This window comes from Bombyx mandarina, chromosome 15 (assembly GCF_030267445.1).
Source record: "Bombyx mandarina strain Sakado chromosome 15, ASM3026744v2".
NCBI classification, from domain to species: Eukaryota; Metazoa; Arthropoda; class Insecta; order Lepidoptera; family Bombycidae; genus Bombyx; species Bombyx mandarina.
In genome coordinates, this window is record NC_143221.1 from 3,057,948 (window position 1) to 3,325,413 (window position 267,466).

The window sequence follows — 267,466 nt, forward strand, 5'->3', positions numbered from 1 at the left end:
CTTCTTCTCTATATTCTCTATAAGTGTGGAAAATTTCATACTCCTCCGTCCGCGCAATTTTCGTAAAAAGGGATACCAAGCTTTTGCTTCACGTATTAATATATAGATGTAACAGTAAATTTAAGATATAAAGAAAAAAGATCAGTATTCCAAAATTATTTACTGTTTAGTTGTAACTCAAATCAAGAGTTTTCGTTTTTGAATGTTCATTAATTTTGTTTCTCTAAGCTACAAAAGCTACAGTCGGAAGTTTGGCTTCATCCACCGTACTCACTAGACATTACAAAAGAACTTTACTTTTTTCAAAGTTTGGACAACTTCTTGGTAAGGAAAAAATTCAATACCCGAGAGAGAGAAAGATAGAGAGAGAGTAGAAAATGCCTTTCAAAATTTGGTTAGCTCCCTGAATTATTTAAGACGAACATGGGAAAATTACCACTGCCCTAGTAATATATGTATTTGAAAAAAATACTTTATATCTTTATATACAAACTAATCGGCAATTTCGTAGGTGAAGATCTAATATCACTACAGTTTATTGTTTTATTAATATTATTATTTTTAGGGCCTCTAAAGGCAAACGGATTTGAAATCACATCATCATTCACAAAAAAAGAAACGATCCTTTTACATTCAGTACTGATCCGGTGATGCCAACACAATTACAACGATCGATTTTATGACTAATATCAAGCATTTAATTTATTTCATTAACAATATTTTCATGTTATCCTTTAATTTTACTTATAACGAGGGAAAAGGCTAGGCAACTTAGATAATGCACCATATTCTATGATGGCGGTATAGCGTTACAAAAACACGGACCCTTAGATATCATGGAATCATGGACATCGCACAGCCAGCGATGGAGCGTTCTATGCTTGGCATCAATCTGTCAGATCGGGTCTATAATACCGTGATTAGACGCCAAAGATGTTGATAAGAGAGTAGTAGATCTGAAATGGAGTAGGACTGGACATTTAACAAAACGAAATAACAATAGCCGGTGTAAGACGATGACGGATGGTAGCGGTAATTTGGTTATAGAGGTGCTGGAGGACCTATGGCACGATGACATAGCAGGGACGGCGTGGCAGACGCGGACGAGAATGGCGATCTAACATCTATATATATAAAATAAAGTCGTGTTAGTTACACTATTTATAACTCAAGAACGGCTGAACTGATTTGGCTGAAAATTGGTGGAGAGGTAGCTTAGGATCAGGAGAAGGACATAGGATACTTTTTATCACGTTTCTGTGGGATGTGACATAAAATGTGGTATAAGAAAACGCAACAGATATGGAATAACAAAACGCAACTGACAGCTAAACGTAATGTAGTTTATGGTTAATTATAGTACAACTTTTAAGTTGACCGGTTGATGTGTTTATTTCGAGTTTCGATTAGCTTATTGTGCCGAGATAGGTAATCATTAGCTAAACAAGCAAAACAAAAAAGATCTATGTGGATTTCAAACGATACATGGGAATTGATTGAACGCAGAAAGAACTTACAAGGATCAGATAAAATTGAAAACTACAGTGCACTCAGTAAAGACATAAAACAACGCTGCCGACGTGACAAGAATATTTTCATTGAAAATATTTGTAAAGAAATTGAGTCGCACTCCCTAAAGTTACAATCCTCTGATTTATTTAAGAAAGTTCGTCTGCTGTCGAAGAAATTCAAAGCAAAGACCTGGGTTATCGGCGACGAGCATGGCGACCCCATCACTGACCTTCAGCTGATCACAGAAAGATGGCGCCGTTATTGTGAAAGCCTTTACAAGAACCCCACTAATGACACCACTTGTAGTCCGGATTTTGTTTGGGCTGATATAGTTCAAGAACCATCCATATTGCATTCGGAAATTAAGGCGGCCTTGACAAAACTAAAGGATAATAAAGCGCCAGGACATGATAACATCACAGCAGAGACTCTTAAAGCACTCAGCGACGCAGGAATAGATGTACTGCATAAAATCTGCAATCATATCTGGCAGAATGGTGAGTGGCCGGATGACTGGAGGAGCTCCATAATACTGCCTCTACACAAAAAAGGATCCACGAAAGACTGTAACAACTATCGGACCCTTGCTCTTATCTCACATTCAAGTAAAATCCTGCTGCATATTATCAATTCCAGAATCCGACACTTTCTGGATTGGCAAATCCCTCAGGAACAGGCTGGTTTTGTCAAAGGCAGAGGTACTCGTGAGCAGATCCTAAACATCCGACAATTAATAGAAAGATGCTACGAATTCGATACACCTGTTATCCTGTGCTTCGTTGACTACAGCAAGGCGTTTGACTGCGTTGGCTGGAGCTGCTTATGGCGGGTTCTTCAGGAACTCGGAGTACCCATGCACCTCATAGCTCTTCTCCAATCCCTTTACTATGGCAGTCAGGGCACTGTAAGGGTCGACAACACTACGTCAAACCCGTTTAATTTCAGAAGAGGAGTTCGCCAGGGGTGTATTCTGTCACCCATTCTATTTAATATATACGGCGAATACATCATGCGCAAGACCCTAGAAAACTGGGATGGAGGCATAACCATAGGTGGTGTCAAAGTGACGAACCTGCGCTACGCAGATGACACCACTCTGCTTGCCACAACAGAAGCAGAGATGACAGAGCTTCTGAACAGGATGGAGCAGATAGGGTTGGAGATGGGACTCGCCATCAACAGATCCAAAACTAAGATCATGGTCGTTGATCGCACAAAAAAGTTGGAGCTTAGTGGAACACTAAACCTTGAGCTTGTTGACAACTTTATTTACCTAGGCTCCAACATTAACAACACTGGATCCAGCGAACTTGAAGTACGACGGCGTATTGGAATGGCAAAGGGAGCCATGACCCAGCTCGGAAAAATCTGGAAGGACCATAACATTACCCAGAAAACAAAGACAAAACTGGTGCTCACTCTGGTCTTTTCCATTTTTATATACGGAGCGGAGACCTGGACCCTTAAAGCAGCTGATCGCAAACGCGTGGATGCTTTTGAGATGTGGTGCTGGAGAAGAATGCTCCGGATACCTTGGACAGCGAAGAGAAGCAATCAGTCTATCTTAGATCAACTGCAGATCAAGACTAGACTGTCCACACTCTGCCTTCGCCGCGCACTCGAGTACTTCGGTCATATTGCTCGGAAAACACCGGATAGCTTAGAAAGACTATTCGTGACAGGGAAGATCGAGGGAAAGAGACCGCGCGGGCGCAGTCCGACAAGGTGGTTCGACCAAATCCGCACCACACTAGAGATCCCATTCCACGACGCCCTTCATGCGGCCAATGATCGGAGGCGCTGGCGGGACATCACAAGGAGTAAAATCATGTCGAATTATAATGGTCACGACCCTCAGCAGTGAGGAAACGACGCGAGGAGGAGGTAATCATTATGAAAGCCATGCCGCGACCAACCCGATCAAATCTTTCCCGACGAAACCGTAATGCAACTAGGATTCGAAACATTGCGAGTGAACGGACTGAAGATAATAATAACAACAAATATACATGGCAAATAAAGAAACATTAAAACGCTTGCTTTTTTTAATTTACATCAATTATCCAAATAAAAAATTGACCTCGATAAAATCAAAGCTTATTTATTGCCTCTAAGGCGGAACAAAGTTCGCCGGGTCAGCTAGTTATGACATAAAAAAGGATCAGCTAGTTATGACATAAAAAAGGAATGTCCTATGATCGGCAGTGGGCACCAGAGCAACAAAAATAATCATGACGATAATGGTACAACGGATTGTGAGCCCCCACTGATATTCTTTTTTTTTGCTTAGATGGGTGGACGAGCTCACAGCCCACCTTGTCTTAAGTGGTTACTGCAGCCCATGGACATCAACAACGTAAATGCGCCACCCACCTTGAGATATTAAATTCTAAGGTCTCAGTATAGTTACAACGGCTGCCCCACCCTTCAAACCGAAACGCATCACTGCTTCACGGCAGAAATAGGCGAGGTGGTGGTACCTACCTGTGCGGACTCACAAGAGGTCCTACCACCAGTTTAATAAATATTAGGTAGCAATCATGTATTCCGTTAGAAGGTCGAGATTCTAAAAATACTATTGAAACTTTGACTTTATATTCCAAAGTGGGTGGCGACATTTAACTACCTAAATAATAATTGGGGAAAAGCTGTAATACAGTTTGATTGACATCAAGGCCTCTCCCGTTGTGTCCCAATTATCAATTGTGTATTGACAAAAGCGGTGTAACATTACCTTCTACGTATTAAACAATAGAATATTATGTTCGCGTCCTTGGCCCCTTTGGACCTTGGACCATTCATTGTGATGTCAATGCAAGGTGCAAATAAATAGATACTATTATAATTACATATCCCCGGACTTAAAGAGCAGAGACCGTAGTACAATTTCAGCGTAAGTATTTACATGTTTACATAGTTGTCCGTGTTTAGTGAAACTGTATTGTATATTTGATACGTCCAAAATAATATAATGACAGTAAAAAAACGATAGATTAAACCTTAAAAGTAGTAATACATCTTTAACAAAAGTTATTAAATTTCAAATAGAACTCTACCATCAGGTCCAAGAACATAGCAAAAACGTGCTTATTTTTACACGCTTTATATTAGCTTCACTTGTATGTATGTTTGTAACTAACTCCTTTAGGCGCGATTTTGACTCACTTTAAACGGCTAGATTTCATTCAAACTTTGTAGATTTATCGAGGACCGATGACAATAAACTAGTTTGATAAGATTATTCCATTATTCAATTTGCAAAATAAGATTTTTACCAATTTATAATATATAATTTTTATCTATAGTCGATAAGGCAGGAATTGATGTTAAATTACTTAATAGTTAAAAAATACGCTTTTATAGAAAATTTTACTAATAAATGAAAATAAATGGGGGGGGTGGTGCTTTTTAAGATATTATTGAATTAATAATTATTCTACTCATATCTGTCAGAAAAATATTTATAACTAATAACACCATGCACCCCACGCTTTTTTTACAATAAAAGATTTTTTTTTTTTACAATATTTTCAATTTAAATTTATTAAAATTTATATTCTATGTTTTAGTTGAATTTTATATAAAGCGTGTTTTAAACTATTATTTATTTTTCTATTAATAGATATGTTACATTCATGTTCTATTAGGGCCTATTTAAAGAGAATTTATAAAAATATTTTTTCGATGATGATTAGATTTTTACTTCAACTGCTTTTCAATTTTAGATAGACATAAAGAATTAACTTCCGGGACATTGTTAGAAACACTAGCTTTATAGCTGTAGACCACGTAGTCGACATTGTTGCGGTGGTTGGATATTTCTGCTGGGTTAGGAGGAAATTACCGGAATTCTCCCTACGCCTTGCTAGGGATGGTCAGCGTCGCACGTCGGAGTTGAACTGACTAAAAGGATGTCTCGAACTACCTTGGGTAAATCAAATTAAATCAAATCAAACTTTATCAGCTACTAGCGACCCGCTCCGGCTCCGCTCGGGTCTTTAACAAAAATTTCAACGATATTTTACGTTGTTTTATTTTTTTAAATAAAAGAACACTTATTGCGGCATAACTATAATATGCTGTCGCGACACTTTTTCTAAATAATAATGTGTTCTACAAAGTCGTAGTACATTATTTTATTCTATTATGAATAGTTTTCGCAGGGCACGCGATGTCGGTACCGTATGTCTGGTGTAGCCGGTGTGGTGGAGCTCGATGGGGTTTAGTCGGTAGTCGTTCTGCGGGGCAAGTGCTTCGCGCGCCTTTTTCAAGGCGTAGTCTCTTGCGAGGAATTCGGGGAGGTGGAGGACCTTCTCGTCCCCCTCTTCCTCTCAGGAGGCGCCGGAGTCCGACATAACCCGGTTCGTTACCCCCCCGGACCGGGTATCCGTAAATGGATTCCACAGCGTTAAAAAAAAAAAAAAAAATAAAAAGGGCACGCGATGTAAAGAATATTTTAGGTAATTTTTTTACACCTTGGGTTACATTATTAGAGTTTTAGTATGGATCCCTAATATTTTTCAAAAAAGATTATAGTCTATGTCACTCGGAAATAGTGTAGCTTCCAAACAGTGAAAGAATTTTTCAAATCGGTTCTGTAGTTTCGGAGCCTATTCAATACAAACAACTATTAGTATAGAAAACACGGCTTACAAAGTTGTTGATAGTTATTTTATAGAACAGCGTGTTTCTACCAAGTCGGCGTGCAAATATTATTCAAAATTATTTACATTAAGTGCAGTCAGTAAATATATTAATTGATTATTACAAAATATCAGACAATAAAATAAATTAATTGAATAAGAATTCGTTAGTTATGTCATAAAACGAAAACAAAGAACAGAAAGAAGCGAATTTAAAATTAACATCATGATTTATCATTTAAAAAATCGTAAGTTAGGAGATTTGCAACCAAGATCCTCTGCAGCAACAAGCCGTTCCCGATTTGTGCGATAAGGACACGGCTACGCCTTTGATACCTTCCTGCGAGATTTCAACACCGGCACAGTCGCATCGTTCAATACGATTGCACCGAGCGTCTTATCTTTTTTTCTTACCTATTCTAGTAACCTCAAGGGGTTATTCTAGATTCACCGAGCTAGTAGGTGAATTCACAGGGCTCAAACCTGATGTTGTTGTTAACACGTATTCTAGCAAGAGCCGTGCCTCGCAGAATCTACCACTGGATCGGAAACGCGACAAATTGAGAAGATCCGGCGAAAAACTCGATGGGCTGTGTCTGTGGGTTAATTTACTCGCCGAGCCCTTCGTCGCAAGCTACGGATTCCACGAGAACTATGACCGGCGTCTTATCCTTGAAGCCACAATGACTTCAAATGCATATTGTTCAAAAACCATTTCCAACACTTGTAATGTATCATGTAATTATTTTTTCTTGTCTACTGCTAGTGACGTTGGGGGTAGTGACGTGGGGTTGTACTGGCTTGACCGGACGTGTAGGCGACCTCACGAGGCTCAGCCTGGGACACTGCTAGCATCTGCTGTATTGTGCAATGATATAGCTAATGCACTGAGATTGCAAACTACGCCTTTTCTGAGAATACAGCGGACACCGTCCGATTATGATCGAGGTGAATTTTATTTTAGAATTTCTCTAATTATTTGACGATGAAACCGAAATTTTACCCAGAACGCGTCACGTAAGGCCAGATTTGTGGTTGCGACGAACTAAACGAACGAAAATTTTTAAAATATCGCCTATACAAAAATAATAAAAAAATCATTTTAAACTGTAACTCGAACAAAATTAAAACTTGTTAATTTTCGTATATATGGGTAAAAGAGCGAAGTGTTAAGTGGTTTCCGGAGCCCATAGATACATAAAACGTAAATGCCACCACCCGTCTTGCAACGTGAGGACTAAGGTCTCAGTTTTTACAGTACAACTAGAAATAGGCGGAGTGGTGGTACCTACCCGGATGGACTCACAAGATAACCTACCACCAATAACTACGCAAATGATACTTGATTAAGATATTATCATACTACTTATTATTATGCTACTTTTATGAGTCCTTGATACGCGCACAACTTTTCATGTCAAAGCTTTAACGCTAGTGAATCCGTTTAGGGATACCTAGTTGACGGAGGTAACAGAACGGGTTATGTCGGACTCCAGGCCTCCAGATAAGAAGAGGGAGAACAGAAAGAGCGAGGACCTCCCCCTCTTCTAATTCCTTCCAGGAGACTATGGCTTGAAAAAGGTGCGCGAAATTCCTTTGCCCTAAATACGGTTAAATCATATAAAAAACAAAAAAATTATAATTAAGTTATTCTATCAGGTATCGTTTAAAAAAACACACAAAATTCAGATCACACAAAACACTTTATTCCTAAAATACAGTTTTACAAATAAACACTTAAAATACAAATGTGTAAATTATATCAGTCTAATATAAAACATGTTTTAATATATTATATTCTCTATACGTTTTATATAAATAATTCTCTTTAACGAAATAGGTACTTAAAGGACCCTACGTTCGGAACGAAAAGAAAAAAAAGTAAAGAAAAAAGTTACAAATAAAGCTGATAGAAAGAAACAGAATAGAATTTTATTGAAAAGGAATATATTTTTATGTACTCAATTATAAATTATAATAGTTTTGTTTTATTAATTCAAAGTTTTGGGATAAATCGGTAGGATCATATTACGTTTGGACCTTTTAAAATTGATTTCAACATGTTTTTTAAAAGCTAAACTCACAAATCATAGATAACTAATAATTGTTTTCTCTTTTATAAGCAAACGTATTTTTATACATGATTCCTATAAACTATGAAATGTGAATGAAGCTTTTAAATTAATAATTTAACACAATGTCTAAATGCGAGAAAAATTTTTTTAGTGTCAAACACATTACAAACGAATAAAACACGTTTTTTTTTTAGTTTAGTTAATTTGGTACGAAATTACATTTTATTTTTTTTAATTAATTTGTTAATCGAAAATTACAAATTTAAGTCGGCCTTATTAACTTATAGCGATCGAGATCGTTATCGCCTTCGTGGCACGTTAGGAATGAAGGCGCGAACGAAGCGCGATCGGACTTTTTTTTTGTTTTAATAAAATTTAAACTACATTGCACAAATCCGATATATTACAATCTACATTTTTAACGGATTTTATACATTACAGCCAAGCAATTAATTTATATTATTATTATTATTTTTTAAAGGTGCCTCTTGTAACCTTACGACTACTCATGAAGTGAATAAGTTTCATAAATCCATTGGTTGATTGTTAATTAAAAAAAAAAAAAAAACCAAAACTAATCACAACACGAGTCTACACTAAAATTCTTAAATTAAAAATTTAAATTTCGAAAAAAAAATGTAATAAAAATAAATAACGAACATAATTAGTTTAATGTTGCCATAAGACCATTTTTTGTCTATAAGTGAGATCAATCGAGGCACCTCCATTACAAATTAATTATTAATTACAAATTAAAAGGACTAAGTTAATATATATTTAGCACTTCCCTTATACACAGTACTAAATGCGTTTTATTATTAGGATTTCCTAGAAAAAAAAAATAACCTCCGAATTATCAAATGCAGCCGTTCAAGGTATAATTCAATTTAAGTGAATTTCAAAATTTATTAAAAATAAGTATTGTTAGTAATAAAAATAAATTCGTCGATAAACAAACGCAAAGAGCGAACTGCATTGAAAATTTTGAAGACATTTGAAAAACAAACAAAAAAAAGTATATTAACCTAAATATATTTATACAAACCTGAAAAGAACTTGATTCTTCCGTCTGGTCCGTTGGAACACTAATGATTTACATAAACCCATCTCCTGGTGAATAAAAGAATAAATTATCGCCCGTTTCTTTTTTTGGAAAATTTAATTTCACCCATTTCTATTATAGATTTTGTAATCTCTGAGAAAGTGACAGTAAGACATTGGGAAATTAGCAAGCAGATCAATTTATACTGGGCATGTACGTATATTCCTTGTAGACCAGACTTCACTGAACCGTTTTGAAATTGACAAAGATTTTGTTTTTATTTTTGTTCTGCGTTCAGTTAGATCGGTCTAAAGGACATTCAAGCAACATGAAGTAACAAAAATCGATAGCTTTGGCTGTGTCTTTTCATTTGAAATTAATTCCAAGAATCATAGCTGATGATAGATAATACATCTGTTTTTTTTTTAGCGAATACGAAAAAGACCCATGTAAACTCCAATCTCCGGACTATGACTTTCTCAACGATAAAAAAAAACTAGATTAAATATTTCTGAAACAGAAAAAAAAAACGTTATATTAATGATTAGTCAAAAACATTATAGTCAAAATCGAGATTACTACAAAAAACTATATATTTTTTGTCGCAATAAATACAGAATCGAATATAGATCAAAATATAAATATACACACAATATGGTCCACTATAAAGTCAAGAACTGTGTTGAAACAAATTAAATAAATTAATAACATCTTAATTTCGAATGAAAGAGTATTTAAACATTAATATTGCAGTGTTTCTATATAAATTTATGATTGTGGCAACACCTTTGCATTTATACTCTGTGTATTAGTTTAGTTAATTAAGCAATTAAAACACATTTTATCCCAACTAAATTTTAAGATAAATGCATGTTTTTCAGATGTCGAGTTTATAGTAAACCAATATTATAAATTTATATGTAAGGAGTTTAACTGTACCTCAAAATTAAAATCATAGCTTCAATATTGATGATTTACTTTATATCTTATTATGTATATATTAGTATGCCTATATTCTACACCGTCTAAGCTCCGTGTGCTTAGAAAGCACTGCGGCATTCTGTGCTATTTCATATTTAAGTTATATATTTTTTACTCTGTAACCTACACTCAAATTAGCCCCCGATTTGTCACAATCGTTTGCTATTAAAATAATCATAATGATGCCTATAAATCGGATATATTGAACGTAATTCATAAAGTCAATTTAATTTTGTGCCCTTGTTTCGTGTTTACAAAGCAACTTAAGAATTATTCTTCTAAAATTTGTTATATTTTCCGAAATCCATCATTTTCTTTCCTGGACTTTGCTTTTTCAAATTCGGACCAATTGAGAATAGGTTTGAAAATTACGATCTAGATTTTATCAATAACAAGATGTTACCAGTACAAAAAAAAATCAAATCTATAAATTTTAAATTAGTATTGACGACCAGAGTTCTCAATAACAGTACAGTTGACTCTATTGTTAACATAGATAAAGTGAAAAGGAACCTGTAGTTAAACTCCTAACATACAGTAAAATACATATCAATTTTATAAATACGATAACACAAAATGTATACGTGGATACACAAACTAGTGTACATTTTACAAAATCAATGATAATTATTTATTGTGTGAGCGTTAGGTAATTTGACTGACTTTACATTTGTTAGCAGCCTTTAAGGTATTTTTCATGGAATAATCATCTGTGCCTTTTGTCGTAAATGAAAAAAAAAAACGTAACGTCCTTTCGATAAATTTCTTCAAAGTGACTAACATTTTTGAGCACGCAATTTAGGAACTTACCACAAGAGTTTTAAGCGTTAAAATCCCATGCGTGTTCTAATCTAATACAAAAACGAGCCAGACAAATTACCGTAACCACGCCTCACTAAAGAACGCCACTCGGACGTAAAATATAAATTACAAATATGAACATAATATTTCTCTAGTAAAAACTATTACAAATATAAAGAGTTTTATTTCGCTCATTGACAAAATTCATTCGCCTTATTTTGTTTTTATCTTTGCAGTTGTCTTGAGAACGCGACAAAACCCTCGAAAATTCTGTTGCCATGGCAACGCAATAAATAACCTCTATTATATACATAATAATAATATAGAAATCGAGACCACGTTTCGTCATAGCGAAAACGTCTTTAAACCAAACTAATATAGGTTCGAATTTCGTTTATCTGAGTGCGGTGTATAGATTTAGGACGCTCTTGTTCTCCTTGTGCGAGGGCGTTTTGGAGAAAACATTCCAGAACCGAAGCGTTTCGTCACCGGCTCCCGTGACGATGGCCTCGCCGTCCGGTGATAGAGCCAAGTACAGAACTCGATAGGAATGGCCGGTCAGTTTTGCAACCTGTTAGAAAAAAAAACAAAAAAAAATACAATTATACCCACGTCCTTTGTATTTTATGAGAAATTTAGTACAAGATTAGAATCTGAGTGAAGCAGTAGTAATTATCACATGCCTAATGGTTCAGTCGACTGCGTAAGACAAAAGATCCTATAACGATTGTATATCTGAATTAGTCTGTGGTCGATTTCGTAAGCATAATATGTGGCGTCAAGTCATCGTTCGTTGGAGATTTGTCATTTTTGGTGAGAAAACAAGCTGTGGGAATTGTTCTATATAATAATTGTATTACAATGGTCGCTTCTTAGCCGTTTAGCGGCTGTGAAAGCGCACAAGTGTGGATTAATAAAACAAAATTACTGATCATCTTAGATTCATTTTAAAAGTATATTAAACTTAAGAATTAGGATTTTAAAGAAATTTTTAATTAGTGTTATTTCATCTTATCTCATTTAATTTCAGATTAAACTCATTTAATTACAGTTTCCATTTTCATAAAACAAAAATTACTCAGAGATTTCATTACCAAAGATTTGTCTCTATGTGCTACGTTCCCTTTGCCGATCCAACAAACGAATTAAATAAAACATAGCTCTAATATAAGGTTAATGCCCTGCTGAACGAATGAATATTCAAAATAGCATTCCTCACCTGCGTCAACGACGGATATTTCCAAACCAATATCTGGTTCTGTGAGTAGCCGTGAGTCGAGACCAATTCGCTGGAGTGTTTCGACCAAGCCAAGTTGCACACTTGAGATCCTGTTTACGAAATAAATAATGAAATCTAGTTGACTTTTTCATTTATTTTGTCAAAGGAATTTTACAGAACCAAAACTTATTTTATTTTTATTATTTTTAATTTTTCTATTACTTAGGTTGGTGAACGAGCTCGCGGCCCATCTGATGTTACCTCCGGTAACCACTTACAATCAGCTGGGCTGTGATCTTGTTTACAAATCTAATCACAATTACTTTCGTATTTATTTCAAATTTGATATGGATGAATACTGCTTGAAACGAGAATTTATCTTATAGCCATTGTAGCTGGTGTTGATTTTGAGAGAATTGGAGTAAAAAAAAGTGGAGTCAGCATAATGCATCCACAAGTTGTATGACACAACTGAAGTGGAAGTACCCATTGTATGCCCCCCTCCCCCGTTCCCCCTCCCCTCCCACACTCCCTGTACCCCTCCCTCCCTCTTCGAGGGTGCAAGCTCAGTCCCGAGTATCGGTGTTGTCGTACCGGTATCGACGCACTGCATCGGCTGCGAGGTGAGCGTGTTCCAGAAGCGTATGCAGCGGTCCGCCGTGCCGCCGCCGGACGCGAGCAGCCCGTGCTGGTGCGGCGACCACGCGATCGCCTTCACGGCCGCCACGTGCGCGGAGTACGTCTGCACCGGCGACGTCGAGTGCTGCAGGACGAAGGAACAACAACATATATAAGATTACGATTTTTTTTTAATACGCTTTTATTAGCTTCACACGTATATATGTATGATATTGACGCCCTTCAAAACGTCGGATTAACGAAATTTGGTATACTTATTAAGGACCGATGACAAATCAATACTTAGAAATAAAAAAATAAAATTCAACTATAAAATAAAAAATTAATAATAATTAAAAAAAACTGTGTGTAAGAAAAAAATATTTTATTGTAAAAAAGCGTGGGGTGCATGGTATCAGTAATTATGAACAGATATGAGTAGAAATGTTATTTTGATAATATCCTGAAAAACACCCCACGCTTTTTTACAATAAAATTATTTTTTCTTACACTATTTTTAATTCAAATTTATTAGAATTTATTTTCTATTTTTTAGTTGGGTTTTCTATAAAAGCGTATTTTGTTAGTTTTTTTTAAACTATTTTTTCATTTCTTTTTCTGCTACACATATACAAAGTGTTACAAAATACCCCGTAAAAATATAAGTAATTATCAAACCCAAAAATTTTTTGTCAACCCTAGTAAGCAGCCATGTCAGGGAACCAGATTATTTAACAGAAAGGCCTACGTACCTATTTTACCTAATAATTGTCTACTTTAATAGTTTTTCTATTTTTCATTCATAAATGTTTGCTACCTCAATACAAGGATGTCATTATACTCAAGTACTTGTCGTACTTATCAACATTTTTGTCATTCCGCGAATAAGGTAGAAATGTACAGGTACATTCTGCGTAGTTTACTCTTAATTGTACTAAAATAGGGTTTGCACGTCAGTGAAAATTTTTTTTTTTTTTTGTAGTGTCTTACTACGTTACTACGGTTCTTAAATATTGTGAATGGACTCGTTATAAGGTCCCACTTTACCCCCTTTCGGCTTTAAGAGTAGTTTTGTAACACCCTGTATAAGAGGTGAACGAATCAAATTTTAGTGTGCTTATAATAATCAACAATTTGTCGTCTGGGTACACCAGAGTGAGGTCGTGAGCATAGTTATCACACTGTATCATACACGTGAGCATAGTTATCACACGTTGTAGTTCTGTTTAGGTAACAATATGTTATACACGTTAAGTTTACCAAAGAAAATATGTAAATAAACAAATATACTATGAAACAAAGAAAAATTGTATTTATTTACGTATGTATGTATATCTTCGAAATTATAATTTGGTCGTCTTGGGTTGAATTATAATGTCTTTTCAAACACGAAAGGGCACAACGAAAGTTTTTATTTAAGACGAACACAAATATAAAGAAAGAAGGAGAAAGTAACAAGAAATAGATAGTCCAAGCAACACAAGCAGGTACACGAAACAAAAAGCAAAAATTATAAAAGGCGTAGAACAGAAAAGATAATACGGGATGCGCGCTCGCAAGTCAGATTTCGACTGGTGGCGGTGGATCGGTAAAAATGCGACCGATGTACTAGCGAAATATATCGCCGCCGCTATACTTCAGTTATCGCCTGACTTTGCTTGTGAATTTTATTTTGTTCAGTGTAAATAATGTTTTGTATGATTGTGTGATAAATGAATGTGTTGAAATAAAATAAAGATGTATGTGTTGTTGTGTAGTGTAATTATAATAAAATATTATAATATAAATAAATACATGTGAGTCACCCACAATAATATTTGAGTAATAATTTTTAGTTAAAAAACACGCAATAAGCACACTGAAGATACTCGTAGTGGTTAGGGCTCGGAAGTCAACCTTCCCACGATAAACAACGCGTTTTTTTTGGGTTTTTTTTTCAACTGCCCTCATTACGCAATCATAACCGCGGACGGAAAACGACTTTGGTTTTTTTTTTCTCGAAAAAAGATAAGGGACCCGATTTAATTTAAACATATTATGAGCCGTTCTAATGTCGAACGATTATAAACGTTAATGCGATTCCGTTAAAGACCATTATGCTTTAATTGTATTGCAGTCAGAATTGCTGTGCACTTTTTTTCGAACTATCATTTTAAACCATATTCAATAAACACAAGTTTTAAAACAATTTTAACCAAGTTAAAAAACACAAATTAATACACACAAATACACACACACACACATATATATATTATCCTTTTGTTTTAGGTTAATATTATCCATTAACCTAAAACAGAGAATCGACAATTAAATGTTTAAATGTTAAAATTAAATGTTCTTTCTTTGTCCCAGTTTTGCCTCCCTCTTGTCGTTGAATGCTAAACTAATACATGACATACCCAAATGTTAATGTTTCTGTCAATGTCAGCATCAACATCATCACAAAGGTTACATACATATTATATTCTTTTAACCTTGTGTTGATACGTGTGCTCAAGTTGAACGAGCCATTTGAAGTTTTAGAAAATTACATCACATAGATAGATCTTACTGGTGGTAGGACCTCTTGTGAGTCCGCACGGGTAGGTGCTACTACCCCTACCTAATTCTGCCGTGAAGCAGTAATGCGTTTCGGTTTGAAGGGCGGGGCAGCCGTTGTAACTATACTGAGATCTTAGAACTTATCAATCAATCTCAAGGTGGGTGGCGCATTTACACTGTAAATGTCTATTGGCTCCAGTAACCATTTAAATCTAAGTGGGCCGTGAGCTCGTCCATCTACACAATAAAAAAAAAAAATGTCTATGGGCTCCGGTAACCACTCACCACCGGGTAGGCTGACCTTAGTACTCATATCTCAAGGTGGGTGGCCCATTTACGCTGTAAATGTCTATTGGCTCCAGTAACCATTTAAATCTAAGTGGGCCATGAGCTCGTCCATCTACACAAAAAAAAAAAAAATATGTCTATGGGCTCCGGTAACCACTCACCACCGGGTAGGCTGACCTTAGTACTCATATCTCAAGGTGGGTGGCCCATTTACGCTGTAAATGTCTATTGGCTCCAGTAACCATTTAACACTAGGTGGGCTGTGAGCTCGTCCACCTACAGCTACACAATAAAAAAATTAAAAAATATGTCTATGAGCTCCGGTAACAACTCAACACTGGGTAGGCTGTAAGCTCGTCCACCTACCTAGGCAATAAATAAATTAATAAAAAAAGATAAAGAGAGACTCACCATCGACCAAACGAAGAGCTTGTTGTCGTTGCCTCCTGAAGCCAACGACTGACCGTCGGGCGACCACTTCAGGCCGCAGACCTCTTGTCTGTGACCTTGGAGAACTCGGGAGAGTTGTATCGCTGGAACGAATCACATTCAATTATGATAATAATAATTTGCGTAATTACTGATGGTAGGACATCTTGTGAGTCCGCATAGATAGGTACGTAACCGCTTTAACGAACACGGTCACACTTTGAGAGAGCTTTAAAGCGTATATAAAATTCAAGGTGTAGCGGTGTTTCGTTAAATTTTAAATTTTTACTTTTACGCTATCGATAACGTTAAAAAACTCGCACTAAGCACAGAGGCTGTGAAATGGATACAGCACTTACGTGGCGTTCTCGTGTCCCGCTGGCGGATGTGTCGGTCCCTGGACCCTGAGCTGAGTATGTCACCGTTCCAGGCGAGGGCTCCCACGCGCGCTATGTGACCTTGGAGCTTCGTCACCTGCCACGCGACGTTACGACGCGATTATTACATCATCGTCTATACTTAATATATAAATCTACAGTGGTTTTTACGGATGTTCCGTGATAACTTTTTTTTTCCTACCTAAGCTGAGAGCCTTGAGAGGCGATATCAGCGTAGCCTTAACTAGTAGGTGAGCTCACGGGGCTCAAACCTGACGACGTTGCTAACACGAACCCTAGCAAGAGCCGTGCTTCTCAGAATCTACCACCGGATCGGAAGCGCGACCCACTGAGAAGATCCGGCGAGAAACTCAGTGGGCTGTGTCTGTGGATTAATTTACTCGTCGAGCCCTTCGTCGTAAGCGACGGGTTCGACGAGGACGGTGACCCGTGCTTGAGGTACTTAAATGACGTGTTTGGGCGACGTCGACTGCTTTCCATTCTGTCCGCAAGATCGGGAATGTAGTTACCGGCGGCCACGATGAGAGGGTTCTCGTGTCGTGCCGCTTTATCGAAGTGGGGTCATTATAACTACTGAACCATGCATCCGATTGACTTGAAACTTGGTATCCATGTAGAAAATACATGTACTTAATGGATAGGCTAATATTGATATGAGTGTTGGACTCCCTAATAATAATGACAATAAATAATAATGTTAATTTTAAATCCCCAGCGAAGCGGGCGAGTATGGCTAGTTATAATAATTATATGTCGGAAACGGTTATTAGTTTGGTAGCGAAACGAAACATTGGAACGTTTGCTTACGTTTGCCGCTAGGGGCGCTGTTCCATCTGCGTACAAATTTGAGTTAACTTTTACGTTATCGAGAACGTTAAAAAACTCGCACTAAGCACACTAGTGTCGTAAAGTCAAATTACGAGGAAAACAGTCGCAATATAATAATAGGCGAAACGCTATTTGGTTTGAACGAGATTCTTGCAACTTTACAGGAGAGCCATTTAAAGTTTAAAATTTGGAAAAAATATCATAAGAAAAAAAACTTCTTCCGCTATTTAAATGGAATAGACTTAATTGAAGTTCAATTAAAAAACAACGAACTGGTGATGCTGGTGGAGTCCGTGAGCTCACCTACCGGTCCGCGCGAAGTTGGAATGGCCCCTAGCCTACCAATGATCAGGTAGGGAAAGTCACTTAAACCAAATACACTTTCAGCCCTCGATATCATCTATGTTTTTTTTATTGCCCTTGTAGGCAGACGATTATACGGCCCACCTGATGGTGAGTGATTACCGTCGCCCATGGACTTCAGCAATGCCAGGGGCAGAGCCAAGCCGCTGTCTATTTATGGTATCTTCGAAGAGCTGTTTAACAATACCGACCTCCTTGTTGACGGCGACGTCCCACACGCTGATGTGCCCCTTCTGCGTCCCGACGGCGACGAGGTGGCCGCGTTCGCTCCACGCCACCGAAGTCACCGCGTTACCTTCCGTTGACAGGTCACATAGCCGCGTCACCTGCGGAGTTACGGAAATCTAAGTCGCCTCTTCATAATACGTACGTACCTATATAAGTCGTAATACACAGAAATAGAAATAGATTAAGAAAGGGAAGGAGAGGATCTCTATCCTCTCTAGAGGAGAGAAAGAGAGACGAAGTACAGAGGTCGTATTATATGGTTTATACAAATAGAAAACAAATATTATAATTAAATCGTTTATTATATTATAATTTTTCCCAGAAGACCGACGTACGACTTATCATCATCATTCTTATAACGCGGATCATTTGGGTGTCTTTGGGTCTACGGGGTCTTTGCTCTCTCAGGAAGTGTTCTATGATTATTATTATTATTTTTGCTTAGATGTGTGGACGAGCTCACAACCCACCTGGTGTTAAGTGGTTACTGGAGCCCATAGACATCTACAACGTAAATGCGCCACCCATCTTGAGACATAAGTTCTAAGGTCTCGAGTATAGTTACAACGGCTGCCCCACCCTTCAAACCGAAACGCATTACTGCTTCACGGCAGAAATAGGCAGGGTGGTGGTACCTATCCGCGCGGCCTCACAAGAGGTCCTACCACCAGTAATTACGCAAATTATAATTTTGCGGGTTTCATTTTTATTACACGATGTTATTCCTTCACCGTGGAAGTCAATCGTGAACATTTGTCGATTACGTATTTCATTAGAAAAATTGGTACCCGCCTGAGATTCGAACACCGGTGCATCGCTCAACACGAATGCGCCAGACGTCTTATCCGTTAGGCCACGACGACTTCAAGTGCTTCACCTAGTTTCCTTCGACGCCTTACCTGACTGGTGCAGGCGCTCCACAAGTAAACGCAGCTCCCGAGGCCGACGCTGAGCACGTTCTGGGCGGACCAGTCGACCAGGTTCAGGTAGAAGTCGTCCTGCAACTCCGGCGCGTCCAGAACCTTGAATGGGATCCGCGATATCTTGCGGGTCGCCTTCCTCGGGGACCGGAGAAGCTTCTCGGATTTAGCCGAGATCGGGGACAGGCTGTACGGCGAAGGATCAATGTTTTCCTGTAAACAATCAGTATTCTTTCTTTACTAGTGGTAAGGACGTCTTGTGAGACCGCACGGGGGGGTACCACCACCCTGCCTATTGCTACCCTGGAAGCAGTAATGAATTTTGGTTTGCTGTTAAAAGTGAGACCTTACAAATCATGTCTCAACGAGGGTGGCGGCATTTACGTTGCAAATATCTATGGGCTCCGGTAACCACTTCACATCAGGTGGACCGTGAGGTCGTCCACCCATCTAAGCAATAAAAAACTTGAACGTATGCTTTTGAGTCAATTACCCCATAGTAATTACTCAATTGAGTCAACACCTCAAAGCGGCGAGTTCTCATTCACGTCGTGGTCTATAGACTCGGATGACCACAAACATTCATGCATTGACTGTTTACAATTATTTTGTGTTGAAACACGAGATATAATAGCGAACGACGAGATATAATATTCAACTAACTTAAAGTCTAGTCTAGTCTAGTCAAGACAGGTTCGGTAGTACACTTTAAGACCTCAAGATTTGGACCGTTTATTTTGAAAGTGGTGTAGGTCCATTTACAGCACATAAATATGTGTTATCGTAGTCTAGTTAGCCAAAAACAAATTTATATAAAACAATGAAATGTTGATAAAACAATAGAAGCAATGCCAGACCTCATATGATTTGCCTGTACATATTTTTAAATCAACAAATATAGTAAGTAACCTTTAATTTTCTCGAAACAAAAGAAAATGGACTTACGCCACTTTCAAAATAAACGGTACATTTCATTATTGTTCCAAGTTCACTGTCCGTATATAAATAGATAAACAATTTAAAACATTCGATAAGTCAACAATATGATGGACGCATAAAACGTAACGTAAGTACCTACTCGTAAAACAATCATAAGCACCGTTGAAATTTAACAGATGCATGACTAATTGCGAACCGAATTACGAACGAACAAAATAAGTTTAAATCTCTCTAGCTTGACTCACTTGCAATCAGCCAGTACAGAGACATTACGACATCAAAACGGAAACATGAAGGTGGATAATGTTTTGTAATAGGTACTTTCTCGATTCAATAAAACGACAATATACACAGGCAACATTAAATCGATTTCTTTAAAACAAACATAGTATAGTTTTTATTTACAAACCCGCCCTAGCTTCGCTTCGGAAACATTAAATTTTATTATTAATAACTGAGTCCCGCGATGTTACCCGCGGTTATTGTCGTACCGCAGGTGACGCCGTGGGGCGAAGCTAGTCTAAAAAAATTTGCCTAAGTTATTCCTTATATCATCAGCTACCTATCAGTGAAAGTCCCGCCAAAATCGGTCCAGCCATTCCAGAGATTAGCCGGAACAAACAGACAGACAGACAGACAAAAATTGTAAAAAATGTTATTTTTTAATTTAATTTTATTTATATGTATAGAAAATGCAGTTGACCTCTGATAGAGAGAGTACCCTGAACTCGATATAAAAAATAAAAAAAAACGACTCTTACAAACGAATCCGATCTACAGAGTTTTCTTTGCTTTTGTATCTCGTGTCGTCCCAACTACAAGATACATTAACCTTTAGTGCAACGTTCGACACAAAAATAGAATAAACTCCCTCCGGAGTACACGGGCGCTTCGAGCATTATTATCATTTCTTCCCATTTCTCTGGGCTATTTCCCGTGTGTTATCTCTCGATACGAAAATAAAACCACGCTATCAACACAATCGACAAAAAAAAGGTCATGAAAATCTAAATCTAAATCTAAAAGTCTTTGCCCCTCAGCGCGAACGAAACGAAAAAAAAAATTAATTTGCATACGGTCGCGCACTTGCAAGTAAATGAGCACTTATAGATTCAGAGACCTGTTTGATTTAGGAATCTACTACAAACAAGCCTTTTGCACTCCAGACGGACGCGCTTTCCTGTATTATTATTATTGAATTCCGATCGTAACTGTATTTAACAATTCTATAAAATAAAAAATAAAAAACTTTCAAACTATTGAAACAACAAAACCAGTCGACGTCATTAAAAAAAACATTTTATTAACTTATAGCAGAAAGAGTCACTATGCATCTCAGAGTTGAAATGTCCGCTGTTTGTGAAACCAACGCAATATCCGAAATTTAACCTTATCCTTAGTGGCGGTAGGACCTCTAGTGAGTCCGCTCGGGTGGGTATCACCACCCTGCCTATTTCTGCCGTGAAGCAGTAATGCGTTTCGGTTTGAAGGGTGGGGCAGCCGTTGTAACTATACTTGAGACCTTAGAACTTATATATCTAAAGGTGGGTGGCGCATTTACGTTGTGGATGTCTATGGGCTCCAGTAACCACTTAACACCAGGTGGGCTGTGAGCTCGTCCACTCACCTAGCAACAAAAAATAAAAAGTAACGCGAACGCGCATTACATTCGAATATATAGCAAAACATTCGCAGTGCTATAAAGACAAAACTGATCCTACAGCAGTGATTAGATACACTTCACAATAATTACAAAGCATATAAGTATTACGACTAATATACAATACAAATGATGATGATGCAAAAACTATAGACAAATTGAAACTCCCAATTTCGACACCGCATACTGTTGCGTTTGAATATAATAATATTTTGATGATTGTTCATCACGGAGAAAAAAAAACAACTTGATAGACAACAATAAAACGCAATCGAAACAATCGTATGGCAAAAGCTCACTTAATCATCGACGGCGAAGCCCACAAAAAAGCTCTCTGACCTAAAACACATAAAAAATAATATCCACATTTTTATTGAAGCTTGCAAAAATCTTGGAAAACGTCTAGACTAGGAATATAAAAATATTCAAATGAGCTCGATGCAAAACTTGTAGGCTAGTAGGTACTATCTAAAGAATATATTATATGTATATGCAAATACAAGTAAATATTATATACTCAAATGTTTGGCTCACGTTTGTACTCGCAAATCTTCACAACGCATGAACTTTATTGCAACAGATTTTTTTTTTCAGCAATGTGAATATGCTCGAATCAGGATTTAAGTTTTGTATATAATATAATACATATTTATCACATTCTTCGAATTGCAAGAGCCGTAATAACAATTTAGAAGTGCTTTTACGGTGTAATTTCGCGTTTATTATTCTAATGATATTATTCTCATTTTGAACACTTCACAATTTTCGTGGTCGCGCGGACGGTTAATAAACAAACAGACTGGTGGTAGGACCTCTTGTGAGTCCGCACGGGTAGGTACCATCACCCTGCCTATTTCTGCCGTGAAGCAGTAATGCATTTCGGTTGGAAGGGTGGGACAGCCATTGTAACTATACTGAGACCTTAGAACTTATATCTCAAGGTGAGTGGCGCAATAATGTTGTAGATGTCTATGGGCTCGAGTAACTACTTAAGACCAGGTAGGCTGTGAAGTCGTCCACCCATCTAAGCAACAAAAAAAAAAAAGACCGTCAATTTAAGCTGACAAATCCCAGCGATCTCTTGCTTACGGATCAATTCTCGTACACAAACAAAACAGTTGACGAACCGAATGGAGTGCCTAAGAGGGAAACAAATTACAATCTCCTGAAGCGAAACAAACTAGGCCTTGAAAGTTCGGCTACCCGAGCTCTTTTGTGCGAAACGAATGGAAAAAAGGTGCTGAAGAAACATCACTACCGTGAGTTTGATAGCGCTTCGATTTATCAAGCAGCCATTTTTTTTTTCTTCAACCAAACATTTTTTTTAATTAACCATCGGTATTATTTGAGTGTTGCGCGTTCTTAATGTTCTCATGTCACTGGGAAGAATCTGATAATAAGAGCGGTCTTCCAAAGCCTCATGCTCATGCATAAGCGAAACGCCGGTAACCGTGTCTCATTTGCGAATATTTTTTCAGGGGAAAAAATGTCACCACTCGACCATATTTACAGTTACACTAATAAGGCGGGTCCAGAGCAATCCGTCAGAAACGCTTAAGAAGAACAATTATTTACACGGGGAGACATAAAAACTGTGTATGTTTTGTTTATTGCCGTCAAAACGGCTTGGGTTGTTTAAATTTTTTAATGTTAATTTTCGCACCGACAAAGTAGCGTAAGAATTCTTAGTAATTTAATGCAAAAACTGCAGATTCTGGCAAAATCTCTCGGCAATTCTGGGTTCGTGAACCTCGCTTTTATTATATTTTATTAAAAGACCCTAAGCAATCTAGATGAATAAGACCAGCTTCCCATAAGGCGACTCAGAGTTGACGTAAAATGAAACGTGGGTTCGCCATTACTATTTTTGGTCTCGGTATTCCTTTTAATATTACGCCATAGAGTTTGGCAGCGTGGGTGCAATATCTGTTGTCTCGTAGCGAGAAACGAGCCATATTTAAAGGAAACACTAACAAAAGGACAAAGCCATATCTCGTGCGGGTGTGCGTTTTATTTTAATTCAGCAACAAACAGAACTGGGTTGTGCCTTTAGACGCCCACGTAACTACGAAACGTACAGACGCAACCACGAATGTTTCGGTCGATCACAATACAGAATAAGTTTTGATAAAATAATGTTTGACGCGTCCACGCGACGATATAGTACGTACATATGTGTACGAGACCATATGTCCGTTCCGATTTAGCGCATTTCACTCGCGCCAACGAAATGAAGAGTCTGCGCAAAAAATCTGTTCAGATTCTTTCACGATCGGCTAACTTATGAATGAAACGAGATAACGGAATCGCCTGGATAAGATTGAAAGTGCATACACACATGCAAGGCGATTAATTCACGACCGCCACTTTAGGAGATATTGACTTAGCAGAGATGCCCCGCCTCCGGTTGGCCGGTTGGCCGCGATGACCTTGACTCCACGAGCCGAATGCATATTATTCAAATTACGTAATACGAAATTAGCCTGCAGCAAGTTGCAACCAGTTTAGCTGTATGCGTCAGCCGGAGAACGGTATGATAAAGCAGAAAACGAGAGAAATAGTATATTCCACGATACACATTCCACGATTCACGCTCACCGCCGGCATGGGAAAGGTGATTTTATTTTTAGTGAGTCTACTTGTTGACATCATGATTTCGTCTAGACTGCACGCAGATACCCATCGCGTTTCAACGACCCCGCCATCAACGCATTAAACATATACAAACTAGTTTACAGAGTTCGATGCATTTGTCAAACGATCCTAATATTATATTCAAATTAGAATATAAATACGACCAAGTGATATAAGCGGAACGATATGACCTATGGAAACGGACGATCAGAGATCAGAAACACGTTAAAATATTCTAATGGTCTTTTTTTCTGCGTTTCATTATTTTATTTATTTAATAATTATGTATATTCCGATCGTCTTTAGTGCACTACAAGATGAACAATTCTATCGTTACATTATACGAACGTAATATTTTGAAAAGAAATAATAGCGTGTCCAAATAACGCTCTGAACATTAAAAACAGATTACATTACACAAATTCAATCTTGTAGAATTCGTTTTACTAATGCAGATTTGATTACGCGAATTACGTTGGGTTTTTTTTTTTAATTCTTTACGCAGCGATAAAAATCGTAATTGATGTCTAGCAATTTTTCAAGTTACGTCATATTATAATGACTGGACATTTACCTGGAAGCGCTCAATCTAGTTGCAGAGATTATTTAGACAACAATATAAAAATTAGGTTTGTTCAATACGAGCGGAATTCATTCCAGCAATCTGAAGTGGAATAAAAATTTGCTATAAACGTTTTTTTTATTAGGAATCAAATAAAAAAAAAACATCAAATTGCCCACTTCCTCTAACGCACAATTGGCTTATTCAAAATAAATAACCCAAAAAAACACCTCACAATAGAGCACAAATCGACAATGGACACAGTCTAGACTACAAAGGATGGCAAGTATGTATGTATGTATGATTTGTAATATTCGTACAACAAAAAATGAAGATCAAACTACAGTTGAAATATTACGTTAACGCATACAAAAACTTAGCAAAAATACAAAGTGTACACTACATTTTGTATGAACGTAATATGTAATGGAAAATTTAAAAAAAAATTAGGAAAAATTTAATCCAATCTCAAAACCACAAATGATGTAAGATGAATGAGCAATCAGAATAAAAGGTCATTAACCTCGGACGGCAGACGCATAAAAAGCTAGAAATCTAACAGGTAGTGACTAGATCGGAGATAGTAGATTGATTAGTACGATGAAACGACAGATCTAGTGACCCGGCCAGTTCCGTATGCGGGTCACGTATTCAATTGCAATAGGTAAAACATATAAACCGATGCAAAATCACGAATTTTTTTTTTAGTCCAATATGTGAAGAGAATACTAAATTTTGGTCGAAATTCGGAGTTATCTCTTAACAGAACGCATAAATTTGACCATAAAACTGCATCGTGTCCCGATATTTTAACGCCAACAATTCACTCAACGTTTTTACCATACTTACGTAATCTTAACGAGGTTTTTTTTTAATTTTATTTTATTTATTTCGATACTGCCGGAATGTATTTGAAAAAACTACAGAGCGAACTTACAACAAGTCAGTTCCGTCATTTCACGGTCGCTTTGCTTCTGAACATTGACACCTTCGCTCGATTACGGTAATGGAAGAGAAAGTTTCACCGTTCCATTTATATCAAAGATCGGGAAAATGTTTCACTGAACACTAAATCAACTGTGGTCTTAGCTTGACACAAACATTGAGAGCATAATATAATCATTGCTAAAAATGGTTCAGTCAACACATTATCCCAATTGGGCCTCGAAGCAAAAAGCCTCTATAGACACTTGACTTGCACAAACAATAATCTTCAAATAGATGCCAAATTCCCTCGCGTACCAGTAGACTCGGTTGATTCGCCAAACAAACCAGTGAATGTACACGGATGAGCACTTTTGCTGACCGGTTCAATGGCTGGTGATACCACGGCAGCCACTTCTACGCGCATTAACCAGAATTCTTAACTGGTCCTAAAATAATGCAAAACGTGTTTAGAACACATAAACGTCTCAAGAGTTCTGTTTTTTTGCAGTTGTAAAACATTCAAATTGGGAAGGTTATTAAATTTTTATTTATTTTCGTCGAGTACTGCAGCGCAAGCGATATCCATCTAAACTTATTTTTTCTGAACTCTTTTAATAACAATGGCCGCGAAACGCCATGGACATCGTAGTTAAAATGTCAAAAGCCATTCTTAGGATGCACAATACAATACCTAGACGACAAAATAGAATGACACAGACACATTCTATTGTGATGAATCCGCGAACCAGTCGATCGAACGATGTGTCAGTCATCGATAATTTCATGTTTTGCGATGCTCTATTCCGTATCAGATAACAATATGGACATCTGCATTATGATCTCCGAGTTGTTACTGTCAATCAGTGCTTTCGTACTGGCGGTCACAAAAAAAAAACAGGCACGTAGGTGTGATTAAAATTCAAGGTTGCCAGTATCTATATCTTAAAACAGATATACCTACAAAAAAAACTAACTAATTATTAACAAGAAGTTCTTATCGTGACGTCTTAGAAATTAAATGAGTACCTGCACAATGAATTCGGAACGTGACTTTGCAGCAATACATGGGACAATCTAAGACATGATCTAGATTACAACAACAGCACGGCAGCCGGCTGACGTGTGCCCAAAAACAACTACAAAGAAATAGATTTCATGCAGCCAGATAAAACAATATTCGGACACAGTCAAACGTCTGGCGAAACTTACGAATCATCCCCTGCCAATGACCCAAGTCTAGACTTTTTTAATCTAACTTTTAATGTATCTTAGAAAAAAATTATGATTGTTGATGAGTAAATGCGCTCGCCGTAACTAACTTGTTCTTACTTATAAAAGTTTTTTATATCCTTGATCATTTCGGGTTATTACCGTGCAGAAGCTAGAAGCTCTAAAGTGTCTGGGCGTTTTAAAATAATTAGATGGTTGCAGCGATCATTAGGTCCGGGCTAATTGATCTAGCATTAGTTTTTATTACTACATAATTGTGACGAATGGCTTCCAGATTGGAGCCGGTCGTGTTTCTATTACAGAAATCTTTCGTGACCACGTGCTATTAACATTTTATTATACGACTACGGCAAATCGCGGTCCACCGAACCGATATCCGACAAGCCCGGCGTGAACGCATTAAGATTTAGGAGTCATTTCTAATTTTTATATCGGCTAACATCATAGAAAAAAATTAGCATCAAAATACAATTTGGACCGCAACTGCTTTTTGCATCGGTGCAAAAATACGATGGGTACGTACGTACGCTTCGTGCGTTGAAAATTTTGATCACGGACGAGTCCCGGTGACGGTGCGGATGGTAAGAAAAAAAAAACACCGGCTATCGTGATACGATCGGACCGATGAACCCGGGCGATCGCACGCATCATTGAAATGCGCAAGCGCAAAATTCGTAAATTGCAAAGCTCTAAGCATCTAGACTTTTAACGTTCAAGGACTCCGGTGTTTAGATGAAGCCGCGTGACTGTCGGATTGGACGCGCCTGCTCATCGTTGTAACACCGACCGCGGCTCGACCACTTCGTATAATTTGCACATGACAACGAAACAGGCGCAATGTAATGTTCTATTCACCGTTTTAAATTTTTTTCCTACATATTCTAGTAACCTCGAGGGGTTATTCTAGATTCACCGAGCTAGTAGGTGAGCTCACGGGGTTCAAGCCAAGGGTGTTGCTATCACTGGCCTTAGCAAGAGCAGTGCTTCGCAGGATCTATCACCAGATCGGAAAAGGGACCTACTGAGAAGATTCGGTTAGACGAGGACGGTGACCTGGCGTTTTAATGGGATTTTCTATTCACCTTAACATTATTAGGAACATGTACGTATTTTATTACAGTACTCTTGATATATAATTAGTTTTACTAATGAGCTTCTCGGCTTTCATCTATGATAGTTTTTGCATTACGATCTTCAACAGTCTATTCGTTATTGACTTTTTCTTTCTCTACAATACACCTTTCATTTATAGTCAACAATTTTATTTTTCACATCGCGAACTAATAATAAAAATCTCACGCTTCGCCGAGACAATCGGAGATCTAATCGAAAACAATATTAAGCAAATTAAGTCCTGAAGCGTAGACGTAACAATTAAATCGCAAACTATTTTTGAATTATTCATACTCGGGGAATTTAAAGGATAACGCAATAATTCTGAATCGATTTAGCGAAACGCAATATTGAAAATACGATGAAACGAAATCGATATTTCACATACAACTAGACATATTCAGTATAATATACTATATAATATATTATACATATGTATTTATACACTGAACTAAAAAAATATATTTATATCGATACGCATCTGGAATCGTAACACGAGTGCAACATTTTCGATAAATTTTTGTTTGTTTGATCATTTCATTTATCATGATCTTAAATCGCAAAAATTTGTATTCAATGCATAATGCAGGCCGTAATCCAGTGGGTGGTGCCGCCGTCAAAACACGATTTAGAATTTCGTGAATGATTTTATGAGTTTCGCTGTCTGCATTCTATGTGTCTATTTGCCAACGAGACTTGGTGTTTTAATGTGGGAGACGTTTTTTTTTCTTTTCTTTTTCCGTTGTCTCTTTTTTCAATTGCGCCGAGCTGTCGGCCCGTCGATGCGCGTGTTTGACTCGTAAGCGCGTCGTGAATGGCCGTCATCGCTCCTGAGAAACTGACAACCGGCTAATGCACGCAAATGGTGGCCAGTTTGATGAGAATTAAAAAAAGAACGTTCGGCTATTCTAGGAAGGTAATGGTTTCGTGAAAATTAAAAAAAAAATCTTTTAATTAAATACGTGATCACAACGCGATAGGTTGGTGAGTAATTCCGTACATCAAACGAATTCAAAGTATGTATAATTATGGAACTTTTATTTTTATTTTTTTATTGCTTAGATGGGTAGATGAGCTCACCTGATGTTAAGTGGTTACTGGAGCCCATAGACATCTACAATGTAAATGCGCCACCCACCTTGAGATATAAGTTCTTAGGTCTCAGTATAGTTACAACGGCTGCCCCACCCTTCAAACCGAAACACATTACTGCTTCACGGCAGAAATAGGCAGGGCGGTGCTACCTACCCGTGCGGACTCACAAGATAGGATCCTAGATCCCTGATAGGATTTGACTGAAAATTTATTTAAATTGGCTTTAATAACCAAAACAGTTAAGACTGCAATCTCGTGTTTTACACTATCTAATAATAACAGGCTATCCTGCCATTAATCGGAAGTCACGAGTCTAAAAACCTAGTTTTCTTGCTTATTTGGTAACCCGTAATCTATCCGTAGTAGTAAATCTGCAGGAATTACTCCTGTACTTCTTGTCCAGAGTACTCGTGACACTCTTTACTCCCACCACGAGACGACTATGCGGTTGGATCAGAATAACCGCCGCAGAAACAAATGTAGCGCCAATAGCACAATATTTTATTCAAAATTATTTTACTATTTGCTAAGTTTCACACCGTGAAATCGACATTTCATAAAATCAATAAACAAACCACATAATTCCACAAAATACCGAAAAAAAAAAGTCAAAATCAAAAGAAAACATAGAGAACAAGTTTAATTTATTAATGTTATGCTATCCGACACCATTTTACAACCTCAATTATTATTCTTCAATCATTCTTAGATAAGAAACTTAGAATTGCACATCTCTATATTATATAAAAATGAATTGCTGTTCGTTAGTCTCGCTAAAACTCGAGAACGGCTGAACTGATTTGGTTAATTTTGGTCTTGAATTATTTGTGGAAGTCCAGAGAAGGTTTAAAAGGTAGATAACTATGAAAATGCTCGGAATTAAATAATAATAACAATTTTGTTTTTCCTTTGATGTGTCGTCGGACCGATTTTTTGTTTGTTTTAAGTTTATTTTATACAAAAGTTTAGGTCTTTTATTTATCGATTGAGGCACTACGAAATCTGCCGGGTCAGCTAGTTAGTTAATAAATATACAAAGGAAAGAAATAGAAAAAAAAAAGCTGCAGAGTCCATGAAAATTCAATGAATTATTATTTCTATTGAGGTCGTTGTCGCGTCCGTTCGTGTGATGTCAGTCGTGTGGACATATGACTCGCTGAATGTTGCACGATGCAAAAAAAGGAGACATTACCAAGCTATTGTTGTGATCGAATCAGAATATATGCATACTGACAAATAATGATAATTATATTCATTTGGACTTTAAACAAACGTTAAGGACTGTTCGAATTTTGATAACAAAGGCGTTTGTTAATGCGCCATGTTGTGACTTCGAATCTGGTTCGGGGATCCGATTGTGGATGAAGGAGAGTACCCGTTTTAATCAATTTATTTGTGACAAACCAGCAATTTGAGCAAAGGAATTCGCATTGCGATCTACATCGGCTCCGGTAAGAGCTCAACCCAAGATCGCTGAAGCCAGAATGCTACCAACTAATATTGGTTTATCAACCAACAATTTTAAGAAATCGTAAACCGGCCGTGATTATACACATCTCTAGTCGGCAAACTTAACAGTGTAGGTATACGTGCAAAAAACCCATCTCTATCCACTCGAGAGTGCCAAACTGATTAGCACATCCTCATTGTCGTGTGCGCGTTAACAGTTCCGCGGGCGATAATTGACATACAAAACAATTCGTAACCTTTTTTTTTTCGGGCCGGGCACCGAACCTCCTACGAGGTCTCCGCGCCTAGGGGGCGCGCGGGGTATGTGCGACTCGACCATCTGCAAGGTGTTGGGAGCAGACCACATGGCCCAGGGAATTTTAGGGCCCACCCACTAAACGACTCCCCTGCACTCTTACACCCGACGTCCGACCTCCGTCCGTGATCAAAACCCGGTCAGAGTAGGGGGGTTCCCGCGGTCAACTACAACCAGACACGCAGCTTATCGCGACTAACGTTTAACGCGGTACCATGCGAATTGGGAAACAGTAAAGGGAAGATTTTCGACCAAGCGGGTAACATTCCTCGGTGGACAGACAGTCCAAATTTTGCTGTTCAAAACGTGTTTATATTATGCAAGCTTCTATCATAAATATCGTTGGGGCGATTCAGGTTTTTTGCCAGATGTCTATTATATGATAGCTACCGCCACATGTGCAGCAGCAAGTGCGACAGACGTTGTACCAGACCAATGAGACTTCGACATTCACAATGTTTTTTTTTATTGCTTAGATGGGTGGACGAGCTCACAGCCCACCTGCTGTTAAGTGGTTACTGGAGCCCATAGACATCTACAACGTAAATGCGCCACCCACCTTGAGATATAAGTTCTAAGGTCTCAGTATAGTTACAACGGCTGCCCCACCTTTCAAACGTAGGCAAACGTTCCAACTCCATACAAATGGAGTACATCTCCATACACATCTCCAGAAAAGAGCACTCGATGGAGAGAATGGTAGTCCAGGGCCGGGTGGAAGGCAGAAGATCACGCGGCCGCTCACCGACCCGCTGGACTGACCTAATAAAGAAGGCAACTGAGTCCACTATGGTCGAATGTACTCGAAACGCTTCGAACCGCCGGACCTGGAAGCGCATTGCCTGGAGGGCGGTCGTTGGGAGCATGGGTGACCTAAAGGGTCCTTCTGCACATACAGCGTCAGCGCAACCACGACCACTCTGACAAGAGTGTCCGACTGAGAAGAAGAAGAAGGTACGAAGGTTTCAGAGCAACGTCGCCGATATACATATATTTTATCTTCTTCACCTTACATTGCGCGTAAAGAAATTGCGAATAATTAAACGACATGTTATCATGCTTTAGTTTTAATGTTTTCCGTTCACGGTACATAATTTAATGGATTACGCTCGTTTCGGCTAATGACCAAAATTTTGTAAATGCGAAATCTGTACTCGGTCGGTCTAAATAAAAATGTGATTTTATGTAATTCCGTCACGCACAGAGACGGACACTTTGCTTATTTTGTGCTGAGGCCAAACCTATAGTCATATAAAAATAAACAGTCTCCCGTACAAATTGATCTAATTCAACTACACACCAATAGTAGTTTTTGTATTTTCTTCTCAATATCGAAGCCTAGTAATAGTCAAGTGGTCGTCAAATTGGAGATACAAGATTAGGCAAGTTTTAATGTTGATTCGATTCACTTAATTCTTTGAAGTCAAAGGTGAAATTAAATATATTTTTGGCTCAGAATTAGTAAACTGTTGGCATAAGTGGTTCGCCTTACGGGAACTATATTATTTTAACCTTCAAGTTCTTAAACTAAGGAGAGTTACTATTGAAATCACAAAAAGCTGTTACAAAGCACGTCATCATTTCTTGTATAATTTATTTTTATTGTATAATTAAACATAAATTTAGACAACATTAATTAATTTATGTACCTACGGATGATAAATTTTCGATAATAATTTTCATAAGATCTGCAATGAATGTATGCTTGTAACTATATGTAACTTAATGATTATACTTTTTCGTACTTACGGATTTAGTTGTCTAATTAAAATAGTATATATAACGCACTCAGAACTCACCATTTAACAAAAACATTAGCCACTAACATTAGCCAAAACTCAGACGAAGTAGTCGTGGCAGAATTACTGGTGGTAGGACCTCTTGTGAGTCTGCACGGGTAGGTACCACCACCACCCACCCTGTAGTGCGTTTCGGTTTGAAGGGTAGGGCAACCGTTGTAACTATACTGAGACCTTAGAACTTATATCTCAAGGTGGGTGGCCCATTTACGTTGTAGATGTCTATGGGCTCCAGTAACCACTTAACATTAGGTGGGCTGTGAGCTCGTCCAGCCAACTAACCATAAAAAAATGTGACAGCATGTTTTCCTTTTTCCTTTTGAAAAATTGCTGCCACATGTAGGATCTTAAATGCCTCTAATTATAAACACCACAACGTTCGCTCTTTAGGCCGTAGTTACTACTTAGGCCACAACCACTTATATCCGAATCAATGTGAAATCAACCACCTGGATTAAAATAAAGCAAATTAGGCCAGATTTTTTTTTGTTATTGCTTAGATGGGTGGACGAGCTCACAGCCCAGGTGTTTGTGGATACTCGAGCCCATAGACATCTATAACGTAAATGCGCCACACACCTTGAGTCATGAGTTCTAAGGTCTCAGTATAGTTACAACGGCTACCCCACCCTTCAAACCGAAACACATTACTGCTTCACGGCAGAACTGGACAGGGTACTTACCCGCGCGGACTCACAAGAGGTCCTACCAGCTAAACTCATCCAAACATTATATATATTAATAAGCCGTTTTACTCTAGATCGTGTTCTAAATTACTAACAATCGTCGAAAACTCAATACCAATCGTCTTCGATTATATGCAAACATTGTAAACCTTTTTACACGTCCACAACATAACGTGTCATCCGATATCAGATATATCAAACGGTACCGCCCCGATTCAGCGCGTTTTCGCGTGACGTTGTTACGAACAATGATACGTCGAAAAATGAACACGAAAACGATTCATTATTACATTTCACAATTTACAATTATACAATAAATCAATCGTTTTAAAATTGAATCGTAGCGGATCGCGGGTAAGTGGAGCGATCTCCGGTAAAATTTATAGTTTCAAAAACGCACAACATATTTTTTTTTTATTGCTTAGATGGATGGACGAGCTCACAGCCCACCTGATGTAAGTGGTTACTGGAGCCCATGGACATCTACAACGTAAATGCGCCACCCACCTCGAGATATAAGTTCTAAAGTCTCAGTATAGTTAAAACGGCTACCCCACCCTTCGAACCGAAACGCATTACTGCTTCACGGCGGAAATAGGCGGAGTGGTGGTACCTACCCGTGCGGACTCCCAAGAGGTCCTACCACCAGTACGCCCAGTCTAGTTGATATTTTAGTTCTAGGGTTTTTATTTTAATATGTATATACCTACAAATCAATAATTATTGAAAATTTGAAATACTTTGAAGCCGCAGTTATGTAATTATTCTAGACTAGCCATACTCGCCCGCTTCGCTGCCCATTTCAAATTAACATTATTATTTATTGTCATTATGATTAGGAAGTCCAACACTCATATAAATATTAGCCTATCCATTAAGTACGTGTATTTTCTACACGGATACCAAGTTTCAAGTCAATCGGATGCATGGTTCAGTAGTTATAACGGAACATCCGTAAAAACCACTGTAGATTTATATATTAGGATAGATATAGATAGTATAGATTAGTTTTTATTCAATGCATTTATTCGTTTTCTCTTCTACTATTATCACTGCACTTTGTTCTCGATTGTCTAATTTCGTCATGTAGATCTAGACAATTTAAAACACTACATTATGTTGATTTCGCACCACCGGAGTATCATCGCACCGCCCGCCACCGGAGTAGAGTTGATCCATACTACCTGGAGCCACTGCGTTCATCCATAGTGCGCTTCCAGAGATCTTTTTTGCCACGTACCATCCGGCTTTGGAATGAGCTCTCTCTCCTCCACGGTGTTTCCCGAACGCTATGACATAACCTTCTTCAAACGAAGCTTGTGGATAGTACTTAACAGTAGGCAGTGGCTTGGCTCTGCCCCTGGCATTGCTGAAGTCCATGGGCGACGGTAACCACTCACCATCATGTGAGCTGTATGCACGTCTGCATACACGGACAATTTTTTTTTAATGATTAAACAAACTTCGGTCATTTGCTGAGCTAAATTATGATCTTGCTGATGCTTCTTTTGTAGTCGTTTTTCATCAACATGTTTTCAAGCAATAAGAATGGCATTTCGTCAACTAGAAATTCACTAGGTTGCATTTAGTATAATAATTACAGCTGCTTATAATCGTGTTTACTCTCACTTCAAAGAGTCCAGATGCAAATTGATAGTTGTGCAATTGCTTTTATTGACTTAAATGAGCAGATTGGGTCACCGTAGTGAATAGATAGTAAACTACCATTATAATCCGGTTTAAAGTGGTCTATCTAATCTTACTTATTCACTGATAACCTAAGGGACTATTCTACACACTGGCTAGTAGGTGAGCTCACCGAATCAACCTGAGGGAGTTCCTAACACTAGCCCTAGCAAGAACAGTGCTTCGAATTCGTCGACTCTGCGTGCAAACTAGCTCATAGACACAACCCACTGAGTTTCTCGTCGGATTTTCTCAGTGGGGCGCGATTCCAATCCGCTAGTAGATTCAGCGAAGCACTGCTCTTGCTAGGGCTAGTGTTAGCAATTCTCTCAGGTTGAGCCCGTGAGCTCACCTACCAGTTGGAATAGCCCCTTAGGCTACCAGCGACTAGGTAGGGGAAAAAAGCAGAATCTATCACCGGATCGGAATCCCGTCCCACTGAGAAGACCCGACGAGAAACTCAGCGGGTTGTGTCTATGGGCTATTTATTACTCGTCGATTACATCAAAGAGTTCGAGGTGGACGGTGATCGGTGCTTGAAGAGCCTAAAAGCAGCGAGAGCGGATCCTGAGGCCTTACGTTGCCTCGTAGCCTAGGTTAGGTTTGTGCTTAGCGGAGGCCACGATAAGAGGGTTTATAGTATCGCAACGCTTTTTCAAAGTAAATCTTATGTCGAAAGGTTTTCGTCTTGAAACTATAATCCTTTTCTCTATTGCTTGTATCATTTTCGTGACACTTTTGCAAAATTGAATCTTATAGGCATGTAGGGAGTAATGGATAACCAGCCCTTTATATCTATTATTCGATTGTTCACGAATCACACAAGTACAGACAGTAAAGACATTTCGATTAAGCTTTGTTTTGAGATTCTTAATCAAATGCTTTAAATCACTACGATAACTCACGCCTGAGATACAATTAGAAAACAAAAAAAAACAATCAAGTGCAAGTAATGTTGTTTTTTATTGCCCTCGTAGGCAGACAAGCATAAGGCCCACCTGATGGTGAGTGGTTACTGGACTTCAGCAATACCATGGGCAGAGCCAAGCCGCTGCCTACCACTTAATACTCTCCACAAACCTCGCTTGAAGAAAGATAGCGCTCGGGAAACACCGTGGAGGGAAGCTCATTCCATAGCCGGATGGTACGTGGCAAAAAAACCTCTGGAAACGCACTGTCGATGAACGCAGCGGTTCCAGATAATATGGATGAACTCTGCTCCGATGGCGGGAGGTGCGATGATAAAAAGGAGATGAGGGATCATCTCAAACAATTCCTCAGAGCACTCCCCGTGGAACATACGGTACAAAATACAGAGGGGCAAAATACAGTAAGGACAAGTCGCTTATTACAAGGCGGCGATAGGGCTGCACAACATAATATTATGACAATATTTCGATGCCTCCAATGAACACTACTCTAACTAAAAATTTTGAAATTTCCGTTTTTCACGCAAATCGCTTCACTATGTTAAAAGTATTACAATTAATCATTATTGATGGGGTTCGAAGCAAGATTAAATCAGTTAGTTACACAAAAAAAACATAAATATATCTGCAATAATAAAACTTTTTTCGTTTAAACGCTCCCCCTGTAAATCTACGAATTTGGAGTTAGCGTAGTGTTCATTGGAGGCATCGATTTTAAAATAAATTTATGAAGCAATACACAATGTAGTAATACAAGCGAACGTATAAAATGATCTCGTCATAAATTAATATAAAAGTGTTTTGATTACGTTTTAAGACCGAAAATGCAACGATAATTAGCAAATTTTTATCACCCTCTGGCTGTAAAATGAATCAATGAATCGAAACTCCAGTTTGCTTTTAATTACTCGAGAAATAAACTTTATATGATGTCGATAGAATTAATGCAAATTAACGAATTCAGGTAAGTTTTTTTTTATAATTTTTTTTATAACCTAAAGATTGTAATTGTTGATTGAATACTTAAATTAAATCTTGTAATGTGTTTTCTGTTCACACCGACTCTTATGATATGATTCGTTTTATTTTATTTTATTAATATGTTGTTTTAAGTGACTTTCAGAGTGCCGCGTGTAATTAAGGGGCATAATACCATGATGCCCCTTCTCTCGATTTTTTCGATTCTCTTGATTGTGAATCTTTCAGATATTTAGAATAACATAGTGGTATTATATGGTGGTGATATATTCCGGAAAACATACGCGCTTGCGGGCTATGAAAAATTTATTGTATTTTTTTTCTTTTTTTTATTGCTTGGACGGGTGGACGAGCTCACAGCCTACCTGATGTTAAGTGGTTACTGGAGCCCATAGACATCAACAACATAAATGCGCCACCCATCTTAAGATATAAGTTCTAATGTTTCAGTATAGTTACAACGGCTGCCCTACCCTTCAAACTGAAACGCATTACCTACTGCTTCACGGCAGAAATAGACCGGATGGGGACACCTACCCGTGCGGACTCAAAAGAGGTCCTACCACCAGATGAAAATTGTAAACTGTATGTCGGTAATATCGTCTATGTAAGAAATCATGACGTTTGCAATCAGCATCGACGAGCTTGATGGCGGAGACATCGAATATAATGGCATAAAAAAGAAGAGGCCCATGCCCAGAATTGGGTATCAAAGGATTGAATATACAACAACAACAACAGCACATATGTATAATATGCCAGACAGCATATAATCGTATGTAGTATATATTGATTTAATCTCTTTCCGTTGCAAAATGATCTCGTAAATATTTTTGAACGTTCAAAAATAATTTGACTGTGTTTGTCTTTGACGCCAAAACATATTTAAATGGATGTTGCAGTAAAAAAAAGCGTTCGTGACGTGCGCTTTTTACTGGTCGATGAATTATTTGAACGGTCCTCGTATTGGCTTATTGTCGAGATGCGTTTTTTGCGAAAGAAGATATAAAAAAAAACCACACATCTTCAAATTGATGATGTATTTTTATTAGTTCCTTTTATGTTGGAAGACCTTTTCGATTGAGTTTTACGATGGTGAAACATTAAAAATCCTTCTGGTGGCCTGTCAATCTGTCAAGACGTTTTTTTTTTTTTTTTTCTTTGAATGGAAATTTTTACAAAACTATTATATCGGATTCAAATAATGAGGCGCAATTCTACTTGTATAACAGTAATCGTGCATCGGTTTTGAGATGCATAAATTAACAGTTATTATATTAAACTTCAATCGTTGCGTTGTCTACAGAAAGCCAAGTTAAAAGCGATAATTACTACAGTACCTACTTTATATATTCAAATTACAATTTTATGATTTCATTAATTTTCGTCCTATTAGAATTTCAATTATATTAATATAATTAGTCTTTAAGGACAAAAGATTTTAATATATATATATACATGGATTAAGATACCAACTGTGTGCAGACTCCAGTCTAAACTGTACTATGGGCGTCGGTAACTATTTAGCACCAGATGGGAAGTTAGCTCGTTCACCCATCAAAGCGATAAAAAGGATGATACGTATATTCATCTTTATTGATGGCGCTCTAACTATGGAAGGTAAAAGTATGGATCGCCATCTTAGTGTATTAAGAAGTGTCCACTGAAAGGAAGCCAATTAAGGTGGCGCCATTAGCAAATTGATCACCTCATCTCCTTTTTATCATCGCACCTCCCACCATCGGAGCAGAGTTCATCCATATTATCTGGAACCCCTGCGTTCATCGACAGTGCGTTTCCAGAGGTCTTTTTTGCCACGTACCATCCGGCTATGGAATGAGCTCCCCTCCACGGTGTTTCCCGAGCGCTATGACATGTCCTTCTTCAAAAGAGGCTTGTGGAGAGTATTAAGCGGTAGGCAGCGGCTTGGCTCTGCCCCTGGCATTGCTGAAGTTCATGGGCGACGGTAAGCACTCACCATCAGGTGGGCCGTGTGCTCGTCTGCCTACAGGGGCAATAAAAAAAAATTGATTTTTTTTAAAACAATGCCATAAGTTACCTCACTTCGCTTCAATTCAGCACACTTGACTCTGTTTAAAGCTGAAAGCTGCTATATTTATATCATTTCCACTTCCTACATTAGAGCTTGCACCCTATTTCGGGGTTTACCTACCTGTTCCAACAATAACTTGCTGTTTACAGGTGGATAGTTTTTTTTTTAAACTTGTCCCCTATACACCATGCTGCTTCTTAACCTTTACCCTCCATAACTCTAACAAAGGTTTCTGTCATACTGTCATCAAATTCAACAGGTAGCTTTTGTAACAATTTTTTTTTTCTGTTGACACTAATCATGCCAACACTTACTGGTAAGTATTTCTACCATAGCGAGTAGATAACAGTATACGACAAGGTTATTACTCAAAATAAATGTTCTTTCGGAGCTGTCCGATTGCGCTGAGCTAATATAAAGTGAAATAGATGTTTTTTCTAATTGTCTCAAAAACATACAAGAAAAATCTGTCGCGGATCATTTCCCAATTAAATATAAACTAATCTTATGCAATCAATCAAATGTATGTAATCAAATCTTAGTTATATATTTTTTTATTTTTAATGTTAATGCACTGGCGATTGCACCTATAATTGAGGTGACATCTGCCATGAACTTTTGTCAGTTTATCAATGTTTTGTATTGATGATCACTTTGTTGGTGCAACTTAATAAATAAACAAGACAAAACAAAAAAAAATAGTATGATAACTGTAGATTAATTAGTAAGAAAAGTCATGAAGTCAAATGTGCAAACTTAATAAGATGATACGTGCAATCTCGATGCAAAAATTCAAAATGGGTCATTTGATACGTTATGGTATGTTTAGTTAATCAACTTTAGTGATAGCGGAGTATACCCGGATTTTACTACTAGTATTGTTAGGTTTGTTGTAAAATTATTATAATATAAAAAAAAATTACATGTTAAAATCAACACAATTTTCGGACTGCCGTGTGGCAATACTATTGGTGAGAGCGATGACGGTAGTGGGTAGGAGGCATATTAAATACTGCGGTGAACGAAGTAAAGGGGGTAGCTGAATAAAAAACGTGTAAAGCTGTGTACATTGCGGTGATCACGTACACATGCCAAAAAAATTGTAAAAGTGGAATTACAATTAATTAAGTACAGAATTAAGTAAATTAGGACAGTCTGTGAACTATCGCTAGTACAGTCTGTATTTTTTTTTCTTTAACGAGCTCTTTTCCCGTCTGTTACTAAATGGTTACCGGTTGGACGTGTAGTATTTGAGTCGACTATTATCAAAGCCGGCAATGTGACTTTTGGACAATTATTGGTAAATCAGAAAAACGTATTATTGACTTTGTATTCCATTGGCAGTCACAAAACTCTTCTGAACGACATCTTAGATAAATAACAGGTTAAGTTAATACTTTATTTAATGCAGGTTTTGAACCGTATTCTTTGAAGGAGACGATTATATTCAAATCAATCTGTATTGACATATCAATAACATTTTTTTGTCCAAATGCACAGATTGCCACCTTTGATAATAGAGGACTCATTTAGTATTAATATTTTATCAAACTTAATAGTACGCCCGTTTCGTTTTTTTTTCCTACCCTCAAGATCTTATACGTATGAGCGATATCTAAAGCAATTTGCGAGCCCGCATTCACATGAATGATTCATGAATCGTTTTCATCAATACTATTGCTTTGATTGTGTATTCTCGTCATTATGCTTATGGGACCCAATAACCGTGAATTCATCTGCCCGTCCCGGATAGGAACACATATAGAAACAACAATTGCACACATAAAAAAAGAATATTTGCTAAACATAAAAAAAACGCGACAGTACACATGCACACAATGTAATCTCGCCACGATAATAAAATCGATAATAATGTTTGACCCGGTCTGATGATAGTACCTACTCGATTTTAGCAAATTGAATTTGTCGATATCGAACTATAATTTACACGTTTAATGCGTTCGGAATTTTGTTTTGACAGATAACAAGGTATGTAAAAATTTAAAAAAACAAAAAAAAAAAAACAAAAAAAAAAGTGAAAACAATTTGAGCGGAATCGATTTTTGTTGTTCGGTCGCGGAATGGTGCTAAAACATCCGATCGAATGACGGTTTCGTATCGTTTTTGTTGCAGAAAAAAAAAACAAATAAATGTCAAGCAGCTTTACGATACTTAGAAAATCATATATGACATTTCAAAAGAATAAAAATAAAACTTAGGCGTGACGAATAAACATAGAACAAAAACATACAGCCTATATATAAATAGTGCATTTGTAATGTGTTATGTTTTTGTTTCTAATACAAAAAAAAACAGTTGACATCTTTGATGATAACTTTTCCAAGAAAAACTGCAAAAAATCATACACTTAGCTATGAATATATTGATATCTTGTGACTTACATAGACCGAGAGCTCGCCTATGCAAGTACTCCAAATCAAACACAACAGATCGCTTCGTTGTCAGGCTGTTTGTTTCTAGAATAGTTCTGATGCAGCACTCACCAATTATGGTAGCTTCGAAACGATTGGGCAACATTAATAGTAACTTTATTAATGTTTCGTATTTAAGTAGAAGAGGCAAAGAAATTGCCAAGAAATGGAAAAATGGTTGGTGAAAATCGGTCGCACTGGTGGAATAATACGAGAGATGTAAAAAAATAAGCCTCAACATTCGATTATAATATGCCGATGGTTTGAATGGCTACAATAAAACTGAAGACTAAGAGAAAAGACGACAATGTGACGTGCAGAAAATATTCTGACAATAGTACGAGCATATCATTTACTTTTACATTTTAGTGCTCTTCAAAGTTGCGTGTCCCATAGCTCTCATATAAGTATATAGCTGTCGAATATTGCAATAAGAAATAATACCGAATCAACGAAATAATACCAATCAACGCAATCACTAGAAGGGAACAAATAACTGTAGGTATAAATCTGTTGACGTCACCCAATAGAATTGAGGTTGCACAGTACGACTGCAAATGTGTTTGTCTGGTATTTATTTACGCGTGTTACGTATTATTAAAACTAGCAGCACACTGTAAATTTAACACACATTGGAAAGTTACACTCAGAGGTATGACCTAATTTTAAAATTGAACGTCCTACAGTAATTTTATCGATGCGTACATAATAATATTACCTATGCTACACTTCGACTACGAATTCCGTATAATTCAACAAGAAAACGCACCTAAAGTCCTTTTTTTTATAACTCCCTTTTATGAAGCAAAGATATAGATATTAAGTGTTACAATTTGCGGTCTTATCGCTAAATAACCAATAATCGATATTAAATAGAATAGCCCAATGCACCAATACAATCTAAGACTCGAATGACAGCAACGAGACAAATTCTTAGTATCGGGAACACTATGCGAATCAACATTAATACACAACGAAGAGATATTCTATTTCTGGATGTTTTGCAATCGGACACGTTTCGCAATGAAAGATTCAAATCAACAGAAATACAACTTACTAAAAATTTATTTAGAATCTAAAATACGTAATTGATAAAGAATTTTCTTATAGCATAGCACTGTAACATGTTTTAGTATCTCTTTTAAAATCGCATCGTCGAGTATCTCCTCGTTGTCCAAAACCACATCTAAATTCCACCTACTAACAACGTGCATATGAAAATGAGATGCATACATTTAATTTTATTAAAATTTATTGGACAAGAAGAATCTTTGACCTAACGACATAAAATGGACACCTTAAAATTGTTATTGGTTTTGAATGTTTATTTTTTTTTTGTAATTTTTCAATAACCAGAATTCGGCAATTTCGATGAGCAAAAATTAAACTAATTAGCAATTAGTAAACTAATGTGCAACGACCACCCAAATGGATATGCGGTTTGCCGATTATGTTTTGCGTCAAAATCCAGTTTTATGCACTCCTCAACCGCCGAGTGTAGCTATAGCAACAATTACAATTATTGTAATGCTTGCATTGAGGTTTGAGGAACCAAGCTTTTTTTTCCCTACCTATGCTGATAGCCTTGAGAGTCTATATCAGCGTTACCCTAGCGTGTAGGTGAGCTCTCGGAGCTCAAACCATTGAGATTCATCAAACCAAGATTGGCCCTAGCAAGAGCAGTGCTTCGCAGAATCTACCACCGGATCGGAAACGCGACCCACTGAGAAGATCTGGCGAGAAACTCAGGGGGCTATGTCTGATGCAAATCAACTGTTGTACTCAGCAATAACACCTCAGATCGTGATAGTGAAATTTAGTGTTGAAATCTCAGAAAAACATCATAGCACAGTTACTACGTTATCAGAAAACCAGCAATCGTAACATGTGATTAACATAGCACTCACCTCTGCTCTGTGAATTGGCGCTTTGAATCTGAAGACTGGTTGGTAAGCCTGCGACGATCTGCCAGGCGTCTGAACGGTGCCGATAGTCTTGTTGCCATCCGGGCACGTCGCCGATGGATTCCTGACTTCCTCTATCTGTGCACCGAGGAGTTCGTTCTGTAGGAGGCAGCTGTAAGCGAGCTGGTCTCGACCGCCACTCGCTCCGTCGCTGCCACCGCCATCGTTTCGCGCCTTCTTTGCTGGTTGATTTTCCGTTCCTCTCCTTAATGCTGTTGGAAAAAAGAAATACAACTTCAATCCAACTTTAACAGATATTTGAAAATGATGATCGCCCTTCCTCGGTATTTCCCAAATTTCTGATATGTCCCTCTTCAAACGATGCTTAAGAAAAAGGTATTATCGATTTGAACGAACCATTAGTAGCCATTGATCACAAGGTATGCCATATTATAGCCATCTTACTTCGAAATTGTATAATTCGCTGTTTCGTTTGGCAAAACCATGCTCAATAAAGGAAACGTCAATGAGAGGAAAACAAAGATATCTGGAATGGCATTCGGGATGAATACAGTGACTCCTAATTATAGAACTTATATTTACTCTACTCTGGTAGTGAGTCGTGCGGTGACACGACGGACTAGACGAGATCATCATAAAATCTTAATAGCATGCATTGAACTAAGGCCAAAAGAGTCTTTCTTTAAACTCATGAAACTATTCGTTTTCTTCAGTATATATCCGTACATATAAATTCCCAATGTTTATTTAATGTAGTTACAATGTTTAAAAGCCTTATTTATTCAAAATAACAAAACGCAAAATGTAAACACTATGTATCAAAACCGCAGTCAAATAACACTGTTTGAGGTAAACTGAAACAATTAAATCAAGTATTATCATAAAAATAATAACTTTAATATTCGTTACTAATTCGAGCATGTGTCACATACACAGATACAACAAATAACACCTTCAAAAATGAACCTTGAACCTGTTCGAATAAGTTAGAAAATCTTAACAACAATAACCTGTCCAACTTAATGGGTATGCGTCTTAGCCTTCTTGGCTTACTGTTACTTCCCAATCATCCTTGTAATATGGTCCTACTTAAATTATCGACTATTTTTTCATAGATCAGATGGGTGAACGAACAGCACAACTGATGTTAAACGTTTACCAGAGCCAATAGACATCATAAAGTGATTACCACCACCTTAAGACTTCAAGGACTATGTCTGAATTGTAAAGCAATTACTTACAATTCTAATATTAGCGTTATTAGCGTTATATATTTAGTAGATATCGAACGTTTTAGGTGTGCATTTTTCTAGAAAATTTAAATCTAACTGCAGCATTTGAGCCCTGACATTGTCGCATCTCTTGCAACTAGTGCATCGGGCGTATAATCATTTAGGCCATAATCTTTTTTTTATACCCGCTTTCGCTCAAGCTTTCTACTCATAATGACTACAAAGCTCCAAAATAATAAAGCAAAACAAGAACAAATATTTAAGTAACCTTAATTATTTCCTATCGGTCTTTTTTAATTTAGTGTCTTCGGCAGCATGTGTCGGCCGGCGGGCATCGATCGGCACGTGCCATACAAAAGTGAGTCACGCATTCAAAAAATATATATCAGATTATCTGATTTGACATTGTATTTTACAATCATTACTTATCGTGCGAATTGATTTTTAAAAGCAATTTTTTTTGTCGGTTTATTATGGCCCTATTAATTATATGGGCGAAAGTTTTTGCAATTTAGAATGACATAATTGACGTAAAGCCATGACAAAGTATAAAAAAAAACGAATCCTTATTTAAAGTCATTGACTGAAGATATTAATGACAAGAATATACATTACTGGTACTCATCCAAGTTACGAAGAAGAAACAATAGAACGCTCCTAAAAGATAATCCCGGTGACGAAACAAAGCATAAGTAACGTGTTTAATGACCAGATTACCTTGGCTAATGACCCGGCGGAACGGCGCATTTGAACACGTGGCTTTACATTTCTGCGACAACCTGGGAGATATTGCCGAAAATACACAAGGCCCACATCAATCAAACAAGACTAAACGCTATGCGGATGATTCATGCAGAAACTTTAAAATTAAATGCACTCCGAGAACACATCAAGTATGTATTGTGATTCACAAAATCTATGGAAGTGTATGTGCGAAATTTAACCGCAATCACGTGTTCGATTTTTCCATATTCCGACGAAAATACGAGATGCGACAAGAATAATAAATGCAGTTGAAGGTCGAAATAGCAGATAAATCGGGGCAGATAGCGTACGTTGAAAAAATTGCTTTGTTTTTTATTCGAAGAAAAAGTATCAAAACAAAAATCCGAAATATTCATAATAATATTTGGAGACATTACTTTTCCTGTAGAAACAATACATATGGGTTTATATAAAGAAGATTAGTAACACCTGTAACTGATTTTTTATAATATAACAATTTTGTCAATACTACTCGTATAAAAACAAAAATCGTCAAAATACATCATGCAGTATCCTCGGCTTTTCCTATCCAAGGTTACACGGAAACTTCTATACCAAATAGGTAACGCCATTTCAATGTGTCCAAAACCCGTATCAGTTGATAGACTCGGTACTATCATCCACCCACTTTCAGTACCGAGAAACAATCACGATGAGTATAATAGTTGCCTTTATAATAGTTTGCGGTATCACCGGAACTTCGTTAAGTTTTACTGAGCGATACGAGATGGTTGTATTCTATAGAATTAGGAGACCAAACGACTTCTCATCAGGTAGGCTGCGATTTTCATTTAGTCATTCAAACAAAACAAGCCCAAACGTAATTATCTTTCATCTCAGGTTCTAAAATTTCCCATGTTTAAGGTCAATGCACTTCCCTTATGTCGGAAAGACCGTCGGAAGTATGATTCCAAATTGCATTTCAATTTCGTGATGAATAAATAAATCCATTCCAATTGTTCCTGAGCATCTAAGTCGGTATCGAGTTCAGTCACACCTCTTCCTTCCTGAGCCCGGACCGTACATGGTGTGGGCAAAGTTATACTTGCAACTATATTTGGTAAGCTACGTGACAAACCATCGGTGGGTTACCGAGACATAATTAATTCAAAGCATCGCCAAATTCGTAGACATCCTGACGGATGCGAATCCGTGCTGAATGTTAAAAGTGTTAGGGTCTATTTTGCTAAAATACGTAACGAAAACTAATTGTCCAAGTCTAACCGACTTTTGCAAGGCCTCCTCCTACGTTTTATCAGCCCACATTCAATTCTCTGGATACACAATTGGCCTGATTTTTTCATCAGCATCCGTAGATACTTCAACATTAATCGATTCATTGACTTCGTTAATTGCAGCCGTTTACGTCAAATATCATTCTTTCATTTTTCGAAAAGTGTATCATGTACATTAAACCTTATGCACAAACCAAAATAGCAAAGGTTTTTTTTTTAAACGAAATGTATAATTAATCATGAGTGGGTATGTTCTTTTTTTAACTGGTTATTTGTTTGACTCACAGCAATTGTTAAAAACTTTTCATGAATAACATATCTTATCTTTAAACCATACTTTTTTTGAGGTTACGCAACCACATTCTGATCATTATCATTATTTCGTACATGTGGCACAGGAATTCAGAAGTCATTTTGGTTAACAAAAGGTTCAAAATTAGTTCTGCCTCCCGAATGAGTAACACGGCGGCGCAATCACACCGTAACTAACGGCTAATTACGATAGCGACATGGTGATATTATTGACTCCGAAGTAGGAAGTGGCAGGTGCAGTAACATAAATCGATAGCATGACCTAGATTATAACACAAGAGCCGTAACTAGCAACACACCAATGAAACGCGAGCGCGAATTAATTATTTTGTTAAGCTAGACCTATAGGTTAGGTTAGAACTATACTTTTTTTTTATTGCTTAGATGGGTGGACGATATTTTAAGGTGAGTGGCGCATTTACGTCGTAGATGTCTACGGGCTCCAGTAATCATTTAACATCAGTTGGGCTGTGAGTTCGTCCACCCAACTAAGCAATAAAAAATAAATAAAAAACTTGGTTAATTTGAATGTAAACTTTGAAAAATAAAAATTAAAAACTATACTGTTTTTCTTTCACCTTCACAATATAATAATTAATTTTTTGACATTTATTAGAGGAACTCGCATATTTCGCTGATAACGGAGCAATCTATAGTCGCACGGGAAACGTCTAGACCCCGACAATAGTCTAAGTACCGCCAATAACGGTACTCAACGCAACAATCGCATCGCAAACGACTCTAATGCATCTCCGAGGGCAACGTGCATTCACAAACAGATAGCTGCAAGTTCCTTAACCTTTGAGACTTTATCGCAGAGTCATTACTTCGACTTAAATAAAAGTGGCCATTGAATGTTTATCGGTAGGCGCTTGTGCCTTCATAATGCACCGGTTATCGAATTCTTTCTGCCTTATCGTTTGACCTGGCCAATTGTTTCATCTATGTTATGGCATTCCATGGGTGTGCAACACCTTTTAAAGCAGCATACCCGCCGGGGCTGACTCACGCGGAACTTACGATAAAGAATACACTAAAACTAAAAATGTTAAGTGATTTTTGGAAAAAAGAACAATTTGTAAAACGTTATCCTTGTGTCGAACAAATTCAGGGGAATTTACATTTAAATAGGATTGTCAGCGGCTTAGGCGTCGTTAAATTTGCTGTTGTAAAATAGCTCACTTTCATTAAAACTAAAATATAACTACTTACTCCCCATAAACTACCTATTGGTTTAAAAATATAGAGAACTAGCGGGCCGCTCCAGCTTCCCTCGGGTCTTTAATAAAAAATCCAAATTAACAATCATAATACACACACATCAAACCTTCTATTTGCGTCAGCTTACTAAAAAAAGAAAATTATAAAGATAATTTTGAATAATCTTGGGTTACATTAAGTATTGGAGTTTTAGCAAGAATCCCAATATTAAAAAAAAAAAGAATATAGCCTATGTCACTCGGGGATAGTGTAGGATACAAATAGTGAAAGAATTTTTCAAATCGGTTCAGTAGTTTCGGAGCCTATTCAATACAAACTAACACACAAATCTTTCTTCTTTATAATATTATATAAGTAATAAGTATAAGTATAGATAATTTGCGCCGTTTTTCCGTGACAATTCACGCGTTCATATTTTTAATATTGTTGCGAATTATAACTAAAACAACGGCAATGAGAATGCGGTTTCTACTATCTCAATTGCAAGTGGTCTCTATCAGCTCCACCTACGCTGTATACGACGAATTCATTTACTTGCCGAAGAGATTCAGGTGGGTGTTTAATTTATATTACCTTGTAAAACATGCAAATGTGAAATATGTATATGACATTTTGCCCCGGGTATGAATTGAACGCCGGTAAGAAAATGGAATGTGGTCGAGAATACGGATAGAGGACTTATATTTCATTTTTAAGATTTAAACTATGCGTTGCAAATTACGTGCTTCGTACAGCGTACTGTCGCAATCTTATCTAGGACACTTCGCTCGAACTAACAGGACCTAAGTGCATAGACCTTCTATTACTGCAGTGGGAGGAAATCGTAGGCCCCCTCCCGATTTGTCCTCGACAAAGATATCGAGTTACACACGCCGCAATGCACCAGCATTTACATACAAGAGACAAATAAATGTTATCGTCTGAAATTTACGACATAAACAGTGCCCTTTTCGCAAATCCTTCTTGACGAACCGATTTCACTTCTCATTTTAAATCAATACGCAAGGACAAAACGAAAATAATTTTAGCTCCGATAATATTTAATCAACTAGAATGCGGATTTTTTATGAGCGAAAATGTGGCTTATGCGATATGAAGTTAGTACTAGTGGTCATAAACACTACTATGAGATTTTAGTTGGAGCTTAAATTTTAATTAAAATAAAACTATCCTACCTTTCAAACTGAACGCATCATTGCTTGAAAGAGGCAGGAGGCTTAACTGTTCGAGCTCATTACACGCTTACAACAACCAACAATCACAATAACAAAAGAGAACAATAACAATATCGCTCGACCAGTATCTAACAACAAGAAAGTTATGGAATATTGTTACAAACCAAACTATAAAATTAATTCATTTGCGAAAAATAAATACACAGAATCCCTCTGTAAAGAACATTAATGTTTAAATAAAATCAAATTGTACGCGCACCACCCGGAGGCAACGTGAAAAACGGAAAAATAAGAGACCTGAATACGGTGCATTGAACCGTACGCAATTGTATGCCTTAGCTAACAAAACGACTCGAGCTATCTTAGGCGACCATAGATCTCTTGTAGCACTTGTAAATTTAAATACAACGAAGGATACTTACTAGACGAGTACCTGGACCCCATAAAACATATCGATTTGAAATTTTACGAGCAGTATTTCAAATGTCTCATAATTCAGATTTTAATATCGTGGTTCACGATGCAGTACGAGTTCATACATATAATACAGTCGTTACTGTTTTATATATTCAGTAAAATGAGGATTCGTGAGTGCATTGAACCAAAAAAACGTGGATCATTACTTAGCACATAGCTCTAGGGTCGTGAGCGAACCGCTGCTTTTTGCAAAAGCCATTTTTTTGTTCAATTTTTACTTTATACGAATAGAATGCGTTGACGTTTGTTTTTTGCCCATCACTTACCGAGCGCGAATTATAATGAAGCAGAAAAATCAATATTTACTTTTAACATAGAATAAAAAAAACTTCAAGCATTTATATTTCGACTTCGAACTTTTGTTGAAGTGTAGAAAAAAAAAAATGCGAAGGATTCTTGAATACTTTGGCCACATCGCAAGGAAAGACAGTGACAACTTAGAGAAATTGATGGTCACTGGAAAGGTCGAGGGCAAGCGACTAAGAGGCAGGAACCCGACCCGTTGGACGGACCAGATTCGTGCAGCCCTGGATACCACAGTGCACGATGCTCTGCACTCAGCTGCAGATAGGAACAGCTGGCGGTGCACTATAAAAAACAATCTTTTTCAAGGCCATGACCACGACCCTCAGTAATGAGGAAACCGACGCAAGGAGGAGGAGAAAAAAAACCATTCAATACGTCAAAAAACCACGACCACTGGCAAGCGACGGTGATGTCAGACCGTGATTCCTATAGACGTCTATTGATTGCCCAACAATATTCTGAATCAACCTAATTCGAAGTTTGACAACTGATTTATGTTACGTCTCAGGTGTCACGAATGGAGATAGTACAAAAAACTGTAGCAATTACGCACAGAGAAACAACAATGAGAACGTGTACAACATTAGTCATATATTCGTAGGCTTTACGTGGTACCATACGACAACGGAGAGCCTTAAACATCAACACAGACAGATCCATCACGAATATATTATATGCACAAAATAAATCGTTGTTATATCGCGTGATATGTTACGAAGAGGAAAAAAAGCGACGTGCCTCACAATATTTGTTAGATATATCATTTGGTATTGGCGTGTGTCGCTTCGGCCATGTGATTATCCAGTCATCGTACCTTGTTGCCTGCTTAATTTGGCTACTGTTCGGTTTTTTCGTCCAATTAGTTTTGCTAGACACAACACAACGTCAAGTAGTCAAGCTACCGCCTTTAAGCACCTCAATGAGGCCAGCGGTATTAGTATAGGCCGAGCAAACAAAGTAACACACATTGTTTGCTTTCGTAACTGGTCACACACATGTGTAATACCTTTTAGAGTAGTTGTCACCAGGAACTCATAAAGACCACTTCGAAAAGAGCCTTTATTAAACCACCGCTAAACATAACGAAGGAAGCACGTATAATTGTGGTTCAGAAGATATTGCACGGGTCGTAAACTAGCAACGTACACTATACTCTGTAATATACACGCTTCAGAGGCTTTTCTAAATACAGCCGCTCAACCTACTTTTACTTTGCTTGTGAATGAATGCAAACGAATTTATCTACGAAACGCTACAGGGAAAGCTGAGTCGCTAACCAAAAAAAAGCTAACAGCCAACGATAATTACTATTGCGAGAAAAAAATCGACTGAATTTTAATAAAAATATGAACAAAAAATCTACATGTAAATATTCATGATTCAAAATCAAACAACTAATGACTTAAACAATCGGCTAAGTGCTATTAATTCATCGTCAAAAAACTAAAGAAATTCCTAGATGAATTTAGGCGTTGCGTTGAAATGAATATACATATTATTATATTTGAGGCATGCAAAAAAAAAACTAAATCCCCTATCGTCGTTGACGTGAATGATGAATGTTAGACAATACTTTATGTCGAATTAGTTGATATGATTAAACCAGATGATCAATAAATATGAGATGGACGAGAATTAAAACCAACCAAACCACAAAACTTGTCTAGACTTGTCAATAAGCTATTTAATTATTAACGCATAGTTTTAACTGCACATTATGAGATTTAGAACAGCGACACGGTACTACAGTGTACAAAAAGCAGCATACCATTATTAAATAAAATTATATTTGAAATCGAACTGATTCAACAATTTTTTTTCTTCTAAAATTCAGCTACTGTTTTCGTCGCACTACTTCGGACGGCGATATAAGTTTTACGATTTTAAAAAACGAAATTTATATTCAATATTTTTATATTTAGCTTTGAAGCAATCAATTATTTTATAGAATCGGATACAAGAAAATACGTCAGTGAATTTAATGTGAATCACGAAATGCAAACGAAGCTCAGTAAAAATGCGGTTCTCGGCTTAACAAATATTTCCTTAATACGCTCGCGTGAGTTTGAGTAAAATAATGGACACATTTGCAACTTTGTACGGAGATTACATTGGTGGCGAAAAGAAATGAAACAAAATGACCAGTTGACTCAGCTGATCGGTACAATGAACTTCCAAGAAATACTAATATATTCGCAATTCTGAAAGCCCATACTATGCGAGTACTACCGCTGAATCACACAGTCAGCTGTGCCTGGAGCCGAGAGCGTCAGCCGCAACGCAATCGAGATAAAATGAGTTTGACAGAACCCAGCAACCGGAATATGTCGAGAAATCAAGTTTAACCTCGCCGCCTGAGCAGTAGGTATGCGCTGAACAAATATTAAATAATAGACGAGGTGATATCATCATCGCAGCTGATCGGAGGTTGAAGGCTGGTCATCCGAGTCAATTGCAGTGTAGGTGTACGGAACCATATTGCCAGACGTGCACACCCTTCGTAATGGCATCATCGGACAATAATGCCAGACTCAATAAAACGACTGGACAGAGTATAAAATCAATCACACATCGAATTATGCACGGCACACACTGCGACAACGTAACAAAAAATATTTGAACAGGAACCCACTAACAACGATACGGGTCAATGAAACCACAGTGCAATAAAGTAAATCTTAAATTAGCTTCCATCATAAAATATACATTAGATATACAACAGTAAAAACTTAAAAACGTTTAAGCAAAAAGAAAAAGTCGGAATTACGAATCAATAGTGGCCGGCGCGTTTCATGATAAATATGGAAAATATATCACTTGCACTCGTCTTGATTTCGCCGAGAGTGCTAACACGTCTGTTTCCATGCAAACATGCATTCGCCCACCCAAAATTAACAGAATTGTGTAATGTTTATACAGCTGCATGAATGATCTCTTTCGAGACAAATGCAGCTGTTTACATTAAAAATATATTTTGAACGCTGTTCTTTAATGCAGTTAGACTAGTTGCTTGCTAATTGAAAAACGACCCAATTTAAGTATTTTCACATAGAGACAAAAGTGGAATTAAATTTCGTCAAATATTAAGTGCGAACAAGTTAAAGGCGATGAACATACGAATACGTGCACACACAATCTGTTCTGATATCGATAACTTATCAAAAGCAAAATAATTTGTTCTGGATGTTAGTAGGACATCGGTTCGAACATACAACACATGCTTTATCACATTATCCGAGCATACAGGTTGGAGAAGCTATCGCAAATTGCATTTCATTATATATTTACTCGTTGATAACGCTAAAAACGATGCTCTTTCCGAAAAATACTACACCAAATTACATCAATTTTATCTTTATACAGGTCAGGGATACAAATATAATTGGGTACGTAGAATTTTTAGCGAACGAAACCTGCCGAAATCGATTATCACAAGAATTCGGATTAGATATTCGATGGCGCACTCTCTAACCGAGGTGTGTAACATATGCACATACAATTTATGCATTAAATTGCAAATACGTACATTTTGAATATAATGAAAATAAAATGACGAATGTACGAAGACTGAATATGGAATCAAAGTTTTGAGAAACGACCTTTTCATCGTGTATCTCCTTTGGAATTGAATTCATTTTAAAACGGCTAGAGGTTTTACATTTTCTTTCGCTAATATTTTAATACAACGCCACTTGCCCAGTTTCAACGTCCTATAGGTTATAATGCGGCAAATTGAAGAGCAAATATCGGTTTGAATGCAAACACTCGCAGACCCGAGTGCCATTTGACCTAAGCCAATCCCGACATTAGTATAATGGAAGACTAATTAACATTAAAAACGGATACGGTTACGACATCCGTTTTTGTTGTATCCGTGATTTTGGAAGTCATAACTCGCTACACGGATAGGACACATGAATAGCCGTTTACAAATCATTTGAAACAAAAACAAAATATCTAATAAAACTGGACAATAAAGGAAATTACTGCAATCCGATAATAACTCGATTTGTGAACAGACTATAAAATTAATTGCATAATTCTCTAAATTACCCATCGATTGACGGTCGAATAACGATAATAATTATTCGAATAAATTCTCTAGTCGCAAATCACAATACAAGTGTGACGAGTGAAATTATTCGGAATGTGAAAAAAATATTATGATATAAACGTAATGTAGGTACATTATTATTACTTTATTTTCAACGCTGCGTTGTATCTGAGCGAGAACGGGGCAGAGAGCGGGATCCGTCGCGGATGAGAAACCATCAAACTAGATATAGGCATTTATAGTTTACACCAGAGGGCATCGTCCCTTCTATATTTATCATTCACGGTCCAGAGATTTTTAGTATCCATTGAATGTAGAAACATGCAAAATGATACACTAAAAGGGCTAATTAATGAAGATAAATTTCCCTTCACATATCAGACGTGTACACAATAAGCACGAAGCCAGCTTGGTGCTAAATACATACGTAGATACAAATTTTAATTTTTGGTGAAAGAAAAATTAAACATTATTGTAGCCGAGAACACATTACGAATGTTAAAGCAAAAACATGTTAGGAACATAAAAAATTTTAGTTACAAGCGATAATAAAATTTTTGAACATACCGAAAATATAAAATGGCAATATCAATAAAACATCTATCGAATTTATATACCGGATTCGATGGCTTAGCGTGAATTGCATCATAGTTTCAGACCAGTGATTTTAATGCATATTAATGGATGCTAATGCCCCATCCGAGGCGCAGGTGTGAACGCCCTCTCCTAAGTGATCCCTAAGGCACGCGATTGCTGCAATCGCCTCATGTAAACTTCACGGTTCGACTACTGGCTCACTCATTGGATCATATTGCACAAAGATAATTAAACAAAAAATAAAGCTAGCTTGAACCTTAAAGGAATACTAATGACGTTATAATTAGCGTAGGGCTTTTTACCTATTCACTGCTATGTATATCAATAAAACATAAATCACATTTAAAAGTCTTAATATATATTTTTGTTTCAAGATGCAGGACAAAAATTTACCAAAATATTGCATTCACTATATCACGAAATAGATCTAGAGTTTAAAGGTACCAAAATGAATGCGAAAATTTCAAAAATTCTACATACGTCATCGGGTTCATTAAATTTCGGAATTATCAAAGAAGGAACGCGCCTGGTAAATTTAAAATCGGAACTAACGAATCTTGGTAGGATCTTAAAATACCGAATCTTTAAAAAGCAGAGACCAATTTAAATAACATTATGCACGTTGCTTGACAAGGTAAATAGGTAAGCTAAAATAGCGAAGACACCAAAGACCGAAAAGATTAATCGTCGTCTTATAAAGGAATCGGAACAACATTTTAATCTTATTAAGACATCTTTAGAAAATCCCGGGATTGTTGTAAATCATGAACACGAGTAAACAAAACACGTGACGTGAACCTATCATTAATCCATTATATTCCTGTAGGCACGTGCAGGACGCGCATCGGTTAGCAGCCGCGGCCTTTCCAAGGACGATTTTCTGCCCATATGGACAATTGTGACAAAAACGAGCGATCATATACGCGCGTACGTATTCATCACTCGGGTTAAGGAGTATAAGGAGTTATACGCTTTGTCTAACCAAAATAACTGGCCGATCCGTGTGGATACAATTTCGATATAGTTCTATTTAATGATTTACATATCAGATGGCAATCTTGCGCTAAGCGGTTTCCGGAGTCAGTAGACCAGACAAATCGTGATTATCCACTGCCATCCTGAGATATGAGACCGAAATTGCAATTACCTAGCAGATACCTGTAAATCAGATGCCTAATTTCATTTAATTTTCCTTTGCAATTTAAAATATACTTTTATTAAAGCTTACTAAAACAAAGGCCATAACTTATAAGCATAACGTCTAGAAAACTAACTGCTTTTAGTTCTTATTATAAAATTATACAGCCTTATTTGACGGCACTGGTTTAATGGTTAGTAATTTCGCTAGAATATCATTCTTTTAGTCGAGCGAGCAACAACTTTTTACCTTGAAAATTAATTAGGCCTCCGCTCGGAAAAATATAATTAGTTGGCTTTAACGTTGTAATAAATACACTGAATAATGAATTGAACGTTTCCCTTTAAACGTAAATCTCTGCTTATGACTTGAAATACACGTACATTACAAAAGATAAGAGTTGAAAAAAAGTTAATGAACATTATCTATACTAATATTATAAAGAGGAAAGATTTGTTTGTTTGTTTGTATTGAATAGGCTCCGAAACTACTGAACGGATTGGAAAAATTCTTTCACTGTTTGGAAGCTACACTATTCCCGAGTGACAGACACTATAATCTTTTTTGAAAAAAATTAGGGATCCTTACCAAAACTCCAATAATGCAACTCAAGGTGTAAAAAAATTACCTAAAATATTCTTTACATCGCGTGCCCTGCGAAAACTATTGATGATAGAATAAAATCATGTACGACTTTGTAGAACACATTATTATTTACAAAAAGTGTCGCGACAGCATATGTCTGAGTATTATAGTTATGCCGCAATAAGTGTTCTTTTATTTAAAAAAATAAAACGTCAAATATCGTTGAAATTTTTGTTTTAAAGACCCGGGCGGAGCCGGAGCGGACCGCTATATATGTATCTTCGTAAGTGCTTAAAAGAAAATTAACAATACATTTAAGTTCTTCGACTATTAAAAGTGCGGCCAAAGAAAAAGGAAAAATGCATTCCGAGAAGCTGCATAGATTTAGATGCGGCGAGAGCAACGTTGGCGAAATGAACCCTTCTAGTACACTTACTTCCCGTTATGTGGTATCATTACGCAATTTCTGTCAGCCGTCTCTATCGTTCAATAGCAAATAACGTACGTAAGACAGGGACGAAGGGAGTTCTCGTTCTCGAGACACCGTTTCGATGCACTTAGCTTACTAGAAAGTTAGTGCACTCAACTTTACTTTCATATAACTATCTAATATAAGTATTGTATAAACAGAATCTAGGGAGTTCCGAGACTTATTCCTAGTTGACTGAGAGCGCAAAACCTTTTGTTCGATCTTCCTGTGCCTTTTCATGCTATTATAGACCTTGGAAGTCGGAGATATTGAACTCTAGCTTAGTTCATATCAGATAAATAGAACCAGTATTTTTATTTTATTCGGTGCATCAGATTCAGCCTTTGCATGAGCATTGCTCACTTTTATTAACTTGTGAAGTTCAGTGGCACGTTTTATAACTTCACATCAATTAAATTAAATGTATAATATAGTATAAGTAGTCATATCTGTATTACTTATTTCACAATCATTAATCAGACGTTCATAAGTGAGTAAACATAATAATTCTTCAATATTAATTATCTGTAAAATTTTCAAAAAAAATTAATGCTGTTTTTATTTATTTACTTGAATGTATGGAATCGGTGCCTAGGCAAAAAAAAATCAGGTACTAAAGAATAGCTTACATTTGGGATCAGCGACCCACCGCACGGAACGTCAGTCATCGTTCTGTTCAAGGTCCCTTTTCGTGAGCCTTTAATCATCGACAAAACGTAATCTTGCTAATTTAAAACGAACCATAACCTAGCTGCATTGTATTGCGTTGCTAAATTTGAAAAGGATAAAATAAATAGACAAACGCTTCATACAGAAGCGAGAACTAACATTCGTGGAGAGTTCTAGAAAAGTACTCATTATGACAACAATGCCTTCGCTGGTAGGCGACGATGAATCTGTGTCGAACGTTACAACCTATTATTACGTTGCAAGTACGAGATTTACTTATAATCACTATCATTACGATCTATTAGGCGGTAGCGAACAAAATAGACAATAAGTTTAGAATATTAACTTTTGATTGCGTTACAGAACATTAATGGATTTTTTTTGTCTGTTCAACATTATTGACTTCCACGGTGAAGGAATAACATCGTGTAATAAAAATCAAAGCCGCAAAATTATAATTTGCGTAATTACTGGTTGTAGGACCTCTTGTGAGTCCGCACGGGTAAGGTACCACCACACCGCCTATTTCTGCCGTGAAGCAGTAATGCGTTTCGGTTTGAAGGGTGGGGTAGCCGTTGTAACTAAACTTGAGACCTTAGAGCTTATATCTCAAGGTGGGTGGCGCATTTACATTGTAGATGTCTATGGGCTCCAGTAACCTCTTAACACCACGTGGGCTGTGAGCTCGTCCACCCATCTTAACAATAAAAAAAATATTGTTGATATTACGTATTAATGCTACGTAGTATTTCTTCAGAGTTCGAATGAGACGCGCTGTGGTGGCTCATGTTCCTTTTGTTAGTGGCGACCTGGAGCCACTTGGAGCTATTTTGGTCCGGCGGATTAGAAGCGCAACAAAAGCGTATCCTATCTGCACTGCATTCAATGCTGGCTTATAAATAATGCCGTACACTGCTATTTATGTGGAATCGAAAACGTGAATAATGTAAGAACATTTTTGCTAACAGCCTGGATTATTCTATATGTTATATTTTAATGGAATGTGGTATTTTATTTCTACGAAACATTTCAAGTATTCCATATTGATTAGAACGAGCCTGGGTCTTAGGCTTTTGTTTATTGCTGAAGAGGAACAGACAAACTGATAACCTCCTAGTATAGTGATTATCGGAGTCCATAGATATGTCAATGCCGAAAAGTCTTAAACTATTGAGGACAATATTAATTCTTTCGGTTTTCGCAGGTCGTAGATATAATTAAAGCTTTTGTTCACAAAGATTTTCATTTTCACTAGTAAAAATAAATCATACTGCCACACTATTAGACCCTTCTTTGAGAAAAGAAATATTTTATATAGAAAAAATGACGGTAGGCACGATATACAATTGTTCAATGACACTTTATAAATTAAAAAGTAAAAATTAAAGGCGATATTAAACCGTTTAAGTAATTAAAATTACATTAAGGAACGTTCTCATTAAGCTTCTGAATACTTAATTCAGCTCTTATCGTTGCTTTATTAGCCGTAAATGCCTATATAATATGCCGTGTGCATGTATGTATGAGACTGTCACCTAGAGCGATAGGCAACTGCCAAATTTCTTTTCAAACACACTTACAATTGTGGTTCGAAGACAATTTAAGTCTCGTGACAGATGACGCCAATCACATTATGGTATCAATGAGTTCCACCAACCACTTAACACCAGGATTTGAGCTCATATAATATACCAGGTATACTAAATTTTATAGCTAATGTAGTCATTTTTTTTTTATTGCTTAGATGGGTGGACGCGTTCACAGCCCACCTGGTGTTAAGTGGTTACTGGAGCCAATAGACATCTACAACGTAAATGCGCCGCTCACCTTGAGATATAAGTTCTAAGGTCTCAAGTATAGTTACAACGGCTGCCCCACCCTTCAAACCGAAACGCATTACTGCTTCACGGCAGAAATAGGCAGGGCGGTGGTACCTACCAGCGCGGATTGACAAGAGGTCCTACCACCAGTAAGATAATTGTTTCAACATTGTGCCAATTTATTAGGTCTCTGATTTTGCATGACAGCATACTATTAATAACTACAGGGTGGCCCATAAGTCCTTTGATATGAAAAAAAATTATTAAAATAAAACTAATTACATTATGAATTAAATTTTTATTTACATAAAAAGCTTAAAAAACGGGAATTATTTTTTGAAAATAACATCTCCTAAATGTAATCCGTTGCGATCACGGCACTCTTGCAAACGACGTCTAAAATTGTCGATGACTGCGCGGCACGTCACTGCTGAAATGCTTGTCATTTCTCTGCGGATGTTTTCTTTTAGGGCCTCAATTGACCGCGGGTTTGTGTCGTATACTTTAGCCTTAAGGTAGCCCCACAAAAAAAATCCATCGGGGTCAGATCTGGACTACGTGGAGGCCAAGAAATGTCTCCTCTCTTAGAGATAACTTTGCCAGGAAAAAGTTGACGGATAACGGGCATAGCAGTGTTAGAGGTGTGAGAAGTGGCCCCATCCTGTTGAAACCACGTCCTGGCATTAAAGCCTGAAAAGTTTTGCAATTCTGGTATGAAAAACTCTTCGATCATAGCCACATATCGCTTACGAGTTGACTGTGTCGGATTTTCGCGAATAGACTGTGTCACTGTGTCTATGTTTTGTTCCGTACGTGACGTCCTTGGGCGACCCAACCGCGGTTTATCTAACGTCGAACCGGTCTCCTCGAACTTAGCAACCCAGTTCTTAATCGTTTGAAGAGTTGAAGTGTCGTCAAAGTTGTGTAAACCTTTGTGTTCTCGAAATTTACGCCGCGCAACGGTTGCCGAATTGTCGTTTTTATAAAACTCGCGCACACAAAACGCACGGTCCGCTCCGGTAAAACGCTCCATCGCGACTAAATTCCCAGAAACCGAAGTTACTCCCCACGCTTCCCCTGCACCGCTCACGCGCGCCCTGTTCGTTTTATTCAAATTTTACTTTTCAAAGGACTTATGGGCCACCCTGTACAAACAGGTAGTTTGTACCAAATTTGTTTATATCAACTTACAAATTTTAATAATAATTTACCCTAATTTTATAGACATTAAAATTAGTAAAAATTATCCCTCTTTTTCTACTATCAAACAGTCACTGAAATTGGGCACCATTATATAACACAACTGAAATTCCAAGCTCTTTGGATACATGGCTAACTTCATGAGAGGGGAACATGAACTTGTCAATTGATCTAAGGTACTTTAAAATTTTTTTCAATTTGTTTATTAGACTGTTCTAGGAGGAAATTTACTTGTATATTTGTGTTTTTATTATGCACTATAGTTCCTAATGATGATAGGTTATTGCAAATGAGACATAATTAGATTTGGTGTATATAATTTTTAAATATCTCATTACAAATTTTTTAATTACAAATTTAAAAAAGTTATCTTAAGGGTATAAAAATAAATCTGGTAAATCAAAATTCCAAACTTAAATATATAAAAAAAAAACCTAAAACATTTGTTTAACAGTTAAAATTACATGACTTAAACTTTAACTCATGTAATTTTTGTTTTTAATTTCAAAATTTTTGGCAGTGACAGAAGCAACATAGCTTTGCAAAAACTATATTTCAATATTATGTGTCAAATGTTTCACAATACGCCTGGCTGCTCACAATGGCATCGTATTGTGGGAAGCATAACCAGTCAACTGGCGTACATAAGGAAATCCTTGAACCGTGACTGATCTGGTTTGTGAGCAAAATCTGTGTCTCTACATTGTGTACCCATCAAATAATATTTTTTTAATGAAATACTGAATTATGTATAATAAACCTACATACATAATAGTAAATTAACAGGAACGGCACTCATGATTTTTTTATTTACTTAAAAAATTAATGGACATACACTCCTCAGGTTAAGTGGTTTATGTAGTTACCAAACTTCAGACACTGTGATGTCAATGATTACCATACCACATACATAACCTAAAGGGCCAAAGTCTAAATTCTAATTCAATAAATACCATTGTCTTAATGAACCTATATGATTTATTTGCAGATAGGCAACCAGAAAATATGTTTGAAAGTTAGACCAAGCAATCTTTTTGATACATCAAAGGGCTGCAATTTATGTAGATATTTGAAAATAGCCATTAATAATTTTAGTTTCATGGAAATAAAACCAATTTACCTGTATTGATGAAAAAGCAAAGTCCAAATCTATTTCTGTGTCATATTTATGTTAAAAAAAATGTTTTGTTGCTTTACATAAAATGTAACATTGCTGTATGGAGAAAGACATGCTTTAAAAAAAATTTTTTTGTTTATTTTAGAAAAACTAAGGTTTTCTAAAATAAACAAAAAATAATATTAGATTTGACATAAGAGATTTCTGAGTTCATATATAAAAATGAAACCCGTTTTCCGTTGTCACGACATAACATGAAAACGGCTTGACCGATTTGGCTAATTTTGGTCTTGAATTATTTGTGGAAGTCCAGAGAAGGTTTAAAAGGTATAAAAATATGAAAATTCTCGGAATTAAATAAAAATAACAATTTTGTTTTCCCTTTGACGTGTCCCCCGTCGGACGGATTCCTTTTGTTTGTTTTAAGTTTATTCTATATAAAAGTTTAGGTCTTTTATTTATCGATTGAGGCACTACGAAGTCTGCCGGGTCAGCTAGTATAAAATAATAAAGAAAAACATCTATACTAATATTATAAAGAGGAAAGATTTGTTTGTTTGTTTGTTTCGAATAGGCTCCGAAACTACTGGACCGATTTGAAAAAATCTTTTTCCATTAGAAGCCGACATTGTCCCTGATGAACATAGGCTACTTTTTTTAATTTTTTTTTTGGTTTCATGTGTGTTTTAATGTTTCCGAAGCGAAGCGAGGGCGGGTCGCTAGTACTTAATAATTAAGCTGGGTAAGGATATTATTTCAAAATTTTAACCAGAACAACGAATAAGATGAAAAGTTATAAAAGACCAACTTCATAAAATTTAGGTGTTGATTTATAATAAAATTATTGATTTATTTTTGTCCCTATTCTATTTTATAAAATTTTCATAAAATGCACATGCTGTACTTAAATTTGTGGTATTCCTTTGTTATGTCCGACAAGATCTAAAATATCATATCTACCAAGCCACTTAAGATCACTGAAGGGGCTTAAGAAATTGACACCTATGCACTTAGCAACTTATATTCCAGAGCATACTGGTAACATTTAGCAAATATCAAGACTCAATGCAAAATCAGGTTTTTATGCACTAGTAATATTACTAGTTATAAAATTTACAGTGCTAATCGTCAGTATATACATGTAAATTTCCTAAAATGTACAGACACATTTAAAGTGATCACAAATCTGTTCATAATGATGTTCCAAAGACACAAATTTAAGATATTTAGGATAATGTAACTAAAGATTACCTTTAGTTCTCTATGAAATGAGTGTTAAAGTTCTACTGAATAAATAAGATAGATTGAAGAGATTATGTAGAGGAATTTTTATTGTTCAATTATGTAACTTTAGGATTGAATTGGGTCAATGTCACTTTATCTATACTCTAAGCACGTAGCATGTAATTATTTATTGCGTAAATAAAATATCTAAATAGGAAACAATTTTATTGTCAATACATACAATTTTTTGTTGATAATAAACTTTTTTTTTCTTACTTATCTACAATGTTTGTTGGTAAAATTTAATGTGTAAAATCAAATGATATTCATTTTAAATATATCTCTAGTTTGACAATATCTGATCAGAGCCCATAGAAATCACAATGTAAATTACACAAGACATGAGGTTATAATCTTAATTGCATTTTATAATTTTGCTACTTTAATAGCACTAAAACTCTTAACATTAAATTTAATTAAATAAGAAATATGTGATTCTTTAGAATTGAAACCAGAGTGAAAAATATTACTGATATTATGTTACAATTTAGGTATTCAAAAAAATTAGTAAAATTTACATTCAATTAGGAAGATCCTAGAAATACAGTTTCATAAAATTTTATATTTAATATTGACTGCCCATTATTCCCAAAATATGTAATTTAGCAACTTCGAAGAAGATTATAGATATTATGAACATTTTACCTTGAAAAGCTGTCTGCCAATTGTTTCCAGCTCTGCAGGGTGTGAACCTGTCACCATTGTTAAACTCAGCCTGGACCAGTACAGACTGTTTCCTTGCCACAGGACTGCACTGCTGTAGTAACCGAGTCTCATAATGTTTACTGAACATCTTCACGTCTTCAGTTCGAACACACAAACGAAATTGTCCGCAAATATAAATACGAGGGTAAATGGAAGTATATTATAGACTAGAATTATTTGTTGTTAAGCGGTAGTTTCTCTATCAAACATTGTCTTTTATATTGACACACTGCGTGCACTTGTGTTCACGTTTAAGGTGCACATCGAGGAGTGGAGCGTACTCAACGAGCGCTAAGATCCATTTGACAACATTCGCTATGCTTTATAAACCATAACATTATTCACGATCATCATTAGGTCGGACTCCACTAATTACAACTACATATTTTCAAAAGACCAAATTCTTTAAATAGTCGACAGATGATTAAGGTAACGATAGAAAAATTACTGAACGTTTTAAATATTAAATCACAGGTAAAAGAAATTTTATCTAAAATTAAAAATTTTGACTTATCAGTTATGGCGTAAATATAGGTGTTGCCACTTGTAAAATAATATTGTTTTTGAATACAACGGTTGGATAAAATCGATAATGGTATTTATGTTGCCAATCTATGAATAGTTAATTTTTGAAATTCCCGAACTTTTTGAATGTTCTGCGATTGTAAATAAATTATTATAGTTAATAATATTACAAATCAGTTAATTGATCCTGTTCGCTCAGTGTTATTTACTCAATGGACGAGGAGTTATCATAGAAAGTAAAAAAATTAAGAAAAAAAATGTAATTTTGAGACGTTTGCAAAGTCTTAAGACATGTTTTGAATTCATTCAGTTTAAGTTTCCCAAACCATTTCCTTCCCGACTAGATAAAAAAATTACGGGTCATTTTTCTGCGTACGTGCAAATTTAGATTTCGTTTTTTTATAACTAAACATATTATGTCTATTAACACATCTTGCGGTAAGTCTTATATTTTTTTCTCAAATAGCAGTAATCGTTTTAAAACAATACCAATGTGTATTATATTTGACTTCAAAGCGCAAAGAAATGAAGTTACAGTTAGAACGGACCTGTCAACTTAGAAAGCGACAAAATTTTTTTTGGGAAAGTAGCGCCATCTTTATTTCATATCTTTTGGGTATTACACTTAATAGGATCGGATAATACAATATTTAAAATATAGAGAGACTAAGCTAGAACAGTCGTTGTATAAATTTAACTGAGAGGAAACATATGTTTTATGTGTGGTTGGGATTAGCCAAAAAATTGTGTTATTTTTATTTATGGAGGGTATATGTAAGGAGAACCGTCTCTGTGTGTAAAGTGTCCGATTAAATCTGCTAAATAAGGGTGGCGCCACAGTAGCGACCGGGTAAATTTAAAAAAAGGTGCTGAATGTTATTAGATTATGATTGAGAAATAAAAAAGGACGAAAGAGCTATAAGCACTACAAAATCACAAAAAGTATCTTATTTAAAGCTGATAAGAAAATGCCATCGAGTCTCCACGTTTTACCACAGCAATAATTTTAGGTTTTATTGACGAAATTAGTTTCAACTATGTAAACATGTGAGGTCTTGTATATTACACTGTCACTAAGTATAGTCATTAAACATATTAAATTTCCTAACTCTGCACACTTCAATCAGTTAACAACTGCTCAATTCATATCATACCCTGTGCCTATGCTAGCGCCATTCTGGAGGATTTTTGAACTGTTATTTAGTGCTGAAAGTAGGACACCTTTTCAAGCTTCTTCCACATGAGACCGTTTTCCTTACCTCTACCCTCCATGTTTTCATTTAAAATAATCTTGCCTCATGGAGGGTAATGTTATGAGTACACTCTCTATTTACGAAGTGTCCGTCGAAAAGCAACCAATTAGGGTGGCGCCGCTGTAGGTGGTATCAAAGATAAGCCAAAAGTGAATTAAAGTGATAATAAATATTGTTCAACTCGTAATACCCCTCTCCGTTTACAATTGCTACATTAATTTTACACCACTTGCTACGCTAACGTTGTTTTGGTAGATTTTTGCAGTTGCTTATAGTTGAACACTTTTTCGATCTATCCCCTTTAAAAGATACTTCTCCTTCCCTGTACCTTCCAAAATTTAAATAAAGCGACATTTATGCATAATTTTTTTTGGCAGGGAAAACACGAATGTGTATGTCCACAGCTAGGACGGTTTTCTCTACCATGCTATCACCACGCTGCGTATTTTATTATGAGATCCATTTCGAAACGGCGAGGCCAACAGCTAGTAAACTAAAAAATTCCAACTTCAACGTTATGTTTCAAGATATACGGCATTATCGATTTTCCGGTAAATCTATGATGACTGCTTTAAGTCAGGCTGTTCCAGAGTTCGCGTTCTTATTTCAATCAATAAAGAAATAAACGATTAAAAAGATCAACCACTTCATGTAGGTATGGACTATCTATATATATTTAATTAATCTAGTGGTTTTTACGGATGTTCCATTATAACTACTGAACAATGCATCCGATTGACTTGGTATCCATGTAGAAAATAATGTACTTAATGGATAGGCTAATATTTTTATGAGTGTTGGACTCCCTAATAATAATGACAATAAATAATAATGCTAATTTTAAATTCCCAGCGAAGCGAGCGAGTACAGCTAGTAATTTTATAAGTTCAAAGAGGTAGGTACATAAAATACCGATAATTCAATAATTGAATTTAACTTTACCCTTTATGGTATATGTAAACTAATTTCCTTTTTATATTGCCATAGATAGATACATAATTCTCATAGCCGACTGTCATCAATTTATATTAGCTGAACACGTTTTACTACAAAGAAACAAAAAAACGGCAGTATTCATCTTAGAGCGAGATAGGATACAATTATTTAAGGGTTTCAAACACCTAGTCTATGTAGGTACTTGCCTCTTTCGTGTAGCTACGTGGGATACATAAAATTAAAATAATAGGAATGCAAATATTGTACAGGAAAATTAACACCATCACCGGTGAAAATAAATAAAACATCGTTATTAATCAAAAGATTTATTTTAAAATGATAATGAACTACAACCACGTTTCGATTATTGCTTACACAGCCTTGTAACTAAAATAATAATTGACTTAATAATAGAACAGCCTTCGTACAGACTGAGGTTCAAATGAATGCTTAATTTTTAAGCTATTGCATAGATTTTATCGCGGGCTTTGAGCGCGGCGACTGAATTAAGAAATTCCGTAACGAAAATAACCGGACACCCCCACTACGCCTCCTATGTAGCTCGCGTTCAACACATTCACACGTTGCGCTTGTGTAGTGTTTGTGAATAAGCGCGCGACCTGACGTCACAGTGCATGCGTATCATGAAAAGTCTGCCCATCTCTCTCTCGCGCGGTCTAGCTGATGAGTGTGAAGGGGACAGTTAATGTTTTGCTTTTATTAATGTTTAATATAGCGTTTTATTATTGTTTTAATCATAAATTATCATTTGCTAATTATAATTGCATAAGTTGATAAAAAATGCTATGCAATAGCTTTACCGCGGCAGTTCCCGAGTGCCACGCGTTGTTTTTTCTAAAACCGTAAAATTTATTTCACTAATCTGTAAATTAATAAAACAGTTTTTATAAAACTCGAATCGTCTCTGTATTACCTGATATGTAAGCTTTTATGTACATCTTCTAAAAAATTCAAAAAAACATTGTGTTGTTTGTGAGTTTTGCGAGGATGCATTCCAATGGATTAGTCTGACCAGGTCCTCGTCACCCTCGAATCTATGGTCTACTAAGCTCCCAGGGTAGCCGAAAACAGGACGAGTTGGCACAACGTTTTGAGGTCGAAACTCATTGATAAGGAGGTCTCGACCCTTACACATAAGGAGCACGACTGAAGGAGGAGAGAGTAGTCACTGGTCCATTAACGTCGTCTCAATAAATGATCGTGTTTATATTTATTAATGTTTGCCTCCTCTCGACTTTTTCTGAGAAGAGCGAATTGACTAAAACTGCCCGTACACATTTGCCATTGCAAAACTAATGACAATTAAAAGTTGTCTATTATAGGAGTTTCCTTAAAATTATTTCTAGTGCTATTCAGTATTTTGTATTTGTATCTGTCAATTCGAAGCTATGCGAGAAAGGGATAGAGCATTATTCGTCGTCATTAACTCCCAATTTAAATTTAATTCTTTAACACACGTACATTTGTACATTGAATTATATTTTTAGTTGAGCTCATTAAAAACCTGACGGTCAAATGATTATTAATATTGAACCAATTATTCAATACACTTAATGAAGGTACCTAGAGCTCTCCACAAATACTGAACGATCAACATTCAATCCGCCTCCGCCATGGCTTGTTGAAGCAAAGGCACCAATTGTTCTCTGTAGAGAGGATGCGATTCTCCGTGAGTTGTCTTTATGATTTTCTCAGCGAGTTTCAGTTGAGCAACGGCCTTTTCCAAATCCATCTTGTACAGCAGGATCTTACCGTACTTCAGATATAACAGGCCCAATAGAGGATTCTTGTCGCCGTGATAAAACCTGTAATGTTTAGGTATCGTTAACTACAGTCGTTTGTATGTTGACTTAGAGGCCGTCTGGGCAATTTTAACACTAATACAGTAGATTGGGGGAAATAGGAACTTGAGGTAGAATAGGGACAAATCTGTGATGCCACAATACTTTTGATGAGTTGTTAGATTTACTGGTGGTAGGACCTCTTGTGAGTCCGCACGAGTAGGTACCTCCGCCCTGCCTATTTCTGCCGTGAAGCAGTAATGCGTTTCGGTTTGAAGGGTGGGGCAGCCGTTGTAACTATACTGAGATCTTAGAACTTATATCTCAAGGTGGGTGGCGCATTTACGTTGTAGATGTCCATGGGCTTCAGTAACCACTTAAGATCAGGTGGGCTGTGAGCTCATCCACCCAGTTCGCGAACAATGGAGAACATCTATCAAGGCTTTAATAAACAAGGATTCCACATGACCACGACTGCTCTGTCAAGAGTAGTCGGACTATAATCATGAGTAAAGCTTTTTTTAATTGCTTAGATGTGAGGACGAGCTCACAGCCCACCTGGTGCTAAGCGGTTACTGGAGCCCATAGAAATCTACAACGTAAATGCGCCACCCACGTTGAGATTTAAGTTCTAAGGTCTCAGTATAGTTACAACGGCTACCTCACCCTTCAAACCGAAACGCATTACTGCTTCACGGCAGAAATAGGCAGGGCGGTGGTACCTACCCGCGCGGACTCACAAGAGGTCCTACCGCTAGTAATCTATACTAATATTATAAAGAGGAAAGATTTGTTTGTTTGTTTGTATTGAATAGGCTCCGAAATTACTCAACCGATTTGAAAAATTATTTCACTGTTTGGAAGCTATATTATTCCCGAGAGACATAGGGTATAATCTTTTTTGAAAAAAAATAGGGATCCTTACTAAAACTCAAATAATATAACCCAAGGTGTAAAAAAAAATACCTAAAATATTCTTTACATCGCGTGCTCTGTGAAAAACTATTGATGATAGAATAAAATAATGTACTACGACTTTGTAGAACACATTATTATTTACAAAGAGTGTCGCGACAGCATATGTCTAACTATTATTATAATTATGCCGCAATAAGAGTTCTATTATTTAAAAAAAAAGCAATGTCGTTGAAATTTTTGCTAAAGACCCGAGTGGCGCCGGAGCGGGCCGCTAGTCTATAATCAGTAATCTGACGTAAAAAGACTGACCTGAAACACGGAATGAGTCGTTCGGCGTATACGCACGCCTTCTCCCACAGCTGCATCTGTATATGAGCCTCGAAGGCGTGGTCCAGAGTCTGAGCGTGCATCACGTTCAAGGGATGCAGCACGCCCTCGTGACGGTCCAGGCAGTAGTTGCAAACGTCCACGTCTATAGTCGAGCAGCTAAGGAACATATTGTTACGGTGGTAAGAGTAACGCCATCTATCGCCGAATAGTCGAACGAATATCGAAACAACGCCATCTATTGACAGATAGCGGAAACTGCGACTAGAGATGTGTGGAACGTTCTCGATAATTCTAGGGATGAGGTATCGGCTATAAAAGCGTTGTAGGGATGGCACGCGGTCGGTCAGTAATCGGAAATACTCGAAGCGAAACAGCGAACGGATCACTCGAAGCGAAACAGCGAACGGATCACCCGAAGCGAAGCGGAACAAGCGAATTGAGAGTTTTAAGGTGTTGAATACAGTTTTAGTTGTACTTTGGTGAAATTTTATTTATCCCGAACCCCAGCGCGTAACAATATTGAAACAATTTCGTAGTATGGTGTAGTAACAAGGTATTGACTGGAGAGTGGGAAGCGAGGTAGTCCCGGTATGCATTTTATTTATTTATTCCTTAATGGCTTTGGGTGGACGAGCTCACAGCTCACCTGGTGTGATTACCGGAGTCCATAGACATCTACAACGTGAATGCTGGAACCCCCCTTGAGATATGAGTTCGAAGGTCTCAGTATAGTTACAACGGCTGCCTCACGCTTCAAACTGAAACGCATTACTTCTTCACGTCAGAAATAGGCAGATGTTAGAAAGATCTCTGGGATTGAGCCGCGTGAGCTACATTCTGAGAAGCTAGAATAACAGCTTGAGGTCACTAGTTGTAGGTAGAAAAAAAAGTAGCTCCGATACTAAGGTAAAGTATTTAAAAGTTCCAATTTGAAGAGTGCATCAGCCGCTACACAATTGTGACTACGACCTCATGTCTCAAGGTGGGTGGCAGCGTACAGGTTGTGATGTCCATCCTATGACTACTCCTGCGAGTTGAATTTACACATTGTTCGTCGCGGTCATTGAAGTAATGACTTGTCTTATTAAAATTATAAAAGTCATTGTAGGTATTCTTAAGGTAGAAAAATAGACGTATATACAGAAGCAATGCGTTTTGGAAGTAGCATTATAAATTGCACAGTTGATTTAACAAAATGTTCAATTTTATTTTTCAAAGGATACATGCCACAGAACTACCCTCCATATTCTTTAAATGTTGTTTGGTGAATTCCATGATTTTAATGAAAGCTTCCACGTGTTTCTCCGTATATTTAGTTCCACATTCTTTGCAATGAACGAATTCGTCGTTATCAATTTCCTCCTTGTCGCATCCGCCATTTTGTTTTTGAAAGTCGCCATTTTGTATACCGTTCGATTCGCTATTTTGCGTTGACCCCTCAGTCACGGGTCGTAAGACGAGCTGACAGTTTTCATTCCAGGTAATCTTTACGGGAGCTCCACAGTTTTCGTTTAAGCATTTGGCGGCGTGAACATATTTAACTTGATTTCCATCTGAAAGCCAACAGCATAATAATATTATACTTTAATAGCCAATTAGGGTGATGGGGTTCGGCTACCCTGCGAATTGTGCTGGAAGCCTTTTATAGTAATAAAAAACAGAAAATAATTCGGCAGAAACAGATTTTTTTTATTATCTAGGTGAATGAATGAGTTCTTGGCTCAGTTTTTGTTTGTGATTACGGGTAAGTGATTACGGGAGCCCATAGACAACACATAAATGCCGCCACTCAGCTTGAGACATGAGGTTAGGCAGACAAAGCCCTATGGTGAAACTTAAATACGTTACGTATAATAAAATCGGGAAAAGCCAGACCAACAGTCATTCGTAAACACATATTGAGTAAGTGTTACATTAGAAAAAATGGTATATGTCTGCGGGATTGGAACCCCGGCACAGTCGCATCGCTCGATACGAATGCACCGGACGTCTTATCTGTTAGGCCATCACGATTCCTAAATATGCCGAGTTAGATCGTTTTAATTTTTTTTTTTTACTGATTAATGTATTATTTAAGGGATTTACCGATGCACCTGTGACAGCCACACAAGAAGTAATAGCTGCTCAACAACTCATTTTGTCTTTCATACGGTGTTTTCATCATGTCGATATAAGATATGCGTATCTGAATGTCCAAAAAAAAAATACGTCATTTTTTATCCATTCGTAGAGTAAAATCGTATAGACTTTCGGGCGTTTATCACTGTAACTTTACGTACTTTGATCACAATTAAATTTCAGAACTAAAAACCTATTTTACATTAACTTAACTTTGCTTTTTAGGCCTTACGAGTAAAATTGTGACTTTTGGCCGTTCATCCCTGTGCCTTTATTTACACAGATCTCAATAAGAGAGGTTTTTGTTGACAACAAAACCTGTCTCGCATTAGATACTTTTTACTCTGCTACACCTAATATTTAGCCAACTTTAAGCACACAAGATACAGTGGTGGACTTTAACATATTAAATGACAGTAATTTGAAGTCAATGTTATGATTCACAGATTCTACCAGCCAATCAAGCAAGATGTAGATTACTATAACCGTATATACTCGATTGAAATTGCTGTTTTTTTATTGCTTAGATGGGTGGACGAGCTCTCAGCCCACCTGATGTTAACTGGTTACTAGAGCCCATAGACATCTATAACGTAAATGCGCCACCCACCTTGAGATATAAGTTCTAAGGTCTCAAGTACAGTTACAACGGCTGCCCCACCCTTCAAACCGAAACGCATTACTGCTTCACGGCAGAAATAAGCAGAGCGGTGGTACCTACCCGCGCGGACTCACAAGAGGTCCTACCACTAGTAAAAATGTACTCTCTTAATCAATCAGCATTTGTTTTGTTGATTTAAGCAATTACCAATTAGCTCTGCTCTGCTCTATCCAAATAGCGAAATAATTAAATAATTTCATCACCTGGTTCCAGTCTAAGTAAGACATGTTTTGTATCGCTCTTATGTTGATTGTCTTTCCGTCAAACGTGACCACAGCGTTTGGTTCGCAACTGTGGTCCACTATGGAGGAAGCCAAATAAATACCGGTACCAATCGAATTCATATCCGTATCTAAGATCATGAAGCTGTTTATCACCATCTGAAATTATTATTACTACTAGCAGACCCGGCCACACGTTGCTGTGGCTAAGGTTTTTGTTTCTAAACAACACGTGGCCGGCTATGCTAATACCAAAAATTAACAATGTAAGAACAATTGCATTTCACTGTATTGCGTTTACTACCAAATAAATGTCACTTATACTTTAGCCTCAGCTACATGTGGTGTTTATAGCATTAAATTGTAGCTTATGTGAAACGTTGGTATTGTTAACACAGCGCCATCTGTGAGATATCAATGTCAGACAGTATTACAATTATCTGTAAAAACGGATTTAAGGCGACATCTGTTTTAGACTTATGAAACTTACAATTAATAACATTTATCAACATAAATAAATAATTTTATTGTTAATTAATAAATATTGCGACCATTAATCGAAATAAAAACCATTCTATGGTCTAAGTTGGAACAAAACACATATTTAAAAAAAGTTAAAATCGGTTCGGTATTTTAGGTGTCCATCGCGGACAAACAACGTGACACGTAATTTATGTATATTAAGATATCCAAAAAAGACAGTGAATCAATCAAACGATCTTTTAAGGCCGGCTCCCCTAACGCCTGTGAGGAATGCATTACTAGCTCAAGGGCAGCTATAATATAATAATTCCAACAACAATTATTTCTTAAGCATACTTGTTGTACTAGTAAATTAGTATTTAGTAAAGATGCAATATCAACCAGAGATAGCTAATGGTCGTATCTCCCCATGCAAACATACAAAATCCAACCAACAATAATTATCAATGCAAACATAATAAAAGCGTATTATAAGCATTCCGTTACACCCCGTATAATATTACATTATTACAGCAGCAAAATATGTTACTATGTTGTAATAATAATACGAACCCGTCCATAAAGCCCCATTAGCTCAACGGTGTTCGGTAGAGAAATGTCTTTTAAAAATTCATACAGCACAACGCATAATGAAGTGAAATGATCCATCCTTTTCTTGTCTGCTTTCAAATTTGGATAATCTAAAAAATATTTGCATATATAACATTCATCATAGTGTTCGCTTAATCATCCAAATTCAACCACACTCAATGTTATCTCAAAACTTACTTAGATTACTTTATGAAAAATTTACTTAATTTAGATTTACTTTTACTATACTATGATACTATGTGACTATACTGAGACCTTAAAACTATATCTCAAGGTGTCTGGCGCATTTACGTTGTAGATGTCTATGGGCTCCAGTAACCGCTTAACACCAGGTGGGCTGTGAGCTCGTCCACACATCTAAGCAATAATTTTTTTTTATTTTATTATTTTCTTATTTTGCTTAAATACAATTACTTAAATTGAAATATAAATATACTGTATACATTATTAGTTTTCTTGATCTTGATATGATGTGGATATAGCATCCAATACCATCAATCACTCATGTAAACTTACGTGACATAAGATCCTTCCACATTCTAAATGATGTAGCCGAATAAAAAGACCTAAACGAGTGTCCATCGCCCCGGTTCAACCTGTTGATGATCTTTGCCAGCATTCGTGCGCCATCAGGGATTACTTTTGGCGCGACTCGTTTGAGATTAGGGCACTCCCACTGTAAATAAAAAAATAAAGATTAATCGACTTTTGAAATTGTCACATTAGCAGTATATTTTTTCTTATTGATGAAAATAGGCATACAAATATATTGTAAATGCCACCGCCCACCTTTTCTCCCTCTACCTATTCGCTGGTAGCCTAAGACGCTATTTCAGCTATGCCGGAACGAGTAGGTGAGCTCACGTTTTCAACCTGAGAGAATTTGCTAACATTAGCCCTAGCAAGAGCAGTACTTCGCAGAATCTACTACCGGATCGGAATCGCCACCCACTGAGAAAAACCGGCGAGAAACTCAGCAGGCTCTATGAATTAGTTCGTTCGTTAGACGAATTCTTCGTCGTAATCGACGAGTTCGATGTGGACGGTGACCGGTGCTTGAAGAACCTTTAAGCACCGAGAGTGAATCCGGAGGATCCGACAAGACATGTTTCGGGCGACGGTGGCTTTGCTTTGTCCCGTCGCGGTCGGATAAAACCACCCACTTGTGTGTTTAGTGCGAGTTTTTTAACGTTCTCGATAGCGTAAAAGTTAAGTCAAATTTGTATGGAGTTGGAACGTTTGCCTACGTTTACCGCTACTCCCACTAAGTACACTGATGTAAGGTGAACGTCCCAGTTTTCATTGATTAATAGTTTGAACTCTTATAACCAAACAGCACGAATGCTTGGCTGCTGAAATAGGTAGAATGGTGTAGCCAACTACTGTCTGTTTAAATATTGTTATTCACAAATGTCGTCTGTGAGATTAGATTAAATATCTAATTAATCTGAAAAATCAACGTGTTTAATACGTCATATTTTATGCAGTAAGAGTTGATCTGCTATCCATGGTTCAATTATTGAAAAAAAAAAGCTGTGAATGTCGACATTTTCGTTTTTTATATTTAAAGAATTTAAGTTCAATTAGGTAGTTATTGACCAGAGAGAAACATGAAATATAGTCATGAATCGTTACTATAAACATTGATACAAACCAATTTCTAGTCACGCAACTATAAATACGTATGGACTTGCAGAAATAGATTTTAGCACCGCAGTTATAGTAAGACGATTATAGAGCTCAGGAAATGGCAACAAGCCATGAAATTCATTCACATCATTGAATAATGTATGTTGAATTAATTTGAATCAGCTGATGGCTTGAGATTTTCAGTTTATTACACCAGTGGCAGCTTATGTTGTATTAGCATTGTTTGGTACTTTTTGATTAGTTTTTGACTGACAAATTTTTAAATTGTCTAATTTATTTCTTAGATGCTGACGGCCGATCATGTTACAAGCATGAATGTGCAGCTACCAATATCATACATAAATTACGATTTAAATTTTGTAGAGTATATGTTCATGAATAAATAGAATTAAGACTTCATTATGCCATAACATTACCTACCTTATGTCTAGCCGCTCATCTTGTCTGCACTTTTTTCTTATTATAACGTGAGCACAACCACATAAAATTCCTAGCTATCTGTATTATAAATGAGCTAATGACATAATTCACTAACAAAATTTTTTGAATCTTTTCCAAGTGCTATTTGCAAATTGTAGCAGTGATTAATGTTTATCATTTACGTAATGTGTTGCGAAATTTTTGCAGCTTTTCACTCTTTAAATGTTTTATGTAAATCTAGGAATTTAAAATTGAGGAATCGGTAAAGAATGGTATTGCTGAGCAATGTGCTTGTGAACTTTATTATGCAAACAGTTGCCAAGCACAAAAAGTGGAAGAGAAAAGAGTACATTCAATCTTATGAGAGAGATTTTCCCTCTTAGAGAAAACTATTCGTAAAATAAACAATATTCCAAGTGTGAAAAAACAATGGTACTATTTTCACTTACATGGTATGGTAAATGTAATAAGAACTTGTGGTGACAGTGTATTTCATAATACCTTTAACTGTAGATACTATGTTAGTGAAATAAAACAGATGACATTTTTTTTTAAGTTGTTTTATTTAGTTTTAATGAGTCAGACATGATAAAAACAAATTTTATGGTTTAATCTCATGATTTTTTAATGTAATGGTAATTTGTGGTTAGAAGTGGTGTGTGGTAGAAGATGACCATGAAAATGATTAGAAACATCGAAAATAATAAAATGACGATTAAAAATGCAGATTTTAAGCCATAAAAATAGTTTTAATTTCAGTTTAATTTAGTTTGTGTTGGTTTAACTTCTGGAAAATAACCTTTTTGTTGTATAAAAAATGGCTTCATGACCCAACTGCTTCCCATCCTTAAAACTCAGGGAAGAGACTCTAATGTATTCTAACAATGATTTTCTTATTAAAATCATACGAAATCTCAATTCAAATTAAGTTTAATACAGTCCAAATTTGTCCAATATTAAGTTTATTCAATGTAAGGATCTAACATCAAGATCTGTAGACTAATTTCACTATTCTGATGTATCAATTACATGTTAGCACTTTCAAAAGAAGGTTATCATTTGTATCAATCGGAATACAACTTTAATATTTATGAGCAGGATGAGGGCAAGAAGATTGTACATTGTTTTTGTTTATTTGTTAATTTTATATAAAATGAGGATTTTACCTTGTGATCTCCCCACGCGTCTTTCTGACAAGATCTTCCACAGTAATAAACAAATTGACATCCTGAACATTTTAGGAGTTTGACTCTGAAATCACAAAATATTTTCCAATTAAAATTACTAAGACCATCCAAAAATTATTAATTTAAAGTATTGTGTTTCTGTTTAATGTGTAATCTGCTATTTATATATAATTATCTACACCTTCTCTTGATTATTATAATACTTTGAATAATTATTTATGATACTTTTGGACCTGTAACTAAAACAACCTCTACAACCATGAGTTGTACGATATTTATAGCGTACCAAATATCATAAAACTTAAATTGGAAGCCTAAAATGAGCAAAATATGTAGTTAGAATGGGAGACTAGAATGCGGAAGCAAATACTATTTGTCAAGCCCAATGGCCACAGAAGTTGTGGCAGGTACAAATGGTTAGATGGCAGGACTAACATGACTAGCAGGACCTCAGGAGCAGATCTTCAAAATATAATTATCATAACATTACAGTTTTTAAATTTTGAAATAAATTATGAATTTATTACGTTTGTCACAAGAAGTACTTGAAACATTGAAAAGAATATAATAAGAATAAAAATATTAAATGCGATATTAAATCATAAAAGTAGTTTTAATTATATAAATTACTGCTAACTGCAACTTAATAAATGCCTCTCATTTTTAATTCGCATTACAATATATTTCAGTTACAAATTAAATGTTCTATGTATTTACTCTAAAACATTTTTATATTTTAGTTTTTATGTAAGGTATAGTTTACTTTGCTACTTACGTACTTTTCTAAGCAATTATCACATCGGTTTCCTTGTTCTTTGGACGATAATACATAAGCGAACGGTTGCTCTGACAACAAAAGATCTCCAGGTTTTATTTCAGAACTTGTATTTCTGAATTTGCTCCTCATTTCCTCAACCACGTCATTAATTATATATTTCTAGATTAAATTGTACAGAATGTTTTAGAGGAATGTAAATTAATTTCCAATTTTTAAATAGTCTACTTCGAGTGCTGTTGAAGTAGGAAATTTTGTAAGCGGCCTCGCTCGCTACCTGGCGTTCTAAAAATACAATTCTCAATATCGGTTACATTATATTTAGAAAAGACACGACCGCAATCATCACTTGGTACATCAGAAGTAGAAACAAACAAAAACTGAGTTCCTATTTTTAGAGACAAACATTTTTTATAAATATATCTCCTTTGACATTTGGACATTTTATGATTTTGGACGTCTGTTGCATTGTGACAGCTGACAAATACTGATAATTTATATTTTCTAATTGAACAGGCACAGACTGTATAAGCCATTCTACAAATAAATTTGCAGTATTAACTAAAAAGGCCTTGTTAATTAAAAAGTAAAAATGTATGTAACAAAAAGAAAGATATTTTCTTAACGTAGTACTTGAACATTATGTTTCTTAAGAGCTATTATGAGTTTCTTCGCTATATAGTTCGGTATTTGAGTTAAAATGTTTTTTTTTTCAAGTGGCGGTGGTCGTAAGCTAGTTCAGACGTTCGACGATTTTAGGGTATGATAACGAAATCTTTCAGCAAAGTATTACTTCTTCTTTTAATCTGTTCTATGAATTTAAATTTAGCATGGGATGAAATAAAGTGTCAGTGGACTAGAAATAGAATTACAGCAAAACGAAAAATATACAGACAGAGAATTAAAAAATGCAGTAGTTAAGACAAAAATAGAGATAATAAAAGCGAAGCCGCTTCACGGTCAATTACAAAGCAGTACTAGAAAAAGGAAATATCGACAGAGACCAATCCTTACAATGATTCAAAAGGCAACCGGTGTCTCCAGCATTGGAATCAGCTATATTTGTAATTCAAGATCAGGCAGTGGTGACCAGACAACATGAAAGAGACATAATGAAACGCCAAGTTGATGGTAGGTGTCAGTTATGCTGCATTAAAAACGAGACCACACAGCGCATTGTCTCAGGATGCGAAAAGCTTGCTGGCACTTATTACACCAAAAGGCATAAAAACATAGTGCAATATGTTTTCTAGTCGCTAGCTAAAAAGCATGCGTTTCAGGTCTCCGACCTGTGGTGGCGAGAACACCTTACGCAGCTGCAGGTTAAGGAGAATGAAGGTGCAAAAATAATATGGGAGATAACGGTTCAAACTGACGTTACAATAGTTCACAATATTTATATAAACAAAACCGACAACAAAACATACCTCATAGATGTAACAGTTCCCTCAGACTACAATATAGGAGCAAAAGAAATCGAAAAGCTAAAGTAAATACCATGCACTCAAAACCAAAATAACCAGATTATGGAAAACACACACAGAAATAGTACCAATAGTAATAGGAGCAACCGGAGTAATAGCCAAAAGCCTACAGAAATACATAAAGAAATTAGATGCGAACATCAACACACACATCATGCAGAAACAAGCTGCCATACACACAGTCACCATCATCATGAAAGTCTTGGGAGATACGGTCTTCGTAGGAGGGGAAACCTTTCCCTGAGAGTCTCGGGGCGGGAGCTCAGTAAACCGAGCCTAGAGTTCGAGTAGAGAAACATAATATAAGGCTGTATGGTATGTGGTATGACACTTTTGCCTTTCCAGTTAGAAAAATAAAACTACTATACTTCTTGTTTTCATTTAAATAATGCACCAATAACCTACAAAAAAAAAGAAAAACTAATAAAAATAGTTGAAATGTCACTTATAATTACCAAAGCTGCTCTGGCACTAAACAATGCTGAAGAAAATTTTAAAGTCGTGGAGTTTGAGTCCTACAAACCGAAACAGAAGAAATTAGCAGAGAAGGATGAAAAAAATCTTCCCAGAACAGAAACTGGACAATATTCAAAGAAGGACTTGGAATTGAAGAAGATTCGCCATGAAGTTGTTAAATTTGGAATGTCCGGTTTTGATCCTACGAAAAAAGAAGAAGCTAAAATTGCTCTTATGGTTAGTCTAGGTTAGTACATTAACATTCTGTATTGATTTTGTTCCCTACTGAGTCGCTGGTAGCATAAAGAGCTACTTTAGCCACTCTCGAACCAATAGGAGAGCTCACGTGCTCAATCTGAGAGGATTTGCTAACAGAACGCCAGAGCAGTGCTATGCTCAATCTACCACTGGATCTGAATCATGACACACCGAGGAGATCCAGTGTATGAGAAACTCTGTTTGTGGGATAAATATGTGGTGTTTTATAGTGAATGTAAAATAATATTTTGACCATATTTTCTCTTTTACTCTTATCAATCATCTATCTATCATTCAAAAGTCTTGAGAGTTACTTTGAAGGGAAAAATAGCTGTTGACATGTGATATCTCTAAATTATCCAATTTGTCAAATGAGTTGTTATACATCATATTTAACAGACCAAGAAATCCAATTTTCTTTTTACATAAATATGCCAATGGTAAAAATAAACTTCAAGATGAAATAATGAAGAATTAAACAGTTTTGTAATAGTAAAAATTATGTGGACACACAAAAAATTTTAAATTTTTAATTGAAATTTAAGAATTGTTTTGGATATAATTCCAACAACAAAAAAGGAGGATGTATTTTAGTGCATTTAGTGTAATTGATATATTACAAATAAGATTATAAGTATAGAAGTTAGTCTGAGATTCACTAGTTACTAAATTATCACATGAATGAAAGTTCAATATAATGTTTTTTTAGGGGCGAAACCACCGAAAAGACAATATATAAACTACAAAGAGCTAATGCAGAAAAGAAAAGAAGAAAAACTAAAAAATTTAGAAGAGAAACAGCTAATGATTGCTAAAAGTGTCCTCAAAACTGGCGGTAAAAAGAAAAAACCAGCCAACAATGATGTTGGACACTTCCTCAGTGGATATGGCAAGGTACAAACAAAATGTGTTTTTTACTTGAAAGAGAACATTTTTACTAGCAGTTTTCTTGGGTAACACCCATTCTAAAATTGACTGGGATATTGGTTTGTATTTTTTAATAATAACCTTATTACAAGTGGAGAATTTTGAAATATAAATTTTATAATTTTGAGTGAGTGGCTCACACTTCATAAGTGCTTACCAGAGCCCATATACATAATAATATGTGTCCACTTAAAGACATAAGATGGAAGTCCTCATGGCAGAAATAGGTAATAAGGTGATCTTCATGAAGATTTTGTAATGCTAACTTACACATTATCAAACCAAAGTATCATACCAATGATATAATAATATTTAAGATCTTACAGCCAATACTTCCCCAAGTTACCAATGACAACAAGAAATAATGTTAAATGTTGCAAGTAAACTAGATAGTAAAATTTAAGTTTCTCAATGGATATGTTTAATTTTTTTCAGGTACAAAAAAAGGATTTGAAAAAGGATGAGAAAAACTTAAAAAAGAAGAAAAAGAAAAATAAATGATTTTAAAACGTATAGCTATTGTTTATATCAAATATACCCAAAAGACTGTGTTGTTAAATTTTCTATTTCTAACACATTTCTAATTAACACGTAAATTAAAAAAAACGTTGTCTAAAAGCATTGACATCTACTTAGTAATAGTAAAAGAAAAAGAAAAAGGGGGACTGTACTTGTATCTGATATAATATTAATTAAAAGTTAAAGTGGAGTGGAAACACTAGTACATAACTCTACCTAATGTTCATTTTGTAATGAGGAAAATCCTGTTATAAAATGCACTGCTATACGCCTGTCCTATTCGATTCAATAATCGGCAAAGAAAATTTGCATTTTGAAATTAAATTAGAGTGGAAAAACTAACACCTATACCTGTTGGAGTATTTCCACTTTCGGGTAGTGACATGGTAAGCGGGCGGTCTTCGTAAGTCAATAAAACCAGAAATGAACTCAGAGCGTATATCACGCAGGAGCGTTCTGTCCGACACGGCGCGGCGACTCGCTCGCTTCTGAGCTCGTTTTTTTTCTTTTTCTTACCTAAGCTGAGAGCCTTGAGAGGCTATTTCAGCGTAACCCTAACGTTTGTAGGTGAGCTCACGGGGCTCAAACCTGACGACGATGCTAACACGAACCCTAGCAAGAGCCGTGCTTCGCAGAATCTACCACCGGATCGGAAACGCGACCCACTGAGAAGATCCGGCGAGAAACTCAGTGGGCTGTGTCTGGGAGTTAATTTACTCGTCGAGCCCTTCGTCGCAAGCGACGGGTTCGACGAGGACGGTGACCGGTGCTTGAAGTACCTAGAAGCACCGTTAGTAGATCGGGAGGATCCGAGATGACGTGTTTTGGGCGACGTCGACTGCTTTCCATTCTGTCCGCAGGATCGGGAATGTAGTTACCGGCGGCCACGATGAGAGGGTTCTCGTGTCGTGCCGCTTTATCGAAGTGGCGCATCGACGCCGACTGGAGATACTTACTGATGGACTCTAAGTCCAGGTCGTCATGGAGGTCGACGTTCCTGACGAACCACGGGGCTCCGACGGCTATCCTGCAAAAACGGGATTGAATAATTTGGAAGGATTTTAAGTGAGTGCGGGCCGCGTGAGCGAACACTACACTTGCATAGGTCATGCGCTCGAGAGACAACAACGGAGCGTTTTTATAGCAAGGTATCGTGGTGGGACGATGTTGTTTACGATTCTTATCTTGCACGTGTTGTGTTCGATGAATGCTTGCACCTGTTGTTTGTCGTCCCATCTTTATTAGTCATGAACTAATGGTTTATAAAAACACGCGCCGACATACCTACATAACCAAGCTTAGCTTATTATCCATGTTTAAGGTTCATTACTATTCTATGTATAAATTTCTAAGTATTTTACAATATTTGGGCAATTAATTCACAGGCAACCTTGAAGTGGCACAACTTGTGCTGTGTTACCACATGTGAGGTAGATGTTTCAGTAGCGTTGAATAAATTTATGATAGATGATTACTGCATAATTACAAGTCCCACAGACTTAATCCATGAGTGCTCAAATTACTCCCTTTGTGCCTTACACAACGGGTGGTCCCTTTTTGTAAATTATCATGTAAGATCCACTGGTTCAGCACAATCTGACGCTTCAGGGCTCTAGTAGTCAGTATTATATTTTTCCTTTGAGGTATTTCGACACAGAGAATGAGGTAGTTGCACATAGAATCCATTATCATCCATTCATCTATTTAAAATGAATCAACTTTTGGAAAATCGTGAGGGTAGGTAATCATTTTAGTTGCCAAAAGCCATTATGAACAAAAACTTATCGACTATAAATACGGAAATGGTGAAGAGTTGAACTGCACGTAAAAATGTTTTTTTATGATGTCTAATATTGCAGTTTGGTGTGTAATAGTGAATGGTGGCTTTCAACTGTGGAGACCTGAACCTCCAACGCGGTTTCCGAGCTTAGGGAGCGCGTTCACTAATATGCCTGTAACCTAAGTTAATTCAAAAAATACATCTAAAGAAATTCGTCGTTTCCAGGTACAATAAAACAAACATTTCTAATGTTAAATATTTTATGATTGAAAAATAACTAGGTACAATAAAGTATGTATGTACAATATAAATACACAAGTACATTAAAATATTATGCCGGCAAGTTCATTTATTTATACAATAAATAATAGTAAAGTGTAATATTTCATTAAAATTATAAATCATCGTTAATTAAACGTAAGGTTCAAAGTATTTAATGGCAGTCGTCATTGATTTTTCGTTGATTTTGTTCGTTGTTATCGGATTCTTAACCCTCATTTTGATATCTTTAGGCTTCAAAACACTCTTGTGGTTAGCACTAGGAGGCCTCATTCCGAGATAAATTCTATTTGCTGTAAATAACGACTTAGAGCTAAGACCAGAAGTCTCCAGGAAGAAATCGAAAGAGCTTTTCGTTTTAGCTGCATTCTTTTCGTGATTGCTTATAACCATTCTTGGTTCGCATTTAACGGTATTGTAAGAACCGCTGTTGCTTCCGGACGAGTTACTAGACTCAATGTCCGAATTCCTTACAGATTCAGTCTCTAAATTTTCAATATTCGATAGGAGATCAGGTTTATTGGATAGTTTAGCGTTTTTGGACGAGGGTCTGTTTGCAGATCCCTCATTGTTATCAAAAAACGACTCGCTAGCATTGTCATCGTTATTTTCAGTATTATGCTGAATTTCTTTTTCAGGTACATTCGTGAGGTGTTCGGTCACCATATCTGATATAGACCCATCGCTGCTGCCAGAGCTAATGCGATATTCCTCTGCAACGATACTGCCTAGTTCATCGTCTATCTTAAATTCTTCGAAGTTTTGAGACAAATCGAACTTGTCAATGTCATCAAAGTATTCAGCTTTATGCAATTCCCCATTAGATTGATTTCTTTCAGGTCCCCGATTGAACTGACGATCTAAGTCGGTTAAATTGATTTGTTTGCCGCCGATTTTCACCCCTTTATTAATTTCAGTCAATATAGAAGAAACACTATTGCCCATCTGTATAGAAGCACGGGGCTCTAGTTTTGGCTGCAGTGCGTGCATTGAAAAATTACTCAAGTAATCATCAGCACTACGATTGAAGGTTCCAGTTTGATCTTCATTCGGTTTCTCGTCTTCGTCGGGAATTATAATTTCAGTGACTTGAGGAAGTTTAGGAATGTCATTGTCGCTCGATTTGTTTTGAATTCTGGGCAGGGACACTACCTTAGCGACGCTGTTCTTTTGGTTTTTCACGTGAACAGGGTATTGTTCGCTGTGAATCTCAACCGTTGGCTGTGTGAGTAGCAACTCTCTCTTGCCATTACTGACTACTGGAACATTTATCTCTGAAATGGAGCAGTAGTCCGGTTCTATAGTGTTCGTAGTTGCCACTTGTCCCACTTTTCTCATCTTAACGTCTGCAACCCGTTGATTAGCCGCAACGGCTTCAGAGTCTAACGGTTCTGTCATCGATTTGACAGTGTTTCCGGTTTTCCATTTAGCCGAAAGGTTCTTTGGTTTAGGCGGCAGTGCGGGAGGCGTTCGTGGCACTTTCCTTTTGTTGAATATCTTCATGGAGCCCGGTTCATTCTCCGATCTTCTATCTTGTGGGGTATTGTTTCGATTTTCAATGCTAGCCGCGATATTTTTCACAATGGAGCCTCGTATTTTAGGTACATTTGTATTGTCATCAGATTGCAGTGAACGTGGTAGTGGCATCGGTTTTACGTCGTTTGTTTTAGTAATAATAGGTTCATATTCGTTACTGTATATACTTTGCACTTCATATTGGAAACCTTGAACAGTGTTAGGTACTTCGTAGCTATGTTCGGAGGCCGTTTCTAAGCTGAATTTGACGATTTTGTTGGCACGTTTTTCAGCACGCGGTAAAGTATGATTGGTCATGTTGGATCTAACTTTTTCATCATACGATATGCTGTTGAGTGTTGAAAACTGAACTCGTTTTGTAGAAGCTTTCGGGCTCGGCACCTCACTCGATTTAGAGTTATCGTTACTGCTGTCATCTAAGGAGTTTTGAAGCAAAATTTGATTAACGCACTCCAAAACAGGATTGTTTTTGTATATTTCATTTGGCGGGCACTCGTCAGCGTCACTGGTGCTGGCGTACCAGTTTTCATTGATATCAGCATTTTCAGCTTGCTTGCTCAAGCTCGATTCTAAGCTATTGTTTTCATTTTCGAAACATGAGTCATAAATTTCATTACCTCTGCTTCTTAATATTTTATTGCAAAGAACTTCGTTTTGAGCTGATACAACATCTGTTATTGGGATTCCGCCATGAAAACTAGACGTTAAGAGATCATCAGTAGATTTCGATTTATAATGTAGAGTTGATTTGCGTTCCATACATTCGGACTCTTGTTCTTGGTCACTGACATTACAGTACCACGGTTTTTCTTGTTTCTCTTCGTTAAGCACATTGTTGAGGAAAAGTTGTCTATTTGCTTTGATTTCATCAGACGCCTGTCTTTTGATACCGTGCATTACTTCCATCTTAGCAGAATAGGTTTTGACTCCATCAGCGATTTTACTATCTAATTCCTTTTTTGCAGCTTCACCGATGAGTTGGTCGATTTTAAGAGAAGCTTTTCGGATGTCGTTTGCTATTTGATTTGCGGTAACGTCATGCTCGTCTTGATTAATTTGGTAGCCCATAGATTCTTCAGCGCTGCTACTGTTATTAACTTGAGCACCGTAATTCTTCTGGGGATTTTCATGGTACTTATTATTTTTTCGGCCAGAATATTTTCTCGATCTCCTGAAGACGTCTCGTCTGACAAATGCTTGTTTGTTTTTGATAAAAGTACCTTTGCTACCGAGACTGGTGCAATTGCCTTCTTCGCTGGAACTAGTGTTGTAGACCAGTTCCGATTTAGGTAGTTGAAAGCTTTTACTTAGTCTAGTGTTTTTCTGGAAGGCAGGTGGGGAATTCCTTTCACGATAACTACAACTCCTTACAAAATTATTTTGGAACCTGGAGTCTGTGCTCTCCAAGCTTTGGAACTCTGGATCAGTCTCAATATTAGTTTGTTCACTAGTGAATCCGAGGATTTGTTGGCAGTTGCTGCAGTAGGATTTACGCGCTTTTAACTTGCCGATTTCTTCTTGTTGTGCCTTAATTATTTTTTCTTTTTGTTGAAGTGCCACGTGTATCTGCTTCTGTTCTCTGGTAAGACGCGATTCCAATAGAACCAATGAACGTAGAACCAAAGCTAATTGGTCTTGCCTCATCCGCCTTTCTTGCACAGCTTGTTTATCCCTTTCGACAAGTGCTTGATTGGCTTCGACCAGTTGATGTCTTTGTTTGAGGACCGACTCTGATTGCTGTTGAAGCGCGTTCCTGACGGCGTCCAACTCCCGCCGGAGCTCCATCGCTTCTGAACTGCTATCCATCTGGAAGAATAGAAAATGTTCATGAAAAAAAAGAACAGTTATATTGAAAATTAATCACTACATAGTATAAAACAAAGTCGCTTTCTCTGTCCCTATATCCCTATGTATGCTTAAATCTATAAAACTACGCAACGGATTTTGATGCGGTTTTCTTTAATAGATAAAGTGATTGAAGAGGAAGGTTTATATGTATAATAACATCCATTAAATAGTGGAGAAATCAATAATAAATTTCTGTTTCCGAAGCGAAGCGAGGGCGGGTCGCTAATTACTATAATAATAATAATGACAGAAATAACCCGAGGAACATCAAAAGAAATTACGACAGTCATTTTTTTGTACCTAAACAGATTAAAGTTGCTTAGTAAAATGTCAAGAACGATTTGGATACCGTTTTAAAAGAAACTATTGTCATTAATGATGATGCGCCATTGATCGACGAATGTGTTTCTTAATGATCACTATCTTTGTAAATATAACAATGTTTTGCTTGATCAAAGTCCACGAGCGTTGCAATTATTGCGAAATGAGGTCAACGGCGAAAAAAGTATTCTAATTAAAACGAAAATGTATTACATAAAAAATGCGGAATCTAGTATATTATTGCCTTTTCGTGAAATTCAAATCTGTTTACATATATCATAAGGCCAGAAAAGGATGTGTTTATTTAGATACTAGACTTGCCTCGTGGTCTCGCCATCATTAAATGTGTAACTCAAAAAGACATCAAACACGTTGAATTTTTAAGAGATCAGTAGTTAGTGGCTTTATGATTCTCTGGTTCATGAACATATCCCATAACTCAAGGACGGCCGGTCGTAAAACCAAATCCTTATTGCAGCATCACAAGAGAACATCATATCGAAGTCCTTGTGGCCTAAAGGAGAAGACACCAGGTATATTCGTATTGGGCGATGCGAATGTGTCGATGTTCGAATCCCGCAGGCGGGTAACTTTTTTCTAATGAAATACATACGTACTTAACAAATGTTCACGAATGACTTCCACGGTCTAGGAATAGCATCGCGTAGTAAAAATCAAAGCCGCTAAAAATTATAATGTGTATATTAACTGGTGGTAGGTCGTCTTGTGAGTCCGCACGGGTAGGTACTACCGCCCTTCCCATTTCTGTCGTGAAGCAGTAATGCAGTTTGGTTTGAAGGGTAGGGCAGGCGTTGTACTGTAAAACTGAGGCTTAAAACTCATATCTCAATGTGGGTGGCGGCATTTTCGTTGTTGATGTCTATGGGCTCTGGTAATCACTTAACACCAAATAGGTCGTGGGCTTGTCCACCCAACTAAGCAATAAGATAACATGCTGCGCCGACTCCGTATAATAAGGGATACGGGTTAAAAATAAAAAACGTGGCCCAGAACTTGTCATTTTCTGTGGGTGGAAGTTTCATATGTTTCATTCATTCAGTCTATAAACTGATGTATAGAAATGGTAGTGCAAGGTAGAGGGGAAGAGGTCGACCGAAGAAGACATGGATGGAGTGTGTGAATGACGATATGAGAGGGAGAGGAGTGAGTATTGAGATGACGGCTGATACAAGAGAATGGTACAGAAAAATTAGCTGTGCCGACCCCACCTAGTGGGATAAGATGGAGAAAAAGAAGAAGTGAAACTGTCTTCGTACGAAATTTCATATAAATTCGTTCTGCCATTTTCGCGAAATTGACTTGACAAATAAACATACAAACTTGACAAATTTATAATATTAAGTATGGATTATTCGAACTCTAAGGTTGCTGTTACCCAATGTAATATATTTTTGCATGGAAATTCGAAATATTACAAAATCTAATTTTATTTTATTTGCATTCATTTAAGTCTTTTTTTTTTTTTTTTTTTTTTTTTTTTTTTTTTTTTTTTTTTTTTTTTTTTTTTTTTTTTTTTTTTTTTTTTTTTATTGCTTAGCTGTGTGGACGAGCTCACAGCCCACCTGATGTTAAGTGGTTACTGGAGCCCATAGACATCTACAACGTAAATGCGCCACACACCTTGAGATATAGTTCTAAGGTCTCAGTATAGTCACAACGGCTGCCCCACCCTTCAAACCGAAACGCATTACTGCTTCACGGCAGAAATAGGCAGGGTGGTGGTACCCACCCGCGCGGACTCACAAGAGGTCCTACCACCAGTAATTACGCAAATTATAATTTTGCGGGTTTCATTTTTTATTACACGATGTTATTCCTTCACCGTGGAAGTCAATCGTGAACATTTGTTGAGTACGTATTTCATTAGAAAAATTGGTACCCGCCTGCGGGATTCGAACACCGGTGCATCGCTTCAACACGAATGCACCGGACGTCTTATCCGTTAGGCCACGACGACCACAATCTATATGCAATCTATTTTTAAGTTATATATATGTGTACTATAAAATGGCTTATATCATTGGAAATTTTTACGTTGGCAAACGATTAAATTCGAAAAATATAATTAATCTGAATCCATTTCTGTTGCCGGCATATTATACTTAAATAAAAATGAAGTGTCTGTTTGTTTGTCTCCACTGATCTCCAAAACCTCTGCCCCTATTCCTAGTGCACTTATTTATATTCACAGTTTTTTTTTAATATACGGTTGGAAGAACTCAATGCGCGTCTGGTGATAAGTGTTTTCCGGAGTACATAGACATCACAATGAGAATTATTTTTCTTACCTAAGCTGATGGTCTAGGGGACCATATCAGCGTCACCGGGCTAGTAGGTGAGCTCACGGGGCTCAAACCTGACGATGTTGCTAACACGAACTTTAGCAAGAGCCGTGCTTCACAGAATCTACCACCGGATCGGAAACGCGACCCACTGAGAAGATCTAAGTGGTTAAGGTTAATTTACTCGTCGAGCCCTTCGTCGCAAGCGACGGGTTCGACGAGAACGATTACCGGTGCTTGGGGTACCTAAAAGCACCGTTAGTGAATCGGATGGATCCGAGATGACGTGGTTAAAAAAAACGGACGGCGATAATCCAAGTAATCAGAATCAGCGCTCCTGACGCCAAGCGAATAAATTTCTACAAGACACGCGGGCTACAAAGCGCTAATTTACCACGGACGACGAATCATTAGGTTATTCATGAACGTATAGTATGTGTTACATAAATTCGGTTACTTACCAAGCTAATGATAGTGAGTAGGTAATTAAACTGATATAACTTGCCTTGAATGGCAAACACGGAACGGATGTCACAGTCGTTGACTCGAGATAGCGTTAAACGTACTACGTTATTTCGGAATAGTAGTTTTCGTTATGCCTAAACATGACTTCTTTTTAAAGCCCTGTCCATCCAATCAATGATGGATTAAGGCTTGACGCCGCCCTAGGCCCTGTTTATCGCGCCGCCCTTAATGTTAGAATAAACTTTATTAATTTTGGTCCAATATTTTTATTTTAAACTAGCTGACCCGGCAGACTTCGTAGTGCCTCAATCGGTAAATGAAAGACCTAAACTTTTGTATAAAATAAACTTAAAACAAACAAAAGGAATCCGTCCGACGGGTGACACAATGAACGAACAACAAAATTGTAATTTTTATTTAATTCCGAGCATTTTCATATTTATTTAACTTTTAAACCTTCCCTGGACTTCCACAAATAATTCAAGACGAAAATTAGTCAAATCGGTCCAGCCGTTCTCGAATTTTAGCGCGACTAACGAACAGCAATTCATTTATATTCTTCTCTTTATTTTTTATATTATTTAAAATAGCTTCATAAATTTTTTTTATAAAAATTAATCTACGCTCATTTTCAAAGGGCTGCCTTTACTTTTTTCGTATCTGAAATTTTGGCACTAAAAAATAAATCTCCGGTCTCCGCGTATCTTGGACACGATTAGAACTACTTTTACGATTTCTGTGAGCGTTATCTCGGTACGAGTAACGCTAGCTGTCGTCAAATAACAAAAACGGATATCGAAGCAACCAGAACATTCTCGAATGTTCCAGTTGTATCGATAGTGTTCTAATGGCTGAGAGAAGTCAGTCTTCGCGGCCACGTATCGTAAACGTACTGTAAACGTCGGAAATAATGCAATCACAATAAAAACTTTTAATTACTATTCCTGCAATCGAGCGAAGTAGGTATTAAGTGTTCATAAGCTAGGCATTTGACTTCTGTAACAATTTTAGCAATGTTCATGATAAACATAACGCAACGATAAAGTACTGTAAACCACTAATTTGTACCACAGTGGATAATTTTTTTTTGCCAATCGCTAATGGGCTATTATTTGGTTTAACGGCGTGACATAGTTAAATCCTGTTCATCGCATAAGTTTATAGTTCTGCTGCGTCCAGTATAAAGGATTTCTTAACTGAAGCATATAGGTATACTTTAAATGTATGGTGCTAAGCAGCTTGAGACGTGAGGCCGTAGTTACAATTGTAACGGATATATTAGTTTCAAAAAGGCTAGAATAAGAAGGTAGCAACCGTGACGTAGCGTGGGTAGGTCTCCAACAAGGTGATCCAAAGACCTATTGAAGATTGTGGGAATCCGCTGAACATACAGAGCGCAGGGCTGGCCGTCGTGGCCTGGCTTGTAAGAAGCCTATGTCAGGCTGATAAATAGACCTAATGGTGTGGATTCCCAAGATGTTATACCATCAATCAATCCATCGGACCGATTGCTTGCGATGCGAGAGAATTGGGTTCGATGATAATCGCCTTCAACTCTTAATAAGATAAAATTTAGATAAGGCTAAAAGTTTTCTAGGTTAACAGTAAACTAATACATACAGGTGTAGTTTCTTGCATTTTAAATCATGTAGTGACTGTAACATAATTTAAGAGTAACGGGACATGAAGATATAACACACAGCTGCACATAATTCATATTGAAATTTGATGATTCTTAAATCAATAGAATGTTACGATAGAAACGGTTTATACGATAATAATTCCATAAATAAGTGCCTTTTGAAATATATTTAATATCGTAGCCTGTTGGATAAACGATTTTAAGGTAATAGAAGTATGTATGTAGATACCTTTCGAATAGTTATTTTTTGTCAATAATTTTATGGATATTTCAGTACGTAGTATGTCTCAAACATATCAACTATCTGATGGAAAATTATAAAATGAAAAAAAAAACCTAGTTAAACTTGTAACAAAATCTGTTAACGAGTAAAAGAAACTCTATAAAAGTCTGAATTGCCCTCACAAGGATTTCGTTATTCCCTACTGCAAAACGCACGCTACTCTACTCTGATATTGAGTTAAAGGAAACGATAGCAACTATTATTACTCCAACCCTAAGTGTTCAGCATCAAGCTTCGACTTAGCTAATGAAATCTACGATGTCAAGTTTATGAACTCCGACGAGAGTGTAAAAAATTCATTAAAACACACAAAACGAGAATCAATGTCGACGTTAATTTCGGTAACCACTTTACAACGGGTCGGCCGTGAGCTTCACCTGTCTGCGTAATAAAACTGATACATAGATTAACTTTACCCTAAAAAAGGTTACATCTCTAAGTTCTATTAGCAAGAATTACAGTTAAAGAAGTACACGTGCAACTTAGTGTGCACGTGGAAGAAGTGAAACTTCTTTTGCGGTGTGTAGTGTTGTGGTTTTCTTCATTTCTCATCTTTAAATCAAATTTCTCTTGTAATAGTTAATGCTGTGTATAAAAGAAACGACCTAGCTCGCATTGTCCTTTCCCTCTCTCCACGGTCGATTGGTTCACGAGACGTTCTGTCTATTTTCTCACTCTCGTTCTTCCTAAATTGTATCTTTTCTCTCTAGCCGTAACGAATCTGTCGCGAGTTAAATTTTACTCTCAACGCGCCAAAAGAAGTTTAACTTCAAAAATTTGAATTGGACGTTATTAAACGTTACGTCTCCGACAACGATATATCGTCTTTTCGCATTGAAAGTGTACAATTTCAAAAAATATTCGAAATATGAGTTAATATGCGGAATCATTTGGTATCACAAGTATTTTTCTCATAAATACTGTCAAAAGAGCGTAGTTTAGTTCTTTGTTTTTTAGTTTACCTATGTTTTGACTACTATTAACAAAATTAATACATAATTTTATTTTACTTTAAAAGACACATAATGTAACTGGTAAAAAATGAAAAATAAATGTTGCAAAGATGATTAATATTAAAAATATCACACGTTGAACCTTTAAAACATACTCCTGTAAAATTAGTAAGTTTAGAGATTATACAGTTTTAATACGAGAAGACGATATATATGTATCAATAAATCGCGACCTTTGTCCGATCGCCCTTACGCGTTGTAATGCATTTTAACTCTCCATAAATGTCGATAACCTTGCATGCACTTAATGGTTCTGTATTCGGACAGTGTCAGGGTTGCGGTCGACAGCGGTTATTCCGACCGGTTGCGACACAACGAGGTCGGTGGTGCCGGAAGGAAGATTTATGTTAAGTCGCTTGCTTTTTGTATGCATGCAGTTACACTGTCCGTGTTCAATACGGATATAAAAATACGGTTAACAAAAATAAGAAAACAAACAAAGATCATAGATATCAAATACCTGAGGGAGTTCATATAGAGTCCCTTCTTTGTTTCGCCGTAAAGTCGTATTTTATGTAATTAACACCACAGTTCAAACAATAGAAATTTTATTGTTGTAGCGGCATAAACAATTCTAAGTTATTATACTATATTAGTTAATAATCACATTATAAATTATTTTACGTTTTAAATTTTTGGCGGTAAAAAGGTCCCGTGTCACAGACTAAATTCTTTTTCCCACCTCTCGTGCGTTCCGGCTTACGCATCATAAAAATGTGCGTTCTTAAACGCCACATACCGAATACAACAACTGAAATGGAAATGGACTGGACATGATTTAATTCGAGATAAAACAGATAAATTGGCCAAAGAAGTGAGACAGAATGGTGTCCAAGATATAAAAAGCGAAATAGAGGAAAACAGTAACGTAGATGGGAAGATAACTTCAAAAAAGTGGCAAGAACGACTTGGATGAGAAAAACGCAGGATATAATATTATGGAGAACCCTTGGGGAGGCCTATGCTGTACAGCAAGACGAACAAGAAACCGGTGTCGAATAATAAAACTAGATAATAAGTATTTAAAAAAATGTAACTCAAATTAGATTGTTAACAAAGGCTATAAATAAAATAAAAAAGTTACACTATCCACGTCATTCTTTTTATTTGAACCACTGTTGAAAATTTATGTGGCTCACCGATAAATACCTAATATTTTCATTGTAGAGCTCTTGATTATAACTCGCTGTGTGAAAAACATAAAAAGGCAGCTGACACCGTGAGGCAAATCTAGTTCATATAGGACCTAAAGGTCTCACTACCTACTCATTTGTAATGTTCTTTAAAGTTTTATCATTTAATTTATACATTCGAGACAAATAAAACTAAAGAAAGCTAACCTAGCCTTGAACGTAGCTTTCGCAATGCCCACGCTTCGGACAGTTACAAATGACCGGTGACTTAAAAACGAGAATAGATCCACAGGAATACAATATTATTTATGGATGGTGTGATTTATGAACATTTTATAGCTCATAAAGTTGAGAAGTTCATGGTTAAGATTTTGATTTAAATAATAAATTTATTATAATAATAATAAAGAGACGCATTGAAAACATTGTTCATTCACAATATTGTTTACATAAGATTAAAATTATTATAATAATATCAAATATTTGTTTCTTTACATTTGGTTGTGATACTAAGTTTTGCTTATCTCTCATAAGCCCGGCTAGCTCAGTCGGTAGAGCATGAGACTCTTAATCTCAGGGTCGTGGGTTCGAGCCCCACGTTGGGCGCTACTTTTTTTTAGTATTTTTTATTTATTTATAACGTGTATTTTATTTCGAGGTATTGAATTATATCTTACAACAGTTTAGAGAAACGTGTGAGGTGATTGAAGCCAAGGTGATGTCTGGAGAATTGAGGCATCGGGCGTACCAATATTAAGGACCAATTTGAGTTTGGCGAGGTCAAAATCCTGCTGTGTCTTTAATTTTATCCAAGATTTCCAATACTAGAGACGTACTTAGCACGTGTCGAAATGGTTTCATGATAAAGCAACATTTATAAATTATTGGTAGGGCTGCATTGTGAGCGTGAGCGGGTAGATTCCACCATCATCGTCGTCTACCGCCAACAAGTCTTGCGTTCCAGTATGGAGGGTGCCGCAGTCATTATCAGTCATTATCAACACTAATAATACTATAACCTTAAGGCGAGTATTCATGTTGTGTTGTTTACTAGCTCATGTAACCACTTAAGACCAGACGAGCCAATTCATCCATCGAATCCAATAAATATATAACAAGATTATTTCTTTCATATTGAACTTGAAACTCGAAGTGTTAGTTAAGAGCCTACAGATCTTAATTGAGATACGTCAATATTAATCATTGCACTGTAATCTTTGATCTGTACTTTAATAAACAGCTTTCACGAAACACGAAATAACGTCACTATTTTTTTGCGTCTATTACATTAAACATAGTATTTGTATGGGATTATCGATTATTATTCGAATAAACGATACTGACCCGATTCCCCGGAATTAATCGATACGAAATCTAAAGCAAGACGAGGAGAGAACAGCGAAAACGAATTCTTTAGATCAACATCAAGGCATTGCTCGCGACTGCTTTTTATGTCGGTAGTGATTTTGTGAAAGTTAAGTTGTCGCTTTAATGAGAGGCTTCCAAAAACATTTAGAAATGTTTAAACTAATTTTATTTATGTTTTTAAAACTAACGAACGTGTGTATCTAATAAAAAGATGTGTGGTGTCGTGGGACACCGGATAGAAACGAAGTTACTTATTATAAAAATATTAATTTTAAGTTCTATTCGAGGTATAAAGAAAATAATTATTCGGGTATACGTTTTTTATTATCATTTTTTATTGATAAAAGTAAAAAAAAACTACTTTACAAAGTTATCAACTTTATTTTATTCACAATGATCTATAAAAAATATATAATAAAAATGTGTTATTTTTTGTACGTTATTACAAAGTTAAGTCGTACACTGTGTGCATTACTAATAAAAATCTTTCGTTACGGACGCTTTTTCCCGGTTAGGGTACCCCTCCGCATCGTTCCATAAGGAACTTCGTTCCAAAAAAAGGCTGTTATTAAGTCCAAAAGTTTCAGTCCGGAAACCAACCGAAATACTAGTATTGTTTATTTTACTGCACTAGATGGGTGAACGCTCACCGGCCTACTAGTGTTAAGTGGATACAGATGTTTAATATATGACAATGTCAATGTCACCACCTTTAGTCACGAATGCCAATTTTATTGTATAACGGCTGACTCCTCTTCAAATCAGATCGTGTGACTACTTCGCGGCAGAAATGGTATGTAAGCATCATTTCAATTGTAACCGGAATTCCTTGTTTTGGTTTTCACGTATGGTTTTAGTTACACCCTGTATATGTTAAATGGCGGTCGTGTAGGTTGATGCCATACATCAGACTATAAATATGCCTTTGCACAGATTTCTGCTATCGTTAATTTAGTTGATATTAATGTTTTGAGGAACAAAAATTAAATTAGCCAAAATGCGAATTAATTCCCGCCAAGAGATGAATGTAATGTGAAATAATAAATCACATTAAGGATGTGCCAACCGTAATGATTTTATCCGCCCTAAATTGAGAACGTTTCTCAATGAACATCCAAACGTTATGCAATTATGTAACTCATTCGGTAACCCACTTAATGCAATTGAAGGTTTGTGCTGACATTTCGTGATCTTGACTCAGCGGGCGTCCGATATTTCCTGTAATCTACAGGAAATATTGGCCGTCTTCTGAAGCTTGGATTCTATGGGTCTTTGTTTTTGAGAAATGTAAATGTAGCAATTTTGTAACGCAGACTCAGAAGTCTTGCGACGATGTCACTTCATCGAAGAGTGGCAATAAGCTGTGCGACTTAACGCTAATCTTCGTAATTCCTCAATCTCGTGTGAATGGAATGTTCTTGTCTTGAAAAACCACTTGATCGTACTGGTCGCTATCGTTGGATACCAATAGCCAGAGAAACCGGCTAATCCGATTCTCAAAACTGATTGCTATTTGAAAAAAGTTATGCGAAAAGAAAAAAGATAGCGCCCTGGAAACATTGTTCATCATTCATTTATCACTACAAATGTTTTCTTCCAAAATATTGTAGATGAATTAGTTCCAGATACAAATTACGACGGCGTTTTGCAATGATATAAATATTTACAGGATTGTTTCGAAAAAAATACTCAGAACATTCCCGAAGAAACATACTCACGACAAGCGGATACTTCTTGTTTTTTTATTGCTTAAATGGGTGGACGAGCTCACGGCCCACCTGCTGTTAAATGGTTACCGGAGCCCATAGACATCTACAACGTAAATGCGCCACCCACCTTGAGATATGAGTTCTAAGGTCTCAGTATAGTACGGCTGCCCTACTCTTCAAACCGAGACGCATTACTATTTCACGGCAGAAATAGGCAGGATGGTGGTACCTACCCATGCGGATTCACAAGACGTTCTACCACCAGTAAATTAATTGGCAAGAAAGCGCACATATAACAGACTATACGTTATGTACGTGTCAAACTTTATATTCCTTCTCGTATGTTATAAGTGAGATATAAAATACTAAAAGACATCAGTAAAATGCTTATAAATTACATGCAAACGAATTGTGTAAGCGGATTTACAACCTTTACATAATGTCGCAATTCCAGTATTCCTTTTGTTATTCAATCACAATAATGATAAGTTATTTTTTATTATTATAAAACATAACCTCTTCTCGTGTTGCGTAATTTAATGGAGCCGATTAAATTTAAGTATAATGCTCTCGTTGTCCCACGGCGTGGATTACAATCTGAATAGTAAGGTTTACGGGGTTACGAAATGATGTCAAAGATTAGGCATCTTGTTGAATAGTTTGATTGCAACAGGCAAATTTCAGGACAAAGGGTATAATAATGTTGGTTAATTGCCATTCAGTTCCTTCTTGGGTTAATACTCAGTTTTTTTCCATACCTGTACGCTGGTAACCTAAGAGGCTATTCCAGCTAAATACTCAGTTAATTAAAAAAAAGTATTGGTCCCGCAGTAGTCGAAATTCGACTATAATTAATTGAAATTATAATTTTGAACATTATTAAAGTTCTATTGTCAAAGACTACTTCTTTAATCACAGATTTCGCCAAGACTACACTGTAGACAAATAATATTAAAGATAAACTTTAATAACCTATTCTCAATTTGACACACAGACTAAGCAATAACAAAATTTGACAGTAAACAAAGAGTATTTATATGTGTGTGTGTGTGTCAAATACATGGTAGGGTGTGTAATGTTTTTTTTATTGTTTTAATGTATTATTAATGAATAATTTCAATAAAATATTAGCGTTCTGCACTCCTTCTCTATATTCTCTATAATTGTGGGAAATTTCATACTTATTCGTCCGCGCAATTTTCGTAAAAAGGGGTACAAAGTTTTTGTTTCACGTATTAATATATAGATATATCTAAAAAATCGTCCATCTCTATTAAATTTTGGTAAATATGTGTTAGCAGTCACCTTTATGAACGACAATTATGTATGGCCCGTGGATACAGCTGCAAAATGCAAAGGTCGAACGCACGTAATCAACCGGCTACGACCATTATCTTATACTCATGAAATTATAGTTCTGTTACTAGGGGCCGAGTCTTAGTTCAATGAAGTACTTACATCTATTGTCAGGTCAATTTCGATTGTATTGCTCACGATACGCTCTAGTATCAGTAAAGCTGCTAATACATCCCTATCTATCACATGTCCGAAGTGATGTTCCTCATCCCAACAATTCTTATCGTGAATCGTCAACACTATTCCAATGGACACCCTTATCTTGATTTACTAAAACAAACCGTCTCTAGTAACTAATTCTAGTTTCACTTTATGTTTAAGAACCAGTAACCAGTACAAAGAAGGAGCTGAGGGAGAAGGACATGTGACTTTACGAGCTAATTTTCTTAGTGTCTTATCTGCCGTAGTTACAGTATCTGCAATTATTTTCTTACTTATCTATTAAACAATCCTTAACAGCCTAATGCTTGGATTCAGAAGCGATGGTCCTTCGTCCTTGCGTCGATAATCATCAATGCTGAGGGTCGTGGCCTTCTTTAACAACTGTCTCCTGGATTATACTGCGCCATTCCTGCCTGTCCTCGGCTGTGTGGATAACAACGTGGACTGAAGTGTTGAGAGTGGAGCGTATCTGGTCCGACTAGCGCATTGGACTTCTGCCTTTGGCCCTTCTTCCGCATACCATGCCTGTTACCAGCAGCTTCTCTAAATTGTCACCTCTCTTTCTGGCAATGTTTCCAAAGAACTCGAAACTCCTCCACGCGCATATAGTACTGAATCTTAAGCTCGGTAAAAATGGATTCGTTGGAAGCGATGGTAAAACGTTCCAATTCCAATGGAAATTCTGGTTAGGTTTGCGGCGAAGTATAGAGTTTCAGAATATTAAGATTGTGTAACGGTAATCGTCTAGCACGAGCTAGGTCATTTTAATTTTAATAATAATAGCAATAAGATACATATCAGACATTATAAAATATTTGTATCAGATTGATTTTTGCCGTAGTAACATGGTAGTATGGGTCATAGAAATTTCAACGGTAATAAAAGTGGCTGACAAACCGTGACCGTCCAGTGATGTACTTAGAGATGTGCTAAGAAGGAACTTGAGCAATACGAAACAGAGGAAATGCAGGCACGCGCTCAACCGTCAGACGCAACAAGCGTGACCGTACGTGAGTTTACGTTGCGAAAATACGAAAAAAATAGGGAATAGCAGAAGAATACCATAGTTTCTTGAACTGTCGGCACACAATCATTGATGGATATGATTGAAAAATTAAATAAGACGTTTCGATCCCGAGGAAGGTATTTCCATAGATTATTTCGAGACACCTGCGTTTTCCTCCTTGGTAAATGTTCTTGAATGCGGTATAATGAAGTGTAGACATGAGCCAGTATTTGCGTTTAATATTAGATAATAGGTATTCCCGTGTCTTTTTATGTTCCTCTACATAGAGAACTAGTTCACGGACCACTTCTTGTCAAGTGGAGATTGGAGACAGTCTATCACAGCATTATTCCCTACCTAATTATTGGTAAAGCCTAAGACGCTATTCTAACTACCTGCGGACATTGGTATAGGTGAGCTCACGGGGCTCAACCTGAGAGAACTGGTTGACACAAGCCCTAACAAGAGCTTTGCTGAACCTGCCACCGGATCGGAATCGCGATCCGCTGAGAAGATCCGGCCAGAAACTCCGTGGGCTGTATGGGCATCACAAAATGAATGCTGTCATACGCTTTAAATAATTAGTTGAATTCTCAACTGTATTGGACAACGACCAGTCTTATCCATCAAAGAGAAGATTGCTTTACGCCAAGCACAAGCAGATCAGTGGTACTTAATAATAATAATAAAAAATTGCGAACGTAAATTTTATTTCACAAAATTAGTCCTTCCGTCACTTGGCACCTAGATCGACTTAAGCTAGAAATTGTTAATGCGGGTTTTTTCTTTCTTCTACAAAATATTATTATTTCAATTGAATTGTTCTAAAGCGCGAACCGTTTCATGCTTGTTTTTATCTATTCCATTAAAATCAGTGACCGTATCCGCTATGTAAATGTACAGAAACGGCACGCGCTCACGAACCACACTCGCATGGTTTAGAGAGACGCCTTAGAAAACGTCTTGTAAAGTTTTATAGTTTACGATATTAATTAGTTCAGTTTACTCTAGTTCTTTTACAACTGCGTAAACGAATTTAAGTCATAAACATTAAATGTTACCGTTCAAATTAGATCAATTGAACTGTATTTACATCGCGATATACTTACAGAAGCCATTAGTAGAAGTCCATTGACGCAAAACAGATTGGTCGAAGTCGTCGCTAACGTCAAACTCTCAAATGAATGTTATTACTTTTGAGGTTTCTTTGTTTTTTATTTAATAGACAATGGGAAATTAAATATAAATCCAAAATCGTGTGACATAAATATTTTCTCTCGTGTCATTATTACTCAGGAAGAAAAGAAGAGAATAAAGTGTGTAGGTACAAAACCGCATAACCGTTGGCATGCGACGCGACACTATACGATAATATATTATCAGTATACATTACCGTTTGCCACCAAACAGGGGCGAACGTGGCCGGCTGCTATCCTTATCGAGAATCGATCGTTCCTAAGCAACTTGAAATCGAAACGGGAGTTAATGACCTTTTAAGCTTTGCGATATTCGACTTTAAAGTTAAGGAAGTTAGAACAGTTATTTTCTACAAAAAAAATATCGATACTTTTTCCTCGGTGTTCGACTCGATTATTTTTATTCGATTATTAAAATTTGTCGTGTCGAAAATTGTACGTTGTGAAAATTTGTGACGTCCAGTGCATTTGTACGTAGCGATGCATCGGTGTTCGAATCCCGCAGACGGGTACCAATTATTCTAATGAAATACGTACTTAACAAATGTTCACGAATGACTTCCACGGTGAAGGAATAACATCGTGTAATAAAATCAAGCCCGCAAAATTATAATTTGCGTAATTACTGGTGGTAGGACGACTTGGGCGTCCGCACAGGTAGGTACCACCACCCTGCTTATTTCTGCCGTGAAGCAGTAATGCGTTTCGGTTTGACAGGTGGGGCAGCCGTTGTAACTATTCTGAGACCTTATAACTCATATCTCATGGTGTGTGGCGGCATTTACATTGTAGATGTCTATGGACTCCAGTAACTACTTAAGACCAGATGGGCTGTGAGCTCGTCTATACATCTAAGGCATAGTAAAAAAAAGAATAAGACCAGCTGATTATTTCTAAGAAGCAGTGATTCTCTATGATTTGAAAGATAGGACAATAGTTCGCAAAACCATTGAGATCACAAGCTATGTCTTAAGGTGAAGGCATTCAGGTTGTATTGGCGTTCTTCTACGAACACGTCTGTTCATTTATCGCTATAAAAGACAAATTTACACAACATTTATTTCGCAATACCTAGCATTCTGTGTCACCGTGAACCGTCTCAACTCATAATGCACCTTTTAACTGACATTCGACGTGTCACTCAAACAATGTTTCACAACGTTCTCGAAGTTTCTAGCAAAAGTTAATTTAAGATCTAAGTATCTATATATTAATACGTGAAGCAAAAACTTTGTATCCCTTTTTACGAAAATTGCGCGGACGGAGGAGTATGAAATTTTCCACACTTATAGAGAATATAGAGAAGAAGTGCACAATGCTAATATTTTTTTTAAATAATGCATAAAAGATACATTAAATCAATAAAGAAAACATTACACACACCACATACCATGTATTTGACGCACACACGCATGCATACTATTTATTGTCAAACTTTTGTTCTTGACGTCTGTGGTCAAATTGAGAATAGATTAAATATTGTTTGTCTTTATTAATATTTTTTTCATAGTGTAGCCTTGGCGAAATTAGTGATTATAGTATGTGTAGAAACTTACAATTCCAATTAATTATAGTCCAATTTCGAATACTTTTTTTATGATAGAGATATTACTGGTAGCCCGAAGGCCTTTCCAGTTTCACCAGGACAGGTGGGCGAGCAAAGGCTCAGCCAGGAGGGGTGGGATTTGCTAACAGCTGCCCGAGCGCCTCCGAAGGAGACCTAACAACTCAAGAGCAATTGCTTCGCGATTTCGACTACTGTGGGACCTCTAGTACACCTAAAATAGCACGAGTCCGCGTAAATACTTAGCTGCGTATTTGCGTGCGTTCGGTCCCTTACGCAAACACACAAACTGACACGTTGCAGGAAATTAATCGTCTCGCAATACAACACGTTAAGAGAATTAACGCGTGGATCAGTATCGTTGGATTGCATCAGAACGAAATTCGAGTAGGACGTGAATTATAATAAACATGTAAATTAATCGGACTTTTGAGATTATTTTTTTTAATTCCATTAACTCTATAGGTTTTTGTTTACTTTAAAAGTGTTATAGTGTTTATTTTGTATGTAACTTGGGGAGTGATTTGAGTAAATGTTTGAGTTCATCTCGTCATGGTGGTAGGACCTCTTGTGAGTCTGCACGGGTAGGTACCACCAACCTGCCTATTTCTGCTGTGAAGCAGTAATGCGTTTCCGTTTGAAGGGCAGGGCAGCCGGTGTAACTATACTCGAGACCTTAGAACTTATATCTCAAGGTGGGTGGCGCATTTACGTTGTAGATGTCTATGGGCTCCAGTAACCACTTAACACCCAGTGGGCTGCGAGCTCGTCCACCCATCTAAACAATAAATTTAAAAAAAAATAAGTTAAAGCCTATAACAGTGGACACAATTTGGGCAGACTGCCTTTCATTATATATAACATACTATTGATTGGTTTACATCGCGGCGTCCAAGCGGTAATCATCATTTTTCCCCTCAAGAGCCGGCGCCCGTATCATGATTCATAAGACTAGTTCATACGGAGTTTAATACGTGACTACATACAATCTATTATCGACAGTAGGTAATACAATTCATATCAGTTTTTTCCTTCTGCGTGCCTTTAAAACGGATGCTCGCTAAGTTAACAGCATTCTTGCATGACTTAATTTTGCTCTTGGGATTTGTTGATCACAATTAAATTTTATTTCTAATATACAGGGTGTTCAGAAACTGCACCCGTGATATTATTGCAATTATGTACGAGGTGAGCCTTGAAGTCAAAATCTCATTGTATAATTGCTGTCGCATACCTCACACAGCCCACTGAGTTCCTCGCCGGATCTTCTCAGTGGGTCGCGTTTCCGATCCGGTGGTAGATTCTGCGAAGCACTGCTCTTGCTAGGGCACGGTTATCCGGCCCCAATTTAGAATTCCCTGTGTTGTGGGTACCAGAGACTGACATACATACGTTTTATATATATACGTTATAACGTTATAAGTATAATAAACAACCAGACAAAAAGCAAACAAACTTGTTCATCACACAATGTTTTCCCGATGTGGTAATCGAACCCACGACCCCCGCAACAATCAGGGGCGCTAACTAATGCACCACCAAGTCAGTTTATAATATTACTAGCGACCCGCCCTCGCTTCGCTTCGGAAACATTAAAACACACATGAAACCAAAAAAATAAAATAAAAAACAAATTAAAAAAAGTAGCCTATGTTCATCAGGGACAATGTCGGCTTCTAATGGAAAAAGAATTTTTCAAATCGGTCCAGTAGTTTCGGAGCCTATTCGAAACAAACAAACAAACAAATCTTTCCTCTTTATATTATTGGTTATATTACCATTTGTATGACGGTTCTTAGATAAAAATCATTATCTTTAGTTCTTCTAAAAATACTCATAAATTTTAATGATATTTTACTTATTATCTAAATTTGCGGCTCCGCTGAAAGAACTTGATGGTGTTCACTAATTCTCCTATTGTTGTATTTTATTTTTTTGTATGTATGTACATAAATAAATGAATTAGTCATTAGCACCGTATTCGACGGCTTGAAAGATAACTAATACGTATTTGATTTTGACTTTTTAATTTAAATATAAACGGGTCCAGTTCAGATTATATTCTGATTTCATAATGGTGGCTATATGAAATAGCCGGTGCATTTAAAAATAATAAAATTTGCATGTCGGTTCTGAAGACGGGTACGGTTATCTTGAAATATTAGTTTGACCGAATGCGATTCGTTGTGTTTGGTGTAATTTTGTAAATTAGTTTCCCGTATGACAAGTTACGTGAGTTGAACTTTTTATAAAATGTATGTATAATATGTAAATTGTAAATCATAAATCTTCTGTAGTTGCTTTTGATTGAATACCGAACCATTATTGGATTTTAATCTGTTGAAATGGGGAAAGCAATTTGCAGCACACCTAAGTTAAACGATCGTCTGAACAAAGAGTAACTATACCTAATATGAATTGGGTACCCGTCCGCGCGAAGCTGGAATTATCTCTTTAGGCTACGAAGAGGTAGGAAAAAAAATTACGTTAATTCTGCTGCCCAGATTTTTACTGCTATCGACTGCTTTATGACCCTTAGGTCGAAGGCAGCTGGTTGGAATAAATTCTACGTACAGCTTTTGATTGCTGGTTTAGGAAGTTAAGTAAGAAAATAAGTTTAGAATACCTATATTACAAAAAGATAGATAGTATAGCCATATCTATTGAAAATTTAAATCGATCCGACTATTTTAATTTTTGAGCCACTTGGCTCAAACTGGACCCTTACCCTTAAAACGAAACCAAATTTGATATACACTAAAGTCCGGTGAGATACTCAATATTGAGTTTCAGATAGAGCAGTAAGGAAATCGTTTAACGATAATAATACTAAAGATTTACGTCACGGATTGCTACAGCTTAGAAACATATAGATATGTTAGACCTATTGACACAGTTTTGTAATGTTTAGTGTTATTTCGCATGTTTTTTGATTCCGATATACAGAGTTCAATAATTGTGTGACATGTTACTAACATAGTTGATATTTATTGAGGAAATGCCGTTCAGGGGTTAGCATATGAAGCTAGTGTATATTACTGCGCCAAAAGTTTCTTTTTTTGGAAAACAATATGCTTAGCACAATGCACACGCAGCTTTCCGCAATTAAATCACAGTGGAATATCTAATAAACATACCTTTGTTGTTTGAAATAATTTGTCCACATGTGAAACTGTCAACGAACTTTTGCATTTTAATCTAATATTTATTATAATAATAACAAAAACACTCAACGGAGAAATTTAAACAGCAGGTGTCTTTAATACGTTTTAGATAAAAACATGTGATTTAATAGTTAATTTTATTATCATCCTTCTTATATTTAAATAATAGATTAATCCGAATTTTATATTCAAAAATGTCAATTTGAACCTCTCTAATGCATAAATTTGTCTGTTTCCGTTATTTTAAAACAACGCTTTCTTTAAACATTCGAATGATCGAGACTGCCAACGAAATAAACACATTTACGAATTAAATAAATACGTTTAGAACAAGTTCAATCAGCATATAACCGGACCACATGTGTGTTTCCGACCCGAAATCACAGACTGCTTCAGTTGTGAGGTTTCGCGTTCAGCAAGCTAACGTTTAAGTGGATTATTAGGATTTTTAGTTAAGTACGTAATCTATTTAAATATTATGAATTAGAATTTAACTGGAGGAGGGTGGCTAGGCAACTGTCTCTCTCTTTTTTCTTCAACCTGTCTCCAGCCTATGCTGAATGTAGGTTTCTTCACATGCACTCCATTCTTATCGGTTTCTTGCCTTTCGCATCCAGTCGTTACGAGCTATTTAGACTATCTATCTATATATATATATATAAATGAATTGCTCTTCGTTAGTCCTGCTAAAACTCGAGAACGGCTGGACCGATTTGGCTAATTTTGGTCTTGAATTATTTGTCGAAGTCCAGAGAAGGTTTAAAATGTGAAAAAATATGAAAATTGCTCGGAATTATATAAAAAAAACAATTTTGTTTTTCTTTTGATGTGTCCCCCGTCGGACGATTCCTTTTTTTTGTTTTAAGTTTATTTTATACAAAAGTTTAGGTATTTTATTTATCGATTGAGGCACTACGAAGTCTGCCGGGTCAGCTAGTATATTATATTTAGGCATCAAGCAAATGTTTAATTTTCATAAATTTTTATTTAAAAAAAGCAATGAGAGAACCTAAAATATACGTGGGAATGGAACCATAACCATCTTGAAATTTCTATAGCAATATCTCAGGGGTAAATCAAACAAAGGACTTTCTAAGAGAAATTGAGATGCATAATAGTGTAAATAGAACTAGAATAACATAAGGACATAGACATCAGCGTTTTCTTTGGGCGTTCACAGGCACCTTTTGGTTTTGGAAGCAGCTTTGCTAAAAGAAGTTGTTTAAAAATGGGGATGATAAAAAATACCAATACGGGTCGAAGTATCAGGCAAATTATATCCGCTCAGCCCCCCGAACATTAAAGTGAATTATAACTCAGTATTGCAGTATTTAATTTACATTACCTACAACGTGCAAGGGAAGCCGTAATGGTGGTGGATGAAATATGGCGGACCTCCAATATAAAGCAACATCAGAGTCAACATCCTTACGCATTCAATCTCCATATCTCACAGCTAGCGGACGTCTGTCTATAGATCATTTATCATTTGTGTTACATTATTAGGTTAATCTTAGAACAACGACAATATTTTTGGGTGCCATCTTTCTTCATTTTCGGCAACAGTTATAACGCACCTTACATTTATGCTTCTTAATAATTAATTTAATAATTTATTTATACATAATACATACAACTACATTATTACCATCACACACATTAGTGCCATCAAATTTTAACCCATTTAGAATGAATAATAAATAAATGGTAAAGATTTCTAATAAATTTTCTAAGCACTAGGTCACAAGTCGCTTATTCGAAGCGTATGCAAATCGCGTGCAATAACGTCGCAATAAAACATAACTGGGCTACGAAGTTTGTACTGTTCGATAGGTGCGAGTTTTTTAACGTTCTCGATAGCGTAAAAGTTAACTTAAATTTGTATATAATGATCCTGAAACCAATATGGACGTATGGATTGCAACTGTGGGGAAGTGCATGCGACTCCGGTTTAAATATCATGCAAAGAATGCAGAATGGCTTCTTAAGAACCATAGCAAACGTACCATGGTTTGTGACAAACGCTGAGATCCATGAAGCCATAAACATGAGAACTGTTAAGGAAGAGATAAGGTTGATAGGGACTAAGTACAGAAATCGGCTGGAAAACCACCCAAATACCCTAGCTAATGCGTTGACAAAAGTCAGTTACATCAAACGACTGAAACGTCATGATATACAGGGAGTTGGAGACAGATGGTGATCAATGAGGAGTCTCCTGGTGGGGAGGCTCTTCGGCGCGATGACACACGCAACGCATCTGCTCATAGTCCAGGGCTGACAGCAGATAGGCGGAAAAAAAATTGTATATTGTAGTTGGAACGATTGCCTACGTTTGCCGCTAAGGGCGCTGTTCCAAGTGCATACAAATTTATGTTAACTTTTACGCTATCGAGACCGTTAAAAAACTCGAACCAAACAAATTATAATTTGCGTAATTACTGGTGGTAGGACCTCTTGTGAGTCCGCACGGGTAGGTACCACCACCCTGCCTATTTCTGCCGTGAAGCAGTAATGCGTTTCGGTTTGAAGGGTGCGGCAGCCGTTGTAACTATACTTGAGACCTTAGAACTTATATCTCAAGGTGGGTGGCGCATTTACGTTGTAGATGTCTATGGGCTCCAGTTACCACTTAACATCAGGTGGGCTGTGAGCTCGTCCACTCATCTAAGCAAAAAAAAAGAAAAACAGTGGTATCTGTACTATTTAACTATATAACGATTGGAAGTAAAACGCTGACAGTTCATTCGTAAGCAAAACTACATTTATCGGAACAATAACATTGTATTGTGATATTATTTTCGGTACAAAGTACAATTTTTTGATTTGTTTACATTCTACTTATTACGTATCATTCATTACTGTAATCGTATTGATAGCTAGCTAAGTTTTCGCATTTATTTCATTGTGTCATCTACGAATCCGTTTGTGAAACTTAGTTTTGCAGTTTATAGACATCCTGGCTTTAATAGATCTATATATTAATACGTGAAGCAAAAACTTTGTATTCCTTTTTACGAAAATTGCGCGGACGGAGGAGTATGAAATTTTCCACACTTATAGAGAATATAGAGAAGAAGTGCACAATGCTAATATTTTTTTTAAATAATGCATAAAAGATACATTAAATCAATAAAGACACTACATACCATGTATTTGACGCACACACGCATGCAGACTATTTACTGTCAAACTTTTGTTCATGACGTCTGTTGTTAAATTGAGAATAGATTAAATATTGTTTATCTTTGTTAATATTTTTAGTGTGTATAGTGTAGTCTTGGCGAAATTTGTGATTATAGAAGTATAAAATACAATCATAATAGTGTACAAACTTACAATTCCAATTAATTATAGTCGAATTTCGACTACTGCGGGACCTCTAGTTCTACTTATTACGTATCATTACTGTAATCGTATTGATAGCTAGCTAAGTTCGCATTTATTTCATTGTGTCATCTACGAATCCGTTTGTGAAACTTATTTTGCAGTTTATAGACATCCTGGTTTTAATAGATTAAAATATCTATTAATGTCAGATATATTAGTAGTTGTTATTTCGAAATCGTAGTGGCCTAAAGGATAAGACTTCCTTTACATTCGTATCGAGCGATGCGACGACTAGGCCAGTGTCGAATCAGTAGGTAGGTATCAATTTTTCTAATAAAATATGCACTTAACAAACGTCCGCAGTGACGTCCACAGGGACGAAATAGCATTGTGTAATAAAAATAAAATCCGAAAAACTTAAAATTCTAATAAATATTTGTGATAGGGTTTCTTTCATTTGAGTCCGCATGAGTGGGTATGACCGCCCTGCCTATTTCTGCTGTGAAGCATTATTGCAGGGTGTGGCGTTATACTGTATAAACTAAGGCTTAGAACTTATGTCTCAAGTTTGGCCGACTTAACTTAATAGATGTATGGCTGTAATAAAGAATAAAAAAATAAAGTTTGGCGGTATTGACGTGGTTGATGTTTATGGGCTCCAGTAAACACTTAATATTAGGTGGGCAGTGAGCTCGTCCGCCCATCTCAGCAATAATAAAAAAAGTAGTCTTTGAATTTTAAATCCTCAGATATTTCAAAGGTACCCCACCCCGTAGGGATATACATACATACAAAAAAATATATATTTATTTCTAAGGTGGTGGTGGTATACTTTGGTTGATAAATTATCGTGGATGTAGTAAGATTGAAGAGAAAGAGGCTATAGCTAAATCGATTAGGCGAAGTGTGATATTCTGATAAGATGTGCTTGCTGCGATGGCGCTTGATAAAAGGGCGTAAGATAAATTCTGTGTCTGACTTCTATCATACGTTAGTAGGAAACAGTAAGAAATAAATAAAAATGAATCGAAAAGAATAAAATATGAAAATAGAAACGTTTATGATAATAAAACATCATTTATTTCACACGTTCAAATTTCACTTATTTAAATACGTATGTAAGTTAACAGTCGAATACGCGCAATAGTAAGTTTGTGCACAAAAACGTGAGAATCAAACACATGAAAAGGCCATTAGCCTGGTTAATATTAACTACAAGACTCGTAACTATGTGTGCTTTAAGAAAACTATATCAGTAGGCGAAGCGATGGTTGTGGGAACGTACGACAATTGATGTAAAATGTGTGAGTAAAATTACTATGACGATAATTTAATATCTCTTTCGTGAGCGCGGACTTTAGTAGTAGTGACGTCATAGAGAGCAATGTACATCGAACTTTAGTAGTTCGACTGCTGCCTCAATCTCTATGTTTAAATGTCTCTAACATATTCATTAATAAACTTTTTATAAAGTCTTCTTCTTCTTCGTCGCTTCCTCATTGCTGAGGGTCGTGACCACCTTGCTCTAGTTTCTCCACCAGCTTCCTCCAACGTTGCCTGCATTCGGCCTGCTCAATGGCGCCCGCAACGCTGGTGTTTTAACCTCCGTTACAATATCCGTCCACCTGGTTGGCGATCTTCCCCGACTTCTCTTTCCTTCCACGTGACCTACAACATTAGTTTTTCCAAGTTGTCATGATTTCGTCAGGCCACGTGTCCGAAGTACTTGAGGAGATGCTGCATATCTATTGTAGATAGACGGGTCTTGACGTTTAGCTCCGAGAGAATTGACACATTTGTTCGGTGCTCCGTCCATGATATGCCCAACATTTTGCGCCAACACCACATTTCAAAAGCGTCAATTCTCGATTGGATACGGGTCTTGAGGGTCCAAGTCCCAGAAGCGTACAAGAGTATGGAGAAGATAAGGGTTTGCATTATAAGGTCTAATCCTCTTTAATGTTTTGAAAGCATAATCTTTTGTGAAAATAAGAATTTGGACAACGTGCTAAAACGCAATTTGCAAATCGATCATTCTATTGTCAACGAACGTCCACAATATGAAAACACAAAAATAACAATTAAATGTTTCATTTCACGGCATGAAAAAGATGTTCGAATAATTTCTAATAACATCGATTGTCAGGCAACAGTATACTGATGTAACGAGTTTAGTTAGAAAAATCGTGCGATTATGCACGCGCAGATCAAGGATGGTCACGCAATGTACAATTGTATGACACGAAAAGAATCTGCCTAGGGTTGCCAAAATACTTAAGTTATTTTTCTTATAACGCTTACTCGGTGTCAAAGCATTCTGTATCCTACCCTCCTCTTCTTTAAAATGAAAAGTAGACTTTTCTAGAGTTGTACAAAACCGAAAAGCCTCGCGACCAAATCTTCACTTAATCTTAACAAAATCTTAATCTAACTTAATGTGAAAATGTTATCCTTGGAATTATCTCCAAACAAATTTACTTCCTTAGTATTTCCGAAGTAAGACTTCGTCGAGTTTGCAGTAGGAAAGTTTGCCAATACATCATTAATAAACAATAAGTTGTGATTAATTTTATAAAGTCGGTTATATGTATATAGTATTATTACAGAATCGACGACAACCCTAAATACGCGAATGACGTATTCGACACGGAATTCGAAGAGTAATGGATAATAGTGTGATTGTTAATTTATCATTTTAATCGCCGCACACTGTACTGAGTGAATTTACGATTCATATACCTTTGAAACATTCCAATGATACCTAAAGTTTTGATAAAATCGTTTTTATTTAGTCTAAAATAATAATTTTTCTAATTATTTATCAATAAATGGCCCTATTAAGGCACGAAATAAATAATAAATACTTACAAAAATACTCAAGCACGCTCGAAACATTTTTATGTATGGATGTGGATTAATACTGCGAATACTTTTATTAATTACTTTACACCTGTCGACTGCAACAAAGCCTGCATTCATCTGTTATCAGAGTTAGCGATTAGATAATAATAATCGATATTGACTTCTGTAATTTGTTGTTTGAGTATCGGAACGCTGCCAACGCTAAAATTAATTTTAAGAACTGAGAAAATTAAAGAACTATATAGCTGTACCCGTCCGCTGCGCTGGGCATTTAAAATTAACATTATTATTTCTCACCCCTACAAAGATTCTCATCATTAACGCCCCCGCAACTGGTGTAGGGAGTCCAAAACTAATATAAATATTAGCCTATCCATTAAGTACATGTATTTTTTACATGGATACTAAGTTTCAAGTCAATCGGATGCATGGTTCAGTAGTTAGTTATAACGGAACATCCGTAAAAACCACTGTAGATTTATATATTAGTTTAAATAATACAAGTCAAACTTAAATTACCACCATCTTATATTGTTTATCCATTTTTTATGTGTAAAGTAGTAATAGTATAATTATATTATAGATAATTTTTTTATTGCCCTAGTAGGCAGACGAGCATACGGCCCGCCTGATGGTGAGTGGTTACCGTCGCCCATGGACTTCAGTAATGCCAGGGGCAGAACCAAGCCGCTGCTTACCGTAATAGGCAGCGGCTTGGTATGTATGTATGTATGTATGGTATATTTATCTATATGTACATATCAAAGGGTGAAATGCTATTTGGTTTAAGCGACATTTTTGCAACTTTACAGGAGATAAAGTTTAAAATTTGGAAAAAACATCATAACAAAAAACTTCTTCAGCTATTTGGATGGGGTAAACTTAATTGAGGTTCAATTAAAAACATCGAATTGTTGATGCTAATACCAAATAAAACGGACCTTTAATTACAAATGTCGCGTATTAAACGTTATGTCGTCCAAGTCAATTGAGGCAGTCAGCGCAAAAGTGTCCTAAGCTTATCATAGTTAGTATGGAGATAATGAATTTGGAATTTACTTTTACGCTGTTTCGTAGGCAAAAACAATACGCGCAAAAATAATGTTTAGAAAGCCATCTGTTCTCTATGGGTGATACTAGGGATGGGCCGGTTTTGCATCAAAATTTATTATGTTTTAAATAAATTTCAATATATAAAAGCGTATATGAAAAATTGTGGGTTAGGCTAATTTTACACTGACGGGGTCTCAATTAGCCTTTCACCCTTCGATATATTCTTTTTTCAATCGACAAGTACACTGTGGTTAATTTCTTTCTTGAAATTATTCTTTTCGATCTTTATTTTATACTTATAATGTTCTCCATTTATGTTTTTTTTTTGTTGCTTAGATGTGTGGACGAGCTCACAGCCCACCTGGAGTTAAGTGGTTACTGGAGCCCATAGACATCTACAACGTAAATGCGCCACCCACCTTGAGATATAAGTTCTAAGGTCTCAAGTATAGTTACAACGGCTACCCCAACCCTTCAAACCGAAACGCATTACTGCTTCACGGCAGAAATAGGCAGGGCGGTGGTACATTTTATGCAATAAAGGATACTCCACTTTACTCCACTCCACCTTCTCTAAAACAACCTTTATATACTACAATTCAAACTTCGACTTCGTGATCCCATGGCGGTGGAAGTATTAACGATGTCTATGACTTTCGATACTCCTCTACTTATACCACGAAAAATGATTTCAATACAGTTTGAAAAAAAAAACGGTAAATTTTAAAACAACTTATATGGCACGGAATAATATTACTAATGTGTTAAAGGCAAGAGTGGATCAACAGAGTCACCGAGTATCGACAACTTTATCCGTTATTGAAGTTGCCTTACTGATTTTTAACATTCTCGTGTACAAGAAATCTCTGAAAGTACTAAGATTTTCTGTTTCGTAATAGAAGGTGCATAAAGACATACCCCGATACGCATTCAGAACGAAAGGTAGTAACGAAACCAGAACGCGATGCGAATTTTTCCGCTATGTAGGACGTAAACATTCCCGTGAAATTTTACTAATTAATTTATTTTATTTGTATTTCGAATTTTCATTGCCTGTCAAGACAAATTTTACTTTCATTGTTGATTCTATTATTTTATGAATTGCAATTGAAACAAAAGGAAATAGAACTTATAAGTAATGTTAGAAGTAAGTTATAAAACGAGACTTCGCGATAAGTTGCCAGTGATTGTAGGTCAACTACAGTCTGTTGTAACTAGGGTTGTCTCGTGTTATAAAGAAAATAATAATTTAAATTAAAGTTCGCCGATTAGTTAATGCTTTTTTTTATTTTAATAAACTGCGGTGTACTATTTCGTTAGACTTTAACAAATTTTTAAATAATTTTTGTGCGAATAAAATGCGATGTATAAATATCTTAGTTAATAATTAAGATTATTCTTCACTAATAAAATAAAAAAATATTAGAAAAGACATTCGTATTGGCCCTCAATTGTGAAAAAAATTGTCCACTTGAATGAATGCATCGTGTTGTCCTGTTTTTTTTTATTTTATTTTTTATTGCTTAGATGGGTGGACGAGCTCACAGCGCACCTGGTGTTAAGTGGTTACTGGAGCCCATAGACATCCACAACGTAAATGCGCCACCCACCTTGAGATATAACCATATATTATATAAAAAAACTCAAATCAATCAACCCTACGCGGTCCTCGTTTCGCCTAAACGTTGTCAACCAACACAAAGTGAGGCCATCAATAAAGATAAAGTCAATTTATACCCGATCGGTTTTCTAAACACGATCATTAAAACTTTCATCTCACAATCGACCGGTAAAAGTTCAGCAGGTAACAGAACAATGGTATTAATCCGTATAGACGTGGACAGCGAAAGTGACAAGTGTGTTCTGACTATTAATTTCTGTACATAATAGATATTAATATCTAACTCAGTTATTTTTTGTGTCTTTCGTTCTTGCGTACTTAAATGATATAATATTTAATCGGTTTGCTATATTTAACGTACATTTTGCACCATCAATAGTATAAAATCTATGAACCGGTCATTATCGAACTCTTAGCCTTACAATAGTTCCTAAGATTTAATATGCAGCGAATTGACTAAAATTCATAGTGCAGTGAAATAGGTAAAGATTTTGTTTCGATTTGGAATTTTATTGGAAACTAGATTGATAAATAATGTAGTGTTCAACATCTTCTTATTAGCCAAAGTATTAAAAAATATCTCATCTAATGCGAAATAGATTCTCCCAAATACTTCTAATATTGATTACCGGCAACATTTGTATAAGATACAAGTGGTTGACTTTTTAGCGTGAACGCGAGGAGTGAAGTTGTGTGATTTGTTTTATTTTGTCTATTTAGTGTTTCTTCAGGTTTAAATGTGTAATAACGGTGGTTTATTAACTGTTTAATATCTGTGAAAGTGCACAAATGTGTGAAAATGAAACAAAGCTGCTGGACGTAACTTCTCGGGTTCCTCCAAAAAGTCCACTGAAAAAATCTCAGTAAATGACCACCATTTTACTGCGATTATATTTCATCCTATATCATCTCATTTTATTAAATTTCATCCCAGTTGATTAATGTCTCAAATTAATCATCTTCATTTCATTTCACTCGATATTATTATTTTTCATAAAATTAAGAATATAAAGTGAAATAAGACATGACTTAAAGGTCTTAGTTACCAGGTCATAAAATCTCTTAAAAAAAAAATTACAAGTGGTTGCGCAGTTCATTATGCGAATTGCGGAGTTTCGAGCTGTGCAAATGATTGCATTGTTTTTAAGAGAAGCGTGAAAGTGCACAAGCCATAACGTCAGATCGCCATGTGCGATACTGCATAACAATAAAGACCTTGATAAGTAACATGAAGACAGACAAAGCACAGAAACATCACGAAACCAATAATAAACGTTAGCCAATAATACCACATCATTAAATTGTAATCATTTATCAATCGATTTCATATCCCTTTGTTGGAGAACTTAGGAGTATCGATCCATTAATCATTTAAGTATAAAAATGAGAGGTTTACAATGGAAGATTTCGATCTTATGCCGCAAGGTTTGCTACCACGTCGTAATGTTTGTGGAGTTTGGTATCGATTTATGTCTAGATATTAAAAAATAGGCCTAGGGGGCGTAGTCCCATGCGCTGGTCCGATCAGATTAAGACGACTTTGGAATCCAGCGTCAGTGTCGCTATCCACTGCGCGGAGGACAGAAGTGAATGGAGGATCATAGTCCTGAAAAGTGCTCAGTAAAGGTCACGACCCTCAGAACTGAGGAATACGACGCACGGAGGAGGAGGAGGATTCAAAAATAATTTTTAAATAGCAGTGAAAAAGTGGTCCGATATAAAGTTGCATTTTATTTAATAGCTGTTACTTTGATCTCGTTTTTTATCATAACATTGAACAAACCCGTTGTGCATAATCATATCTAACAACTCTCGGTTGTAAACGAAACTCGCGAATACGCTCGTCACGAATTACGATTACAAATTACACAGTATCCTGTGTTCTGTAAGAGGAGTTACTGTTGCAAACAGTTTACATAACAACGCGTAATTCGCAAGTAGCTTTATAATAAGATGTGTCATCGGTAAATGACCGTTCGTTTGACACTCAATTTGCACGAGACTATGAAATTTAACGGTAGGCGTTGAACGTCTGCGGAATCAGGTTTTAACGATTCACAGTAAAAGCGGCAAGACTAAAGGCCAAGCTTTATAAATGTAAATGAGTATTTATTGGAAAACAATACAGAGTTGGAAGCTAAATGAATGGACAGAATGATCCGCCTTGCCTGTTGTCTGCAGAGATGGCAGGTTACTTTCTCTTATATTTATCAAACCCGGACCCGAAGTTTCTTCAAGGTTTTTATTCATATTATGTATTTATCTGAAGACCGAAAGTTTAATGGACCGTATTTGGCTGAAAATTAAATGGTAATTTGCTTACTCCCGTCTTGGAGAGACAGGGTTCCAACTTAAGCGCTTACGATTACTTTCGCTTCAATGACCCGACAAACTTACAATGTTAGCTCTTTTGAAAACGAAAAGTAAAAGCGGTAGTAAATACTTCATAGCCTATAAATTTTTATGTTGATGGCAGAAATGTGCTTCTATATTTAGATATTGAGTACTTTAAAGTATCGGTCATAAGCATTCCTGGGTTTTATAGACGGTATTTTATATAGTTACATGTAACGAAATTAACAGTGCGGAATAATGAAATAGATGAATGAAATTGAAATGTAGTGAATGAACAAATTCAATTCGGAAACATGAGATTTTTAAATGAAATCTGCTGATACTCACTCTTTCGCAGGGAGGTGGCACCACAGGTCCATCGACTTCTGTATAAATGCAGAGAGTAGACTTCCTGGACAGCGAGTCGCTGGCTAGACTGCTGGAGCTGGATCCCGTGGAGAACTTCATCATCAATGACCTTAGGTCATCAGGTGACGTCAACGTGCACTATCCGGTGTTGTGGCCGATTCATCACAGTGCTCTCGTGGGTGATCAACGTAAGCGACAGCTACTTTTTCGTATTAATTAGCCTGTTGAAGAATGAAATCTTTACTACTTTATCTTACATTTTTTTAAAGTATACTTTGTCTATTACAAATTTGGTGGTCCTGTGGTGAATTTCTATTAGGTACTACAAGTATATATAATATAATTTCGATGATAGCGTAATTCAGCTGCATGTTAACAATACTAGGCAGTACGAGTATAATTGCCACTGATGTCGGGACGGAAAACGACATCTAAAGGGCGAAATCTAAAACTACCCTTTAAGCTAATGAAAAAAATGGAAGGATTAGAAATGTTATGAAAACAAGCGTGAGCTGTCGAGCGTTGGATGGCAAGTTCGCTGGTCGAAGAGGACCCCTGAAAGCTGTATTATATTACAAAGAAATGAAAACTGAAAACACAATAACAAGGTAGAGCCGGTTGTAATGGCGAAAAATGATTTAGTTCATTTTCAATATACTAACATAGTTTCGTATTAAATACATAAAAGTAAAATTAAGGAATATATATAAGGATTCCTTTTCGCCACACGCAACTGCATTAATTGGCTGCCTATATACTGGATTTTACTTTAAAATTCATTCAGAAGGGTTTCAAACTCTTCAATTTCAAATTCAATTCTCACGCTTCTTTAATCTGAAGTTTTTCGTAACATTTATCATCTTATCTTACTATATCTTGAAATATGTCATATGTGAGGGATATATTAGGTAACATCAAATTTTTATTTTAGTTTATATCGTTTTGCGCAATCCATAGAATACAAGGAACATATTGACACTTAATGTGTGTTCTTTTAAAATTAATTTGGACAAACGTGTATGTACCTTACATACGCGTTTGGTAAATAATGTATAGGTTCGATAAGAACATAGTATACGACAAGATTCTTGTACATACTAAATAGCTGTTTATTTCTTCAACAAACAATAATAATCTTTTCTAGAGTCCGATTTATCATGTGGCCGGATCCTGTATTTGCTATTGACGAATTCTTGGGAGTTGTTTTCAATGCGAGATAGTTTTAAGTGATAAGATTAAATTGAATTTACAGAAAAAAAAGCATAGTATAACTATTTTGGTTTGTTTCTTTATTATTATTATTTTTTATCTTTATTTAAAGAGATTATGCACCTAGTGAATATGCCACTCCATTGTGCAACAAAAGAGAGTAACAAAATAATTATATAAAAAAATAAAAGAAATCTGTTATCATCTCTGAAGGCCACCAAATTTATAAAGTGACTTAGCCATTTCGGATTCCGGAAAGGCTAATACGTAATTTACACCTCCAATTTGTCGAAAATCTGTATATTTTGCAAAGAATTGTTGTCTCAATTCATCGTTCCGTGCACACTCCATCATAATATGAAATGCATCATCCAATACATCACAAACTGAACACTTGGGATCAGGAGCCTTGCCCATTAAATGAGCAAATTTATTGAGTGGGATGTGCCCGGAACGAAGTCTGAAAACAGTCACTAGGGTAGTTAGTTCTATTAATTTATTTTATTTTATAAAACCAGTCTATAATACAACGGTTGCTACTCCATCTGTGTTCTGATCTAGTTTCGTAACAAACTATCGTAATATTCCTATGAATATTTATTTTCAAACATAACTTTCACGCCATCCATCACGGCCTCGTGATTTACGGTTCGAAAATTAATCGATTAATTAATATTTTATGTTGTTTATGTCATTTTCGTAACGTTTTTCACGTTACCAGCGTTTCTGTAACATGTTGCGTTGTTTCGCCAACCGGAAATCGTCGATTGGATACTCAAACGACTTTCGATTTATGAGAGGAACCGGCGATTTTATTTTTAGGGCTGTTTCTAATGAATGGAACATGTGAACGTAGTTCTGATTGATCTTTCGCTTTTCTTTTCTATTCTCATTTATTAATAACGATAAATATATGTATTTATATTTTCGTTTGTTGTGCCAACATAAGCTTTTATCATAGTGACATTCTGTAGAGCTTTACTTGTTTTTTTTTATTGCCTAGATGTGTGGACGCGCTCACAGCCCACCTGGTGTTAAGTGGTTACTGGAACCCATAGACAATGTAAATGCGCCACACACCTTGAGATATAAGTTCTAGGGTCTCAGTATAGTTACAACGGCTGCCCCACGGCTTCACGGCAGAAATAGGCGGGGCGGTGGTACCTACCCGTGCCGACTTACAAGAGGTCCTACCACCAGTAATTACGCAAATTATAATTTTGCGGGTTTGATTTTTGAAAGTCAATCGTGGACAATTGTTGATTTTGAAACTTATTTAATGTTATAGAGCAATGATTAATTACATTGATCTAAGCACGCGTAAATAATGAATGCAACGTTACTTTTGAATATCAATATTAAATGTATCAGTTCAATTTTGAACACATTTGAATACGAGAGATCGAGAGGTCGAGACGTGAAAAGCTATTCGGTTTAAGCGACATTCCGCTTAATACGCGAAAAAAATCTTCATTTATTTGAATGGTGTAAACAAACATATTTGGAGTTCAATTAAAAACATCGAATTTTTTTTATTGTCCTTGTAGGCAGACGAGCATACGGCCCACCTGGTGGTGAGTGGTTACCGTCGCCCATGGACTTCAGCAATGCCAGGGACAGAGCCAAGCCGCTGCCTACCGATGTTTGCCTACCGATGTTTGCCTACCGAATTGTTGATGACATAACATGAAATAAAACGAACTTTTAATTGCAAAGATGATTGTAGCGTATTAAGCGAAATGTCGCTTAAATCAAACGAGCCTTTCACTCCTCGATGTGTTATTTAACGGTCAGCTATAATAAAAATGACAAAAATCGAAGTTTTTAAGAACCAAATTTTTTTATGTGACGACAATAATAATTATTCTCTTTATTTTATTTTTAAATGTTCAACTTTTTTAAATTTTTTTATGTCCTTATTATTATTTATTATTAAGGTGAGTGGTTATCTTCGCCCATGGACTTCAACAATGTCAGGGGCAGAGTCAAGCCGCTGCCTACCGTTAAGTACTCTCCACAAGCCTCGCTTGAAGTAGGGTATATCATAGCGCTCGGGGAAACATTGTGGAGGGGAGCTCATTCCAAAGCCGAACTGTGGATGAACACAGTGGCTCCAGGTAGTATGGATGAACTCTACTCCGGTGGCGGGCGGTGCTATGGTAAAAACGAAATGAAGGTATCATCTCAAACAATTCCTCAGAGCACTCCCCATGAAACAGTACAAAATACAGAGGGAACCGAAGTCCCTCCGAATTACGAATTGATTCTATCACAGATACAGATCAAGTACAGAATTTGAATATGACTTGCTCATGCGGACATAACGAAAGACGTCGTTGTAAAGATATAAATTTCAACTAGTGGTCCCGCCGTAGTCGAAATTCGACCATAATTAATTGAAATTATAAGTTTGAACATTATTAAGGTTCTATTGCTAAATACTTCGTTATGCATAGACCTCGCCAAGACCAAACTATGGAGAAATATTAATAAAGACAAACAATAATAATCTATTCTCAATTTGACCACAGACTATAAGCAATAAGAAAGGTTTGACAATAAACAAACAGCATGCATGCGTGTGTGTGTGTCAAATACATAGTAGTGTGTGTAATGTTTTTTTTATTGATTTAATGTATTTTTTATGTATAATTAAAAAAAAAAAAACATTCTGCACTACTTCTCTATATTCTCTATAAATGTGGGAATTTTCATACTTTTCCGTCCGCACAATTTTCGTAAAATGGGGCACAGCAGTATGAAATTTCTCACACTTATAGAGAATATAGAGAAGGAGTGCACAATGCTAATATTTTTTTTAAATAATGCATAAAAGATACTTTAAATCAATAAAGAAAACATTACGCAAACTACCATGTATTTGACACAACACATATATAAAAATATACTCTTTGTTTACTGTCAATTGGGAAACTTTTGTTATTGTTTAAAGTCTGTGGTCGAATTCAAAATAGATTAATATTGTTTGTCTTTAATGTTATTGATCTATAGTGCAGTTTTGGCGAATACTGTGAAACTGTGATTATATTATCGAATTATAATAGTGTTTGACAATAGAACCATAATAATGTTTAAATTTATAATTTCAATTAACTATAGTCGAATTTCGACTACTGCGGGGCCACTAGTATTAGATTATAACACTATCTCGTAATATTTATTAGTCGTAAATGAAGGACACGAAAGAAAGTGTCAGACAGACAGAAAACAAAGCCATGATAGCGCATGAGAAATTACGAGTACATTCGAGTTGCGACACCAATTAAACAGCGACATATTCAATGTTTAGGGTTGCGTAATGAACCGAAAGCTTTTTTAATTTTATAAATTTTCTTTTTATAATTTTTTTATTATTTATTTTTTTGTTGGTTTCTTTCATTATTTATTCATTAATTTTTCCTTTACATTCTGTATAATTTTTTTTATAAATAATAATAATAATAATATATGAACTGTTGTTCTGAAGTCCACTTAGATGAAAACACGACATATAATTTATTTATTTTTTATTTATTACACTTTATGTAAAATTTACATTGGCGGACTTAATGCCTAAGGCATTCTCTGCCAGTCAACCAAAGGTAGTGCAGAGTAAATAGTGGTAGGTGCAATGAAATTTATATTAGGTAACGAATACATACAAAAAAAGTATATCTACATATATACAAAATCACATATACATACATACATACATACATATATACACACACATACATATAATAGTTTATACAGTATTAAAAGGAATATATTACAGCTGTCTATCAATTTAATAATTTTCGGGACATAGATTTTTCTTATTCTTAAAAGTTATCATAGCATACGCAATCTGGTCTTGGTTTAATTGTAGTTTAAACACATCAACTGTCCTTAATAATCTTTTTTTTTCACCCCAGCTCCCGACGTATTTTAATGCTTTGAATTTTGGGGTAGGTAATAATTTTGAAATGACAAACATCGGTCAGCCCTATTCAACTCGACTTGCATAGGGCACACGGCACACACGACAATGGTTACCCGCTGTGGGAGTTATTACAAGCTGTGTGACTCACATCGAAGCATTATGTTTGCTTGAACTTTTCTGTTAGTTGAAACTCATGGCAAATATAAAGCGTTGTTTATAGTTAAAACGATTTACAGAGCAACTTTCACTATTTGAAGCATTAGCGAATCGTAGACGCGTTTAAGAACACTTTATATATTAATCTGTTGTTCACTTTTTCATTCTATTAAAATAATTTTCGAATTGGTCCAGTTTTGGTGGTAGGACCCTTTGTGAGTCCGCACGGGTAGGTGCCACCACCCCGCCTATTTCTGCCGTGAAGCAGTAATGCGTTTCGGTTTGAAGGGTGGGGCAGCCGTTGTAACTATATTGAGACCTTAGAACTTATCTCAAGGTGGGTGGCGCATTTACGTTGTAGATGCCTATGGGCTCCAGTAACCACTTAACACCAGGTGGGCTGCGAGCTCGTCCACCCATATAAGCAATAAAAAAAAAGTTTTTGTAGTCGTGAGTTTAAATTTAGATAAACGTATTTAAAAAAGACACTATTTTGAATTTTATCAATGACGACAGTGTCTACAAAAATCAAAACGAGTACGAAATATACGAAGTTTCCAGACGTTTCCTTATCATTGACGCGATTATATTCCGTTCGTAGTATTAATAGAACTTTTAATAACTAACTATGAAATTCACCAACTAAATTACGCCAAATCCAAATAAATGTTTCGGTAACACCAAAATTGTCAAATATTTTTGCACACACGAATAAATACTAAATATTTACACAAATAAATACTAAATATTTCAATAAATAAGAAATATTATTAAAATCGCTGCCACCGAACAAACTTGTCACAGCCGAGTGCCATTTACTCGTAAAATAAGAGATAAGCACTCTTTTATTAATGATAAGGCACATCACTAGCAGTAAGTACAATCGAAACGAATAAGGACTCAAATACTTTTGAGATTAATTTTATCAATATTTTTTTGTTGAGGCTAAGTGTTATTTATTTTATTAGATAACATACACTAGGGTTGCTCCAACGGCGGCGGATTCTATCGTCTATATAAAACTTCTATTATTAATTTCTTTTTTGTGTACCTGTGAGCTGTCGGCACTTTATTTTCGCAATTTCTTCCTCAGTAAACACCCATCTGTTGACGCTTTGAAAGAAATTAGGTGTGCCTCAAGAAAAAATAATAATAATATGTGAAATTTGTTCATTAGTAATTGAAAATGTTAGGAGCTTTAGAATGAGTCAACTAAAGTATTCTTTTCTCGGTTTCAACAATAATAAACATTTAATATAATGTACCTATTATGTCGGTATTTTAATTATTCTGCTGTTCCTTTGTTATTTTTTCCAAGGTTCCTCTCGTCATTTCTGATTCAATCACATAGAGGTACTTGCGAAGACAGAAAGTTTGTGTATTGTGGTGTACTGAGGCTTGTGGAGAGTACTTAACGGTAGGCAGCGGTTTGGCTCTGCCCCTGGCATTGCTGAAGTGCATGGGCGACGGTAACCACTTACTTAGGTGAGCCGTATGCTAGTCTGCCGACGCGGGCACTAAAAAAAAATCAAATGAGATACGGGAACTAAGCTTGACGCTTGTGTTCGGTGACGTTAGACTACAATTAGATAAAAAAAAAGTTTTAATACTATGGAATAAAAGAAAATGTAACAACAATAATTGATGTTGTTCGAATTGAAACGTTTCAGTTGAATAGTCAAAGGGTAATGACGTCATTTCCTACTTAGATAACAACTGTGTAGAGACGCAGTATATAGGCACACACACACAATTTTTAGGTCACAGGATCGTAATAGCAGTAGTCTCTGGCCCGCGATTAATCTAACTCCGACCTCCATTTTATGCAAACTATTTACTTGATAAATTCGAACCCACAACCAATGTAGAATATTATAATGTGTATTTTTTTTGTCGTGAAAGTAAGATATTAACATAATTATTCATTCAGACCGCACACATATAAGTATGTTTATTTATTTATTAAGATAAATGGGCAATCGAGTTCACGGTCCCCCTAGTACATCTAAAGCGATTATTGGAGATTATCGTGTGTATTTAGACATATGATTGTCGTCTAAATAGAAGCGTTAATTGAATTGCAATACCGTCTATGCTGTGTTACTGGTGGTAGGACCTCTTGTGAATCCGCACGGGTAGGTACCACCGCCCCGCCTATTTCTGCCGTGAAGCAGTAATGCGTTTCGGTTTGAAGGGTGGGCCTTCGAAGCCTGAGACCTTAGAACTTATTTCTCAAGATGGGTGGCGCATTTACGTTGTAGATGCCTATGGGCTCCAGTAACCACTTAATACCAGGAGAACTGTGAGCTCGTCCACCCATCTAAGCAATAAAAAGTTCTATTAAAAATGGAAGTTTGTTTTTAGAGTTGAGTAAATAACCGACAATGCAAAGTAATAGCTAGAAGAGGCCAAGATCGCATTCATAAAATAAGTTCTTCTAGCCTCAAATAAATCTATACCTACGTTTACGGTAAAACATTATACATGTTATCTATAATTCACAACGACCTCATCGTTCCCAATAACATAGAAACGCTATCGTGTACGTATAACTGGATATGAAGATACGTGTTTCCTACGAACGACGAATAGAGCCGATCAGGTGGAACGAGACGCCAAACTAATGAGTATAAGACACGCAATGTACACCGAAATTTTTAACTGCTCGTGGTGTCGTAGTGTGTTAATATCGAGGAGTTCTTTTTTTAAAGATTAATCTAGAATCTAGATTGATAGATACTGTTACGCGCTGGGGTTCGGGATAAATAAAAATTCTACCGAAGTACAAGTTAGGCCTGTATTCAACACTTAGAACACTTAAAACACTAAACGAACATTTTAAAATTCTCAAATCACTTCTTCCGCTTCGCTTCAGGTGATCCGTTCGCTGTTTCGCTTCGAGTAGTTCCGATTACCTACTAACTGCTTCGTGCCATCTCTCCAACGCTTTCATAGTCGATACGACATCCCTAGATAGATTGAGAGCATTCTGGGTAAGTCGAGTAGCTTTGATGTGTGTTTCCGTTATATGACAATAGATGGCGTTGTACTTCTCGATCTTACTAGTACCAATACCTTAACATGAACATCGCTGTCTGTCTCGAGATACGAGATCTAAATATCGAGGAAATAAGTATAAAAGAATTGTATGTTTTGTATATAGAATACGTCAGAGGTCGTAGGGAATTCCCACTAGACTAGATTGTAGTATTGTAAGATTGTACTATTTAGAGTCGTCGTGGCCTAAAGGATAAGGACGTCCGGTGCATTCGTATCTAGCGATGCACCGATTTTATAATCCCGCAGGCGGCTACCAATTTTTCTAATGAAATACGTAGTTACCAATTGTTCACGATTGATTTCCACGGTGAATGAATAACATCGTGTAATAAAAATCAAACCCGCAAAATTATAATTTGCGTAATTACTGGTGGTAGGACCTTTGGTGAGTCCGCACCATCACCCCGCGTACCATCACTCCGCCTATTTCTGCCGTGAAGCAGTAATGCGTTTCGGTTTGAAGGGTGGGGTAGCCGTTGTAACTAGACTGAGACCTCAGAACTTATATCTCAAGGTGGGTGGCGCATTTACGTTGTAGACGTCTATGGGCTCCAGTGACCACTTAACACCAGGTATTTTAATTACACTTTAACATTAAGTTTATATACCAATCATTGCAACTATATTCTTTGTTCTGGTTTATATTAGCAATGCGATTTGATATCGTAAAATACACCGAAAAAACGTGATAATTGAATTAAAGTAAGCTGCGATAAGTGTGCCGTATCTTAAAATTGATTGTTGATACAGCACGTATGGTGCCGTTACAATTAAGTTGAATTTAAATTGTTTTTCAGCAATAGCAATTTATTGTTTGGTAACGGTTACAGTTGATTAGTATTTGTTTATAGAAATTCGACCTAGTGCACTGACATTTCAAGATTCACTTTGGAACGGGGCTCCTTATCTCACGTTTTGTTTGCGGGCTGATGAACTAGACTGAAAAAAGTGTAGCAATGAAAAACGAAATGAAAAATAGTCATGTTTTTTGCAGTAATTTTTGAGGTACTTCCTGATCACCTAGAAAACGTTTTTTTTTTATCGATTTATCTCACCGTGAATTTTGAGAATATGACAATACTATTTTATATATGTATACTAAGTAATAAAAAATATTTTTTTTTCAGTAATATTTCAGAAATTTATCTATAAGACCAACTTTATTCACATTTTTTGATTCGTTTGATTATTTTAAGCAGATTCTTTATATTTCATTTAACATTACTTAATACAAACACAAAAAGATACCTATAGCAATTTAGGAAGTCCGTTCCAATCGGGTGACCATAACATTTCTCTCACTCTTCTTACCTCTCTCTTTTTTCATGTATTATATTTTATCTTTGTTCTTTTCATTTTAACTAGTAAAAGCAAACAACAAATTCGCTGATAGATTACAATTGAATCCATAAATTTATCATGTGCGTTTCCCACTGGTGCTAGGACCTCTTAACGCTGGTGGCAGGAGCTCTTGTGAGTCTGCGTGGGTAGGTACCACCACCCTGCCTATTTTTGCCGTGAAGCAGTAATGCGTTTCGGTTTGAAGGGTGGGGCAGCCGTTGTAACTATACTTGACACCTTAGAATTTATATTTCAAGGTGGGTGGCGCATTTAGGTCGTAGATGTCTATGGGCTCCAGTGACCACCTAACAAGAGGTGGGCTGTGAGCTCGTTCACCCATCTAAGCAATAAAAAAATAAAAATAAAAAATTCTAGTAATTATCCAACCACGGATTTCGATTGTAGCGAGCATATATTATTACTGCCGTGGACATCCGTGTTAAAGTAAAATACGTTCTAGATTTCTAGACTTTGTTACATAAACCGTAACGCCCATTCAATAAGAATGTAACACACGATCGGAATCGATAGCATCTACGCAGTGGCAGTTGCGTAAAAATAAAACTTGAATAATAGTATAGAATTCTATGCCTAAATCTATTAATAAAATATTTAATGGTCTCCGGGCCTTCAATCATATAAAAAATAATATCTAATTTGGTTCTCATAGTTTTTGACATTTGACAATATTTCCCTTGTTGTTACCAGACCAGTTAAACTTAAATCTAACGTTCCGTGACGAAGTGTCATTTTTTTTTATTTGTGACGCTATTTACTCAAATGGTACAAACTTAGTCAGTGCTGCTAATCGTCAAGTTACATTATAATTCCTTAAATATATATACGGTTCATGGTACCCCGGCGTCTCGTGAGCCCCCACGGGTAGATAGCACCTACCCTCCCGTTTTAAAAGGTAGGATAGCCGTTATACTACACAACTGAGACTTAAACCTCATGTCTCAAGGTGGTGCTGTGGTGGGGCTGTGATGTTTACTCCGCGAACTAGTTAACACCAGTTAGGCCGTGAGCTCGTTCAATAAAATTCCGTCTGCGCAATAAGAAATAATAGTTTACTAGTCACGTAGTCAACGTAATACTTCATCATAATTTGACAACTGACGCCACATAAAATGCACATAAATTGTGTTTTTTTGTCAATTTGGTTTACCTTCTTTATAGTTTAGTTACGTAGGCGAACAAAATAATAGCGTAAAATATATTTAACTAGGTATTTAGCTTTTAGCCCACAGCCGTCAGTCAAACTCTATTTATGGGCTAGCCTGGAAGACAAGTAAAGAACAGGAATCCTGCCTCCGGTAATTTAAGAGATCTTAAAATAGATCATAAATATTTTTGTTGCGTTTCTCTATATTTGTCTAAAAGTGTATTTAGTTTTACTGTTATGAGCTGGGGTTCGGGATAAATAAAAGAATCTACCGAAGTACAAGTTAACACTGTATTAGCACATAGAACACTTTAAAATTCTCAATTCACTTCTTCCGCTTCGCTTCAGGTGATCCGTTCGTTGTTACCTTCGAGTACCTCCGATTACTAACTGACTGCGTGTCACCTCTGCAACGCTTTTACAGCCCATACCACATTCCAAGAACTATCGGAACATTCCACACATTTCTAGTACTGTGTTTCCGCTATCTGACAATAGATGGCGTTGTACCTCTCTGGCGTTCTAGATGCTACTAGATCCTTCGATATTCGTTAGACTATTCGGCGATAGATGGCGTTACTCTTAGCGGCGTAATAATATTATAACAAACGAGTCCATTCAATGCGATTCATTAAGATCTTATTCTCCTTCAATCTCTCAATCGGCTTCTTCAGCATTATCATTATTGTCATCACAGAGATCAACGCTCCAGTTGCCTCATTTTTTATATGCCTTTAAAATTTTATTTTGTCGATGCGTGACGCCTCTCTGCGGTCTTTTTCATCTACGTGATGTTTTCGTTGAATGATTTTGTAAATTCAAGCTATTACGTTATTACGTTTACGTGAAAATATGTAAGAACACGGCGAAGATAATATATTTTGGTTGCATTAAATTGACTATCTATGTTCTTCCTCCTAGCCTGTCTCGTGTGAGTTCCGTATGATCCAAAACTCGGACATGGATTATTGAATAAAGTTTGGGTTTTAGGAGTTTCAACTCAAATATTGCTCGTCTTCCGGATCCGCGTACCACTGACTATTTATAGGACCAGTGTACCCGTAATCGCTCTTACGAACATTACTTACATTCACGTTTTTATAAACTTAAAAGTGTTCGAGTACATGTCACAGAATAGCATTATGACTTATTTGAAACATAAGTCGTGTTATTTGGAAGAACTTTTTTATTGAGTAGGAGGTAAAATAGCAGCACACACCTGATGGTTTGTGGTAGCCGAAACTCGTAGACATCACGACGTGGACTACCACACCCAACTTGAGACATGTGCTCGTAGTCTTAATTGAATAACGGCTGTTTCATCCCTTAAAGGGGATCATATTATAATTTCACGTCAGAAATATGCCGTACGCAATTTCACAAAAATTGAAGGTTTCGATATCTAACACGCGATTCCTTCATCGTGGAAGTCCTTCGTGAATACGTGTTAAGTTGCATTTCCTTCCAAAAAATTATGGCCACCCCAACTTTTTGAACTCTATTTATTCGCATTAGCAGTGAAATTGACTGTGGCGATTATTGCACTTAAATTAGGAACAGATGTGGCGCTTTTTGTTACCATCAGTCTATAAATAATGGACAACAACAAAAAACTTTCTTCTTAGCGTGTACAATCCTCAAATTATCCTCAATCAACGACGGCTAATATCATAAAGTGACCGCAGGGATAACGAGTTTTTCGCTGACCATACCAATGGGAATCAAATATAATTGATTGTAAAATTTGAAACGCGAGAATACGAAGTTGGATCGAGTTGAATGACCACCGGACAAGTTCAGGTGTACGACGAAAAGCGGACAAATAAAAAGCTTTTATCGAATTATTGTGATAGTAATCGGACGCAAACAAAAGAATAGATTTTATTCTTCATTCGTGTACCGAATGCCTGCCGCACTGTTTTTTTCCCTACGTATTTGCAGGGAGCTCAGGGGGCGAATCCAGCTTCTCGCGGAAGGATAGGTGAGCTCACGAGCTCAACTTGGGAGAATTTGGTAACATTAGCAAAGCAAAAGCAGTGGTTCGCTGAATCTACCACCGGATCGGTGAGAAGATCTGGCGAGAAACTCAAAGGGCTGTGGGTTAGTTCACTGTCGCTGAATTACACAGCTGAAGTAACTCACGCACCATCTATTTATTGTACTTTGATATTATTATTTTTTTCCCTTCCTATGGCGATAGCCTTGTGAGGCTATTTCAGCTTCGCCCTAACATGTAGGTGAGCTCACGGAGCTCAAACCGGAGTGTTGCTAGCAATGACCTTAGCAAGAGCGGTGCTTCGCAGAATACAAAACCGAAAAAAGAGAGTTAGCAAGTATAACAATTGTTCAAATCTTCAGTTCAATGAGTAAACGACAATTTATGTCCATACATTATAGTTTAGGTGTGAACAATGTATCCTATAACATTCATGTACTACTTATCATTATTTCGAATTGCATATATTAATGTTGTTATAAATTACAAATATTATTTTTAATATACACACTAGCCACCGCATCATGTACTTGCGTTGTATTTTGAAGAATTTTATCATGTTTATAAGGCGGTACGTGTTTCATGAAACAATAACTAAGCCGCTAGGCTTCATTAGGACTCATTATTATTTAATCTATCTCATTTATTTTGTGGGTTTATATTTGTTATTTTTCCGGTAGAGCGTACCGTAAGTACCCATCGGCAGGTGCCGTGATTTTGCCCATATCTGCCGCGAATACCGTGCATTATGGTTTGAAGGGCCCGACACCCGTTAAATATTACAGTTAAGAGTTCGACTTTGTTGTTGGCGATATTAACGTTATGATGTCCGATAACTCCGACTGAGTTGAAATTGCATTTTATTTGGTACTTTAAGGAAGGTTTATGGTTAAGGCCTTTAGTAATTACGCTTAGATATAGAGTGTGATTATCATTAAATCAACATTAATTAAATTTTTTAAATAAATAAATAATAAATAACTGTTAATATATACATATATAGATAATAAACACAGACAAAGAACAAACAAAGCTGTTCATCACACAAATGTTTGCCCGATGCGTGAATCGAACCCACGACCCTCGGCGCACTAGTCAGAGCCGCTAACTACTAGACCACCGAGTCATTCCTACGAATTTTGTAATTAATAAAGTTCAACGTTCGATACCATTTGATTGCGTACCACTACTTAAGCATCATTGTAGCAATTTTGTAATATTACATATAGTTACGTAAGTCGAAACGAGTTGAAAGCATTACTTTGATTCAAGTTAAGAACAGCCGCTTATCTCAGGCGACTATTGGAGCATTTGGAGCAGCTGTCAACAACATTAAGTTACATTGAGCCTTATTATGTTAGTTCCGTAACGAGATCCGCCTTAGGGCGCGGGAGAGGTTCTTACAAGGAAATCCAGTCACACAGTGCAAATAATTGCGTGTACCATATATATCGAAAACTATTTGTTTTGATCATGACATGTTTAGAAAGTAGTTTTTGATGACGTATTTTTTTGTGCATGAGTGGCCAAAAAAACATTTGCGAGGATATTACATCTCCTAATACGGGGGGAGAAGAAAATTTAATGTGTACAGTGTTTTCATTGTGCTATTTTCGAAGGGCCAGTGGTCCACAAAAACCTAATTACGCAATGCATATTACAGCTTTTTTTTATTGATGGGTATGTTGTATGGGGATGGTATAGTATGGGTAGGGTATGTTTGTATAGGTAGGTTGATAGGTTTTGCTTAATTGATGGGTGGCTTAGATGGTTGCTCACGGCCTAACTGGTATTAACTGGTTACCGGAGCCCGTAGACATCTATATAATGTAAATGCCGACACCGAGATGAGTTTTAAGTCTCAGTTTTTACTGCAAAACGGCAGCTCAATCCTACAACACAGTACGGGTAAGATAGTTTATTCTTTTTTATTATGATTGTAAGATTACTGGTGGCCCGGAGGCCTTTCTAGTTTCACCAGGATAGGTGGGCGAGCAAAAGCTCAGGAGGGGTGGGATTTGCTAACAACTGCCCGAGCGTCTCCGAAGGACACCGAACAATTCAAGAGCTATTGCTTCGCGAATGAATCTACTACCGGATCGGAATCGCGATCCGGCGAGAAACTCAGCGGTCTGATTCATGGGTTAGGTTGCGCGTCGACCTCTTTGTCGAGTTCGACGAGTACAGTTACCGGGGTCCCTAAGCCTGCTCCTAGTGTTAGAGGCAAGATAGTGGTAACTACCCCTGCGGGCCCACAATACGCCCTACCAAAATAATACTAAAATGTTACATTTTTTTTTAATTTTAAACGAAAAATTTACAAAACTTTTAGACAAACATTAATGTTTGTTTATCGATCTAAAATTTCGAAATGAAAACCCCCACGTGCTATGTTAATACTTCGATAAGGCCAGCATTCCGTTCTTGTTTATTTTTGCGCCCACGTCAAATCACAAATTACGCACGTTCCGTGGTCATTTTGTGTATTGAAGTACTCGTATATGTTCTAATGTATAATTGTCCTTGAGTTGTATAAAGAGTAAATAAAATAAAATAAAAAATAAAAAATCCCTTTATTCCATGCAATTACTTTTTTTTAAAGGATAATTATGTTATATGCATGGACCCCTCTCCTCAGGTAAAGGCCTCCTCCAAAGATTTCTATTTTGTTTTGTCTCTGGCAACATAAATCCAGTGTGGTCCAGGAACTTTTCTAATGTCGTCGTATAAAGACTAATGAGTATTAAATCAATTGTTATTATTGCACGTTCATGTTATTTAAATAAATAATAAATGAAATTTTTTTAAAGAGACCTAAAACGTCCATCGGAAATTATGTAATAATGAATGTATTTTGTTTTCTTAACACATTGACTGCCAAATAGGTCACAGGTGCACACCAGTACGCAATTCTGTTTGCAAAACCCATGTAACTACCAAAATAATGGATATGAGCACTAGTTTGTGATTCAGATTCCTAAATACTTACAAAACGATGAATGAAATAATAAAGTTACTTAAAGTGAAATGTGCTAAAACCTCTTCTCGGTTGGCAGTCAGTAATGTTATTAGAATTAATAATGGAGTAGTGGAAGCTATTCATGCACTAAAATCAAAGAAACAAGACCTTAAAGACGTTCCAGGCCCACTGCTACCCGGTCGTGCGCGGTGTTCCACAGGGGTCGGTGCTCGGCCCTCTTTTGTGGAATATCGGGTATGACTGGGTACTGAGGGGTGCCCTCCTCCCGGGCCTAAGCGTAATCTGTTACGCAGACGACACGTTGGTCGTGGCCCGGGGGGGGAGTTTTGCTGAGTCTGCCCGTCTTGCTACGGCTGGGGTGGCGCATGTCGTCGGCAAAATCAGGAGATTGGGCCTCGACGTGGCGCTCAGTAAATCCGAGGCCATGTGGTTCCACAGGCCCCGGAGAGTGCCACCTGTCGATGCCCATATCGTGGTTGGAGGCGTCCGTATTGGGGTCGGGGTGCAGTTGAAGTACCTCGGCCTCATTCTGGACAGTCGTTGGACCTTCCGTGCTCACTTTCAAAATCTGGTCCCTCGTCTGTTGGGGGTGGCCGGCGCGTTAAGCCGGCTTCTTCCCAACGTTGGGGGCCTGACCAGGTGACGCGCCGTCTCTATACAGGGGTGGTGCGATCAATGGCCCTATACGGGGCGCCCGTGTGGGGCCAGTCCCTGGCCGTGGGGGTAGCGAAGCTGCTGCAACGGCGCAACGCACCATCGCGGTCAGGGTCATCCGCGGCTATCGCACCATCTCCTTCGAGGCGGCGTGTGTACTGGCTGGGACGCCGCCTTGGGTTCTGGAAGCGGAGGCGCTCGCCGCTGACTATCAGTGGCGGGCTGACCTTCGTGCACGGGGCGTGGCACGTCCCAGCCCCAGTGTGGTCAGAGCGCGGAGGGCCCAATCTCGGCGGTCCGTGCTGGAGTCATGGTCCAGACGGCTGGCCGATCCTTCGGCTGGTCGTAGGACCGTCGAGGCGATTCGCCCGGTTCTTGTGAATTGGGTGAATCGTGACAGAGGACGCCTCACTTTCCGGCTCACGCAGGTGCTCACTGGGCATGGTTGCTTCGGTGAGTTCCTGCACCGGATCGGAGCCGAGCTGACGGCAGAGTGCCACCATTGCGGTTGCGACTTGGACACGGCGGAGCACACGCTCATCGCCTGCCCCGCATGGGAGGGGTGGCGCCGTGTCCTTGTCGCAAAAATAGGAAACGACTTGTCGTTGCCGGGTGTTGTGGCATCAATACTCGGTGACGACGAGTCGTGGAAGGCGATGCTCGACTTCTGCGAGTGCACCATCTCGCAGAAGGAGGCGGCGGGGCGCGTGCGAGACGCGCAGGCCCGCCGCCGTCGAGCGGGGGCCAGGGAGGCGGATTTCGCCCAAGCCCTGGCCCTCTAAGTGTTTCGGGTCTCTCTCACATGTCGGCCTGGGGACCGACGAAGGGGACCTAAGAAGATGACGTGCAAGCTGCTCTGCACGCGTTTTATGCAAGAGCGTCCGGGTGATGGAAGGCCGGCTATCCTCAACCCACGCTGGTTCTGACCCAGCGGGGTATTCCGAGGGTAGACCATTCTAACCGGCGGCATCTAGGCGGGCTTCGGATAGCCTGCCGACCGAGAGGACTGGTGGTCGTGGCGCCGACGACCGCCAGTCCGGCGTCCCGAGGGGGAGGGTGATGGGAGAGATGTGCTCCGCACTAAACGCTTCACTTTCCCCCCTTTGCCTTTTCATGAGTTCTGTCTCATGCGAGGTTTGGACGTTGGTTGTTGAGCGACAGGAGGTTTTAGTCGGTTCAACTCCGACATGCCCCGCCCTCCATCCCCAGTGGAGGGCGGAAGTCCGGTGATTTCCTCCTGAAAAAAAAAGAAAAAAAAAAAAAAAAAAGGCCCACCGCTATCAGCCATTGTTTGTTTGGCTTTAAGTTATAATATATCGTACTTCCTAGTAATCTACATTAAAAGAAAACGTGATTATTTCGAATTGTTTAATATGATTTGTTTTAAACCTGCAGCAATACATTAAGTCAACACTTTGCTAATAACAAAGACTTGTGATAATTTTACTCTGGTAAACGAACTTTGATAAGAAAACGGTCCCAATGAAGCCTTTTACGACTTGTTTTATTATTTTAAAGGTGCGTTCTTTTTTTTATTGATTAGATACGACACTGAAATGGCACTCATCAGTCCCAGGCTCTCATTTCGGAGCAACTCGGAAATGGGGGGAATAGAAAATAATATCAAGGCGGGGTAGGGTCACCCACGGGGATTCCATAAAAAATAATTCCCCACACCGGGTTGAAGAATGAAAAGGGCTGGTGGACTAAGTCCCGCGAAGAATTAGAGCTTATGTCTGAAGGTGGGGGCATTTAAGTTGTTAATATCTATGGGCTCCGGTAACCAGGAGGGCCGTGAGCTCATTCCCCCAAGTATGGAATAAAAAAGTGTAGAGCCGCCAACATCTTCGCTTGAGTGTTAAAAATGACGACTGATTTAGTGCATTAATTAATATTCTTCGAGAATTATATCAGTAAATTACGATCACATTATCGAGATCCCGCACAAATACGTCTTTATTTCGGACACGGAATACGTTGAATAAATACACAATGTTACAGTGAACAAAAACTCGTGAATATCCATGCGTCATTTGTTTCTAAAGAACTTCAATGTTCAACAGATCACAATGGAACGGGTACTGGTTATAAATTACACAAATTACATAGATCAAGATCAATTTGGAAGTAATCGTGGGTTAGATCATAGCGAATTTACTTGGGAGATTTCATATATCAGCATTGTGGGCAAAAATCTTAACTATGAAAAAGTGATAGTGGAAACTTAAATTCAAACATAGTATACTCTAAGTAGATTCGGATTGTGGGTGGATCTGAAAAGCTTAGTGAGTGAATACTTTAAGTCTGACAAATTCTTCTGTTCAAACAAAGGATTTTAATTGTTTTGAGTCATTTGTTGAATCCTTAAATGGATAATAACGGTTTTGCTCGTGTGTGTTGCGCTCGACTCGATTCTTATATGTATTGTTTGGATTGCATATTATGGTCACATTGTTAACAAAATACCGCGCAACCCACATTTGCTCAATTTTTAGCAATACCAAAAAACCTGAACTTCTTCTAAGGATTTTGTGAGATTACTGTGTTGCTTCTGTAAATAGGTGAACCACACGCCATATTCGCTATTCATGGACATATCACACACATCTGCTAAAATCCTTAGAAGAAATTCACATTTATCATATTTGTTCATAATATTTTCAGTTGGGCGGTATTGTTAGCTAAGTGATCGCATTTGAAAAGGACTGTCGCTCTAAGTAACTAATAGCAGTAGTTAAGGCTGAATCTATCTTACTTAGAAGAAATTTAGTTTTAACGTATTTGTTCATAATATTTTCAGTTGCGCGGTATTGTTAGCTAATGGCATTTGGAAAGGACTGTGGATCGCTACAATTAACTAATAGCAGTAGTTGAAGCTGAATGCATCTTAGACTTTCCATTATGCACTGCAAAGCTGAGCCACTTTCAATTGTCAAAGAGAACAACAATCGCACATGACATATCGCTTGCACTGATATACCTATAGTCGACGGCATTTCACGACGGCGCCACACACGCCACAAATGCCTAGGTCACGAACTGCACGTTCCTAACAAAACAACGTCGATATCCTTGGAAAACGTTTCGGACATTGTCAAAAATGTCCGTTCGATTCTGTTATTGTGGCCTGACGCAAATAGGTCAGTCACGAAATGTACCTTATTGAGATTAATCCGGCAATTATTCTGTTGGCCCGTGGCAGCTGTCCGCCTAGATTCAATAAAGCGCTGCACAGATTGGTTTTGAATGTTGACAAATTGCATGGTGCCGACGTAAAAATGATAATAGGTAGTTTGGAATTCCGATTAAATTGATCAATAGCTTTTAACGAACTTGGAGTTTTATTTGCCGAATATATTTCGGTCATATTTCGTTTGCAGTAAGAAACGTATTTATTATAAAAAATATTTTTAAGGCATTGGGCTAGGTTTGATTTAATCGTTATTGAAGACACCACGACCAAATCTAACCCACTGGTGCTATCCAAACACTGTTGTTTCGGGAAGAACCTGCTCCGCATTGGACCTGAGTTGACGGAAGAGAGCCGTCACTGTGGATGTGACACAGCGTACATGCTTACGTTCTGCCCCGCACCGGCATTCGGTACTGCCTTGTCACCAGGCCTCACGTCGCAACGTCGCACGTCGTCCATAGAACCATCTTTTGGAAACAGACAGCCGGAACAGTGATCTTACCCGTGTCATAGTCTATCATAACGTATCTTGCAAATGAAACGGGTGAGGGACACCCGCACTTCGCGAACCACTTTGGGTCTGACCCAGCGGGGTATCACGGGAGTTGACGGCGCCGTCTAGGCGAACTCCGTTAAACCCACCAACGCGACGGAGGGGTCGGTTGGTTGTGGCGCCGATGACAGTCGGTTTAGCGTCCCGCGCAGTTAGGGTGGCGGTAAAACATGAACACCGCGCAGAATGGGTCACCTTGACCCCCGTCTTTGGAGTTCTGTCTGTTTTCACCCTCAGATGCAGTTAGTTGCAAAAATAATTATTTTTTGTAAAGTATGCATTATGAGGCTATCACAATAAAATAGCTGATGATCAATATACATATTCAAAACAGAACCATCGAACTGGAATTCTACGGAAGGAATTTATTTATTCTTGCCATAATTACTTGTTAAGGACAACGTAACAGAACATCACAATTCGATAACAAGCATGTTCCCATTTCCGCAGCTTTCATTTTTGAGATAAAGCGTACCAATAAAAAAGCTATTTAAATAGGTGCTCAAATAATAAATTAGCCGGTTTCGTAACATAAAAAGGCGTGTAATTGTAAAAACCAGTCGGCTCGGCCCGGTACCTGCACCGGCAATGAATTCCAAGCATAACTTCGGAGGGGTTTCAAAGGGAATGTGCCCTTTTGCTCTACTGGATAAATCTTTAACTTAGGAGTCATATAATACATGTGTTATGGTTTATTGAAATGACGATAAAATAAGGTTTAAAAGGTGGTTTGTAAAAAATAGCAACATTTTTAAATTTCGGATTTTAGTTTTATTTAATAACTAGCTGACCCGGCAGACTTTGTAGTGGCTCAATCTATAAATAAAAGACCTAAGCTTTTGTATAAAATAAACTTAAAACAAACAAAAGAAATCCGTCCGACGGGGGACACATCAAAGGAAAAACAAAATTGTTATTTTTATTTAATTCCGAGCATTTTCATATTTATCTACCTTTTAAACCTTCTCTGAACTTCCACAAATAATTAAAGACCAAAATTAGCCAAATCGGTCCAGCCGTTCTCGAGTTTTAGCGAGACTAACGAACAGCAATTCATTTATATATATATTTCAATTTCGATTCACACAAACTAGGTAAGCACTTTGGGCGTCGTAACAATTTCTAAAGGTCGCAAGTCTAGAAATCTTGCACACCGCTGACATGAGTGTTCCAATGAGCCACATTAGAAGAAACGAATCCTCAAACGAGAATAAGTTTCTACGCTAATGAGGTTTCGTTGTCTAGTCACTCGTGTCGCGACATTTCTGAACAAGTTGATACAAACATTAGCTTGTAATATCTTGAAAGAAATTCCTTTCCTATAATTATTCCGCGTCAATTTATAAGTACAATAAGTAGAAACTTTGCAGAGTAGCGATAGTGTAATTGTCAGTAATGCCACTCAAATATAATGGAATATATTGGATGCTCAATAATATATTACTAGAGGTCCCGCAGTAGTCGAAATTCGACTATAATTAATTGAAATTGTATAATAAGTTTGTACACTATTATGATTGTATTTTATACTTCTATAATCACAAAATTCGCCAAGGCTACACTATAAAAAAATATTAATAAAGACAAACAATATTTAATCTATTCTCAATTTGACCACAGACTTCAAGAACAAAAGTTTGACAGTAAATAGTATGCATGCGTGTGTGCGTCAAATACATGGTATGTAGTGTGTGTAATGTTTTCTTTATTGATTTAATGTATCTTTTATGCATTATTTAAAAAAAATATTGGCATTGTGCACTTCTTCTCTATATTCTCTATAAGTGTGGAAAATTTCATAGTCCTCCGTCCGCGTAATTTTCGTAAAAAGGGATACAAAATTTAGGCTTCACGTATTAATATATAGAAGATAATTCAGAGAGAAATTGTTTGTTATTATAATGAGATGACGTGGTCGACTGGTTATCTCTGTGACGTTTTGTTGAGAGATTTGAACTTCATGATATTAGATTCACTCACGTCTATGTCGCGACCGTCGCCTTAATGCGACAGAGTTGCGACGACCGTATACTGTTTTTGTCAGCTGAATAAATTAGATAAGCTCATACTCTGTCTTCGAATAAGGTATCATGATTTTTATATGGAATCAATGTTTATCTTCACGATCCTTCACATATGCCAAGGTACACCGACCCGGTGTTACGTATAAAATGATATTATACAATGCACGTTACATTAATACTGAAGAGAAATTAATTTTCTTCTTCAACAATTTTATTACCGTAGTTAAGCCGACAAGCTAACGACCCACTTCCACTGCCAAGTACCGACGACTTCCAAAATGAAGGAAACATTGTGCAATAAAAATTAAGACCATGCGAACTGGTATGTAAGCGGTTATCGAAACGCCTAGACCACAACGTCAATGCTATGCTGAGCTATGATATTGAAGTCTCGATTCTATTACATAATTTTTTATTTATTTTTTATTGTTTAGATGGGTGGACGAGCTCACAGCCCACCTGATGTTAAGTGGAGCCCATAGACGTCTAAAACGTAAATGCGCCACCCACCTTGATATATAAGTTCTAAGGTCTCAACTATAGTTACAACGGCTGCCCCACCCTTCAAACCGAAACGCATTACTGCTTCACGGCAGAGATAGGCAGGGTGGTGGTACCTGCCCGTGCGGACTCATAAGAGGTCCTACTACCAGTAACGAATGTCCCGCCTTTGAAATTGGAACGCAATAGTGCTTCAGATGCGCATATGCACATGATTTTCTTTTGACCAAACACTTATTCAGGTGCCCGTGCATATTATCTAAAAATATGGCCATATCTTAAAGTGTTATCTTGTAGTTTTTACATAGATCGCGTCGACATCCATGTCCCATTTTAGGTGCTCATCACGACACGTGGAAAGAACGAGTTGTCATAATAGATGACCGGTCCAGATAAGAATCTCGATCTATTTATTCATAATAAATTATCTTTAACAGGATACGTAAAAGCTATTCGATCCAATTCCGTTATTATTTCCGATAGTGTAGTAATGCTGATCGACTTGCAAATATATATTTTTTAAAACGAAGGTAGGCAATTTTAATTTTAAAACTGCATTCATATTTGTTGTTAAAGCTCTAAATAAAGTCTAAATCACTGCAATGCTCAGGGCATATGCAGTGAAAGCATCACGGGATAGTTTGCATTGTGAATATGTTGCATGTGATATACAAACAACCTAATAAATGAATAAAAATAATAATTATTTAGGTAAAGCTACTTATAAATAGAAAATCTGCGTTAGCTCACCACCGGTTGGCAGAGTTCCCAGAAGGCTGGCAGTATTTCCACGCTGGATAGCAATGCTAATTCTTTGTGCAAAATACGTACCGGCCTTCTTTTCTCCCGAGGCCTCAAAACAGTTTTTTTTTAAGGTCCTTAAAAAAGCTTTTAGCAGATGGGCCCCAGGAATAAGAATTAATTCGTTTAAATCCTATTGATATAGACATATTTATCGTCTTATCGGTGATTTAATTTCATGCTAGACAAAGAGCCGACAATTTTGTAAAATGACGTTATCGTCCCAGAGCGCAATACTAAATACCAACACTGTCGTCGTGGAAAAGAGACATAGATATTTCGTCTCCTACCAAAAAATAAATTTATATTTCATTTGTAACTTATATTCCTCATCAAGCCTTTCATTTTAATAAACACGACATCAGTCCTAATTCAGTCAATTATTGTCAAACCGAATTGTATGTAATCCAAGCTACAACGCAAAAAGTCGTTAATCTTAAAAAATACGCTTTTAGATAAGATTGAATTATTGTTTTTTCCTCATTATTCGCTGGTAGCCTAGAGGGCTATTCTAGGCCTAGCGGGTAGGTGAGCTCACAGGCTCAACTTGAGAGAATTTGCTAACACTAGCCCTAAAGATTGTATTATGTGTTTTAGAAGATATAGAAATCTAACTTTTTTTTCTTACCTAAGCTGATGGCCTTGAGAGCCCATTTCAGTGTAACCCTAACAAGTAGCTGAGCTCACGGGGCTCAAACCTGACGACGTTGCTAACACTAGCCCTAGCATGAGCAGTGCTTCGCAGAATCTACCACCGGATCGGAACCGCGACCCACTGAGAAGATCCGGCGAGAAATTCAGTGGGCAATCTAACATACTGTAAGTGCATATAAAAAAAACCACGTTAAAATTACTTTAGAAATCAGTGATGATGTGAAATCAAAATGCGAAATGATTTCTTCACGAAAAGAATGACTTCATTATTCCAAGATGCCTTAAAAGACACGAGATCAATTAATCAAAATCATCTTAGAAGTCGTCTCTGTTAGTTCCGAATTCTATTGTCCATTCCGTTCAGTTTAAGAAGGAATTTGTTTTGTCTTAACATTTTGTTAAATAAATCTGTACATAAGTTACGACTATTGTGTAGATTTGAATATGTTTAAAAGATTATATGTCTTTCCCTTCAGTGCGTTTACATATTGTAATAATGGATTTTTTTGTCTTGATATGGAGCATTAAATAAGTCCAAAGAGTCAAAAAACCTCGATTTTAATATTATAATAAAGTTTTTATTGAAAAACTTAAATCACTTATTATGGAATTTAACCATTTTCAATACTGAATACATAGCCTTGAGGAATTAATGACAATAATTTAAGCAATTTTTACCGATCTTTAACAGTAATAGTAAAAAGATAAGTAAAATCTGTGAGACTTCAACGTTTGTAAACATGTCCTTTTTCTTTTTAGTCAAATGGGAATACTAGAAAAAGTTCGGGGAAGCTGCAATCGCGAAGTTGGAACCACTGTGGAAACATACATCTGTAAAACAGCAGTCTCTGTTTGTGCACACTTTTTTTTTTTTTTATTGCTTAGATGGATGGACGAGCTAGCCCACCTGGTGTTAAGTGGTTACTGGAGCCGTAAATAATAAGCCGTTAACGTAAATGCGCCTCCCACCTTGAGTCCTCCTACCCTCTATAAGTTTTAAGGTCTCAAGTCTCAGAATACAGAAAAAAACGTTTTTTCTGTATTCCGAGTCTCAAGTATAGTTACAACGGCTGCCTCACCCTTCAAGCCGAAACGCATTACTGCTTCACGGCAGAAATAGGCAGGGTGGTGGTACCTACCCGTGCGGACTCACAAGAGGACCTACCACCAGTAAAAAATTAATATGTATTTAACATGTAACAATTTAACATGTATTTGTAATTAATCCAAAATTAATTGCAAAAATATTCGTACGTGCCAATTCGAACGTGTGATAATGACGATCGGGCGATTCTAGAGCCATTTCACAACCGTCCGTCTTAGTATAGGTACCGTATTAAATCAAATAGGTTACATTGTTTTACGTTCAAAGCTATAGTCCCGTTTGTCGGTTTCGTCGAGCTAATTATTCCTGCATACGAACCGGATATCCATACATGTGGAAACGGGCCAGGCCTCGCTCGTTTATGGTGTCGGCATTCCACGGGGTTCTTGGCGCGTCATTAAAATTCTACGAGCGTTTACCGTCGTCTAGTTTCAGTACTATAATGTTGCAGATTGTAGTCGATTTTAACATGAATTAACTGCTTGGGAAATTGTTGTGCGCCTGTTTGTTTAGTTGATGGATAGCGAAAGCTGAGCTAGTGGTTGTTTGACGTAAAACTGACATTACTAAAAACAAGAAGGGCTTAAGTTAAGGGAAATAATCTTTTTTTTATTTTTATTGCTTAGCTGTGTGGACGAGCTCACAGCCCACCTGATGTTAAGTGGTTACTGGAGCCCATAGACATTTACAACGTAAATGCGCCACACACCTTGAGATATAGTTCTAAGGTCTCGGTATAGTCACAACGGCTGCCCCACCCTTCAAACCGAAACGCATTACTGCTTCACGGCAGAAATAGGCGGGGCGGTGGTACCTACCCGTGCGGACTCACAAGAGGTCCTACCACCAGTAATTACGCAAATTATAATTTTGCGGGTTTCATTTTTATTACACGATGTTATTCCTTCACCGTGGAAGTCAATCGTGAACATTTGTTGAGTACGTATTTCATTAGAAAAATTGGTACCCGCCTGCAGGATTCGAACACCGGTGCATCGCTTCAACACGAATGCACCGGACGTCTTATCCGTTAGGCCACGACGACCACAAAATCTTATCTTAACTATCTATATATTAATACGTGAAGCAAAAATTTTGTATCCCTTTTTACGAAAATTGCTTGGACGGACGAGTATGAAATTTTCCACACTTATAGAGAATATAGAGAAGAAGTGCACAATGCTAATATTTTTTTAAATAATGCATAAAAGATAATTAAATCAATAAAGAAAACATTACACACACTACATACCATGTATTTGACGCACACACGCATGCATACTATTTATTGTCAAACTTTTGTTCTTGACGTCTGTGGTCAAATCATAGACCTATGGTCTAATTGAGAATAGATTAAATATTGTTTGTCTTTATCAATATTTGTCTAAAATGTAGTCTTGGCAAAATCTGTGATTATAGATGTATAATAGTCTTTGATAATAGAATCATAATAGTGTATAAACTTATAATTTCAATTAATTATAGTCGAATATCGACTACCAGGGGACCACTAGTTATCTCAGATATACATTTTTAATTATTAAAAAATGCAGGTTTGAAAGCGATCGTTTTTTTATTATTTAAAAGCTATACATATTTTACAAGATAAATTCAACAAAATAAGTGTACCTATAAACATTGAAGAGACCAATACAAAAGAAATTCACGATAATACAGTAATACTGAATACATGTAAAATTATGGATCTTATGGTATGTACAAATATGTATTGGTCATATATAAAATGTACGTACATAATGTACATAATTAACTGTACAACTCATACAGTCGATATTCTTATACAAGAAGGTTTTGGGGGTTTTTTGTTCAATTATTTCACACATTAACAGACAATACAATCGACGGTCATGAAAAGAATTCCTTGTGTCAACATCGGCTACCTGCAGAAGGTTCTTCTGCGCAGAAATGAGGTTTACACAGCTGTCGTGACGTCGTGAACTCACAGTACTACACAAAATTATTGTGCAGAGACAATGCAAAATAAGGTACCACGTCGATCAAAGCCGAACGATTCAGATTGACTCGATTGGTGTCTGCTTTTTTTGTATGATTAAAGTATTACTGCCCGGAGGCCTTTCCAGTTTCACCAGGACAGGTGGGCGAGCAAAGGCTCAGCCAGGAGGGGTGGGATTTGCTAACAGCAGCCCGAGCGCCTCCGAAGGAGACCTAACAACTCATGAGCTATTGCTTCGCGAATGAATCTACTACCGGATCGGAATCGCGACCCGCTGAGGAGACCCGGCGAGAAATTCAGCGGGCTGATACATGGGTTAAGTTGCACGTTTACCGTTACCGGGATACCTAAGCCTGCTCCTAGTGTTAGAGCTGAAGGTGTCCAATACAAGAGTTATTGAATCTGATGGATCCGTAAGGACGAGTGGTGTCTGCTACAGACTATACAGCCGTGTGGTGGTGAACGCTCGTGGCTGTAGGCACATCCGATACGTCACAGAGCATTAATGATGCCAAAGTTCACGATAGATCTGAGTCTGTTTTATCTGTTACGAAGCAGTCATATATCCATGCTGGTACGGTAGGGCACCAGTTCCATAATAGCATTGATGCTTACAGCGTACAGAATGACGCGCTAGTTGTTTTGAGATATTCAAATTGGTGTTGTTTGAAGAATACGAGAGTATAAGGTAGCAAACTTGCTCTGTCTTGGAGCGCCCAGTGAGCGTAGTGACTGAATATGAAATAGAAAAAAGCAGCGACGTATTCGTGATATTAATTATCCTACAATCGATCAATTAAATATTTGGAGTTTCAAATTTACGTCATGATCATTGTTGGTTGTAACTTCCAAATGTTTTGCTCGCTTACGTAGTTTGTGTGTTTGAATATTTTTCGTATAAAAATGAACAATTACAAACAAACACTTTGGTGTTTTATTTTCACACCAACAGTAAATAGCCAGTAGCAATCTGATAGTACTGAAAGACAAAGACTTAGAGAAAGAGAAAGACTTTTTACTGGTGGTAGGACCTCTTGTGAGTCCGCACGGGTAGGTACCATCGCCCAGCCTATTTCTGCCGTGAAGCAGTAATGCGTTTCGGTTTGAAGGGTGGGGTAGCCGTTGTAACTATACTGAGACTTTACAACTTATATCTCAAGGTGGGTGGCGCATTTACGTTGTAGATGTCTATGGGCTCTAGTAACCACTTAACAACCAGGTGGGCTGTGAGCTCGTCCACGCATCTAAGCAATAAAAAAAACGCTAAATCAAATTGAACATACATTTCTAGGGCCTTTCGTAGGCTTTTTATCTCTAGCCCGATGAGGGATAAACCAGGGACTACTAGTATGGAGATTTCGAGGTAAGAAGGAAGCCGTAGCAAATCTTAGTTTATAGTACCCTGCAGCCTATTAAAAATGACGTGCACAGAGCCTTCATAAGTATGAAGTTTAACAATCGACTGACAGCAGGCATAATACAAACACTTATATAGCTTCACAAATTGGATTAGGTACTTCACGTTCCAGTTTATGAAGGATTTCGTTATGTATTTTTTGAAGTTCGTTTATAATTAATAAACGTCGGATCATCACATACGAGGGTCTCGGAAGTAATTGTAATACAAAATTTTAACGAAAACTTAATCCGACAGCAGCTAAGCAAAATAAAATAGGAATTTCATCAATATACCTACATAGTTGAATTCAATTAAATTTGCATTATATAAAAATACTAGCGACCCGCCCTCGCTTCGCTTCGGAAACATGAAATTTTATTATTGATTATTTACGACATCACATTAGAAACCGCAAAAATAACAGTATTTCTCCACTATTTAATGGATGTTATTATGCATATAAACCTTCCTCTTCAATCACTCTATCAATTAAAAAAAACCGCATCAAAATCCGTTGCGTAGTTTTAATGATTTAAGCATACATAGAGATATAGGGACAGAGAAAGCGACTTTGTTTTATAAATACTATGTTTTATAAATACTTTGAAGTCGTCGTGGCCTAAAGGATAAGACGTCCGGTGTATTCGTGTTGAAGCGATGCACCGGTGTTCGAATCCCGCAGGCGGGTACCAATTTTTCTAATGAAATATGTACTCAACAAATGTTCACGATTGACTTCCACGGTGAAGGAATAACATCGTGTAATAAAAATCAAACCCGCAAAATTATAATTTGCGTAATTACTGGTGGTAGGACCTCTTGTGAGTCCGCGCGGATAGGTACCACCGCCCTGCTTATTTCTGCCGTGAAGCAGTAATGCGTTTCGGTTTGAAGGGTGGGGTAGCCGTTGTAACTATACTGAGATTTTAGAACTTGTATCTCAAGGTGGGTGGCGCGTCTACGTTGTAGATGTCTATGGGCTCCAGTAACCACTTAACATCAGGTGGGCTGTGAGCTCGTCCACCCATCTACGCAATAAAAAAAAAAAAAAAAAAAAAAAAGTAGTGATTCAGATATTTTCACATCCCTAAATACAGTTATATTTATCAAAGTATCATTGTTTTAACTAAAACAACGATCACACGACTAAAGCAACGTATACGTGGGTAGGTTTTCCGATATCAGTTATCAATCATCTCTATGTATTTAGATAGTACGGCACTTAAAAATCCGAGCACGATTTCAGAGCAGTTCATTTCGCAAGAGATCGATCGAGCGAAGTCGTGATCGAAGAGACCGTGAATTGTATGAATCGAACCGTTACGGGTTGTGACGCGTTGAAAACTACCAAATTCGCTCCGGGCGTCTGATACAACGTGCACGTGTATTTGAAACATTTTTTTTTTTATTTCTTAGATGGGTGGACGAGCTCACAGCCCACCTGGTGTTAAGTGGTTACTGGAGCCCGTAGACATCTACAACGTAAATGCGCTACCCACTTTGAGATATAAGTTCTAAGGTCTCAAGTATAGTTACAACGGCTGCCCCACCCTTCAAACCGAAACGCATTACTGCTTCACGGCAGAAATAGGCAGGGTGGTGGTACCTATCCGCGCTTACTCACAAGAAGAGGTCCTACCACCAGTAACAAATCAATCAAGTAATCAAATTTAAAGTCTTGTCCTGCACATTGATATAATACTAAACTACACTAAGTATGATATGCGGGCGATGGAGATAAAGAAATTTTGTTTTTAAACGACCGAAAAAAAAGACTTTTCAAGATCGATCGATAATCATTATTTTTTAACCAAACTACTTATAAGTAATAAAACCGCCAACTGCCCCGGGTATCAAGCTACATTTAACAGACTATAATACAAGCAATGCAAGCCTAAACTTGTAAAATTTTCCTAAGCACCGATTAAATCAACTTGCCCAAAATTTAAATGTAAAGCAATGTAGTTTTTTAATCTTCGGTGAATTCTTAAAGGATTAATGTAAAAAGACAATCGGAATTCGGTTTCAATTTCACCACGCGAATTCGAATCGAGTGGAGCATTTTGCGGTGCACGTGTCTAAAGAATTCTTGTGTCGAAACCACGTCGCGTCCGTACGTACAATGCTATCGGCAAAACAAATTCAATGTTAGCTCTGGCCTTGGTATTTTTATTGGTATTTCGTTGCGTAACATGTTTTGATCGGCGCTGATCTAATCTATAGATAGTGAACTATAAAACTTTCTTTCGAAATCGAAATTCAAAAGATATTTCGGATCTAGTTTGAATGTTCTCTCTACATCAACTACATTGCTTAGATGAATTAAAAAAGAACATTATTATTTCCTGTTGCATAACATAATAGCGTTTTGCTAAATTTAATTTGACTATTATTTAACTGTGTAAGTAGTAGGTATAGTTACGATATTTTAGTCCAATCACTGGTGGTAGGACCTCTTGTGAGTCCGCGCGGGTAAGTACCACCGCCCTGCCTATTTCTGCCGTGAAGCAGTTATGCGTTTCGGTTTGAAGGGCGGGCCAGCCGTTGTAACTATACTGAGACCTTAGAACTTATCTCAAGGTGGGTGGCGCATTTACGTTGTAGATGTCTATGGGCTCCAGTAACCACTTAACACCAGTTGGGCTGTGAGCTCGTTCACCCATATTAGCAATAAAAAAAATCGTTTTGAGAAGCTTTCGAGTAGTTTCAAGTAGTCAAAAGCCCCATGTTAGCTTTGGCGCCAGATAAGTTTGCCATGTGCAACAACCCCACACTTCAAAGAAATATCCAATAAGTACGCACTTGAGAAAGATTCGAAAAAGAGAGCTGCATTTTTTATAGATTTTTTAAATTCGCTTCCTTTATCTATTGAAAATGTTTGTTCAATTTTTTTTTCAGAGATGGGTTCCACGGCGTCACAGAGTGAATTCCGCCACTCACATTGAGATGTGAGGTCAAAATCTCAAATGCGTTGTAAGACTGTTGTCAATCCTAAAGAGAGAATGCTTAACTACTTCGCGGCAGAAAGGATGGTGGTATCTACCCGCGCACACTTACAATACGAACACTACAGAACAAAGTACTTATATTGGCAGGAATTTACCAATTTGAAATTTAAAAGTCGATTGAAACATACGTACCGCCTTTTTTGTTTAAAAAAAAACCGTAGCACAATTAAAAACTATTATAAAAAAAATTAAACAACAAATAGACATAAAAAACAAGTAGTCAGGAATATGAAACATCTAAATAACAACGCGATCTTCGCCCTAATTGCAATACAACAATTACATAGCCGTTGGCATGAGAAGCCACTCGCAGCCATGAATGAAATATAATTTAACTAGCGACCCGCCCTCGCTTCGCTTCGGAAACATTAAAACACACATGAAACAAAAAAAAAAAAAAATTTTTTTAAAAAAGTAGCCTATGTTCATCAGGGACAATGTCGGCTTCTAATGGAAAAATAATTTTTCAAATCGGTCCAGTAGTTTCGGAGCCTATTCGAAACAAACAAACAAACAAATCTTTCCTCTTTATAATATTAGTATAGATGTAAACCATACTTGTAATACAAAACCGTGTGATTGCTCTAAATTCTGAACAAAATATATGTAGGAAATGTTCATGGAATCCGGATTCCTCTACAAATACATTTGACATTTATTCAAATGTGAATGTGAAGCTATGGTTTTCTATCTATATATTAATACGTGAAGCAAAAACTTTGTATCCCTTTTTACGAAAATCGCGCGGACGGAGGAGTATGAAATTTTCCACACTTATAGAGAATATAGAGAAGAAGTGCACAATGCTAATATTTTTTTTAAATAATGCATAAAAGATATATTAAATCAATAAAGAAAACATTACACACACTACATACCATGTATTTGACGCACACACGCATGCATACTATTTATTGTCAAACTTTTGTTCTTAACGTCTGTTGTCAAATTGAGAATACATTAAATATTGTTTGTCTTTGTTAATATTTTTTATAGTGTAGTCTTGGCGAAATTTGTGATTATAGAAGTATAAAATACAATCATAATAGTGTACAAATTTACAATTTCAATTAATTATAGTCGAATTTCGACTACTGCGGGACCTCTAGTTATTACAATGCTATAAGACGTTTGTGGTTTCATGTACTTTTAGTATTTTCTTTCTCTTTTAGCTGATTGTATTTTCTGTTTGAAGGAGATTAAGATTTAAACAACAAACAATGATATCAGAAGGAAAGTCTTAAATAATTCGAGTAGTGATCTAATTGTTTATTTTAAAACATGATAACGATAGCTTCATGTTTATAACAATTGCACAATGAAGAAACAACTACATTTTGCTTTCTTATCTCTAGAGAATTTCGCAAACTTATTCTCTAGATGTTAAGAGTGTTAACTATCGCTAAACCAAACTTTGTTGGCAGCAATTTACCCAGAGTTAAACGTGATAAATTTTGACATTATCGCTTTAGTGATCGATAAGTGAGCGTAAATTATCATGGATTTGGGTTGAATTCTTCGAAGCCTCGTCGAGATAATGATTGTGGGATGCGCACAGATCTATAAAAGACACAATTGGTTTCCTGTGGCTGTTGTGTTAGAAAAAAAAAGATAAATAATCGTTTAAGATGCGGCATGGAAGAGCGGGGATTAAAAGAGAGCTTTGGGGTGTGAGCTATAACATGCTATGCCTTTTAATGTTTATATTTTATTTGTATGTTACCTAAACCCACCAATTAAGATGTATAGTATAAAAATATGACCATGTGATTGAGTCATCATACAGTTCTCGTGTCTGACGCGTGTTTAGATCAGAATTTAATCGAAATGAGGGAACCGTTTTTATTTTATTTTAAATCACCAGCTCACGATTTTTCAAGTCAATTATTGACAAAAACTAGAGATTCCGTCACCCTAGTCGATTTGTTTCCTGGTTAACCGAATCGAATTAGCAAATTGTTTATAGTCCAAAGCATTAACTAACTGACATTAGTTCTACCGTGTTAAAGTTTATTATTCTAGCGCACGAGTAGATATCTATCACTACTTCAATCGCGTTCTACGTCACTATCGCGTTTTCCTAAGCCCTTGGATGAGAGATAGGTTTTTCCTTATTGCGTTTTGTTGCAGATCAGATGCATTACCACGGCTAGACTAATTGATGGTCCTTAACTTTTGTCGCCTACTATCACCAGCATTATTTGCATCTGCCATGTCTTCCTTCTTTCGAAGTCTACCACAGAGTCTGTCTAATTCGAATGTGTGTTTTTTTCTGAGTCTAATACACGAACGTATATTTTACTAATTATTCTGTAAGTTACCGCCACCGAACAGCTAATTATTCGTCTGTTTTATGTCGTAAATAGCACAGTTTCACCTCTTGTGTCTTTGGAGGTCAATGGCATTTGGCAGCAAGATGTCGTCAATAGGTACCTGTCGCGTCTCTTGGTTTAGAATGCTGTTCTCATTACCCACTTATTAAACGTCTACTGTTCGAAATACAAACCGACGGATGCATTTCGATGTTTATAAAAATAACATTAGGAGGTAAATATAATCTAAATAGCTACAAAAAGTTGAGTGGAGCTCACAAATCGTTTTAATCATGTGGGACTTTGCACGACTTTGGCTGTGCAGTTCGAAATTAAGTTGGCAAACACTTGCGCCCTCGTTCGCAGTGAAAGTGGATCTTGAGCAAATCGTGATGAAGCGTATCGCAAATCATATATAAATTTCGCGTGTATCAAGTAACGTCCAAGTTCGGAAACGGTGCACCTGCATTTTACAGTGAAACGTAGGTATGGGCGCGTCACGCATCGGAGAAAGTGTACTACAAAGGCGTACCTGCGACTGGTCCCCAATTGGGTTGTGACCTCGAATGTTTACTCGTCGAGTCTCTTCTCTTTTTTTTTTAACCGACTTCAAAAACGAAGAGGAGGAGGTTCTCAATTCGACTGTATGGGTTTTTTTTAATGTTTGTTACCTCATAACTTTTGCCTGGGTGAATCGATTTTGATGATTCTTTTTTTATTAGAAACCTGACGCATCCTGTGTGGTTCCATTTCAATTTCAGTCCAGTTCTGATAATGGTATCCATGAGAAAACCACAAAAGTCTTAAATTTGCATTAAGTACGTGCGCGACAAATAGATGAATAACTCAATAACTCAATATCACGCCAACCGATTTCGATGATTATTGTTTTTAGTCTATATTAATTTGTTTTGGAACATCCTTTTTTTTTCTATATCGCAAATCGAACTCTTCCTACGAACCGGTCTTAATTACAATAAAAAGTTCTAAAACACAATATTGTACCACAGCAAGGCGTAATTACATGTTCTATCTAGGCTATAGCTTTGAAAATTAAGCTACATCAGCGAAAAAGATAAAGATATTAGTAATTTTCATAATATCGAGTAGCTAGTTTTTTTTTTCTTAATGAAACAGTACTCTGTAAGAATCTTAAATTTCATGAAACGGAATGTCTACGATTACCGATCTCAACTGAAATCTGTTTCCTAGTTTTTAAGGTATAATTTCGATTGACATTCTTTGAACGTACGAGACGAAACTTTACTCGTATTATTCCTGGTTTTGTTTCTTTCCGCCACAGAACTGGATTCCGGGGAATCGTTGGACGAGGTTCCCAATTGTGCCGCTTCATTGTTTGTGTAATATGTTATCGTCCATTTGGTACGGAAGGGACAAAACTTTGAAGTCTTAATAATATCTAGTTGTGGTTTTTCATTAGCACGATCAAAAGATAATTTTGTTTTCATTTTATTTTGTTCGAGATTTTTACTAATTTCACTAATCAATTTCCAACTAAAACTGGCTCAAAAGTTGGGTGGTCGAATTAAATATCGTTATTAATTTGAACTAAAGACAAAAATCGTTGTCATTTAAATCATAAGATTAACAGATTCAACATATTCAATCGACATCGCGTTCTTTCCGTAATATGAAGTGAGAACTATATAATTATTGATCAGTGTGTAATTATTAACCAAGGTTCTTAGATATTTATCGATTGTAAAAGAATTGATAAGGCCGTTACGGCTATTATGTGTAACGCTTTTAATGTCCAATGTCGAGTTTTATGTTCAGCTGATAACATTCATGATAGGGGCACATGAGAAATAAGCAATTCTCGTCTTAAATTTTATGTCTATTTAAAGTTCATAATATAAATTGTATTCCATCTATCTTTACTCAACCAACGCCGTAAACGTTACATTTAAAACTGTGGGCACAAAAACTTTTGCAGAACAGGTTTTTTATTCGTTCAAATGAAGATCTTTTTTTAAAAAAAAAATTTTTTTCTTACCTTGAAAGTTTCGGCAATCGTCAACATTAAAGTTTGTGCTGACTTAAATATAACACAGTCTTCTGTTTATCTTTTTAAATCACACACTTTAATAAGCTTATATAATATAAGCGGATAGTTCACAAAACTAAACGAGATAATAATCTTGGATAAAAATCTAAATGTTTGTACATAGTACATACACAAAAAAAATAAAAATAAGTTCAACAGTCTCGATGGAATGCATGCATTTCAAGTTGTTCGAACCCTTTGAAGTTTAAGGTGCTAACGTCAAGGGTACACCGCACCGTTCTGTTATTTGTTTACATAAATAATTTCACTGTCAAGCACAAAAATATCAGAAAGTACTACTATTTTCATCGTTAATAAGCTGTCACTATACGCGGAGCCCCACAGAACACGCACGACCGCTTCTGCGATTGTTTTCAATATGGCGGACTTGCAACCAGTGAACGAAACGGGCACACAGCCGCGAAGGCATTACGAAATCATTCGTTCAATTCGAAGCCTGCGCAGACGCACAAAAGAGGATACGAATATCGCAAAGACCTATAAACACTACATTAGTATAGTATGATTATAAATAATTATTGTTAAGTTTTGAAGTTAAAGATAAAATAATTCTACCGGCTATAGAAAGATCAAAGCATTCAGCAGTTCAATCCTTGGAATTTTATAGTTGTTTTTTTGTTTGTGTATAAAAGTCGAATGCCAATGAAATCTAATGAATTCTTGTTTTTAATCAACTAAGTACTAGTCATACTTTTTGATACAATTCCAAGGCATAAAATACATCAAATAAATGACGAAAATTATGTTCTAAAGTAAATAAAGTTAAGTTTGATTTTTGTTTATTTTGAAAATAGATTTTGTTTATATTCAGTATCTGACACATTGCCATGATCATTGTCAAAACTACAATGTCATAAACAACGTTTGCAAGAAAGTAAATAATCAAAATTTTTTATATTTAAATTCCAAATTATGTTTTAATTACATAACTATTCGGACAAAAATATATTTTTTCGAAATTAAAAATGGCTCTGGATTTAGTCAGTATCGCCCAACCGCATTATATTCCTGGGTTAGTACATCTACATTTTACAGAAGCAAAAGTAATTTCAGTCAATCGAAGATGTGAAAATTTTCTATCGCGAAGCAGTCGTGCGTTTTGATTTGAATGGCGAGTCAGTCGTTATATTATGTTAACCAGTACTATTTATTGAGTTCCACCTCTTGTCTCAACATAGGTGACGCCATTCATGTTCTGGTGTCTAAGGGCTACAGTAACGACTTGACAAGTAAACGTTCACTCAACTAAAGATTTTTATTTTTTTTAAATAAATCATACTGTCCAAGATGCTTACAATACGAATGGAGTTATTGCACAGCTTTAATTTCACAATAGTCAAACAACGAAAATTCACAAATAATATTTCACCGGCTGTCCACTGTCGCGACACGAACTGAAAGGGCTTTTGTGAAACCTTTTATGTCTGATTACGTAAATAACTGGCCATATGCAAAGTTATCATCGTGATAGGTACAACAAAGAGGTTTTTGTTTGTTTTGTTTCATTGTAGCCAGTGCAGCGAAATATTTGTTTGTGATTGAAAATATTATTGATATTTTTGAAAGGAAGTTAGTGTGACTTAGAGCGTCGGAGACGACTTGAGCCAACTGGTTGCAAGGGTTAAATGATTCTGGCTGATGATCATAATACCGTTACATTTTTTATTTGCGGGTGGTACGGCGTCCTATAAGCCTGCACGGGTAGGTACCACCGTGTTGTCTATTTCTGCTGCTTAAATGTCACCACCCACCCTGGAACATGAGTTCTAAGACTTCGTTTTTACAGTACAACGGCTGCCCCACCCTTCAAACCGAAACGCTTTTCTATAATTTTGCTAATATTAATTATGTATGAATGTGTTATTTACGGAATATGTATTAACAGGTACACGGGTCATTGTCCCGAGTACAAGTATCGGATCGGCGATACGTATGGCTCGACAACACACAAGATCCTTCTCGATCCGAGCGTGCAGCATTCAGAGAGGCTGGTGCTATCCGATAGAACGGCCGATGACTTCCAGGTGAATATATATAGCTTTCATGGATTGCGCTTTTTTATTGTTTAGATGGGTGGACGAGCTCACAGCCCACCTGGTTTTAAGTGGTTACTGGAGCCCATAGACATCTACAACGTAAAATGCGCCACCCACCCTGAGATATAAGTTATAAGGTCTCAATATAGTTACAACGGCTACCCCACCCTTCAAACCGAAACGCATTACTGCTTTACGGCAGAAATAGGCCGGGCGGTGGTGTCTACCCGTACGGACTCACAAGAGGTCCTACCACCAGTAAACAAGAGTTGCGTTTATTAATTTTTACGTTGGTTTTAATGTCATTAAGACTTGACCCTATTCTTGTCGGATTAAGGTTCAATTAGCGGTATTCACATCGTAGGATCTATGGACTCCGATCACTGCCTGACAGCAGGTAGTTCGTCATGTCCTCTACGCATTAACTCGAATCGGAAAACGATTTTCTTAATACGAACATCGCAAACATATATATCAAGTCTTTAAGCCGTAACACATGACTACGTCGCGGCAGAAATAGGGAGGGCAATGGTTATAGCTTATCACAATCCCTTAGTAACATTTTACGAAACATACCGGAAGATAAAGGGTGGTGTTATGCTAGAGGTCACAGAGTATCGATGTGACACTCAACACATAGCTCTCTATGTTTCTCACCGGATCTTTTGGTTCATTCATTCATTCGCGAAGCAGCCGCTCGACCTACTAGGCTTCTCTCAAAGACGCTCAGGGAGCTATTAGGAGACCTCTCCTCTCCCGGGTGAGCCTTCGAGTTCGCTCACCCGCTCTGGTCAAAGCCTTCGCGTTTCAAAAAAAATTCCTTTGTCTCAAAAAAAGAGTCAAAACATGCATTGGTAGATACCAATGGATGTTTTGACTCTTTTTTAAGAAATTAATACTTTTTTTTTTATGTATGAGAAGTCACTGATGCCCCGGAGGCCTTTCTAGTTTTACCAGGGCAGGTGGGCGAGCAAAGGCTCAGTCAGGAGGGGTGGGGTTAGCTAACAGCTACCCGAGCGCCTCTAAAGGAAACCTAACGACTCAAGAGTAGGTAGCTGTTTCGCGAATGAATCTACTACCGGATCAGAATCGAGACCCGCTGAGAAGATCCGGCGAGAAATTCAGCGGGCTGATGTTTAGGTTAGGTTGCACGTCGAACTCTTTGCCGAGTTCAACGAGTACGGTTACCTTACTCCTAGAGCTAAAGATGTCTAATGCAAGGGTTATTGGATCTGATGGATCCGTAAGGACGTGTCTAAGGCGTCGACGGTGACTGGCTCCTGCGTGATCAGAATTCGGGGAGTAGTCAGCGGCGGTAACGATAAGGCGATTATCATGACGAATACTTTACTTCTGATGTAATGTAATTTGTAATTTCCGAACGTGATTCTGTAACGAACGTGTTTCTTTTGTAAAATTTAAATTCATTAAATGATAAATAATAATACATAGTATAATAATAGTACGCGGGTTGTTAGATAGTTGTTTCGTGTTTTTTTTACATCGTTTTCTGAGAGACCTAGTAAATTAAGAAAATATTTTTATAAAGAAAATTCAACACATTATCGTGTAAGTTGCCAATGTTACTACACGTCGGTTTTTATATCGAATTTGCTTAACCTATATTATGTTTCTCTATGTGTAAAAAGTATAATTGTAGCATAGTTTTTTTACTATACTGAGTTTCTCGCCGGATCTTCTCAGTGGGTCGCGATTCCGATACGGTGGTGAATTCTGCGAGGCACTGCTCTTGCTCAGACTAGTGTTACATAATTCCGTAAGGTTGAACCTGTGAGCTCACCTACCCGTCCGGACGTAGCTGGAATATCCCCTTAGGTTACCAGCGAATAGGTAGGGAAAAAAAGAATAGTAACTATTTAAGAGAAATGCAGAGGAAGAACGTTTTTCAAAGCGTTTTTCATAAATAAATTAATATATATCATGTGGAGAGTATTAAGCGGTGGGCAGCGGCTTGGCTCTGCCCCTGGCATTGCTGAAGTCCATGGGCGACGGTAACCACTCACCATCAGGTGGGCCGTATGCTGCTCGTCTGCCTACAAGGGCAAAAAAAATAAAAAAATATCATTTTATATTATGTTTGGTAGGTACTGAAAAACTTTAAATAGATCCGCGTGCGTGTATTATTTTACAAAAAGCTGTTGAACACTGACATACCTACCAACTTTAGTAAAGGTGGGTTGTAATCGTCAGTTTCGAGCCCCGTCAGCTCACCTATTTGTTAGGGTTACGCTGAAATGGCCTCTCAAGGTCATTAGCTTAGGTAGGAAAAAAATGTTTTAAGTGTGGCCAATGCAAAAAGAGTTTCTCCATCTCAGACTTTTGTTTTAGATGTACCGTCCAGCACAGAACAAGATAGACATCGTGAACGCACGTTTCCGTAATGGCGACCCCGTTTACAAGCATCCCATGATACCAGGATACGAAGGTAGGTGACGTTTTTACAATAGCCAAACATCAAACAACATCATACAAACATCATCGGTAGACAGCGGCTTGGCTCTGCCCCTGGCATTGCTGAAGTTCATGGGCGACGGTAACCACTCACCATCGGGTGGGCCGTGCGCTCGTCTGCCTACAGGGGCAATAAAAAAAATCAAGAGATTTCACTCTACGAATTTCGTAATTTCTGTTTGTCTGTATATATCACAAACAAACCGCTGCGCGGGTCACACCTTTTGAGATATAAAAACGTCTATTTAAGGATATCCCTGCCATTTCTAGAGACTGCTCACCACAAGTTAGCCTTCGTTTTTAGTTTAGTTGACGCGTTTGAGTCACTGCAATACTGATAGTTGCATTTATGAAGTAAGAATTACTAAGAATAACGAATGGAAATTTAAAACGACCGTGTTGTTTGACGTACAGAGTGAAGAAAGATGGCGTTTTCGAGCCGAAAGGAAATGAACTATGAATCCAAAGTTAACGCGAAATTCATTTTACTTTCAAGCATAAAAAAATATGTAGTTTTAGTGATTTTCATATTTGTTTACCTGCATTGTAACGTGGAGAACTAAAGAGAGCGTAGATCTTACACGTTTGTCGATTTTATATTAAACAACATTAGGTAATGCAAATAACAAAAGCGAAATGAAAATTTTCGAATCTGATATTTTTAGATTTCTCGAAAAGTTTATCAGATTTTACTTACTTACTATCTTCAAAACAAAGAGGGAATACAATAGAACATTTTTGAAGATGAAACGAGAATTTTTGCAATTATACGTATCTATTTACATGTAACTGGATCTTGGTGAATCATTGCTTTGGGTAATTGAGTCATAAGTCGGACCGGTCCGTGGTATTCCACAGTTTCCTTTCAACCTAGTCCTTGGACCGAAACGAAGCTACGTCAAAATTTTAGAAGGCATTTAAAATATAATATAGTAAGTACCGTTGCGAGGAAAAGGTGCAAATCTGTTACTTAAAAATAATGTAAGGTTTTGAAGATTTTCGAAATTTCATTCATTTCTGTCGAATTGAGATGCCTGCTAGGAGCGGAATGTTAGGCGGTTGATTTCGGGGCCCAAAATCAGTCCTAAACCGATTTAGGGCACGATTTTTGGGCCCCGAAATCTATATCGAATTAATAGTGTGTATGTCAAAACCTTGAACTTACCGGAGTCCGATCGCTCGTCACAAGCATGCAAGCTCGTTATTGAATCATTACAACAGTTCAGACTTTTATCGAATACTCGTTCGTATATCTTGTACGAAAAAAAAAAAAAAAATTTAATTCTTGCAACCAAATTTTTGTTTATTCAAATTACGTAATGGATTAGTGTAATGTGATGCCAAAAGCATTTTCTACCAGTCGAAACGTTCTCATTAACAGAAAATTGAATTTTATTTTAACAAACTAAAACTGTACAGAACACACGGGTTACTTACACAACGAAGGAATTACGTCGTGTACCTAATACTTAAAAATCAAACCCATGAAGTTTATGAAATTTACAAGTGGTACGGATATGTATTTTAAGCACAATTCCGCCTATTTTTGCTGCGAACGGTGGTGAGGTTACCGGAACCCTTTAGATATGATGATCTGAATGTCGTCGTCTTTGAGACACGAGGTCGAAGTCTCAATGGTTAAATAAACCGTAACGCGTTACTGCTTAACGGCAGAATTAGGCGGGACAGTGGTACTTACTCATGCGGGCTTAAAATACGTTCTACCACCAGTAATTGATGTATTCATTTTTAATTAATTTTGTGTCGCAATATACAGAGACTAATTATAATATTAACTTAAAAATTTTGCGTAACCAAAACGTTTCAAGTTTCCACAATTAAGCAGCTATTATATAAATGCAGACGAGGGAACAATAGAGTTGCGTTACTTAAAACTAAGTTTGTATGTACCTATTTGATAATTCCGGTCTAAGCATTTCCTTAAGGGATCAGATAAGAGAAAAAAGACAGTAAACTGGTAAAACATGAAGGTCAATTAAATAATGAATAAGAAAGAGTTTTTTCAAATGAGGTTTGTTTCTTCAAAGGAGGTTTGTTGCTTTAAACAAAGTTTGTCTCTTCAAACGATTACTCATCGTTAAAGAGCTGTTTGGCTGTACTCCTGGCATCTTGAGGTCCATCCGCGACGGTAACTGCTGACTATCAGGTGGACCATATGTCCGACCGCCTATTCTATTTTATTCTATCAGCCCACATAGTCCACTACTGGACATAGGCCTCCTCCAAATCTCGCCACAAAGATCGGTCCTGCGCTGCTTGCATCCAGCAGATTCCCGCGAGCCTCAATAGGTCGTCGGTCCATCTTGTGGGAGGCCTACCCACGCTGCGTCTACGTCACGACTGCCTAAAGGGCTATAAAAACAAAGAAATAAGTTAAGAGTACTAGAGCTATGATCTAGAGCATCTTATAGCATCTAGAGCATGTTATATGATTGTAAATGTATTATTTTGTCCATATCGCTTGTCCAGCAAAGGAAAACGACATTTATTCGTAGGATTTCTGCCCCGTTTGAATGCACACTTCGGCCAAAGATATACCGTGTCAGCTACGGAAGCACTCTCCGAGTTTCAGAGGTTGCAACTGAACCAGAGGGCAGCTAGGAACCAACTGGAGAGGGTCGTCAGTCTTCAGGCCGGAAAAGGACAGCCCTGGGATTTGGTTGACAGATTCGTAAGTTGCGAAATACGATGCTTTTGAATGAATTTAGAGATTCGTTGGAAGAACGTCTGTGAAGTTGAATGGTTGGCGAGGTCGAAACACAAGTCACGGAAAGTTACGAATGTGATTAAGAAGACGAAATGAAAGGAGATGTATGAAGAAAATGATCGTTTCTTCTGTTGAAGATGAAAATTAATTGTAATGTTGATGGAAGAAAAAGTGTGTGGAACTTATCCGAAAATAGAATGGCAGAAACGAGTGATTGAAATGAAAATGTGAGTGAGGAAATATCTGCACCGAAGAAAAAAATTAGCGTAAAAAGGGAGCCGTTTAAAATAAAGCTTTTTCTCGATTCAGTCTGCTACGGCGGAGTTTAAGTTGCCCTTGGTCGTAGTTCGACCGGAATGTGCGGGTATACTTCGTGATCTACCAATGGACGAGCCGAAACTGTCTCCAGCATCGCACTCCGTCAGTCCTTACTTTATGGAAAACGATGATCCAGACAAATTCATAAAGAAAGGTATTGAAAAAAATCATGAATAACAAAGAAAATTTACTTGAAATTTTTAAGTCACAATCTATACTAATATCTATATCTATACTAATATATAAATCTACAGTGGTTTTTACGGATGTTCCGCTAAAACTACTGAACCATGCATCCGATTGACTTGAAACTTGGTATTCATGTAGAAAATGCATGTACTTAATGGATAGGCTAATATTTATATGAGTTTTTTTTTTTTTTTTTATTGCTTAGATTGGTGGACGAGCTCACAGTCCACCTGGTGTTAAGTGGTTACTGGAGCCCATAGACATCTACAACGTAGACGCACCACCCACCTTGAGATACAAGTTCTAAGGTCTCAGTATAGTTACAACGGCTGCCCCACCCTTCAAACCGAAACGCATTACTGCTTCACGGCAGAAATAGGCAGGGTGGTGGTACCTACCCGTGCGGACTCACAAGTGGTCCTACCACCAGTAAGTTGTCCTACCACCAGTAAAATGTGTGTGTTTATATGACTCCCTAATAATAATGACAATAAATAATAATGTTCATTTTAAATGCCCAGCGAAGCGGGCGAGTACGGCTAGTACCTATATTAAACAATAATAATTATATTAAAACTTTTTCATTATTTAGGAAGGTGTACTTTAAACGTAATGTCATGTTTTTGAGTTTGGCATCACTTTGACATTAATTTTTTTTATTTTTGTTATTATTTCATCTAGGTATATAGATATGAATTTGTATTGAACTAATGTCCTACGCTAAAATTCATTCATCGTTCGTTAGGAATCAAATATGGGGCTTTAATCCCTCAGAATCGATCCGTAAGTAATCGAAGTGCCTTTTAATTGCGTAGTTGGTCATATGAACGCCTAGTTAACATGTTACTAATAGTGCCAAATCGATAAAGCCTTAGTTTCGCGTAGTGCTTTGAAATGGACATCAGACGGGAGCACGGAATGCTTTGGGGCAAAAAAGGAGAAGATGATGGGAATAATTGTGTTGCGGAATAACTAAAGATGTTAATAAATATAAAAAGAAAAGAAAAATTAAATAAAATTATAGTACGCAGTATTACTGATTTGATAAATCAGCGAGGATGTCCGGGACATATAGATCGCATTTTAGGATCCCGACTATCTTTTAATGTAAAATTATTGGGACGTTATTTTGCCACGAAAGGTTTGCTTGTACATTTTACGTGCCTAAAATGATATGTTTACTAGGTAATACTAGCTATATAGGCGTACATATATTGAAACGAATATTTTTGTTGGCTGTAGGGTTTTCGGGTCATGTGCCGTACGGCTTTCAACGTTTCGGCGAGTCCTCGAAAAAGCTCACTAATTCGGCTCTTTGCGACTTTTCATCCAATTACCGAAGAAGACAGAGCACTGAGTGGGCTCCTGTAAATGTGGTCAAGTAAGATCATTTTAATTATTATGTAATAAAATTTTAAATAACTGTAATCAAATAGTAGACAGTAAATCTCAATATCTACTTAGCTTACCGAAATCTAAATGTACAAAATAAGTATAAGACGTAACATGTTTATTAAATACAAGATGAAATTAAAGTGACATTTTGTTTAATGGCCCATTGCTACTTATTCCCTAATATTTAAGAATAATTTCTTGAAAAGTATGGGCAGTGCTTCTGCACTGTATCTGCATCATTAACATTGACGTCTCATAAATGTCAAACTGACTTCCATCTACTAGACGTCAACGTCCATTGTAAAAACCCATATTTTGATCATAGACCTATACTTCTGTGATTTTGATAAATACGGAAGACGTGTTTCCAAAACTTTTATTTATAAAATAGTAACGTGGCTTTGCACAAAGAAATATAAAAATGACGAAAAAGAAACTACTACCGAATCTTTCAAAAGAAGAGAAGATGGTAATAGTAGTATCGGAAATAATTCAAGAGTTATTGGTCGCTCATCGTCAGGGCAAAGATGTTAACCTCAACAAGATGAAAACGCGGATATCTTCCAAATACGGTCTCGGCACGTCTCCGCGACTAGTGGACATCATTGCTGCTGTACCAACAGACGCCAAAAAGATTTTGCTACCGAAATTAAAAGCTAAACCTATTCGAACAGCCTCTGGTATCGCCGTCGTTGCGGTTATGTGTAAACCTCACAGATGCCCACACATAAACTTTACCGGGAACATTTGTGTATATTGTCCCGGAGGTCCGGATTCGGATTTTGAATATTCAACTCAAAGTTATACTGGATACGAGCCCACATCCATGAGAGCGATCAGAGCTCGTTACAATCCTTACTTGCAGACTCGTCATAGAGTCGAACAGTTGAAACAACTTGGTCATAGTGTGGACAAGGTAGAGTTCATTGTGATGGGAGGAACGTTTATGAGTTTGCCTGAAGACTATAGAGATTACTTTATTAGGTAAGAGAAAAGATTTTAATTTAAGGAAACATTTACATTGTACAAAAATGTAGAAATTAATCATGGAATTCCTTGGATTCATTTTATTCTAAGAATGAATGAAATTTATTTCATCCTAATTTTAACTTTCATTGATTGAACTTTCTAAAATATAGCTCTTCCACATCTTATAAATTTTTTTTGAGTCAAAACTATTATTGTGAGTATTTCCTTAGGAACCTTCACGATGCTCTGTCAGGCCACACTTCAACATGTGTAGCTGAAGCCGTGAAGTACTCTGAGAAAGCAAAAACGAAATGCATTGGAATTACAATTGAGACAAGGCCTGATTATTGTCAGCAAAGACATATGAGTGATATGCTCAATTATGGATGCACAAGGTGAGTTTCTTGTTAGAAATGATTATTAGCAATAAATGTACATTAAAGAAAAGTCAATTCATTTCATAAATTTAATTTTGAAATATTATGTGTAGTGAATAGCTATCATAGAACATCAGATATTTGACAGGTCCATGAATCTCTCCAATGAGATTTTCAAAATAAGATTGTATTTATATAAAAGTTCCAAACAATAAGATTCAGACTATCGGTCTACTGAGCAATTTTACATATTATATGGTAGATCTTCTTTTTGTTGATCTCCCAAGTAGAGCTAGAGTTTTATCTTAAAAAAAATTATTTTGTTTGATGTAAAATTCTTATTTTTGTGCTGCAATGGTGTATTAATATTAAGTTTACACAGGTTTCTAATTTATCCATTACCTAAGTTATGTTAGCTATGAAGGATTTATATGTTCTAGTTTGAACAGTATTGTAATATAATGAAATTTCCAGTTTAATATTTCAGACTATGGTGTGTGACCATTTTTTGAATTTTTTTATTGCTTAGATGGGTGGACGAGGTCACAGCCCTCTTGGTGTTAAGTGGTTACTAGAGCCCATAGACATCTACAACGTAAATGCACCACCCACCTTGAGATATAAGTTCTAAGGTCTCAGTATAGTTACAACGGCTGCCCCACCCTTCAAACCGAAACCCATTACTGCTTCACGGCAGAAATGGGCACCACCCGGTGGTACCTACCCATGCGGACTCACAAGAGGACCTACCATCAGTACTCTATTGTAATCACTTAAAACAAATGAACATGAAAAATTGAGTTTCAGCTACTATCTTTATATTTTATTAATTTTTCATCTATTTAATTTCATCAGTCAAATCTTATTTACAATTATTATTTTCAGGCTTGAAATTGGCGTACAATCAGTTTATGAAGATATAGCCCGGGACACAAATAGGGGACATACAGTGAAGGCGGTTTGTGAGAACTTTAGCATGGCTAAAGATGCTGGTTATAAGGTATGTTGTCCGAGGGCAGCAGCTTGGGTCTGCCTCTGCCATGACCGACGTCCATGAGCTACGGTAACCACTCACCAACAGGTTTGCCGTATGCCTGATATGATTACAGTCATAGGATTTTAATGTGAATAATCTGTCTAGATATAAGTAAGATATAGATATGTGAATATGTTGTAAGCTCATAAGGGTGGGTACTCCAATCTTACTTATTGCAACAACAATGCCATTTTTTGTTTTACTTTCAAAATGAATCTGAAGCCAGTATTTGTTCGAATAGATTAAATGTCTCTCATGTTTGATTTGCTCAATGTCTTATGAGCATCAGCAAATAATATTTATTGATGTTTTTGTCAACAATGTCTGAACTAAAAGAAATATGTGAAACATGTGTAAGGGTACACTAATGATAACAGATGTGTCCAGACTGTTCAAAGTAAACAGAAAACATTTACTAAACATGAATACTTGTCATTTTAGTAAGATAATATTTTTGGTTTGCAATATAACATGAAAGAAGTTGGCAGTGCTATTTACTCAGTTGTTGGTTACCTTTTTGGCTTACTGAACGGTCCCAATACATAACAATTATTGTACTAGTAAAATATGACACAAACTCATTCTAGACAAGTAATTATAAATATTCACTCGCAGATTGTCGCCCACATGATGCCAGATCTACCAAACGTTGATTTTGAAAGGGATGTTGAACAGTTCATTGAGTTCTTTGAGAACCCTGCATTCCGAGCTGATGGACTTAAAATTTACCCAACACTGGTAATAAGAGGTACCGGTTTATATGAATTATGGAAGACCGGGAGATACAGGAGTTATCCTCCTTCAACTTTAGTAGATCTAATTGCGAAGATATTAGCTCTAGTGCCACCATGGACTAGGGTGTACAGGTAATTTTATTTTTAATTAAATCGATAGGTGGTCTAGTTACAGTTCATTTGTAAATGTCACTGTCAATCTATTATTTCCATTATGTAACAGTATACATACTTTACAAACATATTTTAAATTCATCACTGTTTATAATATTTTATAATATTTTTTTTTGTAAAGTATACGAAAAAACAAATGTTTTTTTTATAAATAAATAAAAAAATATTGATTAATAACTATGAAATCTTACTCTTATCAAAGAAATCTAAATTTCATCATTGAAATTACAGAGTGCAAAGAGACATTCCTATGCCTTTGGTGTCATCAGGAGTCGAGCATGGTAATCTTAGAGAGCTAGCTTTGGCACGAATGGCAGACTTGGGTACTGATTGCAGAGATGTGAGGACGAGAGAGGTTGGGATACAGGAGATACATAACCGAGTCAGACCGTATGAGGTAAGGAATATATTTTTGGAGTTGTACAAAATATTGTTTAGTTCTATACTAATAAAAACACGATTTAATTGTTTTAATTGAAAATTGTGTATTCTGAATAGTCCTGATAGTAGATCAGAGTAATAAAATTACCATTGGCCCTTCATTTGTTTAGGAATTTTTAAAATATTCATCTGATTAATATTGATAATTGAATTGATACAACATAAAAAATAGAAGAAGTTAATACTGTAAAATTTTTGCGTCGCATACATGAAATTACACTACAAGCCAAAAAAATACAACAAATAAAAATGTTTTTTCATTTGATTTCAGGTGGAGCTTATAAGACGAGACTACGTAGCCAACGGTGGTTGGGAGACGTTTTTAGCTTACGAGGACCCGAATCAAGACATCTTAGTAGGCTTGTTGCGGTTGAGAAAGTGTGCCGGTCAAACTTACAGGCCGGAATTAAAGGCCAAACCTAATTCGAATTTTGTACAGTGCAGTATTGTAAGGGAGTTGCATGTTTATGGCTCCGTTGTACCAGTAAGTTAATTTTAATTATGCATTGTTAGCAATAAAAGTTGGATTTGAATGATCGATGGTAAAGATCCATGGCTGCTTCCGTATTAACATTCCCAGTTTGTACGCATATATGTAGTTATAGTATAGGGATTTGGGTAACTAACTGCCCATTTCTGTCAATTTTAAATCATAACATTGTGTAATAAAAATCAAATCTGCAAAAATTATAATTTGCGTAATTACTAGTGGTAAGACCTCGTGTGGGGCAGCCGTTGTAACAACTATACTGAGACCTTAGAACTCATATCTCAAGCTGGGTGGCGCAATTACGTTGTAGATGTCTATGAGCTCCGGTAACCACTTAACACCAGGTGGGCTGTGAGCTTGTCCATCCATCAAGGCAATAAAAAATTAATATAAAACCTGTTATTAAAATTGTAATTTCAATGAAATAACACTTCACATTTGAGTTTCTCCTATGCAATAATAGTAAGATACTTTTTTTTTAGGTGAATGCCCGAGATCCAACCAAGTTTCAGCATCAAGGCTTTGGCATGTTGCTAATGGAGGAAGCCGAGAGGATCGCGCGGGAAGAGCATGGTTCCGACAAAATGGCCGTTATTTCGGGAGTCGGAACGAGGAATTATTATGCTAAAATTGGTTACCATCTCGAAGGGCCGTACATGGTCAAGATGCTTGCGTAAAATATAATACAGACCTGTGTCAAACACGATTCTGCCGATAAGCGCATCTGTAAATTGGACTCATGACAAAACATATTATATTGCATGCAACAATAAAGTGTTTTTTCTCTCATTCTACGCGTGCCTCTCTTTCTAATTAATACCTCTCTGATGAAGTCTGATGTGCAAAGGGTCGATTTGCTTTGACTTATCGCAGAGGAGGTGTGAAAGTAGCCCCGGTAATTAACAAATTAAAGTGCGGACGGTTAGCGTGGTATGGACACGTGACGCGTAGAGAGGAGATGCATGTGACTAGGAGATGTATGGAAATGGTAGTGCAAGGTAGAGGAGGAAGAGGTCAACCGAAGAAGACGTGGATGGAGTGTGTGAATGACGATATGAGAGAGAGAGGAGTTAGTGTTGAGATGAGCTGATAGAAGAGAATGGAAGTGAAAAATTTGTTGTGCCGATCCCACCTAGTGGGATAAGGCGGAGAAAGAGATCGCCTCTTCATGATCTCCGTTGACCCGGGGCACAATATACGATACAGTACCAACACAGGTCTAATATTGTGTTATGGTGCTTGATATTTGTAACTAACTACACTTTGCAAAAACATACAAAGACAAATAATTAGTTTTATTGTATATGTATAAATAAAAAAATAAATGATGAGCTTCAAATTTATTTGTTTCGTTATTTATTTCTTTCTCTCTGTATTTAAGATATTTTGGAGGTCATATTTTTCAATAAGTATTGTTCGCGTAATATGAAAGTACCTATAGTAGAATTATTTTGTCCGTGCAGTTTTGGTCATAAAACATAGTCCGGCTAGGGCGGTGAGCATGTTGCGCGGGCGCAACGCCATTATCGATAAAAACAAATGAGTCATCGAAGGCAGGTACACGGCGGCGGGGTGGTATACGAAGGGTGGTGAGACATTATGTTATGAGTCATTTGTACTTACCTGCAAATTATAGTACATTATGTCGAAGAGAAATGTGTTTTTATGCATTTGTTCTCTGAATTTCTATAGTGACACAATGGCTACTCCTTTGTTTTGTATCAAAAAGGCAGAATTTATTCAAAATAATATTTGTTGTTATCAACAACTAGCGACCCGCCCTCGCTTCGCTTCGGAAACATTAAAACACACATGAAACGAAAAAAATATTATTAAAAAAAAATAAAAAAAAAGTAGCCTATCTTCATCAGGGACAATGTCGGCTTCTAATGGAAAAAGAATTTTTCAAATCGGTCCAGTAGTTTCGGAGCCTATTCGAAACAAACAAACAAACAAATCTTTCCTCTTTATAATATTAGTATAGATGTGTTAAAATTTTTCACTGAAATAAGAATAGATCCCGAAAAGTTACAAAGTGTTAATTTCTGCCGTTCTCGTTAACTTGCTGCGACGATATGTTGTGTAAGTGTTCGATTAGTGATTTTTTCTTTCATTTTTATCACTAACCCACAAAATGACAAAACTAAATACACTATCGATAACGCTTATCGACAGCAATAATGCGCATCACTATGCCCGTCCATAAGGCTCGTGAGTGGAAGAGAGAGCGAAATACTCGCTTCACCGCTCCGATTTTTTATGACCCAAACTGCACGGACAAAATAATTCTACTATAGTATGGATGTGAAGACATTTTTTTCACTTATTGATGAGACGTGACAATATAGATATGTACAAGTATATAAGTTGTTGATTTACAACATATGAATCCGAAACTATGTTTTTTTTTTCCACAAAGTAAAAATTCATCACCTTAGAAAGCTAAACCACGTTGCTATCGTGGAGGAATTTTCATTCCAAAACCAGATTGATAGTAGCATAAACGATATCTGGAAACGCACTGTTTTGTCTTTAAAAACATTACATACTGTGGAATATACCAGAAAAAGAGGATTAATAATATAAAATCTAGGCTAATGTTTCTCTTACCAACGATGACCTTAAATATATTATTGTTACCAAGGTTTATTGATGATTTACTTAAAATTTCCATTCCATTATTCTTGCCTGATTTAAAATTTCCATTAATCCTACCGAATTTAATTTTACCTCGCCTCTATATAGTTTCTTTAATCTTTCCAGACCTGATCCTCCATTATCCATAAATCCCACTGAGATCTACCATAAGCACGTCGGTATGTTGCCCAACTACGCAGGTCACGTGCCGGGTTGCGTCTTCAGGTAACTAATATATTTCTACCGTAGAGTAGTTAATTGGAGGCTCTACTTCTATAAATCTCTTCTATAAATCGAGATAATATGTAAAAGAACTATTTGAGTATTCGGAAATTCAGTTGAAGAAATGCATAGCCCCTTAGGCTACCGCCGAATAGGTAGGGATCATTTATTTATGAATTCTGGCAAACAATTATTAAATAACTGTACAAGTTTCCGAGCGCTATGACATGTCCTTCTTCAAACGAGGCTTGTGGAGAGTATTAAGCGGTAGGCAGCGGCTTGGCTCTGCCCCTGGCATTGCTGAAGTCCATGGGCGACGGTAACCACTCACCATCAGGTGGGCCGTATGCCCGTCTGCCTACAAAGGCAATAAAAAAAAAAAAAAATTGAAAAAAAAAAAAATTGCTACTTATTTTGTATTTACTTGCATATTTTTAATATTTATTTGTATTTAATCGTATGTAAGTCTATCTTATATTGAATTTATTTTTCACATGTGTATATAAGTATATATTTTTATGTAAGTTTATTAAGATATAACGCCGTCCAGTTCGCGTATTCCTCTCCCTGCAAGGTTGCCTGGAAGAGATCGCTTTCAGCGATAAGGCCGTCAATTTATGTCACCGACTATTATTTGTTTTACATGCTTACTCTGTACATATGGTGTTAAATAGTGTTATATTATTATTATTTTGCTAAGTTTGATAACCGCTTATCGCTCAACTAAAATATTTGTCATATGTTACGTTGTTTAGATTCGGAAAAACCTACGGAAACGACACGAGAGACGCTAAGCGTTGGCTCCGAGGAGACTTCACATCGTAGAAAATAGAAATTTACGTAATAAACTTACGTAAGTACGCTTAATCGCATTTTGCCAACAACAAATTGTCAGTAACTGTTCACAGACCTCAATTACCATTAAAGCTATGGACAAAATTGTTATGGTTTTTCATTGTTACGAGTATGTACTGAATTTTTAAGGACCTTATTGCCCCGGCCCACCGAGTTTCATGTCGAATATTCTCATTGGGGTCGCGTTTTCAATCCGATGGAAGATTCTGCGAAACACTGCTCTTGCTAGGGTCAGTGTTAGCGACACTCCGGTTTGAGCCCCGTGAGCTCACCTACTAGCTAAGGTTACGCTGAAATAGCCTCTCAAGGCTACCAGCATAGGGAAAAAAAAGCTATGGCCACAGCCCTACGACACTGCTGCGCCCACAAACTGTACCACAGCTTCTGTGTACTCGTGTCTGTTTGAACAATAGTTATTTTGTGTCGGGCTCAATGTTGATTTTAGACAATTGGGGATGTATTTCAAACTAAGTTTTTGTTCGGACATATTAGTTTAGATTTTTAGTGGACAAAATAAAATTCAAGCAACGTGGAATAGTTTATATTGTTTTCAACAAAATAACAAAAAAATATATTGCAGATTATCACAACGTCGATATAAAAATATACATTTTTTTTTTAAATATAAATGCAGCGTCTTTATTACTTTCTCTTAGAATTCCATTCCTTTAGCAGATTCTCGGTTAGTTCTAGATTTTCGTCTTTCTGTAACGAAACCCAATAAATAAACAATTTTAGTTAATACACTTTTATTTTTTCGTATTTTCTTTTATTAAAAGTAGACGTCAAATGGATACAGGCGCCCGAGGACATCAGCAACGCCACAGGCAGTTTGATTGTTTAGTTTCCCTTAAACCTCGGGTACACGGGCACATGTCGACTATGTTGGTCTATTCTAAGTAACTATAAATAACGTAACTATACTATTTTTGTTTATTATCTATTACCGATTAGTGTCATCAATAGAGACTTTATTTAAAGGTTGGGGTACCTTTACAAGAAAAAACGCCATTGACAAAACATATTATTATATCAAAAATAATTAATAATCGATACCATAATACTTTTTATTTAAAATACCTTATTGAATTCTATAGGTAAGTTAGAGCAATTATGATACTATCTCATTCATACGCATGCTAATTCCCATAACAGATGTATATTTTTGTCTCTTTAATGTCGCCTTCTTTGTTTCATCTAGCTTCAAATCTCAATGTTGCTATGGTAATTTTCATTTTAACATTGTATTTTATTTATTTATGCTTCAGACATCCTCCAGCGATCCCTCCTGGGTTTTGTGGGGAGTACCATATATTTGTACCATATCTTAATCGGGGATTTGCACTCAGTGCTTTTAGTCTCTTCCAATCACCAGTCACTGGTTGTTTATTTTTTATTGCTTAGATGGTTGGACGAGCTCACAGCCCACCTGGTGTTAAGTGGTTACCGGAGCCCATAGACATCTACAACGTAAATGCGTCACCCACCTTGAGATATAAGTTCTAAGGTCTCAGTATATATAGGTTACGAGGAGTTCGACCCATAGACAGAGACCACTGAGTTTCTCGCCGGATCTTCTCAGTGGGTCGTTTTCGATCCGGTGGTAGATTCTGCAACTGCTCTTGCCAGGAGCATTCTCTGAGCTCACCCACCAGTCGACTGATCGGTATCAGAAATTAGATCGGGATATAAATGTTACCTTTATAAAGCAGAATCTCGCGAACGTCTCCCCCAGGTGTTTGTGTCCTTCAGAGTAGAAGGCGCTCGGCGGTATGGCGAGCACGCCCGCCTCTTTAGCGAATTTCTTCGTGAACTTGTAATCGTTGTACTTATCCGGTTCGCTCGATAAGTCGATCTTCTTTTCTGTAATAAACATTGACTTTAATTAAAACAGTATTCAGGCTTCGAATAGCACGTTTAATCTATCTCCTATCTATATACATAAAAATGTATTGCTGTACGTTAGTCTCGCTAAAACTCGAAAACGGCTCGACCGATTTGCCTAATTTTGGTCATGAATTATATTTTGTGGAAGTCCAGAGAAGGTTTAAAAGGTAAATACATAAATATGAAAATGCTCGGAATTAAATAAAAAAAACAAATTTGGTTTTTCCTTTGATATCCCCCCCGTCGGACGTATTCCTTTTGTTTGTTTTAAGTTTATTTTATTATACAAAAGTTTAGGTATTTTATTTATCGATTGAGGCACTACGAAGTCTGCCGGGTCAGCTAGTGCGTATTAAAAAGTATTAGCTACCCAAGTCAGTCCAATCTGCCACGACGAAGTACCCGGCCTCGGGTAGAGTCGGTTTGAAACCGTTCTCCTTCAGTATCTTCATGAGGTAGTCTCGCTTCGGGCGCAGCTCTCGAGCCAGAGAATAGAAGTAGCACTCCGGCGAGTCCCGCCTGGCCAGCTCATACTCGAACGAGCGGGCCACGGCTTCCTGGAGACGGTTCATCGAAACTATTTATTATACAGTACAAGAAGTCGTCGTGGCCTAGCGGATAAGACGTCCGGTACATTCGTGTTGAGCGATGCACCGGTGTTCGAATCTCAGGCGGGTACCAATTTTTCTAATGAAATACGTACTCAACAAATGTTCACGATTGACTTCCACGGTGAAGGAATAACATCGTGTAATAAAAATCAAACCAACAAAATTGTAATTTTCGTAATTACAATGGTAGGACCTCTTGTGAAACCGCGCGGGTAGGTACAACCACCCTGCCTATTTCTGCCGTGAAGTAATAATGCATTTCGGTTTGAAGAGCGGGGCAGCCGTTGTGACTATACTGAGACCGTAGAACTGATATCTCAAGGTGAGTGCCACATCTTCATCGTAGATGTCTATGGGCTCCAGTAACCACTTAAAACCAGGTGGGATGTGAGCTCGTCTACCCAACTAAGCAATAAAAAAAATTTGTAGTTATATTATTATATATTAAATAATCTGTACCGTATGTCGTACAGGCTCAAAGGACTAGAATTCAGGTCACTAAATAAATAAAAAAGTAAATACATTTTTTTTGTTTAATTTAAATATAAATAGATCGGGACTCTCTGACATAAAAAAATAAAATTAAGTTATCGTATTTTACAATGTCTAGTCTATGCACAAGCAATAATAGTCCAGCGTGTTTAGTGCGAGTTTTTTAACGTTCTCGATAGCGTAAAAGTTAACTCACATTTGTGTGGAGTTGGAACAGGGCCTCTAGCAGCAAACGTGGGTAAACATTCCAACTCCATACATATTTGAGTTAACTTTAACGCTATCGAGAACGTTAAAAAAGTCGCACTAAGCACACCCGTGAATTAGAACGAGACGTACCTCGACGGGCGTGCAGCACGTGTACACGCAGTTCTGGTGCACAACTTGCAGATTCCTCATCAGGTCGGCTGGTCCGTACGCCCACCCGATCTTCCACCCGGTGACGGAGAACGTCTTCCCCGCGGACCCGACGGTGATGGTCCTCTCCCACATGCCCGGGAAGGACGCTATCCGGATATGCTGTTTGGGCTCGTACACCATCCACTCGTATACTTCATCGGAGAGACAAAGCACGTTGTGCTTCTTGCACAGATCGGCAATGAGGCCCAGCTCGTGTTGGGTGAACACCTTGCCCAGCGGATTGTGGGGCGTGTTCACGATGATCATTTTAGTTCGGTTGTTGAAGAGCGAAGCTAGCTCCGCCTCGTCTAAAACCCAATCCGCTGATGATATATCGTCGCCTTGAGGTTTCTGCGTACAATTTGTTCAAGCTTCACATATAGGACCGAATGAAATTGCGCTATGAACTATCAATTTAGTTTTAAAAATTGATAGTTCATAGTGAGAATCTGTATGTGACACCTGTGACAGAGAAGTTGAGAGGTGCGCGTTTGGGATGGTATGGACATGTGATGAGACGAAATGAAAATGAGGTTGATAAGAGTTTTAACTATGAATGTGGAAGAATGTAGAGGAAGAGATAGACTTAAGAAGAAATGGATGGATTGCGTGAAAGACGATATGGGTAAGAGGGGAGTGAGCGAAGAGGACATATTGAGGACATCAGCGCCCACCCCAGTGACTGGGAGAAGGGCAGGATAATGATGAGTTCATAGTGAGAATTATAGAACAGATACTTAGAATTCACGTCTCAAGGTGGATGGTATGTTGATGTCTACGGACCTTACCACACTAAGCGACTCCATCTTGCATTCGCTCACCCGTCCGTCCGGGTCAGAACCCAGTCAGAATAGGAGGGTTCACGCGGTCAACACTATAACCGGACTCATGGCGTCACCCCGTAGACGCCCGACCGACGAGTCATCGCGGCCAGATGTCTATGGACACAGTTAACCACTTAACCTAGTTAAACCGTCTAATAAAAAAATCCTTCAGTAACAGACTCGGGGCCATGATCTTCTATTAGTAGCGATTGGAAATCTTGACGAGAAGCCGAGGATAGTGCTTAGTGGCGTTGAATTATAGGGGCCAGTGTGCAGCAGTGGACTGCTGTAAGCTGATGTAGATGTAACGTTTTTTTAAATGAACTGGCATTGGGCATATAGTTATTAATCACGTTAGTAATAGGTAGGTTAATGTAATTGTTAATGTATTAATATTGTGTTTTTTTTTTCCTTACTTTATAAGTTAGATTAGTTTTCGTTATCGTGTTGTTTTGTCGTAATGGTAAGGAACGTTGTTGTACAAATTCAGCACTATGTCTTGTTTTGTCGTGCGCACATAACTTATGTTGCTTTTATGTATCTTTTTAGCTTGTGATGTGTATTCTGAGCCTAATAAATAAATAATAAATATAGTGAGTTCGCACGAATGGTGCCGCAACCTTGCGTTTCTCTGCTGCGAAATTAATTCCCTCCGGTATGAAGGATACCACAGTCTCTAATCCAATATAAATATTTAATGTCTCAATGACGGCAACTACTTTCATTTGGCGGTCACAAACAAAAGCATTTATTGCTGATTCAATGTCATAGGATACTTACCGGTTTCAGAGCGATGAACCTAGGTACACCTCCGGCGCACTTCACCATAAAGTCGTAGCAGTCGAAATATGGTTCTATAATGATCACCTCATCTCCGGTATCCACGTGACCTGGAAACATTTGAAGTGGTATTTGTTATAAGCGACAATGCCACCGTTCAAATCCCAAAAGCTGGTGCCTAATTAAAAAAAAAACATAATAAGCCCGTGTTTACGAACGACTACCATCGATGTGAGATTTGAAGATTGACCTTCACCTATCTGCTAGCTGGATGAAAATCTGTATATATAAAAAAATGAATCGTTGTTCGTTAGTCTCGCTAAAACTTGCGAACGGCTGGACCGATTTGGCTAATTTTGGTCTTGAATTATTTGTGTTAGTCCAGAGAAGGTTTAAAAGGTAGATAAATATGAAAATGCTCGGAATTAAATAAAAATAACAATTTTGTTTTTCCTTTGATGTGTCCCCCGTCGGACGGATTCCTTTTGTTTGTTTTAAGTTAATGTTATACAAAAGGTATCTTTTATTTATCGATTGAGGCTCTACGAAATCTGCCGGGTCAGCTAGTAATGAAATGAAAAAATATGTTTATGGTAAAAATTAATAAAAAATAGTTTTTATTTTAAACTAGCTGACCCGGCAGACTTCGTAGTGCCTCAATCGATAAAACAAACAAAAGGAATCCGTCCGACGGGGGACACATCAAAGGAAAAACAAAATTGTAATTTTTATTTAATTCCGAGCATTTTCATATTTATTTTCACCTTTAAACCTTCCCTGGACTTCCACAAATAATTTAAGACCAAAATTAGCCAAATGAGTCCAGCCGTTCTCGAGTTTTAGCGAGACTAACGAACAGCAATTCATTTATATATATATATATGTCGGCGCATGTTTTTATAAACCATTCGTTCATGAGTAATAAAGATGGGACGACAAACAACAGGTGCAAGCATTCATCGAAAACAACACGTGCAAGATAAGAATCGTAAACAACATCGTCCCACCACGATACCTTGCTATAAAAACGCTCCGTTGTTGTCTCTCGAGTTCAGAACCGAGCGAGCCGCCGTGTCGGACGGAGCGCTCCTGCGTAATATACGCTCTGAGTTCATTTCTGGTTTTATTGACTTATTACGAAGACCACCCGCTTACCATGTCGCTACCCGAAAGTGGAAATACTCCAACATCAGAAGTGGGATCACCACGTGACGAAAAACGGCCTAATGACGTAATCACGTGACGAAAAACGGCCCAATGACGTAATCCAAACTATGGAAAAAAGGATGAGATTTCCGTGTCGGCGTATGAATTTCCATTAGAAGAGATCAATGAGATACAATTTTTGGAATGAGGCTTCTCTTTGTGTGCCTAAGTTTGAACACCAGCGTGGAGGCTTGGTTGTTGATGGCGTGTAGGCCAGAGTTTGAACACCAGCGTGTAGGCTTGGTTGTGGCAATATAAGTAATGGCGTGTAGGCCTAACTTTGAACACCAGCGTGGAGGCTTGGTTGTTGCAATGTATGGTGTCGATACCCAAGTTAAGTATATCCCACTTTATCTCAATTTAGGTAATATGCAATGCTCGTTTAGACCTGAAATTTGAGTGCCAGCGTCGAGGCTTGGTAGCTCTTCTGACATCTTAGGGCCTTGGAGCCTGGAATCTAACTGCCAGCGTCGAGGCTTGGTAGCTCTAGATTATTAAGGCTTCCAGGCCTGAAATCTGAACACCAGCGTCGAGGCTTGGTTGTTCTGGTATTCTAGGGTTTCGAGACCTGAAATTTGAGTGCCAGCGTCGAGGCTTGGTAGCTCTTCTGACATCTTAGGGCCTTGGAGCCTGGAATCTATCTGCCAGCGTCGAGGCTTGGTAGCTCTAGATTATTAAGGCTTCCAGGCCTGAAGTCTGAACACCAGCGCTTGGGCTTGGTTGTTGATGCCGTGTAGGCCAGACTTTGAACACCAGCGTGTAGGCTTGGTTGTTGCAATATTAGTAATGGCGTGTAGGCCTAAGTTTGAACCCCGGCGTCGAGGCTTGGTTGTTCTGGTATTCTAGGGTTTCAAGACCTGAAATTTGAGTGCCAGCGTCGAGGCTTGGTATCTCAAATGACATAAAGGAGTCGAGACCAGGACACTAAAAGTCGAACTCGATAGTAATTTAGTGTAATAGTTAAGTGAGATGATTTATGTGAAGTATATGATTTTGACGCAGGGACGCGTCATGAGCAGGATGGCTGTGTCGGCGCGTGTTTTTATAAACCATTAGTTCATGACTAATAAAGATGGGACGACAAACAACAGGTGCAAGCATTCATCGAAAACAACACGTGCAAGATAAGAATCGTAAACAACATCGTCCCACCACGATACCTTGCTATAAAAACGCTCCGTTGTTCTCTCGAGCTCAGAAGCGAGCGAGCCGCCGTGTCGGACGGAGCGCTCCTGCGTAATATACGCTCTGAGTTCATTTCTGGTTTTATTGACTTACGAAGACCGCCCGCTTACCATGTCGCTACCCGAAAATGGAAATACTCCAACATATATAGATTTCACTATACAATAACTATATAGAAACAGCTTATTGAAGGAACATTGAAATATTTAAACATCGCCAGAATCGCCAGAAATCGTAATTGTAGCTATTGAATTTCCCGTAAGCACTCTAATATCATCAAACCCATATGAACGTTGGATCCTAGGTTTAAATCAAATGCTATTTTGAGATTATTGTCGAGGACACAGTTTCTAAAGTTTTTTATAATGTGAGTTATTAATGATCATATAACTAAGACTTTTATAGGCACTTAAATTACCATGTCGCAGTTTTTTATTACCAAACAGATTTAACACAAATTCTTTTTTATTTTAATTTAAATAAGGCTCAGACTTCATTTCTTCTTTGAAATTTTAAGAAGCTGATTGAGTATAATTTTGATTGGTAATATAGTAAATATTTAAGGGACTAATTATTAATATGTCAAAAATATCTAAGTGAATAAAATAACAGAGATAATAGCTGCAGCAATCTTTTTTTTTTTACCTAGAATGGTAGAGTAAAGTGCTTCATAGGCACCACTGGTGACTAGGATTTCATTGAAGGCATCTATCTGTCGTCCAATCAGCGGGGAGTAAACCTTTGATAGATTCTCCACGAGGCGCGGCAGACCCTAAAATATGAGGGATAGCATTATAAAATTAATAAATTGCAAGTACAAGAAGGCAGGTTTATACATCATAATAGTGCTATCGTCCATATTATTTTTGTCCTGCACATCTTCTATATCTTAGGCAGCGTATAAAAGATAAGACAATCACTAACATTACATTATAGCAAGTAATGTTGACTCTGCTAGGCTTGAATTCTAAACAAACAAATGTATGTTTTAAAATAAATTTGAGCAAGCATACATTACATTATATATATCATAATCCTCCAAAAGTTACATTAGAGAACATCCTGTAGTTTCACTAGATGATTTGTCTTAAGTTTGTAATTTTGGGGATAGTGGCAAATCTTATCGTTTACTTTTAAAATCTGTCATGAGTACTGAGATCACTTACAAAGCCTCTTGTGTACTGATGAAGCAGTGGATTTTCACTGGTAGCTATCTGCGATAGTGCTTCTGTTACATGTTTCGGTGCGTGATAGTCAGGAAAGCCCTGACCAAGGTTCACGGCAGGCTTATACTCGGCAGCTAATTGTATGTACTCAACCCTGTAAATTTAAATTTGGTTGGTTTTGTTTTGGATTTTAAATCAGTATCCATAGATATCATAATGTGAATGCCGTCATACAAAAAGCCACAAGATTAGAGTTTTAAATGTATTGCTTTGGTTCCCAAACAATTTTGGGCAAGATATTTTCTTTCTAAAATGAGATGATAATCAGAGAACCCCATAGCCAAATTACTTTAAAATCCTATCTCTAGTTCCTTTTCTATTGATACAAAGTACTTACCAATTAGAAAACTTTGCAATTGGATAAAGTTAGTAAATTTAACATCATTTTTAAATAAAAATTTAGGAAAATTAAATAGACATAAAATTCAGTAAATACCAAGCGTAATAATTAATGCAAAATACATAAAAATACTTAAGTATTTAATTATTTTATGGTTAAAATATTAAAACTGCAAAGTGTGATCTTGTTTTATTGCCGTATATGCAGACAAGCATACGGCCCACCTGATTGTGAGTGGATACCGTCGCTCATGCACGTCAGCAATGCCAGGGGCAGAGTCAAGCCACTGCCTACCAAACAATATGGTAATTAAGCATTCTGTTGACCTTTTTTTTCCTACCTAAGCTGATGGTCTTGAGAGACCCTATCAACGTCATCAGGCGAGTCGGTGAACTCACGGGGCTTAAATCTGACGTTGTTGCTAACACGAACCCTGGCAAGAGCCGTGCTTCGCAGAATCTACCACCGGATCGGAAACGCGACTCACTGAGAAGATCCGGCGAGAAACTCAGTGGGATGTGTCTGTGGATTAATTAATTCGCCGAGCCGTTCGTCGCGAGCGACGGGTTCGACGAGAACGATGATCTGTTGATCAAACAACGTAAATGTTTACGTAATAGTAGTTATTAGAGTACAGTTTAACAACAAATTGTTTTCTTGGATATAGTTAGGAGTTGTGAGTACTTGTGATGCGAATTAATAGTAAAAACCGATTTAAAAATATACTTTTTACTACAGATAATAAGTTTAATTGTAAACGTACCATACGCTTTTCTCACCAGCTCCATAACGTTCCGGCAATCGAAACTTTTCTGCCATTGTACGACAAACACTCAATTGTCGAATAAAATGTTTTATTTTCACACTCCTCGATAGACTACTGTAATTCACAGCAGCGAACAACCCTCGGCTCGTTCTAAACATTATAAATATCAATAAATAGATAAAACGAGATAAAGCGCGCTATTTAAATATGATCCTTAACCTATTACGACATGACAGTCCAGATAAAAACGTCAATTTCTTTCACGTACTTAAGCGTTGATTATTAATTTAGCAATGTGAAGAACGACGAAATACTCACTTAATTTAAATATTTTAATGTTCCATTATTTACATACGCGTATATACATATTTTTTTTTAAGAGATTTTATGACCTGGTAACTGAGACCTTTAAGTCATGTCTTATTTTTAATTTATATTCATATTTTTATGAAAAATGATAATATGGAGTGAAACGAAATGAAATGAAGATGATTAATTTGAGATATTAATCTATTGGGATGAAATGACATGATATGGGATGAAACATAATCTTAGTAAAATGGTGGTCATTTACTGAGATTTTTTCAGTGGACTTTTTGGAGGATCCCGAGAAGTTACGTCCAGAGGCTTTGTTTCATTTTCCCACGTTTGTGCACTTTCACAGATATTAAATAGTTAATAAACCACCATTATTACACATTTAAACCCGAAGAAACACTAAATAGACAAAATAAAACAAATCACACAACTTCACTCCTCGCGTTCCCGCCAAAAAGTCCGCGTATATACATAGAATACTTATACATAGATTATACACTTAATATTTTAGAATACTTATAGATACGTCAGTCAGGGATATAGTTAATACACTTAACTTAATTTTGAAACGGCAGGGACGGCTCATTGAATTTGGCCCCCTTTTTTTTTATTTTCGGATTTTTTATAATTGTTAGTTATTTCTTCGTCGTTTGTTCGTTAATGTTCGAATTTAAATATTTATTGTCCGTCTTTTATTTATTTATAATTAATTAAACAAATGTTAACCCTTAAGTTGGCCCCCTTTAAGATCTTTATTTTTATAGCTCAGATTAATTAATTTTGATCAGTTGTCGTTTGTTCGACGACTATTGGTGATTGTTCGATCATAAAAACAATTAAATTCCCAATTCTTATTTATTTAATATCTAATAAGCAAACCATCAATCACCCACGCCACCTTTTTTTGATTTTCGATTTATTTTTAATTTTTAATTGTTCGTCGTTTGTTCGTTAATTAACTAAGCAAATGATTACTTTATACTCTATAAACAGGATTTTATTTAAAAAAAATATTTATTTACGTCTATATTAACTTAATTATTATTATCGAGAAGTATCTTGATTGATATATATTACAAGGCTTGGTTTTTTTTATTCATATTCATTTGTATTGTTAAATATGAAACATAAGGTATTTCTAATAAGTTTATTCTTCCATATTAAATGAATTTCTACTAGATGTCCCTGCAATATATTTCTTGAACTTATAAATAATTATCATTTCAACAAAAACAGATCAGGTGATCATTTGTTTAATTAATTATAAAAAAATAAAAGACGAACAAACAACAAATGGGCCGTGGTTCATCTACCCATATTTTTTTTGTAAAATAAAATAAAAGCCAAAAACTTTTCCGGCAATGACAATTTAGGTATTAATAACATTTTATGTACCTATTTCCCGAGTCCTCGTTCGCCTTATTTATGTGCATTAATTTTGTCAGCATCAATCGACCTAATAACAAACTCGTGTACAGTCGGATACAAAATTGTATGACATAAATATTTATAATTGTTTTTTATTACGCTTCTTCTTATGATCTGTTAAGATGGAATATATTAAAGTTACACATGAAAACTGTCGCGACTGGATTTTTACTGTGGTTTCTTGTTGTCTTCGAAGACATACGAAGATACGGGGCCGAGTCACTGTCTCGCGCTATAGGATTTTTTCAACTTACGCTTAAAGAAGACATGACGGAGAGCTCAAGAAACACTGTGGAGGATTTCATTCCAGATTATTTACGAATAATACTGAAAAATAGCTTTGATTCAAATAAATATGTTAGAACGAATAGTCACTGATCTGCAAATTTTTGTATAGAATATGTGTTTGTCTGTATCTGTGTGGATGCGTGTGTATCAGCATAAGGCATGATGCGATCACTAGCCCGCATTTACTAGCAGTAGAGGGCGGTGTGGGCCCGCACGGCTTGATGGGTGTTAAGACTGTAATACGACACTATCACGGCAATCCTGGGGGACATTCAAGTTGTGACGTTTAAAGACTGGTCACCACTTAACATAAGGGGGCCTAGACCTCGTCCACTAATCTAATATGTATAAAAATTGGACAGACGGCTTTAAAATCTTTTTATTTCAATTGAAACCTAGTTACGAGCTGTCGAATAACGTTTTTATGCTATCTATTCTGTTTCGCGAATGCAAAATTTGTTGTCAGCGCAGTTCTTTCGAGGTTTGAGAATGAGGATATTTTTGAGGTGTTGTTGTAGCATTTTCCCTGGATATTGGTTTTGCTATCGCGACAATTGGATCGTGTGTTCAACAGCTACAGTTTAGAAATATAGCAGATAGGCATCAGAAAACTTGAAAATTTGTTTTCAAATTCGACACTGGTTCCTGGTAAAAAAATAGGATTCATTTAGAAAAAAAAATCCAAAAGTATAAATATGTTTAAATAATATAATATAGTATAAATGTAAATAATATGTAAATAAATATAAATGTATAAATAAATGTATCTCCATTTTTTTTAAAATAAAAATCAAACTTACCCTATTTATTAAATTACTCAATTTTACAGGAAATAAAAGCATGTCGTGAGATTTACACGTACATCAAAAAATCTTTGAAGTCAGCGTCCTTTCACGCCTACACCTTCGCCTTCACAAAAACCGTAATCAAGTAAATCGAAAAAAAAAAAACATTTCGAAAAAAAAGCCTTAAACTTATACGTTTAAAAATAGGTACCTAGTAAAGAAAATACGTATATTTTAGATTATAGTTCCACGCTGGTTTCGTAAAACTACATAATCATTTCAATAATTCATTCTAATCTTTTGTAGTAGTTTCATTCAATCGATCTTTTCAAATTGGTAAATCTTTTAGTCAGACTGTAGAGTGTTTGTTGAAAGCGATTGACATGTAGAACTTCACCTCTGGCTTTAATAATAAAGTTTATTTTTAACACTATGCTTGACATTTTCTTTTTGTAATACAGTGTTTTATATTTTTTATAATTTCGAGTATTTTAAGTACATAGTTTGAGATTTAGTTTGGAAAGTACTTTGTATTAATTTAGATTTCATTGATTTAGATTAATTTAGAAAAGGTGATTTTGAATATTTATAAATGAAAATGTTCATTAGTAATGACTTACAACAAAGTTTAGCGTTTTATTCAAGAGCGTGTGAGATATTTTAATTATTTCTCAAATGTTTATTAAAAAGACACCAGCAATACATAAAATTTTCTAATTTTAACACGAATTTCATAAAAGTCAATAGTTTTGTTACCATAATTATAAATGAAGTATTTTTTTCTAGCAAACGATAAATGACATGGCGAATTAAGCTAAAACAAAGTTAAAAAAAAATACTTTAAAAAAATGAAAAAAGTAACCGGGCTCTTGTTTTTTCGTCATCTCTTGTTCTTATCCGAAGCTCTTGGAAATCAAATTAAGGTGAGACAAATTAAATTGTCTATAACCTAAATACATTTGAATGTAAGACTTTGTATTTTTTGTCATTTCATATTATTGTTCAATACGTTAAATTCACGTATATATATTTGCCCTATGAGAAAAATTGTTGAAGCCGCTGAGTTAACTTTTACGCTATCGAGAACGTTAAAAAAGCCGCCTTTTTTCGTCCTATTCTGATAGCTTTAAGAGGTTATTTCAGTTTCACCCTAACATGTAGGTGAGCTTACGGGGTTGAAACCGGAAGTGTTGCTAACACTGGCTCTGGCAAGAGCAGTGCTTCGCAGAATCTACCACCGGATCGGAAACGCGACCCACTTGAGAAGATCCGGCGAGAAGCTCAGTGGGCTGTGTCTATGGTTTAATTCACTCACGGACGGATGGTGACCGGAAACTCGCACGGAGCACACTGAGCGCTTTCGGTTAAGTGACTAAAATATGTACCTTGCCTATTTGTAACGCGAAGCAATCATGCAATTCCGTTTGAAATGATTAAATTTCGCCCTCGAGTTAAAATGGATCCAAGCATTTACGTAGCCTATACAAACTCTATGGGCTCCGATAATAGCGCGAGTTCAACATTCAAGGAGTTCTTTATTACATTAAAACATCATAATTGAATCAACATCCTTATTTGTAGGATGCACGAGAATGTAATTCGCTTTCTGTGTAGTGTTTTCGATATTTTTATTTACTTTATAATGGTGGTTTATAATTTTACTGGTGGCAGGATCTCTTGTAAGTCCGCGTGGGTAGGTACCACCACCGCCCTACCGATTTCTGCCTTGAAGCAGTAATGCGTTTCGGTTTGAAGGGTGGGGTAGCCGTTGTAACTATAGGTACTGACAACTTAGCACTTATATCTCAAGGTGGGTGGCGCATTGACGTTGTAGATGTATGTAGGCTCCATTAACCATTTAACACCAGGTTATAAGGTAAGGACGAAAAATATCAATATGAATGTCACGACCCACTTTGAGCGAAGAGTTTGAAGTATCAATTGTAATATCTAAGGCCTCTCCTATTTTAAAGTTCGCCTCAAAAATGAGTAAAATGGTGGTACCAGTAAATATGAAAATTTATCAACGTTATTCTTTATCGTGGAAGTAGTCCGAGAACACGTGTTCAGTACGTATTACCTTAGAAATATATCGAGGGGTGAAAAGCTATTCGGCTTAAGCGACATTTTTGCAACTTTACAAGAGGGCCATTTAAGCTTTAAAATTTAGAAAAAATATAAAAAAAACTCCTTGAGCGATTTGAATGGAGTAAATAGCCTCCCTCGATATGTATTTGCGAGATTTGTACCGGTTAAAGTTGCATCGCTTTAAGGTACAGTAAATGTTGTGTTCTAAGCCACGATAAACCTATGTATTTTAAGAAGCATTATTGTTTGTCAAGTTGAATTTTAAAGTCTAAAGTTCACAGTTTTACGGGCTCCTTGTCGCAGTAATTAAATAGCAAGGCGACGTCGGCGTTCTAAATTGAATGCGATTTTCCTTCTCCCATCCTATTATGTGTAATTTTCGTGCTATTTTAAGACACGCGTCTCCCAAATGTATTACGCGAATGAAAATTCCATTTGAGCGGGTTTAAATTTAGAATTCTACTTTCGTAGGAATTTCGAATTTTTATGAACCAAGTCAATTAGGCACACGGTTTCGCCACTTACTGAACCTTTCATGAAATAGCAAAGGTTTCCATGGCCTTGCTTATTTCCGACACGAGTGACCGTTTCACAGGGTAGGACAGCTGTTACTAAAATGCATTTGAAATATCGACCTAATATCTCAAGTGTGATGGTGGAATTCACTTTGTGGAATTCAAAGCCTCCGGCAACAACACAACGCCGTTTTCTAATTAAAGTAACGTAATTAATGAATGGCAATGGAATGGCAAAGGGAGCCATGACCCAGCTCGGTAAAATCTGGAAGGACCGTAACATTACCCAGAAAACAAAGATAAAATTGGTGCTCACTCTGGTCTTTTCCATTTTTCTATACGGAGCGGAGACCTGGACCCTTAAAGCGGCTGATCGCAAATGCGTGGATACTTTGGACAGCGAAGAGAAGCAATCTGTGTATCTTAGACCAACTGCAGATCAAGACAAGACTCTGCCTTCGCCGCGCACTCGAGTACTTCGGTCATATTGCTCGGAAAACACCGGATAGCTTAGAGAGATTATTCGTGACAGGGAAGATCAAGGGAAAGAGACCGCGCGGGCGCAGTCCGACAAGGTGGTTCAACCAAACCGCACCACACTAGAGATCCCATTCCACGACGCCCTTCATGCGGCCAATGACCGGAGGCCCTGGCGGGACATTACAAGGAGTAAAATCCTGTCGAAATATAATGGTCACGACCTTCAACAGTGAGGAAACGACACGAGGAGGAGAACATAATTAAAGTTATTGATCGCATTTTATATCACTTTAAAATATATTGACGCACGTAACATTTTACAAAAAATATAGTAAGCCTAAGTTTACATAAAATCCTACCTAAACCAGTATTAGTTATAAATATGCCAAGGAAAAGTTCAACACCTCCACGTGATACAATACATCAAAGACGAATGTTAATTTAATTAGCAAGGTTTCACGTGAAAACTCAGAACTGCTTACCTCTTTCCAATGGATTTTTATTACGGAAATAGAAAATGGCGGTCGATACGTGTTCAATTAATTTGATATGGCAATCACGAATCGGTTCCCTGGAGTGTGTGCTGTAATGGATATAAAGTAATAGACTCCAAGCGGGCTCGTTTGACGTTGTCGATAATATTTTCTGGAGTTCATCAGTTTGTTGATCGTTAGATATTTTTTTTACAATGATATTGAAATTCGTCACGCTTCGTTATTGCCGCTCTTATTAGTTCTATGTACATATTTGACGGCGCCAGAGATTTCTGAGAGGCAGTTCCGTCATCATCATTCATTATTCTCCTGCCCTTCTCCAGTCACCTGGGGTCGGTGCAACACTTTACTGGTGGTAGGACCACTTGTCTGTCCGCGCGGGTGGCTACCACCATCCTGCCTATTTCTGCCGTGAAGCAGTAATGCGTTTCGGTTTGAAGGGTGGGGCAGCCGTTGTTACTATACGTGAGACCTTAGAACTTATATCTCAAGGTGGGTGGCGCATTTACGTTGTGGGTGTCTATGGGCTCCAGTAACTTACCACTTAACACCAGGTGGGCTGTGAGCTCGTCCACCCATCTAAGCAATAAAAAAAACTAAAAAAATGTTTTCTTCTTCCATACTCTTCTATGATATACCATTTCTTCGCTCACTCCCCTCTTACACATATCGTCTTTCACGCAATCCATTCATTTCTTCTTAGGTCTACCTCTTCCTCTAGGCAGTTTAGTCATAATTCGTATTCGGAGAAACTGAGTTCATTGCAATAAAAGTCAACGAAACAAATACCTAATGATTATTGAGACTTTTACAATAACAAACAGGTAAACAGACAGCTTCGTTCCTAGTTTACTAGTTTCACCAGAACAGGTGGACGAGTAAGGGCTCAGCGAGGAGGGATGGGATTTACTAACAACTGCCCAAACGCTTCAGGAGGAGTCCTAATAATTCAAGGGCAGCTGTCTCACGTATGTATCTACTACCGGATCGGAATCGCTGAGAAGATCCGGCGAGAAATTCAGCGGGCTGATGTATGGGTTAGGTTGCACGTCGAACTATTGGCTGAGTTTTTTAATTTTTTTTATTGCTTATATGGGTAGGCGAGCTCACAGCCCACCTGGTGTTAAGTGGTTACTGGAGCCCATAGACATCTACAATGTAAATGCGCCATCCACCTTGAGATATAAGTTCTAAGGTCCCAGTATAGTTACAACGGCTGCCCCACCCTTCAAACCGAAACGCAATACTGCTTCACGGCAGAAATAGGCGGGGTGGTGGTACCTACCCGTGCGGACTCACAAGAGGTCCTACCACCAGTGAAGTACGGTCACCAGGGACCCTAAGCCTGCTCCTAGTGTTAGGGCTGTAGATTTCTAATGCAAGAGTTATTTGATCTGATGGATCCGTAAGGACGTGTGACTCGACCAGCAACATACGTAACGTAATGTCGTACCTCCTTACGGGGGTACGAAACGGGCCTCGGGCGAACCCTACTGCCCGGGCAGAAGCTCCTTGCCTCAGGGCAGGAGTGAGATGATGCAGAGAGAGTGTAGGTAGGCCGTTCGGATTGTCGATAATCCCATTCTCACGGATCGTTTGGAGCCTCTGGGTCTGCGGAGGGACTCCGGTTTCCTCTGTATTTTGTACCGTATGTTCCATGGGGAGTGCTCTGAGGAATTGTTTGAGATGATCCCCTCATCTCCTTTGTATCATAGCACCTCCCGCCATCGGAGCAGAGTTCATCCATATTATCTGGAGCCGCTTCGTTCATCCATAGTGCGTTTCCAGAGGTTTTTTTTGCCACGTAGCATCCGGCTATGGAATGAACTCCCCTCCACGGTGTTTCCCAAGCGCTATGACATGTCCTCCAAACGAGGCATGTGGAGAGTATTAAGCGGTAGGCAGTGGCTTGGCTCTGCCCCTGACATTGCTGAAGTCCATGGGCGACGGTAACCACTCACCATAAGGTGGGCCGTATGCTGGTCTGCCTATAAGGGCAATAAAAAAAAAGGTAGGTGGGTAGGTGTAGGGAGGTTCGGTATGCGTGTACCAGTCACATACGATCGACATAGATACATATATTTAATATCGGTGGCTTGATTTGGAGTGTAATGCTGCAAGAAAATAGTCGCGTCCCGGCGCGGACTGTTGGCCGATTCCTCCTCATTTCTATTAATAGCTCGACTCGACTCGACTCAGCCCTGTCCACGCACCGGCTTTTTACATTGGCCTTTTACATATTAATCACAACAATATTATAATATTACATAATTAGTTTTCCACTATGCTATGACAGCTATGCGTGTCTGTTAGTTAAGCTTGTAAAATTTTATTAATTAGATTATTTACGTAGAAGTAATTAGTTGAACGAAAAAATGGAATGCGTTAAAATAATATGTAATTTGTCGAGCATCTATTGCAGGAAAGCAGCTAACGTTTTCGCTATCAAAAAGCGTACATTCCTAAGTGATTTGCGAGAGCTTTTAAGCACCGGTACCCGTTTAGGGGCCTCCTTAAATAAAGTGGAACATGAGTAGGTCGAGTTTCGGGAGTGTAAGTGGAAAAAATTGGAACAAGCAGGCATATCTTCCTCCCTTGAGGTTTGGAAACGCGATCAACATGCGTAGATATAATGATATTGATTATGTTTGCTTTACCTGTGCCTACGAATGTGTACTACGAATAAATAATAAGTTATTTATTTTATTTATTCGTAGGTGCCTTAGCTGATATACGGATTAAAATACTTTGATCTGAAGCGAATACTTCAAAACAAAATTATGGCAGCGACTTTTTTTTTTCATATTGATGATAATAATAATACTAATAATAAAAATACCTGTAGAGCTGTTCGTAAGTTTTTAGAAACAGAAGAAAGCTCAACTAACGGGTATTAAAAATATTTATTCTTTATTATTTACTTGGCTAAGGCCCGTAAATCATAAATACGTACCAGCGTCTGCTGAGAAAAAAAAAAAAAGAATAATAATAATAATAAACATTTATTCCAAACATATTAGGTACAAAAAAAATAAAAAAGATAACAAAAATAACGAGGCTTGGAAACGATTACCGGCTCAGCAATGCCTAACAGTATCGAGACAATCGGTACTGCGGCGCTGATCTTCCATCAGCACCTGCGGAGTGACGCGCACACCAGCATCAGACCGACCAATGCACATGATGGATGGATCCACATGATATTGATGAGTGTTTTATAATAAGTTAAGTGATTGTTTCTGCATTTCTATAGCACGTTTGTGTGAGAAACAACGGATGAAGTTGAGTTGTCTCTCTTATCTTTGCCATCAAAAGAGTTATTCAGCTGCCTTACACTTTTGTAACGCTCTTGTGATATCTGTAAGCTTTGGTAGCAGACTAATAACAGACAGGTCTTATGATCGAACTCCCATCAACGGTATTTAAGAAATTGAATGTTTGGATCTTAGTAAGAATAACTGTAAGACAAGGTTTTTGGCGTTTAAGAACGCACCTTTATATGATGCGGAAGCCGGAACGCACGAGAGGTGGGAAAAAGGATATAGTCTGTGACACGACCTTTTTACCGCCGAAAATTTAAAACGTAAAAAACAATTTATAATGTGTTTAATAACTAATGTAATATAATTACTTAGAATTGTTTATGCCGCTACAACAATAAAATTTCTATTGTTTCAACTGTGGTGTTAATTATATAAAACACGACTTTACGGCGAAATAAAGAAGGGACTCTATATGAACTCCCTCAGGTTTTAAAAAAATGAGAAGATATCACTACCACATATTATCTTCTCCGATAGTTGTAGTATTACTGATTTTGATTTGTAGCCGGAGAAAATTATACCGGTAAAACCAACATAATATCTAGAATATGAATTTTTTGTAAAAGATCTGAATATCTTTAATAAAAGTTATTTATTCAATACGCTTCGCTGTTACCATCACGAAATATATGAAATACACTATTTGTTGTGATTACACGCGCCCAACGGACTATGATATAAATCTTCTCTAAGCTGCTGACAATAACTGTATAAAACATTACCACAACCAGAAGAATGTTTTAAAAATTACAAAGAAACATTCATTTGAGTTATTGCAAACGAATTGGCGATTAGGACTTTATATATCATGTTACTTTTTTTTTCAATTTCGCATGAGGTAAATCACGGATAGGAGTAAATTAAGTAGGAAACCGATATATTTGTTATATACCAATTATACCCGCATCTAAATATTGTATTACATTCGCAGGTAGATGAAATTGGACCGGTGGAAAACTGGTTACCATAGATTAAATAAGCAAAGATGGCGAATCATCTCAATTTATAGAATATTTTTGTTAATTTTTTTTAAACCATCCTGAGGATTTTTTTTCATTCGACAATTTAAAAAGTTCATGTTCTTTTTGGTGTTGAGTGATTGTCGGATAGATTTCACAACGTGAAAACAAGTCCATCCTAGGATCGCGTTCAGAGGCAAAAATAATAACATCATCCATGTATACCATTGCTCTTTGGGTGACCTTGAGCCTTCTCATAAGGCCCATTGTGAGCGACCACGTCTCAGTGCCATATGTCATCACTGGCAACACACATCAAATCAGAAATGAGGAGATTCGCAGGAAAACCATGGTAACCGACATAGCCCAAAGGATTGCGACATTGAAGTGGCAGTGGGCAGGACACATTGCTCGCAGAACGGATGGCCGTTGAGGCCAGAAAGTTCTTGAGTGGTGACCGCGTACTGGAAGGCGTAGCGTGGGTAGGCCTCCCACAAGATGGGCCGAGGATCTATTGAGGTTCACAGGGGCCCGCTGGATGCAGGCAACGCAGGACCGGTCTTTGTGACGAGGCTTGGGGAGGCCTATGTCCAGCAGTGGACGTCCATAGGCTGATAAGAAGAAGAAGAAGAAGAAGAAGAAGATGTATACCATTTATAAGAAAATGCGGTATCGATTATTAACGACTTATGGGGTAATCTTTATTCTTTGGATGGTACAATCAGCCACTATAGTATTACTAATTACTGTAACACAATTACCTTCTAACCCTTCAGCGACTCAAGTAGTTAATAGCTTACCTAACAAAAGTTTTCTCTGACTTTAGATTGCATTACATTACAAAGTACAAACGACTTTTAGTTAAATTGTACAAGGTACAAAATACTCTTAGTAATATTGAGTTAATAGCGCTAATTTTGTTGATGACACTCTATTTGTCGTCTACTTTTAGAATGTAGACGTATTTATCGATAAAGACATGGTGGTTATTAGTTTTATTGGTTGGTATTAGGAAATAGGAGGCCGCATATGGCTACCTCGTGGCCTAAATGATAAGACGCCCGGTGCATTCGTATCAAGCGATACAACTGTGCCGGTGTTCGAATCTCGAAGGCAGGTACCAATTAAATTAATTAAATACGTCGTTACGTATTATCAAATGTTGCTGAACCACTTCTAATGTGAAGGAATAGCATTATGTAACAAAAATCAAACCCGCAAAAATAACAGTTTTCGCATTTACGGATGGTAGGGTGTCTTGTGAGCTTGCAAGGGTGAGTACCACCACCCTGCTATTAGAAAGTCAATGATTACAAATGAATATTTCGACAATTCAAAACCTTAGCCCGTAGGCCTTAAAGTTGATATTCATTTGTTCAATGGTTTTTGAGAATACGATAAATTGACTTGCAAAAGAAAATTAATGAGGGACCATGGTGTTCTACCTTTAGGTATAATGGGAAACGATATTTTTGGGAGAAACGACCGAGATACAAGTAAAAAAAAAGTTTTAAAGTAAAGAGTATTTTATTAGACACTTGGCAGTATTTTACACTTACGATAAAACCTTAAAAAATAATTACATAACTAAACTGAGACATTGGGAGTGAATACATTTTTTTTTGTTTCTTTTGCCAGCCAGATAAAGGGAATGTAGCTAATACAGAAAAGTATTTTATGTCATATAGTCAAAGCCCTTTTTTATTTATTAAACGAGAATGACATGGAATGAAATGAAGTTCATAATATCATGAAATGGGATAGAATTAAAGGATATAGGATGAAATAAATGAATCACCTAACGAAATTGTGAGATTCTGGGACTCTTCGGAAGAATCAGAGACGCTACTTTCAGTGAAATTGTTTTTTTTTCACTCTTGGGCACTTTTACAAATAGAAAATGATTAATATTCACAATAAGCCAAATTGTCAAATAAAACAATTCAAATAACTTCATTGCTCGCGTTCCTACCAAAGAATCCCTTCATATAGAGATACTTGAACATAGAGTACAGAGTTGTGACAGATTAAAAAATGTTTACATATACAATGAGCACAGATAAATTATATTTTTCAATAATCCCAACATAATAAACGACTATACATACCATAAGCCTGAAGTAGAAATTAAATGCGATAAATTATTAAACTCATTTACGTAGGCATGTTGTATCTTATCTGTGTGCCAAAGAATGCATTCTGTCATATTTATTATCTGTGACTTCGAAACATTATCTGCATAAAATAAAAACATTATTCGGCATACATAAACATTACATATAAATAATTACATGGCGTTTCTCGTGTTCTGCTCATTATAATAATTATTGAAACGTAGAGCCATTTTGCGTTAATTATCTTAATGAGTTTTAGAGACGTTTAATAATCGCATTGTTGGGCGCCACAAAATGGTGGGAAATAAGAAGGCGTCCTTACAAAGAGTACAAAAAAGTTTTGGTTAAAATTAAACATGAACTAATTAAAGTCGTACAGGAATTAGTTCCTCGGTCTTGTGCGGCCCTGTTGCTGCTCTTGGAAATCGTTGGAGGGCCGCTTCTGGTGTTGTCCCTGGAAGTTGAAAAGGCAGCTTTTAGTTCCAAGTAGGCTTTAAGTAGGCAATTTGTGGGTAGAAATAGCGTCAAGGATCGCCGTTAATATATTTATTGTCAATGCCTAATAATATATCGGCGTCTACATTTATATCTGCGGTAGGGAGTAGCTTGGCTGTGTCATTGACATGTCCATGAGCGACGGTAACTACTCACAATCAGTTTTCCTTGAAGAATTTGACTTCCATTGCGCGGTATTTAAATGGATGATTACTCAATTACTTTTAAAGTGTACTTTAGATTATTTGTACGGATATACTTAAAATAATCCTTAAAAGAGGAACGACTTTCGACTTTGCGTTTTTAGTTTTTTCCTTTTTAGTAAGAAACATTGTTCACATATTAGGTGGGTTGGGTAGTTTCGCTTTGATTGTACACGCGATTAAAAATAGTATATAATTTATCATGAATGCTCGAATTAAATAATTTAATGAATAATTTAACTACAATTCAATATTCGTTTCTTGTTTTTGTAACAACTTCAATCATTTAACTCTCGCTTTGAGTGAAAGATAGAGTCGCCGTTCTATGTAAGAATTAATCAACAACAGTTGGATCTGTGTATCACTACATAGTATAAAACAAAGTCGCTTTCTCTGTCCCTATATCTGTCTGTCCCTATGTATGCTTAAATCTTTAAAACTACGCAACGGATTTTGAAGCGGTTTTTTTTAATAGATAGAGTGATTGAAGAGGAAGGTTTATATGTATAATAACATCCATTAAATAATGGAGAAATCAATCATAAATTACAGTTTCCGAAGCGAAGCGAGGACGGGTCGCTAGTACCTAATAAAGTTCTGTTTGTCAGTAACATGCGAAGCTGTGAACGGTCTCAAGTAACTTCGTTGAAGGTGGCCGAGTTGTGATTGAATATATTGTATCGAGAAAATGTACAGTTGTCATGTAAAATGTATTTTAATTTGTCGTGTGGCACTGAGTTGATTAATCGTGAATTTTTGACAAGAATTTACATTTTCAAACATTATAATATTTTCGTGGCTGTTCTTAATGCGACTAAATAAAAGACATTGGCTTTCGGCTGAGGATATAGAGAACTTTTGTACACAGCATGTCATTAATGGAATTTTAGAAAATTTCTGCATTTCGACAATATCTTAACGCATTACGATTTCTATCCTTAAGCCGAAATAGTATAATAGACATCACAGCCGGAGTTCTGTGGACCGGCGCTCTGTCTAAATATATTTAATGTACATATTTTACTCGACAAATTGCAGGAGCTTGAGGGCTATTTAATCTTTATAAAATCAGCACGGACATAAAATTAAATGTTCATAATATTTAAACCGATAAACGTAACAACGATATTGTTATGGAATTCAAATACATAACCAAAATTAGCTGTATTGAAGTTGATTTAGATACCTGTCGCGCATCCTGCTGCTCTTCTTCTGGTGGTGGAGCGGTGGTGGTGGGGATGTCACAGTCCTCGGTGGGTGGTACCACGCATCTCAGCGAGCGCCTGTCAAACACCAACATAGCAGGGCAACGCTGCAGCCGAGGATATCCGCCCTGGCACTGCCAGTACCGGTTGCAGGACTTGCCTAAGGGCACGTTACCGTTCGGGTCTTCGTTGCAGAGAGCTGAAAAGGTAAAATACAGTTATTCAAATCTAAGCTTACAATAGTACATTGTGCACCAAGAGAGAAAAGTTGGACATTTCCTCCCGCGTGTAAAATTGCCAAACACGCTGGAGGAAATGTCCAACTTTTCCCCCGCGGTGCACATACTATTTTTTCTCCTACCAGGCCGAAAGTTCGTGGAGTACCGAGCCGGGATCCAGGGAGTAGGGGGGCGGAGCCCCCCCCGTACTCATAAAAAGGAATTTAACTATTTTTTAATTTTGAAGTAAACTACTACTAATTGAATAAGAACTGTCTGATGAACTCATCTTTGTTTAATACTTCACTATTAAATTTTATTGCCTTTTGTTTATTTCACTTTTACATTAAACACAATATTGCAAATTACCCGAGCACAACAATGGCGAAGAATTTTAAGTGTGTGAGAGCAGACGTAGACACTAACGCGCATGCGCACTTGTACACAGGGAGAAAAAGTTACACTTTCTTCCCTGTACAGCGGGACGAAAACCGAACTTTCGGCGTAAGTAGGAGAAAAATATTCTTTATAACATTGCAATTGACACTTTAACACCACACCTCAAAGTTAGTTGTGGCTAATCACCACGCGTACACTTAAAACAAACAAATGAAATCCTTCTAATTTCAACTTTATCATTCATGTTTATTTTACAAGAAGAGTGTTGGAGTTATAGTAATGAAAGAAAAATGAAGGATCGAAAGGAATTTTTACTAATACACGTATGTACTCAATGCTGTACTACAAGCTAATTCTAGTTCATGATCATAGCCGATCCTGTAGACCGAATGGTAAGCAGTCGACGTCGCCCTAAGAACGTCATTCCGGATCCTCCCGATCCATTAACTGTGCTTTTAGGTACCTCAAGCACCGGTCACCTTTCTCGTCGAAACCGTCGCTTGCGACGAAGGGCTCGACGAGTGAATTAACCCATAGACACAGCCCACTGAGTTTCTCGCCGGATTTTCTCAGTGGGTCGCGTTTCTGATCTGGTGGTAGATTATGCGAAGCATTGCTCTTGCTAGAGCCATTGTTAGCAACATTCCCGGTTAGAGCTCCGTGAGCTCACCTACACGCCAAGGAGAAGCTGAAATAGCCTCTCAAGGCTATCAGCATACGTAAGAAAAAAGTTCATGATGTATCATAATATTCCCATACTATATGATGACGATTTTTGACGAAGCTGCATGAATACTACAGTCGTACTAGTACCCACTACATACCTACGTACAGTACCTACTAGAAATACTACAAGAGCTGCAAAGCAATTATTTTCCAGTTTAATAACGATGCATCTTTTATTTGACTGCTATCACTGAAGTAGCACTGATGTATTTCAAGTAACATCACCCTTTGCTAAATCTCTCATATTTTCAAGAAAATAATCACGGGTCCTAGGCCAGCTTAGTTCCATTTTAATTCATAGTAACAACCGTACCTAACTAGTACGTTAAATTATCACAATTTAACCCCTAAAACTATAAGATAGGTATTGATATTTTCGATACTACGTAACATAGTGTAGAGGAATATATAAATTTTATTCAATTTTCACGAGTCGTAGATGAAATAAGAACTACTCATACGGCATCCATTAATCGCATTTCTTAAATACATTTGATTGTATCTAACGTTCCGAAGACTTTTGTACTACAGCAGATAAAGTAGTCTTAATTACAATCTATTTGCATTTCAGGGATTTTTTTTTATATTCTTTTTTATTGTCCTTGTAGGCAGACGGGCATACGGCCCACCTGATGGTGAGTGGTTACCGTCGCCCATGGACTTCAGCAATGCCAGGGGCAGAGCCAAGCCGCTGCCTAAAAATTGTAAAAAAGTAGCCGATTTTACTACTATACTTGATATCCATGACACTAAAACCTAAAACTTTTTGAGACATGAAGACCAATTCGATTTGTATTGTACAAAGTAACTGTTTGTCGAACCGGTTTTTTTTTTTTTTTCCTACCTAAGCTGATAGCCCTAGGGGCTATGTCAGCGTAACCCTAACTTTAGTAGGTGAGCTCACGGGGCTCAAACCTGATGACGTTGCTAACACGAACCCTAGCAAGAGCCGTGCTTCGCAGAATCTACCACCGGATCGGAAACGCGACCCACTGAGAAGATCCGGCGAGAAACTCAGTGGGCTGTGTCTGAGAGTTAATTTACTCGTCGAGCCCTTCGTCGCAAGCAACGGGTTCGACGAGAACGGTGACCGGTGCTTGAAGTACCTAAAAGCACCGTTAGTGGATCGGGAGGATCCGAGATGACGTGAAAAGTCGAACCGGATACATGAGTAATAGCTTCGGAGAAGAGACAGATTGGAAGGTTTCAAAATACTAACGTTAAAAACCGTTTTTTTATATTTTTTTTATTGCTTAGATGGGTGGACGAGCTCACAGCCCACCTGGTGTTATGTGGTTACTGGAGCCCATAGACATCTACAATGTGAATGCGCCACTCACCTTGAGATATAAGTTCTAAGGTCTCAGTATAGTTACAACGGCTACCCCACCCTTCAAACCGAAACGCCTTACTGCTTAACGGCAGAAATAGGCGGGGTGGTGGTACCTACCCGTGCGGACTCACAAGAGGTCCTACCACCAGTGATTACGCAAATTATAATTTTGCGGGTTTGATTTTTATTACACGATGTTATTCCTTCACCGTGGAAGTCAATCGTGAACATTTTTTAAGTACGTATTTCATTAGAAAAATCGGTACCCGCCTGCGGGATTCGAACACCGGTGCATCGCTACATACTAATGCACCGAACGTCTTATCCTTTAGGCCACGACGACTTCAAACGGTTTGATTCGAAAAACATATTTAGAGACGAACACAGCTCAAAAGTTAATAATTATCTAGTGCGTTATTGTTGAATCGATCTGTAAACGAATGTGTAATCGATATCACAATATTAAACAGAACCATGACTTGTTTATTTTGCAAAGGTTATCGAAAGGATCAATGGTAAATTCTGGTTTGGTAAATTACGTTGTCTGTGAATTTCCGTAGGACCTGCTGCGCTATTTCTCAGGGTTATTGTGACCTTTTTGGTCCATTCATTTAAATGCTTTAATAATAGTACAATATTAAAATTACATTTACATAGTGATATTTTTAAAAGTATTAATTGATTATTTTCGAGCGTTCTAATGCATAAGAGCGTTAGATGTCAAGAATTCATAAATTTTTTGGAGGAAAATATGTTAAATTAAAACATTATCGTCTAATTGTAACAAAATACGAATTATAGTGATGTGATTAAGCCGATTAATAACACTATATCGTATAACAGGCCTTTTTAGTCAGACTCATCACCGGGTCACAAAGGTCATTTTCATGACAAGAAACAGCTATGTTACAATTGATGAAATGCACGTTACTAGCTTCATTAGAACTAAAGAGTTCTCAGAAACCGCAGGATATTTTTTTACTCTTTTGCAGAGAACAGGCTTGCTCTAAAGGCCATATTAATTTAAGATCTCTAGAGCATTCCTTAATTATCAAAGTTGAATTGTCAGATGGAGAAAGTGGATTCAATTTATAACTACCACAATTTTTTAAATATTGTATTAATCGCCAATTAACATCGTTTTGCATGAGCTTCATAATTTTCAAAATGTTATTTAGATTTATATAATTAACGTATAAACAAAGACACCTTGCAGTAATCAATATTTCTTGTAATAAAAACAACAGTGTTTCTCTTGCCACAATTAGAGTATCATGAATATTTACGGTAAGACCAGGTATGTAGGTAAGTGTGTATAAGTGTATAAGTGTGTAAGTGTGTATAAGTGTGTAAAATGTATTGTTTTCCACAATTTTTTCCAGTTTTACTTTGTTTTTTTTTATTGGTCATTAAATCTAAATGTGAAAGATCGATACGCCATTCATCAATCTTCAATCCACTTTCGTTTGCGTTGAGCGGCCACCGATTAATCGATGTTTATCGATCCATCAAACCATCAATTATTCAGTTACATAAAGAATCTTTATAAGCCGTACATTATTCAATTTTACGCTTTATGACTCGTACAATTAGTGTGAAAGTTGCTTGGTGATCGATTAGTGAAATGAAATTTTGATGCTCTGTCGATAATAATTCATGCACGAAACAGGGTTGTTGTATTTTCGAATAATTACTTTTAAATTAATATTCTTGTTTATTTTCATTCGAATTAATTTATATAAGGTAGTTTAAAAAAATCATCCTCCCTCAGCTCTTAGCTCAATTATACTTTGTTTCTGCGATTACCGATAAGATAATAATTCGAGATAAAAGAAAAAAAACAACTACCGTATTGTACCTGCGTAAGTCACACTTCTTTGATCTAATTGAATTATTCACTCAACAACCGTACCATTTATTTTTTCTCCTACCTACGCCGAAAGTTCGGTTTTCCTCTCGCTGTACAGGGAAGAAAGTCTAACTTTTTCTCCCTGGGTACTAACAAGTGCGCATGCGCTTTAGTGTCTACATTTGCTCTCACGCACCTAAAATTCTCCGCTATTGTTGTGCTCGGGTAATTTGCAATATTGTGTTTAGTGTAAAAGTGAAATAAACAAAAGGCAATAAAATTTAATAGTGAAGTATTAAGCAAAGATGAGTTCATCAGAAAGTTCTTATTCAATTAGTAGTAGTTTATTTAAAAATAAAAAATAAAACACTTAAATTGTTTTTTTATTAGAAGAAAGTAGGATATCTCATCACGCGTGTTTTTTGGCAATTTTACTCGCAGGAGGAAATGGCCTACTTTTGTTCCTTGGTGCACAATGTACTATACTCACGTCTAATTTTACTCATTAATTAGACTTATTACAGCTATAATATTACATTCACATACAATACTAACTTACATTAAAAATATCGTAAGCAATCTTTGCAATGATATAAATTACGTGTTTTATCAGAGCCCTCAACACCGTCATACTTTAAAAATACAAATAAGTTTAAATTCAATTGAAATATTTGTATTTCAATAAAAATACTAAAGACACACGAAATAATGAACAATTTTTTTAAGCATTATGGATTCTATCTATCATTCAGTCCACAGAGGTACACTATTGGACATATGCCTCCCCCAAGCTTCACCATAGCGACCGGATTCACTTAAAAGTAATTAAGTAATGTTAGTATTTTCTTCGATTTTCGCGAGTTGCAAATTTAATTAAAAATACTTTATGGTTTATAATAAGAATTTAAAATTAAAATAATAATTTACAGCTGTCGTGTTCGTGGATGATTAAACTTTTATTCGTCGTCTACATTTATTTTGTTAAGTTAGATCTAAAGCTATGTTCTCACAAAAATACCTAATGCACCAAGGCTTTGTATGTTTTGTAAATAGCATTATCAATACATAATTTGTTGCCATCCATAAAGGTTCTGAGAGTTGAAATATTACGTCGTTGTGACCATGAAAAAAGATCATTATTTATGTGAGCTTTTGATGTGGACGGCGCAAGGTACCGTCCATGTTATTATGGAGATACATTAAGCTGGCGCTCAATGGAACTTGAAGGTAGCGAGACGAAATGAGTTCAGCATTTTTGTTCATTATTATTTTTCATAGATCAATTTAAGGTATTTCGAGTTAATAATAACCGTTAATATTTATTTAAAACTTGCTGAGCTGCCCCTGGCATTGCTGATGTCCATGAGCGACGGTAACCACTCACCATCAGGTGGGCCGTATGCTCATGTGCTAAAACGGGCAATAAAAAAGACAAATTTTTCCATTATTGCCCGATGCTATCAAAAGAAAAACATAGTATCAAAATTGTATTATAATAAACATTACATTTTTTTACCATGTTTTTTGTACGCGAAAAAGTTCACATCGGGTTGTATGATTCTATCCGAAGCCACAACCTCGCACAAGATAATCTTACATAGCAACGAATTGTTGCCGACGAGAGATTCAGGGAAACTCACAATTTATGTATATATATTAACGTGGAAACAGGGACGTTTGTCGTTCCCTCACACCCACGCGACATTGTCCATTATAGTTGGGATAAATAAACGACACAATTGACATAACATTTTTGGACGTTTCTCTTTGATATATTATTCTATTTGGTATTTATTGCCAGGATAAAATTTTTATTTTTTATTTTTCAGAATTGCTGTTCTATACTAGTTTAAAATCCAATTGACGATTGTATGTCGAATATGTTTTTTAAGGTTATATTATTATGCGGTTTATTATACTGCCACATGGCCCGAAATATTGTCCTTTACTACTATTTAAATATTTTAGAGTATCACGAATAAAGTATAAGTTATTGGTTAGTAAGAGAAATGAATTAGCTTAAATCATTGATTAAATATTTCCATAAAACATGAGAGTTAATTTTAAATGGATAGAAAAGCAATATTCCATTTGATGCATTGAAATTTGTGTGAATGGTTTCCGTTTCGGATTAGCTTTGTTCAATATTTGAATGGACGTATAATCTCAATTTACCCAAGACTAGCTCGACAAATACAACCTTAACACGTGTTCAATGAATTTCAATACAAAGGATTAATGAGCATCGAACATGACAGTTTGAAATTTGAGTATTTTGACGTGTACTAATAAGGTAATTACTGCACGTGTCTTAATTATTATATTACTACTATTGTGAAACCATGAAATAAGCGTGTTGAAGATATTAAATAACAAAAAAAAAATACAATATTGAGTAAAAGTCTTTTTGACTTGAAATGCCACACACATTTTTGTGTGCTTTGTTCCTTCGAGCCGGATCAGTTGATGAAATTACAAACCTTGATTTTTACCAAAGTTATTTAGTTTAAGCTTTATAATGCGAATTCAATACGAATATTGATTTATAACGGTTACAATCAAATTAAAATCTTCAGTTTGTGTTTGAGCGTTTAAATACTTACGATGCTTTTGACATCCGTCAACGTTCTCAGGCCAGTCACAAGAGTGGGCGTTCTCATTGTACAAAAGCCCTCCGATGCAAAGCTGCTCCGTGGCGGTGCCGTTCCAGCAGGTCCAGTACCTGGTGCAGGAGGTCTCGTGGCCAAATATACCGTACAGCCAGTCGCAGTGCTCCGTGCCGATTGGGGGATCTGAAAATAAAGCAGGCGTTGACAGATTAAGATGGGAGATAATATGTGGGTATATTCTTGGATCATTATTGTAAGATTTGCCTCATATTAAAATTAGACCGAAATTAAGGGCTTAGACCCCGAGATCCTACGTCATAAAGTTAATTAATAGATAATAGAATTATAATATAAAAAGTTTTTACAGTGAAAGTAAATTTTGGTGCATTAAAAGTAGACGGCAATGCATTTCACTTAGTGGAAAGTGGATATTGTCGCCTATTGACACCGACTACGCTAAGGAAGACATATCGTAGTTCTCTGGAAACATCTAAGGGGTGAGTTCACTTCAGGTATATATTAAAAAAAGAATGCAAATTAAAGGTACTCTGATCTTTTAGCGCAAATTCGATCCTAATTCAGTATGGTTCTGATTGTACGTTAAACAAACGTTGTTTGTCAGCGGGACCAGGGGCCACAGCACGAATATACTGCACAATGTACGAAACTAGTCTTCTTTTTCTCCACCTTATCCCACTAGGTGGAATCGGCTCAGCAAATTTTTCTCTTCCATTCTCTTCTATCAGCTGTCATCTCAACACTCACTCATCTCTCTTTCATATCGTCATTCACACACTCCATGCATGTCTTCTTCGGTCGACCTCTTCCCCCTCTACCTTGCACTACCGTTTCCATACATCTCCTAGTCACATGCATCTTCTTTCTACGAATCACATGTCCATACCACGCTAACCGTCCGCTCTTTAATTTCTTGATTACCGGGGCTACTTTCAAACTTCCTCTGATATACTCATTCTTTATCCTGTAATGTACAAAACTAGTACATGCAAATATTAAAATCGTATAAAAATTATAAATTAAAAATCGATAGTGGAGCTACTAAACTGTCTACACTGGATGAACTAATTACCACTTAACAGCTACTGGACTAGCTACTGGACTAAGTTGTCCATCCACACTGGACGAACTAATTACTACTTAACAGCTACTGGACTAATTACTGGACTAAGCTGTCTAAATACTAAGCTGTCCAATATTGTTCCTTCAACTCGTCTACAATAACATGTGTGATACTCTTAAATAAATAGTATATGATAGCAAGCTTTCAAGCATGAAATTCCTGAACAAAAATAAACGCCCTAGTTATCCTCGTAAACTTTTAGGGCACTTACTCAATGCGAAAATTCTCGTCCAAGATGTCCTAATAAGAATATCGGCATTATTAAAATAGATAAGATCGCGCTGTTGTGAAAAGTACCTATATTTAAATAATTTCCCGGTAATATTGATTACGTAGATCCTGGATCATTCAAAAACTTTGTGACATAAAATACATTACGTATGTTTTTGGTGGTTGGTTGTAATTTATAAAATGCCATTCTAGTTTTTATTTTTGAGTAAGTATGAATTTTAAGCTGTACTTTTAACAATTACTACATTATGAATTGAATTCATGACTTCTAGTCACAGTCTGCTATAGTCTCTTTTTCTATTCCGTGACTCAAATGTATTTCAAGAATATTTCTAACGCTATGTGAAATTTGGTGATACTCTAAGGATAATGTGTTAAAAGGTTACAAAATTTATAAATGACATAACGTGAGCTTGTAAAACCAAAGAAGATATGCAAGCATTTAGGTTTTTTCACATTGCAGTAGCTCGTAGACGTGGCTTTAGTTTGCCGAAGGACCGAAAGAGCATTATTATACTATAGACATTAATATTTCTCAAAGAGGTAACTGTTTGTAGAAAATGTGCAGGATCTTCTCAGCGGGTCGCGATTTCGATCCGGTAATAGATTCATTCGCGAAGCAGCTGACCTTTAGTTGTTAGGTCTTCTTCGGAAGCGCTCGGGCAGCTATTAGCAAATCCCACCCCTCCTAGCTGAGCCTTTGCTCGCCCAGCTGATCTGGTGAAGATGAAAACCAGTAATTTTCAATCCTAAAAAAAGCAAAAAGAAAATATGCATACTTACTTATCTGAGCCTTCGGGTACTCGCAGTAATTTGACCTCCAAGGGTAATCGCAGCCCTCAGTCACCCCTCGATGTTTGCCCGCAAAAACAAGTCCGTTGGGGCAGTCATATTGTACCGATTGTCCGTTGTCACATTCCCAATACTTGTCGCAGTATTTGTCATCGGCCACTATTCTGGCTTTGGTCTTACACGGGTCCTCGATTTGGGCGCATGATGATAGGTTTATTGCTGCCAGGATCACTGTGGGCGAAAAAGTTTTGTCAGGACTGACATATTTATAGCACGTTTCGATTAGGGGCAAGTTCATTTATTAGAAGGTTTAAGTTTTTCTTCGTAAGGTTTTTTTCGTTTTATAGCTTTAAGAAAGCCATTATTTTGCAGCTTGTATTCTTTTTTTTTATTGCTTAGATGGGTGGACGAGCTCACAGCCCACCTGGTGCTAAGTGGTTACTGGAGCCCATAGACATCACGCAAATGCACCAACCACCTTGAGCTATAAGTTCTAAGGTCTCAAGTATAGTTACAACGGCTGCCCAACCCTTCAGACTGAAACGCATTACTGCTTCACGGCGGAACTAGGCAGGGTGGTGGTACCTACCCGCGCGGACTCACAAGAGGTCCTACCACCAGTCGAGTTTACTCTGTCAAACAATATCTACGCAGGCTTGAAATCGCATCGTCACACCCGTTTCTACCGTGAAGCTTTGTTTTATTGATGTTTGAAGTCAATAAAACGTTTTGAATCGTATTATTTGAGGCGGAACAGTGAGCAACTTAACGATCAAATGAATGAATTCTAAAAAAAGTGTCCGTGCCGCTTAAGGATTTATGCTCCAGCAAACAAAGAGGGGAATGTTCTCTATAGACACGCTGAAGGGTAGGGCTGAGCCACATATTTACGATTACAGTAACGTAAGACCCGACATAGCGAAATGTGTCAGTAATGTCTGAATATAAACTTTTTTTGCGGCCTTTGTAGGTTTACGACACATCTCATGATGAATGGTTACCGTCGTTCATATACGTCGGTAACGCATCTGAGAGTGATTAGTGTGCTTAGTGCGAGTTTTTTAACTTCTCTATCGCGTAAAAGTTAACTCGAATTTGTATGGAGTTGAAACAGCGCCTCTACGTTTGCGGCTAGGGGCTTTGGATCTTTGAATAAGTTTAAAGGTGACCTTTTCCAAACAGTTCATTGAAAAGGCGGGTTCATTGCAAAAACCTATTTTATTAAATCTAAAAGCTAAATTAAATATGTGGTTTTAATTTTACCGCGTACTACAGACGTCGACTTTTTTCCTCGAAAGGCAAATAAGCATACAGTTTTTCTTAGAATTTGCTTCAACACTTATAATTGATAAATAACACAAATATAATTGATAATATTTGTTTATATATGTTTTTATATGTATATATTTATGTATATGTATTTATTTAAGTACTATGTATTATGTATGTTATATATACACATAATATATGTTTAAGTAATATCACCTTCACACTACACCTACCAAGCTTCATCTCTGCACTCCCCTAAGGTAGACTGTTAGAGAATGCCTATGGCATTAAGTCCGCCTTTATACTTTCTAGTATAAGTTATAAATAAAAAATAAAAAAAACACTTTTGATTATAGTTTGCACGTGTACTTAAATAAAAGTCCGCTCGTTTTCTATTAGTTTTTTACGAAGCGAGACAATTTTATACGATTGTACAGTGTGAAGATGTTCTTATAAAAGGGATCGTAATTGTCGACCTTTGTTCAAAGGCTGATTTTCCGCTGTTTGCACTCAAGATGGACGTTACAGGAAGAACTTTTGCACAAAATTGTATGTTGACGGTGGGCGTTTTTTTCTTTCTTTCTTCCTTTTTATTAGATTGTAAATACACAAGAGTGCTGCTTGTCTGATAACAAGTACAGTCTTCTACATACTCGGAATGACATTTATAAAAAAGGTTACAATTGAAAATTTTTTTTTGGATATCAAGTTGTTTCCATCGTAATTATCCTACATAATACACCTGTTTTTTTTCTTTTTCTTATATGGGTGTACGTGCTGACAGCCCACCTGGTGTGAAGTGGTTACTGGAGCCCATAGACATCTACAACGTAAATGCGCCACCCACCTTGAGATATAAGTTAATAGGTCTCATGTATAGTTATAACGGCTGCCTCACCCTTCAAGCCGAAACGAATTACTGCTTCACGGCAGAAATAGGCGAGGAGGTGGTACCTACCCGTGCGGACTCACAAGAGGTCCTACCACCAGTAAACATACTATATAATGTCATACAAAAGATTTAAAAAGTTTCAAACACACACAGAACAGACGCATAAGACGAAACTTTGAGGTTTTTTTTACGTTACACAACCCTAAAATAAGTATGTAACAAGAATCATCTATTAATTTAAATAAAAACAAAAGTATTTATAAGCATAACAATTGATATTAAGAAACACGCGGCTAACGCTATAAACACTGTAATTTAAGATCGTAAAGCAATTATTCACGCTCGTACATCTGATTATAAGTGATGCAACTTAGACGAATGTGTTTTTTAAGGTTATTTGATTATTGGGAAAGGCTATGAGCTTTTTATGTATCACTAGCTGACCCGGCAGACAGACAGACAGACGTAGTGCCTAAATCGATAAATAAAAGACACATCAATGGGACACATTAAAGGAAAAACAAAATTACTTGCTTTTATATAATTCTGAGCTTTTTTTATATTTTCTTCACCTTTTAAACCTTCCCTGGACTTCCACGAATAATTCAAGACCAAAATTAGCCAAATCGGTCCAGCCGTTCTCGAGTTTTAGCGAGACTAACGAACAGCAATTCATTTTTATATAAAATATAGAGAAGATTATACATATTTCGGCCATAGAGTTTTTTTTTCTATTGCCTCTGTAGGCAGATGAGCATAGCCTGCCTGATGGTAAGTGGTTACTGTTGTTCATGGACGTCAGCAATGCCAGGAGCAGAGCCAAGCCGCTGCCTATTGTTTAATACTCTCCACAAGCCTCGTTTGAAGAAGGACATGTCATAGCGCTCAGAAAACACCGTAGAGGGGAGCTCATTCCAAAGCCGGATGGTACATGGCAGAAGAGATCTCTGGAAGCGCACTGTGGATGAACGCAGTGGCTGTAGGTAGTAAGCATGAACTCTACACCGGTGGCGGAGTCTAATAGAGAGGGATGCGAGCGAGAAAGTTACAGTATACTTTATTACCCACCAAAACATATTATAGTCCTGGGTAAAAGCGATTTTAAATACAACATATTCGTTGTGTCGAGTGTGGTTTTCGCTCACGCGGCCCGCATACACATAGACACCGTCCCATCTCTACAATCCCACTTTTGTAGGTTAGCCGTCGGAGCTCCGTGGTTCGTGAGGAACGTTGACCTACACGACGACCTGGGCCTCGAATCAATCCAGAAATACATGAAGTCAGCGTCGGAACGGTGCTTCGATAAGGCTATGCGTCATGATAATCGGCTTATCGTTGCCGCCGCCGACTACTCCCCGAATCCTGATCACCCAGGAGCCAGTCACCGTCGACGCCCTATACACGTCTTTACGGATCCATCAGATCCAATAACCTTTGCATTAGACGCCTTCAGCTCTAACACGAGGAGCAGTCTTAGGGACCCCGGTAACCTAACCCATGTATCAGCCCGCTGAGTTTCTCGCCGGATCTTCTCAGCGGGTCGCTATTCAGATCCGGTAGTAGATTCATTCGCGAAGCAGTTGCTCTTGAGCTGTTAGGCTTCCTTGGGAGGCGCTCGGGCAGCTGTTAGCAAATCCCACCCTTTCTGGCTGAGCCTTTGTTCGCCCACCTATCCTAGTGACACTGGAAAGGCCTACGGGCCACCAGTAATCCTTCAATCATAAAAAAAATCAACGATACCAATATGATTACATTTGAAGATTAAAAGGGAGTAGTGTGATTTTTTTTATAAGTACAGATAACAAAATCGTAATGCACAAAAAGACCTTCAGTCCACTCACCTTTTCTGATCATAATTTTGTGTAACGTTAAGCCTGCCAATTATTTTTAAGGGCCCGATGAAGATTGTCTTTCGCAACAGTAAAACCTCAAATTCTCATGAAACGCGATACTCGTAAAGCGTTTCCTCTCCTCGTTTTAAACATATTAATTTTCATTACGCACTCAAGGTATGTGCTAGTATAGAGAGAAAAAAGGTTGCTCAATAAAATTGTATTACAATTTCATTGGATTGTTTTTTTGGGATACGAAAAGTCATTTTAACTCATCTTAAATGAATTAGTCGTCTGTTGTAATGCTTCATGGTCATAGTAGGATACAGGAACCGTACCCGAACTCAATAAAGAGTTTGACGTGCAGCCTAACCTAAACATCAATCAGCCCGTTGAGTTTCTCGCCGGATCTTCTCGGCGGGGCGCGATTACGATCCGGTAGTAGATTCACTCGCGAAGCAGCTGCTCTTGAGTTGTTAGGTCTCCTTTGGAGGCGCTCGGGCAGTTGTTAGAAAATCACAGTCCTCCTGGTTGAGCCTTTCCTCACACCCCGGTCTTGGTGAAAGGCCTCCAGGCCACCAGTAATCCCTCAATCATAAAAAAGCAGAATACCTATTGTAAGCTTCACATAGTCGTATAACACAGGCCTATATGAGTAAGTACCATGATCCTGCTAATATCTGCCGTGAAGTAGCAAAATTTTCTGATTTTAAGTATAGTGCACTTGACAATAAATCTTCACGTCCTAGTGTCTGTAGGCCCCGATAGAAGCTTAACATCAATTTGACCGTGAACTCATCGGCCATACTGTAAATCGTTTTGAATATTTTAAATAACATGTATTTTTAAATAACCGGTATTCGTAGTATTGGTATTTTCAATAATAATTATTTATTATTATATATAATAAGAAGTGTGAATCATCACGTATCAAAACGCAACAATTTCTTCAGACCACTTAACAATTCCGCAGCTCATAAGCTTGACCCATTGGCCCCCATTAAACATGGGTTATAAGTATAACTAATCACCATGCACGTATTGTTTTAACATATATTACACGTATTACGTCATTTAAGAGCGTGCAAGGTGTGACCAGTGAAAGCGCACGTAGCTTGCGCAAGACTATGTGGTTGACTTAAGTCATTATGTGACCTGTCGTTTTATGAATTTATGTCACTATACGAGTAACTATAATTTTGCTTTGTTACTTTATGTAGGCGGCGTTTTGCTTTTTTAAGCGACTTTTAAGGAGACTTATCTTAATAGTAAATCGCATATGACATATGAAGTTAATTGTTTTTTAATTAATTGATTAGAACACCTTAATCTATGGAAATTTCCCGAACAAAACCACTTTTACGGATTAATCTCTGTTCGATGTTAAATGTTGGTTTCTTCTATAATACACATAAACAGATAATTATAATTTTTTGATGAAAGGTCCAGAAACCGGGGTAGATAGTATTTCGAATTTTATATTATAACAAAAAAAAAACTGAATATTTAAGAGATTTTTATTTCAAAGAATAAATTTTGCTTAGTTTCGGATTTATTTTCAATTCGACAATAACGATAAGTAGTAGTAGTAAGTTAAGTATACAAATATATATATTTTTTTCTTTAATGAATTTCTTTTTCTCGTATAAAACTCCCGATTCGGTCTCCCATTATATCTTTGTGTTCAAGCGCTGTACATGATCCTCTGAATAATAAATAATAAATAAATATTTACTAACAGTCACGCCACGTTAACTGGTCCCGTGATAAGTTCGTAAAGAACTTGTGTTACAGGTACCAACCAGATAACGGAATGACTGAATATTATCTTTAAGTTGATTTGGGTGTGCGATGTAGCATGTCAAGTTTATGCAACAGTGACGCAGCCTTCTCAATTATAAAGATTTCCAGCAAAGTCTAACTAACTACCGACTCTCGATAATTGGCAGCTCTGTTGTTCCCGAGAAAACTATTAACTACGCTTTTATGGGATTCGTTACCGTTTCGATCATAGTGACGCGAAGCGAACCAACTAGAAATTCATTAAAAATGTTTTTTAAAACCTCCTCGTCGACATGATACAGACAAACGTAAACTGTAAAGACTAATTTATGTTTTTTTTATATTATCTGTGCATTTTTCATTCATTCACGACTTTGGCGCCGTTTATTGTAAATTTAAAATTTTCTATCAAATTATTATTGTCGGACTATAAATCTATACTAATATATAAATCTACAGTGGTTTTTACGGATGTTCCATTATAACTACTGAACCATGCATCCGATTGACTTGGAACTTGGTATCCATGTAGAAAATACATGTACTTAATGGATAATTTATATGAGTGTTGGACTCCCTACACCAGTTGCGGAGGCGTTAATGATGAGAATGTTTGTGGGGGTGAGAAATAATAATGTTAATTTTAAATGCCCAGCGAAGCGGACGGGTACAGCTAGTAAACTATAAAATCACTTCAAGAAATCGACTTATTATTTGTCTCGAGCGAGGTGACTACTTTTCATAGCATCACAGTTGATGTTTTAAAACAGAAGTTTTTTTGTTGACCGTATATCGATCTTACAGCATAATTATGAGCTGAGCTCTCGATTTCATAAGCACGTGCTCAAGTTACGCTTCTCAATCGTAGCGTATTCGTTACCGAAATATAAGTAAAATAAGGTAATAATGCGCTAACATAAGCAGAAAATAGGTCAATAGGGAAGTGAGATAGCAGGCCCATTAATATGTATAGTATATGATGGATAAGTAGGTACATATAAAAACTTCCGTACGTTATGAAAGCATACATGTATGTTCTGATTAATCACCAGAAAGACCATTATCATGTAAGTTCCTCCAGCCATTTGGGCATAGTCATTAACAATGATAATAAATGAAAATTACAGAAGAAATCCGTTGACGAAAATAAGATGTCGTCTCTGTCATTTTTATCTTATTAGTACTTAACATATCTTCAGATTTTCGATACAAAGTAGATAATTGGGGTGTATTTTCAAAAGTCGAATAAAATTTTGCAATCGAAAACCCATTGATGTATTTAAAAAACCTTTAAAAACATTGGTGCCAGTATGTACATAGCCGATTTATCAAGACCAGATCGTGATTAGGAATGCAGTTTAAATAGTCTCAGCCTTTACATTTTGGCATAATTAGAGGTTGCACCTAGTATTAGGTAAATAGTTTCACTTCACATTCAGGGTGTTATTTCAAAATTATAAACGACTAGCCGTACTCGCCCGCTTCGCTGGGCATTTAAAATTAACATTATTATTTATTGTCATTATTATTAGGCAGTCTAACACTGATATAAATATTAGCCTATCCATTAAGTTCATGTATTTTGTACATAGATACCAAGTTTAAAGTCGATTGGATGCATGGTTCAGTAGTTATAACGGAACATCCGTAAAAACCACTGTAGACTTATATATTAGTATAGATATTAACTGATGGATTATTACTGGTGGTAGGGCATCTTGTGAGCCCGCACGGGTAGGTACCACTGCCCTGACTATTTCTGCCATGAAGCAGTAAGCGGTTTGAAGGATGAGGTAGCCGTTGTACTGCAAAGACCGAGACTTCAACTCATGTCCCAAAGATGGTGGCAGTTACGATGTCTTTGGAATCCGGTAACAGTTTAAGACCCAGCCAGCCAATGAGCACGTCCACCTATCTAAGCAACAACAAAATTGGCTCAAGTATGATAATTTAATGATTATTTAGGTAAACTAAAGATTAAACCCGTATCCGACAAAGTCAAAGTCGGATGGAATATTTTCTAAATTAATTATATTGTATTTTCGTTGCTTCGCTTTAAATTAACGATAAATGGAGGAAAAAATCCGCGATATTAAATATTCACAAAAATACCTTTAAAATATGTAGGTACATATTACGGGCCCTTTTATTGTGCGGCTTAGAATGGAACCAAGAATTTTTCAATCACAAAATACCGTTGAATTCCTATCGCTTTTTTCAAAAGAAATAATTCTATATTTCGTCACGGTCGAAGGACCAAAATTTATTTGCATGTAATTTTACATTACCATAAAAATTTCGAAATCATTCCACGTATTTTCTACGGCGGTATACTTGATTGTGGACTTAGATTTTTTTTTTTGTGCTACCAGAGCTGATGAACAACATAAAGATGGCGGCGTGTCTTTTGAGATCATTACATAACGGCTTTTTTACGCCACAAATCAGAATTATTATTTCGCGGTAGAGACAGACCGGAGACCTTACAAGCAATAAGTACCGGTTGACGAGGTTAGTCCGCTCTGGTACAATAGGAGGTTGTTGCTTCCCATTCCCGGATGAGCCCTTGGACCTCTAAATTACGATTACATTTTGACTCCATGAGTCGAAGTGGGTAGCTGCATTCACGCTGTGATATCCACGGCTTTCTACAACCCATAAGGTTTACAGCGACTTCATTGGCAAAAAAACATATAGGCTAAATACATAGGCCTATTTCTGCCGTAAAGCAGTAATGCGTTACGGTTTGAAGGGCGGCGCAGCCGTTGAAACAATATTGAGACCTTAGAACTCATATCTCACGGTAGATGTCTATGGGTTCCAGTATCCACTTAACGCCAGGTGGACTGTGAACTCGTCCACCCATCTAAGCAATAAATAAATAAAACTTATAAAGTATATGATGTGTAATATTTGAGGGTATGGTTTTTATTGTTTATATTAAAAATTGATCTGTGAGATTTGAGTGAGAGTCGCCATAATCGAATCATAATTAAACCGGGCGTTTAGGCCTCGACAACTTAATTGACTACTATTAGTTTGCTAGTCAATACCTATTACTATATTCGTCTACTGGTCAGGACTTATTCCCATATTTATCTACTGATCAATATTTATTCCCGAATTCATTTACTTGTCAACACTTATTCCCGTATTCATCATAATGTACAAGGGTGCTTTCATTAAGCAACCAACTTCCACGCGCGTCGTCCTTTTCGTTTCAAGGGTTGATGTATAATAATACATCGCTCTCCGGAATTTTCACAACGAGTTCCGCTCAACTACTTTCTCGTTTTCATTCGTAAAATAGCTCGCCATTGTTCATAAAGATGAGCGCCGTCGTATTTCTGTTTTATTTTGTGATAATACGGAAGCGACTTTCCAGATTCTGGGAACCGTTTCATCAACATTTGTTTTTTTGTTTTTTATTGCTTAGATGGATGGACGAGCTCACAGCCCACCTGATGTTAAGTGGTTACTGGAGCCCATAGACATCTACAACGTAAATGCGCCACCCACCTCGAGATATAAGTTCTAAGGTCTCACTATAGTTACAACGGCTACTCCATCCTTCGAACCGAAACGCATTACTGCTTCACGGCGGAAATAGGCGGGGTGGTGGTACCTACCCGTGCGGACTCCCAAGAGGTCCTACCACCAGTGATTACGCAAATTATAGTTTTGCGGGTTTGGTTTTTATTACACGATGTTATTCCTTCACCGTGGAAGTCAATCGTGAACATTTGTTAAGTACATATTTCATTAGAAAAATTGGTACCCGCCTGCCGGATTCGAACACCGGTGCATCGCGTCATACGAATGCACCGACGTCTTATCCTTTAGGCCATGACGACTTGTTTTGTCTCTTGTTTGCAGAAACAAAAACGAAAGACGAAGAAAACTCTAGAACAAATTTTAGGTTAAATCTAATTGATGAATCAGAATGTTCTGTTAAATAAAATTTACGAAACTTTACTACTCTGGATTGTGAAGTACGACTCCAGACAGGTATGTTTCGTGGTTTTTTTAATGCATTTGTAGGCAGACTAAGATACGGCCCACCTGTGTGCTTAGCGCGAGTTTTTGAACGTTCTCGACAGCGTAAAAGTTAGCTCATATTAAAATTTGTATGGAATAGGATCGTTTGCCTACGTCTGTCGCTAGGGACGCTGTTCTAACTGCATACAAAATTGGGCTAACTTTTACGCTATCGAGCACGTTCAAAAAGTCGCACTATGCACACTGATGGTGAGTGGTTACCGTCGTTTATAAACGTCAGTAATGTCAGAAGTAGAGCCAAGCCGCTGCCTACCGTACTAATACTCTTCGTAAGCCTCGTTTGAAGAAGGACATGTCATAGCGCTCGGGAAACATTTTTAAGAGCATTTCATTTTAAAGCCGGATGGTACGTGGCAGAAGATATCTCTAGGAACGCACTGTGGATGAACGCGGTGATTCTCTTAAATGCGCTCGCGAATCAGTGTTCGTTGCACACATTTACTTAACTATATAACTTTTCTTATTTTAATGGGGTTTTGTAGCAGTCGTCAAAAGAGTATTTTTACCGAATACTGTTTTGTACCGATCTTCAATGCCTTATTTAAGTGGTCGAAAATTATGATGTAATTCTTTCGTATTGGCTGGCCGTTCTTCGTAAAATTTATCGATAGATTTTATTTTTATTTTATTTTATTTCCCTTTTAGGTATGGAGCGAGCATACGGCCCACCTGATGGTGAGTGGTTACCGTCGCCCATGTACTTCAGCAATGCCAGGGGCAGAGCCAAGCCGCTGCCTACCGGGCAGAGCCAAGCCGCTGCCTACCGCGCAGAGCCAAGCCGCTGCCTACCGATTAAAATAGACGAGCGCAGACACACGGATGACGTACTCACAATATCACGTATGTCCCCTATCACGTAGTTTGATATGTCGCGGAAATAATGCGTGAATATATGATAAAAAGATTGGTAATTTCCCAACAAGATTCGAAGTCAGACATAATTAATCTTAGTAGACTTCTTTCTATTAAAATTTAATTATTGTAAATCTTTTTTTTCGATGGATAAACGAGCTTACAGACCATATTTATTTATTTATACTTTATGCACAAAACAAAACTTGTACACAGGCGGACTTAATGCCATGGGCATTCTCTTCCTGTCGACCATAGGGTGGTGCAGAGTTAGTGCATGGTAGGTGCATTAACAAAAGAATAACAAACAACAACAATAAAACAAAAAAAAACAAAGTCAAAACAAAAATCTTTCTTAAAATAACATCTCAGTATTATAGAATACACATAATGTTCAATATAGGTACTTATATAGATTACATATGACTGACCCATATAGGGTATAGGTTGTTGGAATCTATAGACAACAACGGCGTAAATTCTATAATAACCTATCTTGAGATATGCGTTCTAAATCTCAGTTTTATGATACAACGGCTGCCTTGCCCTTCCAACTCATTACTGCTTCACGGCCGCAGTAGGCGGGGCGTTGTTACCTCTGCGGGCCCACAAGAAGACCTAACTAAACAGCAATCGCAAACATCTTATCCATATGACATCGAATTGTTTGCAATGAGCTTCAATGAGATTGTGAAATTGTAATCTTTCAGTAGTCTTATTGTTCTGTAGACAATGAGTGGTGGTAGGTGGTGGTTCCCATGACCTCACACAAGTGAATGGTTAATTAATTTATTGCTGCTGTCTGTTTGTTCGTGTACTTTGTAAGTGGGTTGAGTATTTTATGATCGTAACTAAAATGCACATGTTACTGTGTGTGATTCTGTTCGCTATATACAATTAAGGTGTTGACAGAATGTATTGAGTTATTTAAAAAAAAAAAAACCGTAAGTGCTTGTTCATTGTTAGTTCAATTATTTTGAAATAGTTGTTTGTTATAAAAATTACATTTAAATACGTCATTAGGATTGATAATAGTATACTGGCATATTTACAATATTCTTCACGTCATCACAGATCCTCCAGATCTATTAACGGTGCTTTTAGGTACCTCAAGCACTGGTCACCGTCCTCGCCGATCCCTTCGCTTGAGGCGAAGGGCTCGATGAGTAAATTAACCCATAAACACAGCCCACCGAGTTTCTCATCGGATCTTCTCAGTGGGTCGCGTTTCCGATCCGGTGGTAGATTCTGCGAAGCACTGCTCTTGCTAGGGTCAGTGTTAGCAACACTCCGGTTTGAGCCCCCTGAACTCACCTACACACGTTAGGGAGAAGTTGAAATAGCCTCTCAAGGCTATCAGCATAGGTAGGAAAAAAAAGGAAATCTACACGGATAGATTCATATGTCAAGGTAGGTGGCAGTATTTCCAGTAACAACTTGACATCATGCAGGCCACGAGGTCGTCCTCCTATCCAGCGTAATAAAAAAACAAGCATAAATTGGGCTGTATCCTAGCTGTATCGTTCACTCTTTGGCTTTCCAAAAGCTCTCATGTAAATGAAAGCGTGTAAAGTTATAATTCGCTAAAATGGCGAACGCACGGTAAAACAACAAAACGTTATTGGTCGCGTGCATCAAGCTGATTAGTTTACGTACATATAGACACTGATGGACGTTTGAAATTAATTTAATTACGTTTACAATTACGGAATGTGACTAACAAAAATACGCCGCGTACAAAACGAATTAGTAATTATAGACTTGTTTATTCACTTTTGAATTAAGTTCCATTATAAGGTCTAATTGAACACGCGTGCAAGATTTATTACGAATGCCGTTTTTTTTATATATATGTAACCCGCAAATATACTGTATTCGCGAAAGTAGTGATGGTAGTATGGATTGTGCGCCCGAATGGATAGGTATCAACTTTCTTATCATTTTTGACGAGAAAAAGCTATGCATTTTGATTTGGAAAGCGGAAAAGCTACTATAGAATACAGTTAAGACTTCAAGACTGTTTGAAGATGAGCGAAATTCATATTTTGATCGTTATCTATCGGTTCCGATGACCGGTCAATAGCTGGCAGACGGTAAGGTTGTCTAATTTCATCATCATATTTTTATTCTTGTCCTTATCTCACTATGATATCAGAGATAATTCAATAATTATAACTTAACAGATCGCGGGACATCTCACTCAGAAATGTGTTTTTTAATTATTTCTTTGTACATATAGAAAATAAAGAATTAAGAGCGTTTTAATGATGTAAATCCATCGTTCGGTTATAACGTCACGAAATTGAGTCGTAAAGTTACACAGAAGCTTCTAAAAGCTAATATGTCGCTTAATTTCCCCTTAGATTGATAACTTCGATGACGAGAGGACGAGCTAAGTTCCGTAAGCTTACTTAGGGTTGATAGGAAAACTTTACCGCTAAGTACATTGTCACACTTCATTTAATAAGTTCGATGCGGAGTTCTTAACTCAGATAGGCCCGTTTAATAATTCATATATACTGTTAGGTAAATGACTTGCTGTTTTAGTTGATTTTTTAATTGGTCTGCGATGACTAGCGAGTTCTAGATCGTTTTTCATTTTGACACACCGTGTGCTCGAGCCATATAGGTATCGATCGATACCAACTGCCCGTTTTTGTCGTGAAGCAATATCGAGAATTGCACAGTTGTTAATGCGTTTAGTAACGATAAAATTTATGTCTAGCGTGGTGTTTGTGACAGTGATGATAATATTGGTGTATATATGTCTTGTGATAGCGGTAACTTGCGATTTACAGAGAGAAAATGTTTCAGTATCTTCCTCTACAAAAGGAGAAAGAAAATACAATCAGACAGAATTTTTTTTTGTCTAGTAGCTATTGACCGGTTTCCGAATTGATACTGGGCTTTGTAGTAGAGCTTTTTGTAAGGCAACACGGGTAGGTATCACCGTTCTGTCTATATCTGCCGCAAAGCAGTCACGCGTGTTTGATTCAAGGTTGCCACAATCGTTGAAGAGTACATGACTTCTGCATGAGACCCCATGTCTCAATGTGTTGTGTACTTCTCTCAATCTACTACTGGATCGGAATCGCAAACCGCTGTGGAGATTCGGCGAGAAACTCAGCGGGCTAATGCTACAGTTACCGGGGTTTTTATTTTTTTTATTGCTTAAATGGGTGGACGAGCTCACAGCCCACCTTGTGTTAAGTGGTTACTGGAGCCTATAGACATCCACAACGTAAATGCGCCACCCACCTTGAGATATAAGTTCCAAGGTCTCTAGTTCTAAAGTTCTAAAGGTTCTAGGTCTAAAGTTGCAAAAATGTTGCTTAAACCAAATAGCCTTTCACCTATCGATATTTTTAAGGATTTTAATGAGAATTGTGACTTTTTCTTTCCAAAGAAACAAAAGTCTGAGTTAGCTAGGTATAGTTACGTCAACGTTTACACGCGATACTGGCGCGATGACCTCCAGTACGTATTTGATTTAAAACTCATCTAACTTTTTCGCAGTCTTGTGTATTTATTCTACACAGAGTTACTGAATCATGAAGCTGTCGGTTTGTCGTTAGAAAGTTGCGAAACTTGCTCGAAGTGCGTTGACACTGTCGCGATGTGTGCGGCGAAATGAAAATTAATTATTTGTCTGCTAGGATTTGACAGACGTAATCTTTTTTTTTTGTTAAGGCATTTTATGACCTGGTAACTAAGACTAAGTGTCCAAGTCTTAGTGTGTAATTGGTCAAGTCTTATTTTAATTTTAACTAGTGATCCCGCAGTAGTCGAAATTCGACTATAATACAGAAGACAAACAATATTTAATTTAATCTCAATTTGACCACAAGCGTTAAGAACAAAAGTTTGACAATAAATAAATAGTATGCATGCGTGTGTGTGTCAAATACTATATGTGTGGAAAATTTCATACTCCTCCGTCCGCGCAATTTTCGTAAAAAGGGATACAAAGTTTTTGCTTCATGTATTAATATATAGATGAAAACTGCACTATCACTGCATTATAATATTAAAATGTTTTTATATAATACTATTTTTAATATATTTATATATCGGTTTGTAAGTGTTTATGTTTTTTAACAGACGTAATCGTTCGCAACGATGTTATAAATGCGAAAGCGGCTCTTCGGCCGTACTATGAGATGTAGATGTTGTTAAATCGATATATGAAATTTTATGAAAATCGATTTAGCGTTTATTTTACTAGGCATTCAAAAATATTGATACGATACAAATAAATCATTACATTGAATTCGTAACTACTGAAGTTTCTATTAAACTACGTAATTAATGAATTTATCTGAATCTGAAATTTGAGTGTTATGATTGCCAATGTTATGTGTTGGCATGTGGCGGGGTCGCAATTTGTAGATTTGTATGTTCCGTCATTTTAAGCTTCACAAGCTAATAAATGTTTTTGTTTTGCTTAACCTTTTCCCAAGATTATCGATTAGTGTCGGAACAAAATTTAATTGCATTAAATGAGAGAATTATCATCATCGATCTATGTTTTCCCCTTTTAGATGTACTTATTTCTCTTCCATAATAACTTTTAATGCTCTTTATCTTCAGCATCTGATCTACATGCCAGTTGCTTCAGTTTATCAGACCAGCGGGCTCAACACCACTGCGCTTGTTAGTTCGTTGTGTGACTTCCATAACACATTTCTTATACCGACTAATGATTCTGCGACATACGTTGCCAATACCGCTTTTTAGTATTGAGAGCTAGTAATTTCTGTTTTTGTGCATCAAAGACACAGTATAGCCAGTTTCACAGAAATACGGACCAAGTCTTAGGTGAGAGTCTAAGTTTCCCTCCCGGGCACCATTATCAGTTATTTACTCTATGGTGTGTAAAACCTTCGACTTCAGGTTTTAGTGTTGAATAAAAGTTTAGTGTTGGTAAATTGGGGGAGGTGAAGGACCTCGGCCCTTCTCTTCTCCCCTTCTTCTTCTCAGGAGGCGCCGGAGTCCGACATAACCCGGTCCGTTACCCCCCTCGACCGAGTATCCGTAAATGGATTGCCCAGCGTTATAAAAAAAAAAAAAGGTTTTAGTGTTGAAAAATCCCGTCACCTATTTGAAAATAGTATTTCTGATAGACCAGATTTTAATTTTTTTTTGTGGCGTTTATGGATTCGTATGTTATATTCGCCTTTATTAGTCGTATTTACGGAAAGGTTCGATGATTGCGATTGATTCAACAAATTCTTGGAATTCGATGGTTATTTTAAGTTCATTCTCAGACCGTGCTGCTTCGGTGCATCCTTAGTCAACGATGCTATTATTTCAATCTATAAACTTACCGAGAACACTCGTCCAACGTCGTCCGAACATTGTATATATGTTCTTTGATCTGAAACACAAATAAACGCATTTTAGAATTAATCGCAAAAACCAACTTACTCGCCTCTACGGACTTCTATCACACATCTTGGTTCTTTGTTTTAATTTTGTTTTGTTATCCACATTCTATATATTCGGGTCTGATGGAAAGAAATGACCTTATGAGTTAATAAACCCTTCTTGTATACAGTGTACCTTAAAAGATAATTATTAGTGAAAACTCGTTGGACTAATGTAACCTGACCATCCGTTTTGCTTTTACTAACACTAAATGTGAAACACTTATTAGATGAAATGTAAGTAACGTACATCTGTTATAAGTCTATGACACTATGTTCAAACTTTCTTCAAATGACAGTAACAACGGTATAAAGTGCCAATACTGTTTGACTTGCATTTCACTGTTGCACTTTTATTGTTCTCTACCAAAATCTTCTCTGTAATTACAATTAAAAAATAGCTGACACTTTTAAGCTATTCCATAGTTTTTATCGCGGGCTTTGAGCGCGGCGACCGAATCAAGAAATTCCGTAACGAAAATAAAACCTAACACCCTCACATCGGCCTACTATGTAGCTTGCGTTCAACACATTCACACGTTGCGCTTATGTAGTGTTTGTGAATAAGCGCGCGGCGTGACGTTGCACTGAAAGCATTGCATGAAAAGTCTGGCCATCTCCCTCTTGCGCGGTCTAGCTTATGAGTGTGAAGAGGACAGTTAATGTTTTGCTTTTGCTAATGTTTATAAATATAGCGTGGTCTTATTTTATTATTGTTTTAATATTAAATTATTGTTGTCTAATTTATCGCGGCAGTCCTCGAGTGCTACACGTGTTTTTTTTATTCCTTGCTCATTTAATCGTCTTCGCCATCTTGCTTTTTTCTGTCATTCTCTTTTCCCTTACTTACTCTTTTCTCTCGCTCACATCTTAACGCTCCGTTCCACACTCTTCTCATACATTCCGTTATTATGCAAATACAATTATACAAATATTAACAATTTAGTATTGGCTGCTGTTGTAATATAATTAATCATCACCGAACATCTTCTCAAGTAGGAACCGCGCCGACTGTAACACGAGAAGAGAGCTCATAAATCATCTCACTTCTAAATGAATGGCGTAAACGGAATTCTAATTAAACGACACGTCATGATTCATTGCTCGCGGTTCTCACGGGCGAATTCTCGGGTTGCATCAGTTTCGAAGTCGTCGGTTAAAAAATAATGTGCCTGGAACCTGTCGCAAGAAGAGATCCGCCGGTGAAAGCGCGCAATTAGTGCGTGTTACGTAAACGATCATTCCGAACGCCCGATTCGGACGCTAGCTCTGAGACGTGGTCTCATACAAGAACGGCGGGAATATACTACGTAAGTATACGTACGTCCTTGAAAATGCTTTTTTAAGATATCTATTTGTGTCCTTCAAAGTTTTGCTATTGAATCACGATCAAAGTGGAAAAATGCCTCTGTTTCTAACCTTACCCTAGGTGTAACGATGCGCTGTAAAACTCAGTGGGTAGCAGAAAGAAGCGTGCGGGAAATTCCACTCGGGTCACTACTAAGTAGCAGCACGTGTCAAAATAGCCCACGTAGTTTGTCGTCGGATCATCTCAGTGGGTCGCGTTTCCGATCCGGTGGTAGATTCTGCGTAGAACTGCTCTTGTTAGGGCCAGTGTTAGCAACATCTCCGGTTTGAGCCCCGAGAGCTCACCTACACGCTGGGGTAACGCTGATCTATATCAGGCTCTCAAGGCTATCAGCACAGGTAGGAAAAAAAGTGTCAAAATCTATATTTAAATGGGTTAAATTTCTATTAAAAAAAACTAAAAAAGGCTTACTTTAGTATTAGAGAATTAATTTAGTTTTCATAATCACATACTGATCTCACACTGGTATTTAATTACATTAGTACTCTATACTGGTACTAATAATAATATATCTATTCTAATGATATACCAGTAATTAATAAATTAAAGAGGGGGCGGTTAGCTTGGTATGGTCATGTGATGCGTATAGAGAAGATGCATGTGACTAGGAGATGTATGGACATGGTAGAGGGGGAAGAGGTCGACCGAAGAAGACATAAAGTGTGTGAATAACGATATGAGAGAGAGTGAGAGAGGAGTGAGTGTTGAGATGACGGCTGATCGAAGAGAATGGAATAGAAAAATTCGCTGTGCCGACCCCAACTAGGGGGATAAGATGGAGAAAAAGAAGAAGAAGAATAAATCTATTCTGTTTGGATGAATAAAATGGTCAATTGTAGTTTTTATGCCAGAAGCAATTGACGAATAATCTTAACAATAGATAACTGTAGGTAGCGGCCTGGCTTGATATTTAATTTTATGAATGAGAGAAGTCACCTTTTACTCGTTCGTGAACTATGATTTCATGCATCTTGTATAAAGTACCATCAAAATCTGAAGGGCAGCATTAACAAACATATATATTATCGTTGGCTTCTAAAATACAAAAAAAAATATATTTACAAACTCATGTTTCATGTGTACACAACATGTTTCCGCTTACAATACGACCGTTTCTCAAAAACGCGTTATGCTTATACGGAGATCGGGCGGTGCTCGCAAATTCCTTTAATTAAGTTTGAACTCGAAGTCACGGGATTGCGACGATTAGTTTGGTAGACGTTACGAAATTTATTTATTAACATTTATTAGCTTCTCTATAACCATACTGTAACGTGAAGCTATGCATGTAAGAGGAAATCTACTCTAAATTATTGCTGATGCCAAGACTAACTCCCTAGTTCATATCTTAAGTACTGACGGTATGGAGATTCACACGTATAAGTTACCATTCTACCTATTTTGGTATCCCAAGGTCTCGTTTCTTATAGTGAGTTTCGGAATTCAGGTTGTACAGGCTTCGAAACTTCTTTATTTTATTATTCATTGGGTGGACAGTGAGTTCAGTCACCTATCTGAGGAATAAAGAGGAGTAATATGAGAAGGAGGAGGAACTAAAAAAGGCCGTCAGGATATTAGAGTAAAGTAACGACATTATTATATTTTCATTAGCTCCTTAAAGTTGTGTTTAAGCCATGAACTTCACGGAAATTACGTAGAAAAAAATCCACAACATACAAGTCAAAATATCATATCTGTTTCTTCTTGTCTTTATCCCACATCATGTAGCATTGCATGCTGCGTATAGATTTGGTATGAGTTTTACGACCGGCCGTCTGTCTGAAGTCAACCCTTCTTGGGTTATATCTCAAGTAGTGTATCCATTATCATATCATTTTAGGGTCTACAGCCTGAGGTGGCCCTTGGCCTGGTTTAGTATGTCTCTTTCGACTCATGTATTCCTGACTTACTCCTTTTAGTTTTTGACACCATTTTGTATAAGGTCCTGATTCAAGCCATCTAATCATCTGAGATTGGGCCTGCCATGACTTCTATGGCCATGGGGTTTGCCATATAGTGTTATCGCGGAGACGGAGAAGTCTCTCAAAAGCCGCAACCAAACAATAAGACATACATAACCACAGCCACGCCGCCATGAGTGTACGACTGAGAAGAAGAAGTTATCGCGGCATTATGGTCATTGCTATAGGGAGGGACTTTTTCTGTTTCTTTTTTTGGTGGTTTCATCCGTTCTTGGTTCTATAATTTGCATTTTATTATTATAAACATCTGGTATTACACTAAAATTTTAATCTTCAAATATCAAAAGAATAAAAATATAATATTTTATTTCGTTTTTCTGCACTTTCTTAATCACGCTAAAAATTAAAAAGGTCAAATTACTACTACAGGGGCATTGAAAACTAATATTTATTTATACGACAATTGATTTTAAAATCATTGAGGTTGAAATAATGTAGAAAGTTGTACAGACGAATTCATATAAAAGCTATTTTTGCAGACAATAATACTTTTTTGAATGTGCTTTGGCGTACCCGTTTGGATGCACTCAAAAAAAAAAAAATGCTTACATACCTATATAACATTGTACCAAATAAGTCCTTTTTTGCGAATTCAAATACCTACTTCGTTGTCAATTCTGCTAAACAAGCATTGCTGTTCAAAACCACATTCGTAGTTCATGCTGTTTGTACATGAATTTTTAATATTTGCTGGAATTCTGTTTAGAGATCCAACATTATAGACAACTATATGATTGGATGAAATACATTTTCCATTTAATTTACAAGCATTCGCTTTCGGCAAATACAGATATCGTTACGACCCATCGATCGATATTAAATTTGTAAACATCATTTATTATTTCGGTCATGCTTAAATAGTTCTTAACGTGCTACACACACGATCCTATTTTATGTAATAAGCTTGTAGTTTGTTATTTGTATTCTCGGGATATTATGCTCCGAACACATAAAAGTCTAACACACCAATTTTAACAATATAATAATATAATATGTGTACAATGTTCTATTATAAAGTAAAAAGAGTAAACAAGTCGCTAGGCACTATATGTAAGACACCAATTAAAACTAAAATTATAATACGTTTTACAATCAACTTAAATCGACGCGCGCGAATCTCATAGTATGACGTCACAGGACACCTGCGCGTTCGGGAACTCCGATCACATCCGATGACGCCCGAGTGCGACCGAGTGCTGCACGCTACAAGCTAATTAAAATTTTGTTTCATAAAGGTTTTTGATTATTTAACATACATACATACGTAAATTTGAAATTAAAGTTAATTCTCAATGATTTAAAATAAAATAGTTTTGCTTTTGAAGATTACTTGTAAAGTTTGGTTTGATATATTCATTCAATTTACGATTTCGACGTTTGATCAATGAACCAGTAATGCAAGTCTAGTGCACTGAACTCATCCATAAAGTGTAATGTGAACAGATTGCAAATCAACTAAAGAGAAACACAATAAATAACTAGCTTTTAATACAACTATGCAGAAATTTTAGTAAGCCCTCTTGCTGAGTATTACATAATATTATACTTATAAATATTTAATTTATCTAGCTGCTTTAGAAGGAGGTATGCTTGCATCTCTTTGCTTCACTGTTTATTTGGAACTAGTGGTTGGGACTCGTAGTTGAAATTCGACTATAATCAAGTGAAATTATAAGTTTATACACTATTATGATTCTATTGTCAAAGACTATTAATTAATCTTCCATAATCACACATTTCGCTAACACTACACTATAGATAAATATTAATAAAGACAAACAATATTTAATCTATTCTCAATTTGACCACGGACTTAAGCAATAAAAAAAGTTTGACAATAAACAAACAGTTTGCACGCGTGTGTGCGTCAAATACACGGTAGTGTGTGTAATGTTTTTTTTTTAATTGATTTAATGTATTTTTTGTGCATAATTTACAAAAAAAATTAATAATCTGCACGCCTTCTCTATATTCTCTATAAGTGTGGGAAATTTCGTACTCCTCCATCCGCGCAATTTTCGTAAAAATGGGTACAACGTTTTTGCTTCACGTATTAATATATAGATATATATGGAACGGTCGATAGTATGTATAGCTACTATACTACCAAACTATATTACGTTTACTTTATTCTAAAATATATGTTACTATATTCCGGCTCATTCTACTGTTATCATCAAAGCTAATTATTTAATAAAAAAATTACTAGCTTTTTCTTAAAAGACAATCAAGGAATTTCAAATTCAAATACCACATGAGCTATTTACTCATTTAAAATAAACACATCGAACAAATTACATCTACAAACATACCTAAGCAAATACAAGGCTGCGTATATTAGACGTGTTTAAATTAAACCCTAGCGCACACAGAGATCGTTGTACGCGATATGAAATGTAGGCACATTCAGTCGCAGATTGAATTTTGCTGGGACAATCTGTCGCCCAAATTCTTCGGTCGTTTCGTTGTCGACACGTGAATCGGATTCAATCACGTCTCCGCTTATCTACCGCATCAATCTTGGTGGGCTTTGAAGTACTTTAACTTACAGCTATTCGTACTATTTTCGTTGTGAATTTCTTTGTTGTCTAGAGCCGTTTTGGCTTTTGCCTCAGATACTGCTGTATTTTTATTTTATTTTTTTATTGCTCTTGTAGGCTGACGAGCTTACGGCCAACCTGATGGTGAGTGGTGGTTTTACTATTACTGGTGGCAGGACCTCTTGTGAGTCCGCGCGGGTAGGTACCACCACTGACTATTTCTGCCGTGAAGCAGTAATGCGTTTCGGTTTGAAGGGTGGGGCAGCCGTTGTAACTATACTTGAGACCTTAGAACTTATATCTCAAGGTGGGTGGCGCATTTACGTGGTAGATGTCTATGGATTCCAGTGACCACTTAGCACCAGGTGGGCTGTGAGCTCGTCCACCTATCTGAGCAACAAAAAAAAAGAGTGGTTACCGTCGCCCATGGACTTCAGCAATGCCAGGGCCAAAGCCAAGCCACTGCCTACCGCAAATCTTAATCGTATGATTTGCTTTATTTTTCATTGCATAGGCGTTAGTGGTCGGTGAGTTCGTAGATATCACAATTCTCGTCGGATCTTCTCAGTGGGCTGCGATTCCGATCCGGTGGTAGATTCTGCGAAGCACTGCTCTTGCTAGGGCTAGTGTTAGCAAATTCTCTCAGGTTGAGCCCGTGAGCTCACCTACACGTCATGGCGTAGCTGGAATATCCTCATACGCTACCAGCGCATAGGTAGGGAAAAATATCACAACGTGAATGTCGCGCGGAGGTCTCAAGTGCATTGTGCTATAGCCGCTGTTTTAGCTTTCAAGCTGTAACGTACGAATACTTCACGGCAGAACTGAGCTGGTAACTTACTTATCTGTCAGCGCTTACATTACCAAATTGATTTTGAAGTTATTTTCATAATGCACACCACCATTATTTAACGGAATCGCCAGCCATTACGGAGTCTAACCGTGTTCATGGCGATTGCAGCAACGCCGATAAATAGGGTACTTGTGGAATGGGTAAATCGTCGTTAGAATCCGATAAATAATGCGTGTAATGTAGTCGTGAAAGTTTGAAATAATTAGTTACATTTATTTATTTTTTAATCAAAGAAGTTCGACTCCTAACCATAACATGTTCTAACACGTTCCAATAAAAAAAAAGGAAAGTAATAATTTGCTAAGCTCAAACTCAAGTACATATTTTTTTTATCCTACTTAAGCTGATAGCTTTGAGAGGCTGTTTTAGCGTAACCTTAACTAGTAGGTGAGCTCACGGGGCCCAAACTGAAGTGATGCTAACACTGACCTTAGCAAGAGCAGTGCTACGCAGAATCTACCACCGGATCGGAATCGCAGCCCACTGAGAAGATCCGATGAGAAACTCAGTGGGCTGTGTTTATGGGTTAATTCGCTCGTCGAGCCCTTCGTCGCAAGCGATGGGTTCGACGGGGAAAGTGACCGGTCCTTGTAGTACCTAAAAGCACTGTTAATGGATCGAAAGGATCCGTAATAACGTGTTTTGGGCGACGTCGATCAATCAACGATTGGTCGGTCTGATGTTGGTGTGCGCGTCACTCCGCAGGTGCTGATGGAATATCAGCGCCCCAGTACCGATTGTTTCGTTACTGTTAGGCATTGCTGAGCCGGTAACCGTCTCCAAGCCTCGTTATTTTTCATATTTTTGTACCTAATTTATATTTGGAATAAATGTTTATTATTCATTCTATTCTTCATTCAATTTTCCACTAGAACACACAAAACGTGTCTATCTTATGATTTCAGTATATCTAAAACTAATAAACCACTGCTATAGTTTTCGCTCACATCAAACAACAGGCACCATCCGACGCGATCCGGTTGTTTATTTGTTGTTTGTACGGACAAACTTATAGAGCTCCCTCAGATACGATCCAAGACGTTCCGTTTAGTGAGGAGAAATTAATGTTTGATTTTATCGATACTTTTATCGGTACTTTTTTTTTTATTGCTTAGATGGTTGGACGAGCTCACAGCCCACCTGGTGTTAAGTGGTTACTGGAGCCCATAGACATCTACAACGTAAATGCGCCACCCACAGTGAGATATAAGTTCTAAGGTCTCAGTATAGTTACAACGGCTGCCCCACCCTTCAAACCGAAACGCATTACTGCTTCACGGCAGAAATAGGCGGGGTGGTGGTACCTACTCGCGCGGACTCACAAGAGGTCCTACCACCAGTAATTACGCAAATTATAATTTTGCGACCAGACCACGACGACTTCAAACTTACTTATCGTCCATTAGTCGAATTATTATAAGTGACTGTGATTTGTAAATTTTAATTACGTATTAGGTAACTCGCGTTGTTACGGCTCGTTTTTATTGCCTCATAAAAAATATAGCCATTAATAGGCGATCCACGAAACTATTTTAAATGTAATCCATACAGAGAATACTGACAGCGACATGGCAAGCACTCATTTTGCAAAACAGGTACAGAGAATGTCCTCTCAATACATATAATTAGTAGCATCGCTTATTTTCAGCTCTATAAGCCAATTTCAATTATAATAAGTACAATCAGTGAAGAATTTAACCTCAGATAGGTAACAAGTATATATGTATGATATTATTCATTATATTCTTCACTTGGCATAAAAACTTATAAAATGTGTTAGTTTAAGTTGTTTGTTATTTGAAAATTTAAACTTTAGTGTATATGTTTATCATAATAAAATGCAAATTCTAGAACTAAAAAAGGATGAAGTGAAAGAAATATGGAAAGAAGAAACAGAAAGCCTCTGCTTATGTTACGGTGCAATAAATATACTATTAGAGATATAATCTAAGGAAGGTTGACATAAGGCACATAGCCGATTCTCTTATCTCACTAACTCATGCCAAATCTTTATGCAGCATGATAAGAAGGACTGCTGCGCTAACCCATATAATGCAATTAAGATTAAGAATTCTACACTACGCAATTGCTAGTTATAAAAGCCTCGAACTCCCAATTCTAGAACTTTTCATGATTAAAATGTATAGTAAAGAAAAAATGTTTAAATGTAATCTGTAAGTTGTCGTGCTAACCTTTAATTTTATGTCACCGTTTTAAATTTGAATTCAGTGTCGTTACAAAATCATGTTCAAATTAATCAATCAAGCCTTTTTTTCAAAGAAACTATGTGACAATTTCCGATTTTTAGAATAAAGTATACGTGTTCACATTAAATAAGCAAAATATTAAATAGGAATTTCAAAGAGAAAACCAAATGTAATTTACATCAAAAGCCTTTGTTTTCGTATGACATTACACTATCGATTTTTCACGTTTGGTTCAAATTCCCGTAGACGGTATATTACCTATGGAATTATTCTGCGTCTGCTTATCTGAAATATCTAACAAATTAGATTGTTGTAAATACATATTTTGAAATTAACATTTATTCTCCATTTAGGTAACCGATATTCGATTTCATTAATACAATACCGAAATTCTGAAAGAAACAAAATATTTTATTATTTTTTTAACATAACATAATCCTCAAACTATTCGTAGTTGCAAACTGCTTCGAAATAATATTTCCACCGAACAATTTCGATCAAGACAAAACTGCTATTTTTAAACACAGCACGTTTCATATCGATAGTTTAATAAAAGTTAATCGATAAAAGTAAAGGTCAATCGCACAATAACGTTTACGTTTATCGATATACTTTCGATAAACATTTAAATCGACTGTGAACCTCGATAAACGATATATTTGGAATCACTAGTGGCGAAAACGTTGGAAAGTTTTTTTTTTAATTCTTCAATACAATTCTATTAATTAGTTTCCAGCTGCGGTTATGTTTTGATTTTGCTTGCGCTTAAATTTTAATTTTTCAGTACAGGTGTTTTTATAGCGTGAAGTTTATTTGAGTTGCTAAGTTTATAGGTATCGTATTTTTCATATTCCACTTTCAATACAATATCAATCATACATATGTCAATACAAAACAAATATGTCAATATATACGTCAATACACATGTTAATACATATGTCAATAAATATGTCAATAAATATGTCAGTAAATATGCCAATAAATATGTCAATAAATATGTCAATACATATGTATATTCTTCCGATATCGTACAATTGCACGTGACATCTCAAATAATGAAAATCAGTTTATCTTGAGAGTTTTTGTTTATTTTGTTATTTTTATAATTATTGGTGAATTGATTTGTTATTACGATAACTTGTCTAAAATTCGACTAAATGGTAATTTGAATTAAGAACGGAAAAAACACCGAATGAAGTTGCGTTTGTCATGGCCCCCATTTCCAGGCAGAGGGGTTCGCCCCGTCCCGCGGCCCACCAAGAGGGCAGGACGACCCCTTTCTTCTCCTTGTCATGGCGGACGAACGTCAAATCAACCTATTATTCTCTTGCTTACAGCGATCACAGGTAGTGCTCACACACAGAGCCATTGGTTCTAAATCACAAATTTCTATTTCAATCGCAGATTGTCTAAGCACTTTAAGCGTTTGTATCATTAAAGTTCAATGACCAGCATGGTTTTATATCTACACTAGCTGGCCCGACAAACTTTGTTTTGCCAAATAAATTATTTGTAGGAAAGATAAATAATCTAGATACCGGGCCGCCGGGCTGATTTGTAAATCTTAATCATTCTCGAATCCACCTGAAGGTATACAGAAAATTTCATTAAAATCGGTCCACCCGTTTAGGAGGAGTTCAGTGACAAACACACGCACAGAAAAAAAAACCTATTTAAGCAATACAATGTGCATTTAAGAAATAAACTTTAAGGAATAAAAACAAAATGTGGAATTTATCACCTATTTAAGAAATAAAAATGATTTAAAAAAAACATATGTCAATTTATATCAGATGAGTCAAATGATTGGAGTGAGAAAGTATTACGATTGATATAAAGATAGATACGTCTGAGATAAAACTTTTATTTTTTCTGCGCGTTTCTTCTTTAGACTTCAGACGTATCCTCTATCAATATAATAGTGTCTTCATATATAAATAAAATAAAATTGCTAATTCTAAGACATGCTTAATCTAAAATTCAGTTTCCATTCGTCGCTAATCTGAACAAGCAGAGCTTTCATACTACTCAGCTTTCTAATTACTAGTTTTCCTATAAGAGATCACGGCTTAAAGATAACTTGAATTATCTTACATACAAAATAAGCATTGAAAATAATACTAGAATGAAACGAAATTTTTTAATAAAACATTTTTGTTTGACTGTATCCGTTGAAAGCCTGAATTGTATTTATTCTCAATAATTTGTAAATACATAAAGGATGATGTTAAATTAAATTAGTTGTTCCAGTTATCATATCTAGTAATATTACGTTCGTTGTATTTGTAAACTGTACTGTTTTTTTCAGAAACAGCCTTGACGAGGTGTTTTTTTTTTTTTTTGCTTAGATGAGTGGACGAGTTCACAGCCCACCTGGTGTTAAGTGGTTACTGGAGCCCATAGACATCTACAACGTAAATGCGCCACCCACCTTGAGATACAAGTCTTCTAATTAATATAAAAAGTCTCTTAAAATTGATTGTATGCGTCACGTTACCTTTTCATTTTTTTTTTTGCTTATAGGGTTGGACGAGATCACAGCCCACCTGGTCTTAAGTGGTTACTGGAGCCCATAGACATCTACGACGTAAATGCGCCACCCACCTTGAGATATAAGTTCTAAGGTCTCAGTATAGTTACAACGGCTACCCCACCCTTCAAACCGAAACGCATTACTGCTTCACGGCAGAAATAGGCGGGGTGGTGGTACCTACCCGTGCGGGCTCACAAGAGGCCCTACCACCAGTAAAGTAGTGTTTTCATCATGTTCAGTATTTGAAAGATAGTTTTGATAAAACTTATATATAACGACACAGTATACAATCTAACAGTATATAAGAAGTCGCAGGATGCGGTGGTCTGTTTATACCTTCTCATTACATTGCTGAATCAATACGAACTAACTAAACAACAGGTACTTCTGCTCGGCTTAGTAAGTGAAAATGTATAATTGTTTTAGGGCAATAGTTGTTTGTCGTTTCGGCTTCGAGAACAGTCCCCTTGTTTACTAAATGCCTTAATAACACAAACTTTCCTCTTCCAATTCAGTGATACTTTGTAAGTTCTATTTTGAAGTAATAAAGTACTTAGTTAACGATAAAGACAAGCGCACATTTTATACCACCAAGAGATTACATTAAAACAGTTTAAATATTATCCTGTGTATTTTAGCTTTATTTAACTGTCTTTTGTTCAGATCTTAAAATTCAGGTAGGCTTTTGGTAGGCAGCGGCTTGGCTCTGCCCCTGGCATTGCTGAAGTCCATGGGCGACGGTAACCACTCACCATCAGGTGGGCCGTATGCTCGTCCGCCTACAAGGGCAATAAAAAAAAAAAAAAATTCAATGTAATTCCTTTATTTATTCTATTAATTAATACGTGAAGCAAAAACTTTGTATCCCTTTTTACGAAAATTGCGCGAACGGAGGAGTATGTAATTTCCCACACTTATAGAAGAGAAGGATTGCAGAATGTTAATTTTTTTTTTTTAATTATGCCTAAAAAATACATTAAATCAATACAAAAACCATTACAAACATTTTACACTTTTTTACACTACCATGTATTTGACGCACACACGCGTGCATACTATTTATTTATTGTAAAACTTTTGTTCTTGACGTCTGTGGTCAAATTGAGAATAGATTAAATATTGTATGTCTTTATTAATATTTTTCTATAGTGGTGTCTTGGCGAAATTTGTGATTATAGAAGTATAATAATAGTCTTTGAAAATAGAATCATAATAGTGTACAAACTTACAATTTCAATGAATTATAGTCGAATTTCGACTACTGCTGGACCTCTAGTTCTATTAATTACGGGAATGATCTCACGATTTAGCTAGTGTTAATTGGTAATCGGAGCATGTGTAGGCTCCAGAGTTTCAAACTAAAGGGTAATGTGGTCTCAGTCGACAAATAGACAAAGCACATATTTGCGGTGTCAACTATCCTATCAACATGAATCACGGACTCTCAGACAGTGTTGAGCTGTAACGACTTTGTTTTTGTCACGACTGGTAATTCTAATAAAGGGACACATGATTGTTTAGTTCATATTACTATTTTTCTAACAGTAGCTCATTTTGGATTCGAAAAATATAATGGATTAATATCGAATTGTTAATCTGGGATATAATTTATTTACAAGTATATCTTTTTTTAATTCTGGGATACGTTTACGGATACCCGGTCGAGAGGACTTATTTTGGACTCCGGTGCTTCCAGAGAAGAAGAGGGAGAAGAGAAAGACCAGGTTTCTCTTCCTCCACCAATCACTCCCAGGAAACTACGCCTTGAACTAAGTATACCTACTTATATAGTTTAAATGAACCTAGAACCTGTTCTAAGAATCTACCTCATGAATTCCTAGTTTCAATCAAACAAATTCAAGGAAATTCGTATTCTGACTTCATTTTGTTCCTTTCGATGTCTCTTAGGGGTACTCGAAATTTCGCTTCAGTCAAGCTGAGGAAGACTCGAGGAAAATTTACGTCATTGCTACTAAAATAATTTAGTTTCAACCTACGAAAAGTCAAAGTCAACATCTTACAAATAAGGGCATCCGTAATAGTGTAATACGAATTAGTCCAGAATACCAAAATGGGAATCATTAAAAAATTCATTAGATTCATTATTAAAATCGATTATCAGTTTTTATAACTGCTAATTCACAGCCCTATCGACCTTCAATCATTACATAATTTGTAATCTGTTCGAGAACCAGTTTGTTGGCCGACTTTATTCGCATACAAAACAAATATTTGCCAACTATTGAAGCGTCAAAATCGAACGAATAAAACGCGAGTCGAATCGATAACTGTTTGTGTAACGTTTTCGCGGCACGCTCAATTGTCGGTCGACATAATTGATTACTTACGAACTGTTTGCTGGTGGGTCATGACGAGTTACAGTTTGAAACACAGATTGGATTTGTCGTTTGAAGTTAAACAATACTTTTATGGAGGAGTTTCATTAATAAATTCGGTTTATGTTCGTAAAGCAATAAGTTAATTATTAAGTCTTAAAGAAGTTCGTTTATGGAATAATATCGCGAAGTTGGATTTAATGTTTTTTTTCTCAATTACATTACAGGTAATTTTCGGAAAATTTATAAGGAAACTATATTGATTTTAATTAAAGTAAGGCGAGGGAAATATTTAATAACAATCAACATATCCAGTACTGTTATTTCATAATGAAGAATGCCTTGAGAAACTCTCAATTACAAGCATCTTAGAAGGCAAGACGTTTCCGGCATATCAACGCAAGATATATCTGTGAGTCATTTGAAAAAATCTCAATATACCGGAAAGAAGTGAAATTGTAATTGATTCTAATTCTTTTGAATGCGATTATTTTAGAAAAACTGAGCTAAATATGGTCTAGTTGTCGTGGAAAAAAAAAGGAAATAAAAAACATATAAAAAAAATTACTTCAATTATTTAGCGAGCCTTACCGATTTTTTTTATCATAAAGGGTCACCGTTTTCCCATTGTTAAATTTAAATTAACACATAAAGACGGAATGTCGCTTGAATAGAAACTGCTTGAAATACCAGAAAGAAACAAAAAAAAAACTGCCACGAAATCTAGAAAAGAAATAGAGGCTTTTAGCAATGTCCATTTACTTATCTTTCAACGAGACCGCGACGCGTGACAACGTTTTAAATTCCATTAGCGTAAACACACTTACAACGGCTTCAATAAAAATCATCGCACCTTAAAAGCTGGCGATGTAATGAACGCGTGTTTTTACACTTTCACGAAACAAAATCGCGTATTAACTACGATAGGAGTGTTATTTTATCGCAGTCTTGTAAATTGGCTTTCTTTTTGCTCGTGGAATTCTGTTATTGATTTTAAAAGTAGCTTCCTGATTAAGCTGCAAGTGACAGTGCAAGAAAATGTATTAGAAAAAATGGGCTTTATAGTTTTTAGTTCTAAGAAACGTGATATTTTTATTAAAAAAAATATATGAACCTTTTGATTTGTTGTAACGTATCTTGAACACTATTTCCACGATAAGTCTTTGACGGTCGTTACGATTGTCTACGCTTTGATATTATTATTTGGATGACACGTAACGATTTGTAGGCTTTATTGGGAAATGCAAAAAAAGAAAAAAAAAATCAGACGATTTTTTGTTCGATTCTCAATTTCCTTTCTCAGTTACCTTTAATAGCCAATATGCCGTCTAAAATAACGTATAAAACTTTATATGATATATTATTATTCATATGATGAAATGAAGAAATATAACCATTTAGTTTACAATAAAATGATGTATTTATGTTAATGAACTAAAGCCGTTTTCACAATTTTTTTTACCTAAAGGTGGCTAGTAGCTAAGTGATCATATGTCATACTTGGTGTTAAGTGGCTACGGAAGCTCATAGACTTCACAACGCACCGAACACCTACCTTGAGGCCTTTTATCGCAACACGGCTGTCCCACACATATCTTCGCGGTAGAAAAAGGCAGGATGGTGTTACCAGCTCGCGGAATTACTACCAATAGTAAATTCCACTTGCCGATTGTATAATACTAGATACTTTTGTATGATACTAGATCCCTGCTATCCGGCGAATCCCAGAATCGCCTTTGTGAAGGCCACGAAGAGAGATGAGTCAGTGCTATTTTAGGCGACACATTAATTCATTCAAGTGTATAACAGTAATATTTAAAATAACATTGTCATCACAATACAATAAAACGATAACAATAATAGAACAAATACATTACCCAAACCACTACATGATATATGCGAAGGCTTCAAAATAAACAAAAATATATTTCGCGCACTTACTCCCGAAGATATTGTTATGGAAAAACAAGTACAACTCCGGCCCTTCCCTGACCTTTCCGCGGCACTTTACTGGGGAATTACGTTAACAGTGTTGCAAGGTTGCCGAGATGATTCTGCCAATGAAATTTTATCGATACTTTTTATTACCAAATCCATGGAATAATAACTGTTTGATGAATTGTTTTTCTGATTACTTTTTAACTACGTATGTAATTATGCCGTTACTATTTCGTGATTCGTTTAAGTCAGTTATTGACTCAATCAAGCGAGCTTAGTGAATTCGGTAATTAATAAAATGCGGCAATTAATAAAGTGTAAATTAGTATTCTCTTCAATTTATTCTTGAAAGATACGATGAATTCACGGAAAATTTCGTACAATATTCGTGACCACGAAAACTAAAACATTCGATAGGTCGGAAAATAATAAAACGATAAAAACATACGCGAAATTAAACCGCAACCCTGGTCTTAATTAAAGTGCTTAACATTGTTTGGTGTTGCGGAATCAGTCATTGGAAATGATGTGTATAATAATAATATCGTGTGCTCTAGAAACAACATCATGAGGTAAAATAGTGTTCTACGTAAGCACACTTTGAAAAACAAGAATTTTATTTTTATTAACGTTTGAAGGTTTGTTAATAATGTCGCCATTGGAGGGTCATTACGTGTATTGTCGGTTTTACAATATTTAAAGGTATGAATAAGTTAAACCTATACAAGACTCGTGGTTTTGATACCAATGCTTACTATAAATACATATTGATTAAACATTTCAAACGAAAGTATTTTGTTTTAATTATAATGATTTTGAATATAAATTTAGGCATATAATCGTATTATAAATATCGCATACTCATTAAATTATTACTTGAGAATTGTTTCCGTTACAGAAATTCCGGGATACACTGAATCGTCTGATTTTATTGAATTTAAATTACGATATGATACATTAGCTAACTGTCATCACGAGTACTCGTGTATTTTAAACAAGAAGGATATAAAAACGAGAAGTTAAAGCCTTCTATATAAAAATACTAGCGACCCGCCCTCGCTTCGCTTCGGAAACATGAAATTATATTATTGATTATTTACGACATCACATTAGAAACCTCAAAAATAACAGTATTTCTCCACTATTTAATGGATGTTATTATACATATAAACCTTCCTCTTCAATCACTCTATCTATTAAAAAAAACCGCATCAAAATCTGTTGCGTAGTTTTAAAGATTTAAGCATACATAGGGACAGACAGATATAGGGACAGAGAAAGCGACTTTGTTTTATACTATGTAGTGATATATAAATTACTACTATATAAATTACTAATAAAACTTTAGACACAAAAACACGGTAACCCTATTATAGGTGACGACCCGTTTCGGAGGAGTCGCATTCGAGGCCATATTGTTAACTGACACAGACTCACCAGGACACGGAGCCGTGTGAACAGCCTTGGGTCACAGAACTCGATTAATATCATCGAGATTTATACACAATGCACGCTCGGTTGTACTAAATATTCATGCGCACAACATACTCTGTTAATATGTAGTCTTTTTATATGCAGTCAAAAAATTGCGGTGATTACAGAGGCCAGCAATCAGTCAGGGCCGAACATGATCCTAAAGAATGAAGTATGGGGAAACCAATTACTGGTGGTAGGGTTTTGGTTTGAAGGGTCCCGTTGCTTTATAAAACTGAGAATTAGAAGTCATGTCTCAAGGTGGGTGATAGCATACGTTGTCTATGGGTTCCGGTAACCACTTAGGAATAGATAGGCCGTGAGATCGTCCACTTATTTAAGCAAACAAAAGCTACTAAAAGGATTCGATGTCCGGTACATCCGGGAGTTACTCAGTATGGGTAGAAATAGACTGAGCGCGCTGGTAACATATCTTAAGGGACACGGTATGTTATGTAACTTCGGTCTACAGGTGTTGTGAGAAGGAAAAACAAAATACCTTTACAATTACTGTGTGATAATTAAGTAAAAGGTCACATTTTTGTTCTGAAATGCAATAGCAATCATAACAACGGCCGTCTGGTGTAGTGGTAAGTGAAATGGTCAAGGGGGTCGCGGGTTCGAATCCCGCCAAGGGAAGATATTTGTATGATAAATATAAATGTCTTTTCCAGGTTATGGATGTATATTATATATATGTATGTGTATAATAAAAATCTTACATTTATATCCGTTATCTAGTACCTGTAACACAAGTTCTTTACGAACTTATCACGTGACCAGTTAAACGTGGCGTGATTGTTAGTAAATATTTATTATTTACTTAAAAAAAAATAAAAAAAAAAAAAAAAAACAAAACACTCTCCAAATATCTATAGTTGAGGATGCAAAAGGCAAAAAACATTGGCTATCAACCCCCTACAAATACGCATATTTTTGAATAACGCATCGCAGTTTACCATATAAAGTAGATTTTCGTTCGATCTCATCGATCAAACTAAAAGGGTCCATTCCATTTTGACTGATTTGTTTTCAGCCACTAAATCATGAAAAAATTTCCTTGAAGCATTCGAAGACTTCCACTTAAAGGCCACCAAATAAACGTAAATATATAGAAAGGGTTGAAGGTTCGCGAATATAGAAAAAAAAACCGAAACTAGATATTAATGAATGCTGGAATGAAAATGGTTTATTGTATAGTAAGTATTTTTTTATTGCTTAGATGGGTGGACGAGCTCACAGCCCACCTGGTGTTAAGTGGTTACTGGAACCCATAGCCATCTACAACGTAAATGCGCCACCCATCTCGAGATATAAGTTCTAAGGTCTCAGTATAGTTACAACGGATACCCAACCCTTCGAACCGAAACGCATTACTGCTTCACGGCGGAAATAGGCGGGGTGGTGGTACCTACCCGTGCGGACTCCCAAGAGGTCCTACCACCAGTGATTACGCAAATTATAATTTTGCGGGTTGGATTTTTATTACACGATGTTATTCCTTCACCGTGGAAGTCAATCGTGAACATTTGTTGAGTACGTATTTCATTAGAAAAAGTGGTACTCACCTGCGGGATTTGAACACCGGTGCATCGCTACATACGAATGCACCGGACGTCTTATACTTTAGGCCACGACGACAGTCTTTAGGCCACGACCATTTGTAAAATAGCTATTAAATTGTAAACATTTCAGATTTTAGTTAGGTTGTATTGAACTGTAAAAGAAGTTTAACTTATATGATATATTAGGTTTTCCAGTTATTGGATTATCAGATGATGTAGGATTCAAGACAAGGTTTTTGTTAATTAGACCTAGTTTGACTTTTGTGGTAGGCAACGGCTCGGCATTGGCATTACTAATGTCTACAGGGGCATTAAAGACATGAAGATGTTTATATTCCTTTTTATCAATTAGATATTCCCATTTACTATTCCTCTATTATACGCCACATAAGAATTTATATGGCATCTAATAGATAAAAGGGAATGTTTGTTTGTTTGTAATCCACTCACTCGACCGTCTTTAATACGATGAATTCGAAAAGACGTTTCTCGTATCAACAAATTCTGTATCTGTGTTGTCTGTTGTCTTCATTGACAGCAAAAAAAGTGGAAAATGTGACTTGAAAGACAAAAAACCAGACAAAAAAAAACAATAATTGACCGTTGATTAATTATTATCTGTGGCAGTTTATCTTCTTACTACAACATGGAATTTTGGCGGGAACGCGAGGAGTGAAGTTGTGTGATTTGTTTTATTTTGTCTATTTAGTGTTTCTTCGGGTTTAAATGTGTAATAATGGTGGTTTATTAACCGTTTAATATCTGTGAAAGTGCACAAATGTGGGAAAATGAAACAAAGCCGCTGGACGTAACTTCTCGGGATCCTCCAAAAAGTCCACTGAAAAAATCTTAGTAAATGACCACTATTTTACTGAGATTAAATTTCATCTCATATCATCTCATTTAATTTCATCCCAGTTGATTAATGTCTCAAATTAATCATTTTCATTTCATTTCACTCCAAAATATCATTTTTCATAAAATTAAAAATATACAATAAAATAAGACATGACTTAAAGGTCTCAGTTACCAGGTCATAAAATCTCTTAAAAAAAAAAACGACTACATGGACTTTTTGGCGGGAACGCGAGGAGTGAAGTTGTGTGATTTGTTTTATTTTTTCTAATTAGTGTTGCTTCAGGTTTAAATGTGTAATAACGGTGGTTTATTAACTGTTTAATATCTGTGAAAGTGCACAAATGTGGGAAAATGAAACAAAGCGCTGGACGTAATTTCTCGGGATCCTCCAAAAAGTCCACTGAAAAAATCCTAGTAAATGACCACCATTTTACTGAGATTTCATCCCATATCATCTCATTTCATTTAATTTCATCCCAGTTGATTAATGTCTCAAATTAATCATTTTCATTTCATTTCACTCCATATTAGCATTTTTCATAAAAATAAGAATATAAATTAAAATAAGACATGACTTAAAGGTCCATAAAATCCTTTTAAGAAAAATTAGGTACTACCATATATCGATGTTGACATTTCGATACAGGATACACCGGTTTTTGTACTGAAGATGTAATTTTTCTCTATTATCATATCCATGTTTTTTTTTTTGGTACAAGACAATTTATATAGGTAGAAAGCGATTAATAAAACAGTTTTATGTCATCTTGGTCATAGATAATTAATTATAACGATATTTTCATCTAGAGTTTTAAAAATAAAATTATAAAATTAAACACATCAATAACGGCAAGCTTTAGCTCCAAAATTAAATTATTTTATAATTTAAATTACGTATTTCTCAATAATATACCTAGTTCAAAAAAGGCGAGTGTGTATTTTAAGCGTTCACTCATTTCTTTTCCAAGAAGTTCGCTATAAGGAAACTGACTGGACGAATAGGTCCGACTTCCCCATTCATATCCGCTACAACTTTCACTGCCTCGCCTTTACCCGCACATCTTATGACATAATACGGTTGCATCGTGAAAAACAAACAAATACCAACGACCTGCTTACCACATTCTAAAAAAACCGGTATAAGTTACATACATAATAATATGTAATAAAATATATTCAATACTGTTCTTACTAACTAACTTTAACATAACTTTAACTTTAACATTTCATTACCTAAATCTAACACGCATCGAATATTGTTAATCGTTTTAAATTCTTTAATCAAATCTTTAAATATTTTTAAATTTAGAATTCGATCATTGTAAAAAAATCGGACACAGAATACATATAATTTTTTTAATGGCAAGGAAATATTTTTTATTTACTTCAAGACCAAATTCTGGAAGAAAAAAAAGATAAAAAAAAATGCAGTACTCACAAAATTTAGTTCGAAACAGGCAACACACACTCGTCGAAATTGTTATTAATGTTCGATATTACAAACGCGTTTGAGGACGTTAGCGATGGCGTCAGTTAGCTTAGTTCGACTGCGGCATCGTCGTCCGCGCAGGTGAATGTAGCGTCTAGAACCTCACCACTCTTGTTTCGCTATGTGCCGGTCACGCACATGTGCGTTCGTATTAATTTAAGATCTATATATTAATAAGTGAAGCAAAAACTTTGTACTCCTTTTTACGAAGGAGGAGTATGAAATTTCACACTTATAAGACAATAAAGAGGAGTGCAGTTTTTTTTTATTGCTTAGATGGGTGGACGAGCTCACAGCCCACCTGGTGTTAAGTGGTTACCGGAGCCCATAGATATCTACAACGTAAATGCACCATCCACCTTGAGATATAGGTTTTATGATCTTTTTTTTTATTGCTTAGATGGGTGGACAAGCTCACAGCCCACCTGGTGTTAAGTAGTTACTGGAGCCCATAGACATCACGCAAATGCGCCACCCACGTTGAGATATAAGTTCTAAAGTTTCAAGTATAGTTACAACGGCTGCCCCACCCTTCAAACCGAAACGCATTACTGCTTCACGGCAGAAACAGGCAGGGTGGTGGTATCCACCCGCGCGGACTCACAAGAGGTCATACCACCAGTAAAAATGCTAATATTGTTTTTAAATTACGCCTATAAGTACATTAAATCAATAAATAAATAAATACACAACTACCATGTAGTTGACACACACACGCATATATACTGTTGTTTATTGTTAGTCTGTGGTCAAATTGAGAATACATTAGTTTGTATAAAACCCTTAATATCTCTATTTAAACAATTAAACATATAAATTGAGTTTGCATTATTCTCTTTATTGAATGACAAGTTAGTAAACTGATCTAAGAAAAATCTTTTTATGACTAAACAGGTTATTCTTTACATATATATTTTCTCAAGTTTTCTCGGGTCGTATGTGTAATTCAAACTACTTTTACGTTTTAATCTCGTGTTCGTTGTTTGTCGTTTGTGATCACGAAAACTGTATGGTTATCGAAACGATTGAAATAATAAAAGGAAAGATTAAAAACCCGTTAAAGTAATTTTTATAATGCCTTAAAATTGTTGTCCGTCATAATTACAATTCATGCAACTACGAGTATAATAAATGTCGAGAACCTCAACGCTCTATTTCGCTTGATCTGGTCAAATACCTCACATTTAATGAATGATTAGTATTATTGGCTGATACAAACTAACCTCCATCGTCGCAGTCCAATATATAGAATTGAAGTTCGCTATTTACCATTACTCTTTTTTTTTATTGCTTAGGTGGATGGACGAGCTCACAGCCCACCTGATGTTAAGTGGTTACTGGAGCCCATAGACATCAACAACGTAAATGCGCCAACCACCTTGAGATATAAGTTCTGAGGTCTCAGTATAGTTACAATGGCTGCCCCACCCTTCAAACCGAAACGCATTACTGCTTCACGGCAGAGATAGGCAGGGCGGTAGTACCTTCCTTTTTCTACATTGAAATTAAAACTGATTTACACTCAATCATGTCGTAAGAGAAATGCAATATCTTTCCTTTGGTCTTAATATTCTGTTAATCATCGTACTATAGTTAGGTATCCAGTTTAAAATAAATAAAAAGGTATATAATGAAAAATGGTCCAAGTATTGGAGATAATTAGCAAGGATAATAAAATATATTTAAAATTAAAACGTAAACTTTACGTAATGTATCCTAAATTTTAACAGAACAGTCTTCAATTTATTTAAGTAGCGAATTACGCGAATGTGATGAACCGGCATAATACTAACCACATTCAGAACGCACCTTGTGCTGTTTATTGGCAACGAATTAAAATACCTTTTTCGGTTGGCAGGTGTATACTCTATATAGCATGTGCATTGAACTTTGCGGCCTATTTGAATTGAGAATTGTCATGCTATTCAAGTTTCGAACGCGTCTTCCATTTAAATGAGCTGCGTGTAATAATGTCAGCAGAATTTTTTTTATGTTTAAAAATAGAACGCGTTCGATGGTTTTTTTAACGCATCAGTCGTTTCGTTGCACGCTGTAAATAATATCTTTTTATTATTTATCTGTATATTGAGGAGTCTATTTCAATTACATTTTTAAGAGTTTTATCTAGGAAAGTTGTAAAGAAAATTGAAACGTAAGTGATATTTAGTAAATAAAAAGAAAAGGTCAAAAAGTAAAAATCTCAAAAAGTGCATATAGCAGATTCTGGTTTGACAACGACGATATACTTAATAAGTACTTAAATTTTGACGCAGTTAGCTAATCATTTTCTTTAAATCAATTACGGACTAATATTTTTTATGAATACCTTAATAGATCAAAGCTGAATCAGTAGAACCAGAAGCCAAATTTCTGTAATTAGAAAAACTAGTTGAACATGTAACATGCCTAAATTATTATCGCAAAAGAGCTAGTGTTGCATACAAAGCCTGGAAGATACCGCTGATGGCAATAGCAATATTTTTTTCTAACTATTTTATTAGTCGCCTAAGGGACAATTCCAGATTCGCGCGGACGTGTAGGTGAGCTCACAATTCAATCTGAGAGAATTTGCTAACAGTAGCCCTAGCGTGGGCAGTGCTTGAAACTGCCATCTGATAGGAATCCCGGCCCACTGAGAAGATCTAAGGAGAACCTCAGTGGGTTCTGTTTGGGGGCTAGTTCTACCTAGGCGAATAGCTATCGGCGAATAGGTATGGAAAGAGCTGCACTTGTTTGTTTAGACTTATAACAAAAAAAAAAACAATGAATTACATATTTGCTTCGTTCGGAGATGTTCTTTACAGCGATTTTACGATCTCAAACTGGCAAGAGCATGCGCGTTGTTAAATAACAATCACAAGTCACTTTCAAAATACGTTCGTTTCGGAAACGAGCCTCCGGGCAAGGTCCGGCCGTTCCTTCCCTTCTAAACGCGAGATAGTCCCGCGCAAGGTCTCAACTAGTGTCCACCATCCGACATCAGGCTCGAGTTATAAGCTGGAAGCGATCAAATGAATTTGTGGGAGCTATACTGAGACCTTAGAACTTATATCTCAAGATAGGTGGCGGAATTTACGTTGTAGATGTCTATGGGCTCCGGTAACCGCTTAACACCAGGTGAGCCGTGAGCTCGTCCACCAATCTAAGGAATAAAAAAAAAGTTAAAGAGTTTCTTTCTTAATAACGTAAAGCAGTTAGTTTAGTGAAGTCGATAATTGATTTCGTCGTTGCTCATAAGTTTGACTATTTTGACGTGATAATGTTTTATAAATCGATGAACGCCGGCTGCACGCACGAAAAAGCGTCACGTTCCGCCTGAGCCTGAGCGTGCAAGCGAGAGCGCGGAACAAGCCATAGAGAGACACGATTGGTCCAAGCATTAATTTATCGATTTTTTTTTAATTTTCAATTAATTCCTCCTTTGTATATATAACATAATGAAAATTTTTTACTTGTTGCTTTTTATTGTGTATCTTTTATTGTTTAGCTTGTAATGTGTTGTTGCGTGCCTAATAAATAAATAAATATATAAATAAATAAAATAATTCATTATATCTAATTGTTTAACATATTGATAATAATTCAATTCAATTGATAAAAGTATGCCTTTTTTATCAATTTTTCTTTAAGATTTTATCACGTAAAACTATCGAAAGCGACCCTAAACCGAATTTACAGACAATCAATTTTATTTTTATTTTTAAATAAACTGCATAGTATTTAATTGTTTTTTGGTAGATTCATAAAACAAAGTTTTATTTAGCGTACCCGAACAATTAAATTTGTTACTAGTACCTTTACCATACTTACCATACCATACTTAACTAGTACCATAGCCCGAAATTGGTTAACTTTCTAAACGCCTATTACGCGTAGCTCGGTCGTATTTTTTTTCTTCCGTAGACTGATACGAAGTCATGATTGAATAGCAGAGGAACAAATTATCTGGTGGTAGCGCTTCTTAGGAGCCTGCACGGGTAAGTAAACTTACCTATTTCTGCCGTGAAGCAGCAATGCGTTTCGTTTTGAAGGGTGGAGCAGTCGTTGTGCCGTAAAAACCAAGATCAAAAAACAAAAACCAAAACTCCGGTCCTTGAGAGACATGTGGCACAGAAGTCTGAATCAGCATTACCTAAAAGCTAGCCTAAAAATGTCTGAGCTGACTCTTAAAAAGCCGTGTAGCATTTCTCTTGCTCTGTAGCCTTAACAGTATGCTGATTGTAAAATATTAAATTTTGATTTGTCATGGGTACGCGAAATATAGCTAAAGTCATATCGAATTTAGAATTTTAATTAGTTCTCGCTAACTCTTGTCATTTGCACCACATATTTGCTTAGCTGACGGCTCGATGAAGAGCCCAAAGCTCTGTTTGGGAGTTTCCCACCATTGTGCTATTGTGAATGCACCTTGGCCGAAATATATTGAAACTACGACGATATTTATTACTAGAGATGATTTGGGAAAATATGTTTTAATTCTGTTCATAGTTTGTTGGTAACAGCCTCTATCGGGTTCGTTTTGTTGGTTGGCGTTGTGTTTACCGCGACGCAGTCTCTAGAAATAATTTGAAAGTAGCAAAACTCAGCTTAAACTATTTTCTTCGGCTTTCGCGATTCGTGGAGATAATGAAAGATAAACTTTTTTTTATTACTTAAATGGGTGGACGAGCTCACAGCCCACCTGGTGTTAAGTGGTTACTGGAGCCCATAGACATCCACAACGTAAATGCGCCACCCACCTTGAGATATAAGTTCTAAGGTCTCAGTATAGTTACAACGGCTGCCCCACCCTCCAAACCGAAACGCATTGCTGCTTCACGGCAGAAATAGGCGGGGTAGTGGTACCTACCCGTGCGGACTCACATGAGGTCCTACCACCAGTAATTACACAAATTATAATTTTGCGGGTTTGATTTTTATTACACGATGTTATCCCTTCATCATGGAAGTCGATCGTGAACATTTGTTAAGTACGTATTTCATTAGAAAAATTCGTACTCGCCTGCGCGATTCGAACACCGGTGCATCGCTAGATACGAATGCACCGGACGTCTTATCCTTTAGGCCACGACGACTTCAAATTCTAAGATTTGACAATTCAACGTAAGGTGCGTCAGGCCTTATTTTCAGGTAGGGGGTTGAACATCCTTGGGGACTTAACGGTCTGCAGATGTTGGCAGCAGACCGCAGGCCCAAGGATATTGTCAGGGCCCTACCAAGGTGCGTCAGGCCTTAGATATTTACAGGCTCCAGTTTCCTAAATCTGTCAAACAAACGGTGCTTAGTATTAAAAAATGTATGCTGAGGTGAGAATATTAATTAATCTCATTTAACTTTGACATTTGGGGACTAGTTAACTATCGCTTAGGCTTCTAAAAATTACGCGCTTAACAAAGTTAAAACGTGAACCAATAAAACTGTAATTTATATCTTTATCAACGAAATAAAATTAAAACTAAATTTACGATTTGTACTCGCATTTTTATTGCTAGATATTATGTTATGTCCGATATTCCAAATAATACAGTTTTCGTGGTCACGAGATTAAAAAAGTAAGTATCGCAGCGCCGTTCTCTTTCATTTTCGTAATATTCTTTTTCTATTAGCGATCAAACATTGTGGAAATCTCCGCATAATATGCACGGAGAATATGTAATGCCCCTTTGAAACACACGTCGAAACATCCGTGTATAAATAAACTTTTTTTTTTTTTTTTGGTCAGGAGGAAATCGCCGGACTTCCGCCCTTTTCTGGGGATACTGGGCGGGGTATGTCAGAGTCGAACTGACTAAAACCTCCTGTCGCTCAACAACCAACGTCCAAACCTCGCATGAGACAGAACTCATGACAAGGCAAAGGGGGGAAAGTGAAGCGTTTAGTGCGGAGCACATCTCTCCCATCACCCTCCCCCTCGGGACGCCGGACTGGCGGTCGTCGGCGCCACGACCACCAGCCCTCTCGGTCGGCAGACTGTCCGAAGCCCGCCTAGATGGCGCCGGTTAGAGTGGGTTACCCTACGGAATACCCCGCTGGGCCAGAACCAGCGTGGGTCGAGGATAGCCGGCCTTCCATCACCCGGATGCTCTTGCGTAAAACGCGTGCAGAGCAGCTTGCACGTCGTCTTCTTAGGCCCCCCTCGCCGGTCCCCAGACCGACATGTGAGGGGGACCCGAAACACTTAGAGGGCCAGGGCTTGGGCGAAATCCGCCTCCCTGGCCCCCGCTCGACGGCGGCGGGATTGTGCGTCTCTCACGCGCCCCGCCGCCTCCTTCTGCGAGATGGTGCACTCGCAGAAGTCGAGCATCGCCTTCCACGACTCGTCGTCGCCGAGCATCGATGCCACAACACTCGGCAACGACAAGTCGGTTCCTATTTTTGCGACGAGGACACGGCGCCACCCCTCCCATGCGGGGCAGGCGACGAGCGTATGCTCTGCCGTGTCCAAGTCGCAACCACAATGGTGGCACTCTGCCGTCGGCTCGGCTGTGATCCGGTGCAGGAACTCACCGAAACAACCATGCCCAGTGAGCACCTGCGTAAGCCGGAAAGTGAGGCGTCCTCTGTCACGATTCACCCAATCCACAAGGACCGGGCGAATCGCCTCGACGGTCCTACGACCAGCCGAAGGATCAGCCAGCCGTCTGGACCACGACTCCAGCACGGACCGCCGAGATTGGGCCCTCCGTGCTCTGACCACACTGGGGCTGGGACGCGCCACGCCCCGGGCACGAAGTTCAGCCCGCCACCTATAGTCAGCGGCGAGCGCCTCCGCTTCCAGAACCCAAGGCGGCGTCCCAGCCAGAACACACGCCGCCTCAAAGGAGATGGTGCGATAACCACGGATGACCCTGACCGCGATGGTGCGTTGCGGCCGTTGCAGCAGCTTCGCCACCCCCACGGCCAGGGACTGGCCCCACACGGGCGCCCCGTATAGGGCCATTGATCGCACCACCCCCGTATAGAGACGGCGCGTCACCTGGTCAGGCCCCCCGACGTTGGGCAGAAGCCGGCTTAGCGCGCCGGCCACCCCCAACAAACGAGGGACCAGGTTCCGAAAGTGAGCACGGAAGGTCCAACGACTGTCCAGAATGAGGCCGAGGTACTTCAACTGCACCCCGACCCCGATACGGACGCCTCCAACCACGATATGGGCATCGACAGGTGGCACTCTCCGGGGCCTGTGGAACCACATGGCCTCGGATTTACTGAGCGCCACGTCGAGGCCCAATCTCCTAATTTTGCCGACGACATGCGCCACCCCAGCCGTAGCAAGACGGGCAGACTCAGCAAAACTCCCCCCCGGGCCACGACCAACGTGTCGTCCGCGTAACATATTACGCTCAGGCCCGGGAGGAGGGCACCTCTCAGCACCCAGTCATACCCGATATTCCACAAAAGGGGGCCGAGCACCGACCCCTGTGGAACACCGCGCACGACCGGGAACCGGTGCAGGATCCCACCATGTCCGGTACACGTGACCGATCTGTCCTCTAAGTAGGAACCCACCAGCCGGCGAAGGTAGGGGGGCACTCTATGTCGTTCCAGCGCCCCCCCTATCACGGACCAGGGCAGGGTGTTAAACGCATTGGCGATATCGAGCGACACCGCCAAAGCCACCCCACCCCTGGAGACGGCCTCCTCCGAGAGGGCCCGCACGCGAAGGATCGCGTCTACCGTTGAGCGGCCCTCTCGGAAGCCATACTGCTCCGCCGACAGATCGGGTCCCACCCCGACCAGATGCTGGATGATGCGGGCTGCCAGAATGCGTTCCAGCAGCTTGCCCACCTCATCCAGCAACACGATGGGACGGTACCCGGCGGCAGTATCCGCCGGGCGCCCCTCCTTTCTCAACAGCACGAGTCTGCCCGTCCTCCACGATGAAGGAAACCGTCCCGACTCGAGGCAGGAGTTGTAAAGTCTCAAGAGTCGGTCCCCTAGGGCACCAAGAGCCAAGGCCCAAACCCGGCCATGGACGCCATCCGGGCCGGGTGCAGTGTCCTTCACGCACATTTTGCGAACGGCCACACGGAGCTCCGCCCCCGTTATATGGGGCACCTCAGCAGGGACTTCGCCGTCGTAGTCCGGCGGCGCGTCCATAGCGGGAGCGACAAATCCCTCCCGCTCCTGCGGGAAAAGCACCGAGACGATGTCCCGCAGCTGCTGAGGCTGGAGACGCTCCGTGATCGGGGGGGCCCATGGGCGCATTTTATTGCGCACCATATGATAGGGCCGCCCCCACGGATCCTCATCCAGCGTCTCCAAGAGACCCTCCATGTGTTGGTTCTTGGCTCTTCTGATGGCCAGCTGCAATGCCCTCTGCGCGACGCGGAATGCGCCGTGCAGCCGGGCCTCTGCTGCCGCGAACGCAATCGGATCGTTGCGCCGCGGCAGGCGGCGGCGGCGATGCCTGGCGCACTCGCGCCTCGCCCGAACGCACTCCACGCGGAGTTGCGCAATTTCGGGCGACCACCAGTACGCCTGGCGATTAGGAAGTCGAGGGCCGATCCGGGGCATCGACGCATCACAGATGCGACGCATCGTGTCCCGGAACCACCCTGCCTCTCCCTCGACCTCGACCGGGTGTGGACGCATGGGCGCCCACGCCGCCACCGTAGAGGCTTCCATCAGGAGCTCCTTATTCAGGCGCTTCAGTGCCCACTTGGGGAATGACCGGGACGCACCACGGGGGTGGTCCCCGTGGACGTCCGCGACTGTGGAGCGGGCGGAGAGATCAAACCGAATATATCGGTGATCTGACAGTGTCTCCGCCCCCTCCAAAACTCTCCAGTCGCGGATACGGCGTGCGATGGCCGGGCTTGCGAACGTAACGTCCACAATAGACTCGCCCTGCCACCGCACGCACGTCGCAACCGAACCTCTATTCAACAAACAGAGGCCGGCCGCGTTCGCCCACCTCTCCAGTAGCCTACCACGAGCGTCCGAGCGGGGGGAGCCCCATGCGACAGACTTCGCATTGAGATCCCCCGCGAGAATCACTGGACGGGGAGCGAGGCGGCGAGCAATCGCCCCGATCCCGCCCAGGAAATGCCCGAACTCGACAGTAGGCCTGTTCGGAGAGAAGTACGCCCCGATCACGACGGTCCCTTCCAACTGCACCGCGACGAACCCTTGGCCCCTGGTCACCATCGCCAGGGGGGGATCGCCGCGTCTCTTCTTATGGCTATGGCCGCCAGGCCGCCATCGTCCCCGAACCAGCAATCATTTGCCGGGGGAACGAAATATGGCTCGGCGACCACAGCCACATCTATAGACCACTCCGCCATACTCTGAGACAGCATGTCCTGAGCTCTGGCGGAGTGGTTCAGGTTTCCTTGGAGGAAGCGATAGGTGCGGTCCATTACTGTTGGACCACATCCATCGCTCCCTCCCCTTCACCGCTGCCCCCACCCTCCGGCACCGGTGCCGCAGCGGGGATTACAGCGTTGGCCAGTGCTCCTCTGGCCAACTTTCTCCTCTGCCGGCGCTTTGACTTCCGGTGCCGGTTGCGTTCGGTGTTATCACCGGACGGGAGGCACGCCTTTCCTCCCGCCCGGTGGTTAGCCCCGCGCCCGACCGCAGCGCACAGAGCGCAGTGCGGGGCGGCCGCGCAGGACGCCGCTTTATGGCCCGGCTGGCCGCAGCGGAAACACAGACCGCTGCGGTCAACCGAGCTAGTGCACCTGGCGAGACCGTGTCCGGTGCTAAAGCACCGGAGGCATCGCCAGGCGCGTGGTTCAAGCAGGCGCACGTGGGCCGCTATCCAGCCCACGCGCAGCCTGCCTGGATTCCCCGACGGTCCCCCGGGCGGAGGAGCAGCCAGGGAGGCAGCCGTCTCCAACGGGCAACGCACCCACACTGAGCTGGCCCCGTTATAACCACGGCGCAGCTCACCCACGGTTACATTCTCCGGTGCACAGTTGCCCTGGGTAGCGACGGCCGCTCTCACCTCATCCCTGGTGGTGCAGTCGTCCAGGCCGGTCACTCTTAATTCCGCCATTTTTACCGGCCTGTGCACCCGCACCTCCTCCTCAGGCAAGACCATACGGAGCTTCGCCGCCAGACGCTCCGCGATGCCGGGACTATCGGCACCGGGACACTCTAACAGCTTGGCCCCATTGGCCGTCTGCCTGCTGCGGAGGCCCTCCTCCGCCCCAATCTCGTCCAGGTTGACTGCTTCACGCGCCCGGGCCATCACATCATTATATGTGATGCCCTTGGCCTCAGCGGCAGGCAGTAAAGTTAGAACCACTGCTGCTGATCGCGGCGCCCGCGACGACTTCTTCCCTTTTTTTGTTTTTTTGTTTTTCTTGGCGGCTACAGGTGCTCGACCCTGTTGGGGTGCAGCCTGAACCGCCATGGCCACTGGCGCTCTACCCATTTGGGGAGCTGCCAGTGAGGCCTTTTTGGCACCCCGCCGGGCCACCACGTTCCACCCCTCGTCCATGTCTGACGGGGGCGGAGGCAGCGGACGGGACTGGGGTGCTTGTGCTGGAGGCTTCGCGTTAGCACCGCCCCCTCGCTTAGTTCGATCCCGTCCCGGGCCCGACCTGGTGGCCGGAGCCCGTACAGGAGCGGAACGGGTGGCCAAAGCACCCGTCACCGCCGGTTGCCTAACGTCGGCCGAAACAGTCACTCTCGCCTCGAGAGCCGCTAGCCTCCCGCCCAGCTTTTCTACTACAGCCTGGACGGTGCGGTTGATGACCTCGTCCAGGCTGAAGGTCTTCGGTTCTGGCGGAGCCAGCATCCGTGGCCCCGCGAGTGCTTGCTGCCGCGCGGCGGCGGTCGTCTCTCTAGAGCGCGGTGACGGGAGACGCGGACGCTCCTGTGCCGCACGCGGTGGTGGCAGCACAGGCCACTGATCACCAGTCAGCGCCGAGAGACGGGAGCTCCGAGGGGCTCCAGCGACCCAGGACGTCACTGCTCCATCATCGGGCCGTTGCCGAGCTTGGAGCTGTGCTCGAAGTCTCGAATTCTCCGCCATCAGCTGTACCACCTGGTCATTGGCAGAAGCAACTGATGGCAGAACTTTCGAGACCTGCGAGACCACTTCTCGCAGTTTACGACCAGCGGCTTTGGTCTTGGTGCCATTGGCCGCGTATGATTTCACGGTCTTCATGGCCCTGTCTATGACCATGGCAGGATCCTGAAGGCCGCTCTCTTCCTCCTCTGTCGTCTGCCCATCCAACGAGGTGACAGACATTGACACTGATGATGGCGCCGGTGACGGCGCGCCCCTTTTCCGGGCGGGTCTCCCTCTAGGGGGCGGCATCTCCTCCGCAGCAGAGGCTGCATCGGAGATTACCAACACCTTTTCCGGCGGGGCATCTGCGCCAGAGGATGACGCTGGCTCCCCTACCCCCTCACGAGAGGAAGCTCGCCAAGACTTCCTCTTCCGCCTAATCTTCTTGGCGGTTGTCCCTTTCGGACCAGCCGCCTCGCCTTCGCTGACGAGCGCAGAGCGCGTCGAGCCAGCGCTGTCACACCTCGGTTCGACGGGTTTTCCGCTGCCCGTCGCACAGCCCCCTTCATCGTGGCATGCTTTGCCCCCCCCAGAATACGCGGGGCAGCATGCTCCCACCGAGGTGGAAGCACGGAGGGATTCTCCACCTAGGGTGGTACCCTCCTGGGGTAATTTTATTTTTAAGTTTGCCATCATTTTTTGGTCCTTTGTTATTTAACCAGGGGTCGGTCCCCTGGGACGGCCCTTACGACTAGACTCCCTCCAGCCACTCATCTCATCACCGGGCACGTCACAAGCTTAAGATTAGGGCATTTTTTATAGAGGTACACATCCTCGCGGCCCCTGCTAGGCAGCGGCCCCCGTCCCCTACTCGGTAGGGATTACGGTATGCTTCTACGAAGCCACGCCGGTAAACCGGTACCCCCCTCTGGAGGGCCTTCCCCTGTAGCCGCCAAGAGGCAGCCGGGGACATGGCAACCAGCGACCGGAAGGGAGTGCCCTCCGGTTCACTTCTCATCCACGTGGGGTCTACCATTACTGACAGACCCACACGTCTGACCACGACGTGGCCACGCCGGCGTACCGGTACCCTCCTCTGGAGGGCCTTCCCCTTTAGCAGTCAAAGAGCTGCCGGGGACATGGCCTAGCCTCCAAAAGGTCTCCAGAAGGGAGCCTTCTCCCGCTTCACGCACCCTTTGTCCAGCAAAGGTGGGAAAAGGGAACACCGTGTGCAGTCTTCTTAGTTCGCGGCACCCCTCTGCAGACAATGCTGCTCCACGGTATCGGGGTGCACACTTAAGCCCCACCGCCGCGACAAGGCGAGACCACGTTGTGTGGGGGTATAAATAAACTTGGTATACAAGCCTAATAGCGTTTTGAACAGAGACGTGTGAGTCCGGGTCAAAGTGTCTTATCAGGCAAATAGGACAGTCGATCTAACGAGCCCTCGATAAACAAGTTGGGATTCGCATCTCGTGATTTAAAATCGAATTTGCGATTGCGTTAGCACAACAAATTACCTTTCTTCGATAGAGGACTGATGATTTCTTCGTAGCAAAAACAGATGGGGTCGCATCTCACGATGAGATAGGTAAATTTGACGAGAACACATCACAAGTGATCCAGAAGAAGACGTAATATATGGAGAGTTATGAACTTGGCTCGGAAATGTGAATATTCTAATACTGTTAAAGAAGATTTCTCAAGAGAACTCTTGAGTTTCATTCATGCTTAAGTAATAATACAAACATTTTCCCAAGGTAACAAGCAATAGTATATTTCATAATAATTTATAATTACCCCCAAAAATAGCCTCAAAAACAACACCAAGTCAATTCTTTCATTCACATAGAGGTTGCCCAGATAAGTCAGGATTATTTTGTATAGAACTCTCTACTCTACCGAAGGGACACGTCATTACGGATTTTCCCGATCCATTAACGGTGCTTTTAGGTACCACAATTACCGGTTACCGTCCTCGTCGAACCCGTCTCTTGCGACGAAGGGCTCGACGAGTGAATTAGCCCATAGACGCAGCCCACTGAGTTTCTCGCCAGATCTTCTCAGTGGGTCGCGTTTCCGATCCGGTGGTAGATTCTGCGAAGCACTGCTCTTGCTAGGGTCAGTGCTAGCAACACTTTCAGTTTGAGCTTCGTGAGCTCACATACACACATTAGGATGAAGCTGAAATAGCCTCTCAAGGCTATCAGCATAGGTAGAAAAAAAAACAGAAGAGAAATTACCATTCGAGCAGTAGTTAAGAAAAAAAGGTACAATAAAATCTTCAGCTATTTAATTAACTTACTTTGTTGTTGTGGTATATTATAATGTAAACAAATCAATGAAGTCAATTGCTTCACATTTCTAGTTCTTGATGCTATAGCTACATTGTGCTAGTCTGACGAGAGATATAAAGATTCATGTAAGATGGAGCAGGTATCAAAGAGGAAATATTGGATCACTCTGCGTCAAAGAAAAAGTATGTTTCAGTATTTTCATGAATGTTTTCCGGATATAGGGAAAATGTTTTTTTATTGCTTAGATGGATGGACGAGTTCACGGCCCACCTGGTGTTAAGCGGTCACCGGAGCCCATAGACATCTACCACGTAAATGCCGCCACCCACCCTGAGATATGAGTTCTTAGGTCTTAGTTGTTACACTGCAACGGCTGCATCATCCTTCAAACCGAAACGCATTACTACTTCACGGCAGAAATAGGCAGAGTGGTGGTACCTACCCGTATGGACCCACAAAACGTCCTACCACCAGTAATATTATGATGACGATAACGATAATGGCGCTCTATCACTATGGTCCTCTATTTTTTTCCTTTTTTTAGACCGCCGAGCAATCATATTTTATGTTCATGTCAAACTAATAAGACCATTACTAATTTCTTACTTAATCTGTCTAACACGGATATGACTTAATCAAAATTCTGTATTAGGCACGTCGTCTGCTTCAAAATAGATTTGAGTTATAAGGTCGAAGGCGAACTTAGTGGGATGCCGTAATTAGTTGTAAATACAGTTGCTACTAACCTATATCAACCGTAGTTTGTAACTTATTGAGTTGCGTCATGGTGCTTCTGACATAAATATTATTATAACTCTACGAATAAATATTATTATTTATTCGTAGTTATAACTCTATAGCTTGAGTGGATAATTTCATTTTTATTGTAATCTCTCTCTCTGTCTCTCTCTCTCTGAATTTGTGTATGTGTTAAATTTATATTTCAATGCATTATTTACTCTGCCATTATTATTAGTCCTATTAGTCGACGTGGCGTAAAGGATAAAACGTCCGGTGGACTCGCATCTTTTTTTTTTTTTTTTTTTTTCCACAGGAGAAAATCGCCGGTTCCCCACCCGCGCGGCAGGTGGGGTATGTGGGAGTTGAACCTCACTAAAAACTCCTGCCGCTCACAACCGGCGCCCTACCTCGGACCGGGCCGGAGCCCAGTCGGGGCTATTGAAACGGCGGGACAGGGTTGACGCAGAGCACATTACATCCATCCCACCGTCCCACGGACGCCGGACCGGTGGCCGCCAGCGACACGACCACCGGTTCCCTCGTTCAGCGGGCCGAGAGCCCGCTTTGATGGCGCCGCGTTACACCTTCCCCCAGAGCGGTCGGGGGAACGCGGTCTACCATCACCCGGCTTCCTATTGCGGGTGAGCGTGCAGAGCACGCCACCTCACGTCTGGGTCCCTCCCCGCACAAAACGGGTGGGACCCCTAGCTCTTAGGGGGCCAGGTCACGGATACGACCCCGGTCCCGACCCCCTGCTCGGCGGCGGCGGGTTTCTGCGTAGTGAGGAGAGCTTTCCCTCACTCGCCCCGCCGCCTCCTTCTGCGAGATGGTGCACTCGCAGAAGTCGAGCATAGCCTTCCATGACTCATCGCTGCCAAGCATCGACGCCACGACGCCAGGCAGCGACAAGTCAGGTCCTATCTTTGCGACCAGGACACGGCGCTGCACCTCCCAAGCGGGGTAGACAGCGAGCGTATGCTCCGACGTGTCCAGGTCGTGTCCACAATGGTGACACCTCGTCGTCGGCTCAGCCCCTATCCGGCGCAGGTACTTCCCGAAGCATCCGTGCCCGGTCAGCACCTGCACCAGACGAAAGGTGAGACGTCCTTCGCCACGATTCACCCAGTCATCAAAGACCGGGTAAACCGCCTCGACGGTCCGTAGCCCCCACGTGGGGTTGGCCAATCGCCTCGACCACGACTCGAGCACGGACCGCCGAGAATGGGCCTTCCGCGCCCGCAGCTCACTTTCGGGGAGACGCGCCACGCCCCGAGCACGAAGCTCGCTGCGCCACCGATAGTCGGCAGCGAGCGACTCCGCCTCCAGCTCCCATGGCGGCGTCCCCGCCAAAACACACGCCGCCTCGAAGGAGACGGTGCGATATCCGCGAATGACCCTGATGGCAACGGTGTGCTGCGGCCGGCGCAGGAACCGAGCCATAGTGGCCCGGTTGCGCGGCTCAGCCCACACAGGTGCAACGTACAGGGCCATCGATCGCACCACCCCCGCGTAGAGGCGGCGCACAACCTGATCCGGTCCCCCAATATTCGGGAGCAGCCGGCTCAAAGAACCGGCCGTCCCCATCAATCGGGGGACCAGCTCCGCAAAGTGAGCACGAAAAGCCCACCGGCTGTCCAACACGAGGCCGAGGTACTTCAACTGCACCCCGACCCCTATCCGGACGCCTCCAACCACGATGTGGGTGTCAACTGGTGGCGCCCTCCGCGGCCCGTGAAACCACAGAGCCTCGGATTTACTGAGCGCCACGTCGAGACCCAGCCTCCTTATCCTTCCGACGACGAGGGCCACTCCCGCTGTGGCGAGACGGGCAGACTCCCTAAAATCATCCCCCCGGGACAAATAACGCGGAGGCCCGGGAGGAGGGCGCCCCTCAGCACCCAGTCATACCCGATATTCCACAAGAGGGGGCCGAGAACCGACCCCTGTGGAACACCACGCACGACCGGAAAACGATGAAGGGTCCCACCGTACCCGGTACATACGACCGACCTGGCCCCCAAATAGGACCCAACCAGCCGGCGGAGGTAGAGGGGCACTCCATGCCTCTCCAGTGCCCCCCCTATCACGGTCCAGGGCAGAGTGTTAAATGCGTTGGCGATGTCAAGAGACACCGCCAGCGCCACCCCACCCCGAGAAACGGCCTCGTCCGAGAGGGACCGCACGCGAAGAATTGCATCCACGGTCGAACGGCCCTCCCGGAAGCCGTACTGCTCCGCCGACAGGTCAGGCCCCACCCCGACCAGGTGCCGAACGATGCGGGCAGCCAGAATACGTTCCAGCAATTTTCCCGCCTCGCCCAGCAGCACGATAGGACGATACCCGGCGGCTGTATCCACCGGGCGCCCCTCCTTCCTCAACAACACAAGTCTACCCTCCGCCAGAGCGACGGAAACCGTCCCGACTCCAAGCAGCCATTATATAGCTCAAGGAGCCGGTCCCCCAGGGCACCGAGGGCCAAGGCCAATACCCGGCCGTGGACTCCGTCCGGGCCGGGGGCCGTGTCTTTCGCAGTCATCTTGACAACGGCCACCCGGAGCTCTGCCTCGGTAATACGGGTTTACTCGGTAATACAAATTTTCTTTTCATTCATTCACAATTCTTGAATTTTTTCATTATTTACAACACTATAGCTATATAAGTATTTATTTACTTCTTTATAATGCTAAAGGGCTACAAGCACAATATATTTTTATAGTTTTACAACACTACGTTGTGTCAACAACAACAAACTTATTGAGTATTAACCCATAAATTCCGCCTTGAAAACTTTTGCCGATCATATCACTGTATCCTCGACATCACCTTCAAATTTACACCTTATAATACACTTTTAATTTTTTTTTTTCATACCCTCATATGGGAGAACGTCTTATTATTGCAACCTAACCTAAGCATCAGCACGCTGAGTTTCTTTGCCGGATCTTTTCAGCGGGTCGCGATTCCGATCCGGTAGTAGATTCATTCGCGAAGCAGTTACTCTTGAGTTGTTAGGTCTCCTTTGGAGGCTCGGGTAGCTGTTAGCAAATCCCACCCCTCCTGGCTCAGCCCTTGCTCGCCCACCTGTCCTGGTGAAATTGGAAATGTCTCCGGGCCACTAGTAATGCCTCAATCATAAAAAAAAAATTATGATATTTATCGACTTTGGGTACCTCGCACTGCAACTATGGCAAATATTGACATATTTTTTTTTTTTCACAAATAAATAAAATAACGCCAAATTTGAAAATAAACGAAAAAGGAAGCCTGCTCATGAATGCTATCGATCATCCATCATAACAGAGCGTGTCTCACAGATATTTGCAAGTTATCAATAATAAACCCTGTCCTGAATAATATACAAATTTAACTAATATCAGTGATAGTCGATAAACACAGTGAGATTACGAGCCAGTGATTTAAAAGTTAAATTATTGGCAATAACAAAGAGCGGTTGGGTGAATGCGTAGATGGAGGCAATAACTCACCGCGCAAAGTTTATTGCAATTGCAATATTTAAGAGTCAGGCGCTATTATTTTGCTACGTATGACTCCCCGGAGATAAAAGAGAAGTATTGCTGCTTTTAAAATTATGGTAATGTTCTTTGAATGTAGACATGAAGTAAAATGTTTGAGAGTACACAACCGGCTTCCACGATTCGGACATTTTCTGCCGCACAGCCATCACATGTAAGAACGAATAGTAACACCAAAATCATTAGGAGTTCTTCGTCATATAATTTTTTTTAATTTAGGATTATGGGATTACTGGTTACCCGGAGGCCTTTCCAGTTTCACCAGGACAGGTGAGCGAGTAAAGGCTCAGCCAGGAGGGGTGGGATTGGCTAACAGCTGCCCGAGCTCCTCCAAGGGAGACCCAAGAACTCAAGAGCAGCTGCTTCGCGAATGAATCTAATAACGAATCAGAATCGCTTGTAATATCTCATCACTGGTGATGAGATATTACAGTCTTAATAGACTTAAACATGTAAATAACAGTTGGTCCGTGCGTTCTGTTGTGAGAGGAAATAATTCTGGTTTATTTTTTAAAACATATCTTATTCGCAGACGAGATATAGATATTTAGGATGCGATTATAATTAAAATGAAACGACAATCGTGCCTCGATGCGGAGATCAGACTGACTCGGGTAGAAGGAATTATTGGTTAATATTACCAGAAACGCCAAATGGACCACTAAAATGGCAAATGAAAGGCGATTGATTGCATGCAGCAGAGATGCGAATGTTCGTCATGATAATCGCCTTATCTTTGCCGCCGCTGACTACTCCCCGATTCCTGATCACGCAGGAGCCAGTCACCGTCGACGCCCTAGACACGTCCTTACGGATCCCTCAGATCCAATAACCTTTGCCTTAGATCCCTTCAACTCTAACACTAGGAGCAAGCTTAGGGACCCCGGTAACCGTACTCGTCCAACTCGACAAAGAGTTCGACGTACAACCTAACCAATGCATCAGCTCGCTGAGTTTCTCGCCGGGTCTTCTCAGCGGGTCGCAATTCCGATCCGGTAGTAGATTCATTCGCGAAGCGGCTGCTCTTGAGTAGTTAGGTCTCCTTCGGAGGCGCTCGGGCAGCTGTTAGCAAATCCTACCCCTCTTGATTGAGCCTTTGCTCGCCCACCTGTCCTGGTGAAACTGGAAAGAAATGCTGAGCGAGGAAGTATAGGATGAATGAGAGAAGCAAAAGCGCTAATCGACCTATAACAGATCGTCTACCTATCGACGGAAATAAAAGTAGCATCCCAAATATACATAAAAAGTATCATATTTCTTAGAGCCGTTGCGAACACGAGTCTAATAGGGTTTAATATTATGTCTCTCTGTTCATAAACGGCGTATGACAGTATAAATGTATAACATTTATTATCAAACATCCGCGAAGGTTTTGGAGGCAGACGACATTAAAAAAAATATTTAACGAATACTTCTTTATGATAAATTGTAATTGTACAATTACATAAGTGATTAAATTATCTTTTACAAGTACAAGAATAAAGGCTGATTTCAAAAAGTTTATATTCTTTATTCCAGTAACGAAATCCGAATATTTCAAAATTATAAATGATCAATTAGAGCCTTTAAAATTAAAAACAATCCAACAATTCATTTTGAGGTCTTTATTTATATTACTTTTTCAGAATTAAATGCGAGAGTCGTACGATAAGTCTTTTAGGAGATGTAAGCATGTTACAGCTTTGAATATTAAAGTGACTATTTTTTTTTATCTATGCTGATAGCCTTGAGAGGCTATATCAGCGTTACCCTAACGAGTAGGTGAGCTCACGGGCTCAAACCGAAGGTGTCTAACACTGGTCCTAGCAATGCTTCGCAGAATCTGCCACCCGATCGGAAACGCGACCTACTGACAAGATCCGGCAACAAACTCAGTGGGCTGTGTCTGTTGGTTAATTTACTCGCCGAGCTCTTCGTCGCAAGCGACGGGTATCGGCGAGGATGGTGATCGGTGCTTGAGATACCGAGCACCGCTCATGAATCGGGAGGATCCGTAATGACGTGCTTAGGGCGATGTCGACTGTTTACCATTCGGTCCACAGGATCGGGTATGTAATTTCCGGCTGCCACAAGAGGGTTTTTGTGTAGTGCCGCCATCTCAAAGGGGCGTAAAAGTGGCTAGACAGAAAATCCACAAAGACAGGTTGAGAACAATTTTGTTGTACTATGTTTTACTTTTTTTTTTGCTTAGATGTGTGGACGAGCTCACAGCCCACCTGGTGTTAAGTGGTTACTGGAGCCCATAGACATCTACAACGTAAATGCGCCACACACCTTGAAATATAGTTCTAAGATCTCAGTATAGTCACAACGGCTGCCCCACCCTTCGAACTCAAACGTATTACTGCTTCACGGCAGAAATAGGCACTGTGGTGGTACCTACCCCTGCGGACTCACAAGAGGTCCTACCACCAGTAAAAAGTACTCAACAGCAAGGCGATGTAGGCCTCCACTGCCTATCCCGGTTACTGTTTTAGGCGGAGATCGGGCGTCTATAGTCCAGAGGGGTCGTTTAGTGAGTGAGTTTTTAACATTTTCGGCCACCGAGTACCACATATCACGCGCACCCCCTACACGCGGAAAGTTTAGGGCATAAGCCCGAGGTTAAAAAAGGGCCTTGTTTATGCCTTGTTTCGTTATTTTTTAAATGTCTTTAGTGTAATTTTCAATTATATTTGACATTTATATTTGACCTTAACAAAGTTCTATGGTAAATGACATTCGGAGCTTTAATGAATCAATAATCAGATTTCTAATCGATTTGGACGTTGTTTTTCCGTACGTAAAGCTCCCGATAAAAGTACCGCACAATTTAATGTCCACGATGGATTCTTATCGGAAGTTGATGATGAAAATTACTGGTATTGACGCAAACAACATTCACGTACATACATCAATACTTTTTTTGTACAAAAATAGCTACCACCTACATACGCCACACAAAGCTAGGCTTGCTAATAGATTCCCAGTATTTTTTTATTTATAAGTAAAGAACCTTTAGTATTAAAAACATTTAAAACTCATTAGTTTTATATATTTAGATTTTGCTGCTTTATATAAAATATAATGAAAACGATTCAACGTAAGATATATCCCTGTTGATTTTTTCAATATTGGCGTACATTTAAAACGAATGCTAAGTGACATGTTAATGCGAATGATTGTAATATAAAAAAGAACCCTTCTATTCCCCGAAAAAGTAATTTCGACCGTGAGTTGCGGACAGAATACTAACAAAAAGAAATAAAATAAGAGCGCTATAAAATGTCTCACCCGGAGCACTAAGGCAGACTAAGTTAGAGCTGTCTACAATGATTATCCATGGAGATTTTCTTTGGCTAAAAACTAATTTAGCTTGAAGTGAGTGTCTACATTTCGATTAACCACAAATTGTATTTAGCCCAGCAAGCAAAGGTAACGCTATTTAGTTCAGTAGGTATTTAATTTGTAGCCCGCCCGCTGTGGTTTCCGATTGTCGTTGTCATTGTTGGCCTGTTTCCGACATAGGTCGTTGAGTTGACCGACCGAAACGTTTCCATTTAAAATGGTTGGTTAAATGACTATTAGAGAATGAGGTTAAGTTGGATTAGTTCGAATGACCGAATTGTGCTGTGGACGACACGAATTAAATACGTTTGCATGATTTTAATGATATATTTCGTGCAATAAGTGCAGCACGAAAACATCGTTCTATTCCGTTATTCTATCGTATTTTCTGAATTTGCTCTACTGATTTTAGCGTATTTTATGCCCGCAATGGTTGGTAGGAACCTCCTGTCTATTTCAAGGTGGACGATGACATTGATAGTGACATTTATTATGGGTTCCCATAATCGTTTGACACTATAAATAGCAAGGCTTACAGACCGTAATGAGTTCGCAAAACTGTATTTCCAAACCACGTTTCTGAGTATTTACCAGTTGAAACGCAAATTTCAATCGTCTGACTGTACAATATTCTAAGAAGTACTACCGTACACGCAGTATTGGCACGATGTCAATGGAACGCCAGTCATTAAAATCTACACCGAAAACCGTGGCAATATGTCGAACGGCTCCATTAATGGTCTTAGCTTATTTTCTCGTACTAATAATACGGGTATGGTTTTAAAAAGAGTAGCGGCCCCGCAGTAGTCGAAATTAGACGAATTAGATAATTAATTGGAATTATAAGTTTGAACATTATTGTGGTCCTATTGTCAAACACTATTATAATTCGATAATATAATCACAGTTTTCGCCAAAACTGCACTCTATAGATAAATAATAACTAGTGGTCCCCCGGTAGTCAAAATTAGACTATAATTAATTAAAATTATAAGTTTGTATAAACACTGTTATGATTCTATTGTCAAAAATTATTCTACTTCTTCACAAATTTCGCTAAGACTACACTTTAGACAAATATTAACAAAGATAAACAATATTTAATCTATTAAATCAAATCAAATCAAATCAAAATCAAATAAAAAAAAATTATTCTCAATTCGTAGATTCTCAATTAGACTACAGACCAAAAGCAATAAGAAAAGTTTGACAATAAACAGGCATATTGCATGCGTGTGTGTGTCAAATACATTGTAGTGTGTGTAATGTTTTCTTTATTGTTTTAATGTATTTTTATGCATAATTTCAAAAAAAATTAGCATTGTGCACTCCTTCTCAATAAGTGTGAGTAATTTTATAATTCTCCGTCCGCGCGATTTTCCTAAAAAGGGATACAAAGTTTTTACTTTACGTATTTAATTTATAGATAATTAACCAACAGGAGTTAAAGGTTACATGTGTGCAAAGAATGTCTCTACAGAATATATCTGAGAACAATTCATGATAAATCGTGAAGAAAGGTTCAAGTAAATACGGATGGTCATCACGTAGACACTTTATATCGTCTAGACGAAATATTTCACGAACTTGTGGCCACAGATGCATCATCATTCCACATCTAGATTTATATTAATCACGCGAAAACTTCTCACGAAACTTTGCCAGTCACCAGATTCTAGAACTTTCTATTGGTTTTGGGAATTGAACATATACATTTTATAATACGTTTCGGCCACTGAGTTCTAGTATTTTGTGAAATTCAACGGCCAATTTCTGAAAAGATTTTAAGTTTATTAATATGTTGGCTTGGAGTTTTGGTTCACTCGGTTTAAGTTTTAGATGAGATTTCATTGTTTGTCTTTTTAAATTTCACATTGTTTTTGGTCGATAGATTACTTCTAAACTATATTTTCTCTCTAACAATATCTTTGCTTTTCTTTGTATACTTCAACAGAAGTGTTTTACTATCATTGAATGGAAAAACTTACGTTGTTCATTCTTTTTATCCGTTTTTCTAATTGGATTCGTTAGTTTATTTATGGCAGTAGATATTTAAAAGTATGCATTTTACGCAACCGCTGGAAAATTTTTTTTTTATGTTTTTCCTGTTGAAAATTATTACACGCTGTTTTTAACTTATGTAATAACTCATTTTCGATATGCTTTCTTTCTTTCTTTCTTTCGAGAGACCTTAGAACTTATATCTCGAGCATTTACGTTGTAGATGTCTATGGGCTCCAGTGACCACTTAATAGCTCGTCCAACCATCTAAGCAAAAAATAAACCAACCAGACAAAGGTCTGTGTTATCCAGCACTGCATTAAGGACCTGTTCGTAATGTTACTGTGAAACACGAATGCAAGTCCACGCGTGCTAGCTATTAACATGACCGCTGACATGTTAATAGCTGTAAGAATACAACAGAACTAAACATTAATCTGATACTGTTTTTTTGACTACTTCATTAATCAATTTAGATATGGCAGACAAGATTCTAAGTTCTAAAATACCTTGTTATATCTAAAAGTGAACTCCAAGGATTGCTTCTAGCAAAAAATAGACCAATTAAATTAATTGGAAGGATCGTTCTTTTTTCTTTACGAAAGCAAAAAATATATTGTTGCAATTTCATACTTTCTCCATGATAACTTTAACTTTGTATTTGAATAATAACTATCTACGTAATGATTTGTTGTAAAAGCAGTCGGAGTTATCTAGTATTTTATATTTAGAAAATAAAATCGAGCGAGAAATTTTTGCTACTACATTATTAACAAGATAAATATTTTGTTCGATTCACAACTTTAAGATTAATCAATTTGTATAACAACATGTTTAATACTAGTTTTGTGAATAAGAAATTTTTTAAGCATATCACAACGCGTCTAGACGCTAGAGGCTGTAGTTGGCTGAGCCTTTGCTCGCCCACCTGTTCTGGTGAAACTGGAAAGGCCTCCGGGCCACCAGTAAATATTCAATCATATAAAAAAAAAAGGCTGTATTCTCAATTGTATTATAAAAAAGGTCAGGGTTATATTTTGAAATGATGATTTTTTAATAGTTCAAAAGCAATATTGAGAATTTGTGTATGTTATGGATTTTTATTGCTTTGTTGGGTGAACGAGCACACGGCTCACCTGGTGTTAAGTGGTTACCGGAGGCCATATATATAACGTAAATGCCGCCACCACCATGACTTCTAAGGTCTCAGTATAGTACAGCGACTGCCGCACACTTCATACCGAAATGCATTACTGCTTCACGGTAGAAATAGGCAGGGCGGTGGTACCTACCCCTGCGGACTCACTAGACGTTCTACAACCAGTAATGATAATCTAATAGTTGCTAGCAAGCCCTCCCTAATGAGCTCTGAAGTTTGACCATACAACCTAATTCTGCGGCAAGGGATCCGGACCTCAATCATTCCACACACAAAAAAAAAACACTGCTCTATAATAAGTACCACGAAAATCCATACCTTGTTATATTTACTCACATTTGTAATAAGCAACAAAATGAATGTTTCTTTCAATTTCGAGCAATGTCATTTATTTTTATCTCTAAGTTCACAGGTCACGCAAAATTGCAGCATTTATTGGGTGGACTCAGTGAACAGCAGCTTGACATTGAGATAGTAGTAAGATAATGTTTAAGATAAGCCAACTTTTTTGTTTTTATGTTTTTTTTTAAGAAAGAATTACTGGTGGCCCGGAGTTGTTTCCAAATTCACCAGTACAGGTGGGCAAGCAAAGGCTCAGCTAAGAGTGGTGGGTTTTTCTAATAACCGTCCGAGGGCCTCCAAAGGAGACCTAACAACTCAGGAGCGGGTGCTTCGCGAATTAATCTCGCGAATCGTTATCGCGACCCGCTGAGAAGATCCGGTGAGAAACTCAGCGGGCTGATGTATGGGTTAGGTTGCGCGTCGACCTCTTTGTCGAGTTCGACGAGTACCGAGTTAACGGGGTCCCTAAGCCAACACCTAGAGTTAGAGCTGAAGACGTCTAATGCATGAGCTATTGGATCTGATGGATCCGTAAGGACGCGATAAACCTACTCAGTTTGAAGAAGAAGTTTAAATGTGGTGTTAGCCATCATACAACACAAGATATTTGACAAATGCCTGCATCTCGCTTACGACATTTTCAAGATAAGCCCGCATATATACAAGTTCCGCACAACAACATTTCGACGGTCGGTCTACCGAGCAATATCACCCGCTCGGTGGAAGATCTTTCCTTCTGTCGTTATCTCTACACAAATGATCGTTATTCCTCTATCGCTGTACGAAACTTATCTTAGAACAGCGTAATTAACATTCTTTTTTTATTGCTTGGATGGGTGGGCAAGCTCTCAGCCCACTGGTGTTAAGTGGTTACTGGAGCCCATAGACATCTATAACGTAAATGCGCCACCCACCTTGAGATATAGGTTCTAAGGTCTCAAGTATAGTTACAACGGCTGCCCCACCCTTCAAACCGAAACGCATTACTGTTTCACGGCAGAAATAGGCAGGGTGGTGGTACCTACCCGTGCGGACTCACAAGAGGTCCTACCACCAGTAAAAACTTCCTAGAACTGGTAGCAAATTAGTATAAACTGACGACTGTCGCCGTACCTGTCAACAACAATGACAGGATTAAACGCTAGGTGCATTTTTTTTATTTTTTTTTTTTATTGCTGAGATGTGTGGACGAGCTCACAGCCCACCTGGTGTTAAGTGGTTACTGGAGCCTATAGACATCTATAACGTAAATGCGCCACACACCTTGAGATATAGTTCTAAGGTCTCAGTATAGTCACAACGGCTGCCCCACCCTTCAAACCGAAACGCATTACTGCTTCACGGCAGAAATAGGCGGGGCGGTGGTACCTACCCATGCGGACTCACAAGAGGTCCTACCACCAGTAATTACACAAATTATAATTTTGCGGGTTTGGTTTTTATTGCACGATGTTATTCCTTCACCGTGGAAGTCAATCGTGAGCATTTGTTGAGTACGTATTTCATTAGAAAAATTGGTGCCAGCGAGATTCGAACACCAGTGCATCGCTCGATACGAATGCACCGGACGTCTTATCCTTTAGGCCACGACGACTTACCCAAAATACCGTCCTTTGTGATAAATATGAATTTCAGAAATAAGAAAAAAAGCTACGTAAATAGGTTCTATATTTATCGTGGGCTGAACGAATTGCTCAATGAAGAAACAGGATTGTTCAATGAAATTCTAAGACTCCAAGTTAATGGATTTGTGTAGATTACGTGATCGATTTGTCTTTTAATCTACGTATTTTATTCTGTAATTGAATATGATAACTCCTCCCGCGGGTATGCTACGTAAATATTGTTTGTAAGTATTTTTCTTTTGTCTTGAGAAGAAAATAACTAGATTAGAAAATCTTGTTTACTTGTGGGCGTATTGTGAGCATAATAGATTCTGCTATCAACTTAATCGTCGAGCTTATGTCTAAAATCTCAGGGCAAAAGTTCTCAGCATAGTTACAACGGCTGCCCTACCCTTCAAGCCGAAACGCATTACTGCTTCACGGCAGAAATAAATAGGCAGGGCGGTGGTACCTACCCGTGCGGACTCACAAGA

The 267,466-nt window shown here is 37.9% G+C and overlaps 8 protein-coding genes and 1 non-coding gene across 13 annotated transcripts; 4 read left to right on the top strand and 5 right to left on the bottom strand.

Annotated features, from left to right (window-relative positions):
• Nucleotides 1-7,839: 7,839 nt before the first annotated feature.
• fzr (fizzy and cell division cycle 20 related) lies at nt 7,840-64,184 on the bottom strand. The gene is made up of 9 exons (XM_028173773.2): nt 63,601-64,184; nt 43,282-43,550; nt 18,866-19,099; nt 17,930-18,064; nt 16,509-16,623; nt 16,132-16,253; nt 12,868-13,036; nt 12,274-12,383; nt 7,840-11,625 (listed from the first exon to the last, which is right to left on the bottom strand). Exons 1-9 carry the CDS (start codon nt 63,746-63,748, stop codon nt 11,449-11,451), a joined length of 1,479 nt encoding a protein of 492 aa, XP_028029574.1. The 5' UTR covers nt 63,749-64,184; the 3' UTR covers nt 7,840-11,448.
• A 2,500-nt stretch (nt 64,185-66,684) lies between these two features.
• Nucleotides 66,685-78,019, bottom strand: Smyd3 (SET and MYND domain containing, class 3). 2 transcript variants are annotated; one of them, XM_028173848.2, is made up of 9 exons: nt 77,535-78,019; nt 76,735-76,819; nt 74,015-74,174; nt 73,460-73,587; nt 72,407-72,583; nt 71,510-71,609; nt 70,648-70,977; nt 69,404-69,566; nt 66,685-68,200 (listed from the first exon to the last, which is right to left on the bottom strand). In XM_028173848.2, exons 1-9 carry the CDS (start codon nt 77,660-77,662, stop codon nt 67,993-67,995), a joined length of 1,479 nt encoding a protein of 492 aa, XP_028029649.2. In that variant the 5' UTR covers nt 77,663-78,019; the 3' UTR covers nt 66,685-67,992. The 2 variants fall into 2 exon arrangements, with proteins under 2 accessions (XP_028029649.2, XP_028029650.2); XM_028173849.2 differs by having other exon boundaries at nt 77,531-78,019.
• Nucleotides 78,020-79,371: 1,352 nt separating this feature from the next.
• Nucleotides 79,372-81,168, top strand: LOC114242623 (40S small subunit processome assembly factor 1). Of its 2 annotated transcripts, none has more exons than XM_089733099.1 (3): nt 79,372-79,717; nt 80,438-80,635; nt 81,103-81,168. In XM_089733099.1, coding segments are annotated over exons 1-3 (465 nt in total). In that variant the 5' UTR covers nt 79,372-79,452; the 3' UTR covers nt 81,105-81,168. The 2 variants fall into 2 exon arrangements, with proteins under 2 accessions (XP_089589225.1, XP_028029665.2); XM_028173864.2 differs by having other exon boundaries at nt 79,373-79,717; nt 80,438-80,622; nt 81,091-81,168.
• Nucleotides 81,169-83,196: 2,028 nt separating this feature from the next.
• Nucleotides 83,197-153,343, bottom strand: LOC114242569 (uncharacterized). 2 transcript variants are annotated; one of them, XM_028173770.2, is made up of 3 exons: nt 152,897-153,343; nt 116,851-117,092; nt 83,197-86,575 (listed from the first exon to the last, which is right to left on the bottom strand). In XM_028173770.2, exons 2-3 carry the CDS (start codon nt 116,971-116,973, stop codon nt 83,366-83,368), a joined length of 3,333 nt encoding a protein of 1,110 aa, XP_028029571.2. In that variant the 5' UTR covers nt 116,974-117,092; nt 152,897-153,343; the 3' UTR covers nt 83,197-83,365. The 2 variants fall into 2 exon arrangements, with proteins under 2 accessions (XP_028029571.2, XP_089589596.1); XM_089733470.1 differs by lacking the exon at nt 152,897-153,343 and adding an exon at nt 122,786-122,900.
• On the top strand, nt 94,311-94,383 carry TRNAK-CUU (transfer RNA lysine (anticodon CUU)). Its single transcript has one exon. It is a non-coding gene; the product is annotated as a tRNA-Lys (tRNA).
• A 590-nt stretch (nt 153,344-153,933) lies between the features above and the next one.
• LOC114242632 (CIMIP2 protein CG18335) lies at nt 153,934-170,116 on the top strand. Its single transcript, XM_028173876.2, has 8 exons — nt 153,934-153,980; nt 154,854-154,992; nt 157,354-157,450; nt 159,993-160,168; nt 160,514-160,676; nt 161,954-162,092; nt 169,091-169,189; nt 169,942-170,116. Exons 1-8 carry the CDS (start codon nt 153,934-153,936, stop codon nt 170,009-170,011), a joined length of 930 nt encoding a protein of 309 aa, XP_028029677.2. The 3' UTR covers nt 170,012-170,116.
• On the top strand, nt 162,362-167,666 carry Elp3 (elongator complex protein 3). The gene is made up of 7 exons (XM_028173875.2): nt 162,362-163,090; nt 163,306-163,470; nt 164,338-164,452; nt 165,104-165,354; nt 165,628-165,793; nt 166,109-166,321; nt 166,810-167,666. Exons 1-7 carry the CDS (start codon nt 162,528-162,530, stop codon nt 167,002-167,004), a joined length of 1,668 nt encoding a protein of 555 aa, XP_028029676.1. The 5' UTR covers nt 162,362-162,527; the 3' UTR covers nt 167,005-167,666.
• Nucleotides 170,117-170,567: 451 nt separating the features above from the next.
• Nucleotides 170,568-180,144, bottom strand: Kyat (Kynurenine aminotransferase). 2 transcript variants are annotated; one of them, XM_089733471.1, is made up of 9 exons: nt 180,076-180,144; nt 179,755-179,907; nt 178,592-178,745; nt 178,071-178,197; nt 175,035-175,144; nt 173,371-173,781; nt 172,299-172,485; nt 171,741-171,904; nt 170,568-170,746 (listed from the first exon to the last, which is right to left on the bottom strand). In XM_089733471.1, exons 2-9 carry the CDS (start codon nt 179,808-179,810, stop codon nt 170,684-170,686), a joined length of 1,272 nt encoding a protein of 423 aa, XP_089589597.1. In that variant the 5' UTR covers nt 179,811-179,907; nt 180,076-180,144; the 3' UTR covers nt 170,568-170,683. The 2 variants fall into 2 exon arrangements, with proteins under 2 accessions (XP_089589597.1, XP_028029679.2); XM_028173878.2 differs by lacking the exon at nt 180,076-180,144 and having other exon boundaries at nt 179,755-180,062.
• An 11,799-nt stretch (nt 180,145-191,943) lies between these two features.
• On the bottom strand, nt 191,944-241,115 carry LOC114242595 (protein obstructor-E). Its single transcript, XM_028173814.2, has 6 exons — nt 240,958-241,115; nt 219,767-219,816; nt 203,742-203,981; nt 201,581-201,769; nt 194,434-194,651; nt 191,944-193,003 (listed from the first exon to the last, which is right to left on the bottom strand). The coding sequence occupies exons 2-6, from the start codon at nt 219,795-219,797 to the stop codon at nt 192,932-192,934; spliced, it is 750 nt and encodes a 249-aa protein (XP_028029615.2). The 5' UTR covers nt 219,798-219,816; nt 240,958-241,115; the 3' UTR covers nt 191,944-192,931.
• Between the last annotated feature and the right edge of the window lie 26,351 nt (nt 241,116-267,466).

Coding starts and splice junctions, on each gene's coding strand:
- fzr (XM_028173773.2), bottom strand. CDS start 63,748: ATGTTCAGTAAACATTATGAGACTCGGTTACTACAGCAGTGCAGTCCT. Junction 19,100..43,281: donor CGCCAATTCACAGAGCAGAG/GTGAGTGCTATG, acceptor GATTGTTTACAG/GAAAACATTGATCCTTCGCC. Junction 12,384..12,867: donor GATGCAGTGCGTCGATACCG/GTACGACAACAC, acceptor TTTCGTAAACAG/GATCTCAAGTGTGCAACTTG.
- Smyd3 (XM_028173848.2), bottom strand. CDS start 77,662: ATGAGGAGCAAATTCAGAAATACAAGTTCTGAAATAAAACCTGGAGAT. Junction 69,567..70,647: donor GGAGGGTAGTTCTGTGGCAT/GTATCCTTTGAA, acceptor GCTCGACTATAG/ACGTGGACGTTTGCAACTAC. Junction 68,201..69,403: donor CGACTCATTCCGTGTTTCAG/GTCAGTCTTTTT, acceptor TAAACATTACAG/GTTTTATCACGGCGACAAGA.
- LOC114242623 (XM_028173864.2), top strand. CDS start 79,453: ATGTCACTTATAATTACCAAAGCTGCTCTGGCACTAAACAATGCTGAA. Junction 79,718..80,437: donor TGCTCTTATGGTTAGTCTAG/GTTAGTACATTA, acceptor ATGTTTTTTTAG/GGGCGAAACCACCGAAAAGA. Junction 80,623..81,090: donor TCCTCAGTGGATATGGCAAG/GTACAAACAAAA, acceptor AATTTTTTTCAG/GTACAAAAAAAGGATTTGAA.
- LOC114242569 (XM_028173770.2), bottom strand. CDS start 116,973: ATGATGAAGTTCTCCACGGGATCCAGCTCCAGCAGTCTAGCCAGCGAC. Junction 86,576..116,850: donor TGCCACCTCCCTGCGAAAGA/GTGAGTATCAGC, acceptor CTATTCTTCCAG/ATGGATAGCAGTTCAGAAGC.
- LOC114242632 (XM_028173876.2), top strand. CDS start 153,934: ATGGCTCTGGATTTAGTCAGTATCGCCCAACCGCATTATATTCCTGG. Junction 154,993..157,353: donor GAACGGCCGATGACTTCCAG/GTGAATATATAT, acceptor CTTTTGTTTTAG/ATGTACCGTCCAGCACAGAA. Junction 157,451..159,992: donor CATGATACCAGGATACGAAG/GTAGGTGACGTT, acceptor ATTTATTCGTAG/GATTTCTGCCCCGTTTGAAT.
- Elp3 (XM_028173875.2), top strand. CDS start 162,528: ATGACGAAAAAGAAACTACTACCGAATCTTTCAAAAGAAGAGAAGATG. Junction 163,471..164,337: donor CTCAATTATGGATGCACAAG/GTGAGTTTCTTG, acceptor TATTATTTTCAG/GCTTGAAATTGGCGTACAAT. Junction 166,322..166,809: donor TTTATGGCTCCGTTGTACCA/GTAAGTTAATTT, acceptor CTTTTTTTTTAG/GTGAATGCCCGAGATCCAAC.
- Kyat (XM_028173878.2), bottom strand. CDS start 179,915: ATGTTTAGAACGAGCCGAGGGTTGTTCGCTGCTGTGAATTACAGTAGT. Junction 178,198..178,591: donor ATCAGTACACAAGAGGCTTT/GTAAGTGATCTC, acceptor CTCATATTTTAG/GGTCTGCCGCGCCTCGTGGA. Junction 172,486..173,370: donor CGTGCTGCACGCCCGTCGAG/GTACGTCTCGTT, acceptor AACCGTCTCCAG/GAAGCCGTGGCCCGCTCGTT.
- LOC114242595 (XM_028173814.2), bottom strand. CDS start 219,797: ATGTTCGGACGACGTTGGACGAGTGTTCTCG. Junction 194,652..201,580: donor TGACGGATGTCAAAAGCATC/GTAAGTATTTAA, acceptor TTACCTTTTCAG/CTCTCTGCAACGAAGACCCG. Junction 193,004..194,433: donor AGCAGCAGGATGCGCGACAG/GTATCTAAATCA, acceptor TTCAACTTCCAG/GGACAACACCAGAAGCGGCC.